Source organism: Mustela putorius, unplaced genomic scaffold (assembly GCF_011764305.1).
Source record: "Mustela putorius furo isolate JIRA1106 unplaced genomic scaffold, ASM1176430v1.1 tig00000788_pilon_pilon_pilon, whole genome shotgun sequence".
NCBI classification, from domain to species: domain Eukaryota; kingdom Metazoa; phylum Chordata; class Mammalia; order Carnivora; family Mustelidae; genus Mustela; species Mustela putorius.
In genome coordinates, this window is record NW_025421481.1 from 9,236,684 (window position 1) to 9,525,041 (window position 288,358).

Consider the following 288,358-nt stretch of genomic DNA (forward strand, 5'->3'; position numbering starts at 1 on the left):
ACCATATAGTGACAGAAGTTTATTTCATATTCGCATAATAATCTAAAGATGGATGTAAGGTAGGCATGTACATGGTTTTGTCCCATACGCTCATTTAGGAACCAGGTTCCCTCTATGTTTCTGTGTTCTTCCTCATCCTGTCATCCTTGCTTTTATAGTCAAAGCTGGCTCACAGCTGTCTCAGCGCTGTCCAAGCCAGGAAAAGAGGACAGAGAGAGCAAGCAGCCTCCTTTCAAGGACAGAACACTGAAACGGCAGACCTCATTCCTACTCATACCCAACTGGCCAGGATTGAGTTGCGTGGCTACATCAAATTGCAAGGGAGCCTGAGCAATGTGGCCATTCTTGGGTACCCGTGGGGCAGCCAGAATTCATCAGCTTCAATTACTTAATGAAAAAAAAAAAGAGAAGATAGAAATGAGGCAACAATTAGGAGGCTCTGCTACATTGTCTGCAGCTCATCTACAAAACGAGAGCATAGTTTTGATGATTAAATGTAATATATGGAAAGGGATTTGAACTGTGCGCAGCATGTGGTAAGTGTTCGATGAACGCTAGTTTACAGGGGCACCTGGGTGGCTCAGTTCATTGGGCATCTGCCTTCCACTCTGGTCCTGGTCCCAAGGTCCTGGGATCCAGCCCTCTATCAAGGCTCCCTGCTCAGCGGGCAGCCTGCTTCTCCCTTTCCTTTTGCCTGCCACTCCTTCTGCTTGTGCTCACTGTCTCTGTCTCTCTCTCTCTCTCTCTGTGTCAAATAAATAAAATCTTTTTTAAAAAATGCTAGTTTACATAACAATACTGTACACATCCCCCCTTCCCTCCCAGGTTTAGGTCCTAATGTCTGCTCCATGGTGAAGGCAGACCGTGAAGGATCCAAGAGTGTTGGAGGCTCATCCCACTGGGTGTTGTCCTGCTGGGTGTGGACGGACTGGCTAGTTCAAGGTGCAAGTGTAGGAAGCACCATTTGGCGTCCCACAGAGAGCCTGGCCCTAAGGTACTAAATGAACAGTGTGTGCTGTGATGAATTCACCTCTTTATGATCATGGAGCAGGTTCAGCCTGGAGAGGAGAGTAAGGAAGGAGAGAAACTGAAGAAAAAAATGATGAGAGGGACATGAATCCAATGGAGGGGAAAGGAGGGGCACTAGCACATTCCTGTGAATGTGGAAAAGACTCCCCTTCTTCAAGACATGGTACTGCCATCTGTCTCGATATTGTCACGATATACATAGCTGTGCTAATATATGACTGATGCCCCCAAGAGTTGTTCAGTTACAACTTGTAAAACCAGTCCTAGGAAAGACATATAATGGTTGAGAGATGGGAGAATGACAGGAAATATGAAGTATGTGAACAGAGATTAGAAATAAAAGTGGTATAATGGTCTGAATTGTGTCTCCCCCAAATTCATATGTTCAAGTCCTAATACCTAAAGTGACTGTATTTTGAGAAAAGGCCTGTAGAGAAGTAATTAAGGTTAAAGATAGGGCCCTAATCTAATATGAGGGGTAACCTTATCAGAAGAGGAAGGAATATCGAAGCTCTTTCTCTCTGTGTGCACACAGAACCATGTGAGGACACAGTGAGAAGGTAGCCATCTACAAGCCAAGAGAGGAGCCTCACCAGAAATGAACCCTGCGGACACCTTGATCTTGAACTTCTAGCCTCCGAAACTCTAAGAAAATGTCTATTGTTTAAGCCACCCAGCCTGTTGTATGGTAGCCTTTGCAGACTAATACAGTGAGGAAAAGAAGAAAGATTCATCACAAGAGAGGGCAGATTAAAGGAAAAGGAGAGTCAGGAGAGGGAAGGGGTTCAGTTCTTCATACTCCATCTGGGAGTTCAGGAGAGAATGTCACTGATAAAAGGTCTGGTGCTTTGGTTAGTCCTTATAAGTGAGGCACTACTGCCACCTGGTGGCAACACACTTCATCCAGCCATTCATCCATTATTGGACAAGCATCTACTGAACACCTGCTTTGTGCAAGGAAGGGTGCTAGGCAGAGGGAATATTAGTAAAACATTGATTAACACCTACTATGTGCTGAACTCTGTCCTATGTGCTTTACACACACAAAAAAGATTTCACCTTCATCATAACCCACCACAATAATATAGCTATAGGGTCATTGCTATTTTACAGAGGGGGAAACTGATATACTAAGAAATTCTGTTAAGTTAAATTCCCAAGACCCTACAGCTAATATGTTTGAAAGTGAGATCTTGAATCAGGAGGTCTAGCTCCAGAACTCTTTACAGACCCGCTCTCCTGCCCTTACAGTTTCTTCCTAAGAAAAGGTTTAAAAAAAAAAAAAAAGAAAACCAGTTTGGGAAGTTGTGTAAAATACTAATAATTTGAAATGGCAGCATACTGCTTTATTTTTTATGGATTCTGTGTTTGACTCGTGATCAAGAATTCTCCTCTTTAGCTAAAAGAGACCATATTCAACTGACTTAGTGTGCACCCACGAGGTCAGGGCAAAGGCCCAGACGGGAAGGGTTTTAAAAAATAGCCCACATTCCACGGGAGCTATTTTAGCAAGAGGGAGAGAGCCGGGTGGAGAAATAAGTAGAAAAGGAAAAGCAGAAGAGACAAGAGAGAAAGAAACTATAGAGCTGTGCTTATCCAATACAACAGCCACTAGTCTTTGTTCACTTTTCATTTTAATGAATTAAATTATATTAAATATTTAATTCCCCGGAGCGCTTGGGTGGCTGAGTCGGCTGAGTGGCCAGCTCTTGACTTTGGCTCAGGTCATGATCTCAGGGTCATGAGATCGAGCCCTGTATCAGGCTCCACGCTCAGTGGGGAGTCTACTTGAGATTCTTTCCCTGTCCCTCTGCCTCTCCCCCCTCAAATAAATTAATAAATCTTTCAAAAATTTCAATTCCTCCATTTCACTTGCCATCAATTCATCTCGAGTGCTCAGTAGCCACTATAGCTACGCTACCATAATGGACCACACCCAGTCCATCATCATCAGAGAATGTTCCGTCATCAGAGAATGTTCCATCTGGACTGCTGCAGATTCTTTATCCTAGAGTATGGAGCCTCCCCCATAGCTGGTTCAGGCACAGGTCACCGAGCCCACCTTGCCACTAGCTGTCTGCAGATCAGTGACCAAGCAGAAGAGCAAACGGGTAATCGCCTCAGAGCAGAACAGATGGCGCCTCTTTCCCTCGGGTCCTGGGGCAGCCTGAGAGGTTGAGGCTCAGCAGGACTTGGCTCCTTTCTTAGATGAGGAAATGGGAAGCAAAGAGGGGTCTTGTTCCACAGGTCCTGGAGCCCGTTGTCAGGCGTGTTGCACATAACCGCCCAGTGGGTGTTGTCTTGGCTGGTGGTTACAAAAGTCAAGGCTAACTTCACCTCCCAGTCTTGATTTTACTCGGGGCCTTCACTCTGAGCCAATGCTCCATCATGTTGTCCAGAGGCTGCCTGTCACCTGGGCCTCTGAACTCCTGGTCCTACCCCTAGGAAGACCTAAATGTGTTGTTTCGTAAAAGCTTTTTGTGTGTGCTAATCATGCTTATTGGCTCATATGGGAGCCTCTGATTGTCTCACATTAATTTTCTAACTGTGATCACCTGGCAGAGATGGGTGACTTGGGCAGGCAATAACCACCCAGGAATATTATATCTCGTTCACTTGGCTGCTAAGAAGTTTGCTAAAACACACAGACACATAAACGCACAGAATGGGGTGGCACTCAAGCTTTAATCTGTGGTTCCACCTCCCTCTGTATCATTGCCTAGATCGTTCTTTGTCTGCTGTCTGTCCCTTTCCTTCAATCCCGCACTTCAACCTGAGACCCTTGACCACCTTTTGTACCAACTAAGTCATTAGCCTCCATAAAGGTATCCCTGCTCTAGGCTCAGGTCCCTCCAAACTACTTTTCAGCTAAATTTACCCAACAGATATTTACTGAGCATCTACTACCTCCAAAGAATTATGGTCTGGTTCACACTGGTAGAGTGGAAGAGCTATAGATACATCGTAGAATATATCTACTCGTTCCTATTCCTTTGGCTGACAGTGACAGAAAGCAACTGGCATAGGCTACCATAGGGAATTCATTAGCTCATCAAGTCCAAAAGCATATCTTGAATTTTGGTGGGGTGGGACCCAGAGGCTCAAACCAGCCAACTCTCACTGTCATTCCTTTCTCCCTTTCTTCAGTGTGGCCTCATCTTCCAATACACTGTGAAGAGAGAAGGCTGCCGGCAGCTCCAGACTTACAATGCAATCATGTGTTTCTCTCCACAAGCTCCTGTCATGTCCCAGGATTCACTCTGCTTAGCTCAACCTGGCTCACACGGTCATCTCTGAACTGTGCTGTAAAGGCAAGCTCTGATCTGGCTGGTCTCAGATCACACGGACCACCCCCAAAATCAGGGAGAGGTGCATCACAGAACTGGTGACAGAGAAGGTCGACTAGAAGCTGAGTCAATTTAAAAAGCACCAAATGTCTCAAAAGAATGAATAAAACATAGAAAGAACATGAAGAAGCAGGCGCCTAACTCTGGATGTAGGTCATGGAAGCCTCCAGCAGAGGTTCAACCTGAGCTAACTCTTGAACAAAACGGGCAGGAATTTGCTGGTCAGGCGGGAGCAAGGGTGAGCATGGGAGGGACAGGATCCCAGTTGTAAGAATGGCCTGTGTGGTCCCAAAAGAGAATGACCTATGTCTTCATATTTTTGTACCAGGCAAAGAGCCTGATTCAGAACCAGGCTCTGCATCTCTAGTGTCTCGTATGGATCCCAATTCTGAAACTTACTAGCTATGTAATCTTGGCTGTTACTTAACCTTAGGTTACTTCGTTGTTGTTGTTCTTTAAAGATTTTATTTATTTGAGAAAGAGAGAAAGCACAAGCGGGGAGAGGTGCAAAGGGAGAGGGAGAAGGAGCAGCAGACTCCCCACTGGGCAGGGAGCCCAATGTGCTCCTCAGTCCCAGGATCCAGGGATCATGACCTGAGCTGAAGGCAGGTGCTCAACTAACTGGCCAGGTGCCCCACCTCAGGTTGCTTTGTAAATTAGGTAACCTGGAACTTAAGCAGGACAATACTTGTGCCTCAATTTCCCCATCTGTAAAATGGGAAAAGTAATAGTACCTACCTCACAGGGTTAATAGAAGTGTATAAAATCATAAAGGTCATCTATGACAAGCCCACAGCCAACATCATACTCAATGGGGAAAAGCAGAAAGTTTTTCCTTTAAGATCAGGAATAAGACAAGATTGCCCACTCTCACCACTTTTATTCGACATGGTATCAGAATTAATATTGTTAAAATCTCCGCACCACCCAAGTCAAGCTACAGATTCAATGCAATCCCCAACAAATTCCAATGGTATTTTTCACAGAAATAGAACAAACCGTTCTAAAATTTGTATGGAACCACAAAAGGCCCGAAATGCCAAAAACAATCTTTAGAAAGAGGAACAAAGCTGGAGGAGCCCCATTCCCTGATTACAAACTATATTATGAAGACGTAGCAATCAAAGTAGTGGGGGACTGGCATGAAAACGGACATACTGATCAACGGAACAGAATAAAGACCCCAGAAATAAACCCAAGTATATATGGTCAATTAATTTATGACAAAGGAGCTAAGAATACACAATGGGGGAAAGGACAGTCTCTTCAATCAATGGTATTGGGGAGACCGAACATGCCAAAGAATGAAACTGGACCATCAACTTATACCATATATTATACCAAAAATTAACTCAAAGTGGATTAAAGACTCAAATGTAAGACCTGAAGCCATAAATTTCTGGAAGAAAACATAGGCAGTTAGCTCCTTGACATCAGTCTTGGTGATTTTTTTTTTTTAATTTGACACCCAAAACAAAGGCAACAAAAGCTTAAAAATGAAGAAAAGTGGGACTACATCAAACTATAAAACTTCTGCACAGCAAAGGAAGCCGTCACCAAAATGAAAAGGCAACCTACCAGATAGGAGAATATATTTTTAAATCATGTATCTGAGAAGAGGTTAATACCTAAAATATATAAAGAATGACTATAACTCAATAGCAAGAAAACAATCCGAATTTTAAAAATGGGCAAAGGATCTGAATACACTTTTTCCCAAAGAACACATATAGATGAGCAACAGACACACGAAAAGATGTTCAAGGTCACTCAAATTCAAATGCAAATCAAAACCAGATGAGATATCACCTCCCGCCTGTTCAAATGGCTATTATCAAAACGACAAGAAACAACAAGTCTTGGTGAGGAAGTGGAGAAAAGGGAAGCCTTGTTCTTGAACCCTTGAACTGCTGGGAGGAATGCAAGTAGGATGTCACCACTGCTGAACACAGTATGGAGGTTCCTCAAGAAATGAGAACTATCATATGGTCATTCTCTTTTCCTCCCTAACTGCTTGAGCCTCGGCTGCCATCATGAATGACGCAGGAACTGACCCAGACCAGGCAGTTCGTGACCAACCAACAACTTCAGAGGAAACAAATGCTCATGGATGTTCTTCACCCCAGAAAGGCAACTGTACCTGAGACAGAAATTCAGGGAAAACTCGCCAAAATGGACAAGAACATACCAGATGTCATTTTGTATTTGGTTTCAGAACCCAATTGGGTGGTGGCGAGACAACTGGCAAAGAAAAATGAACCCAGCCATAGCCCTGCAGGACATGGCCTGTGTGAGCAGGAAAGGACCTCAAGAAAACAGGGAAAGGAACGCAAGAACAGAATGAAGGCGGTCAGGGGGACTGCCAAAGCTAGTGTTGGTGCTGGCAACAAGCGAGCTGGAGAGTGGACCACAGAAGGAGTAAAGATTCTGCAGTGACTTTATCTGTGGTGATCGTGCAGATTTGTCACGAGAGGATTTATAAACTAAGAACTTGTTAAAACAAACAAACAAACAAACAAGCCCAGAACTACCCTATGATCCAGCAATCCCAATACCACTTCTGGGTATTTATCCAAAGAAAATGAAAACACTTAACTCGAAAAGATATAGGCAGCCCTGAGTGCATTACAGCATTAGGTACAATAGCTGGGATGTGGAAACAACCTGAAAGTCCATCTGTGGAAGAACGGATAAAGAAAATGTGCAGGGTGTGTGCGTGTGTGTGCATGTGTGTGCGTGTGTGTGTGTGTGTGTGTGTAATTCAGCCATAAAAAAAATAAAATCTTGCTATTTGCAACAATAGGGATGGAATTTGAGGGCATTATAATAAGTGCAGTCTGGCAGAGAACAATAAATATATAGCATATGATCTCGCTTATCTATGGAATTAAAAAAAAGAACCCAGGCTTATACTTACAGAGAATAGAGAATAGTGGTTGCCAGAGGTGGGGATAGCAGGGGAGAGGCAGACCAAATACATGAGGAGGGTCAAAAAGTAAAAACTTCTAATCACAAAACAAATAAGTCATGGGAACAAAATGCACAACATGGGGGCTATAGTTAATAATACTGTATTGAATATTTTAATTTTTCCTAAAAGAGTAGATCTTAAAAGTTTTCGTCACAAGAAACAAATCTGTAACTATGTACAGTGACAGATGTTAAGGAGACTAATCGTGGTGCTCATTTTGCAATATATACAAATAACAAATCTTGGTTGCACACCTGAAATTAATCGGATGTTGTATGTCAGTCATACCTCACATTTTTGTTTAGAAGTTTAAACATGCATTAATATGTCTCAAGCACTTAGAATAGGGCCTGACCCATAGGAAATGCTTAACTAAATGATTAAATAAAACAAAATGCGTTCGTTGATTTGTGCCCGAGTTCAAAATAATGGCCTACAATTTAGTGCAACTACAGATTTGGTTCATAAAAAAATCCCAACAAAAGAACAACAAAACTTTACCTTTCTCATGATCATTTATACTGATAACATTATACATCATATACTCTCCCATTCCTTCTCATACAGAAATTCCCCGCTAGCCAGTCAGACTGTTGGCAAGATGTTATCCCACAGTTCCACATTTTATAGGAAATGTAGTTTCTCTTTCCGGCTTTTGTTGCCTAACATCTAATATTGCAGATTTATTTTAGCATAACGTCGCTCAATTTAGCCCACCCAGCCTCCTGAGAAAACCCGACCCAAACAACCAGGAAGAGAGACATCGAACAGGACATACACACGACCCACTCTACTTTATGATCGTTTCTTAAATGTCTGGCTCCGAAACGGGGTCATTGGTCTTGTTATTCCTAGATTCCGTGTGACATTTTCTTAATTAATTATTTCATTACTGTGTACATGTTAGGGACTTTGGCCAGATAGCCTCATTGGATTTCCTTCTTTGGAAACCCTCCAACCTCCACCCTTAAGAAACAATGACTTTTGAAATGCTCTAAGCAAAAGGAAATACATCTTATTTGCAATGTTTCGTGCAGGGGGGTGAAGAAAGGAAGTCAGAAATTAAGGCTTGTGGTGAGATCAGAGGCCAAGGCCATGCTCAAAAAGGATGTGCTTCTAGGGTCACACTCCCTCGGTTTGAGCCCCAGCTCTGTTTGTCCCAAGCTAGTGACTTGAGGGAATTACTTATTTATCAGAACCTTGGTTTCTTCCTTTGCAAATTGGGGTAAAAATAATGCCTACCTCATGGTAGTAGCCAGGCCCCAACAAAGCTTCCAATGTCCCCCACCTCCTGATATTTGTGTTTTTGTGTATTCCCTCCTACTTGTATCAGGGTCATTCCGGGGGACCAGTCAATTATGAGAAGTGATCATATGTCCCTTTCAAGGCTCAGTTAAAGCTGCAAAGATAACTTTCTGGGTCAGGGGTGGGGGGAGCTATTTCTTCCCCTCCTAGGGGCAGAAAGCCCTGATGAATCCCCACTCTGATCACCCGGCCGGGGTGGCATGGACACCCCCAGGGCACATAAGCCTCTCAGGTAAAATGTGATGGATTCATTCTCTAGAAATACATCTAGGATTTCAAGAAGTGTGAGCTTTTTTTCTGCATTTGCCTTTGGTATCTGACTAGATCTTCACCATTAACGTCTTTGGAATTACTGTTCCTTTCAATTAGCATGCAAACTTCCAAAGGGGGAAAGAGGCAGGAGGTCATTTGGGTACAGGCAGAAAATATTAAATCTCTAGTTTTGTTTATGTAAGAGGTTGGCTTTGCAAGAGATGACTTGTGAGATGTAATCGTAAACAGCTATACTTCATTCTTCTACTTTCCCTTTAACTTTTATCAGTGAGCTGGCATTTCCTTTGCTCAGGGCCAAAGCCCTCTGCAGGCTCATGACTTTTCTGGGCACCCAGGTAATTCAAAGTTCTGTGGTCATATTTCACGAATTGCAGCCTCAATGCCTAAGGTACAGTGTAAGTACGTGCGAGCAAAGGAAAATGGCAGAATGAATGCTTCTGTTCCAAGATAAGGTGGCCACATTGATTTAACAAACAAAACGAAACAATGATGATCAAATCAAATCTGACAGGAAGGTAGCTCCCTGCCATGCAAAGCAAAATTATGAAAATGGTTATTTAAAATTCAGGATTTATATTCACTATCATTGACTACGACCCCTCCTCTCAATGTATCTTGTGCCATGAGATATTAATTACATTAGCACATAGGAGAGGATTTATAAACAAGCAAAAAAAAAAAAAAAACCCAACTCCACATTTATTGAGGGTGTACCCCTCAATTTGTTTGTTTGTTTAAGATTTTATTTATTTATTTGACAGACAGAGATCACAAGTAGGTAGAGAGGCAGGCAGAGAGAGAGAGAGGAAGAGAAGCAGGCTCCCTGCTGAGCAGAGAGCCCGATGATGCGATGCAGGGCTTGATGTAGGGCTTGATCCCAGGACTCTGGGATCATGACCTGAGCCAAAGGCAGAGGCTTTAACCCACTGAGCCACCTAGGTACCCCCACCCCTCAGTTTCTATTGATATTGGTTGGCAATTAAAAAACCGAGACTCCTGCTTTATGTTTCCATGCAAGCTCCACTGCTTCCAGAAAGATGCCCACAGACCTCTCCATTGAACTCCTACAGCTCTTGTGGACAGGCCTGCCTCGATACACTTCAGTGATTCAGTCTCCCACCTGGATCTCTCCCAGTTTCATTTTATGGTTTTCATTTGCCCAGGAAGGTTCTGAACTTCCCAAGGACAAGCCAACATCCACGCTACTTGCTATCCACGAGAGGGGTCTGATCAAACCCCAGAGGTGTATTATCGTCCACTAGGAGTTCCACTTTCTTTTGGCCTAGAGTTGGGGAATTATAAAATTATCCTAGCCCAAGAAAGACAAGGGGTGGAGAGTGGGCGGGGGGAGGGGGGAAGGGAGGAGAAGGAAAAATTTTTTTAAAGCTCCGAAGAATCTGGATGATTTGCTCTGTTTGATTCCTTCAAGGGCAGAAAAAAGCCAAAGCTATCACAAGAGATCACGTACTTTCTAATTTTCTATTATTCTAGTTAATCTGTTATTCTATTCTATGATTCTATGATTCTATGATTCTTCTTGGACATAAAGAGGAAGCATTTGAGGACCAAGAAACTGTGAAAATCTGGAAACCCAAGCTCTCTTCAACAGAGCAGTAACCTCAGGCTCCACAGGGCATCCTTCCTTCCCGCCATCCCTCCTCCCTTTTCCTGTCTCCCTCCCCTCCCTTCTTCCAATCCCCTTCCCATCTCCTGAGGCCCCACCAGTCTTCGTCCTGAGCTGGGTGCCCTGAGAGAGTTGAAGGAAAAGCAATGTATGCCCAAGAAAAGCTTGTCACTTCAACTCCTTTGGGGAACAGAGAGAGAGGCTGAAGGAAACAAACGGGAACCATCTGGAAGGGCAAGGAGTAGACGCGGTTGATCCTCCTCATTTGCAGCAATGACGCTCTGGTACGTCATTAGACATCTAGTAAGTCTAGTAAGTTGTGAACACGGAGTGAGTTGGCCAAGTAGGAACCGCTGCTCCCAGGGGAAACACAGTAGGGTTCTGTGAACTTTTGGTTGCACTTCCCAGTCAATACATGACCTTGTTTTATGTGTGTTTCTATCCAAAGCACCTCACGGAATACACAGTGGATTCATGACCGTCACACTCGTGGCCCACGGTACTCTGAGTCACACCGGAAGAAAGCTTAGCTGACACGTGTCTGCTCTCCGTGGGCCACAGCCCTGCCTTCCCGCGCTGAGGAACATGGACAGCACTTGAGCATTTGCTTAGAGGACATTTTAAACAGTGAAATGACTGACAGAAAGCATGAAAATGTGCAAACCATGACATTAAACAGACCACCAAAAGGACACTGGTTTACAGAAAAAAGGCAGAAACAAGAAGGCTCAGCTTTGCCTTGTTCAACCCCAGCTGAGAATGGGAACCTCGGGCAGCTCAAATGCTTCCCTGCTCTGTGTGTGCCCGCAGGTGACCACGAAAGGGCTGCCAGTGCTGGTTCAGGGGTAACATATGCATTTTAGTGAGCAGACAGATTCACGGCTATGAAATCTGCAAAGAATGAGGGCTGACTCGTCGTGTGTGTGTGTGTGTGTGTGTGTGTGTGTGTGTGAAGTTCCTGTTCAGAAAAATTAAGGACCAGCAGGGGAAGGACAATACATTGGGGAAAATAGTTCTAGAGAAGTTGGGGAGTGGGGTGGGAGATAGGGAACAGAGGTGAGAGGAGTGGGCAGGGAGCCTCTTCTAACCCTGTGACCCCGGGGGGGCAGGATAAGGTGCCGCTGTGGGAAAGGATGTAGAGTCTGGCTGGAGAAGAGGCTGCGCTGGAGGCCAGGAAGGGAGGCGGAAGCCAGGGCACGAGGTAAGGGGAAGTGCATGGCTCCTCTCCAGAAACACTGAGACACACATCCGTGGAAGAAGGTGAAGAGTAAGTCAGCTATGCGAGTCTCTTACCTGAGTTTGCTCAACGGCAAATACCAAGCACAAGAGGCCTAGTTGTAAGAGCTGACAAAATTCTAGGTAGTTCCTCAAACACAAATCAGTAGGTGAGAGGAATGTTCCGAAGGAAAGCCTTTGAGGTTGGTCTTTGCTGCAAACCTATTTTATAAGCAAATACCAACAACCTGCTCTGTTGGCAAATGAGCGAAACGAGGCTCCAAGCCAGCCACCCCGAGACAGAAATACGGCTTTTGAAAACAGTAATGGCACTTGTGAAACCCCACTCAGGCTTTAAGCCATCAGAATAAATGGTGTAAGGACCTGCTCTGAGGAAACACCGTCGGGGGCTCAGCAGGAAGAATGTGAGTTGAGCGAGAATCTCTGAATCAGAAAAAAGCCCGCTAGAGCCGAACCTTACAATCAGGAGCAACTAGAAAAGAAAGAGTAGTGACTGCGTGTGAGAGGGGGAGAAAGATGAACTAGATCACCATTTGTGAAGATCTCTTTTTTCCTTATAACTTGAAAACAGCTTCCCTTCCTGCTTGATCCACTGTCCCCTGCTCCAGCTGGGAGCTCTTGGGTCTGTGTCCATGATTACAGAGCCAGGGTTGCTGCAAGGAATGATTTTTGGCTTGGTGCAGCGGTCACAAAGCAATGTCACTGGCATGGGTTATGCTGTCCAAACTTCAAAGCAGCACATCAAAACCTGGCTGCTATATGTTCACCAAAAGATGTGTTCTGGAAGGCGCACAGTAGCACCATTCATGACAACTCAGAACCCAGAATCACCCTGGTGTCCATCCACAGTGGAATGGGTCCAGATATCTGGTCTACCCACACATGTAACACTCCACAGCAATGAGAATGCATGACCTAGAACGAGATGCAACAATCTAAAGGAATCTCGCAATTATAATGAGCTGAAGAATCCAGGCATGAGAGCACTGACTGTATATTTCTGTTTAAATAAGGGGAATCTACCTAACAAAACAGGTAGGAGTTCTATGTGGTTGGAAGCCAGGCAGTGATTGCCACTGGGAGCAAGGTTTGCAGAGAATAGAAGGGAATTTGAGGGGGCCATAGTGGGGTGCCGGTAATGCTCTGTATCTTATCTGGGTACTGACTGCACTGGTGCGTGCTCAGTTTACGAAGCTCGGTGAGCTATACACTTACGAGGAGTGCACTTTTATGAGTGGATACTATGCGTCCATAAAGAGTCTGTAAAGTAAGAGTTTCCCATTAGCAAGAGGACAGTAACGGGTATTTTCTTTCTTTCTTTTTAAAAGATTTTATTTATTAATTTGACAGAGAGAGGGAGCACAAGCAGTGGGGGTGGATGGGAGAGGGAGAACCAGGCTTCCTGTGCAGGGAGCCCGAAGTAGGGGGCTCGATTCCAGGACCCTGCTGGGATCATGACCTGAGCCGAAGGCAGAGTTCACAACGCACCTTTCTCTGTGCCCCAGAGTCAACAAAGAATAAAGCGCTGAGTAAAAGGATCCCTGGGGCCTCATGGGAAATCTCATTTATTCATTTATACCTTTGTTCATCCATCCAAAGAACATGCTCAGAGAGGGAAAATATTTCATCTGGAAATTCAGGACAGACCATCTCATCAGGTCGAAGGACAAATACGCCGACATTTACGTGGCCTGGTAGGTGCTGTGTTGGAGTTGACAGAGGATAACAGGAGTACTGATTTGAGGATCCAGGGCCAGAACTCCAAGAGGAGTCCTGACATGTCTTAGAAACTCTTGAACTGAATTTCCTCCAATCCCAAAAGTATTGTTTCAGCCTCTAAGGCAGTGGTTTCACTTACTATGCGCACTGATCACTGGGAGTATCTTACTAAGATGCAGATTCTGATCCAACAGACCAGAGCCTGAGATCTGTGTTTCTGATGGGGCTTTTAGGAGACACTACACTGTGGGTCTTGAAACCATACTTGGTGTGCAAAAGAGAGACGGTCACGTGACCAGCCATCCTATCCATCATGGCCTGATAATCCATCCAGATCAGGCTAGTGGGCACCCGTAGAGGAACAAACAGCAAATCGTTGTGGAAGTCTCTCCAGATCCAGCCTGCTCTCAGTCAGGATAGAGGTCAGAATGGGGGAAAGGCGTGGGGACAAGTGGAGAGGATCCCTTATACTATTTTACTAAATTGGAAGAACTTTGTCTTGTGTTCCTTTCATCTCTGCCCTCCCCAGCTGCCCAGACCTTTTCTTGGCACGAACACACTAGAGCTATGCATAATAAGTATACAATTCTTGCACAAACAAAAACAGATTTAACAGAAAAATGGAGAAACGGGTCCAGGCTGCCTCAATCATTTTGTGAGCTAAACATGAAAAAAAAAAAAAAAGAGCTAAAATAATTTCTTCCACTTTCTCACCCATTGGAAGGAAGGGCATCACATACACCTCTGTTCTGTTAGGACTTGAGACTCTACTACACTCCTGCCCAGACAGGAGGGTGGGGTGACAGAGTCCTGGGAGGGAAAAGGAGAACTCTTTCCAGAAAAGATGGGGGCTGGATGGGGAGTCAAGCTTAAGGAAGAGCAGGAGAGAGCTGAGATCTCTCACAAGCTGCTTTCAGTTAGACTGAAACCCGGCATGTGAATGTCACCCCTGCAGAGCTAGACCTGATGGAAACAGGAAGTCATGTGTTAATGCACCTATTACAATTTCCAGAATTTCCTAAATATAAATATATTTCAAGAAGATGATCGTTGCAAACTCTTTTAGAAGTCTGTTTTGGCACAATCTGTTTATTTCCCATGTCTTAGTTGCTTCTCATTTCCCAGGTCTACCTAAAAACTCTTGCTAACAAAACAAGGAATAATATGTATTAAAACTAACAAAATAGACAAAATAAAGACCCATAGAAATAATACCGGCAAACACGTAATAGATGATCACAATGCCAAGCACGACCCGAAGCACTTCACGTACGTTATCTCATCTCATCCTTTCAACAGCCCTGGTTTTTCCCCCAAAAGGATTGAGGCTTTGCAGTGGTTTAGTAAATTTTCCAGGTGAGCAGTTAAGCTGGAATACTTCCTCTTCAAATGGCTGTGTAAATATATGTATACTTCTTTTTATAAAACTTTTATCAATCATTTTTATCCTAATAAAGTCTCCTTTTGTATATAAGCTCTGATATTATCCTTATTTTATAGAAGCAATGGAAAACTTCATTTTTAAAACTTTCCCTATCCACCACGGGACATGAAGGACATGTCTATTGTTTGTGAATTGCTAATTTTGTACACTCTATATTTGGGTGTCAGCGGGATCTTAGAAAATAATTGCTACAGTATATCTATCTTTTGATTAATCTATTAATAAATTTGAGGCATTCATTTGCAGCTGTCTGTGACTATCTTCTTGAACACACTGGCATAAACTCTGTGGGCTCCTGGTAGTTGGTAATGGAAGTCAATGGTATTGACATTCTCTTATTAGGAAGAGCAAATGATCCTTTCTCCATAAGGAAGATCATTTGATTGTGTATTCTTTGACTAAATCAAGTCTACTGCACCATGTTTGTCACCCTTGATTTAGGAACATCTAGAATATTTTTAGGCCTCAAAAAATGTGTGCAAATATCAACCACATCATGGATTCTTAGGCCATATAAAATTCAGACTTTTGCACTTATAAGACATTGAATTTCATGGTTTGGCATGTTTTAATTTTATTTTGTTTTCCTTTGCTTTGCTGGGGCCAACACCAGGACACCCCCTTACATAGCATCTTTTTCTGTTACTGGAGCCAGATTTAATTGTTAGATCATTTTGATACAGAATGGAGTTATGGAGCACTGGCCAAGGCTCAAGTCATCTACTGTCTCCCACACTTCTTAAATCTTTAATTTTCTCTAGAACCCTTTCATCCCTATATCTAAACATGTTAAAGGTTCTCTTTCCCTAAAAAAATAAAGAACACTTTCTTTATGCCATATGCCTCTCTATTCCTCTTTTGTCTTCCTTTCTCAAATTGGCCAAACATCTTGACAGAGCAGCTTGTGTTCTATTTCCCTCTTCTTTTTTATTGCTTAACCTATTGCTCTCTGGCATCCAGCTTCCACAAAACTTCCACAGAACTCAACAAAACCACCAACCTCCTACATCCAACCCCACTGCTAAATCCAAAGGAGTCTTTTTACTCCTTATTTTAATGGTCCTCCCTGGATTTAACATTGCTGATTGGCTCTTCCAAATTTATTTCATGAGTTCTTCTTACTCTACTCCCCCCTTCTGAAAAATTTCAGCTTTATTGAGCTATAATTGACAAAACTGTAAGATCTTTAAGGAGTACATTGTGGTGATTTGGATATACGCATATGTTGTGAGAGGACTGCCTCCATCCTTTAGCCTTTTTTTTTGTTAAAAGCTCGTGCTCTGCCGGAGTTCAACCTGTTTTCACTGCTCTTCTCTTTACACATGCTACTTGGGCTGAGCTCATCCATGGTCATAGCTTTACCTACCACATTACGTGACCTTCTCAGATCTACCAGAAACTTCCCCAGAGCATGGACTTAAACATTAAGTGATTCATAGACATCTCCACTTGAGTCCCATACGCTCTCAAACTTGGAATGTCCAAAATTAAATTTACATCATCCCCACCTATATCTGTCCTCTTCAGATGGTCTCTGTCTCTGGTTAATGATTGCCCACACACCGGAGTCAAAAATCTGAGAATCATCTTAGGCTTCTTAATCTGTGTATCCACTTATCTCTTAAATATTCCTTCCATTCCCCTCCTTTTCTCTATCTTTACTTATTCCCTATGTGAGGCCACCACAACTTCTTTCTGGACTATTAACAGTTTCCTAACTCACGTGCTTCTGGTTTTGATAACTCCTATCCATTCTCCGAATAAACTACCAGTGTTCTCTGGATGACATGACTCTGACCATGTTCCTCATGTCTTTAAAATTCTTCAGGAGGCCCCCCATTCATGAATTCAGGATTAAAGATCCAACTGTTTCAAGTCTTCTGAGGCCTGCCCTCTTCCAGTCTCTACAGCTTCAACTCTGAGGTCCCATCCCCCAAACAAATCATTCTTCAACCCTTCCTCACCTTCTGAAAGGGCCCCAGAGCTGAGCTAGATGTCCCAGCTCGGCACTCCAGTGTTGCCACCAACACATACTCCTATAACAGAATTCTCTCATTACAGTATATTGAAATGACCTTCCTAGGTTTCTAAAATGGGAATATTGGCTTATTCCGTTTTTGCTCTCCAGGGCCTGGAAATGTACATAAATAAGTAGCAATAAAGAAAAATTTGTTGAACTGACACAATTTAGCGTATGTTGGGTTGCCAACATGGCAAACCAGTAATGAAACAACTCTTAAATAAATGTAACGTTGATAACTCATTTGACTTTCTTTCTTTCATATTAACTTTTAAAACGCTTGGGAGAAATACTTACATCACGGTTTGTTGCATTGTCATTAAAACAAAACTTCCTTTGTGTCTCCCCGTCGGGGAATCGAACCCCGGTCTCCCGCGTGACAGGCGGGGATACTCACCACTATACTAACGAGGAACCACACAGCAGCCGCACCTCCGACAAGGGTTTTATTGCTTATCACCCTCCCCCGCCCTCACTATTGGCTGCCATCAAAGCTTCTGACATTCTTGCATTGTTACTGCAACGTCCACCGAAGTCGAACGAAACTAAAATGGAAGCATCCAGTTGATCTCCCCGTTGCACTTCTGCTCACTTCCGTCGGCCCACCCATCCTCCGGGGGCCCCCACTCCCCTCCTCTTCCTCCTCCTCCCCTTTCAGGAATGCACCCATTCCTCTCGGCTCCCCTCCACACACACACCCCCTCCCAGGAAGCAAAGCGCACTCCTTCTCGCGCTGCACCACGGAACTTGTAGTTCCATCCACGCTACACCTCGCTCTTCTCTCACTTTACGAAACTTCCCTTCCCGGCGGGCGCCACGAGTCGGTCTTGCTCTTCTTCACCTCCCTCCTTCTCTCCTCCACCTCCCAGTCGAGTAGTCTGGCCGTCTGGTTTTAGGGTGCGCATCCGCGTGCGGAGAGACTCCCCAGAGCCATGCCCGAGGTAGTGGATACGTGCTCCTTGGCCTCTCCGGCTTCGGTCTGCCGAACCAAGCACCTGCACCTGCGCTGCAGCGTCGACTTTACCCGCCGGGTGCTCACCGGCACCGCCGCGCTCACGGTGCAGTCTCAGGAGGACAATCTGCGAAGCCTGGTACGGTGGGACGCGCGCCCAGTGCCCGCCTCTCCCCGGCCGCCCGCTTCTCGTCCCTCACCCCGCTGCTGCCCCTGCCCAGCCCCACGTTCGGGTCTGCGGCGCGCATCCCTCGGTGCCCCTCCGCAGCCCGCAGCTCATTATTCCGCACCTCCCTTTCACCCTCACTCATTTCTCAGCCTCCCCTTCCTCGGCCCCCACTCACCCTATATCGCCTCCTCCCAACCCCGCTTCTGTCTCTGCATCCCTTCGTCACCCGCTGCCTACAGCTCAGTGACCCCTCCTGCACCCCACTCGCCAGTCTCCCCTCCTCAGCCCTGAGGCACATCCTAGCCCCGCAATCCACGTCCTGCCCTCTTCCAGCTTCAGGCTTCATTTTAGCCCGAAACCTCCCTCCCCCGCTCTCCTCGTTCCCAGCGCTGAGCCCCCGGTGGCCTCCCCATTGCCTGGGCCTGCAGCCCAGAACTCTCGTCTCAGGTCCCGAATTTCTTCCAGTCCCCAGCCCACCTTCCTCTTCCTCAGGCCATCGTCTCCTCTAAGTCTCAGACCGAATGCCCTGTCGATGTTGATCCGACCCTTTCCTCCCAGGCACCTTATTTCAACCCGCACTAATGCAGGATAGTACCCCTCGACCCATCGGAGTCTGCCCTCAGCCTCTCTCCCACCCATTCTCAAACCCCTCTCCCCTGCTTTGATGCTTTCAGTCTCTGCTAACTCTAGGTGCGGCTCTTTTTTTCCCCAGTGTGGTGGCCCTTATACCTTTATCACCCTTCTCTTCTGTTAATGTAATGAGGGTGGGCCCTTCAGGCTTTCTAAGCATATCTCAATACAGTGTATTACATAGCTGGTTTCAAGGAGCGAGTAATTATTGCTCTTCTTAGAAATACACTTCTGCAACATCGCTAAGCCACTTCAGTGATGAAAAACTTGTTTAGATTTATGGAATGTTATTAAATTATTTTCTCTGTACAACATAACCTGTTTTCAGTGTTCTTACTCAAAGTGGTAGTATTTAATTGTACCTTTCACCTGAAGGATTTCATAGGTGAGAATTTTGGAAATAAGAGGGACAGCGAAAGACCAGCCACAGTGTATGGTGCATAGAGCATTGTGATATCTACTTAAGCAGGCCATAAGCAACCTAATCACTGAATGTCGGAGGCTTGGTGGTGGGAAACCAGTGGAGTCAATTAATTGGGCATAATTAGAAGTTTAGATAAGAAGCGGTGGTTCTCTTGACTCCTTGGGTCATAGGCGAGTATTCTGAGTTCATTAATATGAACTAATAGACCAGGTAAACTACTCTTTGTCCTTTAACATCTTGCTAGACTAATGCCAATTTGAAAAGTTGGTCGACTCACCTATGTGTCGATATTTAATCACCAAAAGCACTACAAGGAAGAAAATAAGGTATTACAAGCAAGAAGATAACCATTTCCCTATAGGTTGTACTTTGGTCAACTTGAAGTACCATGCTATCTTTCATTGCAGGCAGCTTTGCCAGGCAGGATTGGACAAAGTCCCATCTCAATGAGATTTCCCTTTTTATTATAAGAAAGTAGATTTTGATAGTTTATTACTATTTAGTATGACCTTGCACGCTCACCGGTTTTGTAAAAATAAAGGTTTAACTCTGATCCTTGAGGAAGCAAGGAACAAGATGCCTAAATTTTGAAAAGAATGTGCCTTCAATGTCCTAATCTCAAAGCTGCCCATTGTTTTTGCATTCCCCAAATCTTGAGAGAAGACTTTCAAATCATGATGTCTGGGTGGCATGTTTGTTTGGTAAATTAGAGCCTAGAATGATAATAATGTTAGATTTTATACAAGGAAGGCTAGTTTGGTAGAGTGACATCTGTTTTTAATTGTTTGCTTATTTGTAATGACAACTTGAGGCCAAGCGTTTGGTTTTATTTCTTCAAATTCAGCTTCTTTCCTTCACTAGAATACAGTCTCTTGAAGGTAGGACTATGTTTCATGGCTCTATCAGGTTCTTAGTGTGGCACCTGCCATGTGGAGGACACTCAAAAAGTTTGATGATCTAGTGGATGAATTGAGTTAGAGTGCAGTGGGCCACACTAATATGAGGCCACACTAATAATAGTGCTAACAGTGTCTTGAAAGTGAGAAAACACCATACCTCACCACTACCAATAGAGAGGACCTAGTAGCAGTGCTTGGTGAGGACATTCAGTGCCTTGCTGTCTCCATTCTTGAAGTCCTTGAAGTCGGCGAAACGTTGAAGGAGCTCTACTAGGACTTAATCCCAGCTTTTCTAAAAATCCTTTTGAAGTTTGGGTTATTTGTGCTCAAGTTCAGTATTCTTTGGTGATAACTTCCAAGCATTTGTTTCTTTTATTGAAGTTTGCAACATTTTTAGTTTTGTCAGCTGGTGGCTCAAAGAGGTTTTAATGTCTTGGCCAAGATCATATACTAGTAAGTAGCAGAAGCCATGAAGTGAACAGTGAACACAGATCTTTCTGACTGCAAACCCTCTAGTGTTCACTACGTAAATGGCTGAGCTGGAAACGAAATTCAAGTTTGGTTTTGATTTTGGTTTTAAAACCAAAATCAAAACCAAACTTTGCAGGATGCTGCAATTTTTTTAAAACGCCATTTTTTTAAAAATTGCAGCACCCTGCAAATAACGGAAAATGTAAATAGAGACATAATACTGAGGACTAAAACTTTTTTATTTAAGCCATGCTTTGTCACAGAAAGAATTTCAGTCTGTTTAAAACAACATATACAGTATAATTAAAAATAACTTAAGAATTCAGAGGAAGAGAGAATAAGGATCAGGAAAACGAAACACATGGCCCAAGGGAAAAAGAAGTGGGTTGGGAGGCTTTCTTGGAGCTTCCCAGCAGCCTGTGCAAAAAGGGAATTAGTTATATATTCCATGGCAATTAGCCAGCTGCTTAGAAGTAGAAGTGTTTTTTGGGGTGTTATTCAAAGAGGATACTGTGAGGTACAGTAAATTATATCCCTAGTAACTTCCTACTGTTGGCAAGTCTGTTTCCTGTAACTACATATGGTATCTCGGCCTTACATATATAGTTGGTATTCAGTGAAACTTTGTTGAAAAGTACTAGTTCCAACTTTTCAGCTACCCAGTCTTCTTTTTTTTCTATCACTGTTTTTGATCAATTGTTTAATAACATTTATTAGTGAAATTTGAAGAGGAATTTCTTAAGTTATTTGAGAGTGATAGTTAAGGTTAAGACTTGGCAATACACAGCTTTAACAGTGCATTTTTCTCTTTTCCCTTGGCTCAGGATTTGCTTAATGCATGAATTGATACCTACGATTTTTTCAGGCACTGTGCTAAACTCTGGAAATGCAAGCCTAAGTAACATTCTGTGTCCTCTTAAGAACCCTCCATCTTATAGAAAACACATACCATTCTAATGTGGTACAGTAAATGCTATAGGAGAGATTTGGACTGACTAATAAGTATGGAGGATTTGAAAAGATTTTTAAAAAATAGACAAGACAATAATCTGGCTCTTCCTTTTTTTAAATATGTTTTCGAGTCCCTGCTTTCAATTCCTCTTTTCTTTTTAAGATTTTATTTATTTATTTGACAGCAAGAGAGATCATAAGTAGGCAGAGAGGCAAGCAGAGAGAGAGGGAGAAGCAGGCTCCCTACTGAGGAGAGAGCCTGATTCGGGCCTTGATCCGAGGACCCTGAGATCACAACCTGAGCTGTAGGCAGAGGCTTAACCCACAGAGCCACCCAGGCACCCTAATCTGGCCCTTCTGATTTCTGATTAGATTACAACAGTTTAGGCAATACAGATAATCACATATGCCCCTCTGGGAAATGAGTCAGTTGATTCATCCTGTGGTTGTAAGAGTAGTTAAACATGAGAAGTTACAGACATAGATATTGTAATCAAGTTTCTAAAATAAGTCCGATAGCCAGAAATAGATCCTGGAATATGAAGGGCAAAAGGAGGAACCCTATTCTTAATAAGATGTAAACCTAATAAAACCAAATATTCTGAATATGCAAGTGCAAGAAGCTAAGTCAGTTCTACTAATTTAGAATAGCAATCGTTGAGGTACCCCTGAGAGAAAGTTAACCCAAAAGGAATAATTACCTATCAGAGGGAAACAGGTGGGACCCCGAACAAATTTAGGTGCTTTTAAAACAAAAACAAACAGAATGGAGATTTCTTTTCGCCCAAATACTGCTGACTGTAGAGAGGTGGGAATCAAATTAATGATTGCCGCTGTGACTTTTCCTGAGCTTATCGTGCAATTACCTAACTTGAAAGAGAGGGTCCCAGGGTCCGGGGATGAGAGCCCCACACAGGGGCCTCCCTGCTCAGCAGGGAGCCTGCTTCTCCCTCTGTCCCTCCCCCTGCTCACGTTCTCTCTCAAATAAATAAATTAAATCTTTTTTTAAAAAATCAAGGGATTGAGGCTAGAACATTGGGACAAACCCATTTTTAGCTAGAAAGGAGTCGGGGGTGGGGGATAGCATTAGACGAGTAAGAAAACCATTTATGTGTAAAGTCAAAGAAGCCATGGAAAGGACTTCAAACAGATGATGTGGCCCATAAGGGCTATGAAGGGATGGAGATCCAGATGACCGAGCAGAGAAGACCTTGATCAGGGGGCATGCCCTGCCCTTTCAGAAGCAGGGTTGCTGCAAGCCAGCCTGAAGAGAGGGAAGGAGGAGAGATTGATGAAGACGTGGAAACAGCAGCCACAGGTTGCCCATGGAGTTTAAGAAAGGGATGAATAGTTATCAGGGCAGAAGGATCAAGAGAAGTTTTAAACGTAAAGTGGAAGCCGTGTTTAGGTTGTTTGGAAGCAGTCTTGCAGCACAGGAAGATTGAAAATTCTAAAACAAGAGATGAGTTGAGAGAAAGTGAAAGGTATGGTCTCTAGGGCTCAGAGGATTTGGGGGATGGAAAACACTCAGATGCTCGCTGCCACTCCTCTGCTGCGTAAAGCAGGACAGTCCTTAACTGTCCTTAATGGGCCACAGCAAGTAGATAGGCTCTCAGTTTTCCATAGGTCTTTCAGTTGGACTTGGCACACCAGGTCAGGCTTTTTCTATATACATAACGGTGATGTACAGCCCACTTATCTGCCTAATGAGTGCCAAGGCTTGTTTTAAATTTCGGATATATGAAAGTACATAGGAGCTGGACTCTATGAATTCTAGCAAGAAATATATGATAAGATACATCAAGGATTCTTGATGAAAGAAACTTAAGTTATAGATTTTTTTTTTGGCAGAGAAGTTGTTTTAGGAGACGGGAGCAAATACATTCTAAGTTAGATTAGACTTATATTTAAAACCTTAAATTTATGTGATTATCCCAGAATTACCTAATTATCATTTATACATATATGCAAACTTTAGAATGAAAAATCTTTCAGGAAGCATAGAGTCCCAAGAGATGGGACCTACACTAATATTTGGCTCCTTTAATTTTTGTAATTTCACTCTATTTTACTTTCTATGAGCAACTAGTTCTATTCTGTAATCATTATAGTTAACCTCTATCTAATATTACTTTTCTCTAGTATATACTAAGCAATTTTCTTATCATTTAAAAATACTAACTTAATTCTAGACCTTGGATACAAAGGACCTCACGATAGAAAAAGCAGTCATCAATGGACAAGAAGTCAAATATACTCTTGGAGAAAGACAAAGTTACAAAGGATCACCAATGGAAATCTCTCTTCCTATTGCTCTGAGCAAGTATGAATGTTATCCTTTTCTTTTATATAACTAAATGATGGAGAAAAATGTTTTTAATTTAGACAGTTTTCTTTTCCTATTTCTAGTTTGTGTGTATGTAGTAATTGGTGCTCTTACTGATCTGTTCAGATTAAAGCTTATAGTGAAAATTATATGTTCTTAAGACTCTAAAGAAATTCATTGTATGAAATACTCAAGAATAGGACTTTTGATAACTGTTACTTCTTTACTGATCATGGGAGTGATCTAGAGTGATGATGGGATCATGCCATCTTGAGGAGGCATTTCAGGATCTGGGAAGCCCTTCCAAGCTGCAGTTTTCACTTTTTCCCCAAAGGCCGGCCACTGTTATTAGTGGGATAATGATAATGACATACATAGAATGGCTTCTGTGTACCAATCTTAAGCTAATGCCTTAGACATATTCCTTTTTCTAATTCTTATGGTAGCCCTTTGCGGTTTGATTTCCATTTTACAGATGAGGAATGGGAACTTCAGAGAAATAAAGTAACTTACTCAAGAAAGAGGCAGCCACAATTGTCATATTGGGAGTATATCCCACTCCTCGATAAATTAGGAAGGGAAAAAAGGGTAGAAAACCATTGGCCTAAAACAAAGGTGATCGACCCCACCTTTCAAAGGCCAATGTTTTCATGCCTTCTCTTTCTGTTTAAGAAAGTGATGGGCAGGCTGCCTGGGTGGCTCAGTCAGTTAGTTAAGCATTAAGTGTCTGCCTTCAGCTCAGGTCATGATCCCAGGATCCTGGCATCCAGCCCCACATGGGGCACCCTGCTCATTCTCATTCTCTCTTGTGCTCTCTTTCTCTCTCAGATAAAATAAATAAAATCTTAAAAAAAGAAAAAGAAAAAAAAGGGAAACACCCACACTTACTGACCCCATTCTACAGATCAAGAACCTCGGCACAGAGTGGCCAAGTCATTTGTCCAGTTCCCAGCACCACCAGTAGGTGGCAGAGTCAGGATTCACACACAGGCACGTCGCTCCTCTCCCGTGCTCTTTGCTATTTCCTCATTATTGGTGCTGCTCAAACTCTGGGGCCAAGGACCAGTTCTTGTTATTTCCAATCTGTCACAGACCCATTCTTTTACACAATGCAATAAAAGTGAGTTACTAGAAAGAAGAGATTAAAAGCAAGCGCCCATTTTTTGATCCCTAGATTCTACAGACATAAAAGTGACTCTAAAAGCTTCTAAATGCTTACTCTCCATTTCTTGACCAGTCCCATACCCGTTTGCAGACCAGTACTACTCTGTGTCATGCTCCTTTCTTCCACTTTCCCGCTGTCATGAAAGATTGCGTGATACCACGGGTGCAAAGTGTGTGACACACAGTGGTGTCATTGACGAATATCGGACCCTGTTAGGTCTTCCGAAGCACTTAGAGCAATAGGGTAGAAGGCAGCCAGAGGCAGGCATCAGGTAGGATGCTGAGGACCCGACATTCCTACAGCTGACTCGCCATCAGTAACAAGATCTTATAAATTATTATCTATATCATTTAGTCTTTGTGTTATGAATTCAAACTTCAGTTAGATTGAATTATACTCTACTAATGTATTTGTTTGTTGCCTACAGAAATCAAGAAGTCGTTATAGAAATCTCTTTTGAGACCTCTCCAAAGTCTTCGGCTCTTCAGTGGCTCACTCCTGAACAAACTTCTGGGAAGGAACACCCCTATCTCTTTAGTCAGTGCCAGGTAAAAAAGATCTGGAATGATTTGTTGTACCAAAAAACTCCCAGCACAGTTTACTGAAGCAAAGTGGACAGTGGTCTTATGGATACTCGGGTCTTCCCTAAGACAGCGTTTTAATTTATGTTCTAAAAATGATATGCATTTTCACTGATACCTCATTATTAACACATTCATATATCACTTTTAAAATGAAACGCCCTTCAGTTTGAAATCATGTCCACTTAAAGTGGACTGTCTAGGTCCTATTTCCTGAGTGGGCACTCAAGAAATCATTATAAAATAGAAAGGAAAAAATTAATAAGATGAAAGTAATAGGTACTGGTTATGAAAAATGTTAACAGTAAAGAAATGGAAAGTGAAAGGTCAGATTTTACAATCTTCTGCAGACACTATTGCCCAGAAGTAACCATCACTGAGATAGGTATGCAGCCATTTCCAGATTTTCCTTATACTTTAACAAATGTGTATGTTATGTAAACATTAAATGTATGATTTAAACTATTTCTCTTTTTTTTCTCTTTAAAAACTAAGAATAAAGAATCCTATCATTAGAGACAATCTGTCACAAGGGTAATACATATTAAACTACTTTCTAAAAGGGGAAAAACCTAATTCTGTTAGTAATTAAATAATTTACAATGAAAGGAACTCATTTCATTAAACACTGACTGTAGTTTTTATTAGGTACTTTGCACAGTTAATCCTCTCAGTATTCCTAAGTGATAGACACAACCTTAGACTCAAATGTCAATAGGAGTCTAGATGGTATTGAGAAAGGCTGTTCTTTTCCTTCCTTTTCTTCTTAACTTTTACTTTCAAAGTTTGCTGCAAGACTGGAATGTCAGGCCTCCAGCAACACTCCCTACGCAGTTCTCAGAACAGGGGCGTCCCATTAGATGTTAATAACTAACCAGAACAAGATGGTTTCCTGTTAAAACAAGTGTAAGAATTCAAACAGGTTTCTTTATTGTGGGTCTTTTCAGTCTCCAGGAGGCTAATGCTCCAAACGATTCTGTAAGACAGGAATGTAGTATGCTTGGTTCTCAGTTTTATTTCACTAAAGAGCCCTTTTTTCCCTCGGGGTCCCTAACAGCATCTCACTGAGCACTGCTGTTACTCAGGGCAGAGAACAAGAAACAATGCTTGACATTGCTTCATGCTTCAACTGAATCGTGAGGACTGACCGTACATTAAAATGGGAAATCAGGGGCGCCTGGGTGGCTCAGTTGGTTATACCGTTGCCTTTGGCTCAGGTCATGATCCCTGGGTCATGGGATCGAGTTCCGCATCAGGCTTCTTGCTCAGTGGGGAGCCTGCTTCTCTCTCTGCCTCTGCCTGCTTGTACTCACTCTCTCTCTCTAATAATAATAATAAATAAATAAAAATAAATAGTAATAAATAAATAAAATATTAAAAAAAATAAAATGGGAAATCAGACTTTTCTATCCACAAGTCTATTTTTGTTCCTTCAAAAGATCTGAAAAAATATGAGACATATTTTTTAAAAAGAACGTGTCTAAGGGCAGTGCTACAATTTTAATGATTTCTTAACAACTTGATCTATAAGAAAGGGGAATAGCTTTTTCTTTTCCCTCCCCCTTCCCAGGCCATCCACTGTAGAGCAATTCTTCCTTGCCAGGACACTCCTTCTGTGAAATTAACCTACAGTGCAGAGGTAAGTATCACAAATTATTAACCGAATTAAATGACTTATATAAGTAAATGTGGTATAAATGATAAGCAGAGTTAAGAGTTGGATTTTTATAGTTAGTAATATTTTATTTAATTAAATTCTACATGAAATATAACAAAGAAGCTCTGGACCTCATTTTGCATCTCTATTTTAAAAACTTTATTTTTAAGTAATCTCTACACCCAACTTGGGGCATGAACTGACAGCCCTGAGATCAAGAGTCACACGCTCCAGTGACTGAGCCTGCCAGGTGCCCCTGCATCTCTCTTTCTAAAGGCAGTTTTGAACATTTCTAAAATATATAAATTCAGCCAAAAAGTAAGAGGAAATGGGTACTATTCTGATTTGAAAGGGAATTCAGAGTAGCAGATCTCAAGACAAAAATTTGGGGACAATGTCTTTTAACTTTAAAAAATTAACATTTGTAGGATTATAGGTTCTAGAAATGCACTCTATAGCCATGCGAACCTCTGTCTAGGTCCCCTAACAGGCTTAGATTGCAGACTTACCTGAACGTTTCCACCTGATTCTTGTAGGTACTGCTAATCGTTTTACAAAAAGGACTATAATAATAAGTAAGTCCTAACTAAATAAATGATACTAAATACATACCTACCTACATATGTACATACTAGGTCCCAGGCCAGACCTACTCGGACCAAGCAAATAGAATTGGGGACCAACCTGTCTTTATGGGGGCTTCTTGATTCCAAGATCGTCGCACAACTGAACCACACCTAGTATGTATAGTGCTGTAGAAAACTGTATCCTCGGAGACAAAGAATCTCCAGTTTTGGACTCTTTACCACTTACTGACTGCATGACCCGGGGCAAGTCTTATGACCTCAAAACCTGGAGTTGTCTCATCTGTATAACACACCACTGCCTAAACGAAGGGAGGAAGCAGAACTAAATTATTTCTCGAGTGCTTTTTAGCTTTAGATTTATGGTTATTGTAGTACTGGCTTTGGAAGTTCTGATCTGTGTCTGCCTCCAAAATAACTTTAAATACTGGGCCAAGCAAGAGGAATACGAAAGTCTAGAACTCCACGGGATGTATGTTTGCTAGATCATTAATATTGAAGGGCTAGTCCTTGATTCTAGCATTCTTTAGAAATAAAACTTTCAGAATCGTGGAGCTTGGGTATATATTTAAATGACCCGAAGTTCTGCGCCGTCAGCATCTTTTCCAAACAAATTCCCAGAGAAAGTTATTTCACGGCTCTGGACAATAACTTTTAGTTTCTCACAGTCATGACCCTTAAAAAACTCTTTGATTTGTAACTCCAAATTTATGGTTTAAATATAAAACTGTTCAAAACTGTATTCGCTGTCCTAAAGTGAGTATACAACCTTGTGAATCTGTTTTGAGGGTGTGGAGGAGGACACAGGTGGCCAGCCCTGCCAAGAAGGTTGCTGGATTGTTCTTCCGTAATTTACTCTTTGCTGCAATCCGATGAGGTTATTACCCTTGTTTGATGGAGAAACTGAGGCTCAGGCAGGTCATTTTCCAAGGCCATGCAGTTAGTAAGTAGCAGAGCTGGAATTTTAATCTAGTTTCTACCAAATCCTCTTAAGATGGATGGATGAATGGATAGATAATTCACATTCATTTTTAAAGAAGCCAGTTTTATTTATTGCTAGTTTATTTATAAACCTGCTAAGTCCAGACTTACTGGGCTCACTGCCTATCGCATAGTTAAGAAGGGGGAAATCTGTTATTTTACACATATAATTAAGGATACGTAGAATGTTTCCTTTGGAACTGGAGATGACTTCTCTTCTTGATTAGGTATCTGTCCCTAAAGAATTGGTGGCACTTATGAGCGCCATTCGTGATGGAGAAGAACCTGACCCAGAAGACCCAAGCAGGAAGATCTATAAATTCAGCCAAAAAGTAAGATCTGAGGACCTACATTTTTGTTTTCATTGCTGGTGAACTACAAATAGCTTTTACCTATCCAGAGAGCAAAATTGCTTTTAAAATATTTCAGAACTTAGAAAGCAGCTTCTGTGGTCTTGTGTGTTCTTCATTTCTTTTGGGCTTGTGAAATGTTGGGCTCTATTCACAGCGTTGGAATAAAGAAAGGGGTCGTTGAATAAGCAAAGTGGGGCACAGAGCCTGATTCCATTCTCTCTCAACACAGCAGCAGGTTTTCTGTTGTTTGAACTTTGCCCACCCTCCTACCGCAGGGCAGGCCTGTGGTTAGTGTTTACAAACAGAGGAGCTACATTAGACCAAAACAAACAAAACAAAACAAAAAACAACTCTGTTACAGTCCTTAAGTTTAAGATTCCTATGTACCTGGTAATTTGACTTGTATCTTTGACCTTTAATGAATCGCGTGTGTTTACACATGCTTTTTTTTTTAATTGACCTTCTTAACAGAACATGTAATTGAACCACAGTACAGTTTTGCTCCCAACCAGCATCTGGGATTCCAAGCTCCCAAACCTTCAGCTTCCTCTTACTGCTGGATTATTTTATATGTCTCTCAAATATACCAGGAGTGGTTTTTTTAAAAAAGGAAGTAAAAAAATTGTTTCACGTCAAGGAAAAGCCTGAAAAACTTTAGAAAAAAAGCACAGTTCCTTCTTATAGGCCAATTTTTGAGAAATGCTTGATACGGACCTGGTAATATTACATGCAGGAATGTTTTACATCACAATTTTGAACTATTTAACTCCCTAAAAATGAGAACTGTGAGATCTGAAAAGGAATTCACATTTAAATATGGATTGTCTTACTCTAACATTTCTAAGCACTAATTCGTGTGTGTGTGTGTGTGTGTGTGTGTGTGTGTGTGTTTTTTGCTCCTTTTAGGTGCCCATGCCCTGCTACTTGATTGCTTTAGTTGTTGGAGCTTTAGAAAGCAGGTGAGCTTTTGAACAAATTTTGAGGTTTATGAAAAGATTAAGCTTGAAGTATCTTGAATCTCTGGCAGGATTAACTAGTAGCTCATTTATGCACATCACAAGATATCAAGCTGGAAAAATTCAAATCTAATTATAAAATGTAAATAACAATGAATTTTAAATGAAAAAAGTCTTTTACCAGTCCCTGTTCGGCTTTTCTGGGTATTCCAGAGTGAGCATGCTCTGCCTTTAGTTAGAGATCTGGATTCTAATAGAAGTTTGAACTGGTCACTTCTCTTAACTTCCATTTCCTCAACCTTGAAATTGCAGTATCTCTCTTTCCCTGAACGAGTGAGGTAAGAAACGTTAAAGCAATTGGAAGGGGGCACCTGGGTGGCTCAGTGGGTTGAGCCTCTGCCTTTGGCTCAGGTCATGATCTCAGGGTCCTCAGATGGAGCCCTGCATCGGGCTCTCTCCTCAGCAGGGAGCCTGCTTCCCCCTCTTTCTCTCTGCCTGCTTGTGATCTCTGTCAAATAAATAAATATTTTTTAAAAAAGCACACGGAAGCCTATAAATATTACAGAAATAAAAGATATTTTATTAAAATTTTACCAATAGCTACGGTGCCCTTCCTTCTTAATTTTTTGCTAAGTCTTACTGCTAAACAGCTGAAAATTAAGACTGTGGGTAGGCCTTACATTCTTTAAATTGCCAGAAATGTGGACAAGATCAAGAAGTCAGGCGAACCCAGCTCCAGCCAAGCAGTTACTATGAGCATCTTTGGGCAGCTCACCTCTGAGTTTCCTTTTCTTCTCCTAAAGGCTGGAAAGAATACTATGTAGCTCAAAGGATTTTTGTGAGAATTAACCGACCCAATGTAGGTAAAGCTCCCAGCCTACGGGAAACTCACTAGATGATGATTCTAGGAATTGTCGGAGTGCCGACCATTACAAAGGCTTATTCTGTGCCGACCCCCGAGCGTCAGGGCACGGAATCCCCCCAGTTCCGTGGAGTAGATGGGATTGCTTTTCCCATCTGACCGATAAAGGAACTGATGCTCGGTGAGTATTAATAACCACCTCATGGTCACACAGATAGGAAGGGTCAGGACCGGGATCTAGGCTGGCTGACTTTGCAGCCTGTGCCGCAAACATGTGCCCTATCGGGCTAGATAGCCGCTGACCACATGGGGCCTGCGATGTGTATGAAATACACACTAGATTGCTAAACACTTGGTAGGAAAAAAAGGACATCAACTCTATCATTGGTAATTTTTATGTTGATTACATCTGGAAATGATACTACTTTGGATGTATTGGGTTAAACAAAGTGTATTGTTGAAATTGATTTCATCTGCTTCCATTTTGCTTATTTCACATGTGGCCGCTGGGCAATTTAAAATGACATACGCAGCTCATACTTGGGGTTCTCATTAAATTTGTTGGCTAACAGCAGGTTGGTTACCATCACTGCCCAGTCTGGTTCCAGAGACTGGTAGCTTTGGCATCACCTGCGAGTTGGGTAGAAGTACAAATTCTGGGGTCCTATCCCAGAGCTACTAAATCAACATTTGCATATGTTCAAGCTCCCCAGATCATCAGAATGCACATTAAAGTTGGAGAAGCAGCTCCTCTAGAGTCCACTGCCTCTCTGGGGGCACGACACCTCAGTGAAATCTTGTTTGGGGTTTGGCTCCGCAGAAAATGTTTAGGATGCAATTTAGATGAAAAAAATATTTTTGTGTTCTAGTCCTTTGTAAGTGATACACACTTTTATTTGTTTCTTCTGGTTTTACACTGTGGCTAAAAATCCCACAAAATTTACTCTCTTAACAATTTTTACGGGTACGGCCCAGTAGTCAGTATCGCCCAGTAAATCCACATTGTCGGGAAACAGATTTTCAGAACTCTCATTTTGCAAAACTGAAACTCTGTACCCTTTAAACAACAACTCCCATTTCCACCTCCTTCCAGCCCCTGGTAACCAGCATTCTACTCTCTGTTTCTAGGAGTTTGAACACTTTAGAGACCTCCTAAGTGGAATCAGAGTTTTTGTTCTTTTGTGACTGGCTTGGGTTGTTAATCAGCATAATGTCCTCAAGCTTCAGCCATGTTCTAACACGTGACAGGATTTCCTTCTTTTTCTACTTGTTTCTTCTTCTGTGAGTGTTCAACCTTTAAGTACATAGTAAATAACCTCTTACTGAGCCTGACTGGGGGATCCCCAAAGTTCTTACCAGAGCCAGTTAGCTAATCTTCGGGGGCACTTTACATCTGTTTTCATGTGGCCGGGACGGTGCCTCCTCAGAGAGCTGTGTATTTTCTGGTGTGCACACAGCAGCGGACTGTATCTCAGAGAAGCTGTTAAACCTCCCCTCCTCCCAGAGCACATGGTAAATCTTAACTACTGTCGGGTTTTTATATATTACTTTAGCTCTTTCCTAGAACCAAATGAATAATGTGTCTTGAACTTCATTTTCATTAAGCTTTTTAATTTTGCAGGCAAATTGGCCCAAGAACGTTGGTTTGGTCTGAGAAAGAGCAGGTGGAAAAGTCTGCTTACGAATTTTCTGAGGTTGGTCATAGAGTTACCCTTTTTAATAATCCTGGTAGACAATAGATTTAAGACTTTTAAGTATGGCAGCGCCTGGGTGGCTCAGTGGGTTAAAGCCTCTGCCTTCGGCTCAGGTCATGATCCCAGGGTCCTGGGATCGAGCCCCGCATCGAGAGCCTGTTTCCCTCTCTCTCTGCCTGCCTCTCTTTGCCTACTTGTGATCTCTGTCTGTCAGATAAATAAAAATAAAATCTTAAAAAAAAAAAAAAAAGACTTAAAGTATGAAATGCAATGGTGTTTAGTGATGTGGTCAGAGAATCAAATATCTCTTATTCTATGTGGTTTTTGTAGTTGTTACTTTTGGGGTTTTTTTGCATCAGTATTATTTGAAAGGAACATCCTTAATTCATAACCTTCATAGAAAGCAATATGGACTTTAAAGAAATTCATCACTGTAATGACTAAGATATGTAAATATATGTGTGTTCATTTTCCAGACTGAATCTATGCTTAAAATTGCAGAAGATCTGGGAGGACCATATGTATGGGGGCAGTATGACCTGTTAGTCCTCCCGCCGTCCTTCCCTTACGGCGGCATGGAGAATCCTTGCCTCACGTTTGTAACCCCCACTCTGCTGGTGAGTGTGAGCCTGTGCGTGCACGGCTGAGTTCTCCTCGCACGTACAGCTGGATGTGAAGAGCCTTAGGCTCCTGATCATCTTTTTTTTTTTTTTAAACAATATTTTCTCTTATTTGTGTAACTCCTCTTCCTGATATTATTGCTTATTATGGTTATTTTCGTCATCTCATTTTATCAAAAGGAAATAAGTTAGCCATTAGGGAGACGAGAACCAAAGGTGTATTTGTCCCTACCAATGTAGGGACAAATTCTGTATCCAGACAGAGAAACTAGGCCATTTACACTCGGCATGTGGGGACGGGTCGAACAAAACTAACAAAAACTCACTTTAGCATGTATAGGGAAGGATTAGACCGACAGTATATAATTTATATGCCTTTGTATGTTACTTTAAATCACTGCAGACTTTTCTTAAGTATGCTGTGGGTAATTAGGCGAGAATAAGGTACATAAAGGAAATAAGAACAGATATTTAAAAAATGGAAGGAGAAATATTTCCTGTAAGTTAGAGATATGTATGTTAGGCTTCCTGGTCCTGGAAAAATTCCCCAGATGAGGGAGAGAAAGAGTCATGCTTTTTTTTTTTTAGTCCTGCATGTTTGGTTTTACGTTCCCAAAACATACTCTGGTCTTGAACCCCTTTGAGTATGATAGTAGAAATACAGTGCACTATTAATGTCGGAATACATACTGATGTAGGCAGTCTTTTAAATATAGTCTGTAATTTGAATACTAAGGTACTTTTCTTCTTTTTTAGGCAGGAGACAAGTCACTCTCCAACGTAAGTTAAAATTTATTATCACAGTCTTACCCTCAAAGAACTAAGAATTCAGCTGATTTTTAAAATACCCATTGTATTGTTATGTTGAAGATACGGTTATAAAAGATAACTCGGGGGTTGTTGTTACATTAACAGATTTAATAGAAGTCATAACATTTTATGGTCTGATCTCTTCATATGTTTATGAAATGCATTTTAAAGGAGTGATGTGTCCATTTAATATTTTCTAAATAACTTTTAGTTTCTAATTTTTAAAATATTTTTGTCTTTGGCTAAGTGATGATTTGTTTGCTCATCTAACTCCCTAAATATATCAGTTGATGTTAAAAAGAAATTGAACAATGTGGAAGTGAAAAAACTAGAATGCTTACGTGTCGAGTTATTTTAGAAGAAGGCAAGGCGTCCTACTAATCCCTTCCACTGTTTACCATACGTTTCCACTTTAGGTTATCGCACATGAAATATCTCATAGCTGGACAGGAAATCTAGTGACCAATAAAACTTGGGACCACTTTTGGTGAGATTTTTAAATTATTATTACTGTTTCTTTATTGGTTCTTTTTATTAATTTCCTTTTCTGCCTCCCGCCGCTCTGAATTGGTTTTGCAGAAATATCTAGTTTTCCTTTGTCGTCATCTCTTAGGTAGACAGTTAAAAAAATTCCATAATGCTTGTCAGTGTTAGGAGGAGTAAGAGTATTTGGCTTGTGCTTCTTACTTAGTGCTGGTAGCATCACATTTTAATATGTGGGAACAGAAAACGGGTGGCTGCATTTCCCATGGCTCTGAGCAGAATCCGCTTAGACAGTAGTGTCCATGCTTTACAGTGTTTTACTCTGTAGCAAAGCCAAAAAGAAAGTACCTTGATGATTAAATTTCTTGTTCCTTTCAGCTGTGTCACTGTTTTTATTTTGTTTACAAAAAAAAAAAAACTTTTTAGGTTAAACGAAGGACATACTGTGTATTTAGAACGCCACATTTGTGGACGACTGTTTGGAGAAAAGTTCAGACATTTTCACGCACTGGGAGGATGGGGAGAACTACAGAATTCAGTAAGTGAGTCAAAGCGTTTCTCCAAAGTTGTACGGGCATTCAAAAGTTTAGTTTGTAAACTAGCTTTCCTAAGTAGCAACAAGAAAGCCAGGTGTGGAAATCAAGCAGATACTGGTATAATATTCTATTTTTTAAGCTTTTATTTATTTGTTTGAGAGAGAGCATGGCGGGGGGGCGGGGGGTGCACTGCATCAGGGGGGAGGGGCAGAGGGAGAGAGAGAAACCCCAAGCAGACTCGGTGCTGAGCACAGAGTCCTACATGGGGCGCAGTCAGAGGACCCTGAGGTCATGACTTGAGCCAAAGCAAAAGAATTGGACGCTTAATCCACTGAGCCACCCAGGCGCCCTGGTATAATATGGTATTGGTACATGCTAGTCCTTATCTTGTGTAATGTCATGTTCATGACCAGTAGGACCTCATTGGGTCTTTGCCATTAGTACAGTTACTTAGTTTGAGTTTTTCATTGTTCCCTCCCAAAGGCTGAATTTGCTGACCAGGCATTGAAACATTTTCCTAGTTTTCTATAAGAATAGAGCCTACTACTGAACAGGAAATACCACGGAACATGACACAAGTAGGCATTCCATTAACAGTCTTAGAGAAATTTGTGCTAATATACCCTACAACTTCTAGTCCTTCAGTATAAGTTCCCCTAAAGTTATGCCTTTGAGCGAAGTCATACTTCCTTATTATCTTCCTTACGTGCTAATAACCAGTATCCATATTTGAACATTCATCTAATTTTGTGTCTTGCAGATAAAGACTTTTGGAGATACACATCCTTACACCAAACTTGTGGTTGATCTGACAAATGTGGACCCCGATGTAGCATATTCTTCAGTGCCCTACGAGAAGGGCTTTGCTTTACTCTTTTACCTTGAACAACTTCTTGGGGGCCCAGGCAAGTAGTTGGCATTTTCTGATTTTTGTCTGTTTGTTTTTTTTTGAGGGCAATGTGAAGAATAAGGAAAAATTTTAACTGTTGTTTTTGTCCCATTTTATTCTTTTGTTTCATTTTGTGTGTAGCTGCTAAAGAAAGCCGGTATCATTTTCTAATGTGACCTCTCTACTTTAAACCTTGAATAAGCTGAATGCAAAACTGTGTTGCATGACTTTAAAGAAAACTCATCAGTTTTTTTTTTTTTAAGATTTTATTTATTTATTTGACAGAGAGAGAGCAAAAGTAAACAGAGCTGCAGGCAGAGGGAAAGAGAGAGAAGCAGGCTCCCCGCTGAGCAGAGAGCCCCATGCGGAGCTGGATCCCAGGACCCTGGAATCATGACCCGAGCCAAAGGCAGCCACCCAACAAACTGATCCTCCCAGGCGCCCCAGAAAACTCATCAGTATTTTAAAAATTAGGAAAATAGTATATACTCCTTGAAAAAAATTCTGTAGTACTGAAGTTGCTAAGCATGACAAGTGAAGAGTCCCTCAGCCCCTTTCCAGTCCCCAGATGACCACTGTTAGCAGTTTGGTGTGCGTGGTTCCCGGTCTTTTTCTAAGAATAAAGGAACAAACAGACAAATAAATATATTTTAATTACAGAAAGTGGATCATTGGAGCGTGTGTGTGGCTTAGTGAGTTAAGTGTCTGCCTTTGGCTCAGGTCATGATCCCAGCATTCTAGGATCGAGCCCCCCATCGGGCTCCCTGCCAGGTGGGGAGCCTGCTTCTCCTTCTCCCCGCTAGCACTTACTGTCTCTCTCTCAAATAAGTAAAATTTTTTAAAAAATAAGAAAATGGGTCACTTTATACACATAGACACACACATTTGTTCTACCTTTGTTTTTTTTTTAATTCAGCAGTGTTCCACAGACATCCTTCCATGTCAAACACAGAAATCTACCTTATACCCTTTAATGTCACTGTAGCTGTCCATGATGTAGATGTGCTGAATACATGTAACTTTCCCCTACTGATGGGCGATGGGCTCTTATCCTTTGTCCGTGGACTTCGAAGGCCTTCCCTCACCCACACACACTCTGCCTGTCCCATCTCGTTCTCCTCCTCTCGGGTCACACTAAGGCCATTACTTTTAGAATTTATGTTGTGGGTTCCTTCTCTGTTTCTTCATTGCATTGGCCTGTTGTCATTCGGATTTCTCTTCTCCCTTCCACCAAATTACATATATTTTTTAAGGCCCGGCTTAAGTCCTACAACCTGATTTGAACATTCTTTCACCCCTAAAACCCTTATTGGTTTCCCTATTCTCTGAAAGCTCTCTGTTCTCCCTGGTCAAGAGTAGCATACCAAGCACCCCCAAAATGTTCAATAGTTACCTTTCCATTAATCGACTTTTTTTTTTTTTTTTTTAACTCTTAGAGGTTTTCCTAGGATTCCTAAAGGCTTATGTTGAAAAATTTTCCTACAAGAGCATAACCACGGATGACTGGAAGGATTTCCTGTATTCCCACTTTAAAGATAAGGTTGGTTTTGAAAAGCTTTCTTATTTTCTATGCCCAGAATACCTCTGTTTAATGGCTATTTATTGGGCTGATTTGAATTCCTTCATAGTAGTACTGGTTTAGAATTTAAGATTCAGCCTTTCATGGTACTTTTTCCTATGTAAATTGTGATCTCAACAATATGAACTAACATGAATATTTTGGAGAGATCTGCAATAGTTGGTTTCAGAAATTTAGTGCTTGTATATAACTAATTTTCCTGCTTTATTTAACAGAATAATGCTGATTAATATAAATTTATTTTAGGAAACAGACTTAGAAGTTATCTTAACATGTTAGTGCAGGTAAAATTACAGATTTGAGGAACTAAAAGTCTGTTTAAGATAGTCACACTTCCCTCACACCACCTCCAATGGAAAAAGTTATTTCGTAGCAACCTTGGTGTTGTTTGTGTTCACAGGTCGATCTTCTCAATCAAGTTGACTGGAATGCATGGCTGTACTCTCCTGGAATGCCTCCTGTAAAACCCAAGTCAGTCCTTCCCATTAATGCTTTCCTTCCCACTCTCCAGAATTCTTGGGCTCCTCAAGATACTCGACAGGGTTTGATGACTTCCTTACGCTGTAACCAGTTACAGAGCAGACGTTGTAGGTGTTTGACCCTTAACCCTGAGGTCAAAAGAAACATTTCCATGAATTATAAATTCAGTTCATTCCAAATCATGATGGAATGCCTCCTTTCAGCTGAAGGATGGTGATCAGAGAAGATATTTTCCTTTCTTTCAACACCTCTGAAGTAAGAAATACAACCAGTATAAGTGTAATGTCCATCATTACAGCAGTGTTCTGAGATGTCAGCCTCATTTCGAGAAGAGGCGCATTAGGCTTAGTGAGGTAAAGGTCTTCTGCCGAAGTTTGCACAGTAAGTAGTTAGGGTTGAGATTCAAACCCTGGCAGTCTTTACCCCTCCGCTATACTGCCTTTTATACTAAATACCCCCCTTGAATCAGAGACCTAAACTCTGGTACTCACACGTCATATGAGATGCAAACTGCCACATGTTCCAGCCGGGACCATGCTGTCTCCCCTACCCCCTCCAGCAGTACTCTTTGCCAGATCATTCCAATCTCAGCTCAAGAACCACTTCCTCATGGAAGTATTCCTTGACCTCTCTGACCAAGTCTGGTTCCCATTTAGGGTTTCCTGGTGCTGTGTATGGCCTCTCCATTGCCATTATTACCACATGGTAATTTTAATTTGTGTGATAAAGTCTTTCTCCTTCACAACACTGAAGCACCGTGAGAGCTGGGCTCCTACCTGGTTTTGCTCCCTGCTTTTCTTAGGATCTTACCATAAGTAAGGGCTGCTTCCCTTCCCCGGGCCAATCCTTACCTAGTTCTTATGACAACGAGAAGGAAATTTCAGGACACCCAGAAAGAGATCAGCAGAGGTTTTGTATGGTTCTGTTGTTCCTTATGAAATCAGTGCTAAGGAATGTTCTAGTTGAAGGTGATTTACTGCCTGAGCAATTTACTGCCTCTGATCCCATTTGGTCTTGGAGACAAACAAAAGGCTTTCTCTGTAGTCCACAGCCCGACTACTTCGTGAAGATTAACTGGCAGCTACTTCAAAGGAGGGCACTGCTTTAACTGGCTAATAATCTCCCCTAGGGCTCAAACTCTTTCAGAGGTGCAGAGGCAACTTCTAATCAAAATTCATTTCTTTAGGCCCACAGGGGCAGGTACCCCCACTGTTCTCATTACACAGCAAGCAAGCATCATTTATGGACAACGAGGGATGTTTTGCTAGAATTTTTGTACCTTATACAGTTGCAACACAGGGAATTTATTTTCTAAGTTGAGAACGCACAGATTTTAGTGCCATTTGTTTTGCTTAATGGTCAGAGTTTGTTATTTCCACTTTCTTCTGAAAAGAGAGGAATAAAATCATCACATGATGACTCGGAGTCTCCCAAGGGTTTCCCATGACACCATCATTTCCCTGGTGTCTACAACAGTGCCTGCCACATAGGTGCTCGGAGATTTGTTGGATGGTTACGAAGTCGGAAGATAGTTGGAACAACAGAATGTAAAATCTATGAAAGCAAGGACTTTGTGTTGTCATGAGCGCCTACAACTGCGCCTGCCACGCAGCAAACCCTAAACGTGCCCACCTGGGTCCCAGCACCTTCAGCGGGTGCTACTGAAGCATCTGACCGTCTTCGCTGAGGTGGTGAGGCTTTCTCTCTGGAGGATAATCAGGTGTTTCATTAATCCAGTAACCACTTGGATTTCCAAGTTCTCCGATGACATCAGTATATTGAAGTCAGGTAGAAGACGTTCTGTTTCCAACAGTCGCGAGTTTCTGATTGACCTTTCCTTCTCTTTTCTTTTTCCTTTCCTTTCCTTTCTCTCTCACTCTCTCTTTCCTTCTGACTCCTTTCTTTTCTCTATTTATTTTTATTTATTTGAGAGAGAGAGTGAGCGAGAGAGAGTGAGCACATGAGCAGGAGGAGGGGCAGAGGAAAAGGGAGAAGCAGACTCCCCCGAAGAGCAGGGAGCCCAATGCAGGATCCCAGGACCCTGGGATCATGACCTGAGCTGAAGGCAGACACTTAACTGACTAAGCCAACCAGGCGCCTCCTTGAGCTTTATTTCAGAACTTTGAGGGGCACCTGGGTGTCTTAGTCAGTTAAGCCTCTACCTTCAGCTCAGGTCATAATCTCAGGGTCCTAGGATCTAGCCCAGCTTTGAGCTCCCTGCACAGCGGGGAGTCTACTACTGCCCCCAACGCCATGCAGTCTCTCTTGGACTCTCGCTCTTTCTCTCAAATGAATAAAGTCTTTAAAAAAAAAAAAAAAAACTTTGAAAGTTAAGTATGTTCTGTAACTTTAACATTATATTTATGGAAAAGCATGTACATTTTTATGAAGTTGAATCTCTGGTATTTTTTCATTTGCAGTTATGATATGACTCTCACAAATGCCTGCCTTGCCTTAAGTCAACGGTGGATAACTGTGAGTACTAACATGTGATTTTGACCCCTTTTTGAATTGTACAAATATGTCTCTACTCAGGAAGGCAGTGGCAGGGCCGGGAGTGGGTGGGTACTAGATTCACAAACTCAAGTATTTGGAAAGGTCACTCATAAGTCAAGTTTGTCAGAAGAGGTAGTATCCCAACCCTCAGTGTGTAAAGTTAAGTTTGCCCAGGGGAGCAAATAGATATTGATGGTATTAGTTCTCATTTTCTTGCTTCTTTTCAAGTCTTAAAAAAGGTATGGAGAAATATTTGCCTGTTCTCTTGCTTCTTTTTCTCATCAGTCATTTGTAAGATACTGCTTCAAATAGCCCTTACCCATACAGGTGAATCTAAAATGATCTTAGGTGAGCGCTGGTGTCACCTATGAGGGAAGACCAGGGACACTTCAGTTCTATCTGCCGGTGTTAGTGTTGACCGCTATGGAACCTCCTTGAAAGAGCTGCTTTGTGCATTTCCTGAAATAGAACCCTTAGAAACCAGAGTGCAGATGTGCCCTGCCTAATGCTTTTGGGAAAAATAGTGGAAAGAGTAGGAATAATCCTTGTAGGGGAAGAAAAGGAATTTTCCATGTACCCTCTGAGTTCTTAGTGGAGACCTCTGTAAGAAAAGGCAGATTAACAGGAGAAAAACAAAGGTATCCGTGTCTACCTCATGTCTACATGGGAGGGGCCCACGGAAAAATGAGTAACTCAGAGGTGGCTCAGAATTCAGGATTAAATACCATTTCAGTAAGAAAAGAGAAGCCTTTTAGGTAAAAATAAAGGATTTTTAGGAAAGATAAATGGGCCCTTAGAAGGATCGGTAAGTATTGGGACAAAGTTTGTCTGGGTGTGGTGTCAGCTTTTTTGTTGTTGTTCCTTTCCCGTGATAAGAGTCCATCTTGCCTGATTGATGAAACTCCCAGGGGAGGGGATCTAGGACGATTGGGTTCCTTTTGGAAAATCTGTCTTTAGGTAGCTGTGTGCAGTTGGGAGAAAACCTCTCCTTGCCATTCCTGGTTTTCAAGAGCCTGCAGTTAAAAGAATCGGTGTATTTGGGGCTGGCATATTCTGCTAGTCTTCATGCTGTTACTGCAACAAATTTAGATGTCGCCTTTTGACACTTCTTCCTAAAGTTTAGAAATAAATAATGATCCTAAACAGGAGGTGATGCGTAGCATGAAAAAGACAGATGAAGTAACAAGAGGTCACCAGAAAGAGCCAATACTTGCGCCTGGTTTGGGGGGGTTTGGCGTGAAGTGCACTGAGGTTGGCTGCAGCATGGAGGAGAGCTTTGTCTAGAAGAGGGTAGTTCAGCTAGGACTGAGCATGGTTTGGGCATGGAGGAGGTAGAGGAGAACATTCTGGGTGGGAGGGACACAGTTCGAACAGGTTTATTTATTTTTTAAGCAGCAACAAAACATGGAGCCTAGGTGGAGAGGTGAGATAAAGAAAGAGGCATAGAAAGCTCTGGGTTTTGAGGGGAACTCTCTGACAGCCAGAAGAAGGAAGAAAAATCAGGAGTAAGGCCAATCAGGAAAATGGAACCAGAAACCCCAGGGAAGAGATGCTGTCCTTTAAAATAAAAGACCAACTTCTTTCTGGAGATTCTTACAACATCATAACAAAGTCAGGATATTACTAACTTTTTAGATCTAGGTCAGGATCTTTTCGAGTGGGATAGAGAATATCTAGGCCGCTGTCTCCACCCCCAACCCCAGGCAGGCTAGTCACGCACCTCTGCATGTGCACTGTCAGTACCTGGCCGGGAGAGGTCGGCTTCCTGCGTTCAGTGTCATAACCACAGGACCAGATGTGTTAAGTGATGATTAGAGGAGGGATTTAATTATGTACGACAAATCATTTAGGAAGGCTTGATCCCTATGCAGGGAGAGAAATCTGGTAGCACCTCTTTCCACCGATCATGGTTCGCTATTCTTCCTAGGTCTCGAATCTCGTGTTCGGTGTAGTTCACAGATGTGTTGTTGGAAAAAAGTGAGAGATCCAAGGGACACTGGGTCTTTTAACAACAACGTGTTGTGTTAGGACCTCAGTTTTCATTTGAAAAATGTATTCCAGCCCCCCTGGTAGAACTGCTCCTGATCTCTGCTTAGAAACTCCTGTAGGCTCAGCGGTCAAGGTGAAGGACTGTAAACAGGGCAGTGTCAGTAGGAGTGGGCAGTGTCGGGGACAGACTGAGGACTCGCTGTCATCTCCAGAGTCACTAGTGACTCGTTGCCTTGTGTGACTGCCCAGTTGGTTTTCTCATACTAAGTAAAAGCAAACAGAAAAAATGTCCATCACCTGTTGGAAGGTGTAAAAATCAACTGTAAAACAAAAGCCTGTGTACCCACCGCCAACCTGAGAAAGAAAACCTCACCAGGACTGTTGGAGCGCCCCCTCCCGGCCTCATCCGCTCTCTGCTCACCTTGCCTTCCCAAGAGGGTAACCATTACCTTGAACTTGCGCTTATCCTACTGCTTTTCATGTTTTTATCACTTATAATAGGTCTTTAATAGATAGTTTTAAATTTGCACGTTTTTGAGCAGAGTATGAGATCTGTAAGTTTTGACACTAAGGTATGGTTTCCCAGTGGGATAGAAAGGGGAGGAAGGTGTAAAATAATATTTCCTTACAAGGATATGTATTTATACATTAAGTTTTCTGGAAGGATAAACGAGGAACTATTAATACTGGTTACTGAGGAAAGACGGAGCAAAAACAAAGGAATTTTTCATTCGGCCCTCTTGGATTTTTTAAACACTACATATATTTCTTTTTAACTTTAAAAAAAAAACAAAAACCTAGTTTTATAGAAGACAGTTGGGGGAGTTCCTCAAAAAGTTAAAAATAGAACAACCCTATGATTCAGTAATCACACTATTTAGTATTTACCCAAAAGTAACAAAGACACTAATTCAAAGGGATACATGCACCCCTATGTTTATAGCAGCATTATTTATAATAGCCAAATTATGGAAGCTACTCAAGTGTCCATCGGCAGATGGATGGATAAGGAATATCTACGGTGGTATACATCTATAATGGACTATTATCAGCCGTAAAAAAGAATGAAATCTTCTCATTTGCAAGGCCATGAATGGAGCTAGAAAGTATAATGCTAAGTGAAATAAGTCAGAGAAAGACAAATACCGTACAATCTCACTCCTATGTGGAGTACAAGAAGCCAATGAGCAAAGGGAAAAGGAGTGAGAGAGACAACTGAAGAAACAGACTCTCAACTAGAGAGAGCAAACTGATGGCTGGGGGGTGGCCAGGGGGATGGGTGAAACAGGTGATGGGGATTAAGGAGTGCACTTGTCCCATGGAGCACCGGGTGATAAATGGAAGCGTTGAATCACTATATTGTACACCTAAAACTAATATGACAGTATATATTAACTATACTAGAATTAAAATTTAAAATAATAAAAGGAAACCCTACTTTAAAAGAATTTAAAGCTGGTTTTAAAGAATTAAAAATACTTACTTTGATAAGCTTTATTTAATATTTCTTAATCAAATCCTCCAAGATTTTTGGCAGTGAGTCCTAAATAGAAAAGTACTGACCGATTTTTCTTTTTCTTAGATGATTTCCAAGATTACCTAGGAAAAGCAGAATGTGTGGGGAAGGAGGGAAACCTCCGTTTGTGGTCCTACCAGTTCATTAGTGCGATATTTAAGAGAATGTGCAATTTGATCCTTTACCCAGGTTTTTTAATTGGCCTATTAATTAGTTGATATGCTTTTGTAATGTTTTCTTTACTTTGAAAATCCATATATCTGGAATGGTACAAAGGATGTCAAAAGTTTCTTCCACTTTTACTAGTAATAGTCTAATTTCTCTTAAGTAATACAGATTTTAGGAATCATGTCAGCTCTTTAAGTTAATAGTAACATCATCTTGAAACTATTAAAGTAGCTAAGGCTGAAATATATTTTTCACCACCTTAGGCATCCTTGTATTTGTCTTTTTCTTAATCTTTACTTTTATGTCCAACAAGCCAATAAATATTATTAAATCGCACATGAATGGAAATAACCAGGTAACATTTATTGTAGGCCAAAGAAGAGGATTTAAATTCATTCACCCCAGCAGACCTGAAGGATCTCTCTTCTCATCAGTTGAACGAATTTTTAGCACAGATGCTCCAGAGAGTAAGTACGAGTTCAAAACATGAGAAATTACAATGGGCATAACAAAAGCATGGCATTTATGTCAAGCCCAGTTTGGGGAAAAAAAATGTGATTGTGAAAACTAATGGAAAAAAATAACTTCTAAAACGCATTCATTTAAAGACACTGGTTGAATGCTTATTATGTTTAGTGTTGTTGGGAATATGAAAATATGTAAGAAAGAAATACACCATGTCCTCAAAAAGCTTATAATCTACTAGGAATGGTCACACGTACAAAATGTGGCAATAAAAGGAGGCATATTTTAGGTACCAGTTGAGAAAAGCTGAGTCAGTGAAGGAGAATTCACTTCCGAGTGGCATTGTCAAGGAAACATTTTGTGGGAGTGGGGCTTGCTTTACCCAATTTTGGCAGAGGTCTCAGGGAGTCACAAGCCTCAGTGTTGTGGAAGTTAATGAAGATAATTCTAGAAGGGCTAGTGAGATCAGATGGTGTGATGAATCTTGAATGCTAAGAATCTTGGGTTTTGTTTTAGTAGGTGGTAGAGTCGGAAAATAGCTAACATTTTTTTTTTCTTTTTTTTTTTTTTTAATTTTTTTATTTTTTATAAACATATATTTTTATCCCCAGGGGTACAGGTCTGTGAATCACCAGGTTTACACACTTCACAGCACTCACCAAAGCACATACCCTCCCCAATGTCCATAATCCCACCCCCTTCTCCCAAACCCCCTCCCCCCGGCAACCCTCAGTTTGTTTTGTGAGATTAAGAGTCACTTATGGTTTGTCTCCCTCCCAATCCCATCTTGTTTCATTTCTTCTTCTTCTACCCACTTAAGCCTCCATGTTGCATCACCACTTCCTCATATCAGGGAGATCATATGATAGTTGTCTTTCTCTGCTTGACTTATTTCGCTAAGCATGATACGCTCTAGTTCCATCCATGTTGTTGCAAATGGCAAGATTTCATTTCTTTTGATGGCTGCATAGTATTCCATTGTGTATATATACCACATCTTCTTGATCCATTCATCTGTTGATGGACATCTAGGTTCTTTCCATAGTTTGGCTATTGTGGACATTACTGCTATAAACATTCGGGTGCATGTGTCCCTTTGGATCACTACATTTGTATCTTTAGGGTAAATACCCAATAGTGCAATTAATAGCTAACATTTTTAACAGGCAAGTCATTTGATGAGAGGGTGGGTTATCAAAGAGTCCGCGGGTAGATCAACATGAGGAACGTGGGTGGAGAAATTCTTTGGGAGACTTGGAGAACACATTGTGAGGGGGAAGGGGGCAGAAAAGGAGGGAATAGGCCAGATGAGCAGGGTTGAAGGGGGAAAGCATGTGATTTGTGACTGACTGGATTTGGCGGTTAACAGGAAGGAGTCCAAGCAGATTTTAAGGTTTCAAACCCAGGTAATTAAAAGAATATGTGAAATGGGAAGGAGAGGCTACATTTTGCGAGGGAGGAAATGACGGGGTCTTTACCGTTACACTGAAATGCGCTCTTGGGCCTGAGGACCTCGAGACGGGTAGAGAAGACTGGACAGACTTTCCTATGAAAGCAACACAAAAGAAAGAATAGGATTTAAGGCAACAGGGGCTTTGCAAGAATCCACTTTTAGGGCATCAAGTCACCGAGGTTTCATAAACGTCTGTAGCACCTGACGGGATGTCTCCAGAAGAGGTGTGGCAAAAATTAGTGAAAGTTGGGGGTCTAGGAGGTGACCTCTACCCGTGGACCTACCGGGGTGGACTTGGAGTTTAGATGAGGGCAAAGGATTTGGGAAGGGTCTAGCTCTTCCAGCAAAGATGCTTCCCCGAGTGTGGGGTGAGTTTCGTGGGATGGGTTGTGCTGCGAGAGGAGAGTCGCCACCTGCCCAGCAGCCCCTCAGCCTCCCTGCTTATCCGGACTGAGCTGCCCCTCTTTCCTTGCCAGACTTGCTCCACCTGTTAGCATCGGTTCAGATGGGCACGGGGCGGCGGGGAGAGGGGTGGGGTGTGAACCCCCTGCCATTGTATACAGACATTTGTACAGTTGTATACAGACATTTGTACAGTAAATCTCTCTCTTTCCTGAGGAAAGAAAGGGTCCATACTACTCATCAGGTTTTCAAAGGGGTCTGTAATAGAAAAGTTTAAAAAGCTGTTTTGTAGGGATAGAGATCATGCAAAAGGGTCTTCAGAGGAAATACGCAAAGATAAAGCTGAGGTCAGTGGGGCGCCTGGGTGGTTCAGTGGGTTAAGCCTCTGCCTTCTGCTCAGGTCATGATCTCAGGGTCCTGGGATCGAGCCCCACATCAGGCTCTCTGCTCAGCGGGAAGCCTGCTTCCTCCTCTCTCTCTCTCTGGCTACTTGTGATCTCTGTCTGTCAAATAAATAAACAAAGTCTTAAAAAAAAAAAGCTAAGGGCAATCAGTGAGGAAATAGTTAAGGGATTGTGGTTTAACATGGAGAGTGGAATAAATTTAAGGTCTATGAAGTATAAGGAAGAACCTGAAAGACTGGAAAGGGTTAGAAAGTTAGTGTTCATATACGCCAAAAAGTCTGAGGAGAGTAATTCTCATCTAATTCTCTGTGTATCTCACCAATTAAGTTATCCCTTTGCTCCCAGCAGAATGTCCTTATCCAGAATAAGTCTGCACAAAATTTATTGTAGTGTGCATTTGTTTCTTTTCTTTTTATCTGATTTATTTTTATATTATAAAATATTTAGGGTTTTAATCTGGCTAAGAATTTCTCTCCAGCTCCTTTCTTCCAAGGAATCCTGTTGAAATGATACATCGTACTTCTTTATTTTGCTCTTAGGCGCCTCTTCCATTGGGGCACATAAAGCGAATGCAAGAGGTGTACAACTTGAATGCCATTAACAATTCTGAAATACGATTCAGGTACATCATTTTAACTTGTCTCTGTGGAAGAAAGCAGAAACTAGTTTAAAAGGTGGAGAAAGAGAAAGCAGTCTGAGACATACATGAGTTTGAAGAAATCCTTGTGAAATTTACTGCACTTGTATAAATAATGATAGCGGTCTTTGAGGAATAGTTGTGCTATCTGTAAGATGATAGTATTAATTCTTTTATTAGAATTTGTTGTAAGCGTCTCTTGCCTTATCAAAAAAAAAAAAAAATTAGGAATCCCTAATTCTTAAATTAAATAGGTAATAGGCATTCTTCCACAACTAGCCAAGTAAACTCTGATATGGGAATAGTTGGAAATCTCTAATTTTGTGTATGCGGTTAATCTTTCTTAATTCTGATTTGTAGTGTGAGTCTTAAACCTAAGTTTAATTCCTTCAGAAACTGTATATATAAATAAGGTACATGAGCACCGACATAATCTAAACCTTTTTAAAAACATATGGTCTCTTGCAAGAACAAACTTTTTTTCACTTCTCCGGTTACTGAATTATATATACGAGGACTTGAGATTCTCAGAATAAAGACATAATGTAAAGTGGTGTAAGCATAACTAGAATGGGATTATCATCATTACAAAAGTAATCTTCAGATATGCCTGTATATCCTGCCCCTTCCTCCTCGTTTCCTACCCCACGCCCCCCAAAAATCCTCTCTCCAGATGGTTACGGCTCTGCATTCAATCGAAATGGGAGGAAGCAATTCCTTTGGCTCTCAAAATGGCGACTGAGCAAGGGCGAATGAAGTTTACGCGGCCTCTATTCAAGTAAGAACCAGCTCAGACTGTGCTTTGAATTTAGATCAGGAACTGGGGGTATGACCGCATGGGGTGGCTCAGTGGGCTAAGCTTCTGTCTCTTGATTTCAGCTCAGGTCATGATCTCAGCCCCACAGCGGGCTCTGCACTCAGCTCGGAGTCTGCTTAGGATTCTCTCCTTCTCCCTCTGCCCCTCCCCACCCTATGAGAAAAGGAATGGGGAAGAATAATCTTATATTCTTTGCCTGTTGCTAAAATGCTTTGTGAAACACCATCTAAAAATAATATTTTTAGATTTGTTAAAGATTACAGGTATAATTTTGGAATAGGAATGAACAGTTCTAAATATTTAAAATTTGGAGTAGTTTCATTAGCTTTTTCAGAAACATCACCTATGGATTGCCTATTATGGGCCAAATTGGTTTAGACACTGGTGAAAAAGAAAGAAATAGAAAACAATCTTAGGTCCCCAGAAAGATCTTTAAAAGATCTTTAGAAGTAGGAGATAATTGGTGGGTAGGCACAGACACAAAAGAGTCTGAAGTTATTTAAATGTTATAAGAAATGAGCCTTTGGTAGGGCCAAACCTTTTTGATTCAAATGCTGCAATAACTTGGAAGAGTAAGTTGCTTGATGTATAAGGAAGCAATGCTTTGGTAGATGGGAAACACGTATCTTGGCTGCAAGACAGAATTTAAGAATATCTTGGTGAGGTTATTTTGACTATGGATTTAGCAGGAATTCTGAGAAATACAGAACCATGATATATATAGTCATGATTAATCTTTTCATTTACCGCACAAGTATAATAAAGTTATACTTGCCCATTAAAACACTACTTGCCAAAATCAGTCATTATCCATCTTTCTTTCCCCGCCAGGGACCTTGCTGCCTTTGACAAAAGCCATCATCAGGCCGTGCGTACCTACCAAGAGCACAAAGCCAGTATGCACCCCGTGACCGCCATGCTGGTGGGGAAAGACTTAAAAGTGGATTAAGGACCTACCAACAGCTGATTTCAGATAGTCCTCTTTTTTTAAACCGAATTCACGAAGAAATATACAAGTTCAGCTCATATTGTAACTAAAAATGTTGTTTTTGTTCTGGCTTTTTATTGTTTTGTCAGTGATTTTTCATAAATAAAGCTGAGCTACCTTCCCTCCCACCCCCCTCACCGGGGCCGTGTTCTTTGTAAAGTGCATTTTAGCAAAGTTTAACCTTTTAATTTATAAATGTAGAATTTTTCATTACTTACATATTTATTTTTCCCAGCATGATCATAAGAGTGTCAGCATAGTATTTACCTGGTATTTTAAGTTCCTTAAGTTCTTTAATTTTAAGTTCTTTTAATTATTTAAGTTCTTTAATTTTAAGTATTTTAAGTTCTTCCCCATGCCAAAAATTCAACATGACGAGAGTTTTGCTTTTTTTTTAGAGTTTCAATATTCAAATTATTTAGAATTTACATACACTGACCCTGAAACTCATCTTCTAGTATTATTTTTATTTTTTTAAAGAATTTATTTATTTATTTGACAGATCACAAGTAGGCGGAGAGGCAGGCAGAGAGAGAGAGAGAGAGGAGGAAGCAGGCTCCGCACTGAGCAGAAAGCCCCATGCGTGGCTCCATCCTGGGAGCTGGGATCATGACCTGAGCCGAAGGCAGAGGCTTTAACCCACTGAGCCACCCAGGCGCCCTGAGAGGTTTGCTTTTTAAACAAGATGAGCACTCAGTTGGAGTTGCTCACCCAGGTACTCAGTGGGCATGGCCTAAGTACACTTTCTAAAATGTGCACTTTTTAGAAAGGGGCGACTAGGTGGCTCAGATGGTTAAGAGTCTGCCTTGGGCTCAGGTCATGATCCCAGCATCCTGGGATGGAGCCCCACGTCAGGCTCCTGGCTTAGCAGGGAGTCTGTTTCTCCCTCTCCCTCTCCCCCCTGCTCATGCTCTCTCTCTATTCACTCTGTCTCAAATAAATAAAATCCTTTAAAATGTATAAACTCTCTGGGGAACATTGTGCTCCTCCCCCAGATCCACCTGTGTCCCCACTGGACTTGTCCTGCCCTCCTGTCCATCAGGGTCAGATGGTGACCCCAAACCCCAGGACTTCCCATCAGACCCTCTGATACTCTCCTGTCTTACCTGATTCATCTCCTTAATGGGCTCCAAACATCCTTCACCCATGTAGCACATACAGCACACAGAAGGCAATAATACAATGATTATATCTATTATATACACGTATAATGCATACTGGGAATAATAGGACGACTTCAGCCAAATAAGACAGTAACAAAGCATCCCGTGAGTACAATGTAGCACCCCAGGGCACCTCAGCACACAGCCTGGGAACCACAGTTGTATTAGGATTCTTTGACTCTAAGTGACAAAACCCAAACGATCAGAAGTCAGAAAAGGAAAAAGAAGGATTAAAGATACAGAGGAGGGGAGGTTGTCAGAACCTATGGACAGACAGAAGAGGGCTGACACCCAGAACTGTCAAGCAAGCAATACTCTCTTGTCTCATTTCTGTTTCTCTCCTCCATACTGTGGAGTCTGGCTACCCTCCAGCTTTGCTGCTGTAAACAGTTCTTATCCCACGGGAAGACTGTCTCGATACCCGATTCCCAGAGGTGGGACTCAGCTTGAGTCCACCCCGACCAAATTACCTTTAGCAAGAAGAATGGGGTCTTAGAGAATAAGCATGGGTGGGGTGTCATTAAATACACAATGACTGCTAATGCAGTGACAGAAGTCTTAAAATAGGAGCAAACACCCCAAAAGTGGGGCAGGTTGCAAAGACACAGATTCCTGTCCGTCCCCATAATGCTGAGCTACTCCCGTGCTCACTGTCCCTAGCTGTTCTCTCCTGGACACATCCACACCGCAGTGGTTCTGTTTCTCTACGCTCTGTTCTCACTTGCCTTCCATGGCAAGAAGATCACAGGCGAAAGTTCAGCTCACATCCCTGGTATATAATCAGGTTCTACGTGATTAGACTTTAGCCAATCCACGGACTCAGATGATGCTTTTGAAGGCTTCCCCGGCCCCAAAAGCTTTTCCCGTGCTCTGGGCTAATGTCATGTTCCTGTGATCACTGATGAATGAGCCAGGAAGTGAACCAGGGCCAGGGCCCCTGCAAGGGCAGTGAAGGAGGCTGTGAAGAAGGTAGAGGGCACTAGAGACGTCAGCACAGGTTTCCCCGGCGCAAGCTCAGTGGAGTCCACATTTAGATGACTTCAGCTACTAAGCATATCATGAATGTCTTTGTGCTAGGCTGGGATATACACATAATTTCTGGGTGAACAAAGAGAAGTAATTTCTATATATGCCTAAAGAGCAAATATGCTAAAGCAACCTGGGAAAGGGGCACTTAATCCAACCAAAGGGTTTAGGGAGTGCGTCCTGGGGAAGAGAAGGCCTACACTGAGGTTTACAAGATAAGAAAGACCTGGCTAAGCAAAGGAAGTTGGAAGTGTGTTCCAGATGGATAAAGGGTAACAAGTATGGGTATAGGTATATACACAATGTCAAGGGCATGAACTTGGAATCTTCAAACTCACACCTGTGGGAGGTGGTAGCATCTAGAGGCTTCTTCCTTCACATGTCCGATGTCTGGCCTAAGATTATGTGAGAGCTGGGCTCAGCTGAGACTGGCCCGTGGAATGCCCAAGTAGTTTGGGTTTTCTCACAGCACAGTGGATCCTTCGACATCTTACTAGTCTTCTCTATGAGTGGATCCATCACCACGAAGGCAGAGAATGTTTCATTCCCTAGCACCTAGCAGAGTGCTTGGGATATAACAGATTTGAGAACTAGTTGTTGCCTGAGTGAATGGAGGAGGGTAGAAAGTTGCGCTTCACATCTAAGGTCCTCGGTTTTCTCAGAGAGGTAAGAGGTAAGCTCCTCCTTTGAAACTTAGAGGAGATGGATGTTGCGAAGCAGGGTGAATGTTCTGGAAACTTGCTGAGGGAGAGGGGCACGTAGAAAGACAGTGCCATGATGTACACCATCATATAACTTTCTGTAGCAGAACTTTCCACCAGGGGAAACAGATACCAGTTTGTTGTGATGACCCAGGGGTTGAGTTTTACTCAGTGCAGGCAGAGGTTTAGGGTTACAAAAGGATTTCAAAGTGCTCAGGAAAGAGTGGCCCAGGTAAGCAACTAGGACACCAACTTCCTAGGAAAGAAAGTGAGTTGGGAAATGGAGCGAAGAAAGGAGGAGCCAATCAGAGGTCAGGTCCAAGGGCAAAGATGACTGAAGGAAGGGGAGAACCAGAAGGCTAGAAGTTCATAGTCAGAAGATAGGGTATTGGACTTTAAGATCTGCTTAGTTACAACAGGGCCCACATTTCTTTGATTCCTTTTTCATGCTTTTCAGACTTCCCTAATCTACTGGTAATGAAGTAGTTGGGTGCAGGGAGCAGTTAACTGCTGAAGATACTTAACTGGATTAGGGATATCCATGTACCAAGATGAAAGAACATTTAGAAGGCAATATAGGTATACAGAGCATTGGAGTGCAAATAATAGTAATCACAAACACTTCTGGAACATTCCCAAGGCACCATGTGCTGCACTAAGGGCTTTACATAACAAACTCACTTAATCTTTCCTAAAGCCCTTTGAAATAGGTGCTATCATTATCTCCAGCTTAGAGATGAAGACACGGAGACCCCAAGAAATCAAATAACCTGCCCAGGGGTCACACAGCTAGTAAATGGCAGAGCCAGAACTGGGTCCCAAGGAGATACTGAAAATACAGCATTGAGGCAGTCTACCTCTTCCCCTTTTGAAGAAGAAACAAAAGCTAATTAATAACTTCACTTGCTCCAAGCTAAGAAATAGTGGAGCTGGAGTTCTACCCACGGCTGTGTGAGCTGTTAACTTCCAAGCCATATAGCTCGCTCATCCAGATGGTGACCTTTCCTTGTGAGAATGATCTCTGACTTTTGCAGTCTCCCTTTGTGGGAGGACAGCTTTAGAAAACCTTGGTGGTGACAGGGAGTAGTTGCTCAACACATGTTTGTGGAATAAACAGAAAAATGAAGATTACCACACTCCCTGGTGTCACCGTGGACCAGAAGGTGCATTTTACAGTTGAGTAATTCCAGATAAAAACAGGAACATGGTGTTTATAAGCTGCCCTCAGTGGAGGAGAACACAGAAGCCAGGGGAGGGAGAAATTGGGGGCCCTGAGGAGAGGGGCATCCAGCAGGCACCAGCACCCCCAGCATGGGAGAAGCCAGGGCTTTGTGTGAGCAGGGCTACCCTGCTCGGGCTCTCCTGCCTGAAGCTCAGCTGTGAAAACTCAAAGGGACACTGGTATGGCCCTCAATAAATATTTGTCCAATGTGTGGATGAGTAAAAGCAAGAGAGGGGGCGTGTTTTGGAAGTCCACCCCTTTCCTCCCGGCCCACACCTCAGTAGTCACTCCCAGATAAAACTCTCCCCGCCCGGCAGCCGCCACAGGCAGAGGAACGGGTGTCCGGGTCCCCTTGGGACGCAGAGCCATGCCCAGGTACACGGTGCACGTGCGCGGAGAATGGCTGGCCGTGCCCTGCCGGGATGCGCAGCTCACCATCGGCTGGCTAGGCCGTGAGGCTCTCAGGAGGTACGTCAAGAATAAGCCAGACAATGGTGGCTTTGCCTCCGTGGATGATGTGCACTTCCTCGTGCGCCGGTGCAAGGGCCTGGGCCTGCTGGACCACGAGGACCTGCTGGAGGTGGCCCTGGAGGACAACGAGTTCGTGGAAGTGGGTGAGTGGCCAAGTCCATGTGTGCCCGGGAAGGAGGCTCGGCGGCCACCCCCGGGCAGGTGCGGTGGGCTGCGGGCAGGCACATGCCTGGGAGAGGGGAGGCTTCCCATTCACCTGTTACAGCAAGGCCACAGACCCTGAAACAAGCTGACTTCCCTTGCCCCTGGTATGCCATAGAGGCTGCATTCGAGGGGGTTGGGGGTGCAGGTGAGAGCTTTAACGACCCTGCCCACACCTGAAACGTGCATCTCTACCTTTTGCTTTCCTCCTTGGAAAAGATGCTAAGAGCACTTGAAAGCCCATGAGGTTGTTCTAAAGCAGGCATTTCTATAGAGGTGCGAGGCCGTGGAACAGTGGTCTCCTGGTTTGCCGGCAACGCTGAAAGAGCCTCTCCCTTGCCATCTGTAAAGGAGCCTCTCTGGTATTCTCGTTTCAGTTATAGAAGGCGACGCCATGTCTCCCGACTTCATCCCATCACAACCAGAAGGAGTTTACCTGTATCCTTCCCTGCAGGCTGGCTGGTCTGCTCTGGGGGCTACTCCCGCCCGGGACTGGGCTGGGGCTTTCTCACACTCCCCAGTGTATTCCTTTACCTGGCTTCAGATATAGCAAGTACCGAGAGCCTGAAAAGGTAAGCTTCAAGCCAACACTCTTTTTGTAAAGAAAATGAAGTCGTGCTTGTTTCTGGAGGGTTGGGGCCTGCAGAATTTATGACCAAACGCTATCAGTTAGGACAGGGCTTTATCCTGCTCTGTGAAGTTAGGAAAAGGTATTATGCTTATTTCTTGCTTTCTTTATTCAGCCTCTTCTAGACCAAGCTTTTTCACTAGCACATTAATGTTTCAGAGCAGAAATAAAATCTCTTGAGTGTCAAAATTCAGTTCTGCTTGAGGCTTCCCTACTCTCTTGGTCAAGCAGCCCAGTTGCTCAAGCTCACCAAGGTCCCCTTCTTTTGTGTAGTACATTGCCTTAGATGGGGACAGCCTGACCACAGAGGATCTGGTCAACTTGGGGAAAGGACGCTACAAAATAAAGGTACCAGGGAGAGTGGGAGGGATGTCCTCTGACCTTTTTCACTGCATATGGGAGCCTTCAACGTGCTCAGCTTTGACCAATGTTTTCCTAGCTCACCCCAACTGCTGAAAAGAAGGTGCAAAAATCCAGGGAAGTCATAGATAGCATCGTGAAAGAAAAAACTGGTATCTTTTTCTCTTTGTGTATACAATTCTTTTTATTGACAAAAAAAAAAAAAAAAAATGACCTGCATCTAATGGTACAATGTCTGTTTGTTGTTGTTTTTTTCCCCCCTAGTTGTTTATGGTATAACTACAGGTTTTGGGAAATTTGCCAGAACTGTAATTCCGGTCAATAAGCTAGAGTAAGTCTGATCCCCCTTCCCCCCAGCAAACGTACATTCACATGCCCCCTGTCCCCATCTTTGGAATTTCTTTCAACAGGAGAAGTAATTAACATTTGCCCCAATTCCCAGATGAGGAGGATAAGGCTCCTGTTCACTTGCATATGAGTTGGCATTGAAAACACAGGCTTGCTGGTTTCTTCCATCGCATCACACTGCCTTATTCTGTCTCTCCAAAGATTCACCTGTTCTTCCCTTCATTTCTGCAGCTGAGGGGACACTTGCACTGCGAGGTCTCTAAGAGGGGTTTTCCCTTTCTCTTCCAGAGAGCTTCAGGTCAACTTAGTACGTTCACATTCTTCAGGTAAGTCATTTCAAACATCAAATGACTTCTAGTCTTATTTGATTTGGTGATTAAAGTACAGCACAGTGCAAGGCATCCTGTAACAGCCACGAGTAGCTAGTGCATCCTGAAAACTCGTGCCAGTTCTGCTTCAGGGGAGGAAGGGAAGCAGAAAACGTCAGACAAGACCACGTTTCAGCTGAATCTCAGGAAAGAAATGGGCCCAGTGGAGGGATGGGGTTGGGGCAGGAGCATGTACATGGCCGAGCCAACACAGTGGTGGATTCAGGGAAGGAGTGAAGGCTGGAACTCAGGGAATGAGTTGATCAGGATGAGGTGAGATGGAAAAGTCTGTCAAGAATCTGAGCTGGTGGGGCACCTGGGTGGCTCAGTGGGTTAAAGTCTCTACCTTCGGCTCAGGTCATGATCTCGGGGGCTTGAGATCGAGCCCCGTATCGGGCTCTCTGCTCGGCAGGGAGCCTGCTTCCCCCTCTCTCTCTGCCTGCCTCTCTGCCTACTTGTGATCTGTCTCTGTCAAAGAAATAAATTAAAAAATCTTAAAAAAAAAAAAAGAATCTGAGCTGCTTGCTATTCTAAGGGTGTTGGGGAAGGTGGGGCTCACTGAAACATTCTAGGAAAGAGAATCAAAAAGGCAAAACTGAGGTTTCCCATTTTTCTAGAAGATGGGACTTTAAGAAGCAGGACAGTCAGGAGAGCAGTCCAACTATCTGAGTCAGGAAGAGACAGGTGGCAGGAGACTGGACTGAACTGGGGAAAGATTTGAAAGATGGAGGTAGAAACGACTTCGATTTTCTAGGAGAAAAACATTAATTCTGTTTTGCAGGTGTTGGGAAACCACTAATCCCTGAGAGGTGTCGGATGCTCTTGGCTTTAAGGATCAATGTCTTAGCCAAGGGGTACAGTGGCATTTCCCTGGAGACCCTCAAGCAAGTTATTGAAGTATTTAATGGTAATGCCATGGATCCCCAGGTTGACCCTCCATTGAGGCTGGGCATGTACCAGAGGCAGTCTTGGTTGATGGCATAGGGAGGAACTAGCAGAGACGACATAAAATAATGGAAATGGGCTTGGTGAGGAGAAGGATAACTGGGGGGGGGGCGGTGAGGGTGAGGACAGAGACACTTAATCCTTTGTACTTTCAACTCATTCTTCATTACCCTTCACTTAGTATTTGTACCTTTATGTCTGGAACAAACCCCTCATGTCTGTCCCTGAGCTTCAAGCTGGACAGAACCTTGAACTCCATGATGCCCCGATGTGGTTAGAGAAGTTGCATCAAATCATCTGGGAAACACCATGATTCCTGGATGTTCATCCCAAAGACCATTTCAGTAGTTCCAGTTAGTGTCTAGGAATCTGAAATCTTAATGCTCCCCAGATGGTGGGATAGCCAGACTTAAATAACTGCAATTCAACTTCTTGCAAAGATAGAATGGAAGTGTAAAGAGATCAAAGGCTTTTGGACCAGGAAGCCATCTGGTGCCAGGATACAATGCGGTTCCACTCTTTGGAACTTACTTCTCAGGACTGAAAAAGTCCAACATGGAGACAAGATTTGAAATGCTTGGGAGGCCACTATCCCTTCTCACAGATAAGGATGAACAGAATAAATCAGTGCAGGCTCAGGAAACTCTTTGGGGTGAAGGTATAAATGTATATAGGCACCTCTGGGTGCCTAGAGTTCTGAGAATTCCCTTGGGTGAACCATGATCTGGAAGCTGGCCTATGGATGGCACTTTATCCTATCGACATTATTTAGCAGTTGGAAAACACACTGTTATTAGGAATCTAAGTTTACTTTAGAAAAAAGAAGATTTTTTTTTTCTTGGTAACTGAGAATTTCTTCCAAAGCAATACATGTCTGTTTATAAGTGGTGGTGAGGTAGCAGGCTGGGTGCCTAGGAATCTGGGCAAAAAAAAAAAAAAAGAAAAGAAAAAGAAAAAGAGACTACGTTCCCTAAGCCTACCTCCTTAGAGAACCCCTGTGAATACTTTGGTTGTGTCTTACCCTTCTAGAACATTTTATATTACTTTTCTGGTATAAATATTTACATGTTTCCAAACATTCTCCAATAACTTTTCTTTTTCCCCCCCAATGTCTTTTAATGGCTACACACACTCTTTGGCCATATGGTCCCTTAAGTCTATATTTAGATCTTTTCTCACTTGTTCTTAGGAACAAGACTATAATGAACAATAGCTGGTTCCTGATCTTTAAGATATATTGCTACAATTTCTAAAAATTTCTAGGTCTGATTAGTCCATACACAGTGAATACAAAGGGGTAGAGAACCAAGAAAGAGGAAAAAGTTAAAGGAATAGATGATCCTTATGGTGGTGGGGGTCACCTTTCTTCCATATAGCCTGATCTGGTTTGTTTCTCTATATACAGTGTAACCCCAACCACCTTCACACAGCAAATCTGAGTATGTCCTGGCTAAAATATGTAATGCTTTCCATTGTCCTGAGGATAGAGTCTAGAGTCTAAACTTTAAGAAAATATGTATTTCCTATGCTGTACCTTTCATCATCATGACTTACTCATTCCATAAATGGAAGCCTATACCCTTTCCTCTCCCCTTCACCCATTTTGCCCAGTGCCCCCACCTCTGTCAACCATCAACTTATTCTCTATATTTAGGTCTGTTTCTGGTTTTTTTGCTTTGTTTTGTTTTGTTTTAGATTCCACATATAAATGAAATCACCTGGTATTTATCTCTGTCCTATTTAACATAAGACCTACCAGGTCCATCCAGGAGTCACAAATGGCAAGATCTCATTGTTGGTTATAGCTGAGTAATATTTCATTGTGGGTGTGTATACATACATGTATATATCTATATATATATATACCTACACATTACCTATTCCTTATCCATTCACCTATTAATGGATGCTTGGGTTGCTTTCATATCTTGGCTCTTGTAAATAATGCTACAGTAAACATAGGGGTGGCATGTATCTTTTCAAATTAATGTTCTAATTTTCTTTGGACCCAATATTGGAATTACTGGATCATATGGTATTTCTATTTTTAATGTTTTGAGAATCCATATTGTTTTCCAAAATGGCTGCACTACTTTGCATTCCCACCGACAGTGCCCAAGGGTCTCCTTTTCTCTACTTCCTCATCAACACTTGTTTTTTCTTGAGTTTTTTATTTTAGCCATTCTTCCAGGTGTGAGGTGATATCTCACTGAGGTTTTGATTTGTATTCTCCTGATGATGAGTGTGCTGAGCATTTTTTTAATGTGTCTGTTGGCCATCTGGATGTCTTTGAAAAGATATCTATTTAGGTCCTCTGCCCATTTTTTAATTGGACTATTTCATTTTTCTGATGTTAAGTTCTGTAAGTTCTTTTCCTATTTTGGATATTGACTCCTTACCAGACATATTATTTGCTAACATCTACCTTTCAGTAAGTTGTTTTTCATTTTGTTGATTATTTCTTTCATTGTGAAAACATTTTATTTTGGTATAGTCCCAATAGTTTACTTTTGCTTTGGTTTCCCTCTCCTGAGGATCCATATCTAGAAAAACGTTGCTAAGACCAATATCAGGAGTTATTGCCTATGCTTTCTTCTCGGAGTTTTATGGTTTCAGGTCTCACATTTAGGTCCTTAGTCCATTTTGACGTAATTTTATGGTGTGAGAAAGTGGCCTAGTTTTCCCAGCACTGTTTATTGAGAAAACTATCTTCCCCACTGTATATTCTTCCCTCCTTTGTCCTAGATTTATTGGCCATATAGGCATAGATTTACTTCTGGCTGTCTATTCTGTTCCATTGATCTGTGTGTCCATTTCTATGTCACTATCATACTGTTTTGATTACTACAGCTTTGCAGAGCACTTTGAATTCCGAGATTATGATACCTCCAGCTTTGTTCTTTTTTTCCTCAAGGTTTCTTGGACTACTGGGGCTTTTTATGGTTCCATACACATTTTAGGATTCTTTGTTTTAGTTTGTGAAAAATGCCATTGGTATTTTGGTAGGGATTGCATTGAACCTATAGATTGTTTTGGGTGGTATGGACATTTTAACAATATTAATTCTTCCATTCCATGAAATATACCATTTTTGTGTGTGTGTTGGCTTCGACGTCCTTCATCAGTGTTTTATAGTTTTCAGAATACAGGTCTTTACAGTCTAAACTTAAAGTGGCTACAAGAGATGGCTTTTTGCTACTGGGAGGGTGCTCCATCCGGCCCATCCCCATTATTCCCCCTCCCCCCTTTTTTTTAATAGCAGCTCAGTCAGGTCCCTTAAGCACTAGTTGTGCTTTTCCCCAGTATTTGTGTCACAAAGCGATGCTAGCCCCTGCTGGGGGAGGTTGGTCTCACTGGTAAAATGAAGATAGCCAGAAGTAACGGGTGCCTCCTTCTCTCCCAGCCTCCTGCCTGCCCTACATTCCAGAGAAAGGAACCGTTGGCGCCAGTGGAGACCTTGCCCCACTGTCTCATCTTGCTCTTGGGCTCATTGGAGAAGGGAGGATGTGGTCTCCAAAGAGTGGCTGGGCTGATGCGAAATACGTAAGACTTTCCGAACAACTTCCATCCGCGGTAGTTTCCCTAAGCCGGACGCCGGCTGCAGGTGCCTGCTTCATAGCATTGACTCCTCATGGCAGCCCCATGAGGGAGCCACCTTTTTTTTTTTTAAAGATTTTATTTGTTTATTTGACAGACAGATCACAAGTAGGCAGAGAGGCAGGCAGAGAGAGAGAGAGAGGAGGAAGCAGGCTCCCCACTGAGCAGAGAGCCCGATGTGGGGCTCCATCCCAGGACCCTGAGATCACGACCCGAGCAGAAGGCAGAGGCTTTAACCCACTGAGCCACCCAGGCGACCCGAGGGAGCCACCTTTATCCCTGTTTCATAAATGAAAACTGGAGCTTACGGGTCAAACTAGGCGAGGCTCTAAGCTCCCATTCTTTACCATCGGGCTTCTGGACTTGGTGGTCACCTTGGTGAATAGGTATAGTGACCAGTGTTGATCCCAGAAATTTGTTCTGCAACAAAAACTCTTCCAGGGCCTATCCAGGAGGTCACACACTGGTGGACATTTATTGAGTTGCTGGTCTCACAGTGCAGAGTCATGGCTCACAATCCTGACTGTATGGTTTCTGGACAGCTGGTTCCATTTCCCCCCAAGCTCCTACTCCAGTGGTGAATCAGAAGGGCTTGTTTTTGGTAAAACCTTCATGTCTTCCTCATCCATCTCCAGATTCCATCAGAGCAGCCCACAGCATTATTTGACATGTTAGCTCAGGTCAACTGCTGACAGGTCCCCTCAGTGAAGGGGCAGAGGACCAAAGGGAAGGAAGAAGTTAAGGGAACAGATAATCCTTGGCGGGGTATAGGTTCCAGATCACCTTTGTTCCCTACAGCCTGATCTTTATTTCTCTGTGTACAGTGTTTGCCCAGCCCCCTTCACACAGCGCATTTCAGCATGTCCTGGCTTAAGCCTGTAATGCTTCCATTGTCCTTAGAATAAGGTCTAAACTCAGCGTGGCTTCTAAGAGTCTTGTTGGTCGAATTCCTCCCCCTTGGTTCTATAGTGGGATGTGCTGTGTCTGGGACAGAGGGACCAACATATGCTCATTTTTCTCTTTCCCACTCCCTCCTGCTCCTTCTCCCTCCAAGGAGTCCCCTGGGTCTTTCCCCTCCCCTCCAAATGCCTTGAGCCCCTCTTTTCTGCTCTCCTAGCATCTTCAGTGCTCATTTTCCAGCAAACCCCATGCAATTCCTGCTTCCTAGATTGCTTAACATACTCTCATTCTGGAATTGCTCCTGAGCTAGTCTGTCTCAATTTTCCTAGGCCAGCCCTAGGCTGACACCCCAAAACAGTCTGGTGAGTAACAAGTACCCCCAATACACTTATGAAATAGACACGGTGAATGGTGCTGACTCTGCCTTCCTTCCTTCCTCGAGGGTCCTTAGCACAGTGTCTGTTTCACCTCCTTTATTCGGGAGAAGATAATTCTGCCAGTGCTTAGATCAGTAGGCTGAGGGTGGAGGACTTTTTAGGTCAAGCTCTGGAGGCAGAGAATTGCGGACAGTCGGGAACAACGCCTCAATACAGTAGAGGTGCTCATCTGTGCTGAGGAAGCAGCAGGAGAAAAAATGAGTCCCTAACATGGAAGCTGAGTACAAAGGACCTAGAAACCCAAACGCAGGGTTATATCTTCAGACACTAAAGCCCCTGCTTTAAGTATAAAAATTATGTGAACTAGAAGTCGGCTTTCAGACTAAAGAATAGAACAAGAGAGTAGACCAGAGTAGATGAACAGAACCAATTTATGTAGGTCTAATTTTTATAAGACAGATCTTTAGGCTTAAGGATATTTTAACCATTCCTTGTGAAATTAGAAATAGAAAAACTGAAATTCAAAATTCACTTGACACCCATTTTTATCTTCTTAATCACTCTGCAGGTCCTGGAAGCTCATGGATTGAAACCAATTGTTTTGAAACCAAAAGAGGTAAAGAGATTCGAGGAAGATTTCCTCGTTTTAACAAGTCTTTATCTATAGACTGTTCAGTCTTCATACCCATCTCACTGGTTTCTTAAAGTAAATGTGGCTTTCATGTCTGTTTAAAGTTTGTCCCTGAAGAAAGGACTCCTCCCCAAGCCTTCAAAAGACTCTTCATGCCGCAGATGCTTAGGGGTTCTCTTACCTAAGAATGTAAACTCCAAATCGGGATCCCAAAGGATCCCTAACAGATGCTTTGAATCAAGATCCCTTGGGTGCTCTTCACCAAGAATCTTGGACCAGAAATGTCTTAAGATGTCTTGTCCACAATGAGGACCAGTTTTAAAAAAAAAAAAGCAGCATCATTAGGAGCTGAAGATTTTATATGCAGTCTGCCTGGAGGGCCATGGCTACCTTGAGAACAGGGACATTAACACATATTTCACTTGCCAGGTTTATGCTAACCGGTTCACAAATGATGGCACTTAATCTTCCAGTGCCTACTAAGCATTCCTGCCCTGCACTTTTGAAAACATAAATAAATGTCATTCAGCTGACAGGTTAACTCTTCTCTTACGGAAGCATAAGATACGAAATCAGCTTGAACGTGGGTTACAACAACTACCAAAAAGGACTTCTCTCATCCTTTCCAAAGGGCCTGGCGCTCATCAATGGGACACAGATGATCACCTCCCTGGGCTGTGAAGCCGTGGAGAGAGCCAGTGCTATTGCACGCCAGGCCGACATCGTGGCGGCCTTGACCCTGGAGGTGCTGAAAGGCACCACCAAAGCCTTCGATACCGGTCAGCATGGCTCTTCCACTGGGTTACTGTTCAGTCGGCCAGAGCTGGTTGGGTGGGCTGGACCCGGTCTTTAGACATGAGAGTGGTGGGGGTGGATGGTAGGGGAAAAGGAACATCCCCAAGTCCCTATGGCATACACAGTATTGCTACAGCTTTCTCTAAGTGATGCCACACTTGATCTTGAAATGACCCCATTTTACGGACAGATGCTCACTCTAGAGTTGACCCAGAATTCCGGATCACTCAGGTCTGACTCCCATCCAACTGTGCATGTCTTAGGAATCTGTTCACAGGGTTTTAGAATGAGAGTAGGATTCGTGTTGGTCCCCATTAGAAAATTGGGAGGGAAAAACTACAGAAATTATAGCTTATCCGGAAAGTGGTGAATTTGGAAGACTCCCTACCATTCTAGGTAGTAGGACAGAAAAACGGTCTAAAAATGATTGAAAACTACCAGAAATCGGCCCCCCTATGGAGCTCCCTTCCATTATCAGCCCAAATCTTTTTAGGGTAGGCCCAGGGTCTTGAGTTAAATTCCCAGTGGGCTCCACACATATTTGCACCCAGACATTTAAAGTAGAAAAAATATGGTCAGTGAGGAAAATCTTGCTTTTGGAGTTAAGCTTCTGAGTGCTGGTAAGAACCTCTGGGACTTTTGAGGGCTTGTGTCAGCACTGTAGATGGTCCTGACCCATCGACGGTAGCTCATTCTAATGCAAGAATTGCTCAGACTGTTCCTCTTTCATCAATTCTAGACATTCACGCGGTTCGCCCTCACCGTGGGCAAATTGAAGTTGCTTTCCGGTTTCGGTCACTCTTGGACTCAGATCACCACCCATCTGAAATAGCAGGTCTGGGCGTGTTCATGTGAGTGAGCTTATGTGGTGTTGTGTTTTGTGGAAAAAATTGACCACGTGTCCCTTGCCTTCCCCTTCCACAGAGAGTCACAGGTTTTGTGATCGGGTTCAGGATGCGTACACCTTACGCTGCTGTCCACAGGTAAACCAACAAAACAATCTTTTCTTTTTTCCAATTCAGGGCGCAGACAGAAAAAGAGGAGTGTTAAAAAGTCATGTGATGGTCAATTATAATCCAAATTTCTTTACTACCTCTTTTTTTTTTTTTTAAGATTTTATTTATTTATTTGACAGACAAGAGATCACAAGTAGGCAGAGAAGCAGGCAGAGAGGGAGGAGGAAGCAGGCTCCCTGCTGAGCAGACAGCCCCATGCTGCAGGGCTTCATCCCAGGACCCTGAGATCATAGGCAGAGCAGAGGCTTTAACCCACTAAGCGACCCAGGCACCCCATTTACTGCCTCTTTTTAAAAAATTACTCGTATCATACTTCCATTTGTCCAGTCATCACAGAGCTTCTATTCTCTAGGATAATTTCCTTTTAAATTGCTTTGCTCAATTCTCTTGTACAGAAGCACAAGAGACAACTTGCTGTGTTGGTTTAGTGACATAACTTTTAAAAATTCTTAGTAATAACATCATCCTAACCTGTTAATGGAATTTTAACTGGTTCTCCCTTTTAAATACCACAAGAACCAGCCTGACAAAGATGGCCACAGGAAGGGCGAATCATAATTCAAGGGCACATTATGGTTGTACCTTATCTGCATTTGATCAGCAGATATAAACCATCATAAATAAATCTGTGAGGCTTAACTTTAGTTAAAACAATGCAGAAGACCTGGGCTGGAGTGAGGCATTCAGCATCGCAGATATTACCACTCATTTGTGTGTGGCAATTAGTTGGATGAGAGATTAATATACTTCTCAAGAATGAAACAGTATTTCATTTGGTGCCAGACTCTAGTCTAGAGTGTAGTAAAGAATCCTCCCCAGAGCAAACACCCGCATTACCTTTGACTCAGCAAGTTCCATTCTAGTTAGGTGATCGGAAATATCTACCGGAAAGAATTGCTAAGTTAGCCTCATAGCCCAAATAAATCCCAGTTTAAAACTTGCTTCCTTGCTATCCTAATAAGATCCTTGCTATTCTAAGACAAACATCAGACTCCGTGTGACAGACACCATTATCCGTGTTTTCACTCATCTGATCTTGTATTTTAGGTCCACGGTATAGTGAATGACACGATAGCATTCGTGAAGAACATCATTACCACAGAACTCAACAGTGCAACAGATAATCCTGTATCTTTTGACTGAGTACTAAGCTGTAGCTGTAGAATTCCAACTGGTGATTTTTAGGTCCGCTGAAGTGATCGTCTTGTGTAGCAACTCTGTTCTGTCACTCCATTTCATAGACTAAGTACCTGACGTTCAGAGGGCAAGTGACAGAAGCAGGTCTGTGAACCTAATTTTACTTCAGAATCTAACATGCTGTGCTTTCCCAATGGACCCATTCAAGGCTAACGGATGTATTTCCAGCATTGGCTGAGAGAGTTCAGGAAAATGTTTGCCCTAAAATCCAGGGCTGAGATTGCTGATAGAGAATGAAGACGTATGTCACAAGTGGGATTGTGGGGACTCCGCCCAGGCTGGCATTTATGCAAGCCTTCCTGGTTCTAGTGACTCATTAGACGGAAGGCAACTTGTTAACACTTACCAAAGTATTGTCAAGGAGTTATGGCTTTCCCCACCTCAAGTTTTTATTTTTGACATGGATTTTACTCCAATCAGTGTTCCCAAATTTTACAAAGAATAGTAAGAGTGCTTTCATTTGTCAAAGGTAGAGCCCTTCTTTTCTTCATGGTGTGGGTATCGCAGAGCCATCTTATTTCTGCTTTGGAATGTTCTTTGATGGTATAGTTCCCTCCAGATGTTGATGTGATCTGTCAGGAGTCACACTGGCAAAGTCTTCACAGAAATACTCAATACTGCCTTTGAAGACCACCCAGGCCCTTAGCAATATATTTTTCCTATCCCACATCTGCCTTAGTTCTCAACACTGAAGAAAGTGCTGAGTTAACAACCTTGGAAGCCTTTCCTAGCTGAGGTGAGCAGACGGGTTTCACAGGAGCTGGGTAAGACTGATTTATCACAGGACCTTGCCAGTGTGGTTTCTCTGATAAGCTTCCTTCAGAATGTGTGTTTTATGTCCTCAGTGTCAGGTCGCTTTACAGTTAAGTGAGACCCACACTCAATAATTCTCAACTCACTCACCTCAACACCACTCCACGCACGGGGCCGCCCCAAATGAAGTAGCACTTTCAAGAAGTCTATGTAAGTCTTGTCTCATCTATCAGTTCTTGTAGAGGAGAGATATCCATTCTACACTTACATAATTCAGACTTTTTTTTTTTATTTGGGAGAGAGAGACTGAGAGAGAGAGAGAATGAGCAAGACAGAGGGGCAAAGGGAGCCTGATGCAGGACTTGATCCCAGGACCACGAGATCACAACCTGAGCTGAAGGCAGACTCTTAACCAACTGAGCCACCCAGGTGCCTCCATAATTTAGCCTTGAAAGGGTATGTTATAGAGCAAAAACAAAGAGTTACCATTAAATTAGCAGAGGTGGGAGAGGGCGAATTCCTAACTAAGTTCTTCTCCCATCACTTGCCCCAGCAAAAACTTCAGCCAAAAGTACATTCCTTTCTCAATTAAAGATTCTTAATTACCAATGAATTTCCAATAAGGTAATATTTGGGAATTCCCCTGCAATATTGGTGTTAGTTAAAAGAATATTCCTCTCAACTTTTCTATTGTAGAAATAGAGCACCTATTACACAGTGGCTAGATGTTATGGGGGCTGAATTCTGATTGCTTTACTCTGATCGCCAACAAACAAATTTGGAACAACTGGAGAACCATTGAACATGCTTAAGTTCCAAGTATGTGCAAAGACTACTTGCTATCAGGATTCAGAGAATGGAGAGAAGACTAGGGCCTGTGACTGGGGGTGGCTCGGTGGAGAAGAGCCAGCGCTGGGCCCAAGAGGCTCACGGTTGTATGTACTGAAAAGGGTAACTCCCAGCTTGGTGAAGTTAATGTAATACATGCATCTCCAGCTCTTTGGAAGTCAGAACCTTCCTCGCACAGAGTGAGCTCCTAGCTGATGGATAATAAGCATTCTCTAGTCCAGTAGGTATAAATCAGCTCTTTGCAATCTATAAGAAGGGTCTGTTACTGCCTTTGTCTGGGCGCCTGTTGTTTTAAGCGAAGCACGTGACAGAATGGGATGATCCTTGAGGGCAGTAAGATGCAGTGAGTCTGAACTGCTCCTACTGAGATCAGTTTACAACAGCCTCTTGGCCACCTTTTGCTATGGATGCTGCTATAGGACCATTGAGTAGACTATAGTTTGAAAATCTTTCCAGAATTGATTGTTTCAGACTATTTGGTGGTCGTTCATCAACAAAGTCTTCCATTCAGCAAATTCTACCAAGCACAAGAAGAAGAAATAAAACTGGTGTCCTGGTCTCTGTTCTTAGTGACAGACACAAACTTTTGAGGGAAATTACTAACCACTAGATTATAATAGTTATGGTGTTAGAGAAATCTCTAATTTCAGAAAAAAAAACACAAAAACCAAAAAACATTTCATGTTCCATGTTTCCTTGGCCCCTAGTTAGGTGTGCATGATTCATCTTTAAGGTTTTGGGTATTTGTTTTGTTGTTTCTGTGTTTGATTTTGTGTCCCTTTATGTCACCAACTGCTTGTAGAAAGATACTCCTTCCCTCCACCCGTTTTTGTACAAGGGCTGCGAGTGTTAAAAATTAGCCTTAACCTGTTTTGTAAGATGGTTTTCGCCAGCAGAGGTGAGACTATTTCTGGAGGAAACTTCCATGGTGAATACCCAGCCAAAGTAAGCTTTTTAGAATTGCTCCTGATCCTGAAAACATATTCCGATTTAAGCCAAGCGTATTCCAATTTGAACTGAGACATTCTTTCTAGGCCCTAGATTATTTGGCCATTGGAGTCCATGAACTTGCTGCGATTAGTGAAAGAAGAATTGAAAGACTCTGTAACCCCTCCCTCAGCGAGCTGCCTGCCTTCCTGGTGGCTGAAGGTGGTCTCAACTCCGGGTTCATGATTGCGCACTGCACCGCGGCAGCCCTTGGTAAGAATACCGCCGCAGAATACCGCCTGTCCATTTCATCTGAAAGTGTCCAGTTTTGTCCTTGAATGCGATCTTTTCCCCCCACCTCATTTGCATCCCACCTGTCTCGACAGAAAGGCAGAAGGGAAGTCTCTTGAACGTTTTTAAGAAAAAAACTGAATGAAACCTAAACAAAGCTAGACTGAAACATACTAATACCTAATGAGTTTGTAAATGATGAGGTTTCCACAATTTCTCTGTAGGACGCAACTGGATATCACAAAGGAAATTCATCTTGGTAGCTTTTTCCCTAATCTCAATTTGAAGACTAGCAGAAAGAAAAAGACAAAGGTGTCTACCATTAATGGCGAAACTTGAGCTGACTTGAATGATTAAGCTTTGGGTACATTCTATTAGATACACTAGCCACTAAGATCATAAATATGTGATTACAATGTGCAAAAATGCTTATGAGAAGATGCCCTCCATGAAAACTGAGCTTCAGTGTGGCTGATCTCTGACTCCAAACTGTGTGTAACACATCACAGCAGGCTCCAGTACAAAGGACGCACTAAGGGCTTCATTCATCTTTGCTCACTTAATGGTCACAACAATACCACGAGGTGTGTAATATTATTAGCGCCATTGTACAGATGAACACCTGAAGATCGAAGAAGTTAGGTGACTTACCCAACACTGGACAGCTAGTAAGTGGAACTGAATTCAAACCCAGGCATTTTTGTTCTCAAATCCATGCTCTAGCTTCAGTTAATGTGGATCTCATTTTAATCTGTATTTAATCCTAAACTGTGGTTCCCAGATTTAACAAATGGAAATGCAGGATGCCCAGTTAAATTTGAATTACTCGGGACATACTTGTACTAAAAAATTATTTGTTTTTATCTGAAATTCAAAATTAACTGAGCATTCCGTATTTTTTTCAGGCAAACCTACCCAAGAGGCAGGAGAGCCTGTGCTTAATCAATAGCATAGACTCTAGGACCAAATTCCAACTCGGTCATTTATCAGGAGTGAGATATGGAGCAACTTTCTTAATCCTCTCTCTGTTTACTCCTCTGTAAAATGGGGGTGATGAATTTACCTAATGGGACTGATTTGAGGATTAAATGAATTAATGCATAGAACTATTTAGAACTATGCCCAGCCGTGTTGTAAGCACTAAATAAATATTAGCTGTTATTAATATTACTCCTAACCCCTTCCTCACTGAAACCTCACACGAAAACTCACCACAACCCAAAGGAGTCCCTGAATTTATCGTGTCCTCTATCTAGTATCTTCTAATTGCTCACTTACCTCCTTATTAAAATACTCCTCTAAGGGTAGCAACTTCTCATACTAACGTAGGGAGGTCATGGTAACTGATTTAGAAAACATTAGGGATTTTGGAAAGCTTCATTTGAATGTGTTTGGTTTTCCCCTAAACTGCGTATTGAAGTTGTTCAACTTGTCAACTTGTCAACTTGCTTGTCAACTTGCTTTCCTTATAATCTTTTCGTCTTTTTCAGGGACGAGTAACTTCTCTTTCTGAATAAGCCCCACCACAGACTTTGTATCCATTAAAGCAGGTTTTGGGTCCCAGGACCTGGGACTCACTGTGTTTGAAACCTGGAAAGTTCTGGTCTAGGACGAGCCAAACGCCTGGTCTACATCACTAGATTATCTCAGGATCCCTTACAGCAGGGAGAACAACAGAACCCCACCCAGCCACTCTCGTGAGCAAAAACGTAGGGTAGAAAACTCTCTCCATGGCTCCGGGAACAGGGGCGGTGCTCTAGAATGTAGGTCCTCCTCCACACTTAATGTGTTGTCCCCCGGCCAAAAATCTAGCCATCCACCGAGAGTTTGTTAGAACAGCCCAATCTCAGGCCCCACTCGAAACTCAACATTTGCATATTGACGAGATAAGAATGACTCATATGCACAATAAAGTCTGATCTAGGCCATCTCCAGAATTCCTCCCCCTCCCCAAGAAGCGTCCGGCAGTCACCAGTCACGGAGCCCTTGCTTGAATCCCCCCACTGGGCAGTCTGATCTATGAAATCTCCTTGTGCAAGATCTGTGGGCCCAGTCTCCACCCCCAAATACCACCCTGAATTCTAACGCCTCCTCTGCGGACACAATCAGTCCATTGTTCTCAAGTACTTGGTATAGTCCATCACGACTTTTTCCCCTAGTCTCCCGGCATGCTAAACGCTTCCAGTGTTTTCAAATAGGGTTTGTAATAGGGTTCCTATCAGGTCTCATCTCAGAACTCACTATTCCCTCCTTTTCCATTTAATACCAACCCTACCTGCTTCCTTTTCCCAAAATAATCTGGGACCATCTGGTGCTTCAGTACCAACCAAGAGCTCCTGAAGAGGACACTCCGTGCTGTTAAGCACACGGGGAAGCCAACAAGGCAATTTTTCCCATTAGCAGCTGACGTACCTTGCCCTGGTCTCTTGCAGTGTCTGAGAACAAGGTTCTGTGCCACCCCTCGTCTGTGGACTCTCTCTCCACCAGCGCCGCCACGGAGGACCACGTCTCCATGGGAGGATGGGCAGCAAGGAAGGCCCTTCGGGTCATCGAGCACGTAGAACAAGGTAAACCCAGCCCGTCTGGGATGGCGCGCCCCACCAACGGACGACCGCATCTGCGGTTCTTCTCGTGGGATCCCTCCAGGCAGCAGTGGCATCACCTGGGAACTTGTTAGAAGGGTCGATTCTTAGGCCCGGCCGGAGACCTGCTAAATCAGAAACTCTAGGGAAGAGAGCAGAACCCATCTGGGTTTAACAAGTCTTCCAGGTGATTCTGAAGCTTGCTGAAAATTAGGAACCACACTTGCTGTCTAAGCAGTTTTGCTGGTCGGCTTAATTTTTTAAACAATTAAAAACATATTCAAAAGTGGAGAGGTTAGTGCTACAAAACCTCCTGTATACCAACTCAACAGCACATTTGCTTCATTTTTTTCCTTGACTTTCTCAAGTTATTTTCACACAAATCCCATCACGTTATTTTCTTCCTGCATACTTTGTCCCTTAAATATGAATGCTTTTTTTTTAAATCCACCATCATGCCATTCTCATATCCAAAAAAATCAACAGTGAGCCTTGGTATCACATACTAAGTTGAGTACATACTCAAAATTTCCCGATTTCTCAATGCCTGCATAGTTGGTTTGTTCAAATCCAGATTTGAGGTCCGCATTTTAAATTTGATGGTCAAAGTTGTAAGCCTCTTTTCATCTAGAACACTCCCCTCTTCCATTTTTTTTTTTTTTCCATGCCACATACTAGTTAAAAAAATCAGGTCAGTCTTCTGTCAAGAGTCTAACATTCTGGATTTTTACCCTCCTGGATTTTAGCCTCCTCGTGTGTTACTTTTAACTTGCTACCTGCATGTTATCTCTGTCCCCCACATTTTCCACCGGCTCTGGAAGAATGAACAAGATTCAGATCCATATCTTTAGGGAGATAGTTTCTAGGGTGGAGCTGTGTTAGGCCAATGTCTCCCCACCTTAATTACTGCTTATTTGTTTTTTTAAAGATGAATTGCCTTCCTTTAGGCATTGTTAGCTAAGCTACTAAGTTTTTGCAATTGTATCAGAAGCCGTTGGAAGACAAAAGAATATCATTACAGTAATTCCCCTCTCCCGGAGGGGAGGGAACGTTCCAAGACCCTCAGGAGAAGCCTGATCCCTCAAGATACCAAGCCTTGTGTATACCTCGTTTCTTTCCTGTACAGACATACCTGGGATACAGTTTAATTGCTAAATCAGGCACAGTAAGAGATTGACAAGAGTAACTAATCAAGTAGGACAGTTAAAACGATATATTGAAATATAAGTTCGGTGAACGCGAGCTTGCTCAAAATAGCTTACTGTGCTTTACCCACCCTTCTTGTGACGAAGGGGGGGCAACAGAATGCGCAGGCGGCCAGATGAAGCGAGCGAACGCCTCAGGTGTTATGAGGTAGCTTTAGGCTACTCTTGACTTTCCGCTGATTCGATGATTCGTCAGAAAGAGGCATCTGACGACCCATCAGAAGGCTCACCTGCTTCCAGACCGTGATTGATTGTGAGCAAATCAAACCAAAACAGCAGAAGGTGAAATGGCAGATAAGCAAGGATGGAGGTATCCTAAGATAAATGTGGGAGAGATATAATTTACGTACCACAATCACTCACTTAAATTGTACACTTCGGTAGTTATTAGCATATTAAGAAAGTTGTGCCATCACTACCACAAATCAATTTTAGAACATTTTCATCCCAAAAAGAAACCTTGTGAAACCTTGTACCCTTGACCCAGCACTCGCCCATTCTCCCATCTAGGCTTAGGCCCCCTAGATGTCCTTTCTCTCTCTCTATGGATTTGCCTGTTCTGGAAATTCCATAGAAATGGCATACAATATCTGATCTTGTGTAACTGGCTTCTTCTGGTCAGCACAATGTGTTCAAGGTCCGTCCATGTGGTGGCACATGTCAGTGGTCAATTCCTTTTTCATGGCCCAGTAATATTCTGTCATGTGGCTATACTGCATTTTGTTTATCCATTCATCAGGCGAGAGATGTTTGAGTTTTGGCCACCTTTTGGCTAGTATGAATACTGCTGTTATGGACATTGGTGTACAAGTTTTTGAGCAGATATAATGTTTTCATTTCTCTGGAGTGCAGTTGCTGGGTCATATGGTAACTTGTGTTCATCTGTTTGAGGACCTGCCAGGTTGTTTCTCAAAGTGACTCTACCATGTTACATTCTTAGCAGCAGTTTTTGGGAGTTCTGAGTTTTCCACACCTTCCTCAACACCTGTTATCATGATCTGCCTACCACGGTGCATTCCTAATGTCCCCACTGAACATGTGGCTCTGGCCGAAAGCTTGTCCGTTCTCAGATCCTCTATCCAATTCATCAGCAAATCAGACTTACCATCAAAAGACACCTCTGTCAAGCCTCTGTCATCTCCTTTTTAATGGTCTCCTTGTTTTCACTACTGTTCTTCTACAGTTACCACATGCAATAATCAGGGTGAGGTTCTTAAACTGTAATTTTGACCACACTGTGTTCCTGCTGAAAATTTGCCAGTTCGTTCCTTGTGCTCAAACCAAAGTCCAGCCCCATTCCTGCAGCCTACAAGGATCACGCATGATCTGGCTTCTGGCTCTTGCTGACCCCTGTCTCCATTCCTTTCCTTACCCTGGAACCACCGTGTTATTCTTGTACCCACCAAGGACACATCCCTAACTCAGCACCTGTGTCCTTGCTGGCCTGTCTGCCTGCAACATTGTTCCCCTAGGCCTTCACACGGTTCACTTCTGCATTCTACCGTGGTTGCTGTGCAGATTTCATCTCAGATGTCTTCCCTCTCTACCCAAGCTCAACTTCTTAAAGTTTCCAATACCTAATGCATAAAGTGAGGGGACTGCACTAGAAGATGTGAAGTTTCTTCCAGGTCCAAAATGGATCCCATTGCTTCATCCCCTCCCATGGTGTCCTGTCTGTACTCACCAGAGTTTGGAGTGTGCTTCATAAATTTTAAGATAAGACACCAAATCTTTTTAATACTCCATTTCAGTTGACCACTTAAATAGTTTGATCAACCTGAAGCTTCTTTGTTATTTTCTTGGCAAATAATGAAATCCAAAAGTCGAGAAATTTAGATTTCAATATTCAAAGCTGATAGCAAGGTGTATGGTACATTTAATAAGAGTTCTTAACTAGGGAGTAAAGACAGTTTTATCAAGAAACCTAAAGTTGGCAAGATACCAGTTTCTACAATTTGAGTTTTAGTGGGCTTGGGAGCTTTTGAGTTTGAAGGCTTGAAAGAACATTGTAGAATTATGCAGCGCAACAAAAGACTGATTTGCTCCTTCCCTGGCTCCTTCAGTCCTTTGACGAAAGTCTATGTGCCAGGTATTTCAGCCCCAAGAGAAGCAGCAAGACTAAAAACAAATGGAAATAGGACACCGATGTCATCCATCTTGATCAGATGACAGAAGGAGAGCACTTACCTGTACTTACCTGTACTTACCTGAGACATTTACCTGTACGGCACTCTCCTTCTAAACATTAAAGATCCAGCCAGTGGGGTAGAAGAGGACATTTTTGAATGGTAACCAAATACCAAAGCAGCTCTTTCTACCAAAAGACCGAGAGCCAACCACCTCTCAGTTGGCGAGAGCTGGCCGACACCTTCCACGTGACTGATATCCCCGCAGCACGAAGTCGGCTTCAAACAGCTGTCGCCTCCACTTTTCTCGTAGTGCTGGCCATCGAACTCCTCGCAGCCTGCCAGGGCATAGAATTTCTACGCCCCCTGAGAACAACCACTCCTCTGGAGAAGGTCTACGACCTCGTGCGCTCTGTTGTAAGGTAAAGGCAAACAGGTCCCCGGGTGTGACATCATTCAGGACTGTGAACCCTGGCCGCAGTTCGTGTTGGGCTGATGGTCTGATGTGCTTTCCGTGCAGGCCCTGGATAAAAGATCGCTTCATGGCTCCAGACATTGAGGCAGCACACAGGCTGCTCGTCGAGCAGAAGGCAAGTTGGCCACTTGGCTTCCTTCTTAGTTTGGGGTCATTATGGGAAAGCAAAGTGGGAGTGGGGAATGCAGAAATACTACCTTATTCTTTTGTTTCCTGTCTCTTCCTTGGAAGTGAACAAAAAGGAACTCGAGCAACTTCCAAGGCAACTAAAAAGTTCTTTGACAAACTCTTAAGTGTCCTGTGTTGCATCCGAACATTGACTATCTAGCAATTAGAAACTGAAAGGACTTTAAATGGAGTTTGGGACAGGTACTCTTGAGGAGAAAATGAGATGAAAGGTTCATGGATCCCCTTCACCAAAAATATTCTCTTTTGTTCAAAAGCACGTTCTATTTCCATGATGTTACCACCGCCTCCTCCACCGAACCCAGTGATGAAACGGACCTGGAGACAAAACAAAGTCCCAGGATTTTTTTTTTTTTAAAGATTTTATTTATTTGACAGAGATCACAAGTAGTCAAAGAGGAGGAAGCAGGTCCCTGCCGAGCAGAGAGCCCGATGCAGGGCTCCATCCCGGGACCCTGAGACCATGACCTGAGCCAAAGGCAAAGGCTTTAACCCATTGAGCCACCCAGGCACCCCAAGTCCTAGGGTTTTACTTCAAAGGTCTGTGGGTCTGTCTAGCGCTGTGGTGTGTCCCGGCCGTCATCCTGGGTGAGATATGGGTTCTCTTTACTGCTTATTTCCTCTGGCTTCATTGACTCTAGATTTATCTGATAGAGACAGATGCCTCATAGGCAGACCTTTTTTTTTTTAAAGATTTTATTTATTTATTTGACAGAGAAAGACAGAGCAAGAGAGGGAACACAAACAGGGGGAGAGGGAGAGGGAGAAGCAGGCTTCCCGCTGAGCAGAGAGCTCAACTGGGGGCTTGATCCCAGGATCCTGCGATCATAACCTGAGTCGAAGGCAGATGCTTAGCTGACTGAGCCACTCAGGCACCCCCAGGCTGATTTATTTTTTAAATATATTTTTTAAAGTTCTTTGAGCCTTTTGTTGTGATTTGTGGGCCTCATGTTCTCTAGAATTTCTTGATTTCCCCTGGAACCATTGCTCTGCTCTTGGGGAATGACTTTTCCCTCTGATTCTCACGGCTGTCATTCCTAGGTTGTGCCCTATACACCCTTTGAGGGGCCTTGTGTGCTGCCAACTTTGGTGCTTGTAGAGAGGTGGGTGAGAGGTTAGCCTTTTTTAATTGAAATAGACCTGACATATAACATTATATTTGTTTCAGGAGAACAACAGAATGATTTGATATCTGTGTATTTTGCAAAACAATCGCCACGATAAGTCTGGTTAACATCTGTCACATACTCAGTTACAGTTTCTTTTTTTTCCTGATGAGACCCTTTGTGGTTTACTCTCTTAGTAACTTTCAAATAGACTATACAGTGTAATTAACCATAGTCACCCTGTTGCATATTCTATCCCCAGGATATATTTATTTTAAAACTGGAGTTTTGTACCTATTGACACCCTGTACCCATACTGCTCACCTTCTACCCACCCTCTCTGGCAACCGTCAGTCTGTTCTGTGTATCTCTGAGCTCCATTTGTTGGCGTTGCACTAGATTCCACATATCATAGTATCTGTGATTCTGACTCATTTCACTTAACATACTGATCGCACAGTCCATTAAGATTGTCACAAATGCCAAGAGTGCCTTTTTCTTTACGGCTGAATAATACACACACACACACACACACACACACACACACCCTGCATTGTCTTTATCCATTCATCTGCTACTGAAACCCCAATTTGGCTGCCCATCCCTTGAAAGACCAAGACTCGAGAGATGAGTTTTTTGTTTTTTTTTTTCAAAGATTTTTTATTTTATTTATTTGACAGATAGACATCACAAGTAGGTAGAAAGGCAAGCAGAGAGAGACGAAGAAGCAGGCTCCCTGCCGAGCAGAGAGCCCGATGCGGGACTCGATCCCAGGACCCTGAGATCATGACCTGAGCTGAAGGCAGCGGCTTAACCCGCTGAGCCACCCAGGCGCCCGAGAGATGAGTTTTGATGGGAAAGGACTTTGAGCTCTCTGTTCATGAGGCCAGCCACCTGGGGAGAAGCTGGACTCTTGTCCACTCCCAGGTTTCTGCCTGGCCCAGAGTTATTTAAAGGGGTTTAATCAGCTAAGGGAGTACAGTGGTCTGTGACATTTCTTGCCTACCTGCAGACTTGGTGATGGCAGCTACAGAGTCATCTTGGTGCTTGGTGGTTGTGCAAATTCTAGTTTTTTGGTGCCCAGGGTGGAGGTCAGTTGAGCAAAGAGGTCTAGTTCCTTGGTACCCAGAGGTGGAGCAAGAGTGTCCTATTCTTTCTACAAAGGAGGGCAAGAGCTACAGATGCACAAAGGGACAGTCAGGAAAGTCATTTATGGGTGTGACCTTAAAAAAGTAAACCATTTTGATGAAGATTGCTGGGTGAGTCCGAAAGCCAAGGCAGTTCCCAACAGACTGACTGGCCTCTGGGGCCTGGGAAAGTTCCGGTCCTTCATTCCCCAAGGCCAGAAATCCACAAATCTCAAAGAAAATCAGTTAATTCTGTTACAGATCAAGGGCCTTAGGTCAGCAAGCAAGAAGTGTGTTACCTTGACTCAAGATAACCTGAAGACCGGCCGTTGCGCTGCCATACACCCCTCGGTGGACACCCAGGGGGCTTGCATGTCTGGCAGTTTGTAAGTAACACCGCAGAGACCGTGGAGGTGCAGGGATATTTTCGAGGAAGTTAGCCTTTGCAAGGATACATTTTCTAAGGTAATACAAAAGGATAGGAAATGCTCCTTGCTTGTTAGCAACAAGCTGATAAAAAGCAGCTGTAGGGGCGCCTGGATGGCTCCGTCGGTTAAATGTCTGCCTTGGGCTCAGGTCATGCATGATCCTGGGGTCCTGGGGTCCCAGGATCCAGACCCACATGGGGCTCCCTGCTTGGCAGGGAGTCTGCTTCTCCCTCTGCCCTTCACCCCAATCAGGCGCTCTCTCTCTCACTCAAATAAATAAAATCTTAAAAAAGAAAAAAAAAAAAAGCAGCTGTGAATCAAAAACTGGACTTGAACTTCAGAAAAGCAGATTCCTGAAACAGAGTCGGCTGGTGCGTGGCGCTGTAGAGCAAGCAAGGGTCTGAAACACCGCTTCTCAAACTTCCCTGTGCATGTGAATCTCCTGGGGGTCTGGTTCTAGGGGAGGCCGATGCCGCTGACCCACAGGCGGCTGTGGGAGCAGCAGGAGTGGAAGGAGTAGGGCGCTGGGCGGCTCAGCCAGTTACAGGTCTGCCTTTGGCTCAGCTCATGATCTCAGGGTGCTGGGATGCAGCCCTGCATCGGGCTCCCTACTCAGCGGAGAGTCTGCTTATCCCTCTGCCTGTCCCTTAGCTTATGCATGCTCTCTCTCTCACAAAATAAGTAAATTTAAAAAAAAAAATTTTTTTAAAAGGGCACAAGGAGTAAAGCACATGTGCCATGGAAACCCAGCAAACAAGGAAATCCGTTGCCCTATTCAAAGCTTGCTTTAGAAAACGCACATGCATACCTTTGAGTAACTCTCCTTAATTCCGTCCACACTGAATCGGGTTTTGTTTCTGTGTTGGCTTGTTTTGATTCCAAAGAGTAAGCATAAGCAGCTGAAAACCCTCCCGGGAAACTTTAGAAAGGCTTTTGACTTTGTATTTTAAAAGCTATTAATGCAACCAAAGACTAATGGATACAGATTGTGTGTCGAAGGAAAGCAAGCAAACAGCTGCTAGGTGCCTGGTCAGCTCCTCACGTTTTGAGCTGACGTTGACTGACGTGTGAGGACAGTGTCGTCAACATTCTGACTCTGCTTTATCCCTCTCAGGTCTGGGAGGTTGCTGCCCCATACATCGAAAAATACAGAATGGAACATATTCCAGAATCCAGACCGGTTTCTCCAACAGCCTTTTCACTGGAATCTCTACATAAGAAATCCACCAAAATCCCCGAGTCCGGGGATCTTTGACAGGCTTTGTCATGGATCAGCGGATCAGAGGGTCCTTGGTTGAACAGCAAGCAATATTATGCAGAAGAAGAGACCTGAGGACTTTCCTAAATAGATCAACCCATTATGTTGTTCGGTCCTTCTACAACCTCCTTTGCTTAGGCTGGTTAGTGTTGCTCACTCTAGCACCGAGTTCTTATTGACCTGGTTTGAGACACAGAAGTTGTTTTCAGATTATAGTTTTCTCTCTTCCTTAACAATATCAATAGGCCACAGACCACTTCATATTACTTGAATTCAAATTTTGAAACAGATTGGCATTTTTTCCCAAAAACATTAGACTTTTATGAAGCTCTTCCTCTTCTTTTCCTTCTCCTTCTCCCCCCTCCCCCACCCCCCTCCCCCAACCACCCTCCCCCTCCTCCTCCTCCTTCTTCTTTTACGGTTTGACCAGATCTCCACTAGATAACTTTGGCTGATTGAGTTATACCATGATATGATGAATGTTCTCACTAGGCCTTCATCAACAACTTCTTTTGAAGTCATAATTTGTCCTGAAGCGTCTCTTTCTTCTAGTAATCGCCTCAGAGTGTAGTCAATAGGTCGAGAGGTTTTGTGTAAAGGATTACTATTGGAGTGGCCCTTACTGATATTTGTCAAATGTCACTATACATCTCTATCTGGCCATCTGGCAAAACACTGTACATCTCAAAGGAAATCTCAGATTCTTAAGCTGGAGTTAGAGGTTAGTATTATTACCTTCTGCCCGTGGGTTAGTACTTTATTCACAGTCCTCTAACAACCCTGCGTTGAGAAGCCTCCTGTCTCACAAATAAGGAATCTTACATTCAGAAGTAACCAACCCCTTCTCTGTAATGGTAACTCTTAATAGGGGAAACTCTTGACAAAGGTACACGGGGCCCTGGGCTGTATTACCCAATCGGTTTTTTCCTCAAAAAAGAAGACAAAGGACCATCTGGGAAGACTTAAGTATAATCACGCAAACGAAAGATGAGTCAGATGACCTCTTCGCTGCGCGAAGCTAACTCTGTGACTTTGCACCTACGTGTGCAATTGCGTGCAAGGGGCTCCCCGTGCAGGAGACCAGAGCCACGGCTCCAACAACCACAGTAGGCCAGATACACTTGCCAGCTTGCCTACCCGCTTCCAGCCTAAAATGGGTCCAACAGTGTATTTCGCAATAGGGTTTTCTCTTTAGATGGCGGTCGGACTCCAGCAAAAGGTGGACACCCAAGGGAAAACCACTGCCCACAGCAATTCAGTGACCAAAATGGGCTGAAGAGCCTGTTTATGGAAAGGCTGTTCTGGGTACTGTCCTTTGCCAAAACATCAACAGGCACAATGAGTTCGTGCTTTGCCACGAACCCCAGTCGGGCCAGTAAACCCAGCCGTCTGATGGCTACTCTTCACTCCAGTGTGGGAGGGCTGGGTCCCTACAGGCCACTGTGGTCTTCCCGGGCATTTTATGATCGAGTTTTCGAGGCAGCTCTGTGAGAAACAGGTTATCACATGCCGCCAAGAAATGTCAAGGTAACCGTGGAAAGACTCCGTCTGTTGTCTTAGGTTGTCACGATGTTCTTAGATTTTTACAACCAAGTGTAGTGCCTCCTTGGGGAAAGCCTATTTGAGCTGCAGTTAATCAAGCTTCTGAAAGGTTTAGACAATGAATGTTATTAGCACATCGCCACACATCTTTAAAAAGTGTGGTTGGTTTCGGTATCCTTTCTCCTTCCCCGGGGAGTAGAAGGAAGGATTAGAAGCATCTCGATTTCCTCCCAGCAGGCTCACCTGGGCTTCTTCCCCTGCCATCTCAGGGCAGTTGGAGGGCAAGCCCCGGAGCCTTTGGGCTCTTATGCTTTTCAGTGCCACACTTGCTAATGTCCTGGTGGCCGAAGCAAGTCACCCTGCCCAGCCCAAGCCAGACAGGGACAGTGCTACTCAATGGCGTTGGGATGTGATCTGCGGTCCATCACTGTAACAATCTACCACGTAGGTAAAACCAAACACAGAACCTGAAACTTTCACGATGCTTTTCATTACTACTTTAAACTTGAGCCTCATCTTTGTATCTGGTCATGGGATTGTTACTGTTTTATTAAACCTTCTCATTATCTCATGAAGAGCACAGTCATTTTGCATTTGGGAGGTTATTTGGTTAAAGAGGTTAACTTACTAAATGTAAACATTAAAAATATACCAAAAATCAAAGCCAAGAGATGTGTTTCAGGCCGCAGCATAGGCCGGGTTAGTCACAAGGTGTCGCATTCCCTTGGCTTAGTGATCAGTTCAAGAAATGGTTGAGGTCGCGATTTGGGCCAATGAGACGGAGATGACTTTTACTGGAAGCTTTGAGAGAATGTTTTCTCTCCTGAGAGCCATGGTAGCCAGGCTTTCTCATTCACCTATCTGAGGTGGATGAGAAGGAGGCACAGAATCCTGAGGGCTGTTGAAAGCCTGCCCAGCCCATTGAGGAATCCGGCCGTGGGGTGATGCCAAGGCTGGGTGACAAAGCAGAAGGAAGGAGGGAATCGGAGTCTTCGGCATTACTGAGCTGCTGGGTAAACCAGTCCTGAAGCCTGTCTGTCTGGTGAATTTCCAAGGTTGATCTAATATGCTTCCTTATTTTTACAAGCAGATCTTAGTCAGATTTTGAAATCCATAGCTGTTGGCATCGTCCCTACCACTGCTATTTCTGAGGTGCCGTATGGGGCTATACGGTACTTCGGTATGGCATGACTTCACCCAGTTGGGAACACGAAATGGCCATTACTGTGCCAAGCGTGTGTCCATATAACCACAGCCCCTTTGGAGCATCAGGGAAGCTTCCTGGAGGAGGTGACTGAGCTGGGTTCTGAATGATGGCAGTCAGAGAGAGAAGGGAGGAAAAGGAGAAATGGAAGCTAAACGTCAATGTCAGAAGACATCTGTGCCAGAAAACCAAGTCTCCATTTGTCCATTTCTATCATTAAATAAACGGTGACCAAGATGGCCCTGGTCTTTGCCCTCCTGGCGTATAGGGTAGGTAGGCAGCGGGCCCAGAGGATTAAACAAACAGGGGCAATGTGCAAGCAGGAAGATGGGAAGGTTGGGAAGTAGCGGCCAGGATCATCATGGAGAGCTTGAGAACTCGTGCTAATGGTCCAGCAGGGGAAACGAAACTCTGCCAGCGCGGGACATCTCAGATCTCAAGGGTGGGTGGGCCAGGACGGACCACCGTGGCTCACGGGTAGTTCCCACACTCAGGGCACCAGGTTCCTGACGCCAGCAGTAGCTGCAAGGGAACCACTTGGACAAGATGTGCCTTCATATTTTGGAATAACTTTCCACCAGATCAAAATCTAAGGGGCTGGCATTGACTTTATTCTTTTACTGCTGAGTGTAATAAAGACCAAGGTGCTCATGCTTGCGGGGCTATCTGGCAAAACATATTTCAATTTCAAAAGTACTGTGCGTCACCAGAGTTCCTTTTAGGAGAACCCGCTCTCAGTGCACCCTGGCTTTGACTCTACTCTTGAATGCCGGTCTTACCGCCCTCATTGGATCAAAAATTCCCTGAAGGCAGGAGACAGTTTAGCACCAGAATTTCAGAGATGGAAGGAATCCAACTTCTACAGATGAGGAGTTCAGGAAGAAATCAAAGCCCAGGACGCCTGGGTGGCTCAGTGGGTTAAGCCACTGCCTCCAGCTCAGGTCATGATCTCAGGGTCCTGGGATCGAGTCCTGCATCAGGCTCTCTGCTCAGCAGGGGGCCTGCTTCCCCTTCCTCTCTCTCTGCCTGCCCCTCTGCCTACTTGTGATCTCTCTCTGTGAAATAAATAAAATCTTAAAAAAAAAAAAAGACTATTAAAAAAAAAGAAAGAAAGAAATCAAAGCCCAGATGTCAAGCCCCAGATGTGTGTTTCCTCCAGCATGCCACGTTACCTCGTCTTTCTCCCATGGCATCTGGCATGTGCCCCCCTCAATTCAGTGGGGGGTAATATTGTGCACACGGAGGCAAAAATTGGTTCTTGGGAGGCAGAAGAACTCGCATGTTATGATGGTCTGTGGTCTTCCAAAGTTCAACCCTATCTAACAAAATCTTATTCCTTAGGGAGAAATTTAAGTTTCCTCCTAGTGGGGGTGAGGGAAGGCCTGACAACTGTAAAAGGTTGAGAAAAGAAACATTGATCTAGCTCACTGGGGAGCACAGAGTAGCGGTTTTCACATCTCACTCACTGCCCTCTGCGAGGGCTTTCCAGCTGGACTTTTAGCACCTGATACCTCCTGCTCTCTCCACCAAAGGACTGGCTCAAGGTATCTTGTCAGAGTCCATTCATGCAACACAAGTTTGAGTGCCTACTGTGCACACTAAAACCAGACTCATTTTTCCTACAGTACCCTTGGTCCTGGTCCTAATTTGTTCAAAAATCTTCAGTGGCTTTTCCTGCCTTGAAGAATGAGACTCCTACTAGCAAGGCTGACATTCAAAGCCCTGTGAAATCTGACCCAGCCCTAGCTCCCCAAGGAGCTAGTAGGGTTCTTCACTGATCTTCTGAGCACCTCATAATGTTCCATCCTGGAGCCTGGCTCTCTCATCGAAATCCTGCCAACCCCCAAAGCTAAGAAGGGCAGCCCACCTCTCCACCTAACCATGGAACTGTTTCTTTGGTTTTGCTTTTCTAATTTACTCCCCCATAAGCATCATCCTTTGGTATTATATTAAGGAACTCATATGCTCCTTTCAATCCACAAAACAAGTATTTTCCTTAACACTGTCTTCCTGGGTTGGCCTACTTGGTATGTTTTAATTAAGTAATTTTCACTGTGACTACCAGTATGTTTGTACAGCCATCCATGAATTCATTTACTGATCACCTGCTATGAACCAGTCACCACGCGAGATCCTGGGGCATGAGGAGGGCCCTGCCCTCTACCAACTTCCATTCTAAAGGGAAAGACAGTTAAAACACCGTGCCATGAAGGCTAGCATGGACGATGGGTGCATTGTAGGGTTGGGGAGGGACTAGCTCTGCTTTCCCGCATAAAGAAGAGAAGGAAAGCAGTCCAGGCAGAAGGAACAGGCTGCAAAGCCTGGAACAGCAAAAGCAAACCGTTTTGAGGCACAGTGTGACAGCCGGTGTGGCTAGGGTTGAGACTGCGGCACTTAACAGGGGTACAAATAACCTGGCAGCTGGTTAAGAAACGCACTCGGATTCAGAGGTCTGGGGTGGGGCCGAGGCTCTCATTTCCAGCAAGCTCCCAAGTGGCGAGGACTAACAGGACACAGGCCTGGAAGAACCAAGGCAGTTCTGGGTGGGTATCCTCTTCTGCTTTCAGTTGAAAAAGACATTAACGCTCTTTGTTTCAAGCGAATGTCTCCCAGACAGAGAATAGGATGCACTTCCCCTACTTATTCCGGAGGTATCAAGATAGACTTGCGGGTTTGAACAGACCTCATATTTGGTCTTTGTAGTTATCGCCTGCATCCCAAACTCCTACTGCTGTATCAGTGGTCATAGGGGAGGCATCACCCATATGGCAACCACATGCCTGCCACACCCCTCCTTGACTGAGCCTGTGAGGGACAAAGCTCCAATGGCCCCATGTTACTGGACAGTGACAGCCATGCACACTGTTACCCATAACCTCCCAACAAGGAGCATCTAAAATGGAACACAGGAAAGCCTCATCGATTCAGCCTCTGTTAACATGAAAGGGAGGAGACTTTGGTGAATCTTCGCTTCTCAAATCATTTATTCATAAAGAGCACAAAGTTTAATAATGCTGTTGGGATGATAAGGATGATGAAACATTTAAAAGATTTCAAGGAAGCTCATATGGCTTTAGAAACACCTATTCATATCGTCATCCATGATTTCTTTGTGTGTAATTATGTAATTGGGTTCATTTCCTTAAAAGCTGTAATAAGTAATACCACCCATCTACTTCTGGGACTGGAAACAACAACAGTGTCAACACGTATTTATTGAGACCTATATCCATTCTGTCATACATTTATAATGTGAATAATCAAACTCTTGAGAGTGATTTTTAAAAACTACATTATCAGATTTGGTCCAAATGCATCCATTCTAGGAAGTCCCCGTCCCCACGTATAAAACGATGGGTCTTGAACTCTTGTGAAGCGCTACTGGTAGAGTCCAGAAGAAATGAGAACTTGAAGGACACCCTCCTTCAAGGGACACTCATGCATTCGAAGAGCTTCTAGAAAGGCAAACCATGTGGGAAAAGGACAAACTAGCTGCTTATAACAGAAGGCTACATTTGCTTAATTTGGGGCATATCACTTGGATTTCTCACCATCCCCTAATTTTTGCAAAGTACTGTTTAAGAACTGAAACTTGAAAAGCACAAACAAAATGGGAATTTCAAGCCATGTCTACCTAACTGCCAATCAGCTTTTCCCCATGAAGGCATTCCGATGATACCCTACCATCTGAATCTTCAAAATATTTGTAGCAAATCTCTGTGAAAGGATTTCATGTTCTGAGATTGAGATCCAAATGATTTACCTGCTTAGATGTCCAGGTGCATGTGTTAAATTAAAAGAAATTAATGACTTGGGTTTTTTCAAGTGGATTAACAAAGCACTGAAATATATTTAAGTGACATCATTCTGGAAAATTACTATGGTCTTTTAACTTGGACTCCAACGGCATTGACTTATGTAGTCGAAAGGTCTTCTCTTTCCTTTCAGATCTTTCATTTTTTATAGATGACTTTTCCTTTAGCTACAACATATTCAATTAATTCATGATGGCCTCCAAACTGGTAAATCAAATGCTCCCATCTAGAAAGAAATCAAACATATTTTAATGCCTACATGTCAAAATGATCACTATGTCAATAAATGCTAATGTGGAAATACATTCTCTAGAAACTTCTTCATACCTCGTCAATGATAAAGGGCTTTAAAAAAAAAAAACATTAGATTACTATGACAACTAGTCTACAACTTCAATATTGTTTAATGGTATTACTGAAGTATTTGACCTGAAAATATTTGATCCAATCAAGTAATATGTAAAAGGTGACATCAGCATTATTTTCGATAGAGAGAGTGAAGAGTAGAATTAAAGTCGATTTCTTCAGTGGAACTTGAGGACCAAGGAATGCAACAGGCTTCCTAGGTCAAGGATTTACAACTTTCAGACTGAGAAAAATAAGACTCAAATTGTTACATCGGAGGCCCTCTTGGCAGCAGACAGTGGATGAGTAATAAGAACCCAGGGGCAGGAAAACAGAAGCAAGGCTTTTGGGATCTGGTAGGAGTGAGAAGCCAGAGAGGTAATGAATCAGATGCAGGGTGGCCAGCAGGAGCTGGGACACGCACCGCCCAGAACCGGCTGTAGGTCAGAACGCCAGCAGAAAAACAAGAACACAAGCCAGGCGGCACTAGTCCAAAGTCCGGGTAAACGGAACAAAACCCTGGAGATCTAGGGCAGATGGAAGACAGAGGAAGAGACCGGACAAGCTGGTCTACCCTGTGTGGTCTAGGACTCGCAGGGAGACTTGCTGGTTGGAAAGGGGTGATGGTAAAGGAGACTGGGGAGCTGCAGAGGCTTCAGGACCAGATGCTAATATCGAGCAGAAAAGCCATTTAAACCTAGCCTACGTATCCCAAGGGGCACAAAATAAAATAGCTCCGTTGGGAGAACACTCGCCTGGACGCATTGATGATGATGAGATCTCCCTGTTTGCCGACTTCCAGAGATCCGTGTGTGTGAGATCTTCCCAGGGCATAGGCTGCGTTGATGGTGGCAGCGGCCAAGGCTTCCGGCATGGACAGTCGCATGTTCACGCAGGCCAAGTGCATGACCACCGGCTAAGGCAGGCAAGAACCGCAGTAGAGGAAAGGAACAAAATGGTAGCTGCTACCTAGGACATTTCTCAACGCAGCACAACCAATAATGGAAATGAAATATCTGGGAGGAACCGGCTACACTGGTATGAGAACATTTTGATGTACATGTAAAGATTCTTACGCTTTGGAAAAGATTCCTTTATTAGAGAGATTACCCCAGCTGAACCCCTGGGTACTGAGTGTTTATTTACAACTTTTCAAGACCACTGTCTATGTAAGATGAAAGCACACCTCCACACTTATTTACTAAAATTTCTTTGAGCCTGTGCTGTCCTCCAAGACGGAGGTAAGTTATCATCAAACCACCACGCCCAAGGCTGAATCAAAAAATTATGCACATAGAACTTTCTCTCCTCTCTCTCTGCCTAGAGGCATTCTTGTGGCACGGAAATAGCCAAGGACCCTGCTGTCTACACTTTTTTTCCTGTTGCACGAGAAAATCGTTTCTTAGATCTTTTGTACATTTTAATAGTTAGGGAGCTATTTTTAAATTATTGATACACACAGTGGAAGACTGATTCTCCGCTTGGAAAGGGACATTAAAAATAATTACCATTGAAAAGCAATATGCGTTTGGGTTGAAATCACTGCCCAGAGCAACGATTACCCCTTCCTCCAACATCTTCCTAGCGCGGGGTTGTTTCAGTCTAAAAGGAAGGAAAAAAAAGAAAGATGGAAGTCTCTGGAAGTAGAGCTTCTATAGACTAGATGTTTGCAATAGAAACCGACTCAAGATATCCAACCCCTCTGTGTTCTGGAAGAAGAAACAGACACTCAAGGTTAAGTGATGAGTGGTGAAGTCAGGTGGAACCCCAGGATGCCTGATTTTTATCTCTGCTTCTGAAATGACTTGCCCATAACTTACTTCTTTAATTTGGGAGTGTTTATTATATTATTAGTTAGTTATATTAGTTATTAGTTATTATTAGTTAGTTATATTAGTTATATTCCAGAGATCCTTGCTAAGGAAGAAAAACATAACATTTTTTTTAAAAGTGTAACACTTTTTTTTTTGACTCTCAAATATAAATAATGAGGTTAAAATAATGTTGTTTTTATTAACTTCCAGTTTGCAATTTTAAAACTCATATCTCTCCCCCTCCTGGGCAGGGGCAGAGGGGCCTCAAACATTTCTGGTAGGGCCTTTAAAACCTTGAAGGCCCAAAAAAAAAAAAAAAAAAAAAAAAACCTTGAAGGCCTAAGATTCTAATATGTAAAATGGCTGCGCTTCTTCCTGGGTTGCGTGTCTCCTTGATTTCCTTGGCAAAATATTATTCTTTAGGACGTGACTCAAAAGCCATGTCAGGGATAAACCGAGCCAAACACTAGCTCAAAGGGTGAGGACAGTATTCAGTAATAACTACTGCGAAAGGGAAAAGGGTCCAGTGTGGCCTGGACTCAATTTTGATTTGTGCAGTGATAACTGGGCGTTTTAGAGAAAGAAAGAGGAAGTTGGGAGGAAAAAGGGGCGGATCCTTGAGGAGGCAATCCTGGGTGGTCAAAGACTTATATGTTAGATATAAGTCTTTGCAGAGAAAGGATTTATAATTGCAAGCTTTGTAAAGTAACTGCTCTAAGAGGAAGTCCAGGGGCCTATCTGCCAATCAGCTGGTTTTGTGGGAATGAGCAGTACCTTCTCCTGGCACGCTGGGCTTCCTCAGGCAGGCGCTATAAGGGGGCCTGGGTCATCTTAGGCAGACAACTTTGAGCTGTCAGAAACTATGCTGGTGTTTGTTCAAGGCTCCCAGGGTTTGGGGGAGGGGGATAGATGGAAATCAGTTGTCTGAGAATCTACACATCTACAGGCCAAGACTGAGGCCCCTGAAACATTCACAGTCAATGACGGACAGTTTGCAGGACTACCTAAGATAATGTTCCTCAATCAGCCTCATGCGTGAGAGGAGGTAGGTGAAGCAGGGATAAGCGTGTGGAAAGGCAGAACTTAAAATCTCTGCACAGTTCATTCCTTTTCTTTCTTTTTTAAGATTTTATTTATTTGAGACAGAACATAAGAGGGGAAGAGAGGGAGAAGCAGGCTTCTCCCAGGTGCTGGGAGAAGGAGCCCATCAGGATCCTGAGATCACGACCTGAGCTGAAGCCAGACACTTAACCCCCCGAGCCACCCAGGTGCCCCTGCACAGTTCATTCTGATGGCCTCCCCTCCTCTTCCAGAAATATTGAAGGAGGAAAAAAAAAAAAGTGATGCTGTAAAAGTATCAAGGAAGTTCCAGAAAAACTGAGGTGAATGGATCCTAAATCAATTTAAAGAGTATACACAAAGATGCATACACTAATGATTAAAGGAAGCGGCACAAGGCCACTGTTATTCTGGAAATGAGAGTCAGGAGAGAATTCAAGGCCCAGCAGAGAGCCCTGCAGGTTGGGCCTGTTGGAGAGATCAGAAAAATACGAGAACAGAGAAGCCAGAGAGAGAAGGGTGGCCTCGGTGATGTTTCCTGTTGTCCAGCTGGCCAGCCCATCCTGCGGTGAGCACAGATGACAGCCACCTCTGGCGCAGGGACAAAGTTCAGACTTTTACTGCCGAGCTGCCCTTCACAGTGCAAGTCTCCGATTTTTGCTCCATCTTCAAGAGATTCAAGGGGAGGGAAAGGAATTTTTTTTTTTTTTTTGGTCAAACATTATTTCTTGGTGATGGAAAATTAACCGGATTAGGTATCGATTGATGACTCTGACTGACTACTAAGATTTGCTGGGAATGCCAAGATACCAAGAATGGCTATTGAATGATATGTCCTGGTTGCAATCTACATGAAGTTTACTCTTGAAATTCAGAGAACAGTAACAGTAAGAGAAATGTGTAATATTACCTGTATGGGTATAACGTCATAATATATTTGAGAAAAGCACTGACATATTCCTCTCTTCTCTCTTAAAAAAAGTTACTCGAAGGGCACCTGGGTGTCTGTCAGTTAGGAGTCCACTCTTGATTTCGGCCCAGGTCATGGTGTCATGGTGTTGAGATCGAGCCCCCTGTCAGGCTCCACACTGGGTATGAAGAATCTCTAGATTCTCTCTCCCCCTCTGCCCCTTCCCCCAGGTCACAGGCACCTGGGAGTGCCCTCACTGCCTATCTCTCTAAAAAATAAATAAATAAATGTAAAAGTTACTCCAAGCCTGGCTTTTCTAATGCCTAAGGCAGAGTGTCTCAACCATGTCACAGTTCATAATTTGTGGCTGGGTAGTTCTTGGGCAGGATAATTCTCTGTGGTGGGAGATGGTTCTGGGCGCTATGGAGGTTTAGGGTCTCTAGCCTCTACCTACTAGATGCCAGTAGTGCCCCCTAGTGGGCAGCAACCCAAACTGCCTCCAGACACTGTCCAACAGCTGAAACAGCATTCATAAAGATGGACTATGGACTGTGTGTATTCAGTCTATAGAGGGCAAACAGCAAAATTCCTGGGGGAGATTTCGCAAAATATACTTACACATCTCCTCTTTCCTCCCATGCCTGGGGATTTTTGAAGACTGTGGTACCCACTTGCACCCTCTTAGAAAACAGCTCCTTCACATTCCGAACACTGTCCAGTATCTCTAACATCTGATGCATGTTTTTAAAGTGGAGAGCCTATTTCATTACTTGGTAATTATAAAAGTAATACATATTGACTTTTTAACTGGAAAATTCCAAAAATGAGGTGGGAAAAGGAAAGGGCAGCTCCACTCTTCCCAATAATCCCACCACTCAACCGTCACTGGGGTCTAAACTCTCTCCTGAACCTCGCTCCAGGACTGGCATCTTCCAGAGCTCAGTTTTCCTGATCTGCATTTTTAAGGAATGTGGAAGGGCAATGAAATAAGACTGAGGCCTCCGGGTCTGTGTCCTCCCACTTGGCACCCACTGAGGCAGCTCACCTCAGCATGTAGGCCGTGGTGGGCAGAAGGACGGCCGAGCACTGGGCCGTTGCCATGGCAGTGATGCCCTCATCGCTGGCTTCTTCCAGGTGACTGATTGCCTGGGCTCCCAGCTCAGCCCCGAGCTAAGCAGAATGGGCAGAGAGAGAAGAGTTCACCAACAGCTACAACAATCAATAAAGGGCCAGAATATTGTTTTTCCTGCAAAAATAAATACCAATCTATTACTAAAATGCCTTGGCAACTGCCTCTGCCAAGCACAAGCCCCCAAATGGGCAAAAGATTTGTGATGGACATCCATTGGAAAATTAGCTAGTGTGCTACTTCAACAACTGTCCTTATGTCCAAGTGCTCACTGATATTCTTCATGCAGACTGACACTGGTAATAAAGTCTGATTCTTACAGCATCATCAAAAACACAGTAAGGAAAGGTATCTTACAGTGCCATTGCGCTCAGGGAAAACAGATCAGTTAAGAAAACAAACTTGGAAAAATGTGAAATTATATGTATCATTTGAGAATATGCACTTGAGCTTGATTTCTCTCCAGATGAAAAGTCTGGGCTCGACTGTGAGAAGAAAACTAGGAGGTAATGCTATGATGGTAATGAAAACATGGCATTAAAGTGGGTTTCTTCTCAGCTTGATACATTTACACACACACACACATGCATGCACACACATACACAGTGCCCCAGGCTGAAAGGTGATTGTGTTAAGCATTCTGAGGGAAGGGAAAGTAGACTCACTCTTGACATTAAGCAATGGCCCAGGGAGGCAGCACAGCCATACCAGGGCAGGAGGGAGCTGGCCCCTCGTCAGCAGCTAGCTTGGGTCTAAGGGCAATTCTGGTTTGGTGCTCCGGGGAGTGGGATGCCCCACAGACTGACTCTGTTCCCCAAGTGGAGCTTCCTTCTAACCTTGGAATCACCTTCACTCTCCCAGATTCGATTTGGTCATCCCGGGTACTGACCTCTGTTTAATTCACCAGTGTACTCTCTGCCACCAAAAGTGTCTTGTTGACCACCTAGTTCACATTCATTCAACAAACATGCCCCATTTATGTCCTCACTAAAGGCCACCTGTCCGCCAGGCATTGTGCTAACCTCCAGGGACAGAGCTGCAAAGGCGCGGGGACAATTGTCAGCCCCTTTACTGTCCAGGAGGGAGCACGGAGGCAATTTGAACATGGTGGGACAGGTGTGGGGAGGCTCTGTAACTCACTCTTGCAGAGGTTTGGGAAGGATCCCAGAGAAGTGGTAGCTAAGAAGAAACACGGAGGGGAGGTAGAGTTAGCCGAGGGGTGTTCAGACAAGAGAAAGTACGTGCAGAGGCGTGGGGGATCGAGTGTCTTTAACACAGTTCATGGTGGCTGGCTCACGGAAAAGAGGGCAGGGGAAGCGAGAGGGGGAAGAGACAAAGAGGAACATGGCAGGCGAGCAAGAGGGGGATCCGGGTAAGCTTACGGCTGCGGAGTTGGGAATCTGTCCTGCTGGCACGGGTGAGCCTTTCAGGGCTTTCCAGCAACAGAGAGGAAGAGAAGATGCACTGAAGGCAGGGTTTAAAGGAACTGATTGAAGAGCGGGCGGGATTGGACACGGGGAGAGAAGCCATTGCAGGAGATCCTGCTGAGAGCCCCTGATGGTGGTCTGAACGAGGTGGTCGGGAGAAGAGAAGTGGACCTGGACATAATCAGGAGGCAAACCTGGAGGCCTTGCTGGTTGACCAAAACGTGACAGGGGATGGGGAAAGGAGACAAGGTGATGTCCAAGTTTTTCTGCTTAGACAGTACTAGACGATGGGGTCATTCACTGGGCAAGAAACACAGGACCAAGATCCGGAAGCGATGTGAAGAGATCACACTGGACACATCTGGGGTGTCTGTATTTATGCCCACATTATACACATCTGTATTTATGCCCCAAGGGCAGCTGTTTATTTCGCTCTGGGGTTTGGAGAGACATCTAGACTCGCGACTGTGAGAACTGTGTCTGTCTTATTCACGGCTGAATTCTCAGAGCCTGGCACAGAGCAGACACTCATGTATTTGCTGAAAGCGTGAATAAATGAACTGGGCAAGACACACAGGTCAGAAGAGCATCACGTGACCATGACCGGCGTGCTCTCCCAACACTCCCCTGACCGCTGCCCCAGGAGGACCCTAGCCACGACATGAGCAATTTTTACTCCGCTTTGCCAGCGTGGCTTTCTGTTCCAACCAAAACAGGGTGTGGGTTTGCTAAACAAGATCACAGAAGTACTTCTTTTTCCACTAATACCACCAGCAGGCGATCTTCAAAGTAAACGACCAGCAAAAAAGTACATTTCTAACAGGGGTCAGGGATTCTGAGGCTCGACTGGACCGGTCCACACATTGTTCAAACAAATTCCCATTTCTCTGTCTTTTCAGTAAGGTTCCTCCCACCTCTGAACCCACTAATGAAGTTTTCCATAGCGTGAAAGGAAGAAGGTCAACCCCACCTCGGCAGCCTTCACGGGGTGCAGCTCGTCCCCGTGGAAGTTGATCTGTAATCCCATCTCTTTTCCGCTTTGAAGAATCCTCCTGGTGGAGTCGAGATCAAAGACCCCCTTCTCGCAGAACACATCTATATTGTCCACGTGGATTTCCCCACTTCTGGCAAGCTCCTTCAGCTTCGGGAGGTGGCTACTGATGATTTCATCAGCAGCCTCTGATGCGGTCTTCCCCCTGGGCGAGAAAATGAGATTATGTGAAGCAAAAACAAAACAAAACAAAACAAAAACTTCTTTAATTAAAAAATTGTTTTAATTTTAAAAATTTTAATTTAATTTAATTAAAAATTATTTAAAATGTAATTTTAAAATTTTTAATTTTTTAATTTAAAATTTTAAAAAATTAATTTAATTGGTTTTCTGGCCCTTGAAGAATCTGACGAACCATGAGCAAATGACCTCAAGCCTCAAAAAGTAGAGAAATAATCCAAAATATACCTCAAGAGTCTTAACAATGAGGACACAGCAGAGATGTCGATAAGACTACTATAGGCACTGACCCTGTACATGGAGACTCAAAGGGCTCATCCATCTCTGGCCCAGCCATGTTGCCTTCGAGAATGCCGGCAAGGCCATGGGGGCTGAGACACTGAATCTGCTTGCCAAGGACACGTAAAGGGCATCCTGAATGCTTCCCTAACTATCCAGTTGCAGGCTCTTTTGCTGGGTCCTAGTGATCACTCTGCCTTTTTCTTCTTCCACACTATTTGTAAAAGCATGGGAAAGAGGGTTGTGGGAGGCCCTGAAATTCTAAGATTCTAGGGTAGTTATACATAGGAAAGGGCTGGGCTTTTGAAGTCAGATAGACACAGAGCTCCACCACTTGCTGGCGACCTAACTTTGGGCAGGTCACGCAGCCATCATTTGGCATACTCTGAGCTCAGACCGTGTCACTGGGGATCAGACCTGAGAGATTCATTGGCAGAAGGAGAAAATTTCTGTAAAACTTTAGTCCTGTAGTTGGCACGCCAAAGTTTCTTGCTCAGCAAAAACCGTACTGGAGGGAAGACAGAGGTGAACTGTGAGGAGACAGGCGCTCACGTATGTTGTCCCTAATTCTCAAGACAATCATAAAGAATTATGTGTTATTTAGCTGTTTTACAGATGTTCAAAAAAGTTAAGTGATGCCCTCAAAATCATGCACTGGGAAAGTTGCAAAGCTGGAGTGAAACCCAGGTCTGGTATGGCTCCAAGGCCTACGACTTCTCTACCACCTTACACTGCCTATCATTCACCTTATGTTCCATTTGGGGAAAAAAAAAAAAGTTTTCATAGACGGATGTCCCACAAGTCTCAGTGCGGTTTAAGCTTTAATAATTTCAGAAGTACAAATGCTAAAAATGTACAAAAACATCATTGGAAATATTAAATATTTTTCTTTTCTACTTAATTTTCTGAATTCTTAATCATAAATTTAATGTTAAAATTTTTTATTTTCGGGGCGCCTGGGTGGCTCAGTGGGTTAAGCCTCTGCCTTCAGCTCGGGTCATGATCTCAGGGTCCTGGAATCGAGCCCCGCCTTGGGCTCTCTGCACAGTGGGGAGCCTGCTTCCTCCTCTCTCTCTGCCTGCCTCTCTGCCTACTTGTGATCTCTCTCTCTGGGTTGAATAAATAAATAAAATCTTTAAAAAATGTTTTTTATTTTCTCTGACTGAAATGATAAACAAAAAATTAACATTAAACTTGTTTTCCAAATTGAACGAAACTAAGTAAATGTAAAAATATGTTATGAAACTTTCAAATAAGCCTGTAGTACTTACATATCTAAGTTATCAAAACTCAAGACTTCACTAAGACTTTGTCTGGTTAATTTTCAAGTCCTGGATTTTATTTGTAAAGATTTTATTTATTTATTTGAGAGAAAGAGAGAACAAGAGCAGGGGGAGGGAGAAGCAGATTCCCTGCTGAGCAGGGAGCCAATTAGGCGTTTGATCCCCTGGGATCCTGACCTGAACTGAAGGCATCTGCTTAACGGACTGAGCCACCCAGGCGCCCCCCAAGTCCTGGATTTCCTTTGAACCTTTTAATTCTGGAACTGTGGGCCTTTGGCTCTAGAAATTCTGGGACAGGTAAGATGCAGAAGCAGATGCAGAAAAGGACAGAATTCTCTACAAAAAAGCCATATCAGAGACACTTTTTAGGTAAAAGGAAAGCTTAAAACCATTTACAACAAGAAAACAAACATGTTTGCTGCTAAACAAAAAGATGAATTAAAATAACTATTCTGAGTCATCCTGACCTAGAGATTTGCTCTATCACCTATGGAGTGTTATTTTAATCTCTAAAGTGCAATTATATGGTCACGGGCAACTATTTAAAATAATATCTGTCATTTTAATTTTTAATTTTTTCTTTTTTTTAGTAATATCTGTCATTTTAAAGGATCTAGTAGAGGACATTGCTTTCTGTTAACCAAAAGAATTTTGAATATCTCCACTTCCTTCTTCATCATTAGCAGACCAGTAAAACTGTTGGGTCTGATGGGGATTGCCTTCTTTTTTTTTTTTTTTTTTTTTTAAAGATTTTATTTATTTATTTTTAGAGAGAGAGAGAGCAGGAGCAGAGGCAGACAGAGTGGTAGGCAGAGGGAGAAGCAGGCTCCCCACCGAGCAAGGAGCCCGATGTGGGACTCGATCCCAGGACGCTGGGATCATGACCTGAGCTGAAGGCAGCCGCTTAACCAACTGAGCCACCCAGGCGTCCCGGGGATTGCCTTCTTAAAACCACCCTTGCAAGGGGCACCGGGGTAGCTCAGTCAGCTAAGTGTCTATCTTCAGCTCAGGTCATGATCCCAGGATCCTGGCATCAAGCCTCACTCAGGCTCCCTGTTCAGCAGGGAGTCTGCTTCTCCCTCTCCCTCTGCTTGTGTGTTCTCTCTCTCTCTCAAATAAATAAAATCTTAAAAACAGAAACAAACAAAAAGCTACCCTTGAGACGACTATTACAATCAGAACACCTTTCTAACAGCTTCTACTGAACTCTCTGCGAGAACAGAAGCATAGATACACCTCCACCCTGTCTGACTCCCTAGCCCTCCCCCCTCCCACAGTGCGTCCCCACTTAGGGACCACCTGACCCCTTCTTTTGTTTTCAATGCCCCCAGTCAAACCCGCAAGCTGAGGTTACTTTGGCACCGAGTGAGCCCCGCAGTAAGTGGCGGAGATGCTTATGGGCAGCTGCCGCCGAGCGCGCTCGATCACGCGCAGCATCTTCAGCTCGGTCTCCAGGTTGAGGCCGTATCCGCTCTTGCACTCCACCAGCGTGGTCCCCGCCCTCATCATGCACTGCAGCCGCTCCTGGAAGGAGCAGAACAGCTCTTCCTCCGAGGCCTGGCGCGTGCGCTCCACCGTGAAGTTGATCCCTCCTCCAGCCTGGTGAATATCCATGTACGTGGCTCCTGCCAACTGAACACAGGGCTCGCCTTTAGGCTGGGCAAATGCGGGAGGTTGTGGGCAGGTCCACAGAATCCCCGTCCAGGGTGATGTTCAAAATGATTAACAACTGATAGGTCAGAGACACCAGCAGACCAGAAAGGATGCTGGGGTAGCAGGGCCATGGAGACCCCTCCCCTGCCAGGGCCTCTTAGGAACGGCAGGGATGGCCCAAATGGGAGAGCACTGAGGGTCTCTGGAAGCAGCAGCAACTTACCAACTAGCCCAGAAGTATCTCAGTGTTCCAACAACCCAACTGGCCCCCGTGTGTACCACTAAGTCTTCGTCCCTCCCACTCAATTTGGCTATGAATCTAAAACTGCTCTAAAGCATTAAATCTATTAGAAAGAAACAATGTGAAAATGGCTCCAACCATGGATTTGAGGGTTGGCCCTGGCTAATTAATGATTCAGGACATAGACTACACTTTATGCTTCTTAATAAGTCATTTTTGGGGGGAGGGTGAGAAAAATACAAGGCAATTTATTTTTATGATCAGCAATATATTTTTCCAAGTTTGAACCAATGAATGGTGAATTTCTAACTGTATGGCGGAGCCCTTTTAAAGGCTCCCAGGGGCAGAGAGGAGAAAGTGAGCAAAGCAGCTCAGCTCTGTTTTTTGTGTTTTTTTTTTTTTGTTTTTGTTTTTTTGTAAGATTTTATTTATTTATTTGAGAGAGAGAGAGAGTGTGTGTGTGTGTGTGTATGTATAAGTGCGGGGGGACTGGCAGAGGAAGACGGGGAGGGACAAGTAGACGCCCTGCCAGGTGCGGAGGCCAACCTGGGGCTGGATCCCAGGACCCTGACATCATGACCTGAACCAGTCTGACAGTTGACCAACCGAGCCACCCAGACTCTCAAAGGCAGCTCAGCTTTTTTTTTTTTTTTAAAGGGAGGATTCTAAAACATACATATGTACATACATACATATATACATATATAAGGATTCTATTGCTAAACATTTTTGAAACCTGTTATACCTAAAATGATTGCTGGGCCTGTGCATAGTATTTGGACAGTTATAAGTTAGTTTCTTTTCCAGTTTATCTTCCATAGTCCAAGCCAGTAAAAATATACATGAAAAAGAAATGTAGGGGCATCTGGGTGGCTCAGTTGCGTAAGCAACTGCCTTCGGCTCAGGTCATGATCCTGGAGTCCCAGGATCGAGTCCCGCATGGTGCTCCCTGCTCCCTGAGGAGTCCGATTCTCCCTCTGCCCCTCTCTCTCATGCTCTCTCTCACTCTTTCATTCTCTCTCTCTCTCTCTCAAATACATAAATAAAATCTTTAAAAAAAAGAAATGTAGACACATGTTGCAAAGCCTGTTAGCCTATCAAGTCTTTATAAAAAGATTTGTATTTGTGCCTTATTTTGATGTGTCCTCATTTATGGCAGTTACCTTCATTGCAAACTCGTGAACTCTTTCGCCAGCCCATACTGGATGTGTGTGTGCGTCCACCAAACCTGTAATCAATAAATCAAATCATCTCTGAAGCTGAGAAATAGAAAGCCCTTAGATAGTAGGCAGACTACCCCGTGCCACTCTTGGGAAAGCAAGATGATGGTCAGCCATCTTGGAGGAGGAGGGAGGAAGAAGAATTTGTCTATGGGTTCCCTCCACAGACAGGAAACAACAACACTCTCTGCATGGCTGGTCTAGAAGGCTTTAACAGAAGAGCGTGATTTGGCATGATGAGAATATCCATTAAAGAAAGACAGGTCCTTTCGCCCACTAAACAAGCTTTTGGAAACAGGATGTCATATCTATTAGTTGAGCAAAACCAAGGACTACATCGCCAAGAAATAATCTGGGTATGAAAAGAGAATATAATCTCTCCCAACTATAAGAAGGAAAAATATGGAATCAGGAATATGAATCTTTCTTCAAAAAAGAAATGCAGTTTAATTGAAGAGAAACTATAAAGTAATCGTGTGACTCGTTTGTTTATCCAGATACAACTCAAGTAAAGTGTGTCTTTCCAGAATATTTAAAATACTTTGTGGATTTAAATGTCTCATTAGTGGTTGCAATTGGACAAAGATCAAGAATCTGTTCAGGGCCCCTGGGTAGCTCAGTGGGTTAATCCTCTGCCTTTGGCTCAGGTCATGATCTCAGGGTCCTGGGATCAAGTCCCATATCGGGCTCTTTGCTTGGCAGGGAGCCTGCCTCCTCCTCTCTCTCTGCCTGCCTCTCTGCCTACTTGTGATCTCTCTCTTTCAAATAAATAAATAAATACAATCTTAAAAAAAAAAAAAAAGAATCTCTGTTCAGATTGTTTTCTAGTATTTTCTGCTCTTTTTCATAACGTTTCACTCTGACTTCATTTCCTGACTCCCAGAGCTGGAAGATAGAAGGTCTATCAGATACACAGTAAACATTTTAAAAATATAAAGCTTAGCCTCTCTGTTTTATGTAGAACTCAAAATTTGTGAAACTTGTTTCAGAGGATTTCATGAAGCCATAAAACAATGTGGGAGATGATGGTTAACAAACTGATTTTGTGTCAATCACTAAGATATAAATAAACTTCAGTAAAATCTCTAGGGATTCCCTCTTCCCCGACTTTTCTGCCCAAAGATGTGTTCTTTGTTTCACACTCCATGTAAATTTAAAATCTATTCTGGTATTAGAAACAGCAGCTTGCCTAACTGCCTCCCATATGAAGTAGATTCGTAAAGTTCTTCAACAGCTTTTGAACCTAAACACAACACAACTGGTTTCTCTTCGGCATGTGAGTGGGAAGCAGGGGCCCTTTCCCTGTCTGGCAATCTGGGGTAATTTTTTCATCCCTAAACTGGAGTTTTCTAATCTGTAACATGTAGATAATGATACTTACCTTACAGGGCAGTTAGAAGAATTCAAGATGAAACATGTTTGTAAAGCAGCTAGACATTCAGTAGTAGAAATGCGAAGCATGGTAGTTATTATTATATTTTAATATGATTTTGACACCCTATTTAAAACAAGCTCTTCCTCTTTACATTACTAAAACTGGCTGCAGGGCTTTACTGAAAAAAGAGGTTAATACCTGGCAAGATGCATTTCCCAGAACAGTCAATCCTTTCCTCGAATGATTCTTCAGAAAACATTTTTTGGATCTCATCAGCAGGACCGATGGCTTTTATAAACCCATCCCTGAAGAAAAATCAAGAAATAATTACTAAAGTTTGGGGAATTACTATGGAAAAGCTGACTAATGATTTAAAATATGTTGTCCATGTCTTTTGCTATCAGTCAACTTTATCCTATGTCCTTCTTGCATCTGTGTTATTGAAGAAAAAAAATGACTCCAGCCACATGCAAGCCCAAAAGTCAACTCATATGTATAGAATGTTAGTTGTCCCCCAAGATCAATGTTCCCCTTTCCCCACAGGGCTAGATTCCTAAATCTAAGCTGAACACATCAACACCCAGAATGAAATCTACATTTCTAGGTTTCCCATCAACCAGGTGGGCCATGTGACTAAATTATAACCAATAGGACTGTTTTCACTTTCTTGTTCCCACCGTCTGGAAGGTAGACTCCATACGGAGAGGTGGAGCAGCCATCTTGGATGATGGAGTGAGAAAGGGTTGGGCACAGCTGCGGGACAGTAGAGCCTCAGAGCTCCATGGAGTATGGCCTCAGTTAGCCCTGGATTCCTGCCTCTGTGCAGTTCTTTTAACTCGTTTGTAACAAATTCTCAACAGTAACACTGAGAATGTTTTTACCCCTTTGCTAATTAAAAACACATGGTCCCTCAAAGCTGGGCTCTTGCACAACCCTAAGCAGCGTCAGATATGGGCTGAGACCATCTTGCACAACCGCGGGCCGTGGGGCTCTCCAATTCACATCAGCATCCAAACCCCACTCCTACTGCGGGTTCGCCCCCCACCTCAAACTCTGGCTGTTCTTTTATTCACGTCTAGCAAGAAGCACAGAGGGTTAAATGAAAAAAAAAAAAAAAAAAAAAAAAAAAAAAACAAAAAAAAAAAAACAGAAAATGTCCTCTTTTTCTGAAAGTCCTTTCACCCTAAACGATCTGAACGTCTTCCATGGTTCTCAAATTTAGCATACCAAGTGGGGTGGGCTGGAGGGTGTTCTGTCAAAAATTTAAAGTCCTGGGGCGCCTGGGTGGCTCAGTGGGTTAAGCCGCTGCCTTTGGCTCAGGTCATGATCTCAGGGTCCTGGAATCGAGTCCCGCATCGGGCTCTCTGCTCAGCAGGGAGCTTGTCCCCTTCTCTCTCTCTCTCTCTGCCTGCCTCTCAGTGTACTTGTAATTTCTCTCTGTCAAATAAATAAATAAAATCTTAAAAAAAAATTTTTTTTCAAGTCCGAGCACTCCACCACAGAGATGCTGATTCCAAAGATCTGGGGAGAGGGGATGGGGGTGGAGGGTTCAGCCTGAGAGCGTTTTTTCACCGAATGGCTCCTCGAAGGTAGGTAGCCACAGGTGCCTAGAAGGCCTGCGGTGGCTCCCTGGATGCAGGAAAGCTTTTACGCGGTTCCCTCCACAGCGCCCAAGTTAGGGAAAGGGGGCCAGGCCCGGCCGCGGCTGCCCGCCGCCCCCAGCGCGCGGCCACTTACGTGCCCACCACGAGGCTGGCGCCCTCCAGCACCGCCAGGCGGCACAGCGCGTCCCGCGCCAGGAAGCGCTCGCCGCGGGCGCACACCATCACCACTTGCCGCGCGTTCTCCAGCAGGAGGCGGTGGCCGCCGGCCATGTCGCCGCGCGCCGCGGGTCTCCGGGAGGCCGCCGGGCGGGAGCGCGGGGCGAAGGAAAGTGCGGGTCCGCGGGCGGCGCCGCGGGGCAGGGAGGGTGGAGTCGGGGCCGGTCCTCGCCCCCGCCGCCGCCCTGCGCGTCCGCGGAGGAGCGCGCGCCTCCCTCCGGCCGGCGCGGCTGCAGAGCCCGGGCGGACGACCCGCGGGGGATTCGTAATAAACGTGATCCTGGAATCGCCTCCTGTTTTGGTCGCCCGATGTTCTGGGTTAATGTGATGGAGACCGTAGTCCCTACTTTCTAGATTAGGAACCTGACGCTGGGTTACCGGGAGAGAGGAAGGTGGGCTCCGTTTAACCCGAGGCCAGGCGGGAGGGGGGTCCCCGAGAGGCCGGGGTGCCCAGGCGGGGCTGTGTAGGGGCAAACCTCTCCCAGGAGCTGGGGTGGGAACCGGGCGTAGAGACCCAGGAGAGGCAGCGTGGGGGAACCTCTGCCCCGCCGGCTCGAACGGGACGGGCGGTCGGCAGAAGGAACCCGAAGGTGGGGATCAGGGGGGTGCCGTGGGGGGAGTTGCCCCGGGTCCGCGCGGCCGTGGCGCAGGGTGACGGGTGCCGCGCACAATCTTCGGTTAGCCAGCTCCGCTCCGGAACCCCCTACCAGAAGGTCCCCGAGATGAAGGGGGATCCTGGCGGGGGAGGATAGAGCCGAGACCAGAGAATCCATTGGCGCCTCTGCCCGGTGTCCCCTAACGTCTTCCTGAAGGATAGGTTTGGACCGGCTCCTGAATCCGAACTCTTGCAGGTAAAAGTGGTTTCAGCTCGGTATCCGCCCCCATCCTCACCCCAACTGTATCTGGGGGGGGGTGTATGTGGGGGTGCTACTCTCAATTTGCCACCAAGATTGGAGACAGCATCAAACTTGTTTAAGGAAGATGGTCGGTAATTTTCACCCGGATCTCTTCTCACCTATCAGCTGCTGTGAAAACACTGGCAGGCACTGCGTTTTAATTCTCAATTATTTTATTCTGTTTATACACTTTTAGTAGCAGCTCTGTGTTAGGCTGTGGAACATAGAGACAGGAAAGTCACTTTCCCTGCCAGTCTAAAGGGAGACACTTCACAAACAGGAATAACAGACCATCAAAGCAGGCTGAGGCCTGTAAAATCATAAAATACAAAAGTAAGTCAACTGTTATTTTAAAAGCCACTTAAAAATAAGAGAAAGCAAAAAAATCCTCTAGATGAACACAATAAATAAGAATATACTTTAGCTTCGTATTTTGGTCTTACAAGAGAGAAATCAATTGGTAGGAAAGAGAGAAGAAAGGAAAAAATGGAAAAGAAGTCGGTAGAGGATGTGAGTAAAAGAGACCAGATGGGCGGAAAAAATCCATACGTTACTCACAGCTCAGACATAAAATCACAAACAGATGGGTGTGCCTATACACAGTTTTAAAGAGAAAGGTATATAGAGAGAAATAATACAAGAGAAATAGAAATAGTGAAACACAAACATATAAAGTCACTAATTCATAGAGAAATATTAAAATTTTCTCTCTAACATTTCTGCTAAAGACTTGAACTGTTCCATTTGCTATTACAGGCATATTTGCAGATTTAAGAGGTTGTAGGTGTAAAGGAGGGAGTGTCATTATAGAAATTTAGAAGGCTTTGGTCTTCCATAAACTGGTCTTAATCCCACTCTGTCACTGATGAGCTGTTTGACCTTGGGAAATGTCCTTAATTTTCCCAAACCTCAGTTTTCCATCCATCTTCTCATAGGGTAATTGTTTCTTTCTATTTTATGGTCTTGTTTGGGTTTTAGAGAAGATGAAATGGAAAACACTTCGCCCAGTCACTAGCTCTAAATAATAGGTGTTATTATCATCATCATTATTATTCTGCTGCTGCAGCTAGTTTATTTTAATCCTGTTTTTTCTCTTCTTGGTCAATTAAATTCAATAGAAGATTCCGGCCATGAGGTCCCCTTCTGAGTTCACAGAATGTACCATGAACTGAAAGCTTATACGTTTTGGGGAAGTCAATGGTCACTCTATTCACAGGAATGATTTGTGGGTGACATAGACATGGCCTGAGAAGCCCCTGCAAGCAAGAGGTTTGCACAAGCAAGGACAAGGGTGGGCTTCTCTCCTCCTTGGTCATTTTTAAATACATAATTATAGAAAATTTCCTCAGTGATTACCAACATCCCTATAGCACTTAACACAGTATGTTTTACAACCCCCAGGGGGGGTTTTGGTTTTGTTTTGTTTTGTTTTTTTGTTTTTTCAGTTTGCGAAAGGGGCAGTCAGAAATGTCAACAGGAAAGTCTACACAAAATACGCCAGCAGGGCCTTAAAGGTCAAGCTGAAGGTAATTTCCTCATCACTGTGCTCTGCTTCTGACCTAATCGAAAGAGGCAGGTCATTGAACAGGCCAAGGACCTACTGGCTCCTGGCTCTCAGGTAAACAAAAAATTGCTAAGTCTGGTCTCTCCACACCATCCAAGGACACAGTTTACAGCCTCTTCTCCTAGTATTTGTCCAAGTGGGTGGAAAAGAGGTGGGCAAAAACCGCAAGGCTTTTGGTCTGAATCTGTCTAATCTTTCTTTGTATATGGGAGATCAACAAAACTTTTTATGTCCTACTGAGAGACTGGAAATCCATTTTCCCTCAGTTGTAGAGAGAGTTGTTGAGAAAATCAAACAGAATCTGCTTCGGATAATATCGGGTAGATACTGTTATGGTTCATTGTATTTGGAGTTGGTCTTGGACTTTGGGGTTGAGCATTGTAAAACCCTACTCTTCTTTTTCTGCTTTCACGAAGCTTGGAATGTTAAGAATGTCCACAAAGGTGGGTCAGGTTCCCCACACTTGCACCGATATTGCTTGAGATTCCTCGCAAATGAATTAGTTTCGAGAATTCTGAGTTCAGGGTTTCTTACAATAATTGGTTGTCAGTTATCCCTCCTTTTCAATGCTTGTAGTTATTTGCAAGACAGAGCAGACTAGAGAGAAGACAGATCTGGAATATCTACTTTAGGAAATTATAGGCAATTATTTCCCTATCAGCCTACAGAGTGAGTAGGCACATTGCATGCATTACCTGTGGTTGAAAACATCCGTACTGTATAGAAGAACCTAAGGTGCACGGAGTTTCCTCAGATAGGCCTAAGAGAAAGGACTGGTAAGAGCAAGAGGCAGGATTCAAACCTGCTTGCCATCAAGGCCATGTTCTTTCCAAAGTGCTTTCCAAAGTGTCATCCACGCCCCCCTGTGATGATACACATCAAACATCTGACTCCGCGGCCACGAGTAATTCCATAATGTTAGAGGAATGCTAGCATTCATTAAATCAACCAGTATGGCGTTCACTTTGGAGAACAGTGTATTTTACACCCACATTCCCTTGGATGTCTAACGTATCTCAAATGTCACATGTTCCCAACTGAACCTTTGATGCTCCCAGTTGCCCCTCCTCCCACAGCCGCTCTGTCTCCATCTATTGCAACTCCATCCTTTCTTTCCCAGGCTCTTTATCTCCTACCCCACTCCCAGACCATCAGCCAGTCCTTTCCAGATTCTCTGGAATCTGACCACCTCTCACCACTTCCATGGTCTCTTGCTCCCAGGGATTGTAGCCTCCCAGCAGGGGTCCTCATTCCACTCTCACCCCCTTGTACAGTCTCTTCCCAGCTCAGCAGGCAGAGTGGCTCATTCCAGATTCTCATTTCACCGAGGAAATGGCCCACAGGGCCCTCGCCATCTCTCCGATCTCATCTGTCACTCTGTGCTTTGTTCACCTCGCTGAAGTTCCACGGATCTCCTTGCTGTTCCTTGTACACACCAGGCATCCTCCTCTCTAGAATGCTTTCCCCATGGGCTAACGCTGCTGTGGTGCTCACTGAGCCCCTGATACTGTCCAAAGTGGCGGGGGGACACATGTTAATTCACCTAACCATCACCTGAGGTAGGCGCCATTCTCACCTGACCTTTTGAAAGATGGGGAAACTGAGGCATGGGGATTAAGGAGCATAATGACAGTCCTTGCTATTCACAACTGACCTCTGCCACCTCTGAAAATGACGGCCTGAAGTCACACATCACCATTTTAAGGCCCTCCTTTTTCTGAGCCCCTCATCTTTTTCATCTGCCAGAAGTTGGATTTGAACGTACGTTTCATATTTTTAACATATATTTTTGGTGTGAATTGGCATTTGCTATGCAATCCAATGACATTCCCCCCCTATTTTAGTACAGAGACTTTGTTTAGTCACGCTACTTTGATTTTACACAACTAAGACATTCACTGGCTTTGACTTTCTTTTCCTGGTTGGCCCATTATATTGGTTTAGTTCAGAGACCTTTACAATCCCTTCTAGAAATAGCTGCCTCTTTTCTTCTCCCCTGGGTTCTTCACCAACCCTTCATTCATCAATAGGGAGATAAAAATGTATGAAAGTACATATTTATGTATAACAACTTCTAGAGACTACAGGTTCCATTCACATGTTTTATGAATTCCTGAAAAGATAGAGTCAGAGCAGATACCTGCTATTAGCAGTTGGCTTCGAGGAACAACAACCTCTGGTTTTTCTAGGAGGGGAAAAGTGCCAGAACCCAGGGATGAAGATTTTGTTCCAGGTAGGCTTAAGACAAAGTGAACATAAGTGGAGCTGGATTGGGGAATGAATTTAGATAGATAGGAGAATTGAAAGAGGAAATGTATGTCAAAGAACCGAGCAGAATCTTAGGGATTTGGATGAGTGCAGAGCACATAAATATACAAAAAACTACAAGTCTTTACTATTGGCCACCCAAATTCCAAATACATCAACCCAGCAGACTGTTGTCAAGTTTTCACTGACCCTTCTTTTCCACTGTCAGAATGAACCCAACGCCTATGGAAAAAAATCTTTAGTAATCTGAAAAAGTATAACATCAATGACATAGGTGTTGTGTTAATCTTTTCTCTTTTATAAGCTTCAGCATAATTTCTTCCCTCTTTTCCATTTTTGTTTTTATAATCACTGGAAGGAAAATCACATTCTCCTTGGTAAATATTAGCACAAAATTGCTCCCACTTACTGAGTGGGAGGCGCCCTGCCTGCTGGTTTATACACATGACGTCATTGAAACCTCATGAAAGCTTGAAGAGGGGAAATTATATTCCCATTTGATGGATTAGGAACTGAGGCTCAGAGCTGCTGAGTAATTGAAACGTAGGCCCCACGAAGAAAGTGTGTTTTTCTGTCTTTTGCTGTTGTTGCTGTCATTTTTAAATTGCCCTGTTTGGGGCACACAGAACAGTGTCTAGCACATAGGAGGTACTCAATAAATATTTTTTGAATGTTAAATGATCTTGCTCACTATCTGTGAATACCCTCTGTAAATATCAAATCTATAAATATCAAACCATCTGTAAATATCAAGCTGGCTTCTCCATTCCAAAGTGGGCATCTTTAATCATCTGCTAGAAATGCCTCCGGGAGTCTCTTCAATGTGGCTCTTTGAGAGACCTGAGGCATAAATTTAAATGGGCAGCTTGAAACGGGATGTTTGTCCCATTGTTCTTGTGAGGACACACCTTTTTATATAAACTTCTGAATATCCTTTTTTCCTCCCCTGTGAAAGGATCATTGCTACTTTTTTCATTGTAAACATTACACAAGCTCATTGAGAAATAATAATATTACAAAGTGTAAAAAGTCAAGACAAGGATCAGGGAGAAGCAAGGGAAATGTGTACCTTTGGTGCAAAACCTAAGGGGAGGGCAAACACGAACAAAATTTTAGTTCACTATTTTTAAAAATAAAAATGAATGCAAAAATTCCACGAAGAACAAAATATCAAAAATGTACATAAAGATGAGATCCATGGGCCGGAACGAACGTGTGGCAAGGGAGGCGCTCACTCTTGGGATCATGGGGCGCACAGTCAGATCCCATCTGTATTAAAATCCTAATATTTTGTTCACCGTGGGCTTTTCCCCCTGGAATTCTTTAAAAAATTGCATTAACATGTTATTTATTTTGATAACTAAGTTTTGAGGGGTCACTTCCTTATATTTGGTACCTAACCCTAATCCCAAACCCAATAGAATATGAGGAGAGGTTGCTCCAAATGGAAGACCACACTCCCCCAACTGATGTTCGGAGAACTATTTTTCAAACATCTGATTTGGCAGATGTTCTTTTATCCACACCACTCACGCCCTTTGGAAATATTTTGTTTTTCCATATTTTTAAAAAAGATTTTATTTATTTATTTGACAGAGAGAGATCACAAGTAGGCATAGAGGCAGGCAGAGAGAGAAGGGGAAGCAGGCTCTCCGCAGAGCAGAGAGCCCGATGTGGGGCTCCATCCCAGGACCCTGGGATCATGACCTGAGCCAAAGGCAGAGGTTTAACCCACTGAGCCACCCAGGCGCTCCTTGTTTTTCACTTTTAATAGATAGTTAACAGAGGGACTAGTGACCAGAGCATTGTTTTTGAGGGACCACAGGACAATCCGAGTTATGGGTATCCCAGAGTTATTTAATCAACTCCCTGTTTATTAAATAACGTGTCAACAAACATTATTGTACATACTTACTTTGCCCACTTACCTGATTTCTTCTTGGGGTACGTTCCCAGACTTGGAATTGCTGGACCAAAGAGTCTGTGCTTTTAAAAGCAATGAAGGCTGTTTGGAATCACTGGTCGTTGAACTCAGCCCCTTTCCGCAAGGTTTACAGAATTTATTATTTTTTTAAGTTTTTATTTCAATTCCAGTTAGCATGAAGCATTATATTCGTTTCAGGTGTACAATTTAGTGACTCGACACTTGCGTACATCACCTGCTGCTCAGTTTTACGGAGTTTATTTTTAATGCATTTCCTTTTCTTTGGACAGGGCCAGGAGACAAAATGTCATCAACTTTTTTGCCGGTATCACGGGCTCCTGAAGGTAAAGAGGAAATCTGTCAATGAGTTCTTGCTTTGTGCCTGGTATGGTCAGTCTCCATGGTGGATTGGGAACATAGCAAAAGGAGAACGGCACACAACAAGCATCACACGTGGCCTTTCTATGTCAGGAGTTTATAAATGGCTTACTGAGAAGAGAGATTTCTCTTCCAATTTTAATCTGCAAAGAAAAAATCTTCACATTGGAGAGGCGTTAAATGGTCATATTTGGCTAGATTGGTAGGGAATTTCATGATATAAAACAATTAACTCAATTATTTGTCATAATAAAAGACATGAATAACCACATTTTATCAAAATCTGTCCTCTCCTTTCCTTTTCCAACCTTTCTCTCCTCCTCCTGCTTCTTTAAAAGTATGCAAGGAATTCATATTTATCGGTATAGAAGGATAGCTTCTTTGTCACTGACAGGTTTGACAAAGCTTTGAACATTGGATAACACCGAGAGTGTGTTACAGGGGACAGGCGTTCCATAGGCACTTTCCGTGGGCTCAGGGAAAGTCACACCATAGATTCTTCCTCAGAGACTCTGGAAGGAACCAAGCCCACACCTTCTTCTTAGACTTCTGGCCTTCAGGACTGGGAGAGAATCCGTGCCTGCTGTTTTAAGCCGCTCCGTTTGTAGTAACTTGTTGTGGTGGCCCCAGTTCCATGTGACTAGGAAGTCATTCAGGTGGAGAGAAGGACTGGCTAACAGCCAGTGCTTAGAGTGAGTTTATAATTCTGGAAACTTGTTAGAGTGGGTTGAAAGTGGTCCCTCCAAAATGTTAGCTCTCCGTGTCTTCAACCCTGTGATGTGACCTTATTTGGCAAAAGGGTCTTTCAAATGTAATTGAGGTAAGGATCTCAAGACGAGATCATCCTGGACTTAAGGTGGGTCCTAAATCCTAAATGACAAGTGTCTTTGTGAGAAAAAGAAGTCCCTGTGCACACGGAGGCAAAGATTGGAGTTACCCGGCCAATGCATGCCTGAAGCCACCAAAAACTGGAAGAGATGAGGAAGGATTCTCCCACAGAGCCTTTGGAGGGAGCACAGTCCTGCTGACACCTTGATGAGGGATGCCTGAGCTCCAGGACTGTGAGAGAAACTCTCTTGTCTTAAGCTGCCAAGTTTGTGGCCATTTATTATGGCAGCCATAGGAAACTAATATACTTGGTGTTTGGAGTTTTACTTTTTTTCCATTTCTTTATAACCAAAAGGAACTTGGGTTTGGAGTTGGAGGGGAAAAAAATATCTTGTCAATCCAGGACACTGAAACCTGGTCGGACAGAATTTAAATTCAGGCATTCAAGATTTTAAGCCACCTAGGGTGGGGTGGACAGTAAGTTTGCGAGGTTTTTCTTGGGAGGAGAGAGGGTTGGTTGAGAGAAATGTCCAGCCTACCAATGGTTCGCCCTTTGGAGGACATCAGCGGTCCCTTCCTGGGATGTCAGGCCTAGCTCTGGCCTGAGAGTATAGGGTACAGGTCATGAACTCTGGCAATGCCACTCAAGCCCAAGAACCTTTGGGTCCTTGACTTCTGTTGCCACCTGGGCCTCAGCCTGTTGGCTATGCCCTTCCATACTCCTGCTGTCTCCAAGCCCAGCTGCCTGAACCCCTCTGACCTGTCTGCTCATGTATTATAAGGCCTAAGATTTCATGTATTGTCTTGACCTCTTTGATGTGGCCCTATATGGCAGGTGGTGTCCTCCTCCCTGAGCTGTGAGTGTAAGTGACTAATAAACCTCTATCTATCTCATCAGTCCAGTGTGGAGTGTCGTATGTTCAATCATCTCATACTATTTGGGGCAGGAGATCCCTCCTTTACCAACAAGGTGAATCAGAAGCTCAAAGCTTCCACCTCTGCAATTTTCTTTCTTCCTAACCCATTACCCACAGAAAAACGTGCCTGGGGTTTCTATCCCAGACATTCCCACTTTCCCAACTGAATCCCTGGCAAACAGCTCATGCTCAGACAGCCTTTAAGCTCCAGCCAGTAACTCCCGGCCCTGTTGTTTCTTTCAGCCACTTAGAGAGGAGGGGCACTTTCAAGATACTCTGGTATTTGGGAGGTGAAAGTGGTGCAGGGGCTGGGGCAGGAAGGGGGGTGCGTTTTCAGTTGTCCCTTACTCTTCTCTGACTTAAGGTGTCAGTTCTAAGCTCCAGAATTCCTACTTTTGGCTCTTGGTATCTGAAGCTAAAATTTTTAGCCCCAAGCATTAAAAAGCCAGAAAGAAAGAAAAAGAGAGAGACCTTTTATCATTTCAGATTTTTTTTTTTTAGGATTTTATTTATTTATTTGACAGATCACAAGTAGGCAGAGAGCAGGCAGAGAGAGAGCAGGAAGCAGGCTCCCTGCTGAGCAGAGAACCCAATGCGGGGCTCGATCCCAGGACCCTGGGATCATGACCCAAGCCGAAGGCAGAGGCCTTAACCCACCGAACGACCCAGGCTCCCCATCGGATTTTATGAATAAAAACAAAAAGTTCATTCAGAAATTCAGTTGACTTCTCCCTCCCTCCCTTCCTCTCCCTTTTCCTCACCAGCCCCTTTATGGCCAGGCTTCTTTTTTTATTAAGTATTTAAGTCCATGCTTTGTACTCACAGATACATGCCACCATCACCACAGTCGATTTTAGAACATATTTATCATCTCAGAAAGAAACCATGTGCCCCTTAGCCCCTAACGCCCATCCAGCCCTCAGCAACCACTAATCTACATTTTGGCTCCATGGTTGTGCCTATTCTTGACATTTCATGGTATATAATGGAATCTTATAATGCAGGGACTTCATGTGGCTTCTTTTACTTAATATAGTGTTTCCAAGTTTCATCAGTCTTAGAGTATGTATCCTTCTTACGGCTGACTAATAGTCCATTGTATGGATATACCACATTTTGTTTACCCATTCATCGGTTGATAGATATTTGGGTTGTTTCTATCTTTTGACTATTCTGTATAATACTGCTATAAATATTCATGCACAAGTTTTCATGTGGACATACGTTTTCATTTCTAGGAGTGGAAGGGATGGGTCACATAGCAACTATATATTCAACTTTTTGAGGCTGTTTTCCAAAGCAGCTGCACTATTTTCCCTTCCCATTAGAATGTTAAGATTCCAATTCCTCCACACCCTTGCCCATACTTGTCACTATCTTTGATTTTTTTTTTTTTTTTTTTGGAAGACTCTCTAGTCTGGACCGAGGATGTCCCTAAGGGTAGTGACTGTGTCTATTGCTGCCAAAATGGCAGTGTAAGGGTAATAGTACATATATTTGTAGTAACCAGAAGAAGCAAAATCTTAATGCCTCAAGATAACATCCCACTATCCTGTAATTGGCCCCCTTCTCTATTTACACAACAAATATAGACTCATTCCCCGAAGTACTAAGCACTGTGCCAAGGGAAACAGACAGATTAGCTGTGACTTCTGCCCTTAAAATCCAGGCCCTGAATCTCTACCTCAGTTGGAGAGGCAAGGGCTGCCTGTGCCCTCCACCTCAGAGACCTACCCGTCCACCTGCTCCTTCTGGTGGAAGCCTTTTCCTTCTGGTCAACAGAACAGGGACGACAGATGTTTTTCTTTTCCTTTTTTTTTTTTTTTTTACAGATAAAGGAAAAGATGAACCAGTCAAAAAGGACAAGCCATATAGGATCTTTTTCAAAGATCTCTTTCTTTTCAAAGAAAATGAAATGGCAGCAAGGAGAAAGGTAAAGTTTTATTAAAAGCCTCCTCCAAATTAATGTTAGAAATTTGTCTTCTTATCCTTCACTTTTACGAACTCTGCTGGGTGAAGACAAGGGGTCAGGTGTGGATGTGTGGGTCACCCGCTATGCTGGGGCATAAGCACGCACAACAGGAAGAGCATCCAGCCCATGGGAAGGACCCAATGATCATTGCCTCCTGGAGGAAGACAGACACACTCTGACCAACACATATGACACTTCATTGCCCATATTTTTTTTTTTTTAAGATTTTATTTATTTATTTACTTACTTGTCAGAGAGAGCGAGCGAGCACAGGCAGACAGAGCGGCAGAGAGGCAGGAGAAGTAGGCTCCCTGCCAAGCAAGGAGCCCGATGTGGGACTTGATCCCAGGATGCTGAGATCATGACCTGAGCCGAAGGCAGCTGCTTAACCAACTGAGCCACCCAGGCGTCCCCATTGTCCATATTTTTCCCCACATTTTCTCATTCCTGAAATTGGGATCCAACTTCTATAGGTGGGACGCCATGCACAACAGGATCTGCATCTGCAGTGCATCTGCATCCAATGATATCTTAGAGCTGATACATTACAGTAATAGAGCAAAGGACATGGACATGTAGAGAAAGGAGTGAGCATCTTTGTTGGAGAGGATGGTGGTGGTGGTGTGTATGTGTGTCTGTGGTTGTCTCTGTGACAAGCAAATAAATAAATGCACAAAGACATCACTGAAGAGATAGCAAGAGCTGAATTGTTAAGAATAAGTTAAAATCTGCCAGGCAGATACAGATAGAGAATGCATATGTGTGTATTAGGGAAGAGGGCAGGGAAGGAAGAAGGAACAAAAGTGGAGGAGGGAGTCATTTTAGAATTAGTTGGTATGAAGCTAAATTAGAGATGAGGCTACCAAAGCTGTGTTTTGCAGTTAATCTCACTACTTATATCATTATACCATTTAATACAAGAGGTTTGCTGTCCTTATTCCTAGAGATAAAGAATGATTATAGGATTTTTTTTTTTTAAATCCCATTTGGAATGAAGAAGTTATCTTGAAATGCTCAATAACAGATTCATCTGTAAGGTGAAGGATTTATGCTTGTGTTGTATAGTTTTATTGAAAGTGTCCAAAATTAAATTGAGCAAAGATCCATGAACTTCAAAGTCTGGTTTATTTATGTGTACTTGGGAGGTCCTTTTCCTCTCAAGTTTTCAATTCAATTCCACAACCAGTCCTTTCAAATCAGTGGAATTTCCAAGTTCCTGCAATTGGGCAAGACAAGGATTAAAAAATAAAAATGAAAATAGGGGCGCCTATGGTGGCTCAGTGGGTTAAAGCCTCTGCCTTCGGCCCAGGCCATGATCCCAGGGTCTTGGGATCGAGCCCCACATGGGCTCTCTGCTCACTGTTCAGCAGGGAGCCTGCTTCCTCCTCTCTCTCTGCCTGCCTCTCTGCCTGCTTGTGATCTCTGTCTGTCAAATAAATAAATAAAATCTTTAAAAAAACATGAAAATGAAAATAAAGCCAAAACCCTTCCCAGGCTCATATTTATGATGTACATGTTTAGTAAATGTTGAATGTCTTTATATTTGTGCTCAGCTTCATAAGAGAAAGAATTGTAAACTCCTTCAGAGATAAGAACTCAAAGTTGCTTGCTTAAAATATCAGTAATGAGAAATGTACCAGTAATGAGAAAAGACTTACTGTAAATGATAGTTTTATATCTGATCATTATTTTTAAAGACAACATTATTTTGGCATATTAGAAATTCTTTTCAACTTGGGCAGGAAAAATTTATAAACCGCAGCATGAAAGTCTACCAGAAGTCTACATTTTCATCTCGAATGAAGAGTCGTTCACACCTGGGCCAAGTAGCTTTCTACTCTGACACAGATGGTGGCTCATTCGAAAAATTTGGGCTAGATCCCTCTCTTATTCTAAGATTAACAGAAGGTAAGTCTAGATTACTGTTTAAGAATATTGTTTTGAGTATTTACTGTTAATGTCAGGTTTAGGGGCTTTCTGGAGGTTAAAAAGAAAAGTATGCTGTCTCATACTCTGGTTGGGGGGGGATGTGAATGGAAACTGAGAGTTGGGACAAAATCTATTTTAAATAAGAAAACATATTTCTAAGAAATACACTGTTACTCATTTTCATGGCTCTAAGGAAGAAAGTCATTGCTAAAATGATACAGTATTAAAGGTTATAGCTACAGCCATTTAAACCCATTTCTAAATGTAGAAATATATAGAAACTTTCTAAAGTGAAGTGTTGATTTTCTGCACCATACAGCTCATATATCCAGAATCAGGAAGCTAATAGAATTAAATAGGTTTTCCTGTTGTTGCAAAAATACAACCTGTTTTAATGGCACTTGAGGGCAACAAGGTAAAATATTACAGGATATTAATTATTGCTCTATGAAAAGGAACAATATGGTAATCAAAATTTCATTGACTTTTCTTACTTATCAGATCAAGAAGTGCTTACAAATGAGATAGAAAGCAGTTTAAGTGTGGTTGAAGTGATGAATGATAGGATGATGGGGTCATAAAATCTTCCCCCAGGATGAGTCTTAACTAAATTTTTAAATTAAAATTAAAAAGTAAGGAACAAAGGAAGGGAGGCAAAGAGGAAGAAAGATACATCGAGTGCCCAGGATTTGCTGTGGTAACTTAAAAATTTGGTAACTCTGCCAAACCGTGATTCAAAAAGAAAAAAATCTTCAGAGAGCAACAAAAAAGAAACACTTGGGAAAGAACTTTGGAGTCAATAATTAGCGTAGAAGAGGGGAGCCATGTTAACTTTTTTAGATCTTGGAGGTGCGTATTCTGCACTATAGTTGTACAAAGAAGTGCAAAAATGTCAGGCAACATGGCGGTATCAGTGACTATACCGTGTTTAGGGTAAAGCTAGCTTCAGTCTTGTGTCTCATAGCTCATCTCTGTAGAATGGTGAACCCTAAGTTATCAAGAGCACTTAAAATTATACGTGACATGCTTTTGAGTTCTACACAAAGTGGCGACCTTCAAAAATCCATGCCACAGTACCACTTCTGAGAGAACAAGCAAATATGACTTTGCAGATGACCCTATTCAACACCAGGCTGGTTGACAGAGGGGTTACTGGTCTCTTAACAGTAAATGAAATACACTAGACTCTTAAAAGGAAATGGTAAAATTGTTTGGTATTATCCAACACCATCTGAGCTCTGTCAGCAATGGAAATCAGGTTGTCAGTTTCTGCTGATTACACAGATAAGGACATTTGGACATTTTCACTGAAAATAAAGAAATTCCCCTCAGACTTTCTAATCATGATTTGATTTGGTGAAGCGCCCATTTACCAACATCACGTTTCCTGCCTGAATTCTGATTAAAAACAAGCCTATGTGGTATAAAACGAGCAAGTGACCCTTACTTTGGGAGCCCAGTTATTTTATTCTTGTGTATGTGGTAGTAGCCAACTGCTAGATCACCTCAAAGAAATTACGCAGGCAGCTGTCACAGACAGATAGTTGAGCTTCGTCTTAGAAGTGCTATCTCCCCCTCCAGGGAGCCGGAAGCCTGACTGTGGTTTTACTCCAAGGGGCGACACCACTGGATCACATCCCCAGTGAGTGGTGAGATACTCTGGTGTTGAAGGACACTAGTGCTTGGAAGATGGTTTTATCATACATGGTCTCCTTGTTTCAAAAACCTTTCTGGATAGCTAGAAGAGCCAAAGTGGAAAACCCACTATAACCAGTCTATTTACCAGAATAAAGATCACATCAGAATCTTTCAGAATTACCAGAATAAAGATCACAGAAAGAATAAAATCACATCAACTCAGCCTAAAGTAGCCTAAAATGGTAAGCATGACTCTAATATTTAGTAAATGGACAGTATAGGATCTTTAAAATTGAAATGTATTCCAATTCATGTGACCCATCATAAGTGATTGAACGAAAGCGACAGTAAGCACTTTCATGCTTCTTTTCTACTAAAAATATTCTTTAGGTAAATTGAACCTGAATCTGATCAAATAAACATGGGCGATTGAGCATATGTTAAATAATACCATGAGGATGCAATCTGCCAGATCCGTTATACAGGAAATTTTACAGGGAAATTGGTCTGGTTTTCATTTTGGTTTTGTTTTTTAAAAGAGGGAAAGAGGGGGTGGGAGAGGGGCAGGGGATTGGAGAGAGAGAATGTTAAGCAGACTCCATGCCTCCAAGGAGCCCAACGTAGGGCTCGATCTCATGACCCAGAGGTCATGACCTGAGCCAAAATCAAGTGAAGCGCTTAAGTGACTGAACAACCCATGCGCCCTTGCTCTGTTTCCTTAAACCAGTAAATGGCATGGAGAAAAGGTCGTGTGTGGGTGGAAGTGGGTAGGGATGGCAGTTATAGATAGAAAGTTGACTTTAGGGGCTATACCAACCAAATTGATTTGTGTTTAGATCTTAATTTTTTTAATTCTAAAAAATTATTTTTGAGACCACTGGGAAAATTTGAACCCAGACTAGGTATAAGATGATACTACGGAATTGTTCATTTTGGGGGGGATTATAGCTATATTATGGCTATGTTTTAAAGCTTTTTTATCTGATGGAGTTACATACTAAAGTATTTATGGATTAAATGATAATGGTGGCTTGGATTTGCTTTAAAATATTCCAGTGAGGGGGGAATGAGGGATAGCAATAGATGAAACAAGAGAGATAAGATGCTGATTGTGTTGAAGTAGGTGATAGGTACAGGGCAGTTCATTTTATGAATGTTGAGGATTTTTTTTTTAAGATTATATTTATTATTTGACAGAGAAAGAGCACAAGCAGGGGGAACAGGAGAGGGAGAAAGAAGCTCCCCACTGAGCAGGGAGCCCGATGCAGGGCTGGATCCCAGGACCCTGGAATCATGACTCGAGCTGAAGGGAGGAGACACTTAATGACTGAGCAAATCAGGCGCCCCGAATGTTGAGGACTTCTATAATAAAAAGGTTTTATGTATTAAAAAGAAAACCATTATAGCTAGGTGCTTATTATCTTCACATGTTACTTTATCTAATCCTCAACAAAATGCTGTTAGATGTTTCTCTTCTCCTCCTCTGATGAAATGGCTCAGTGGGATTGAATCACTAATTAAAGGTCACTAGGTAGATGCGAAATTCAAACCAATACTTGTCCGACTCCAAGGCTTATTGTCACCCATAATTACAGAACTATTTTTTATGATTAAAATAATCATTATATTGCTACTATTGATCTGGAAAAATTAAGTGATTACTCATTGCAATTGTATTTTTAATAATAGCTAACAATTGTTAAGAAGTTATGTGTTGGGGTGTCTGGGTGGCTCAGTCAGTTAAGCTTCTACTCTTGACACACTGGATGTGGGACCTGCTAAAGATTCTCTCTCCCTCTCCTCCTGCCCCTCCCAGCTCATGGGCTCTCTCTCATTCTCTCTTTGTCTAAGAAAAAGAAGTTATTATGTTTTATAAAATGTTGCTTCACTTCCTTCTTCACATAATACCACTATGAGGTAGAGGTAATAGTAATCACCCACTTGGACTAATTTTTGCTGTGGTCATAAACCATTCCTCAATTTCAGTGGCTTGCAACAACATAAGTTTATTTGTCATTCACCTTTTGACGTTGGTGCTTTTCACTGGGCCCTGCACTGAAGGAACAGCCCCTGACTGGTATGTTGCTGGAGTTACAGCAGAGGGAGGAAAAGGGAACCAGTGGTGGTTCTTAAAACTTCTGCCTGGAAGCCATCCAGGTCACTGCCACTGGCGTTCCATGAGCCAAATCAAGTCAGTGGTCAAGCCCAACACCAGTGAGGGGAGGGGGAGATGATCTTCTTCCGCAGAGGGGCAGGAAATAGTTTGGAACAATAATACAATCTACCACAGTTAGGATCCTCATTTTTACAGACAAAGAAACTGAGGCTTGGAGAGGGTTGAGTAATTTACTCAGGTCCTCATAGCTGCTAAGAGGCGGGGGCAGAATACGACCCAACGGGACTCTGGGCTTCCCAGGGCAGTACGGGCTCACTGGTTATTCAGGAAACATTATTTTATTTCTACTTTTATCTATGTTTTAATCAGGAGACTTTGTTCTATACCAAATTCTGTTTGTTTTTCATGAAGTGAACATTGTTGAAATGCAGCCTATATGTAATTTTTCCAGAATGAAGAAACCTTAAAAGGAAACTTAGTCTTTTTTATTATTAGATAGTAAAGCTAGTTGTCATCTTTTTCCTTCCTGCCGTAAATTTGGTTTGTGATCCCCACACATGTTTTGCCAAAGGACTTTGGTTTGATATCCTGATTGGTCAAAACACCAAGATTTAAAACAGCTCCGTCTCCTTCAGCACGGGCTTCGGAGTCATATGCCCCTTCTGCCACGTGTTAGCTTTGTTATCTTGGGCAAGTGTCTTGACATCTCTGAGCTCACATACAGGATGGCTTCAGAAATATCTACCTCACTGGGGTTATTGTTAGGATTAAATAAAATGATTTATTTAAAATGTCTAATAAAGTTCTTGGAATATGATGGACACAAAATAAATGATAGTTACTATTAGGAAATTAGTTTTTTAGTGATTAGAAAAAAACTTTATTTGAAGGGATAGTAGTTTTTTAAGTCAGATACATACCATATACAGTAATTTAATTATATAGCTTTTATATTATAGGCACTCTTGAGGGATAATGAACTAAACCTAGGTCTATTTCAATTTTCTTTGAAGGTGCGGACACAAAAAGGACTATTCATGAATTTATTAATGACCAGAGAGACAGGTTTCTGCTGGAGGTAGTAAAAATAATTTTTTTTTCTCCCAGTAGTCAAACAGAGGACTTCTGGCAGAGCATTGCCAAATTTTCACCTCAACAGCTTCTTTTTTTCATTACATGCTCCAGATTTATTGCACCTCTGATCCTTTCCTAAAACAACTTCAGTTGGGCTTTTTTCCTCAACCTTCCACCAAAACTGCTTTTGTGAAGGTTCTCAGTGACCTTCCCATTGCCAAGCTCAAATTGTCACCTCACAGTCTTGCTTTTCCTTCCTTTTCCTTCCCAGCAGCAGTTAGATCATTCGGTCCCTTCCTCTTTCTTGAAATGTCTTCTTCGGCTGGTTTCCAGGACCCACAATCTCTTGGTTCTTCCTCGTCACTGGCTGCTCACATCTTCACGGTTTTCTTTTCTTGTTCCTCCTCTCCTGGATCTCCAAATGTTGGACCACCCCCAGACTCACCCCTCATCCTATGCTCTATCAACCCTCCTCCAGGCCCATGGCTTTAAATTCTACTTCCCTGTTAACAACTTCCAAACTTACTTCTCTACCCGATGTTCTTCCCTGAACTCCAGACTCACAAAGGCAACTGTAGTTCTTAACATCTCTGGTTAGACGCCCAGGAGGCACCTTGGACTTCCCATTTCCAAAATTTTGCCCCTCCTATACTCTTCCCTACCCCGGCAAATCTGCATCTCATGGAGTGCCCTATCGTAGTGAGCAGCAGTTTCATTTTTCCGGTTGTTTAGGCCCAAAACACTGGAGTCATCCTCAACTCTCCTACCTACAACCCACATCCAAATATGCTTTCAAATGTATTTTTTCCCAATATACCCCACACTACTTTTCATGACCTCCCCTGCTGCCACTGTTACCGATATCACTTGCATGAATTATTGTTACAACTTCTGAGCACTGGTCTGCCTCCACTTTTCTCCCTACAGTCTGTTCTCCACATGCGTCCCACCTCTACTGAAGACCTGCTGACTTTGTCTGGCCCCTGACTCCCCAGTTGTTATTTCTTTAAAATGATCTCATTTACATATTTTAAATTCATTTATATTATAATGTATAGGATTTTATTTATAATTTCTTTTTCATGCATGACATTAAAAACCATAGTGAATTCTTATATTCTGTAATAAAAAAAATAAATGCTAGATATCAAAGTTGTATTGGGGGATTTACACAGAGTTCTTGGAGGCTGGTTAAAGACCCCTACCCTTGGGCAGCTTGGCAGAATGTGTCATAGGCATAGCAGGGTGAAAACCTCATTGTTCTGGGCTGCTTCCTAATAGAAGAGGCTTTGTGACTACAGACCACCCAATTTCCCAATGGCCAGAAATATTGGAGGGCTACTGTGGATCATACCAGGTAGACCTCCTCTTTGGAGGGATACATAGTTGTTACTGTTGTTGTTGTTTTAATTTTTATTTTTTAGGCTACAGCCTGAGGGGATATGCAGCTCCTTTTGATTTTGGGGAACCATATTGAGCCTCTTCATAAAAGTGAAAAAGAAGAATGAGTCTCCCTTTTAACGGTCCCCAAATAAATTCCTTCGTAAAATAAAGGCTATGGTCTCAAGACTTGGCATGCTATTATTTCTAATACAAGTGATCGCTTTGCAAGTTACTTTCCCCTTTATTAGCAGACTGATGAAATGTACTAGCAATGAGCTGGAAATGTGGCATAATGTTGCACTTCTGTTTTCCATATTCCTAGTATGCCCTGTCAACCAAAAGAAATACAATTAAAAAGTTTGAAAAACACATGGTGGCAAAGGAACGGCAACTCACAAGAGCCGAAAAAAAGCTCCAAGAAGACGCAATGGCCTTTGAAGAGTTCCTTCGAGAAAATGACCAGCGATCTGTAGATGCTCTTAAAATGTTCGTTTTTGTTACTTGGGCCAAATTGCCTTTTCCCCTCCCTCTTTCTTTTTAGTTTCTCAGAATACAACACAACACAAAACAAACTAACTAATGCCTGTTACTTTTCAGTGCAGCACAGGAAACTATTAACAAACTCCAAATGACAGCAGAGCTCAAGAAAGCCAGTATGGAGGTACAGGCCGTGAAAAGGTGAGCCCTGGGCACCATCTTTTCCTTCTCAAATGTCCCAGCCCCATGGAAACTTCCCTGTGCCCAGCAAGACATTCATGGGAATATTCCTTATCAGCTGATGATTTTCTACATATAACCTTATTTTTAAACAAGTAATCTGTCTCTTTTAAATAAGGACCATCTGTCTCTGCCTGGATATCAGAGCATAGTGACCTCTGGCCGAAAAGTTTCTGTGACTTGTCAGTGTAGAAGCCTAGAAACTGGTTGAAAAGAAGCAAGCCAATGTTAAGAGTGTACCACAAATTATTTTCTAAGTGCCCTCTTTCATTCATCTGAAGGTGTATTTTTTTTTTTTTTTTTTAAAGATTTTATTTATTTATTTGACAGACAGAGATCATAAGTAGGCAGAGAGACAGGCAGAGAGGTGGAGGCAGGCTTCCTGCTGAGCAGAGAGCCCGATGCGGGGCTCGATCCCAGGACCCTGGGATCATGACCTGAGCTGAAGGCAGAGGCTTAACCCACTGAGCCACCCAGGCGCCCCTGAAGGCATATTTCTTTCCACATTTTTAACATCTCTAAAATTGGGATTCATTTTTACAACCATCTCTCAACTATAATTGGCAAGATTTTTTATAGTTTTACTTAGTTGAACCTAGAATTGATATTAAAAGCCAGAATCTATAATGACATATTTACAGGAAGGAGAGTTGGGATAAATTTATACCACCCACCACTTCCCCCCCACCCCAAGCCTGGATGTTTTCTTCCGTAGTCAAGGGTATCTCACTTGGTCTAATTTTAAATATCTAAAGAAGCTTCCTTCTATCATCATTCTTGGACAGTAGTTTCATGACCCAGGAGACACTACTCTTGGTGTCAAGTCATACTATAACTTCTTTTGTTTTCTTTTTATCTTTTTTGAGGATTTGATACTTACCCTTCCTCTAAAACCAAGTCCTAGAGTTTTTGGAGAAGAGGACAGCAGCTTGTCTAAAATATAGCAAATGAACCGGATGGTAGTTTCTTTGAAACCAGTTGATATTAACAGAATGTGTGTTTTCAAACACATCCTGGCTCCGGAGCCTCTTCTATTTTAGAAGCCTAAAGTTGAAGTTATTCCAAGGTGGAGCATTCCCTTCCGCCTTCACTCTGTCGGGTAATTAGAAGATTCTGTTCTATTTGTGGAGCCAGAGTAGCAGCCGCTGTGCCTGCACGGAGTCCTGTGTTTATGCACAATGGCTACCCAGCGAACAGCCCTGCTGAAAAGAGCTGGCTTAGTGTGTATGTGCATCATCATCCTAGAAAGGTGCAAAAGGTTATGAAAAACAAGCTGGGGACAGCACAAAGGATGCAGGCGCCTGCTATTTATTTCCTTTTTCTCTCTGTGGCCTGGAGATGGCCCGGGAAGGTTGTCCACTGCAGGTAGGGATGGGCATCTGTTTACAAAGGGGAAGGAATCTTGTTCTGAAGCTTTTGCCTGAAAGCTGTGCAATGCTAGCCATTTCAACCCTGTTCTTGCAGCGCCTCTGGGAGGATTTCCAACTAAAAACAAAGTGGCAGTAGCATGAGGGGCCCCCAAGATCTTGGAGCGTGATGCATAAGCCAGCTGCTTGCTGCCTCTTGAATCTTGCTCCCATCAGGGAGGAAGGAGGCACCGCCTGCAAGAAGTAGTGGGGCTGACGCTGCTGGGGTAGGGGACACTGCTGAGGATGTTGAAGAGGGCATGATTGAGGACACTGGGAAGAAAATGGGTGGAGCTCTCTTTCATGAGGGCCCTGGTGGCTATTTTAAACATTCCTTCAAGGTCCACTTTGTAGCACGATTATGGGAAAGCAGTGTAAGGCTGGGGAGAGCGTTCAGTCCAAGTCCCTGGGTAGCGGAGGCGAGAGCTTGGGCCTCTGAGTCAGCCGCAGGCGCATCTGAGTGCTGGCTCTGCCTTTACTAGACAGATGACTCTGCAAGTCGTTCATTTCTTCTTCCAAAAGGTGGGAATGGTACCGATTGTAAAGTGCTGTACAGAGAAGGCGATGGTATCCGTCACGCTCCTGCGTATTGCCCACTCCATAGTAGGAGCTCGCTCGTGTTAGTTTTCTTTTTCTTCTCACATAAGTCCCATCGTCTGCTGCCTACTAATTTCTTCCTATGCCTAAAATTTAATACGAGATTTCCCTCAGAAATAAGAGTAAAATTGCATCAGTCTATTCCTTGTGTGTATATCCTGGGCATGTTTTATTCAGTAGCACTCTTATGGGTTCTTTTCTCATCTTATCTTCTTCTTTTTTTTTTTTTTTAAGATTTTATTTATTTACCTGACAGAGATCACAAGTAGGCAGAGAGGCAGGCAGAGAGAGAAAGAGGAAGAAGCAGGCACCCTGCTGAGCAGAGAGACCGATGCTGGGCTCGACCCCAGGACCCTGAGATCATGACCTGAGCCGAAGGCAGAGGTTTAAGCCACTGAGCCCCCCAGGCGCCCCTCATCTTATATTCTTGACACCCATATTTTTATGACCCTACTTACAATTTTTGTTATATAAATTATTATTCAAATACATAATCAAGGGAACAAATTTGGTGAAACCTTTCTTTTTTTAAATGAACGTGCTTTCACATGAATATTTCTAATGATATCTTCATTTCTTTTGAGTAGTGAAATAGCAAAAACAGAATTCCTCCTTAGAGAGTACATGAAATATGGATTTTTTCTGCTGAAATTGTCTCCAAAACACTGGCAAATCCAACAAGCGCTGAAAAGGGCGCAGAGGAGAAAGAGTAGAGAGAGCATGAATGTCAGTCTTCCGGTACTAACAAGTGAGTCACATGTTCTTAATTTCAATTAAGTAAATATCCCTAATTTTCAGATGTTTCAGTATTTATTTGAGTAATTTATTAAACAGTCAGAATTTGTTTTAAGCAGAACCTGAACAAGAATTCCCACTATCTCTGATATATTTTTTTTAACATTTTATTTATTTATTTATTTATCTAAAGAGCAAGTGTGTGCTAGTGGGGAGAGGGGCAGAGGGAGAGAATCCCAAGTAGGCTCCTCACTGACCATGGAGCCCAACGTGGGGCTCCATCTCAGGACCCTGACTGAGACCATGACCGGAGCCGAAATCAAGAGTCAGTTGCTCACACACTGAGCAACCTAGATGCCCTGGTGTTACTAATCTTTTAAAGTACTATATAATATGTTATCACAGAGTCTCAGAAATTAACACCCCATGGTACTTGTATTAGGAAGTCAGCTCAATGGACCAAAATAGATCTATTATAGGTAAGAATCGAATAAGTGAACAGAATACAAATCAAAGCAACACTGGGGTGACATGGACCAGACTTCTCCTCCTGCTTAAAAAAAATGTGAAAAATATATGAAGGTTTCAGGCATCAGGCATCAAGGAGAGAAGCAGAGATATCCTTGAGAGAGGAGAGACAAATGAGATAAGCCAAATGATGGTCTCAGCATAGTGCCTGGGGAGCATTTCCAGGATGTAGCAGAGGAAGGAGGAGCCCAGCAGTCCCCATGAATTGCAGAGACGGAGCTAAGGATATATATAGGGGCTGGAGTTCCCAGAGCAGAGTCCTGGAGAGGAGAGAGCTACACAGAGAGTTCTCTCCGGAGTCTTCAGCTGAGGGCTGATCCTGAGACTCCTGGGTAAGAGCATTTACCCCACAGAAGCGAGTAAACGACAAACCAGGGAGAACTCTTCCAGAGAGCTGATGGTTAAAGACTTCCCAGCACAGCAGCGGTGGCTGTCACAGCTCACTTTGCTGTTATTAAGTTAAATCATGTGTACAGAGTATTGAGCACAGTGATGGCACTTGGTTAAACTCAACACAGTTTGACGAGAGAGAAAACCTATAGAAAGGAAAATCAGGAAGTAATTGCATTTAGCAGCTTAAACTTCAGTGCTCCTAGACTTGTCCTTTAACTAGAGGATACTTAGAAAGCAATGAGCCCCTCAGTCTAGAGGAGTGAATGGCTGACGCAGGGATTATAGAAGTTATCAGGCTGTTGAGTGAGGCAGGAAACAGGGACCTCCTTGTGCCCTGCAGGTCAGTTCCCCTCCATTCTGCCATTCTGCCCTTGCCTTCAGCAGCATACACTTGCTTGTTACAATGCTCCCATCCTATACTTCTGTCCTTGTATCATGAGACAAACCTCTCAGAAATGTTTTCCCCTTTTTTCTCCCCCCCCCACTGCTTTTTTCATTTCTAGAATTAAATACAACGAAAACAGATGGCAGTACTGAGGATCCCAGGAAGATATCATTTTCAGATGACTATTATGTGGAAAGAGATCGCCAAGGTAATACCAGAGATTTGGGACCTCATTCACAAAAGTAAAACCAGGAAGGTGCCCATCTCAAATTGGAAATCCAGGACCTCTGAGCTAACCTGGTAAACAAATGGTGTTTGGTCCCAGAATCCCTGGGACCGAGGCGTTCCATTTCTTTCTCTCTGACATGATTACAAGACTCCGGGGGTGAGGGGAATGAAAGGACACAACAGGCACAGAAGTCAGGGGCAGAGAACCGGCACAAGACACCCCTCCACAAAATGGAACAACTGAAGTGTTCATCATTTTTATTTTTTGCCTTTTTAAAAAATCTGTGATTATACATGAAATATACCTGGTTAGGTTTAAGAAAAAAAAGGACCAGGATTTATACTTCACAATTTATGCCCCTGATTTGGGACTATCGATAGTTATATCATGTTTTTGATAGTACGTACCCCGCACCGCCACCGCACCCCACCACTACCTTTGATTTTTTTTTTAGGCCTGGAATCCAATTTCATTAGAATAAATAAGCTCAGGCATCTATTAGCTCAGGCATTCTATTATTATCATTCTAATAAAAAGAATGGACATATCCATGCAGAAAAAATGAATATCTTGCACCAAATAACTAGCACTCATTTCTAATTCTATGTTATTTCTTTTCATCTCCACCATCACCAATGACATGGACTTTGGCTGGACATTATGAATAGGAAAACCACACAAGAAGTCCATTCCAGAGAGTAAGAAATCATCTGTATCAAGGTACAGGACTTACTTCATTAACTCTCTTGGAAATGTTTTTCAGAAAATATCCCTTTTAGCCTTTCTTCAACATAAGAGACCACCTACAAATACCCGTCCTAACAGATACGGGAGGTGGTGACTGCCATTTCCGGGTGCTCCAGAGGTGGCTGAGTTCCCATAGGCCCCCGCGCATTCTTTGATGAGTGCCTGTCACTGCTGTTTGCAGAAACCACTTGCCCTCTGCATCCTGGGCCTGGCTCTCTCAGAGAACTAAGATAAGCTACTCTGCTGACTCCTGCATTTGCAGTTTTACCACATCATTCAAAACTGCTGCAATTGGATCACAAAACTTTTTTGTTTTGCCCCTTACATGATTGTTGACTCGTTAGCACTCATTATTTAATAAATTACTAGTTCTCAACCCTGGCTATTTAAGAAAACATATTGATGACCAGGATGGGTACACTGGCCCCCAGGAGAGGATCTGGGCCAGCAACACAGTATCCATGACAATCACACATGACAAAAGTCAACACAGACATTGTACTCTAAATTCCAGGGACCCTGAGGTCACTCCACTTCTGTGGCACTTAAGAGTCACTGTTTTACTTTGCTTTTATTAATTAATTTTTTTTTGAGATAGTTGTAGATACACATACAGTTGCAAGAAATAATACGGAGAGATCCATGTACCCTTTATCCAGTTTCCCCCAATGGTAACATCTTGCAAAACTGCAGTACAATATCACAATCAGGATATTGGCATTGGTACAGTCAAGGTACAAATAAATACAGAACATCATCACAAGGATTCTTCATGTTGCCCCTTTGTAGTATATCCACTTCCCTCTCTCTTCCTCTCCTTAAGTCCTGGAATTACTAATCTGTTCTCTATCGCTTTGATTTTTACCATTTCAAAACTGTTACATAAATGGAATCATACAGTACGTAATCTTTTGGGAATGGATGTTTTACGGACCATTCATTCTCTGAAGGTTCATCCAAGCTGTTGGGTCTATCAGGAGTTGGCTCCTTTATATTGCTGAGTAGTATCACAGTTAAACCCTTGCACAATATGGGTTTGAACTATGCACTTTCCCTTATATGTGGATTTTTTTGATAAACATAGTATAATATTGTAAATGTATTTTCCTTATGATCTTCTTGACATTTTCTTTTATTTAACCTACTTTGTTGTATGAATATAGTATGTAATACATATAACCTACAAAATATGTTAACTGTTTAAGTTATTGGTAAGGTTTCAGGTCAGCAGTTGGCTATTAGTGGTTAAGTTTTGAGGGAGTCAAAAGTTATATGCAGATTTTTGACAGTGTAAGGGTTGTTACAGAGTCAACGAGAGAAATGGAAATGATGTGCACACAACAAGCTGCACAAAGATATTTATAGCGATTTTATTCTTTATAGCCCCAAATTGGAAACAATCTGGATGTCATTCAGTGAGTGGATAGTTAATATGTAGTGTGTCTATACCATATTATCGTATCGTATATATCTTTCTCCATGTTCCCACACTTTATTTTCCATGCCTTAAAGGGCAGCTCCCATTTTGTTCCCTCAAACTCAACACAAACAAAGCAAATATTAATTTTTTTCTTAGCTCATCCTTTAACTGTTTTCCATCTTACTAGGATGACTTCCATTATTCCAGATTCACAGACTACAAATGTTGGAGTCATCTCTGTCCCTTCTTTTTTGGCTCCGGTAGCTCTTTCTACTCATGGTTCCCAGGATTTCATTCTTTCATGGATCTCTAGATTTTCCTCCCATCTCCAGCTCATTTACTCACTCTTCCCTTCATCACTACCTTCTACTTGAACATGTTCATTACCTAGATCACACCAACAGCCACCTTACTCTCTCTAGTCTCTGCCTCTTTAATTTTCCAATCATTTTCAATTTATCCTTCTTAAAGGATTTTTCCAAAGCCTCTATGCAAACCACATAATTATTCTTTAAGAGTGTACCTCATCTCCTGTCCCCCCAACCAACATTCCTCAGCCTGATCAGAAGATATTTAAAAAAGATATTTTTAAGAGTAAAATCCACTCTTCAAAAGAAAAATACTGTGTTACTCTGGGAACAAGCTTTGTTTTGAGCACTAGAGCACATGTTTAGTTTGTCAAGAAGACTGCATTAAAAGAAACAAAACAGATGCAGCAATGTAGGTTGTCATGTGTTTCTTTAAAAAGATTTCTTATAAATGCACCTCAAATAATTGGTACCATATGGTTTGGCCCTTCCTTGTGGTCTCACTTGTTCAGATATGTCACCCCTGTCTGGATGGAATCTGATTTTCTTTTGCATATGTATGGGATCCACTGATTCCTGCAAACAGTGGTTTCCTAAAAGGCTAAAAAGGCTACTGAAAAGGACTACATTATAGTTAGGTTCCAAAGACAATTTAGAAATGAAGCAAATCTGTTGACTGAAAGTGGCTCAGAAATCAGACGTTTTTTCTTTTACAGCCACACTGAGAGCATCAGTTCAGAAGACAGCTCGGAATTATTTTTAGAGAATGATATGGACTATGATCTGGTAACAAGATTATCTTTTTTAATTTAAATACTGTATTTGGTGACGAGAATAAGAGCTCATTTTTTTCTTTTTTTTTTTTTTTAAAGATTTTATTTATTTGAGAGAGAGACAGTGAGAGAGAACATGAGTGAAGAGAAGGTCAGAGAGAGAAGCAGTCCCCGTGGAGCTGGGAGCCCGATACAGGACTTGATCTTGGGACTCTGGGATCATGACCTGAGCCGAAGGCAGTCGTCCAACCAACTGAGCCACCCAGGGGTCCCTAGAGCTCATTTTTTTCTTTTAAAATTAAAATTTCCTAGGGGCTCCTGGCTGGCTCTGTTATTGTCTACCTTCAGCTCAGGTCATGATCCCAGGGTCCTGGGACTGAGCCCCACATCGAGCTCCCTGCTCAGTGGGAAGTCTGCTTCTCCCTCTCCCCTTGCTTGTGTTCTCTCTCTTGCTGTGTCTCCCTATGTCAAATAAATAAATAAAATCTAAGATGGTGGAGGAGTAGCAGACTGAAATGACATCAGGTCGCAGGAGTTCAGCTAGATGTTATCAAACCATTCCAAACACCTACAAATTCAACAGGAGATCTAAGAGAAGATAAGCAGCAATTCTAGGAACAGAAAATTGGCCACTTTCTGAAAGGTAGGATGTGCGGAGAAGTGAATCCTGGGCGATGGGAAAATAGACAGTGGGGGGCAGGGCCGGATCCTGGCAAGCAGCAGAGCAGTGGATCACAAAATCCGAACTTTTAGAAGTCTGCTCCACTGAGGGACATCGCTCCAGAGGCTAAGTGGGGGAGGGGTAAGGGAGGCGGTAAGCCCTCGCAGGGCAGTGTAGTCTCAGGACCTGCAGGGTCACTGAAAGATCGGGGGTGTTGGAGTGTGGCAGAGCTCCCAGAAATTGGAGTGGGGGAAGCCAACTACAGAGACAGAGTAGAGGAGTGAGCTCTCAGCTCGGAATTACCTTAAACTGTGATCTGCGGCACAGTTGGACCACTGTTCTTCGAGCAGGGACCCCACAAGTGGCAGGTCTGGGAAGATTCACCTTCCTCCTCTGGAAACAGGAATCTGCTGGGGTTGGAGACTCCAAACAGGGCTGTGCATCAGAGATAGAAACGCTCGATCACAGGCTGGGTGAACCCAGAGCAGAGCCGGAGACCAGGAAGATGGGAGTGATTGACCCCTTTTCTCTGAAGATGCACTGAGGAGTGGAGACCCAAGCTCTCAGCTCCTCCCGGCTGGAGATTGGGAGGCTGCCATTTTCATTCCCGTTTTCCAGAGCTCTACGAAAAACGTTCAGGGAACAAAAGCTCCCAAGAGAGAACTCGAGCAGATTTCTTAGCCCGGCCCCTGGCAAGGGTGGTGCAATTCTGCCTCAGGCAAAGACATTTGAGAATCACTGCAACAGGCCTCTCCCCCAGAAGATTAACAAGAACATCCAGCCAAGAACAAGCTAACTGATCAAGGAAAACAGCAGAACTCCAGAGCTAGGGGAAAGCAATGCATGAAATTCAAGGCTTTCTCCCCATGATCCTTTAGTCTTGCAAAGTAAAATTAAATTTTTTAATTTTATTTTTTTCTTTTTATATTTTTTAAAAATTTCCCTCTTTCTCTTTTAACGTTTTTTAACTAGTTTATCTTAACAATCCTTTCTAAAAAATCTTTTTAAACCTTCATTATTATAGTCATATTTTATCCTTCGTTGTATTTAACCTTATTTTTTGTATACATATAGGGTTTTTCTTTTTCTAAAAAATTTTGGGATATAACTTCTTCTAATAGATCAAAATATACCCTAAATCTAGTACAGGCTTTGTTCTAGTCTCCAGCCTGAGCACATTGTCGCCCCCACTTTTTTTTCTTCTTTCTTTTTCCAACCAACTTATCTTATCAATTCTTTTTTTTTTTTTAGAACGTTTTTAAATTTTTCATCTTTACAGTCATATTCCATCCCTTCATTATGTTTACTCTTATTTTTGTATATATATATAAGGTTTACTTTCTTTAAAATTTGGGGAGGTAGTTTCTTCTAAGAGACCAAAATACTCCTAAAATACTCTTAAAAATACTCCTAAAAACTCCTAAAGTGGGTAGCTCTGTATATATATATATTTTTTTCTTTTTACCTCCTTTCTTCTCCCCTCAGTTTGGGGTCTCTTCTGATTTGGTTAGCATACATTTTTCTGGGATCTTTGCCACCCTGTTAGTATTTTATTCTCTTGTACATATATTCTTATCTGGATAAAATGACAAGGCAGAAAAACTCACCAAAAAAAAGAACAAGAGGCAGTACTGACGGCTATGGACCTAATCAGTACAGATATTGATAATATGTCAGATCTAGAGTTCAGAATGATGATTCTCAAGGTGCTAGTTGGGCTCGAGAAAGGCATGGAAGATATAAGAGAAACCCTGCCTGGAGAAATAAAACCCCTTTCTGGAGAAATAAAAGAACTAAAATCTAACCAAGCTGAAATAAAAAAGGTATTAATGAGGCACAGTCAAGAATGGAGGCTCTTATTGCTAGGATAAATGAGGCAGAAGAGAGAATTAGTGATATAGAAGACCAAATGATGGGGAATAAAGAAGCTGAGCAAAAGAGCGACAAACAAATATTGGAACAAAAGGAGAGAATTCGAGAGATAAGTGACACCATAAGACAAAACAATATTAGAATAATTGGGGTTCCAGAGAAGAAGAAAGAGAGAGAGGGGGGCAGAAGGTATACTGGAACAAATTATAATAGAGAAATTCCTTAATATGGCAAAGGGAACAAGCATCAAAATCCAAGAGGGACAGAGAACCCCCCTCAAAATCAATAAAAATGGGTCCACACCCCATCATCTTAGCGACAAAGAGAAAATCCTGAAAGCAGCTTGGGACAAGAAGTCTGTAACATACAATGGTAGAAATATTAGATTGGCAGCAGACTTATCTACAGAGACCTGGCAGGCCAGAAAGAACTGGCATGATATATTCAGAGCACTAAAGGAGGAAAATATGCAGCCAAGAATACTATATCCAGCTAGGCTATCATTGAAAACATGAGAGATAAAAGAGATAAAAAGAGATAAAAGAGATAAAAAGCCTCCAGAACAAACAAAAACTAAAAGAATTTACAAACACCAAACCAGCCCTACAGAAAATATTGAAAGTGGTCCTCTAAGCAATGAGAGAGCCTAAAAATGGCCCAGAAAGGAACAGAGACAATATACAGTAACAGTCACCTTACAGGCAATACAATGGCACTACATTCATGTCTTTCAATAGTTACCCTGAATGTAAATGGGCTAAGTGTCCCAATCAAATGACAGAGGGTATCAGAATGGATAAAAAACAAAACCCATCCATATGCTGTCTACAAGAAACTCATTTTAGACCCAAAGACACCTCCAGATTTAAAGTGAGGGTGTGGAAAATTATTTACCATGCTAATGGACATCAAAAGAAAACTGGGTGGGCAATCCTTACATCAGATAAATTCGATTTTAAGCCAAAGACTATAATAAGAGATGAGGAAGGACTCAAGGGTCAAGACTCAAAGGGTCTGTCCAACAAGATTTAACAATTTAATTTGCATGCTCCTAACATGCAAGTAGCCAACTATATAAACCAATTAATTACAAAATCAAAGAAACACATTGACAATAATATAAGAATAGTAGGGGACTTTAGCACCCCCGGCTCACTGAAATGGACAGATCATGCAAGCAAAAATCAACAAGGAAATAAAGGCCTTAAATGACACACTGGACCAGATGGACATCACAGATATAAACAGAACATTCCCTCCCAAAGCAACAGAATACACATTCTTCTCTAGTGCACACGGAACATTCTCCAGAATAGATCACATCCTGGGTCACAAAGCAGGTCTCAACCAGTACCAAAAGATTGGGATCATTCCCTGAATATTTTCAGACGACAATGCTCTGAAGCTAGAACTCAAGCACAAGAGGAAAGTTGAGAAGAACTCAAATACATGGAGGCTAAAGAGCATCCTACTAAAGAATGAATGGGTCAACCAGGAAATTAAAGAAGAATTGAAAAAACTCATGGAAATAAATGATAATAAAAACACAACTGTTCAAAATCTGTGGGACACAGCAAAGGTGGTCCTGAGAGGAAAGCATATAGCCATACAAGCCTTTCGCAAGAAACAAGAAAGGTCTCAAGTACACAACCTAACCCTACACCTAAAGGAGCTGGAGAAAGAACAGCAAAGAAAGCCTAAACCCAGCAGCAGAAGAAAAATAATAAAGATCAGAAAAGAAGTCAATGAAATAGAAACAAACAAACAAACCCAACAGTATAACAAATCAACAAAACTAGGAGCTGGTTGCTTGAAAGAATTAATAAGATTGATAAACCCCTGGCCAGACTTATCAAAAAGAAAAGAGAAAGGACCCAAATAAATAAAATCATGAATGAAAGAGGAGAGATCACAACCAACACCAAAGAAATACAAGCAATTATAAGAACATATTATGAGCAACTATACACCAGCAAATTTGACAATCTGGAAGAAATGGATGCATTCCTAGAGACATATAAACTACCAACACTGAATCAGGAAGAAATAGAAAACCTGAACAGACCCATAACCAGTAAGGAGATTGAAGCAGTCATCAAAAAACCCCCCCCCCCCAAAAAAGCCCAGGGACAGACAGCTTCCCAGGGGAATTCTACCAAATAGTTAAAGAAAAATTAATATATATTCTCTTGAAACGGTTCCAAAAAATAAAAACGGAAGGAAAACTTCCAAACTCATTTTATGAGGCCAGCATTACCTTGATCCCCAAACCAGATAAAGACCCCATCCAAAAAGAGAATTACAGACCAATATCCTTGATGAACACAGATGTGAAAATTCTCACCAAAATACTAGCCAATAGGATCCGATAGTACATTAAAAGGATTATTCACCACAACCAAGTGGGAGTTATTCCTGGGCTGCAAGGTTGGTTCAACATCTGCAAATCAATCAATGTGATACAATACATTAATAAAAGAACAAACAAGAACCATATGATATTCTCAGTAGATGCTGAAAAAGCATTTGACAAATTACATCATCCTTTCTTGATCAAAACTCTTAAAGGTGTAGGAATAGAGGGTACATTCCTCAATATCATCAAAGCCATCTATGAAAAACCCACAGTGAATATCATTCTTGATGGGGAAAAACTGAGAGCTTTTCTGCTAAGATCAGGAACATGGCAGGGATGTCCACTAGCACCACTGCTATTCAACATAGTACTAGACATTCTAGCCTCAGCAATCAGACAACAAAAAGAAATTATAGGCATCTGAATCAGCAAAGAAGAAGGCAAACTCTCACTCTTTGCAGATGATATGATACTTTATGTGGAAAACCCAAAAGACTACACTCCAAAACTGCTAGAACTCATAAAGGAATTCAGTAAAGTGTCAGGATATAAAACCAATGCACAGAAATCAGTTGCATTTCTATACACCAACAGCAAGACAGAATAAGGAGATATTAAGGAGACACCCCCACTTACAATTGCACCCCAAACCATAAGATACCTAGGAATAAACCTAACAAAGGAGGCAAAGAATCTGTACTCAGAAAACTATAAAGTACTCATAAGAAATTGAGGAAGACACAAAGAAATGGAAAAGCTTTCCATGTTCATGGATTGGAAGAACAAATATTGTGAAAATGTCTATGCTACCTAAAGCAATCTATACATTTAATGCAATCCCTGTCAAAATACCAACAATTTTTTTTTTCAAAGAAATGGGACAAATAATCCTAAAATTTATATGGAACCAGAAAAGACCCCGAATAGCCAGAGGAGTGTTGAAAGAGAAAGCCAAAGTTGGTGGCATCACAATCCAGACTTCAAAGCTCTATTACAAAGCTGTCATCATCAAGACAGTATGGTAGTGGCACAAAAATAGACACACAGATCCAGAAATAGACCCTCAACTCTATGGTCAACTAATCTTCAACAAAGCAGGAAAGAATGTCTAAGGGAAAAAAGACAGTCTCTTCAACAAATAGTGTTGGGAAAATTGGACAGCCACATGCAGAAAAATGAAACCAGACCATTTCCTTACACCACACACAAAAATAGACTCAAAATGGATGAAAGACTTCAATGTGGGACAGGAATCCATCAAAATCCTTGAGGAGAACACAGGCAGCAACCTCCTTGACCTCAGGCACAGCAACTTCCTCCTAGAATCATCGCCAAAGGTAAGGGAAGCAAGGGCAAAAATGAACTACTGCGACCTCATCAAGATCAAAAGCTTTTGCACACCAAGGATACAGTCACAAACCAAAAGACAACTGACAGAATAGGAGAAGATATTCACAAACGACATATCAGATAAAGGGCTAGTATCCAAAATCTATAAAGAACTTATCAAACTCAACACCCAAAGAACAAATAATCCAATCAAGAAATGGGCAGAGGACATGAACAGACATTTCTGCAAAGGAGACATCCAGATGGCCAACAGACATATGAAAAAATGCTCAACATCACTCAGCATCAGGGAAATACAAATTAAAACCACAATGAGATACCATCTCACACCAGTCAGAATGGCTAAAACTAACAAGTCAGGAAATGACAGACATTGGAGAGGATGCAGAGAAAGGGGAACCCTTCTACACTGTTGGTGGAAATGTAAGCTGGTGCAGCCACTCTGGAAAACAGTATGGAGGTTCCTCAAAAAGTTGGAAATAGGGCTACCCTATGACCCAGCAATCACACTACTGGGTATTTACCCTAAAGATACAAATGTAGTGATTTGAAGGAGCATGGGCACCGGAATGTTTATAGTAACAATGTCTGCAATAGCCAAACTATGGAAAGAACCTAGATGTCCATCAACAGATGAATGGATAAAGAAGATGTCTCACACACACACACACACACACACACACACACACACACACACAATGGAATCTCACAAAACAAATTGAGGGCTGCTGTGGGGAGGGGGTGTATGGAGAGGGTGGTTGGGTTATGGACATTGGGGAGGGTATGTGAAATGGTGAGTGCTGTGAAGTGTTTAAGCCCGATGATTCATAGACCCATACCCCTGGGGCAAATAATACATTATATGTTAATAAAAATAATTAATAAAAGAAAAGAAAATGAAATAAAATATTTTTTAAAAATTAAAATTTCCTATTCCAAATATTCCACAACTTTTTAGTAGGGACAATTTTGATGCTGTTTCCCAGTTGCATCTATAGTTCATCTTTGTCATCTAATGAAAAATGTTTATAAGAAGTAATAATTTAGGAGATATATATATTCTCTACAGTCTTCCTGCAGAGCACAAAATAGTCACTTTCTGACTGCTTATCATTTTAATGGCGCTTGATATATGCTGTGTAGCTGTACTGTAAGACAAATCTACTTTCCACAAAACAGCCCTTTATTTTACTAGACTGACTTGGAGCTAACCCCATCCTGAATATAACCACAGACACTCACAAGAAACAAACAAACAAAAAAACACTTCAAAACGCCATCCCTTATTACATATAACACATCTTATACAAGTGATCTTTTTTCAAAATTGCGGTTAAAAAAAAAAGTAACAGAATTTATCGTCCTAACCATTTTTATATTTAAATGTACAGTATAGTGTTAACTATATGCACATTTTTGTGCAACAGATCTCTAGAACTTTTTCATCTTGCAAAACAGAGACCTGAACCCACTGAACCTCTCTATTCTCCCTCCCTGTAGCTCAGGCAACCACGGTTCTACTTTCTAAGAGTTTGATTACTTTAGATACCTCATAAAAGTGGAATCATGCAGTTTTGTCTCTCTGAAACTTGGCTTTTTTCACAGAACCTAATGTCCTCCAGATTCACCCATGTGGTAGTGTGTGCTAGGATTTCCTTGTTTTTTTAAGGCTGAATAATATCCCCTTGTATGGCAATACTATGTTTTCTTTATCCGTTCATCCATTAATGGACCTCTTTGCTATAGTCAATATGATGAACATGGTGTGAAATACCCATGCCATCTTTTTAAAAATTAAACTTAAAGTAATATGTATATTTATTAAGTTTTGGGAAAATATAAAATAAAATGGAGGGAGAAAATGACCTTCACTTAGCCTCCTTTTTCTTTCTTCTATTCCCTTTCCTGCCTTTCCCTTGACCCATTTTCCCCTTCTTCCTGCCTTGGCCTACTCTTCTCCATCCCTTCTTCTGTTTTCCTTATCTTCTTTTTTTCCTTCTATATTGCCTTGCATCTCCCCCAGCACCCTAAATGTCCTCTTCCTGAAGTCCAGCTGTCATGGAGATAGGCTCTTTTGCCCTTCTCTGCCTACCTCCCTCATAATCAGAATGGCATTCCTTTTCCTCACTGTATTTTTCTAGATAAGTCTAAGTAGCATATTTTTAAGTGAATTATATTCATTACTGACTGATTAGGAGCCAGAGCTTTACTTCAAAGAACCAGAAGAGTTACTTCAAGTCCTCACAGAGCTGGAAGAGCAGAATCTAACTTTGGTACAATATTCCCAAGATGTAGATGAAAATCTTGAAGATGTAAATAAAAGAGAAAAACTTATACAGGATAAAATGTAAGTTATTAAGAACAAGTAGATTTATTCCATTAAGCAGACTCTAACCTGAGACAGATTCCTTCTTATTCCTAAGTGAACCTTCCTCAGGCTCTCTCTGGATTTAGGGTGGGATTTTTATTAATAGTAACTTAAATTATAGGGTATAAAATGTAGAAGTTATATTTACACAGAATAGACTTTCATTTTAGTCTCTACTTCCTTTTACTTGTCAAAATATCTTCCTAACTAGCAAAAATAAAAGGTAGTTTGAAAGATTATAAAGAATTAAAAGGTACTGTCTTAATTTTTTTCTTATTGAAATAGAGTTGACACACGTGTTACATTAGTTTCAGGCATACAGCACAGTGATCCCACAACTCATTAGGTTTTGTTTGGGGCAGTTTTCACTCTACCATCCAATGAATCAAATCAGGCTTTGGATGATAATCCTAATCTATGCATTTTTCCCTGGTATGACTCTCAACAAAGTTATGTGCCTCAAATATTATAGCATTTTATAATGTACATATGTAGAGAGAGCTGGCCTCTCATAAAAGGGATTTCTGTCAGGGGAAGGAGGCTGGATTTGATGACTCACAAAGCCACTTCCGTAAAATTTTATATAATTGGAAGCTACTGGCAAATAGCTTCGAATTGCAGAGACTAAATGTGTTTATCTACCCATTATAAAAATGTGTAAAGCCTCTTTAGGAAGTTTTCTGGGGCAAAAGATGGCAGTCTTTTCAAACAGTGGGTGAAACTACGCTGAACTTTGGAACAAATTAACTTACTCAAAAGTTAAAACCCTACAAATCATGATTTTATAGCCACCCCATTACCACTAGTGTATCCTTTTCACCCTTGTATCCTCTCCCCCAATCCTTACCACATATGGTGCTCTCACCCTGACATATATGAGTTTTGGGGACGATGTGGTAGGTTGGGCAGGAAAAGCACTGTCAGAACAGAATCTATCTCTAGATCACATCACAACTCGGCTTCCTGACACATCATCTCTGCTGTTATTTGGAGGGTTTCAGAGGAACCACAGGAAGAAAATGCTTCCTGGTGGAAGTTAAAGGCAGTATTTATGAATTTACTATTCTCATTTTACCTGAAAAGTTGCATGTAATTTGACGAAGTCTTAAACTACGAACTTGTGTTTGGCTTGCTAGACATAGGATGTTGATACATGATATGGAAAGTGTTGAAAGTCCTGATTGATGATTTATTTCTAAACCAGAAATTACAGACAAGGGTCTCTTTCTTCTTTTGCCATAGAAATAGCAACATAGAGTTTCTTCTGAAGCACAAGGAAATGCTTAAGGCTAGCTGTGAGAGAGAAGAGGAAAAAGCAGCAGAACTGGAATTAAGGTCCAGGCTATTTAGTTTTGGAGAATTTCAGTCAGACACTCAGGTAATCCTTCTTTGCCTATGGTAATTTTATTTTGGCTCATATTAATAATAATGTGCATTCCCTGTCCACTAAGCATTGGAGTGGGGAGTTAAAGCACACCACAAATCCTAGGCTGATGACAGAGGCAGAAAACCAGTTTGGGATTATCATATCAGTATGCAATAATCAATTTACAGAGTAGAAAGCATTCAAATTGGCAATGGGACTCTCTTAAAATGTTGCTCTAATTATTACAAGATCTGATACTGACCTTTCCCCCCCATAGATACATTTCTTTTAGAGTGTATATACATGAAGTAGTTCATTGCTTATGACCATTTTGATAGTAATTTGAAGAGCAAATAATTAACAGGGGAAGCACTGAATCAAAACTGAATGGAGTATCTGCCCAGCACTGAGCCTCTAACAGATTTTGGCTTCTCTTGCATATGTAGATCCATTATTGGAGCCCCTGTGACACACATTTATGTACTATTTACCTGCACATCTCTCCCAGCTGGGTGCAAATCCCTTCAGGGCAGGGACTGTATGAGTCTTCCTAGTTAGATATGTTAAGTGTCCCTATAAAGTAGGTGCTCAATAAATGTTTGTTGAATGAATGATTAGTTTCTAGACCCACAACAAATTCCCACTAGCATTGATTTCCTTGTAAAAAATCTCAAATGAACCAGGTGGTGGGTATTAGAGAGGGCACGGATTGCATGGAGCACTGGGTGTGGTGCAAAAACAATGAATACTGTTATGCTGAAAATAAATAAATAAATAAATAAATAAATAAATAAAAATAAAAGTAAATTTTTTTTAAATCTGAGAAACAAAAACAGAATACAATGATAAACTATGAAAAAAATCTCAAATGAAATAAAAATTCAAATCTCATCTGTGAGGCTAATAAAACATTTATGGTTATGAACTTGATTTTCAAACAAAAGTAGATTTGGGGGAATTCACTCAGAAGACTGTCCTCCCTAACCATAGGATGGGTAAGGTTACATGACTCATTTTACATAAACTCATTTTACATAAACTCGGGTTTATGACTGGTTCACACACACATAGAGTAAGTGGTAGAGTAAGTATCCTGAGTTAGGAGGGAAAGGGGTCATGCACTGCTAGAGTACAAAGTGTGATGACAGCCACGTTTCAGTTCTTCAGTTTTGGCTTTTTCTAAACCTTGTGTGTGGTAAAATATATGTAACAGAATTTACCATTTAACCATTCTAAGTGTACAGTTAAGGGACATTAGGTATATCTGCAGTGTTGGGTAACCATCACCACCATCTATTTACAGAATTTTTCATTATCCCAAATAGAAACTCTGTATCCATTAAACAATCTTCCTGGCCTCTGGAAATTTTTATCCTACTTTCTGTCTCTATAAATTTGCCTATTTTTAGATATTTCACATAAATGGAATCATACAATAGTTGTCCTTTTGTGCCTGGCTTCTTTCACTTAGCATCATGTTTTCAAGGTTCATCCATGCTGTAGCATGCGTCAGAATTTAATTGCTTTTAGGGCTGAATAATATTCTACTGTATTTACATTCCACATTCTGTTTATCCATTTCTCTGCTGATGAACGTTTGGGGTACTTCCACCCTTCAATTGTTTTAAATAATTCTGAAGCTGACTGACACAAAAAAATGTCAGATAAATATCAGCGATGTTTCACCCTCCCCCAACCAAATCCCCTTCACTCAAGTTTAGGAGAGCTATATAAAACAGTAACATTTTCAATACTCTTAAATGTCAAGGCAATTGGATCCCTAAACACAATAGGTAGAATTGATCTGAAAATCACTTTTTAAAAGATAAATTTGGGTCACAAGTATAATTTTGGTATTCAAGTATTGCACAGTCTGGGGAAATAGGCCTAATAATTCATAGTGTGTCCTAGAGATGTGAAATGCTAGTGTGGAAAAGGGGGTACAGAGCAGTAAAGTTGACAGGGGAAAAATATTCTTAGAATCACTCCCATTCTTTCAGATGGGCAAAACATAATCCTTTATGAGTAAACAGTTTTATCTAATTTTGATATTCATAAATCATCATACTTTGGATTTGTAATGATAAAATCAGTATTTTATTCATTCTAAACTTCCACACTCCTAACTACTTAATCCCTAAAAACATTTTTGATTCGATATTTTACTTTTTTTTTTTTTAAGATTTTATTTATCTGAGAGAGAGAGAGAGAAGCACGAGATGAGGAGGGTCAGAGGGAGAAGCGGACTTCCTGCTGAGCCAGGATCTGGATGTAGGACTCTGATCCTGGGACTCCAGGATCTTGACCTGGAGACACTTAATGAAGACAGGCACTTTAACCAATAGAGCCACCCCAGGCATCCTTAATATTTTAAAATAAAATTTAAAATTCAAATATAATGTAATATTGAAAAGCACATAAATTATAAGGTAATTATAAATTATCTCTTAGGAAATTTCCTCACAGTGAATATACTCATGTAACACCCCTCCACCCTGGATTAGGGAATAGATCACTATAACACACCTCAGAAGCCTCCCTCACGCCCCCTTTCCTGTCTCTGCTATCCCTCACAATCCTACTGGTCACAATCCTGACTTCTCTTACCATCCATTAGCTTTCATGTTTTGAACTTTATTTAAATGGAATCATGTAGTATGTCTGGCTTCTCTTTCTCAAAATTGTATTTGTGAGATTCATCCACGTTATTTGGTGTAGCAGTTATATTTTCATTGAACATGAAATGGAATGTAAGCTACTGCACAATCTGCAGGATGTATTAATCTCTTCTTTCTTCCTTTCAAACAGGGAGCTGATCTAGTTCAATTGGGAGTTATTTGCAGTCAACACACAGGCTTGAACTACAAAAACTTAAAATGACAGAGACAGCTCCTGCTCCTATCCAAATTTGATATAATCACTCCTAAACATCACTCTGGTCAGATCACTTCCCATTCACTGTTGGAAGGCATCCAGTCCTTACTCCTCCCAGCTTCCGGTCTCCTACAATTTCGGCCCACTCTACCTCTCCAAGGGGGAGAGCGCCTCCCATCTTTTGCAGCCTCCCGGGCAGGCCCTCCTTTGAGGGAATCTGGGCTGCGTCTGCCATCTAGTGGCAGCTCCGGAGATTGGACACTTTTCACTCCTCTGTCATCAGAAGGCCTGTACTATGAGCTCCCTTTTTCCTTCGCCTTTTGCTCTGTTGGGCTACACCATCAATCTTTCTCATACATGAGTATTTATTCCTTAACCTCATTCCCTGATCCTATCTTTTCTGCTGTTCTTACCTTGTTATCTTAAGAAAACATCTTTGTCTTTTCCTTTCCTGTTTCACAAGAACTTTAAAAAAAAAAAAAAGGGGCATTCTGGAAAGACATCTGAAAGGCTACTGCTCATCTACTCCTAAAACTCTAAAACTCTTTAAGTTCAAGTTTAAGCTCTTTAGTGTTCAAGAGCTCTCCTTCAACTACTAACCATTCTTATTAAAGTTGCTTTTTTCTCAGAACCAGGGTTCAAAATATTTTTAAAAATAGGACTCCCACTGCAGCAAAATTGTTTTTACATACCCAATACACACTTCTCCATGATGGGTAGGTTGCTTTTATTTTCCTTTTATAGTTTTCTGTATTTCTAAAGTTTTCTAAAAGGAATACACTGAAATAAATAGGAAATATAATAAATGTTATGTAGAAAGGGAGAGCAAAAAAGAGTTTTATGGCAAACAGGCCTTTTGCCTTTTTCTTTTAATAATATTACTTTGTGCTTCTCCCAGTTTTCTAAAAGGACCATTTTTTTAAAGTTTTGAATTTTAATTCCAGTAAACAAAGTTTTTATCAGACATATAAAAAGGAGCATGTTTTATATATAAACGGGAAACACATAAGTGTCAGAGAAGAAAGGGGGTGCTTAGTGGTAAACAGTACCATCAGAAAGGTGGTTAAACCAGAAAGTGGGAAAGAAAAGCTGTTGGAAGTAAACTATTACTAACAGGTCTTGACTTGTAATTAAGTGTTGGTGGCTCTGTAAGGAGACTGTGATTCCAGGAGGGGTTTCTCATGGCTCCTGGAGCCACATCTGTCTCGAGTGTTATTTGTTGTTGGCTTCATGATGATTCTCATCTTCTTGAGCAGAAGCAGGAATTGAGGCAGGAGGCTACCTGGAGAACGATTTACTTTGCCCAGCAGTTTATTGAGATCCTCTTAACTGCGAATGCCAAATTCACGGTGGAGAAAGAGGCTGAGAGTTTTTTGGTCCCGAAACACGTTACCTACCAGCTCGAGCGTATCTACCAACAGTTAAGACGGCGCAGTGGCCAGGTACAGGGATCAGCAAGGTTTGGCCCAAGCGTCTGCTTAGATCAGAATACTGCAACGGCTTTGCAATGGCAAGAGTGAAAATTAAACTCCTTGAAAGACGTTGTAGGTCAGCCTGGCAATCTGTTTGCTTGTAACTTTTTTTTTCCTCTGAGAATGCATTCAGTCATTTATTCAGCAAACATTTATTAAGTGCACAGTTATGAACAAGGTGCTGCTTTAGGTATAAATGTAAACATAAGAAATAACTCCTACCCTCCGGGTGCTTACAGTGTAGAAGGGGAAATAAGGCAAGTATGCAAATAGCTTTCATACAGGATGACTGTAGTTTCAGCAATGAATAGTAAGTGCAAAAGAAAACAAAACAAAACACGAAAGCTCATCCGCTGTGTTGCAAGGAAATGCACTAGCTTGGCAAAAAACAAAAAGGATTTAAAATGTATATATACGTTGCCTCTACCTGAATGCTCACAGAATCAGATACACAAAAACTCTCAAGCAAAAAGATACTGTCATACTAAAATTGCTTTTTATACCTAGACTGCAATATCTTTAACAGAAAATAGTCCAAGATGTTACTACAGTATATATTGCTGCTGTATTTTCTCACCGTTCTATGTTATATTGAAGTTATTTAAAGATTATTTATTAGAGCGAGAGAGAACATGAGCGGGGGAAGGGGCAGAGGGAGGAGAGAGACAAGCAGACTTCCTGTTGAGCAGGGAGCCTGCCCTGCAGCACGTGGGCTCAATCTCAGGACTCTGAGATCATGGCCTGGGCCGAAGTCAGGCCCTTAACTGACTGAGCCACCCAGGAACCCCCATTAAAGTTTTTCTTTTAAAAAGGAAGTATGCAGTAGCATATAAGAGCCTTTTCATTGTTAAGATAGTAAAATGGAATTTTACATTTATTGAATGAACAAGAAAATAGTGATGAGATGTTATGTTTTCTGTTCCCTTTTTCTTTTCAATCTCAGGAAAAACTGATAGACTCTCTTAGTAAAAAAATTAATCAAGTATACAGAGTCTGCATTGGAGATGCTGATGTTGGCAGCCTCAACCCAGTTCAAAAGCTGGTAAAAGTAGAGTCTCGCCTGGTAGAACTGAGTGATCTCATTGAATCCATGCCCAAAGAAAATGTGGAGGCAATTGAGAGGATAAAACAGAAAGAACGGCGGCAAAAGTACAGTCAATGTCTTATGATAGAAGTGTAGTGACCGACTTAATGAGATGAGAAACGATCTTTGCTGGGATTCCACAACACTGAGCAAGCCCCTATTACATGGCGAGGATCACGATAAAGATGCAGTAGACCCAAACCCTGACATGCCCTTCTCAGAGCGACTACTTAATGTGGAAGACACACTTGTCAAATATTCTTATGAAATAATGTGTCATTACCAATAATGAGCATTGTGAAGAAGAGTTCACTGGGGCAACTGATCTAGTTTGAGATGGATAAAGGGTCATTTTAGTTTGAAAAAAAAAAAAAAAGGATTTTCAGAATGAGTATTCACTACTTTTATTTTTTGAAGAGGTATCTCTTGTACTTGTAGTGGAGGGTCCAAAGTGTAGAATTAGGAGCCCTTCACTGCAAGACTTTATAAAAGAATTGTTTGAAAGTCAAGAGCCATGCAATGAGGGTTTTTCTTAGTGCATAACTAGCAACACTTACACACAGCATCTACACATTTACTCATTCATTCCTCAAGACAACTTCATGAGAATTATCAACCCCGGAACAGCACCCTCTCCTCACCCCGACATACCCACATCCTTGCCTACCGGCCTTTCCAGGACAATGTACTGATTTATAAACTTCTATATCGAGTTAAATAAGGATAACTACCTTTGAGGAAATAATTATAAATACATGATCCCTAGTATAATGTAGCATGTAGAGAATGCTTATAGGTGGACTATTGTTCCTGTCATAACAATAATAACAAAGTTAAGAGGCAGACTAGCACTATGGCTGACCTGCTTGGCTTCAATGCAGGTTCTGCCATTTACAACTTCTGTGACCTTAGGCAGGGTAAATAACCTCTCATAAGTCTCAGTTTATCTGTAAAATGGCAGTAATAATGGCACTTATCTCATAGGGTTTGTGCTTGGCACATAGTAAGTATTCAAATCTTAAGCATTAATGTTAGATATTTTGTAGTGCTTACTGGTTGGTATATGGGGGATATTGTTTTTCCCATATCAGAACAAAGTCCAGAATATATTAAGGTGATCCTGATGGGATTTTATTAAATATAAAGCAAAAATTTTTTTTACAAAAAATGCCTCCTTCTGTAAGATGACCTATGACCAATTACATTAACAGCACTTGCATCTTTTCTGCAGTCAGAAATATATTCTCACTGAATTGTAATTGCAACTTATTTTCAGTTGTGATGTATGAACCTAGTTCTGATTGTTTATCCTTCTTATCAAAAAGAGAATTTTGTTTTTCCCAAGTACATAACACCTAATTTTGCATAAAAAATGTTCAGTAAATGTCATGCTTTTAACTGTGTAAATCTATAAAACAGCTATCACTTACTGAGGGTCTGTTCTGCACCAGGCATTCACCTGGACAGTTAACATGGGTCATTTCATTTAATTTTATCCTCACAACAACCCTGAAGAGAACAAGGAAAAATGCATTTCTTGGTCTTAATTTCAGGATACCATTGAGAAAGATTAACTGGAAAAGTACACTTTTGTGGTAACTCATTGAACTGTATACACTGTGGTTTGTGCACTTTTCTGTACACTATACTAAAAAGGCTAATGGGGGGTCTGGGTGTTAATTCAAGAGGCCTTGTACACATTAACTGTAAAGTGCTAAAATGTAAGTGGGGTAACAAGAAGGCTTTGCTGAGGTGCTTGTTCTAGACCAAGATCTGGGTAGATTTTAATTCTTCAAAATGGTGACAAGCAGTTTTCTCCCATTTTAACACAAATGGGATCTGTTGCTGAGATTTCACTGGAATATTCAAATGTCATAGCATGGGTGAAGGTGAATTATGTGAGCTTTTAGGGAGATTTTATAATATTTAGGTAGTCTATTACCCAAAAATAATACAGGTCTTTTTTTTACTTTCTGTGATTTATAGTTACAAGAATGTCTTCCTTTTTTGACAGGTTACGTGAAGAGAAAATGAAAGAAAAACAAAAACACCAGGAGGAAAGGCTAAGAGCTGCTCTGGAAAGAGCAGTAGCACAACCGAAGAAAAAGGTTTGTGTTTTGTTACCAATAGGTCCAGCTCTATCAATATGTGAGTGCTTCTGTGGTATAAAAACAAAATACCTAATTCATGTAATTTATCCAGCTTTGATTGGTCTCTCCCTGATTCCTTGTTACTTGGAGGATAATTCAAATTTCTGGGTCTACGGTTCTCCATTAGACTCACTTTTTTTTAGTCTCACTTTCTTCCCCTCTCCTCTGTTCTTTAGCTCCTGGTTCATGAAGCCCGATAATTTTTTTTTTTAATTATTTGAATAGGTAATAACAAGCATACGGCTCAAAGATCAAAAAATACATTAAGATTTAGTGGAAATAAGTCATCCCTTTCCCCTCCCTGGATGCAACATCTTAAAGTTTCATCTGCATCCTTCTGGAAATATTCTATGTATTTATGTATATCTTCTCCTTCTTACATGTAATAGCCATGAACCCTGCTTCTTTCAATCAACAATGTAGACAGCAAATCCAGAGAACTGCATATAATTGGGAGGGTCTTCTAATCCTCACTTTGTGAAAAATAATGAGATTAATAGTTGATGTTAAAATGATTTACCCAGAGTCGCTTTAGATTTAGCAGCAGGTTCAGCACCAGAAGTCAAAGTTCTTCATATTGCAAGATTACCTAACCAATAAGAAGCATGGGATTAGGCAGTCACTGAGTACATGGGGTCCATGACTTCCCACTGGGTATGGAGGGCCTTGTGTTTCCATATGCCACTCTCCTCTGGGTTAGGGTTTGAAATATACTTGGGGAAGCTGATTTTATGGTTATCTACAAAGCTACTACGGACATTGATTCTTACCACAGTAATAGCTAAACTATGGTGAATGCTTACTGTGTGCCTCATAACCAACTTTTGAGGTAAGTACTTGAAGAAGTTTCTGAAATACAGTAACTGTTAATATACATGTCCAAAGGTGTTGATTATCTTAATTTCATTTAAATCGCATGTCAACTTAAAAAGGGTCTGGCTTCTCTAGTTCAGCTCTTCCTATGAAGACCTGACTTGTCCTCTTTCTCCCAAAGGCAAATTAACCATTCATCACCCTTCCATGTAAACATACTACTATTCACTAAGTTCACCAAATTGAAATGTATTTTTTTTTAAGATTTTTTTTTATTTATCAGAGAGAGAGAGGGAGAGAGCGAGCATAGGCAGACAGAATGGCAGGCAGAGGCAGAGGCAGAGGGAGAAGCAGGCTCCCTGCCGAGCAAGGAGCCCGATGTGGGACTCGATCCCAGGATGCTGGGATCATGACCTGAGCCGAAGGCAGCTGCTTAACCAACTGAGCCACCCAGGTGTCCCGAAATGTATTTTTAATAGATCCAGCTTTCCTTCTAGACCATGAGTGAGTTCTTATGACCTTTGTGTCCCCAGTGCCTGGCACACAGAGGTGATTCAATAAATGCTTATTGAATTAGCAGACTAAAAATAAGAGTGAAAACTAAAATGGGAAGAAAAATGATCAGCTGACAATGTACAAAGACCTCTAACAAAAGTTCTTACCAGTCAGGGCACTTGATCATCGGCAAAGTTCTCAGGCAGTATTAATAACAAAGAATACCAAAAGATCATTGAGAGAAAATAACAAAATCTGACATTAAGAAAGAAATTTGGGGATTCCAGTCCCAAAGAACATTTCTGTTAATAAAATGATGGGGAGGACTGCTACTGTTAGTTCTCAAAGGCCAAGAATGTCAAATTCTGCAATGCAGGGTACAGTCTCACATAGTGAGACTGACCCTTTTGAGACACAGTGGAGATATTCCATCAAATCTCATTTTCAGGGACGCCTGGGTGGCTCAGTCATTAACCGTCTGCCTTCAGCTCTGGTCATGATCTCAGGGTCCCGGGACGGGAGTCCCACACTGGGCTCCCTGCTCAGTAGGGAGCTTGCCTCTCCCTCTGCCCTCCCCCCTGCTTGTGTGCATTCTCTCTGTCTCTCAAATAAATAAAATCTTTTTTCAAAAAAATCTCATTTTCAACAGAGTAACTTTCTCATCCATTTCTTTTACACAAATTCAGATATAGAAGCAAAACCAAATAAATACATAAAGGAGGGGGGAAGACTAAAGAAGAAAAATAATTAGTATAATAAACTTGAGCATATGCCCCAGAGAATGAATAGGTACAAATCAAGGGCTTTCCCTAAGCCTCTCCTGGTGGGAACACATCTAAGGGCCATCAGGATTACTAGTGTTGAAGATATACATGGTTTTCTCAAGTTTTTGTCTAACAGAATTTTTAAATGCCAGTCAACTGGTGTTTGCAGAGGAAAATGATCTATCCTAACCAATGGAGGAGAAATTTTGCTATGGCACTAAGAAATGAAATGTTGGCCTCAAACGTGGTGCTTTTCTAGGTCGACCACATCTGAAACATATAGGCTTTTTGATACTAACTAAATCTCCTGACTTTCCCATAAAACCTAACTGCTCTGTCTCCTGCATGCTGTGGTCCTTTATCTGTTACTTAACCCTACCTAGCATGCTGGACGCCCATTAGATCATCAATCCCTATGTAACTGTGATTATTTACTATTTTGAGTCTTGTTATTCCTTGGAAAAATCATGTTAATGTTATTATTTTACTGATGGTTCAACAGAAAATAGTTATGCTAAAAAATATTAAGTATTTTTCTTTTGTTTCAGCTGGGAAGACGACTTGTCTATCGCTCAAAACCTCCATCTGCTAACAAACATGAAATACTTTTAGTCAAGGATACAAGAACAAAATCACTAGAGGATGAATATTTTTTCACTTGAATAGAAGCAGTAAGACATTTATTACCAGAATATTTTAGGCATATTTTGTAGATTTTGGTTTCCATTAATGGCAATATTCTGCCCCATATGCTGGCCTAACCAATTTGAGGATGACCACACTTATTCTAGTGGTTATAGGATTGGGAATGAGAGTTATTTTCCTTTGTTGAAGGCTTTTATTATCATATACTAAGTAAAATTCCATACAGCTGAACATTTTTATCCTTGAGTTGTCCCAGTTGGATACACATCCAAAGTCTACCTTACTATGTGGTGAATGACCGCTAAAGTGCAACAATGGCATTCTCGGACAACTGGGGACTTTAAATGGTCTAATTTGTTTTTAACAGTCCACAGTTCATAGTATATATTTTATCACTGTGGAGAATACATTTTAACAATGTATGATTCTAAATGGTTTTGAGGAGTCTAAAACATAAATGAAAACCACTAGTATATACTCAGAATTTAACTGTGAGCCTGGTTTTTAATTCACATTAAGGAGTTCTGTTCAGAACACTTAATTCTTGCAAGTGAACAAACCATATGCTTTTAGCCTAAATATCAATTCAGTTTCTACTGTGCTCTATATCCACAATCATTTTAGTTTTCAGGTGATGTTTCAATTTTAGCTATAACATGTACATTACTTAGATTATACTGACAGAATTAACATGTAATTTGTTGACTATGTAAAATAAAACAGTATATATTAATTCTAAGAAAATATTAACTTTATGCATGTCAAAAGTTGTTCAAAAATAACTTTAAAAGAGTTGTTTTTAAAAGGTCTCAGTTAATATATAATTACAAGAAAAGGACTGAAATTCACCTTCATAAATGTTTATGAAACAAAAAAATTTTCCCTGTAGAAAAAAAGAGTACTGAGCTTACAAAAGAAAACCAATTTGAATGAAGCTGAGTGGTTCTTAAAGTATTAATTCTGAATAATCTTTCAATTGTTTCAACATTTGAGCTCTACATTTAAATATCTGAATATGAATAGTTCATGAGTCAAGTTGAAAAAAAAAATGTTTATTGTCTAGAAATATATATAAAAAACGTTCCCCACAAAAGATGCTATTCTCTCATTTCCCCATCTTCTTCTTCTTCTTCAACACCCCTGATATAAAGGACATTATTACACCTGTAAACAGAAAAACAATCCATTTTGTTGTTCCAACTGGAAACCACATTAAGATCTGAATTACTATTGCTAGATATTTTTGGTTACAAAAATACTGAATGCTAAATTTACACTGTTATCATTTCTTTCTTTTTTAAAAATGTTTTTACCATTGATTTGTTAAAAAGCACTTGGCACTTATTCACCCAGTGGATGTTACAAAAGAGTATCTTTATGATCTTCTAAAAGGAATGACTCAAATTTGAAAATGTGACTCTAGTTCAAGAAAATGAATAAAATAAAAATCTCTAACTCCAGGCAGAGCCAAGTAAAATTCAAAACCAAGCTCTTGCAACTAAAACCACTGAAAAAGGTTACAGCTAAGAGCTAGAAAGTTTAATATCATCACTAGAAAAACCTTACGGATGAATAACTCCAAAAAATTTCCATTTTCTTGGACAAATTTAAGGATTTCAAAATTCTTTAAGTCTAATTGTAGAATATGTTAAATTACTAGTGATTTAAACAAAGTAATTCTGAAACTGAGGCACTAGTCTATTTAAACAGGTATTCCTAATGCTCTCTAGTCACTCCTTATATATACTACTGCTGTTTTGTTACCTTATTAAAACTTCACCCAAATGTCCAGACAATGCTCCATCTATGTATTCTTCTGTGTTTGCAAGCTTTAAATCAAAAGAAAATATATTAGTATAACACAGGAGGAAAATAGTATAGCACTACCTAAAAAATTATTAGGTAATACTGGTGAAAGAACTTATTAACTGAGACCTTTCTATACCAATAATTATCTATAATTGATAGATTAGCTTTTACTACTGCAGTACCTTTGGGTTTTATATAAACATTCTGTAAAGACAACACTGATGGATGTAGAATATATAATAAAGCTTGTTTCAACATAATTTTTTAAATCTGTTATGTAACATTTCTATTAGACATTAAAACAGTATATTAAAGAAGACAGTCTCTAATTTATGAATAAGTTATGATTTTAAAGCTTTCCAAAAATTCAGTTGCAAAAAGTTACAAAATTCAGAGCACAAAATCTACAGCTAAAATATCAAATACTCTTATATTAGTCAAGACCCAAACCAAAGAACTGAATAGTAATTTTTTTTAATTATGTGCTAATAGATCAAAATAAGTTAAGAGAAAGTTAAACAATTCAGAGTTACCTTTATAGTTATTTCAGGAAACTAATTTTACAACAAAATGTTTAGGTTTCCTTCCATATATAAGTAGTAAACTTTGTTACTTTTAAAAACCACAATCACTTAAAAGGCTCTCTATGTCTACCTTTCCAGCCTTTTTATCATTTTTCCCCTAAGTCATTTTGCTTCAGCCTTTTTTTTTTTTTTAATTTTATTTATCTATTTAAGAGAGACAGAGAAAGCGACAGACAGCACAAGTGGGGAGGAGAGGGAGAAGCAGACTCCCTGCTCTGGCGCAGGGCTCAATCCCAGGGCCCTTGGATCACTGCGTTAACCTGAACCGAAGGCAAACACTTAACCAACTGAGCCACCCTGGCACCTCTGCTTTGGCCTTCTTGCCATGCCTTGAATACACCAAGCAAGTTCCTACCCCAAGGCCAATGTACTTACTGCTCCCTTAAACTGAGAGGCTCTTCCTTTGATACTCTCTTCAGTTGCACACTCAATCCTTTCTCTGCTTAAATTCATTCCCTCAGAGAACCTTTCCCTGGCTATCCTATCTAACACTGCACACTCTTGTCACTACCCCATTTTTGCTTTCTTTTTCTCAATAGTGTCTATCATTACCTGATATCGCATTACTTTGCCATCTGCCACCACTACAACACAAACTCCTCCAAAGTAGTGACTTAGTTTTGTTCACTGCTATATACACAGAGCCAAGCACATGAGCTCTTAATGTTTGCTGAATAAACAAATTAAAAACATCATTAATGTGGCTACTCAGATACATTTCATAACTCTAGCAGCTCAACAGAACTACATTACTTCTAAAATCAAATATTCAGTGGGTATTTTCTTCTTTTATTGAGATATAATTCCCATAGCATAAAATTCATTTTTACAGTGTACAAGTCAGTGGTTTTTAATTTATTCATAAAGTTGTATAATCACCACCACTAAGTCTGGAACTGAGCAGAACAGTATACTCTTCAGATCTTTCTATGGCCTTCATATATGATTCCTGCTTGAGGAATCTTCCAGGCCAAAACCATGCTCTGTAAGAACTTTGGGGACCTAAGCATCATCTGTTCAAATAGTAACCTCTTAAATTAAAGAAAATCTCAGCTTTCTGCCTACAAGTGCCTCTATTAGTACTTTTCCTACAAGTACTCCACTATGAAATACTTGGGAGTCATGCTTGGACTGACTACCCATCTAAGTAACCTTTAAAATCCATCTGCCATCAATCAGTCACATAAATACCTATGCTTCAGGAAAATAAAACTTCAAATTCCTTCATCGAAAACCTGGCTGGAAACTACTACAATTTTTTTTTTTTAAAGATTTTATTTATTTATTCGACAGACAGAGATCACAAGCAGGCAGAGAGGCAGGCAGAGAGAGAGGGGAGGAAGCAGGCTCCCTGCGGAGCAGAGAGCACGATGCGGGGCTCGATCCCAGGACCCTGGGATCATGACCTGAGCCGAAGGCAGAGGCTTTAACCCACTGAGCCACCCAGGCACCCCAAAACACCCCAGTTTTTAAATGAGCAAAGCACATGAACAGGCATTTCTCCAAAAAAAAATTATATATATATATATATATATATATATATATACATACACATACACACACACAAATATATATAAATAAATGGCCAATAAACACACAAAAATCACAGTATCACTAATCATTGAATTAATGCAAATAAAAACCATGAGATATTTTATACTCACGAGGATGCCTATTATCAAAGAAACTGAAAATAACAGGTATCAGTGAAGAAACTGGAACCTGTATGCTTTGCTAGTGCAATGTAAAATGATACAACTGCTAGAGAAAACAGTCTGGCAGGGCGCCTGGGTGGCTCAGTTGGTTGAGCTACTGCCTTAGGCTCAGGTCATGATCCTGGAGTCGTGGGACCGGACTCGATCCCGCTGCATTGGGCTCCGTGCTCAGCAGGGAGCCAGCTTCTCCCACTAACCCTTCCCCTTCTTATGCGCTCTCTCTCATTCTCTCTCTCAAATAAAAAAAGAAAGAAAGAAAACAGTATGGCAGTCCCTCAAAAACTTAATTAATGTATAATCTAGCAATTCCACTTCTGGATATATATCCAAAAGAAGTGAAAGCAGAATCTCTAATAGGGATTTGTACACCCATGTTCATTGCATTATTCACAACAGCCAGAAGGTAGAAAACAATTCAAATGCCTATCAACAGACGAATGGATTAAAATGTGGTATATACATAAATATACATAAATGGAATATTATTTCAGTCATTAAAAGGAATGAAATTCTGATACATGCTACAACATGGATGAACCTTAAAAATATTATGCTAAATGAAATAAGTCAGACACAAAAGGACAAATACTGTAAGATTCCACTTATATGAGCTAGAACAGAACAGAAAGAACAACATTTACCAGGGAACAGGCGAAAGAGGAGTTACTCTTTAATGGGTACAGTTTCAGTTACGGACAATATAAGAGTTTCAGAAATTGGTAATGGCGATAGATGCACAATAATGTGAATGCGCTTAATGCCACTGAGTTCTACACTTGAAAATGGGTCAAAGCGGGGCGCCTGGGTGGCTCAGTGGGTTAAAGCCTCTGCCTTTGGCTCAGGTCATGATCTCAGGGTCCTGGGGTCGAGCCCCGCATCAGGCTCTCTGCTCAGTGGGGAGCCTGCTTCCTCTGCCTGCCTCTCTGCCTACTTGTGATCTGTCTGTCAAATAAATAAGTAAAATCTTTAAAAAAAAAAAAGAAAGAAAGAAAATGGGTCAAAGTGGTAAATTTTATGTTAGATATATTTTACCACAATTACAAAAAGAAAACAAGGGGTGCCTGGGTGGCTCAGTCAGTTAAGCATCTGACTCTTGATTTCAGCTCAGGTCACAATCTCAGGGTCATGAGATGGAGCTGCATGTTGGGCTCAAAGCTCAGCAGGGAGTCCACTTGAGATTCTCTCTTCCCTCTACCTGGTCCCCACTGCCCCCCACAAAATAAATAAATCCTTAAAAACAAAAACAACACCCATCCTAAACATTTATAGAAGCTTGCTTAACAGACATTCAGTCACAGTTCCTTTGGTTTGGCCTGTCCACTTCTTCGAGAAATCCTTTTACTGAATTACTTTGATATTATGTCTTTAGCATTCATTAAAAGACTCAAGAAATTCACTTGAAAAATTTCTTTCATTAAAAAAATAAATAAAAAAGAAAAATTTCAGAGCTAAATGTTGGGAGTGTTTTGCCTTTTCTGCAAGAAAGCAAAACAAAAACCTCATTTGTGTTTCCCTTATGCCACCATGACTCCCAATATTTGAGTTCTTTTTATTTTAACCACTAGAAGTCAATTCTGTGGCCGAATTTTGGTTTTACAGGTTTCACACACAGTTTATCATAGATATAACATCCTCCCTGAACTTGACTTTATTTCTGATTTTTGTTTTATGTCTGTCGGTTTGGTTGATTGCATTCTTATAAATCACAATAAACCTTTGAGAAGTTAAGGTAAAGCAAAATAAATACAATTTAATGATTCTTATAGCTTTAGCTTACCTGCATGTTCATATAGCCATCTACAGATACCAGGTAGCCTTTGTACTCCATTCCCCACTTAAGTTTCACCATTACTGGCTTTCCTGTTAATCCATTCAGGAAAGGTTTGGGATTGAGAGGCAAACTCTGCACAAAGAACAAAAAGAAGACTCAATCAATTACTTTTCCTTAGCTCAGTTTTCGTTACCTACTTCCCTCTACCAAATCACCAATATTTTATGGTATCCAAATAAAGCAAGCTCTGGACTCACTCGCACTTTACTACATAATTTTCGCTTCTATTTGTTGAAAAGCGTAAGAGAAATTTAAATACCCAGTTAGGGAATTTCATTCTGCATTCACTTAAACAATGAACACCTACTATACATTACTCATTGTTTCAGGCTATAAAGAAACAAAAGTAAAAGCAGTGGGGAAAAAAATGCAGATTACACTCCTTGTCCTCAAGCTCACAGGAGGAAGAGAGGCAAAACACATACAAACAGACATTACATTGCAATGTAGTAAAAGGATATATGCTATGTCTAAAGGTACCAAATCAATCCAGAGTCAAAAGGAGAGGTTGCCCAAAATAAGGAATGCCTCCATTTTAAAGGATGAGAGCTATTTCCAGAGGGGAAAGGCGCTGTTCTAGGTAGAAGAGGCTACCTATGTAAAAGGAAGGAAGGGTAAAGCAACAAGGCGATCTCACAGACGTACAGAACAATTCACAGATGTCATAGTCCACATATGAGGCTACAGAGGGAAGGAGGGGGCCGATGACATTTGACAGCTTTCGCCTGAATTTCAGGAGCTTGGTCTGGTGGGTCTTACTTGACTTAGCAAAGCTGCCTACACATATGGGCAATCACTTAACGCTTGTTTATTCAGCAAACCAGTCCTAGTATCCCCCAGTGAATTCAGACTTTTCCTTCCCTCATCTGCTCACCCATCAGCCCAAAGAAAGAAAAGAACCAAAAAACTTGACTACTAAAATTCTTTAGATAAGCATATTCAGAGTGATGTCAAAGAACATGGGAGCTACCCCAATGACTTCCTAACTTCAGGTTTTACTTCTTTCTCCAACTTAGGCACACGGCAAGTATTTTTACCGTGGGATATCTCTGCTTAAAATGCCTCGATGGCTTTCAACTGTAAAAGCCAGACCTCCTGACATGACCTAAAAGATCTGCCCGACCCTATCTCATAACCAGTTCTTGCAAGCTTAATGGCTTTCTCTCAATGCCTCCAACTGGTCCAGCTTTCTTTCCGGCCTTGGGGCCTATGCTCATGTTCCCCGTCCTTTGTACACTCTTCCTCTTGCTCTTTAAGGAGCTGGCTTTCGTATTTCCTATCACGTAGGTGTCTGGATCCCATCCCTGACCACTCTTCCAATGTACCATCGCGCATCTTCATAGCATCCCGTCTGCTCTCTTCTTAGCACTTCACATTATTTGCGATTACATGTTGATACTATTTAGAGAGACAGAACCTGTCTTTCATACCCGACGGAGTAAATCTCGAGCGGGGTCCGCGTCAGTACTTTTCACCGCATATTCTGACGCCTACAACAGCATCTGGTAGGTAGCGGGAAATATGCGATCAACGAACAAATAAATGCTCCAGTGCTTGCGCTCTGTATTCCAAAGGGCTGCGGGGCCAAGAATCCCAACATGATGAAACGAAAGAGAGCCGATTCTGGGCGTGATAAGTGAAACCTGAAAACCGCTTCATCTTTAAACCGACCCTGCGGTTTCAGGCAGCAAGGATACCTCAGGCTCACTTTCAAACAAAGAGGGGAAGGGGCCGGGCACTTAGGGGAAGGGCATTAGAGAGAGAGAGCGCGCCTCGAATCCCCAGAGCAGGGAGAACGGGGCCGGGGACCGGGTGCGCGGCTCCTCACGCGGATGAATGGGAAACGCGCGAATCAACCACCAGGCCCGGCAAGCTGGCCACCGTTCTCTCTCGCTCTCCCTTCTTCCTCCTTACCATCGCGGCTGCAAGCAAATATTGCAGGTAACTCGCCGCCGACCCAGGTGTAGTCCGTCCCTCGTGACTGGAGCAACCCCCGCCGGGCGCGAATCGCGGAGCTTCCAGAGAAATGGCCGCCAAACAGCAGCGTAACCTTTCACCTCCGACTACAGATCTCTCAGCTTCTGTGATTGGGCAAAGAGAGACGCATCCTGATTGGAGGAGATGGCTGAGAGTGTATCCTGGCAACCAGCGGTAGCACTGTCGTTCCAGCCTTCTGCGCGGCGCACAGCCCTGTGGGAAATTTCAGTAGCACGGCTTGCGGTAAGGGGTCCCGGGTAGGCTGCAAATGCAGGGAGCCGGTCCGGGTTTCCTGTCCATGTCTGCTCAGCTGCCTGGAGGGTTCGGCCTTGTACCCTGTACAGAGCAGATGTGATTTCTTGCCTGCCTAGCTAATGGGGGTTTCTTCTCATTTTACCCCTCTGAGGACGGATTCTTGGCTCTTGCTCACTTTCCCACAGATTCTGTGATTTGGGGGCTCCTATTCCACAGTCCCCTTCTCTATTTTGTAACGCTTATTTCAACCCACTTTAAAGGAAGGGGGAGAAGCAGGACTAGACTAGAGGTGAAACACACCAGAGAAAGTCAAATACAGAATGTGGTTCAGATGAGATCAAATTGATTCTAGAATATAGTGTGGTGGTCTCCCTGCAGATGTTTCTTTTACGTTGCCACCAGGGACCCGGCGGTGTCTTTAATCAACGGTATTAATCAGAATCTCATTTCAGCTCTGATCGGAAATGCTAAAGGCAGTTCTTGGAGAATAAGCACTTTGAGAAGTGCTGGGTTTTATTTTTGTTTCCGTTTTGGTTTTGCGGCCCTAAGAAAATGGATTTGGAATTGAGGTTTGAATGTTATATATGGAGGCATTACGGAGTCGTGGGTAAGACTTTGGGGGCAGCTTGAGTTCAGAACCTCTGTCCATCACTTAGGGATGGTGTTGGGTAGTTTTTAAACTAAGGCCTTGGTCTCCTCCTTACGACCTTTGTTTACTTAGCTACAAATGGCCTCAAAACCGGTACTCTCCTAGGGTTTGTGAGAACTAATGTGAAAGAGGTTGGGACTTAAGAGCTAGTGAATGTTTACTGGCATTTTAATGTCCTTGAAGATGGTGGAGAATACTGACAAAATACAGTAATTTTTAGTGTAATTTATGCCGAACAGTTGGAATTATTTACCCCAAAGTTCAGTGGGTTTTCCCTTTGTTTGACCATCCCTTAATGAACATTTAGCCTTTGTACAGACTTTGCCTTCCTATTATTTGCCAGCCTCCTTCAGTTGCAATAATGGAAGTCTTACTATACAGCCTGTGATTTGGGTGTTATGCTCCCATTTTAGAGATGAGGAAAATGGCTCAGCAGGTGACTTGACAAGGGCTACGTAGCTGGCTTTTACTCTGAAAACTCTGCTTTTTCTACTTCATAAAGTTACCTTTCAAAAGCTCAACATACGCTTTAAAAGTGTGATTTTAAAAAAAAAAAAAACTGTTTTCTCAGTGAAGTGAAACAAAGTATTACCATAACCTTTGTAAACATAGCTGTGTTTAAAGTTGTTGTTGGTTGTTTGTGTTTTTTAAGTAGACTCCACGCCCAATTCAGGCCTTGAACTCAGAACCCTGAGATCATGACCTGAGCCAAGATCAAGTCAGATGCAAAACTGCCTGAGCCACCCAAGTGACCCTAAAGTTGGTATTTATCCTCATGTTAAACATTAAGTTTACCTTTTTTAAAATAAAGTGGGCATAAGGCCATTAGTACTTTTTGAATTTTAAAAACCATATGTACATTTTTGTGAGAATTTGGAAATATAGGAAGTTCTAAAACAAAAATAACTAATATCACCAAAGAAAACAACTTCACTTTTTGGTGTACTATTTATTGAAACATATGCAGTTAAAATAAAAAGGATATCTATATAGAGTTTTTAGCTTGTTTTCTTCACCTTTATATTGAGCAAATGCTCAGGTAATTAAATATTCTTCTAAGGGTGCCTGTGTGGCTCAGTGGATTAAGCCCCTGCCTTGGGCTCAGGTCATGATCCCAGGGTCCTGGGATCGAGTCCTGCATCAGGCTCTCTGTTCAGCGGGGAGCCTGCTTCCCTCTCTGTCTCTCTGCCTGCCTCTCTGCCTACTTGTGATTTGTCTCTGTCAAATAAATAAATAAAATATTTGAAAAAAACAAAAATATTCTAAAAAGTAGTGTAACATCTATTACGCATAATTGCTATTTTATATATATATATATGTGCTAGTGTATTAATCATTCTGTTGTTCCCATTTACCCCATTATAAACTGTATTTTGTTTTGTTTTAAGATTTTATTTATTTATTTGACAGAGACACAACGAGAGAGGGAACACAAGCAGGGGGAGCGGGAGCGGGAGAGGGAGAAGCAGGCTTCCCGCTGGGCAGGGAGCCCTATCCGATCCGTTTCGGGGCTTGATCCCATGACCTGAGCTGAAGGCAGCTGAGCCACCCAGGTGCCCCTAAACAAATGTGTTTTGAACATACTTTTTTTGTTTTTTTTAATTAATTATTTTTTTAATTTTTTTTTTAAAATAAACATGTATTTTTATCCCCAGGGGTACAGGTCTGTGAATCGCCAGGTTTACACACTTCACAGCACTCACCAAAGCACATACCCTCCCCAATGTCCACATAACCTCACCCCCCCTTCTCCCAACCCCCCTCCCCCCAGCAACCCTCAGTTTGTTTTGTAAGATTAAGAGTCACTTATAGTTTGTCTCCCTCCCAATCCCAGTCAGAATGGCTAAAATCAACAAGTCAGGAAATGACAGATGTTGGCGAGGATGCGGAGAAAGGGGAACCCTCCTACACTGTTGGTGGGAATGCAAGCTGGTGCAGCCACTCTGGAAAACAGCATGGAGGTTCCTCAAAATGTTGAAAATAGAACTGCCCTATGACCCAGCAATTGCACTACTGGGTATTTACCCTAAAGATACAAACGTAGTGGTCCAAAGGGGCACGTGCACCCGAATGTTTATAGCAGCAATGTCCACAATAGCCAAACTATGGGAAGAACCTAGATGTCCATCAACAGATGAATGGATCAAGAAGATGTGGTATATATACACAATGGAATACTATGCAGCCATCAAAAGAAATGAAATCTTGCCATTTGCGACAACATGGATGGAACTAGAGCGTATCATGCTTAGCAAAATAAGTCAAGCAGAGAAAAACAACTATCATATGATCTCCCTAATATGAGGAAGTGGTGATGCAATATGGGGGCTTAAGTGGGTAGGAGAAGAATAAATTGAACATACTTTTGAACATAAGTCTTTGAGTATATCTCTAATTCTTTACAATAAATCCAAAGAAGTAAAATGTCTAGGCTAAAAGGCATAATTATTTTAAAAGTATATATTGCCAGGTTAGCATACAGCTCAACAGAATAGCCATCAGAATAATTGCCTCTAATATGGTGGAATCACGGGTCTACATTTTTTGAAGATGAGATAGAATAGATTTTGAGCACATTCTGAGAAAACAGTCCCTAATTACTAATTAGGGTGAACAGGTTGGTAAGGCCTGGGTTCTACAGCATATAACCCAGAAATTCTGGTGGTAAATAAACACTTAAAAAGTAATTTGTTTAGTGACCAAGAAATATTTATTAAGATGAATAAAATGAACATGTGATCTCTGCCTCATGGAACTTGAAACCTCTTTGAGACGGGAACCAATACATATTGAGTGCCTACTGTGTTATGCTAGGATATATCATATAATTTATTTAATACAACACTTCCAGGTAGGTATAATTAGCCACAATTTAGAGATGAAGAGACAGATTCAGGAATGTTATGTATTTTGCTAAGGGCCACATAGAAGGTGAAATGTCTACAAAACCTAAGATTTTTCCTTGACACAATGCCGCCTGTCCCTAAAATGTGTTTGAGTACAAATAAATACATAGATATATATAATTTATATCAAATCCATAGAAATATATATCAAATATGTAGAAAACATAGAAATATAAACATAAGTGCAAGACGAAGTGGGATCGTTTAGAAAGTTACTTATGAAATTGACGAGCTCTTCCTTTTATTTTCTTTATTCCCATAATCTTAACATTTTGTTTTGGTCACAATCAGTTATGGCCAAAGTAGATGTAAAGGGGTGAGGCGGAAAAGGGTAGGAGTGTGGGGAGGGAGGCAAGATTTGAGGGCCTTGGTCTGGTGGAAGCTTTACACATGCTATGTCAAACTTGAAAGGTGTGTTTTGTCTAGGGAAGAATTCAATGTGCAAAATATATTCACTTCCTTGATCACATAACCACTAAACCTAGATTAGAATCCAAGTCTTTCTGGTGGTGCAAGGCCATATTCTTTATATCATTATAGAGAGAGAATCATATTTCGAGGGAAACCTGGTGTTGTGATTAGGAGTCAAGTGTGCTCCAATTCTTTACTTGGCATTGATGAATCATTAAATTTTAAGGTGTTTTTTTTTTTTTTTAAGATTTTGCTTATTTGAGAGAGAGCGCACAGAAGGGAAAGGAGCAGAGGCAGAGGCAGAAGCAGGCTCCCCACTGAGCAGGGAGCCCAATGTGGAAATCTATCCCCAGACCCTGGGATCATGACCTGAGCCAGACGCAGACACTTTTTTTTTTCCCCAAGCCAAATTGTATCCAACTTTATTAAAGATACTTTTCATAAACAATCATGGTATTTCAGGCAGGACATGGGTAGATGATCAACAGTATACAATAACTTTCAAACTCCCTTGTCCAATGGATTACCAAAATCAGAAAGCCACTGTAAAACCCAATGAAGTCTTCATGTGATGCTCTGAAGAGGGAAAGTTTAGAGTGAGGACTGACAGTTCATATTTAGCATGTTGTTTAACAACTTTTCACAAGCTGACCCTTTGAGGAAATGAAATGAAAATGGCAGAATTATCCATCTGAAGATCCAAGAGGTGAAAAAGGAACTCCTTTTTTTTTTTTCCATTTTATTTTATTTCTTTTCAGTGTCTGGTGCATTCATTGTTTATGCACCACACCAGTGCTCCATGCAATACATGCCATCCTGAATACCCATCACCAGGCTCACACAACCCCAACCCCCTCTCCCCTCCAAAACCCTGTTTGTTTCTCAGAGTCCATCATGAGAGACTTCTCATGGTTTGTCTCCCCCTCCAGTTTCCCCCAACTCACTTCTCCTCTCCATCTCCCAATGTCCTCCAAAAGGGAACTCTTTTGAGGGACACCATCTCAGTGGTGACACTGTAAAGTCCAGATTGCCTGACATACTGGGAACCATGTCTTAGGGGACAGGTTCCCACAGGTCTCTAGATTTAAGGGAGTCAAGTCTATGTTGAAGGCAGAGAGGAGGAAAAGGATATAAAAAAATGAGTTTTAGTTTTCCCACCCCCCCCCCAGGGGTTTGTGCCAAGACGGCTCATGTGTGTCAATGTCAAGAAATCCCTTGGGAGCCAAGAGGAAGTTTCTCAAAACTAGAAAGGAAAGGTATTTTTCCCCTTGTGTCATTCTAGCTTCGGAGATATTCTATTTGTGACATATGCCCTTCCCCCAAAACAACAATATAAAGCTTAAAAAAAAAAGGTAAAACAAAATTATGCATTTTTATAAAACCTGATAAAAAATAGTATTTCCAACTGTACGGTCACCAGATGTGCACAGTCATCAAAAATGCGCACACTTCGTGGCCTCTCCAGCACCTTCAGCTTTCTGTGCCCGGTCTGCTTTGGCGACTCCATTTTCTGCAGGGTTTTTCCCATCCTTGCCAGCAGCAGCTTTCCCCTTTTTCCCTTTGCGTACCTTCTTTCCCTCCTTTGCAGGGGCCTGTTCAGGCTTGGGCTCTGGCTCTGGAGGGGCAGATTTAGCAGATAACCCGGCAGATCTTCTGGGTGGCTCATCCTTCACCGTGGCTTTATCTCCTTTAGCATCCCCTTCAGCCTTTCTCTTGGGCATGGTGGCAGCTGCGGTGGGATGTAAGCGCTGGTGGCGGGGATACAGGGGCGCGTGGCCTTAGCGCCGTCGGTTGGTGGGGGTGGGGGTGGTTGTGGGGCATGTTGTTCTTGCCTCTTCTTCACGCTGTTCCCAGAGGCAGACACGTAACTGACTAAGCCACCCAGCTGTCCCACATCATTGAATTTTGAACTTGGGACAGAACCTAGAGATACCTAGTCTAAACCTAACATTTTGTAGATGATGAAAACATGGTCATACCATGATTTAGAGAGAGCCCCAGAATAGCCTCTGTCTCTCATCTTGTGCTTTTGTTCTTATTCTTAGCTACATTCTTTACACAAAGAAATAATGGAGTAAGGAAGGATGAAGAAAATATACAACCAGATATAAGATTAGAATGCAGACACCTACACCATATTGCCTTGTACACTGGGCAGAGATGGGCTGCACATTTCTCTCTAAACTTTTGGAGTCCTAGCAAAGGGAAATATGATTGGTTACATGATCCAATTTCTATAATTTTTTTTTAAAAGTTATTCAGGGAAAACACAATTGTTTCTATAGTCTGATAGAAGAGAAATTTCTCCCATAGTGTCAAGTCCGTGATCCCTGTACATGGACCCCAAGGCAAAATTTCAAAGTGAATGTTTTATTGGCAGGCACAATCCCAGGGCAGTACGCGTGAAACCAAAAGGTAAGACTGGGAAGAATGAGAAGCAGATACTAGGTTTCACATTATTGAGCTGCTTACAGCTCCTTCACAGAAATAATCAGTTGGTCAGCCATGCGGGATGTCTCTGGACAGGTTTATTGAAATATTATGCATTGGAACAGTCCCGAAAAGGGTTCCTAGGTATGGAGAGGGAATTTCCTTTCTGATTCCGTCCTATCTCCTGGCTTTGCATAGGTGAGGAAATCAGCTCCCAGGCTTTACAGCTTAGTGTGGTGGGAGGAGCCTAAGCAGTCAGCCTCAGGTGGAGGAACCTAGGACTTCAGGAAGTAGTCCTTGCAGAGGCAGGACCCCCGAGACAGATGAGACTGAGGAAATCTGAGTTGACACACACAATTGATTCATACGAAAAAATTTATTCATATACATGTTATATTAAAAAGGGTAATATAATTTATAATGATGTGGATGGAACTAGAGGCTATTTTGATAAGTGAAATAAGTCAATCAGAGAAAGACAATTATATGATCTCTCTGATGTGAGGAATTTGAGAAACAAGACAGAGGATCATTGGGGAAGGGAGGGGGAAAATGAAACCAGAGAGGGAGACAAATTATAAGAGACTCAATCTCAGGAAACAAACTGAGGGTTGCTGGGAGGAAGGGGGTGAGAGGGGTGGCGTTGGCTGGAGGACGGACACTGGGGAGGGCATGTGCTATAGGGAGCGCTGTGAATTGTATAAGACCGATGATTCACAGACCTGTACCCCTGAAACAGATGACACATATGTTAGTAAAAAAAGGTAATTTTAGGGGCGCCTGGGTGGCTCAGTGGGTTAAAGCCTCTGCCTTCAGCCCAGATCATGATCTCAGGGTCCTGGGATCGAGCCCCGCATCGGGCTCTCTGCTCAGCGGGGAGCCTGTTTGCTCCTCTCTCTCTGCGTGCCTCTCTGCCTACTTGTGGTCTCTGTCAAATAAATAAAATAAAATATTTTTTTAAAAAAAGGTAATTTTAAAAAGGGCAATATATAAGATAGAAGATGTCATCAAATACACTTTTGTAGTAGATTTAATAGCACATGTTATGTGATTGATGGCTAACTGATTATACAGTGGGGATAAATAGCTTTATAGTGAAAAAGCCTGGCAGGTACCACCTTAATCCAATGATTAAATGACCACTGTTAGCAATGGGACAAATCAAAATAGTGTGCCACTTGCTAAGATGTAGCTGAAAAGACACACTTCTGTGGTATTCTTACCAAAAACACATAATCTGAATCTAATAATCAGGAAATATCAGATGAACCAGATTAACGAACATTTCACTAGTTAACTGGCCTGTGATGTTCAAGAGTGTCCATGTCTCAGATGATCGCTCAAGTAAGTTACTGAGAAAAGCCTGGCACAGAATAATTTACATAACGCGCTACCCGTGTATGAAAAAAAAGAGGAGATAACAATCTACCCATTTGTTTCTTTATGCATCAGTCTATTGGAGGATTCCTCAGATACTAAGAGCACTGGTTACCTGTGGGTAGGTGTGGTAGGAACTGGGCCGAAAGTGGACCAAATATAAGCTTTTCATGATATACCTTTTTTAAACTTTTTATTATGAAACTCATGTAATATGAAATTATTAAAGTATACAGTTCAATGGAATTTAATATATTCATAATCTTGTTGCAACCACATCTCTGTCTGGTTCCAAAACATGTTTATTATCTCAAAAGAAAATCCTGTACCTTTTAAGAAGTCACCTCCTCGTTCCCCCTCCCCTGCAACTGCTGGCAACCACCAATCTGCTTTCTGTCTCTATGCATTTACCTAGTTTGGATGTTTCATGTAAATGGGATAAGATGTGACCTTTTGTCTCTGGCTTCTTTCACTTCATATAATATTTTCAAAGTTCATGCACATTGTAGCGTGTAGCAGCAGCTGATTCCTTTTAATAGCTGAGTAACATCGTGTGTGTGTGTGTGTGTGTGTGTGTGTGTGTGTCTATGCATGGACATATCTCAGTTTATTTATCCATGCATCTGCTGGTGGATATTTGAGTTTTTTCCACTTTTTGGCTACCGTGTATAATTCTGCTATGAACATCCATGACAAGTATTTATTTGAGTACCTATTTTCAAGTTCTTTTAGATATATGCATACAAATAGAATTGTTGGGTCATATGGTAATTCTATGCTTAACTTTTTGGAGTACTACTCATCTATTTTCCAATGCCTGCACATTTTACATTTCCACTAGCAATGTACAAGTGTCCAGATTTCTCCACATTCTCACAAACATTTGTTATTTTCCATTTAAAAATTATTGATAGCCTAACAATTTTTAAAAACCTTCTCATTGTAGTTTTTGATATACATTTCCCTAATGACTAATGATGTTGAGCATCTTTTCATGTCATTACTGACCACTTGTATATCTTTGGAGAAATGTCTGTTTGAGTCCTGGATACATTTACATACATTCTATTTTTGAAATCCTTGAATGTATTGCCTAATTAAAAATTAAACTAAATTTTTTGAAATAAAAGGTAGAGTCATTTAACAATCCTGGGTCTCATTTTCTTCATTTGTACAATGAAGGGGTTAGACTAGACCAGGGTTTTCAACCTTTGGTACTACTGACATTTTGGGCTAGACTATTCTTGTTGTGAGGCCTGTCCCTGTATTGTAGGATGTATGTGTTGTAGTGGCATCCCTGGCCTCTACCAGCTAGATGCCAGTTGCTACCCTGCACTCCCTCTCTTCCCCAAGTTGTCACAACCAAAAATTTCTCCAGACATTGCCCAATGTCCTCCAGGGGGCATAACTGCCCCCTGTTGAAAATCAGTGGATTGGAGCAACTGTGGTTTATAAAAACATGCTCCCCAGACTTGGATGACTTTGTAGGTAGTATTGGAGATTGGCAAACTATTTTTATTATTAAAAAACAAAACAACTAACATCAAATATAGTTGAACAATTGTACATTTACCTAATGTAGACTGCATAAAACAAATCTTGTGCTTTTTTGCTTTTATTAGAATGAAATCAACTCAAAATATAAATACTGGTTGATTATCACGGATCAGGAGCTCTGATTGGCACTTATATATGTATCTGATTTATAAAAATAGGAAAGCAAGTTGTCAATAAATGATATTTTTTTAGTTTTACAAATCATTGATTCAACTTGGGGTGCAGGGTAGATCATAAAAAAAAACCCTTGGAGATAAAAAAAAAAGCTGGGAATCCCTCAAATGGAGGACCAACATTAAATATTGACTTTAAACATACTGCAGTTCCTTGCCCTCCTTCCATGGGGCGGCATTGGTAGGTTTTGAGTAAAATTGGTAATCGACACACAGGCATTTGCAAGTTAATCTGTACAAATGGGGACTTCACTGTTTGCACAACACAGATGAAACGAAACAAAAGCTCATGGAATTTCTCCCACAGTCGCCTGTTTTGTACAATCTCCTCCCCCCCCCCCACCCCTGCCACTTTCCTCATCTGTCAAATATTTACACTGAATCAAAGTTTTAAAAAATAAACCTTGGTATCCTACCTCATCACCTGTTACCCACCTTTTACCAGAGGTGACTCTGAACTCCCCTCTTCCAAAACAAAATGAAAATCTGGACATACAATTCTGTTGCTTGCCAGCCTTGGATGGTTCCCAATTACTAACAGCCTGAAACAAACCCTTTGCCCAAATTTCTCTCCAACTTCATCTCTCTCCATTCTGTCCCACAAATCACAATGCCTGCCTTTGAATCACGGACCAGACTTCTTTCCAACACATGATATTCTCTCCGTCTAGAAATCCTTTCCTCTCTTTGCTCTCCGCCTCAGCACTACTGATTTTTTTTTTTTTAACCGTGGTAAAGTGTACATAACATAAAATTTACCATGTTAACTATTTTGAAGTATACAGTTAATCGGCATTAAGTACATGCGCATTGTTGTACAACCATCACCATCATCCATCCCCAGAACTTTTAAACTATTGATATTTTGGATCAGATAATTCTTCACTGGGGTGGTTTTGGGGGGGTGGGGGGGCCGTCCTGACCTGTATGTTGTAGCATGTTTAGCAGCATCCCTGGCCTCTATGCATTAGATTCCTCTTCTCCCAGCTGTGACAATCAAAAATGTCTTTCGACATTTCCAAATGTCCTCTGGGAGGCAAAGTTGCCCCTAGTTGAGAATCCCTGTGTCATTTTAACTGTAAAGAAATAACTTTGGAAAAGTGCATTATGGGCATTCATTAATATCAGACACAGAACTATTTGTAACTTGACTGCGTGTCAGATCAGTTGTGCTTTCAGTAGTAAACAAATAGAGCATTTAATTGCCACAATGGTGATAATATAATCACTGTGATTGGCATTGCTTCAGAATAGCAAGGACTAATCAGAAAAAGTCTAGATTGGAAATGACAGCTTCACATGCATGACTGAATGTGTATGGGTGAAAATTGTTCAAGTATAGGGTTAAAAAGTCTATTTTCGTTTTTTTTTTAAATCATAATTACTGCAAATTTTATAGAGTGACATCAACTGGCCTACAGGAACAATCCATTCTGTGTTATTCTTAGACCAAAAGAATATATCTGTCAAAAAATATTTTATTTGATCTTGTCAGCCAATATATAATGTAGTTACAGTGAACAAGACAATACAAATATTTGAGAGAGATATTAGTTGTATGTCAGGAAATGCATTAAGTTTTCCCAAGCAAAATATTCTGCATCCAATGCTATCTATCCAACACCTAAAATCAGGGATTTTGAGTACCACTTTAACTTTCAGACATTAGAGAATGTTTCCATGTGTTATCAAAATAATGTGAGCTATTATTCAAAGTGGGGCATTTAATAGTATCCACAATGTTCCAAACAGCTGAGATTTATCCTTAGGTGTGAAAAACAGTCAAGTTAGAAAGGTTTGTCCCATACCAAATTAGTTCCATTATTTACTTCTATCAATTATCAGGATATATTATGTATAGGTGCTGCAATACCAAAAACAAAAATGTTAAAGTACCACACTTGGTATTTGGTTATGTCCCAGGACTTAGTTTTGCCTCAAATTGAGGAACTGAAATAGTTCATTTTAAGGACATTTTTAGCTTTAATATACTGTCATTCTCTGATAGTTTAAATTAATAACTGCAAAAAATAAAGATTAAAATAAGTACTATCCCTTGAGTTCTAACTATGGTTTCAATTATAGATTAACCCTTTATCCTCTCAAAGGACAGAATCACTTTCCAATTTAAGTAATAATAAGTTTCTAGAAGGTTAAATCTTTCATTTGACCGTGTATGTTGAGGACATTCGGCAGGAAAATAAAATTATTTTAAAACCATAGACTGAAAAATGACATCTTTCAATGATGCTGTTAATACTTAGACCCAGATTCTCAAAATATAGTAGAACAATTAGAAATGTGATAAAATAAGAACGGGAACTAAAACTGGTTCTGTTTCTGCCTGATCATAGACAATAAGTTAGATTGTGTTAGTGACAGTACAAGAGATAAAATTTATCAACAGAATATATTTTTCTTCATCATGTAGTTAATTTATCCTTACATATTTAGGTTTAATAAGGGTTTTCTTCTTCCTATCAGAACATACTATGTTCAGAGAAAAGTCTAGATTGTCCTTGAATCTATATGATAATAATAATAATAATATTTAAGCCAGCAGCAACATTGTTATGACTGCCATTTTTAAAGCACTTATGTGTCAACACTTTACATATATTATCTAATTTAATCCTTACGGCAAGTCTGTGAAGTAGACGTTAGTAGCTAGAGTTGCTAAGTAACCTGTTCAAAATTCTGCATGGAACAAGCCTCAGAGCCCACATCTGTCTTTCTCTAAACTTTGTTCCTTTGCTATTCTAACCCAAACTGTAAGAACTTTGGGGAAGACAAACAAGCAGTTTTAATTCTTAATTACCACATACTTAATAACAGCCTCACAAAGACAGTGAAATCCTGGTACTGCAGACTGAGTGTGAATTATTTTGACGTTTGTGACTGTCAACTTAATTACCCATACACATGACCTTCTGTATAGTATCAGATTCATCTGTCAGTCTCTGAATTAGGTATTGGTGAGTGGTCAAAATTAAGATCACTGCTATGCTTCATTCATTCTCTGTCTGTAAGCAGAAGGCCCACAGAAAGCACCTAGAAGTTGAAATTACGGGAAGACTTTCTTAACTTCTCACAAACCTACCCTCTCTTTTGAATGGAAGTCCTTCCGAGGCTTGCTTAAAGAGTAGACATTTTCCCACGGCCCCCTGCTGATTCTGAATGAACAGATTCTCAGCCCCCTGCTGACTGATGAATATATTGTTTATCCTCATCTTTACTCTTTACTGACAGCCTTCATAATAACTTGCTTAGAAGACAAATGGCATGGCAGAATCTCTGACAACTCATTAAGGAAGAATACAGAAGATTTTTGCCAAATATCCCAACCATTTTAACGTGAAATAATAGCAGGTTTTCATCAGGAAGGAATAAGGAAAAATGCTGCTGAGCACTATTGCCTTCTGTCAAAAACATATCATGTCTTTGCATTGTTGTTTTTTAAAATATTTTATGAAGAAGTCAACATACAGACTATCAAAAGCATTTTACCTCTGCATATGCTGTTCCCTCTGTATGGAATGTCTTCTTTCTCTCCTTCCTCTGCCTTCTTTTCCTTCTTCTGCCTTTCCAGAGCCAGCCCAAGTGGAACTTTCCATTTGAGCCCTTCCCTGACTCCCCAGTCTCACTTGTTCTGAGCTCTGACTCCACTTTTTTTTTTTAATTTTTTTTACCTCTATTATAACAATTATCATGTTGCAGTGTAGTCTCTATAATTATTTGTCTATCTGGACTCAACTAGAAACATCTTGAACACAGGGACCATAGCATTCGTTTTTGCAGATAAGTGCCTACCACAGAACATGGTCTAAGTTCCTGATTATTAAAAGACTTGACTGCCATAGTATGAATTTTTCCATGTTGGGGTCCACACCTTCTCAGAGTACACTGGTTGCAATAGTGGAAACTATTGACAAGGACCACTTCTGCTAATTTCTTGATGTGTAGCCTTTCAAGTTTCCCCATTCTGTAAAATGGGGATCGTAATGATACTTAGCTCGTAGAAGTAAGTTTCTGCAAATGTTTCCAGGTTATTTTCCTACTTATAGATCTATTCAGGTTTTCTGCTATTTATTCTTAAGTCAATTCATGCAATTTATATTTTCTTAAGGACCATTTATATCTTGTTTTATTTTCATAAAACACTAGTAAGTATTTTCCTATTGTTTGATTTTTTTCTATACTTCTAGTTTTGTCCCGTTGCTCACTTGTATGTATATGTATTTCTCTTTTCCTCTTTCCTGTGTTTCTCTTTTCCTCTTTCTTAAAAGAAATATGTCAAAATGTTAATAGTTGGGTTTTTTCCCCAAATGTTCAGAAATCAGTGCATATATTTCTTACATAGTCACAAAAAATACTTAAATAAAAAATCTCTTTCAGATCCTTTATTTCCAAACAAGGAAACTGAGGCCAGGAACATAGATAAATCATGACCTTTTGGTGGAACCAGGAAACCTGTACTGGACCAGCCACTTTTTGCTGTACGGTAAGAGCCATGAAAGTACCATGCTTTCTCTAGTTCTCATCTGATATGAAGAAACATAGGGGTGCCTGGGTGGCTTGGTTGGTCAAGTGTGTCTGCCTTTAGCTCAGATTATGATCTCGCGGTCCTGGGACTGAGTCTCATGTCAGGCACTCTGCTCAGCGGGGAGTATGCTTCTCCCTCTCTCTCTCTCTCTCTCAAATAAATAAATAAAATCTGTATTATAAAAAGAAACTGAGCCACTAAACTATCTCACTTCCCCTCTTGTTTTCATGTTGCATAGAGGTGACAATTATTAAACAGTTGGGTGAAAGATCACTAAGAATTTATTTTGGGGGCCTAATTCACTTTATGTGATAAACTGAGTTTTTAGGCAACTCAGCATTATAGTTGGTGATAAAAGTAATTACTATAGTAGTAAAGAGCAACTTAATGTGTAAGGATAATACATATGACAATGAGTGAAATATTTGAATGTGTAATTGGAAGGTGGATCTATATTTTTGATATTTTTAAATTTCCTATGATTCTGTAATAAAAATTTTAAAGGAAAACTATTTTTAAGGAATATTTTTATTTTTATTGGAGGAAAACTAATTTTTTAAGTGACATCTATACCCAATGTGGGGCTCGAACTCACAACCTCAAGATCAAGAATCACATGTTCTGGGGTGCCTGGGTGGCTCAGTGGGTTAAAACCTCTGCCTTTGGCTCAGGTCATGATCTCAGGGTTCTGGGATCAAGCGCCACATAGGGCTCTCTGCTCAGTGGGGAGCCTGCTTCCTCCTCTCTTTCTCTCTGCCTGCCTCTCTGCCTACTTGTGATCTCTGTCTGTCAAATAAATTAAATAAAATCTTAAAAAAAAAAAAAAAGAATCACATGTTCTAACTGAGCCAGCCAGGTGCCCCAAAGGAAGACTATTTTATTTTATTTTTTTTAAAGATTTTATTTATTTATTTGACAGAGAGAGATCACAAGTAGGCAGAGAGGCAGGCAGAGAGAGAGAGGAGGAAGCAAGCTCCCCGCTGAGCAGAGAGCCCGATGCGGGACTCTATCCCAGGACCCTGAGATCATGACCTGAGCCGAAGGCAGCGGCTTAACCCACTGAGCCACCCAGGCACCCAGGAAGACTATTTAAAAAAAAAATAGGGAAGGGGTATCATCTAATAGTAGAAGACATTTATCAGTATGCCAAACATTGTGCTATCCCTTGAATGAATTATATTTAATCCTCACAACAATCCGTGAGATGCCGTTAGCATCTCCATCTTGCTGAGGCTTAGAAAGAGTAGGTAACTTACTCAAAGTCACATAGCTTGAAAATGGTTTGGCCAGAATTTGATCCAGGTCTGTCTGATTCCAGAGCTGGATCTCTTTACTACTCATGATCACCAAACTTAATAAATACTTGATTCAGTGAGTAAGTGAACTTTCACTTGCAGAAATTTGTATTTATCTTGATCACTTTTCTTTATTATTTTTCTTTAAAAAGGTAAATTTCTGATTTTATGAACATCTTCCCATAAGAAAGAACAAATACAAGTGTCTATGAGATTTTACTGTATCTCAAAGATGCGCCGTTGTTTTATGTACCGATTATGTGCCAATTATAATTATAGGTATCATTTAAGTATCAGCTTATGTGTGAGTTTTATTTGTAGACACCCACTGATTTCTGGTAATATCCCAACTTTAGAAGCATTAAAATTTGTACTTTAGAATAGGTAATACAAGGAATGTGTGTATATATATGTTTTCTTTTTTTTTTTTTTTTAAAGATTTTATTTATTTATTTGACAGAGAGAAATTACAAGTACACTGAGAGGCAGGCAGAGAGAGAGAGAAGGAAGCAGGCTCCCTGCTGAGCAGAGAGCCCGATGCGGGACTCGATCCCAGGACCCTGAGATCATGACCTGAGCCGAAGGCAGCGGCTTAACCCACTGAGCCACCCAGGCGCCCAGTATGTTTTCTTTATTGCAACATTAGGTTTTTTCCTATAAGTTCTGAGGCAATGCAGCGTAGTTGTCAGGCATGTAGACTCTGAAGCCAATCTGCTTGGTTTCAAATCCCTCTCTGCTTCTTATCTGCATGTAGCCCTTGGAGAAATTACTTAATTTTTCTGATTTAAAAACTTCATCTATAAAATGAAGATAGTAATATTTTCTTTTGGATCCCTCATGGTACACTTCAATTAGGGATTTTTAGTTTGATTTCTAACGAAAAGATGGATCTGATTCTTTGCTTAAAGTATCTATCAACTCGGGTGCCTGGGTGGCTCAATGGATTAAAGCCTCTGTCTTTGGCTCAGGTCATGGTCCCAGGGTCCTGGGATCGAGCCCCGCATCGGCCTCTCTGTTCAGCCGGGAGCCTGCTTCTTCCTCTCTCTCTGCCTGCCTCTCTGCCTACTTGTGATCTGCCTGTCAAGTAAATAAATAAAAATCTTAAAAAAAAAAATCTATCGATTGTCAGAGTATTAACCTTATAAAATAAAGCTGCTGTTTATTTTTATCAGCAAAAGATGGGTTTTTTCAGGAATAGCAGAGAATTGCAACCAAGGACAAGAAAACTACGACAAAACCATAGACAATTCCAAAAAACAAAGGAGAGGTTTGCCCTTTTATAAAGCAAAGGGGGTAGAGAAGTTGGGAGGGGCTATTTTAAACATAAAATCTACTGGATTAAACTGGGTGCTCAAAGTATAGTGGCTTCTCATTGGCTAAATTGTGCTGCCTCTCATGAGCTGGGCTATTGGAGTGGGAGTTGGGTGCAGGCTTTCTTCCTTCCGCTGGGATAGTAAAGTAGTGTCTCACAGGTAAGGTCCCTCTCTTCTTGCTGGGTTTGCAACTGATCCTGCATGCTAGGGCATGAGAATGCACCCTGCCAAATCTCTAACTCCATTTTAGTGATGTTTCCCTTTGTTAAATTTCACAACAAAAACTGAGTCCTCATTTCTGCCTGTATTTTATTTTCAAAGATTATCTTTTTTTCTTGTAAAGATTTTATTTTTTTTCTTTCAAGTTTTTTTTTTTTTTTTAAGATGTATTTATTTGAGAGTGGGGAGGGGCAGAGGGAGAGAGAAACTCTAAGCAGAGTCCATGCTGAGCACAGAGGCTGAGGCGAGGCTTAATCCCATGACCCTGGGATCACTACCTGAGCTGAAATCAAGAGGGGGTCACTTAACCAACTGTGCCACGCAGCTGTCCCTCAAGTTTTAATTTAAATTCCAGTTTGTTAACATACAGTGTAATATTAGTTTCAGGTGTAAAATTTAATGATTCATCGCTTATATACAATACTCAAGGGCCCTCCTTAATTTCCAACACCTATTTAACACATCTCCCTGTGCCCTCCTCCCCCACTTCCCCTCCAGTAACCCTCAGTTTGTTCTCTATAGTTAAGAGTCTGTTTCCTGGTGTGCCTCTCCGCTGCCCACCCCCCCAAACATCCACGTTCATCGGTTTTGTTTATTAAATCCCACATCTGATACAGGGTTACTATCCAAAATCTACAAAGGAACTTATAAAACTGAACACACAAAAAAACAAATAATCCAGTTAAAAAATGGACAGAAAACATGAATAGAATTTTTTTTTTCCAAAGAAGATATACAGATAACTAACAGATAGAGGAAACGATGCTCAACCTCACTCATCATCAGGGAAATATAAATCAAAATCACAATGAGATATCACCTAACACCGGTCAGAATGGCTAAAATTAACAACATGGGAAACAACAGGTGTTAACAAGGAGTGGGGAAGGGGGAACCCTCCTACACTGTTGTTGGGAATACAAACTGGTGGAGCCACTCTGGAAAACAGTGTAGAGTTTCCTCAAAAAGTTAAAAATAGAGCTACCCAATGATCCAGCAATTGCACTACTAGGTATTTACCCAAAGGATAAAAAAAAACACCGGCTTGGGGCGCCTGGGTGGCTCAGTGGGTTAAGGCCTCTGCTTTCGGCTCGGGTCGTGATCCCAGGGTCCTGGGATCGAGCCCCGCATCGGGCTCTCTGCTCAGCGGGAAGCCTGCTTCCTCCTCTCTCTCTGCCTGCCTCTCTGCCTACTTGTGATCTCTGTCTGTCGAATAAATAAATAAATCTTTAAAAAAAAACAAAAAAACAAAAAAACACCGGCTTGAAGGGATATGTGCACCTGATGTTTATGGCAGCATTATCAACAATAGCCGGATTATGGAAAGAATACAAATGTCCATCAACCGATGAATGGATAAAGAAGATGAGGGGTGTGTGCGTGTGTGTACACACATGTGTATATATAAATATGTATATTTAATGGAATATACTATATATATAATGCAATATTACTTGGCCATAAACAAGAATGGAATCTTGACAGTTAAAACGACATGGACGGAGCTAGAAAGCATTATATGAAATGAAATCAGAGAAAGACAGACACCATGTGATTTCACTTATTTGTGGAATTTAAGATTTCATTCATTAATCTCTACATCCAACATGGGGCTTGAACTTACAACCCTGAGATCAAGAATCATGTTCTACCAACTGAGCCAGCCAGGAACCCCAAAGATTATCTTTTAATTCAAAGACTTGTAATTGTCTTCAGGAGTTCTCCAGTCCAATGATGCCCTAAAAACAGCCATCCTATCACACTGAGTTCAAAGAAAGAACATGATACCAGTAAGACACATGTCCATGAATTCACTGCCTACTATAAGCCAGTTAATGTTGCATAAAGAAAACCTCCAATCCATAACCATAGCCTATACTCATTCTAACCACCTAAACAGGTGTTTCTTCCATATCTTTTTGCAATGGGAAGGTATATATTCATTAATATTTTCTTGATCTCTTGTTCTCTCCTTCTCTGCCTTCCCAGTTAGTGTTTGCAAAAATAATCTTCTTAGCTCAATTCAAGGAGCAAGTGAACAGAATTTATTTTTGCCAGATGAGGTCTATGGGTCCAACGGATTTATTTATTTATTTGTTTATTTTTTATTTTTTTTTAAGATTTTATTTATTTATTTGACAGATTGAGATCACAAGTAGGCAGAGAGGCAGGCAGAGAGAGAGGAGGAAGCAGGCTCCCCGTGGAGCAGAGAGCCCGATGCGGGACTCTATCCCAGGACCCTGAGATCATGACCTGAGCCGAAGGCAGCGGCTCAACCTACCGAGCCACCCAGGTGCCCCCAACGGATTTATTTGGAATGCCCTAGGCTACTTGTTAACTAAGGTGAGCTATAATGAATTTTTGAAAGCAAAAAAAAAATGATATCTTACTCTAAGACTAGAAAATGTTTTCTGAAGTTTAGGAACTATAAGATGTGGACTTTTTGTTTGGTTTTGTTTTAGGCAGTCTAGATGGCTAAGAAAGAATAAAGATGTTGACAAAGGTTAAATGGGCAGAGGATGTAAGAAAGATCATTTTCTTTGTATACTCTTCTATATTTAAAACATTCCCCCTGGAAGAGGGGGAGCCTAAATTTCTCCTCTTTAAAAATGTCAGAAACAGGGGCGCCTGGGTGGCTTGGTGGGTTAAAGCCTCTGTCTTTGGCTCGGGTCATGATCCCAGGGTCCTGGGATGGAGCCCTGCATTGGGCTCTCTGCTCAGTGGGGAGCCTGCTTCCCCACCCCCACCCCCCACCTGCCTCTCTGCCTACTTGTAATCTCTGTCTCTCTGTCAAATAAATAAATAAAATATTTTTTAAAAATGTCAGAAACCTCTTATCTAAAACATTATTTTCATGTTAATACAGTGGTTCTCAATTCTGACTATACTTTAAATCATCAGAGAACATTTTTTGTTTAAAGATTTTATTTGTTTATTTGACAGACAGAGATTACAAGTAGACAGAGAGTCAGGCAGAGAGAGAGAGGGAAGCAGGCTCCCCGCTGAGCAGAGAGCCCGATGCCGGACCTGATCCCAGGACCCTGGGATCACGACCTGAGCCGAAGGCAGCGGCTTAACCCACTGAGCCACCCAGGCGCCCCATCAGAGAACATTTTTTTAATGCCATGCTTAAAACCAAACACAGAGATTCCAATTTAATTGTTCTGAGGTGGGACCTGGGCATTATTAGTGTTTAAAAGTTCCCCAGGTGATTCTAATGTGCAGCTGGGCAAGAAAGTGAATGGGTTAATGTGTTATTTTAATATCTCCCTGATCTCTGATCTCTGGGAAAGGAATTGATTTTAATACTTCATTTTACTGCTTATGAAACATTCAATTAATTTTTGTTGTTTGAACATAAGAAGGATAAGAAGGAAAGATTGGACCTGGGATCTGAACTTTACAGTCCAATGATGTAATTGTGATCAATCAGAGACCCAATTGGTTTATTTTTTAGTATTATATCTTAGTACCATACATTTATTTTATTATCAGCATGAAGTTACATTTCAATGCCTATTTCTGCTACAGGAACTTGAAATTTTACATCCATTGCCAGAAATATAGTAGACCATGTTCCAAAACCTTTGTCAGTCTATTCAATGAACAGGTGATTGGCTATATGCCAAGGGAATATGCTGCCCTCTGGAGGGTACTGTGTTGTTACAGATGAAAACATCATCTCCCTATGTATATTTCAAAGCTAGTGAGAAGTCATGAAACAAAACAAAAAGGCTTCATGGTCAAATCATTTGGAAAATGCTGCACTATCTCTGTGTAAGGAAATCACAGTGCAAATTAATAAATAAGTTGATAAGTTCTACAATACATTTGTTTCCCAAACTAATTGGACCATTTTCTCTCCTCCCTAACTCCTGTTAATATTTGGGGAACTAATACTATACAAATAATAGTACTCTGTATTTTGTATATGCTTTTGTGTTAATCTACAAATAACATTTGGGGTTTGGAGTAATTAAAAAAGAAAAACTTATTGCAAGATTTCTTCAATAAGCTATAAAAAGAAGAAGATTGATAAAGCAGATGCATAGAATAAAAAGGTCCCCTATCCATACAGTGACATTTTGACTGAAGGGATACACTCTGATGTGGCAACGTGAACTGCTATGTGATACTGTGATACTATTCCTGTTACCTTTCTTCTTAGTTTTTTTGTCTTAATGCAACATTTGAAATGTTTGTACTGTTGCAAAACAAATGGAATTATGACTTGTGCTTTATAATATATACAAAGTTGATTTTGTGTACTGTCAAATGTGACAAGAATCTTAGTAGACCAAAAATATATAGGGTTCCACCCATAAGTTCCATTAGTATGGGTGTAAGTCCATTCATGCAATTACAGCTGTGTTTTCCTCAGCTTAGAAAGATAGCAAGTTTTATAGAAATAAAGTGTTTTTAGTCCAAAGGCTTGGGTTCATTGTTTTATGTCACTAATTTTGTGATCTTTGCCAATTAAATGCAATTTTCCTCATGTGTAAAAGGAAGACAAAGCTGTTGTGTTCAATGAGATACTATATGATGTGAAACACATCACCCTTATAGTAGGACTGCAACAAATGTAAGTTCAATGTGAAGATGATTGGTGAGCACAGAGATAACACCTTGACTAAAGAACCAAAGAGTCAACTTAGAAGGAAGCTGAAACTGGAAGTGAGAAGAAAAGTGAATCGTATCCTGCTTTACCAACAACCATCCCTGTTTTAACACTTATGGCCCCACGTTAAGGAAACTCCTCAGTCCTGGTCACAGTGGGGGTGGTTGATCATCCTTACTCAGAATAGAATAACCCAGAAGAGAGGGCAAATCACTGAGGAGGAACTAATGGTTGGAACACAGGCACAGAGTCTGGGAACATTAGGAAGAATGGTCCTGAGATTGACCAGTATTTCTCAGGTAGATGCAAACCAGGCTTAGAATGTGAGTCGGGATAAAGCCATAGATGGAAGTCATAGAAAGACTTGACCCGAGGAGGAAACTCAGGATACTATACAAGTAACACTACCCAAGAGAAATGCTGCACAACTAATTTGTTGAGTGAGTGTGGTGGTGAGACAAAAGTGAACAATGTGGGGCCACCTGGATGGCTCAGTTTGGTGTAAGTGTCCAACTCTTGATTTCAGCTCCGGTCATGATCTCAGGGTCGGGAGACCAAGCCCCGTGTCAGGCTCTGTGTGGACATGGAGCCCCTTGAGATTCTCTCTCCCTCCTCTCCTTCCCCTCCCCTCTCTCTCTCTCTCTCTCAAAAAAAAAAAAAAAAAAAAAAGTGAATAATGAGGAAAGAATAGTCTCTTCAGGGAGTAATGCTGGCACAATTATTATCCACAGGGAAGGGAACAATTCCCCTACCTCTCACCAAAAAACAAAAATTAACAACGCAGAAGTCTAAATATGGAAATCACAACTTTAAACATTTAAGAAGGAAATAAAGGAGAAAAGCTTAATGAAGGATTTTTAAAATAATCTATCAAAAGGGAAAGATGGATAACATTGATTACATTAAAGGGAAAAGATCCCATGAACATAGTGAAAAGCTGAGACAAACTGAGGAACAATATTTGCAATACATCAAACCTACAAAGTACTTACATTAAGAGTATGTTAAAGACCTTAACAATTCAATAAGGGAAGTGTCAAAAATCCAACAGACACATGAGAGGAATAAACAATTCATAGAAGAAACTTTTGTGGGGGAAAAACCCATTATTTTTTTAGGGAGCTCATTTTACTATGAATCCAAGAAACACAATGAAATAACATTTTGCACCAAGCAAATTATCAGAAGTTAAAAAGCCTGACAATACTAAGTGTTGGTGAGAAGCAACAGAAATTCTCTTATGCTACCAGTGAGGGTGTGAATTGGTCCAACTCTTTAGAAGCACAAATTCTCAGTATCTACAGAAGTTGTAGAAGTATACACCTGAGCACCAACTTCTAGGCATACAGACTAGAGAAACTTTCAAATGTGCACACAAGTAATCGCATTTAAGAGTATTCACTGCAGGGGCGCCTGGATAGCCCAGTGGGTTAAGCCTCTGCCTTTGGCTTAGGTCATGATCTTGGTTTCCTGAGATTGAGCCTTACATTTGGCTCTCTGTTCAGCGGGAGCCTGCTTCCCCCTCTCTCTCTCTGCCTGCCTCTCTGCCTACTTGTGATGTTAGTCAAATAAGTAAATAAAATCTTTTAAAAAAGAGAGTATTTACTGCAGGATTGTTTATAAGAGCAAGAGACTAGAAATAACTCAAATATCCATCGATGATAAAGTAAATTATGGTATAATCCAGCCAATTTATTAAAATAAATGAGTAGAACTAATGACCAGTCTAAGTAAATCTGAAAAGCAGACTACAGAACTAGAAAAAGCAAGGTGCAGCAGAATTTATACAGTATGTTATTGTTTATATCAAGTGTAAAAAAAATGCAATATTACAGACTTTATAGGTATGCAAATATATAATGAAAGTATGAAAACAGTCACAGAGATAATTAATTAACCACAGAGTGGTTACCTCTCAGGAGAAAACAACAGAAATAAAATCAGGAAGGAGTTCATAGGACATCAAGTACGTCTACTATGTTTTATTTTTAAACTGTCTAAAGGAGCTATAGCAAAATGTTAAGACTGGCCAAAACTGGGTGATAGAAACATGAGTATTATTTGGTTCTTTAGACTTTTCTCTACACTTTGATTATTCTGTTTTTTTTTTTAAGAAAGAAAAGAAAATGTTATTAACATTTAAATTCAGGTTATTTCAATATTATTTTAAAATTAAAAAAAAAGAAACAAAACTATGCTTTTAAGAATTGATCAAGCCAAGTTTAACATGATTTCCAAAGAGCAAATTAAAACTACTCAGTGTTGTGACACATAGTTCACTGCCACTTAACCAACACTAGATGTCACTTTACTTCATGCATTTAGTTTAATATGAGCGCTTTCTGGTGAAATTAGATGAACTTGAATATGATTTATAATTGTTCTCCTCCAGTGGATATGGAAAATGAGGAAAACTGAGAGTGCCCGCTGCTATATAACCATTCGAGAAGGCAAGGACATGTCTGTTTAGGTTCGTAGTTTTATTCTCAATATCTACTGCACATAAGAGGATTGTAGAAATACTGTTAGTTCAACAGACAAAGGGTATAAGAAAATTTGACAGAAGAAATGTTTAATGTCGCCAAAATGTACGAAGTCACATTTGGAGCAGTATTCTTTCAGATGGCAGGTGTATGAGAGACTTGCCAGGGAAGTGTTATGTCTCTAATCTCAAAGCCCAGTTTGTGGTCAATGGGGAGGGAACATCATTTCAGATCTTTTAATTCGAAGTTATATTGCAGTTCATTAGAGCACTGCATTTTCCACAAACAAGGACTCCTTAAATCAATAATTTTTACCCTTTTAGGGGGATAAAGACCTTTGATAATCACTAAAAACATGGACTTTCTTGGGACGCTTGGGTGGCTCAGTCGGTGAAGCATCTGCCTTCTACCCAGGTCATGATCCCAGGGTAGAAGGCTTCTTGCTCAGCAGGGAGGCTGCTTCTTCCTCTGCCTGCTGCCCCCCCTGCTCCTGCTCTCTTTCTCACTCTCCCTGTCTCTCTGACAATAAATAAATAAATAATTAAATAAATAAAATCTTCAGAAAAAAATATGGACTTTATAAACATTTCTATATCAACATGTAAAAATTGTTTCCGGCCATTTCTGCAGATTTGCAGACATGCTTAAGGTTCATGCTTGGACCCCAGATTGGAATCCCTGGGATAGGCAAAAGCACTTGCCCAGGTGTTTCCCCCAAGTGTCTTAAACTCTGCATTCACTCTGGCAATAACTGAGAATGGAAATCACAACAGAGGGACGCCTGGGTGGCTCAGTGGGTTAAGCCGCTGCCTTCGGCTCAGGTCATGATCTCAGGGTCCTGGGATCGAGTTCCGCATGGGGCTCTCTGCTCGGCAGGGAGCCTGCTTCTCTCTCTCTCTCTCTCTCTGCCTGCCTCTCCATCTACTTGTGATCTCTGTCTGTCAAATAAATAAATAAAATCTAAAAAAAAAAAAAAAAAGAAATTAATTTGCTAAGCAAATTATGATAAAAAAAAAAAGGAAATCACAACAGAGGATGTGGCTGAGGTCTGCACACATGATGTAGCTACACAATTTAATTGTGTAAATACATAATATGGACACTAACCCTGTAAATTCAGGTATTAACCAAACATAGTCACTATCTATTTTGGAAATATCTGGCTTATAGGTTTGAGTCAAACTAGCTACATATACTTTTTTTTAAATCAGAATATTTAAGAAAAAAATATAGTTATATATTTATTTATTAAAATATGTATTTAGAAACTTGATTTTTCCTGGGGAGCAAACTAAATTTCCAGAATTGCTCCATGAATTAAAAATATTTCCTTGTGCCTATTTGTCCAACTGTTTTCACTATATACATCCTAACTAGAAAGAACTATTTTAAAATTTTTATTATTTATTTTCTTGCATCATAAATATTTTTAAAGCAATCTTTAGCCTGAACTAGGTGATGGTAATTGGTTTTATGAATACGAGTTAATGAAATTTCACTACACATTATAAAGACACTCAAATAAGCTTGAAACCCTTTTATCTTCTTTGTTCTAGACCTTTCCTTATTCTAAAGGCCTCCTCTGTTAACCACATTATCCATCTAGCATTATCAGGTGTTCAATGACAAACAGGATTCTTCTTTATCATGAGAACCCTTTTATTCTAGCTATGTAGGCCACAGTTACAATAGGTAAAATGGAGTACTTTTTAAAAAATTGTGGTTTTACTCTATAGAGATTATGTTAATGCCATAAGAATGGTATCAAATGGTACCAGAGTTTCTTCTTCTCCTACTATGCAATTCTACTGCATGTTTTAAGCCTTGGTTAAGTCAGACAAGAGTGTTTTGGAGACCTGATTTGGGGCGGTGACAAAATAGCCAGTTATAGCAGCCATTGTGAAATTACATGTGAAAAGTGGAAGCTGCTCTAGAACAGACTCTATCTTGGGTTCTAACCACTCGACCACAAAAAACTTCCACAACCCTCTCTAACAGATATGGGAGAACATGTGGTTTTTATCCAAGACAGAAAGGGCTCCATGCACAGTTTAATTTAGGCAGTTAAACAAAAATTCAAAGTTCTGCTTCCTTAAAACAAAGAGCCTGAATACTGATCCTTCTTTGTTTATAATTCATAATGCCCCTAGGATGTTTCCTTAAAGAAAGTGGTCAGTATAAACATTTTAACTCCATGGAGAAAAACTTATATTTTCACAACTAAATATTTAACCATTTATCCAATAAAATCTGTAGATTTTAAGTTACTGATTTAACTCTCTCTCACTGGCCTTAAAACTTGGAAACATCTGACTTCTCTTTATGAAAACTACTGTCATAAGTGCTCTACTGAATGGTCAGTTTTTCCATGGAGGAAGTCGTCCTCTATGAATCAGAGGAGGCTTAATCAATAGGCTCATATTTCCAGTTCTATAGCCAAGATCCAAGTTCCAATCCAATAATAACATGTGATCATTCTGTCAATTTCTGGTTCTATGATAAAATATTTTGTGCTTACGTGCCAATACCCGATGCTGAATTTAAATGTTTATTTTATCATCATTCTTGGCAGTTAACAAATTATTATAATTTTTTTAAGTTTAGAATTTCTCAACTTGGGGAAAAGTTCAGTGAGGACTGCTGGGAAAGAGCCTTACACCCAGGTGTTCCTGAAATCTGGCTCCGCTTCCTCATGCTGCTCCTTGGAAAAACAGACTATCTTTTCTGGCTCAAGTTGTATCTTCCTTTTATTAAGTTATGTATCTCAAGGTCTTATAGTCTTCTCTCCTTCATAGATAATGCATTAGGAGTAATTGGGGGGGGCAGATGGGAATCCAATACCAACAATTCTAGCGAAACAGAAACTATGTTACATTCCTGATTAAATCCCACCTGCATCCCTCACACCAGAAAGAGTGTAAAATGTCATGAGAGCAGGAACCTACCTGGTCTGTTTTATTTCCTTCATAATCCTCAGTGCCTGAACCAATGCCTGGCATCTAGAGATAACTCAGTCAGAATTGACTGAATGGATGAGTGAGCAAATCCAATATTTAGGACCATGGGAATCTGGATAAGAAGTCTAAGTTCCCAAGTAGCATCAAGGTTCTTAATGATAAACATTTTTCAAATTCGCAGAGAAAATTCTACCTCTGAAGTGATAGTATCCTGAGCCACTAATTGTTTAAAGACTTTCACAAGTGAATACATCAAGTACATCTATTTTTACATGCAAAATCATGAAATTTGTCAAGTTAGATTCACTTTATATATTTTAGGAGAAATTTTTTTAAAAAATCATAGACATCACTGGTTTTAATATCATACAGGTACAAGGTGATTATACTTTGTGACTGTTTTAACTCAGACTGAAGTCCTTAGAGTTCCAAAGTGTTCTTTGCTTGAAATCTGGATTTGTATGCGGCAAATGTACATCACAAGATAATGCTGGAAAATTTTAGAAGCTATTCAACCTTGTGTCTAATCTTTTGAGCTAGCCAACAGTGGAAGGGCCATCTACCCTGGGGAAGGGTGAACACCTGGTCAGAGCGTGAACTCTGCAGCCAGAGCCTGTGTGAGAGAATCCTGGACCAGCCACTCACCAGCTCTGTGACCAGAGGCAAATGACCTATCCTCTCCTTGCCTCTTTTCCTCATCTGTAAAGTGGAGATGATTATCATACTTCTCTCACAAAGTTGTTATGAGACCACCTGAATTCATGTTTGAGGAGTCTTTAGAACAGTAACTGGAACACAAGTATGCTGCTAAACGAACAAACCAACAAATAAGAAATGCATAATAGTAGATGTTAAATAGCTTTTATCCAGAGACGTTATAAAAGAGATATTTGCATGTTTGTAAGGATGACCTCTAAACTCCCTTCCCATAAGAAATTGTTATTCTACTTACCTCTGTGCATCCTGTTCCTCTAAGACAGGCCTACCCAGTGTATCCCAAACATTCTCTATTCACTTTAAACCTTCACTCATGCCTTTGGAGAATGCCCTCCCTGCCCCGCTTTAGTTTTTCCAAATCCTATTATCCTTTCCATCCCACTGCTCTTCTTCTGGGCATCGCAGTCTCTACTGTGTTTTATTGCTTTATATTATTCTCTCATTGTTTAATGTGCAATCACTGTCTTCCCAGATTGTAATGTCTCTTGAGAGTAGCCTTAATCCTCACTTAACATTTCCCAGAACAAAAGTAAATATTTTTTGAATGAATAAATGGTAGGGGGGAAAGTAAATTGGGAATCGACCTTTTAGTGATCATTAAATGCAAGTTAAATGGACTATGTATAACATGTTTAGACTATTAGTGAGCAGTTCTTATTTCTAAAGAAGTTTTGGTTCATAAACCCCCCACCACACACTTTTTTTTGGGTCTGATCTACTGTTGGTGAAATATTTGTAGATTAGCTGGTTCCCCTTCATTCCTTCTCTTCTGAAATGTGTGGTAAAGTGAAAATGCCTAGAGCAATAATTTGTGGATAAAAAACAGCTGCACATGAAAAATAATTGATGTGGTTTTAAAATTACTCTGAGGTGGAAATTAAAATGCCTTTTCAACCTATGCTCCAAAAAGAGTGCTAAAGCTAATTCCTTATAAATCATGAAATGGAAGCAGAGGAAGACACAAATTTTGGGGTAGCCATCGATTTCAAATAGAGTTTAAAAATTCTGTATATAACATTAAAAAATATCCAGTCCCATGAGAGGACTTTGCCCTACTTAAAGAAAATCTTATCTACACCTTTAGTAATGTGAGTGTATTGTTTTTCCATAATTATAAATAAGAAATCTGATTACTTCGATTTCCTTATAAGTTAATTTTTAAAATGTCTTTGTAATTTTAGTTCTTTTTTCTACTATACCTCTGACATTCTCCAAGGAGTGATCCAAATGGCAGAACTTCTTTATTCATTTTTTTTTCCTTAGAGGAGGTTATCTCTGTGGGGCTGCTCTAATGCCACTTAGCATCTGTTTTGCAGGTATGTGAATCATGCCAGACAAGATTGGGACAAGACTGGCAGATTCAAAGAACAGCAATAATACAAACAATTTAAACATGACACAGATGATATTTGATTGAATTTTTTATCTAGATCTACACAGACCCATTCTTTCTGAACTTATAAAAATACTTTTATTCTATTCACTTGCTCCTTCATCTGAAATTCTTAGTTCTGAAAGAAATGCCTATTAAGAAAATTCTAATTCCCTGGTTTTCTTTACATAACAGTAGTATTTAAAAACAAATACTTTTCCTTTAGTAGGAAATTTAGCAGGAAATAGAAAAGGTTTTAGTCATTATTCTTTAAAATTGCTGTAACTCTTAGCTAATTCACACAGGAAGCCTGAAAATTAAGGAGCATTAAAATGTGATGAGTCACTAACATATTTTCCTGCTCGATTTGAGCCTGTTCATTTCAATACTTCATAAATTGTAGAAGTATAAAGATTAAAAATATATACATGTATTTTGTTTTATCATTGAGCCCTAAGACTTATGATGTTTAGCAGTATCTGTATACAAATATAAAATATTCCAAGTATTTGTCATATTTACTATATTCTATCAGTTTGCTTTGTTTGGGAATTTGTTAGGAAATTATATAAATACTGTAGCTGAAACATATGCACAGATTTGGGGGAAGTCACAGGCTAAGATAATAAAAGACAACAACTTCCAACTAACTATCTGAGGATTAAAATAAGATTGAAACTGATTGCAATATACTAAAATTAGGCAGAGAGCTAGAAAGGCTTGAATTTCAACCACATATTAAATATGTTAAGCATTTAGAGTGGGGAAACTTGAATGTTTCTCTATGAACATTTTACTGGTAAATTTTTAAAAATCAATTGACAAAATACAATTTTTCAAGTAGATGGTTAAGTTATAAAAGACATAACTCACATGAGTGCAGAGTATGTGCAAGGAATTATCCCTAGAACTTTATATGTAATGATTCATTTAATCTCCATAACAAATCTATGAAGTAGATACTATTACTACCCCACTTTACAGATGAGGAAACTGAGGCATAGGGAGGAGAGATAATTTACTCAAAGTCCATCAGCCCATAGGAAGATCTGGGGTTCTAAATTACAATGAGAATGTCAGAGTTTGGGCTTTTAGCCATTTTACCATTCTGCCTTTGCAGCATGATCAATAATCTGTTAATTCACTTCTGTTAAAGCAGTATGAGTGTCTGTTTAAAATAATAAGTTATAGTATGTTGTATTCCATTACAACATGGAATATCCAAATGCATTATGTAGAGTTTTTAAAAACATGGGTATATGCTAGAAACCACATTCTTGGGCTACAGAAACTGAAGACACAGAGTGATACTGAAATTTTCTTTAGGCTAATTAGGAAAAAAATTATCCGTTATACCTGATAGGAAACAGATAATTGATAGTTAACTTTATTTACTTGAGAGAGTGAGAGAGAGAGCAGTGGGAGGGGCAAAGAGAAAGAGAATCCTGAAGTGGACTCCCCACTGAGTGCACATAGGTCTCCCCACTAGGACCCTGAGATCATGACCTGGGCCAAAATCAAGAGTTAGATGCTTAACCAACTGTGCCACCCAGGAACCCCAATAATAGTTAACTTTTATTAAATGTTTACTATGTATCAAGCATTTTTCTAAGTTCTTTTATTAACTTACTTAATCCTATCAAAACCTGTAAGATACATATTATTATTATTATTTCCACGTTATGAATGAGGTTAAGTGGGAGGGAACATACTCAGCCTGTCCTCTCCACCTCTATTCTTTATTACTAGAGATTTCTGGGTCTTTGGTGTTTTCTTGTTTTATATTGGTGGGCAATTTAGGAATTTTTAGATGGCTTTTTCGGGTAAGGAAGGTTGGAATCTTTGGGTTGAAGGATAATTGCTGCTTAATGATAGAATAGAAAAAAAAAACACACAAAAAAACAAAAAAACACCTCTAAGGCGTTTTGCTTTCTACCTGCTATGTAACTTCTGCAAAATCTGGTTTTGTAGAATGGTGATAACCAGGAGTTCCTGCCAACTTTTCAAACCCTGGCTCTGTCTCTTCTTAAGTGGTTTTGGGCAAGTTACTTAACCTCCAAAGACAGTGCTCTTGAATTGATTAAAGCATCTCTGTCTTGTAGGGAAGGGGCGGGAGGGATTTGGGCGATAGGAGGAGAAAACTGAGTGTGAAAGGGAAAGAAAGAAGCAGGTGGTTATGAAAGTACCTAAAATATTTCTTCCTACCATCACTCAATATTTCCCATTACCTATGTGATGTTTTCTACTTGTTTAAGGATGAAATCTGTTCAAATTTCTGTCAGCGTCTTCTTAGTCATCTGAGAACATTCTAGAACGAATGTGCTTTTATGAGAATTGACCTACCAGGCCCACCCATGCTGTTATAGTGAGATCACTTTTTGCAGCACTTGTTCTTGGTCTGTTTGCCATCTTTCCTGATGTGTCACCAATCCTGGGCTGAGAACCACACCCACAGAAACAACTCAGAAACAGACTCGCTTTAGCCACATGACATTGGTGAACTGGAATATTTTTAACTAGGTCACATAGCTATCTAGTTGATCATTTTCCCTACATTTTCAACAGATATTTATTGAGAACTTATTTTTATCCAGCCCCAGTGATATAAAGATGAGTTAATCACAGCTGCTGCTCTCTGGGTACCTTCTAGGAGCGACAAGCCTAGTACGCCTTATGCATTGCAGAGCTTAAGTTCCCTTCCAACTCTTGACTGTTCATAACATTTTTCTTACAACCTGTAATCTAGATTTTTGCCTTCTGTTTAGCTCCTATGCCAGTATCATTATTTGCAAATACATCAGAGCATACAAATTTATCCTTTTCTGTCAAGGTTGTGATTAATTTACAGTTATTTTGGAGACAGGTGCTTTTTTTCTGATAGTTGTTGCATGTGCTTACCAAAGTACCTAGCCCATGTTACTTCCTTTGTGACATAACCCCTCTGGGAGGTCTAAACCTGTGCTATCCAATACTGAATGAATGAGTGAGTTGGGAGGAAAAAAAAAAGCTCTAAATGAGCAGCTACAAAGATAAATTGACTATAGTCTTTGTCTTTTTTACTCTATAAGAAAAGACCTGCTTTTCTAAAGATAACTCCATGGTTTCAATCAGATAAAATTAATTTTGACCTAGCTTGGGCATGAGATAAGAGTTCAAAAGGTTACAGTTTAAAATCCGGTGTCACTGTATGTTTCTTAGTGAGAAACTAGGAGCTGTGCTCTGTAATCCTTCCTCTCTCTCTTTTTAAAATATTTTTTAATGTCAGAATCTAAGCCCCGGTGTAGCTTAAATCTGGAACTAAGCCAAATAACTACAATTCATTATTATCACCATCTTACCATTATCTCATCACAAATATTATTACCACTAATGAGATATATAATTGTGTTAGTTTTATGATGATTCTTTCCCCCAAGGAATTCCTCCCCACTCTTCCCATTTTTTTCCTCAACCTAACTGTATTTAGACAAACAGAGTGATGATTTACTTAATTACATAATACTAAAAGAACACTGAATGATTACTGATTTGGGGTAGAGGAAGGAGATTGCCATACTAAAGCTATATTACAGAAACATGTCTCCCAAACATAATATTTCTCTGCTTATAGACAAACAATCTTTTTGAAACACATTTAGGATTATTTTTGGAGTCAGATATTATCACTACTTTTTTGGGACAGACCCCACAGTCCTAATTAGACAGAATAGTAAAATACATAGGCAAGGTTACCACATCAGTCTTGCATGTTTCCACTGCATAATTCCAAGGCATGCCATTCACAAAGACAATGATGTGAGTGGTGCCTCTGATGTTGTACAATCAAGCAGTCTGCATGTTTGGAAGTACGGGAAACATAGGAAGAAATAAAGAACACTTCACTAAAAGTGTTAGGTAGACCCATAGTCATCTCGTTGTCTTGAAAAAAAATTTTATTTTTAAATTGAGTTTTTCCTGAAAGCAATGAGTGTTAAGAAGTAATTTGAATAGGGGCACTTGGGTGGCTCAGTGGGTTAAGCCTCTGCCTTTGGCTCAGATCATGGTCTCAGGGTCCTGGGATGGAGCCCCTCATCGGGCTCCCTGTTCAACAGGGAGCCTGTCCCCTTCTCTCTCTGCCTGCCTCTCTGCCTACTTGTGATCTCTCTCTCTGTGTCAAACAAAATCTTAAAAAAAACATAAGAAGTAATTTGAATAAACAGAGAAAGACAATTTCTCAGTAGGGAATTGATTTCACAATCAATATTCAGTTTCCAAAAAATACACCATTGGAAATGAGAAAATTTAATTTAGAACATAGACTCAGAAAGTGTATAAAGAGCAATTCAACTAGTAGAAAAGATAAAAATATGGGAAATGATTAAGGATAAGAAGAGAATCTGACAATAGTGAAGATTAGATAACTTTAATTCTTGCTGTACAAAACAACTACCGCTGGGTGAAAAAAGAAGAAAAACATCTTCTAAACACACTGCTTACCTCACATGAGAATAAGGAAAATCACCAGTCTTCCAATATTGTGACTATTCAAAATAAACTAAATGTTCTAGTCAGTATAGTTATCAAAGAAAAACAAATAAAAATTAAAAGGATTGGAAAAGAAGAAACAATGTATATGCATGTGATATGGTTGTTTATACAGAAGAATCCAAAAGCCTACAAAAATAATAAGGGTTGCTAGATATAAGATCAATATACAAAAAAATTACATCCAATGTACCAACAACAGAGACTTTAAAAATATCATTTTAAAAAGATATTTTTGGGGGGCACCTGGGTGGCTCGGTGGGTTAAAGACTCTGCCTTTGGCTCAGGTCATGATCCCAGGGTCCTGGGATCGAGCCCCGCATAGGGCTCTCTGCTCAGCAGGGAGCCGGCTTCCCTTCCTCTCCCTCTGCCTGCCTCTCTGCCTACTTGTGATCTCTGTCTGTCAAATAAATAAATAAAATCTTTTTTTAAAAAAAGATATCTTTTATAAAAGCAACCAAAAATACTGTCTAGGAGTGAGTCTAATAAAAAAATTGGCAAGATTTTTATGAAGAAAGTTATACATCGGGGAGGGTATGTGCTATGGTGAGTGCTATGAAGTGTATAAACTTGGCGATTCACAGACCTATACTGGGGCTAATAATACATTATATGTTAATAAAAAATAAAAAAAAAGAAAGTTATAAAACTCTATTGAAATGCCTATAAGAGGACCTAAATACATGGGGAATTATACCATGTTCATAAAAATGTGAATTCAATTTCCTAAAGATGTAAACATTCCTAAAATTAGCTATAAAGCTAAGTTAATTCCAATTCAACTCAACCCAACAAATGTAGAACAAAATAAAGTTGCTGGTATTTGAAGTTGAGGTGAATCTGAAATTTTGGGGGAGCTTAGTATAATTAACGGTACCTCGAACAGGAAAAAAATCCACATAAACCTTGTTATCAAAAGGATGAAATGCTCAGATATATACTGCAAACAGAAAGCTATCTGATTTACCAAGAACTGGAATATTTATGTCAATATTAAGAAATTAAGAATGTGATTCCTTGGGGTGCCTGGGTGGCTCAGTGGGTTAAAGCCTGTGCCTTCGGCTCAGGTCATGATCTCAGGGTCCTGGGATCAAGCCCTGCATCGGGCTCTCTGCTCAGCAGGGAGCCTGCTTCCTCTTCTCTCTCTGCCTGCTTCTCTGCCTACTTGTGATTTCTATCTGTTAAATAAATAAATAAAATCTTAAAAAAAAAAAAAAAAAAGATGGGATGGATTATTAAAAAAAAAAAAAAGAATGTGATTTCTTGGCAAAGGAATTGCTGTCTCAGTTGCAAGATGGCATTTTTCATTTATGACTCAAAAGGGAAGTCTGGAATACATATCTCATGCCCGAGATATAAAATTCTAGGTTTCCAGATCTAGAGAGGAGAATGTTTTTAGCAAGTGCACCCCGCCACACATGAGAGCATCCAAAGCATCCAGAGGTATCTGACTGACTATACCTCACAGAAAGGCCACTTGTTAAACTATAACAGACATGCCACCTGTTCCTTCAGAGGCCAATAAGTGATCTTTGAACAGGGCTGGAGTTAAAAAGTAAACCTAGGCTTCACGTTTTTGCATTGTTGTAACGAAAATACTTACAACAACTGACTTGACATAAATATGCAGTCAGTGTTTGCTTCTAAGATTGACACGGTGTTTATATTTTAAAGGAAGAACACATTTGTTATGAAAAAGATTTTCCAAATAGTCTGATTGCTTTTGAAGCAGCTCTTAAAACTATAATACTATGTAATCAGCTGAACTTTCTGTTCTGCAGTACCTTTCCAATTCTATAACCATGAGCTTGTGACATTTTACAGTGAAAACAGGCCCAGTTCAAAACACAAGATTACAGATGCTCCTTTTTTAAAGTGTTATATTTTTACTCTTTTCATTAAAAACTATGAATTCTCAGAAAGACTGATAAAGATAAAATCCTTGGTGGGGGGTGTGGTGTCCAAGTCCTGGTTTCGGCTCAGGTCATGATCTCAGGGTCGTGGGATCAAGTCCCACATGGGACCCCCATGCTTGATGTGGAGTCTGCTTGTCTCCCTCCCTCTCCCTTTCCTTCCCCCTCTACTTTTCCCCTTCCCTCCCTGTGCATGTCTCTCTCTCTCTCTCTCTCTCTCTTTCAAATGAATAATTAAAAAAAAAAAAGAAAGTAAAATCCTTGGCAATAGCCCCCCCCCCGCCCCAGTAGGCATGAGAGCATCATTCAGAATATGGAAAAATCTCAGACTAGTGACGTGACTGGTGTTTCCTTTCAACATTTTCTTCTGTGTTTCTGGCTCACCCTCTCACCCAGCTTTTTCCTCTCATACATCCTTTTCATTGTTAGAAAGAGGTAATAGACAAACACTAAAAACTTCATGGAAAACATATATGGAAATCTGTTTCCTACAATATAAATTTTAAGTATAATTTAGCTTTTTATTTACTTTTCTGTTGTCTTGTTCACTGGTTGCTAAAAATGAGTACAATTTGAAAAGGGTGAAGAGAGTGAGAATAAATGACTTGAACAGATCAGTTGAATTGAGTTGACATTTATAGAGTACTCCGTTCAACCATAGCAGAATACACATTTTCTCAGACTCACCAAGATAGACCACATCTGGGTCATAAAATATATCTTAACAAATTTAAAAGAACAGGAATCATGCAAAGCACATTCTTGTACCGCAATGGAATTAAACTAGAAATGAATAATAGGATAGCCTGAGAATCCCCAAATATCTGAAAATTAAACAACATAATTCTTAACAACCCATGAGCTAAAGGAGAAATCTAAAATATTTTGAATTAAAGAAAAATAAAAGCACAGTTTATCAAAATTTGTGGGACAGAGCAAAATCAATCTGCTTAGAGGGAAATTCATAGCATTAAACGCATATGTTAGAAAAGAAGAAAGATCTAAAATCAAAACGTAAGCTTTCACCTCAGGAAACTAGTGAAAAGGGTGAAATAAAACTTATTAGCAGGCACAGAAAACGTTTTCAATTTTACATACAATCCAATCAAAGAAATGCAATTTTTAAGTATCACTTTTCACATGCTGAATTAGGAAATTTGTATTTTTAAAATATAATATTCAGGACTGATATAGATGAGGTGAAACAGGCACCATATATTAGTGCAACATTTTTTAAAAAGATTTTTATGAGAGAAAGCAGGAGAGAAGCAGAGGGAAAGGGACAAAAAGACTCCAGACTGAGTGTGGAGCCCGACTAGGAACTGATCTCAAGACCCTGAGATCATGACATGAGCTGAAACTAACAGACTGAGCCACCCAGGCACCCCTAGTGCAACACTTTTGAAAAAGAAATTTGGCAATCTGGCTTTAAACATACTTTTTCTTTGCCCTGGTATTTCCTTTTTAATGATTATAAAGAAATAATCCCAGATTAAGAAAATATTTAATTCACAAATATATTTATAAAACTACTATTTAAAAATAGCAAAAGTATCCAAATAAATACAGTATTAAGTAGAACAAGGTATATATACTCATTGGAACAGGATGTGGTCATGAAAATTGATATTTTGGGAGAATTTCTAGTAACTTAATAACAACAGTAAGTGAAAAAGAGTATGGAACAAAAATTGTATGGATAGAAAGAAGATCAGAAAGAAATGTGCCAAAATGAAAACGAGTTTCTTGGGATGATGGGTTTGCCCTTCTTGCTGCTTCTGTATATTTCCCAAAGACCCCTGATGGACATGGTGTGTTTGTTCATGACCTTTGGAGATCTGTGGTTTGGGTTATGGGTCACCTGTTTGCCGTGAGTCTCAGTTCTCATTTGTAACGTGAGGATGATGATTAAAGGCCTCTTCTGAGGTGACTGTGAGGATTGAAGAGAATGTATGCAGAAGGTTTAGCACAAGGCCTGTCATACATTAAGTCCCCAGTAAATGCCAGTTATTGTTACCGGTTAGAAAAGGGTGGGAGAAGTCCTATCAAGATTTCAACTTCTTCCAAATTTGCATAAGGGGGTTTTACTTCTACATACAACTCCATTTACTTATTCCCTTGGATAGTATACATATTCAAGACATGTATTTACTGATTGCGGGATATTTTGAGTTCATATAGAGGCAACTGAATATCTTTTTGTGCACAAAAAAGAAAGAAAGAAAGAAAGAAAAGAGAGAAAAAGAAAAAGGAAAACAAAAGAAAGAAAATACACACTAGGAAATCTTAAGTGTATTTGACTCTGTGTATTAAAAAATGGTACACCCAGGACCGCACCAGTGAGATTGAGAAAAGAATTTGAAGCTACTGGCTTTAGCTACTTATTACCTCAAGTCTGCAGGTTTTGTTTTGTTCTGTTTTGTTTTCAGAGTAAGAGATAGTAATCTGTACTTCCTTCTTTTCCTGGGCTGGCTGAATGGGAGGCCAGAGAATATGATAGCTCCACAGAACAAATTTCCTATAGGATCATTAGTAGACCGAGAAATCCCTTGATATTTCAGGATTCTTTTTAATATAAATTTCGGTGTTGTTTTAAACAATGTTAATACAGTGTTCTTGTTGTTGTTTTTAACATTTACTTATTTATTTAGGAGAGAGAGAGTGGGGAGGGGCGCAGAGAGAGGGAGCGAGAGAATCCTCAAGCAGACTCCTCCTGGTCCCCTCATGAGTGTGGAGGCCAAAGTGGAGCCCAGTCCCAGGATCCTGAGATCATGACCTGAGTCGAAACCAAAGGTCAGCCACTCAACCCACTGAGCCACTCAGGTGCCCCTTTTCTATGTTTTTACTACCAAAACCAGAATTCTGTCCACAATAGGAATATCCTGTATCCTAATAATAATTAATAATTTTAAAAGAAGATTCCCTCTTCTCTGCTTACAATAAACCTTGCATCCACTCAAACATTCCTAAAGGAGGGAAGCAAGTGGGAAAATGAAGTACTGGCCCTTCATGATCAAGAAATCTTCTATAGTTTTGTCCAGAGATTAACTTATGCATGAAAAAGTGCTTGGACTTCACCAAAGTAATGAATATTTTTGTATTACCTTTGTATTAACTTTGGCTTTAAGGTTCTAATTCCTCAAATTTAATAGGGAATATTTCTGTGAGTAATAGCATTTATAAGGGGAAAGTTTAAGGTAGAACTTAAGGTGTTATTTTGGAGGTGTTATTTTGGATTTTGCAGGAACATAAATAAATTTTTTATTATAACCTTGGGTGTCTATGGACTTGCAATGTCTTTTACCACTTATTTGCAGGTTTTTAAAAGACCTTAGTACTGGGGTGCCTGGGTAGTTCAGTTGGTTAAGCATCACCCTTCAACTCGGGTCCTGATCTCAGGGTCCTGGAACTGAGCCCCAAGTCAGGCTCCCTGCTCAGCTGGGAGTTCGCCTCCACCTCTTCCTTTGCCCCTCTCCCCGCTTGTGCTCTCTCTCTCTCTCCCTTACTCTGTGCTCTCTCTCAAATAGATAAATAAAATCTTAAAAAAAAAAAAAAGACGGGGTGCCTGGGTGTCATTAGGCATCTGCCTTCGGCTCAGGTCATGATCTCAGGGTCCTGGGATCAAGGTCCGCATCGGGCTCCCCGCTCAGCAAGGAGCCTGCTTCTCTCTTTGCCTTTCTCCTGGATTATGCTCTCTCTCTTAAATAATAAATAAATAAATAAATAAATAGCTTGGGGGGAAAAAAAGGCATTAATACCCACAAGTTATTACCTTGATCTCTGAACATGCTGTTATAATTAGACATTGCATAATGAAGTACTGAAGTTCTTCTGATTTTCCCAGCAACTGAATCTCTCTTCTAAGGTAAGGTCCATTATACTGAATTTAGGGTTAAAGCAGATGGTGTCATAGACTGGCCCTCTAAATTGCATTGCAATCTTGTAAGATTTGAAATACAAATTTCAGAAACTTGCTTATGTTTGAAATTGCAGCATCACTCAGGGAAATTAAGGGAAATAAATATCCTGGGAAATTAAGACCTACAGTTAAAATCAAATCAGAAGCATAGCTAGGTTAAATAGCAGTTTGAATACATTGTCCTATATTATTTCTTTTGAAATCCCACCTAAAGACGAAGTGTTTTTTGTTTTTTTTTTTTATTTATTTTTTATCTTTTTTAAAAAATATTTTATTTATTTATTTGAGAGGTAGAGAGAGACAATGAAAGAAAGAGAGCATGAGAGTAGAGAGGTCAGCGGGAGAAGCAGACTTCCTGCTGAGCAGGGAGCCCGATGTGGGGCTTGATCCCAGGACCCTGGGATCATGACCTGAGCCGAAGGCAGTTGCTTAACCAACTGAGCCACCCAGGCACCTCCTTGTTTTTTTTTTTTTTTTTAATCAAACTGCTCTTTTAGGAAATTGGGGGCTTTTTTTTTTTTTTTTAAAGATTTTATTTATTTATTTGACAGAGTGAAAGAGCACAAGCAGGGGGAGCAGTAGAGGGAGAGGGAGAAGCTGGCTCCCTGCTGGGCTCGATCCCAGGACCCTGGGATCATGACCTGAGCCAAAGGCAGATGCTTAACTCTCTGAGCTACTCAGGTGCTTCATGTGGGCTTTTAAAAAATGTTTAAATTCAATTAGCCAAGGTATAGTACATCATTGGTATTTGATATAATGTTCAATGATTCATCAGTTCAGTATAACACCCAGTGCTCATCCCATCACATGCCCTCCTTAATGCCCATCACCCAGTTACCCCATCCCCCCACCAACCTCCCTTTCTGCAACACTCAGTTTGTTTCCCTGGAGTTAGGAGTCTCATAGTGAGGAAACTGTGGGTTTTTTAAAGATGGTTTTCTGTTTTTTGGACAATGATTTCTTTGATTTTAAGCAAAAGAGCCAGAAAATTTTTAGCAGAACCTTTGTGTTCTTGATTGCTGATGTAAGAGTCACTGGGCAAAGAGAAACCTCAATGACAATCCAGTCACTAATCCTAATGAGCTGTATAACTTTGAATACCCTGGGGTCTACAATAATTAGGCTTTAGGTTTTAAATGTATATTTTCAATGATTCTCCATTTTTTTCATGTTGAAAAAGGAGTTTGGCCCAAATAAGGTCGAAGGTCTTTCCTAAACTAATATTTTATCATGATAATTACAAATCATCTTAAGTTATAATACTGTTAAATGGTAAATGTTTACTGGTTTAGGTAATTTAGGTAAATGTTTAATGGTAAAGGTTACTGGTAAATGTTCTTAAAATAGTCTGCTTCTCTTGGGGATTTCTTTTCTGCTTATTATTTCAACTGTATCTTTATGTAAATGATTCCTAAACCTGTATCTGGAGACTTGACTTTCTCTGCTATGCTCCAAAGCCATGTTAACTGTATGCTGGACGTGACTGGCCTGCCATTCTCTTTAAATCAACCTTTTCACAACACAGCTAGCCATTTCTTATCGTCCCACCTCCTAAACTAGCTACAGTTCCTGATTCTCCTATTTATGAAAAAGAAACTATCATTTTTTTAAAGATTTTATTTTATTTATTTGACACAGAGAGAGATCACAAGTGGGCAGAGAGGCAGGCAGAGAGAGGGGGAAGCAGGCTCCCTGCGGGGCTCGATCCCAGGACTCCTGGATCATGACCCAAGCTGAAGGCAGAGGCTTTAACCCACTGAGCCCCCCAGGCACCCCAGAAACTACCATTTTTTCCCCAACTAACCAGATTCAGAGCCACCAAGGCATTCTTAACTTCTTTTGCCAATTCCACCATCAAGTGGTTGCAAAGCCCTGTCAATTCTTTGTATTTCGTTTTTTCTTCAATCTCTCTTTTTCCACTTTCCCTATCACCACCTTGGTTTCAACCCAGCTCTTGTCATAGAGTAGCCCTTAATTCCTCTTCTAGGTCCTCTCTTTTCTAATCTATTATATGCCATTTCCAGATAAAGACATCTATAAAATAATTTGCCAACACAAACGAGCCTAACTCACGAAAGCCTTTAACTGTTTGGTTTTAATCTACCCTTTCCTCCCCATCTCCCACCGATTCTCATGAATCCCTTCTCTCTCTCTCTTTTTCAAAATTCTATTCACTTGTTTTTTACAGACAGAGATCACAAGGAGGCAGAGAGGCAGGCAGAGAGAGAGGAAGGGAAGCAGGCTCCCTGCCAAGCAGAGAGCCCAATGCGGGGCTCGATCCCAGGGCCCCGAGATCATGACCTGAGCCGAAGGCAGAGGCCCTAACCCACTGAGCCACCCAGGCACCCCTGAATCCCTTCTCTTAATGGACGCTACTCACTGTCTAGGAGGCACTTTATGTGGCCTGAGCATTTATGTGACCATCACCAATGAGGCTTGCCCACACCTGCCACCACATCCATCCAGACCTATTCAACCCAGCTTAGTCCACATCCTCCATGTGGCTCTTCTCACCTCCGGAGCCCACAGTGCTCCACCTGCTGCTAACTGCCTACTTTAGACGACACTCTTTATGTCCTGCTTTATCATGTCCTGCCTTCAGTTGTTCAATTTTTGGAATAAAAATGTGATCATAACAATTATATGGCTTGCTAAAAGTTTAGAAGCCAGAGAACCAATTATCTCTAACATATTGATCTATTCCATGCCTTTTTCATGTGTCTGTTTCCTACAGTTATAATTAGAGCATAAACACAACTGTGCATCCAAGGTTGCTATTGTTGTTGTTGTTGTTGTTGTTTTTCACTCAGTATACAAGGGGGGAAAACACCTATACTTTAGGATAATATAGTAATGCACAGGAGGATAGGGGAACAGCTAACCCAGTTGGAAGGGGAAAGAGTCTAAAAGGAGCTGTGACAGCGATTTAACTGAATTTCTGAGGACCTGCCAGAGTTAGCCAGAAGGAAGAGAGGAAAAGAGGCAAAGGCAGAGAGTGTGCAGAAGTAAGAGGCACCGAGCACTGATGTTCATCTCAGAGATGGCAGATAGTTTCACTGTAGGATGCGCTAGAGCCTGTGGCCAGGAGCTGATAACATCACGGAAGGTTTGGGTGCCAAACAAGCAACATGAAGACCGTCTGCCAATGATGGGGAACCCCTTACTGTCAGTAAATGCTTGGGCCAAATATATGGGTGAAATTGCTAACTTTTGATGATATATACAGCTAATTGTCTACTCAATGTTCAACCTCCTTTTCTTTCTAATAGCAGCCTGATTTTGTAAAGGGTGGCAATAAGCCAAATTAAAATACTCATCTCCCCAGACTTCCTTATGGTCTGAAGAAGCCAAATAAACCAGTTCTGCACAGTTAGATGTAAGCAGGCATGCAATGCTGCTGCGAAAGCTTTTAAGACGTAGTCAGCGTATATCTTTTTTCCTTCTCTTTTGTTACATCTCTCTTGCCTAGAATGCAGACACAAGTCCTAGAAGTAGAACAGCCATCTTTCAACCATGAGGAAGAAAACTGCATGTCCTGATGACTTTCTTGAGCAGTTACACTTGTACTAGGCTGTATACCTCCTTGTATACCTTTTACCATGAGAAGAAAATTAGTCTTAGTTTGGTTAAGCTACTGAGTTAGATTCATGCAACTGAATGTGATCCTATCTAATAGAATGCCATATCCGTTCTTGGAGATAGTTTTAAAGATTTTATTTATTTATTTGAAAGAGAGAGAGAGAGAAAGAGCATGAGTTGGAGAGGGGGTACAGAGGGAGGGGGGCAGAGGGAGAGGGAAAAGTAGGCTCCCTGCTAAGCATGGAGCCCCAATGTAGGACTCAATCCCAGGACCCCAGGTTCATGACCTGAGCTACAGGCAGATGCCTAAACAACTGAGCCACCCAAGCGCCCCCATTTCTTGGAGACTTGAACTGAACTTAGCATCTAAGAGATTCTGAGAAGTCCTATTTAACTTTAACACACTGTTAAGATTATTTGACTACAGAAATCTTTTTCTTCACAATACTTAGTGTGTGTCTCAGTGTATGTGAGTGTTCTGCAGAAGTCTGAAAAATGTTACTCTTTTTGAGTTGATCCAGAAGACGAATAGTTGTGACATTCTACAGGATAGGGAATATAGGAGGAATGACATAAGTTAGGGGAGAAAGATGATGAATTTAGTTTTGAACGTGTTGAATTTGAGGTGTCTAAGTAGAGCTGTCCATTGGCGGTTGGATATACAGCCCTGAATCTCATAACTGAGATTTGGAAATAAGCAGGTAGATGGTGCTTAATAAACTGCGATTGTCAAAGTAGAAAGCATTTTAGGAGTGTTTTTAACTGATGAAGAAATTAGCAGTCTAGTTTTGATCCTTTCCGCTAACTGCCTGGCTATGCCACCTCTCTCAGAGAAGACTCCACTGAAAATCAGTCACATCAGATGTCAAATCCTCACTCGTGTGCGTACTGTGACCCGGCTCGGGCATCTGACTTCTCTGACTGTCAGTATCCAAGGGTTGACAACCTAACCTTAGAGGGTCATTGTGAGAATTGTAACACACTCAACACTGTGCCTGGAAGCTGCAGCTACTCCATCAATGCTAATGTCCCTCTCCCTCTAGCTGGAGAAGATCAGTTACCTCATACTTTCATTTCCTGTGTGTTGCTTTCACAGACATGAGGCAACATTTAAAATTAAGCCAGGGCAACAATGTAGCTTCTGCCTATTAAAGATCTCTGTGTAACTTGAAGATGAAATTCCAGGGCGCATCAGAAGAGATTGTATGTACATGATGGATTTGCATTTTACTATTGTATGGATTTAACAAAACTTAAAGTGCTTCCTGGGTCTTGCTGTTGTCTACTGCTTCATAAATATTAACTCATTTAACATTAATAGTAATCTTATTAATTAGATGCTATTATTATTCCCATAGGGCAGAGGAGGAAATAGGTGCACAGCAGGTTATTTATTTACCATTGCCCATAGTCACTCAGCTAGTAGGTGGTAGAGCCAAGTTCCTGCCTGGGAGCTCAGGCCAGTCCTTGCTTCTAAAACACTACACTACTACATAAAAGACACAGATAAATAAAGGGAGTCACCCATATTGATTACTGTTCTTTCATCCTCGTGAGGCCTTTAGTCATTCTTGCTTTGTCTATTTTCTTACATTTAAAAGAATAGTAATTTGCCTCTGAGCATCTTTTCATCACTGGCAGGAGTAGCAATATGTATGGAAAGTTTTAGTTAAGGGCTATTTAGAGGAAAAGTTTTAAAATTTGTGTCAGTACAGTGCTGTCCAGAGTCGCTATCTCTGTAACAACAACACTGTTCTTGTTTGTTTGAACTTTCTAGGCTCCATATAATTAATTTAAACATGAGAGAGCATGCGTGCATTTTTTTTTTTTTTTTTAAAGAAAACTACTGCTTACCTTCCTGGAAAAGCACATGTAGTTTCAAAGGCTCTCACTCCCTTCCTAGGAATGAGCAGCTGTAGCCAGGAAGCACATGAAGTAAGAAACAGTGCCAGTGGCAGGAGGCTTAAATTAAAGCTTAAGGAAATTCCCAAGATGATGTTTTAATGGGCATGGACCTAGGTAGAAAAAAAAAAACCACAGGATTATTTCAATGGAAATAATTCTCCATCTGATTTTTTCCCAACAGTCTTTTAGGTCCAAGAGAGATAAGATCGTATTTATGGAAAATTGATGGATAAACAATGATTTCTTTAAAAAAAAAATTGAAAACCCATGTCTGATCTCCAGTATATATTTATTGGATGATCTAAATTTGGCACTTGCATCTTTCACATCACTTTCTCTCTCTGTAAATGCATGCAACTATTCCTGTTCCCTCCCACACACTGATGCTTCAAGTATAAATGAGATCATGTTTATAGTTCAATGAGGAAAGATACTAGGTGTACAAAAAATATCACTAGTACAAAGTTCTTCCTTCCCTTGGAAAAGTGTAGTAATACCATGTGTATATATACAGTCTTATTGAAGAATCAAATTTTTCCATAGAACTGATTATTTTTTTCAGAAAATAGGTATTTATCCCATTTAGGACTAACAGTTTCTTTTTAAATTTTTAACCATTTTTCCAGTTTTCTAATTTGAACTTGTTGATTTTTTTCTTTAAATTAATATTTCTTGGGGCACTTGGGTGGCTCAGTGGGTTAAGCCTCTGGCTTGGGCTCAGGTCATGATCCCAGGGTCCTGGGACCAAGCCCTGCATCAGACTCTGCTCAGCAGGGGGCCTGCTTCCTTCCTTCTCTGCCTACTTGTGATCTTGGTCTGTCAAATAAATAAATAAATAAAATATTTTTAAAAATTAATATTTATTGAATGCTTACTACCTGCAATGTACTTTAATAGAACTCTTTCCTTCTGATTAAACAAAATGTATCTTATCTTCTATCAAAAACCCTTCTTCATCCATAAATGAAAAGGGAATTTGAATTTGCTTCAAGGATAATATCAACCAATACCACAAAGATGCTAATGCATTTTTAAGCTATTGGAATATAAGCCCTAGACCTAAGTTAAGGGAACTACTTGTTCTGTCTTATTCTACACCAATCCAGATAAACTTGGACTGGAGTCCTAGATGCACAGTATAGGAACAACATTAATAAACTGTAGTATATCTGAAAGGGAGTGACTAAGCTGGTGAAAGCTGTGGAAATCATCCCACATGGACAAGTAAACGAACACTTGGAGAAGAGAATAGTTAAACGGAGCAATAAAACTTAACTTCAAATCTCTGAATACCTATCAGAAAGGATATTGGACCTATTCCACATAGTTGCAGAAAAAGTAAACTATAAACATAGAATTTTTTTTTGTATTCTTGCGATTTTTATCTTTTATTTTATTTTATTTTTAATTAACACATAATGTATTGGGAATCTGGATGGCTCTGTTGGTTAAGCAACTGCCTTTGGCTCAGTTCATGATCCTGGAGTCCCAGGATCAAGTCCTATATAGGGCTCCCTGCTTGCTGGGGAGTCTCCTTCTCCCTCTGACCCTCCCCCCTTCATGGTCTCTCTCTATCATTTTCTCTCAGATAAATAATAAATAAAATATTTTTTAAAAACATATAATATATTCTTTGTTCCAGGGGTACATGTCTGTGAATCATCAGTTACACAACTCATAGCACTCACCATAGCACATACCCTCCCTGATGTCCATCATAGATCCAACAAGGGTAGAATTTTAAGAAGAGAGATGTCCCAGTTAAATAAAACACTACCAAAAATGAAAAGGACTTCTTTGGGACTTTTGTTTTCTGAGGTTTCTAGAACAGAAACTACATGACTATTAGAGATTTTGTGGAGAGATTTCCTACGGGGTGAGAAGTTGGGCTTAAGGACCCCTAAGTTCCCTTCTCGATGCTGAATATCCTGTATTATTCGGAACCTCACTCATTGTGGTAAGTTATAACAGAGTGCAACCTTTTCAGCCTTTAATGCTTTGTCTCTGCACTAAAAGGCCTCACTCAGGGGCACCTGAATGGCTCAGCCGGTTGGGCATCTGGCTTCAGATTAGGTCATGATCCCAGGGTTCTGGGATCGAGCCCCATGTTGGGAGGCCTGCTCAGTGGGACCCTTCTTCTTCCTCTGCTCCCTACCCATGCTCTCTTCTCATTATCTCTGTCTGTCCTCAAATAAATAATTTTTTTTTAAAGGTCTCACTCAGACTGCTGTGTTTTTTTGTTTTTTTTTCTTTATGGCTATTTTTTATAGTTCTGTCATCCTTCTTATTACAAGGTGGCCTCAACTCATTCCTTCTTTTAATGTCATCCCACTTCATTCTAATTTGTTACTTCTAATATGTTGTGGTCAAGGAAAACAGAATAGCCAAACTTATTAACATTGCATGAATAATTTAAATGAACATCTGAAGAGGTCTCCCATGAATAAGGTCTTTGGTGCATGGACTTTTTGTCATCTGTTTTAGTTCTTAAAGGCCTTTTTAGCTTTCTTCCAAGTTCTTGGGGGGTATTCTAGATTTAATTCTGGAAACTTGTTATTGAAATTCCAGAAGTTTGCTAAGGTTCCTACTAATTCATAAAATTTAAGAAGAAAATTCTAAATCCATTACTGATTTTTTCCAAAATAATCACAAGCATTGATAAACTCATCACTGATCAAGATTTTCCTTATGTAGATAAACTTCCCCTGAACAGCTTCTTCAGAATGGAAATAGAATTTATAACTAGACTATGTAACCAAATGAAATTGATTAGAATGCTAATTACTTTTCTCTCCTAAGCTGTTTTGCATGGAAAGTATTGGTGTAAAAATACAGATTCCTTTAGAGTATAGGTAATCATTCTGATTTTGTTGGTTTTCTTCTTAACCCTGTACTTACATATGGCAATAGTTTAAACATAATTCAACAATATTTAATGAGGGGTGCCTGGTGGCTCAGTCCTTAGATAAGCTTCTGCCTTCGTGACTCAGGTCTTGATCCCAGGGTCCTGGAATGGAGCCCCGCATCAGTTTCCCTGCTCAATGGGGAGCCTGCTTCTCCCTCTCCCACTCCCCCTGCTGTGTTCCCTCTCTCACTGTCCCTCTCTGTCAAATAAACGAATAAAATCTTCAAAAAGTATTTAATGAAAACTTATTCTATACCTAGCAGGTGCTCTCAGTTAAGAATAATGAAGAATATAAGAAAAACATAATAGGGGCACCTGGATGGCTCAGTCAGTTAAGGTGGCTGCCTTTGGCTCAGGTCATGATCCCAGGGCCCTGGGATGGAGCCCTGCTATGTCGGGCTCCCCCAGTCAGCAAAATGTCTGCTTCTCCCTCTCCGCCTGCTGCTCTGCCTGCTTGTTCTCTATCTCTTTGTCAAGTAAATAAATAAAATCTTAAAAAAAAAAAACGGAAAAGAAAAACATAATAATGTTTTATATAAACTAAGTATGAAAGACTAGTTTGCCATCAAGGTACTTAATGTCTTGTTAAAGAAGCAAGAACCAGTTATAAGCAATCAAGGAAGTATCTTATCCAGGCAGGACTCGTGCAGATAGTAAATGTTTCTGAAATCTGTAATGAGAAATGGAGTAGTTCTGCTCAATACCACAGACTCAGGGGTTAGTAATATATGTGCTCTTTCTTTAATTTGCTTTGGCCATTAGGTTAATATTGGGGCTCTGAGACTTTAGATATTATAATTTCCTATCATTTATTTGGTAAAAAGAATAATTTGGAGAGGTGTTCCAGTGACTCAAATGAGAGAGTGTCCATAAGATATGAAGAAAACCCCAACACTGCCAATATTTGGAAACTCAAAGGGTTTATTTCCTAAAGTGTAATATAAATTGCTGTCCCATACCTTTTGCCACTCCCCAGTATTGGCCAGAAGAATAATTTTAATGTCTCCCAAATAGATGAAGCTGACTTCATCCCAGTTTTTCTTGGGAGATACAAATTTCTTATATATCCCCAGGTGAGCCATGAAAAATATGAACTTGAGACCCAAAACTCTGAACTGTCATCATCAGTAACACACAACTGAATTAGGTACTTGTAATGTAGTTAATTTTTTGGGAAATATTCAAAGGCACAAAATGAACATGGCAATAAAACACGGCTGTCTACTTAACTTTTGCCTCCCCCTGGATGTGTGCATGGAATCATATTTTCATAGAAGTTGCAAAAGTTCCAGACTCCAGCGCTATTTAATCTCCTTCCATAAGCAGCAGCCCTGAGCAATCCTATCCACAATTAGCTGCTTCTGGTTGCTACTAAGTTGCCCCCATAACTTACTGCACAACATTATCGTTTCACAGCACTATGCATTTTATATGGAGTGAAAGTGCTTGGAAAGACCAATTTCTCTTTGTCATGTCCCTGCCTCTAGACAAGGATGTTTTACGCTGCCCATTAGCCAGTCCTGTGACCCTTTTCTTTTAGCACCTTGGGTCTGAATTAGGGAACGCTTTTTACATCAAAATGGATACACCTCTGGTAAAGTAAGCATTGATTGTTTAGCCCACTTAGCAGTGCGCTTTCCAAAGCCCACGACCCAGAGCCGGGCTGGGGGGTTCCTTTCTTGGACTGCGAGGTTCCGGGAGAAGGGGTGGCGGAGATGGGGAGTGGAGGGGAGGGTTTGTTTTTTTCTGGGGGATGTGGGAAGGAGGCGCTAGCCTGTTTCGCGGTTTTTTAAGCCCCTTGGCATGTCCTGACCTGATCAAGAGGGAGTCAACTGCTCTCTGGAATGTTCCGGGAGAAGGTGGGAGACTGCTTCCCAGAAGAGGCCTGTGGGTGCTGGAGGGCACCAGGGGGGTCACGCAGGGAGATGCAGGGCAAGCGCCGGGAGGAGCGCGAGAAAAGCTGGGGGCCGAGGTGACCCGTCCCCGCGGGGGCTAAGGCGGGCGGAACAAGCTGGTAGCGAGGCTTCGAGGGCGGCCCGAGGGGCCGGGAGACCCCTCCCGGGGCGCGGCGGCGGCGGCGACCCGGCAGCGCAGGCTGCACCGCCCCGGCTGTCAAGCGAGCGCTGGGGGCGGGCAGGAGGAAGGGGTGGAGGTGCGAGGGGAGGAGGGCTGGCACCGGAGCGCCGCGGTGTCGGTGCAATAAAAATGCATCCCATGGAACTGCCCATGGAGAAGGACGGGACCGAGACGCGGCAGCGAGAGGAGGTGGTAAAAGCGGAGGAGGACGCCCGGGAGGCAGCGGCGGCAGCGGCGGCCGGGAAGTGAAAGGTCTCGCAAAGTTCAGCGGCTGCTGCGGGCGCTGAGCCCCGGGCTAGCGGCGGAGAAGCCCGCGGGACCGCTCTGCAGGGGCTGCGCGGCCAGGCCGGCTATGGTCCGGGGGCTCCCGTCGCCCCTGAGGTGCCCGGGCCCCTCCAGGCCGGTGCGCGAGGGTCACCCCACCGCCCGGCGCGGCCCCGGCCCGCGGCTCCCAGCAGCCGGCGCCCACTGACCGAGCTTGGCGCCCCAGGAGGGGGAAGAAATAAAGAGCCCCAGTTCTTCCCGAGGACTGTTGGCGCTTCATCCCACAACCGAGAGGGCTCAGCTCCCTCCCGCACCCGCCCGGCCCGGGTCCTCCCGGCTCCTCCCGGCCATGGGGAGCTGCGCGCGGCTGCTGCTGCTCTGGGGCTGCTCCGCGGTGGCCGCAGGTGGGTGGTGACGCTGCTGGGCCCCCACCCCCTTTCCCTCGCTCTTTCTGTTCCCTACCTCGGGACTCGGGGGTGCAGGGGAGTGCGGGCTGGGAGCGCTAAGCTCAGCTCCGGAGGATGAAATGAGTGGCCATGTTCCGCCTCTTTCCCCCGGGTCTCTGCAGTTTAAAATACTATTGATTTTTTTGCAACTGCGATGCACATGCCCTTAGATAACCCGATATCCTGGGTGCGCCCTGCCGGAGATACCACGACCTTGGTTTCTTTCTCATTTTGAGCTTGTGAAAAACTGCTTTTCCACTTTGTGAGGGAACAAAGGACCAAGCTCGCCATCCCCCGGCACTTCATGGCCTGAGGAATGATGGGGAGGGATGGCCCAGCGACCCTGGGCGCGCGTGGGCCGCGGCTGCTCTCTCGTGGAGAGCGATCGCCGCAGTCCCCCACCTCATGCTGGGCACTAGGGAACCAGGTAGGGACACCTGGGTGGGGTGTGTGTGCCCTTTCTCCACGGCAGTGGCTGGAACGCAGTGAGACCCCGGGCGGGGAGGTGGTGATAGGTGGTGATCACCCTGGCTTGCACTAGCTGGCTGGCCGCCCCTAGGGAACTGGTACCCTGGCTGAGGCTCCGTGGGAGGTCGGGGGCGGGTCTGCTCTCTGTCTCGGTAACTGGACGGCCGGCAAAGGTGTCGTCAGAGGCTCTCTCCCTCCTGCTCCCACCCAGGCTTTCCTAGGCTGCCCTTGGCCACCCGTTCCCAGCGCGCCGTTTCTAAATTCGGGAGCCCCCCTTCTGTTCCCCTAACCCTAACCCTTGAGGTCACCTGGTTTCTAGTCAGGGGTAAGGGCAGCTCACTGTGTGAGGGGGAAAGAAAGCGAGGGACTGACTCTTCACGCATCCAATCTCTCAAACGTTTCTCCTTTGCTCTAGAAAGGGGGGTGTGGGCTGGAGGGACGGACTGGTGGACAGAGAACATTGGCGCCCTGTACCTTCCCTTCTTCCACTCTGCCCCCCAGAGACGCTGGCAAACAGTAAAGCAAAGTTTTAGAATCTTCACCCCAATCAGCCAGATTCAGGAGCATCCTTGCTAGACTTGGATAGTCACTTCTTTGCGGAGCTCCAAGTATTTTGCCCACCAATTATTTATCTGGCTCCAGTCCTTTCTGTATTTACTACTTTGAAGGCATTTAAAACGACCCAGTACTTTCCCTCAAGGAGCCATTAGAGGTCTAAGATTTTACTTTAATTCTTCTTAGGGATGCACCCCTGCCTGCCTTTATGCATGCTCCCCCCAACCACAAAGTGAATTTTATTAAATCTTTCCCTTTTCAAACCATGTTATGGCAAAAAAAACATGCAAGCAATCAAGAGGTTGTAAATAAATATCACAAGGCAAGTGTTTCAAGTCAAAAATACTTGTACGGGCAGTATATGATTTTCCCTGAAATGCTTTGCAGGTGAGTCATAGCTCACTGTGTGTTTGGGTGATCCTGGCCACAAGCAACTGTTGCTGCCGCTAATCAGAACAGCGGCAAACAAGAGTCTGGGCATAATGCACTTTGAATTTGACATTTAAAAAACCGTGCCTAAAGAAGCCCTTTCTTTTGGTTGCAGAGGCTATGTGGGGCTGGTGATTGTCAGTGTGTGAAATGTCTCTGTTTTAGTCTAAGCTGTCATTTGGCTTCTCCAACAGCCCAGTGATAACAGTTCAGAGGTGCTCTCTCTTAGGAAGCAGAAACGTTCAATTAGCCAGAATTTGGGGTTTGACTTCCTTTTCCTTCTTTCCTTCTCTGTTTTAACTTCTAAAATAGATGATTTTGCTTAAGGTATTCATAATTAACCTGACAAACCCAAATTAAAGGATTAAAATCCATAGTCAAGATGTTAATAAGAGGATAATGTTTATCATCTTAAGTCATTTTGAAACATTAAAGTCTGTTGGACCTTTGTTTGGATGGAAGCACATGTTTCTTTAAGAAGGTGTTTTAGTTCACAGATAATGTTTAAAGGTGCTGTTAGTGGCTGCCAGACTGTAAACATTCTCCTGTTAAGCAAACAGGCAACTACTATATAATCTGTCATAGGTAGAAGCCCTCAAGAGGCAGAGAGCATGTCAAATAAGCTTTTCTGCCATTTAGCAGTTTAGAGATTTCTTCCTTTGTTATATTTACTCAATATCAAAAATAGATATTATGTATCTGAGCACCAGAGGTCTCTCATTTTGCCTCCCTAAGTGAGAGCCCACTGTATATTGAGAAATATCTCGTATTGCTTTTCCTAGGGAATTTGTCCTGTCACATTTTTGGATTAAAAATATAATAGAATAAAACATTTCCTCCTTAATGCATCCTAATAAGCCTGTTAGATAATGCTAAGGACTCAAATTATATCTGAAAGACTAAATTTGATGATCTTAAAAACATTATTGTTTTTAGGGATTATTTAAGTCATACTTCAAAACAAACATGTATTTCAAATATAGGGAAGGTTTAGATGTTTAGAATGTACTTTTTAAGCAAAGTGCTTAAAAAGTTCAGGCCAGTATCTTTCCCCCAGTGTTTTCCTTTTCCTTCCTCTCACCCTTTATCTGTGTGATTTTCCCCCCTTGATGTGAATCGTGTATCACCATGAAATGCACACGCACACACATGCAGGCTTGCACACGTATAGACAAACGCACTGGAAACGCAGGACAGTATTCTGTGCTCCAATTTGATAGAATTTCCTCTTTAGTGAAAGTCTTGAGCTCTTTGGGGATAACTTGACCATTGAAGACAGAAGAGCTTTCCAGATGGGTTTGTCTTGAATAACATATGCTTTCCCTTTCCTAGGACTGAGTGGAGTCGCTGGAGTGAGTTCCCGCTGTGAAAAAGCCTGCAACCCTCGGATGGGAAACTTGGCTTTAGGGAGAAAACTCTGGGCCGACACCACCTGTGGCCAGAACGCCACTGAACTGTACTGCTCCTATAGTGAGAACGCTGATCTGACTTGTCGGCAGCCCAAATGTGACAAATGCAATGCCGCCCAGCCTCACCTGGCTCACCTGCCAGCCGCCATGGCAGACTCATCGTTCAGGTTTCCCCGCACATGGTGGCAGTCTGCTGAGGATGTGCACAGGGAAAAGATCCAGTTAGACCTGGAAGCTGAATTCTACTTCACTCATCTAATTATGGTGTTCAAGTCCCCCAGGCCAGCGGCCATGGTGCTGGACCGGTCCCAGGACTTTGGGAAGACATGGAAGCCTTACAAGTACTTTGCCACGAACTGCTCAGCTACATTTGGGCTGGAAGATGATGTCATGAAGAAGGGAGCTCTTTGCACTTCGAGATACTCCAATCCTTTTCCGTGCACTGGAGGAGAGGTAAGAGCACGCGTTTAACTCCACGCTGTAAGTAAGGTAGAAAAATGTTACCAGCCCACATTTTTTTAAAGCATGAAGGTGTGCTTGTAGCAACATGAATGAAATTAGAATTTTTCATGAGCTTTATTTGTCATAAATTATTTCTCACCCTTAGATATGGATGTGTAGTCAATTTCAAGCAGGTTGTCCACTGGCGGGGTTTGGCTGGGAATTCTAAGGTTTTAATTTTCTTAATTTTAGGAAGAGTAGATACGTGGCATCATCACTCTATCTTTGAGGTTTAAAGAGCTAATGATTTCTTCAGTTAGTGAGACTATTTACTGTAATTCTGAAGGAACAGGAGTTACTGAGACAGCCAGTTCCTGGAGTCCATGCATGCTGGTATCTTCCTGAAACTGTTAACATAAATAGGAAGTAAATAAAACTAAAGCCAAGGGAGAAAAAAAATCTGTTTGTCAGAAGGATACTTTTGTATAACAGTGGAGTTTTATTGTTAAGATTACAAGAATGCATAGCAAACAAATGAGGGTAGTGTCTTTTAAGATACAAAAGTTCTTTTTGGACTCACAGTTGCAGTTTAGGGACTTCTATCTACCCTGGGCCCCAAACCATCTCAACCTCATTTTGCAAAACAGCCTCCTTAGCTATTAGTCCAATTTCTGTATGGAATGTTTTCTCCTTGTTTCATATTTCCCCTTCCCTCATGGGAAAACAGGTCTTTTTAACTTATGTGGATATACCTAAAAAAATCCCCCTAGCCCCTGTATAGCCTTATGAAAACATTTAGAGAAAACTAAGTTAAGTGAAATCAGATTAAGAATGTAAAATACTATCATGTAGATCAAGAAATATGGATTTCAGACAGGTGCCTGGCTGGCTTAGTTGGCAGAACTCAGTCAGAGTCATGTGTTCAAGCCCCATGTTGGATGTAAAGCTTACTTAACAAATAAAATAAAATCATGTTTAAAACATGTTGATTCTGAAAAAAAGGGAAGAGAGAATATAATCTTTCTAATTCTGGCATGTGTCCTGAACCCACAGACTAAAGAAGTGGTTCTCAAGTAGGGGTGCTTTTGCCACCCCCTCGACCCTCCCAGGGGACATTTAGCAATGGCTGAAGACATTTTTGCTAGAAGAGGGATGCTGTGGGCATCTCGTGGGTGGAGGCCAGGAACTGCTAAAACTCCTACAAGACGGTCGTCTCACTCCCACTCCCACCCCCAACAAAGAATTCTTAGCCTCTTGTGTTAATAGTAGCAAGGCTGGGAGAGCCTGGACTATGTGTGAGGCATATGTCCAATGTCTATAATACAAGAGCTACAAAGACCAAGATAAGCTCCCTTCTAGTAGTCCTAGCTGTCCTTTGTATTACTATTCTCCGGCTTCCCAGATGATTGTACTTAGGAAACACTTAGGAGCCCCTGCTATGTATTAGGCACTATAGTCAGTGCCACTAATTCTGCCTTTGGTTTGGGGAGAGGGGTGCTTGCGAACGGCCTAGTGAAGAAGCTGGTCGGGAACTTCTTCCCCCTGCTACCAAAGTCACATATGGACTTTAGCCATGTTACCCAGCTCCTTCTTCTGTGTGCTGTCTGTGGACCGGGCACAGTGCCGCTAGCATGGGAACCAAGTGGGAGTGGCACAAACAGCCAACAGATGACTTTTCCTACTTCTTCTTCTTGGTCTCTAAAGTTGGCACCTGGGTGGCTCAGTCAGTTAAACATCCGACTTGGTTTTGGCTCAGGTCGTGAGCCATGAGGGTCACAAGACGGAGCCCTGCGTGGGGGTGGGGTGTGTGTGTGCCTGAGATTCTCTTCTTTCCCCCCCTGCCCTCTTGCTCATGCTCTCTCTCTCTCTTTCTCTCTCTCAAATAAATAAATACATCTTAAGTAAATAATAAAGTTGGCTTCATATTGTAAACCCATGTGCACCGTGTCACGATGGACGTTTTTAAAAGATACCAGGATAGGAAAGAGACGGATAAGTTGGACTCATTGTTTTCTTATGTGGAGAACACTTTGTGTTACAAACAAGGGAATGGCTTGAACTCTCAAATTGCTTTGGAATTGATCCACACGCTCATATCGGTTCCCTACATCTCCGTGCTACTGGGCCATGTGTATCTATGAAGTAGCAAAAATACAGTCTTTCAGTAACCAGATGGCAGGCGTGCTTGCTTAGCAAATACCACATTGAATGCATTACAATGGCCCAGCAATTACTTAGAGATAACTAAAGTAACATTTATTTAACTCAGAGTGGAAGCAAAATCTTATCTTCTTTAAAGCCCAACTACTTACTGTCATCAGTGCTTATTATATCAAATTTCAAGCACAGAGAGACTAAAATTTGTGTTAGATATTTTGCTTTTTATAACCAGTTTTAGTTACCTTTTATATCCAGTTTGTTTGAGTAGAGTTCAAATTCAATGGCAAGAAAAAAAATCAAGAGCCATATGGTTCCCTCTCAAGTATTTTTACGAGCATACAGTAAACCATCATAGAATTTCTTCCCTTCAGAGCACGGGTTTGGGAGTGAATCTTTCCCTCCTGAGTTGGAAAGTAGAAGAGAGTCTTCCTCAAACATAAGGTTCAGAGGACACCTCCCTGGAGGTGTTTACTACCTATGTCTCCTGTGTTGCTGTGAAATATAAGTTAGTGCTGAACTACAGATTAATTTTGCAGGACAACACTCTATCCCCAGTCTCCATCTTTGGTCAGAAAAAATAAGCCAATTCCCCTAGGGTCAAATAAGTCATCTCAAATTTCATTTGTTGCTTACTTATACTATTACAGACCTCTATCTTTCTCCATTCAATATAAGACTTCTTAGGACTTTTCTAAGTATTATCCTACTACTCAGGCTAAAATAACTATATCCCAGACTTAATTTGTTTCCATTATTCATTCCAAAATACTTCTTTGGGCTTTTAGGGCCTTAGAGAGACCTGTAGCTTCATGTCTAAGAAATCAGATACCTCTATCTTCAGAGTTGAAGGCACCAGACATCTGAAAGAGGACTTTCAAAAATATGGGCTCCAGTGGGGTGCCTGGGTGGCTCAATCAGTTAAGTGTCTACCTTCAACTCAGGTCATGATCCCAGTGTCCTGCATGGGGCTCCCTGCTCATCGGGAGCCTGCTTCTCCCTCTCCTCCCCACTTGCACATGCGCTCTCTCTCAAATAAATATATAAAATCTTTTTTAAAAACAATACAGTCCTCAAAAGCCTCCCAGAAGAATACTTTTTAAATCAAGTTAAATCAAGGTTAAATATGCTATACAACAACTTCCTAAACTGGTCAGCATTTACAATGAATGGTTCTCCTGCATGTGTCTTTGCAGGACAGGAAACCAAGGCTCAGAGGTGAAGCGACTTACCCAACAACATTGCATTAGTTAGTTCTATGGCAAAAGTAGGACTAAATCATGGGTCTTCTAACTGTAAGTCTAGTGTTTGTTCCACAAAACTATGTTCTCTTGTCATTATTGACCCCGAAAGAACTGCTTGCAGAGAGATGTCTGCATATCTCTCTTCTTGCTCACTCTGTCACAATCATTTGTTACTCATTTGTATGTGACATGAATGTGAAAAAGGTGATGCCAAACAGCTTTCTCCTGAGCAGGAGTGTCCTCTGAGTATCAGTGGTGTTCTGGGCATAAAAGGTTCCATGACCAAACTAGGTTGGGAAACACTGAGTGGGTTTAGCAAAATGAACACCTGTAAATACATGAACGTTCTCATTATGTGACCTGTGTTCCCAAGTGGGAAATATAGGATGTGACATTCCCAAACTTATTTACCCAGTGGAACCCTCTTTTTGCAGAACTCCAATTACTAGCTTTCAGAACCCCTGGGATCCCCAGATTACAAGTTGGAAAATGCTGGGATGGAGGTGTTAAGGCTCCCCAAATTCGAGTAAAAGGACAGATGGGAGAGATGTTGTTCAAGGGGGACCAAGTTTCAGTTATGCAAGACGAATAAATTCTGGAGATGATGAGTAAATTCTAGTGAATTTATAATGAATAAATTTTAGTGTACAGCGATGTGACTATACTTACCAACATTTCCTTGTGTGTTGGTAATTGTGTAATTGTGTAATTTACTAAATTACTTGTGTAATTTACTAAGAGGGCATTTCAAGATTCTCACCATACATATACAAAGAAAGTGGTAACTGAGGTGATGGGTACGTTAATTAACTTGAACATGGTGATTATTTCACAATGCATGTGTACGTCAGATCGTCAAATCATACTCCTTAAATATACATACTTCTCAATTTTCACATATATCTCAGTAATTTTTAAAAAGGCACAGAGAGGCCTGGTGCTTGTCATGGTTTGACATCAAAGCTCTATGCCTGTTGGGGGCTTCATCTTCTACTTCGCTGGAGCAGTGGGTAGTAATAGCTTTGAAGCTAAAGGTAAGAGGTTCGATCAGCTTTGGGGGGATTCAGAGAAGCACTGTCAGACCCCCTCTGGGTACAGAAAACAGAGGGAAGTGAAGAGTTACAGCAAATCATTTCAGGCTCTGCACAGTGAGGCTTCTTTCAAAGGGAGTTTCAGTCGTCACTGTTCAGGAGACAGCAATGTTCCAGTGACCTCAAGGCACCTCTAGAGTGATGGAGTCATCATCTCAGAAGCAAGCATTGCTGCCTCTTGCTCTATAACTTACTGCTAGAAAAGCTCTATTCAAAATTGGATAGCAACCAACCAAACCACACAGACTTTTTCCCCCCTCTAGGGCACTATGAATATAAAACATTCAAAGGGAGGCAGCGGCACAGAGAAGCCAAGGACAGAAGAAGGCTGGTCTCAAATGAAGCACCAGGGAAGGATCGTGCCGGCTTTATTTGCCTCTGTATTCCCAGCATGGAAGCACATTGCTGGGGTCACAGTAGGCATCCAGTAAATCTGTAGCTGAATAAATGAGCATGAACAGATGAGAGAAAATGACAAGGAAGAGCACATCCTTAGATGACACAGAGGGGGAAAACGAATATAAACCTCGGGGAGGGGGATAAGATTCAGAAACCCTGGTTAACATAGAGAAGTTGAACTGGTAAAAATATGAGATAAGCTGTGGTTGGGGAAAGGCAGCTAATGAAGGACCTTAAATTACGTTTATTCATTCATTTGTTCATCAAATACTTTTGGGGCTTTTAGGTGTCTGATGCCATTCCAGGTGCTGGGGATATGGTGGCGAATCAAAACGACAGAAGTCCCCGTTCCCATGAGGCTTCGGTTCTGGGGGAGGGGGTTAAAGGGAGAACAGAAAACCAACACTTAAGTAAAATATAGAGTATGTCAGAGTGTGATAAGGACCAAATTAAATTAAATTAAATTAAAAGAAATAAATAAGAATAAAAAGAAAGGAAAAGAGAACAAGGTGGAGGATGGGGAGTGCTAGCAAGGAGGGCTTGCTGTTTCTAAACAGATGGAAAGATTCGTGCTCGATGGAATAGTCGAGAATTCTGAGTTCCTGGCAAGTTATTCTGAGTGAACAAAATCTGTAATTAAGGGTCCCATGTCTTCAGCCTGTAGATATGGAAAAATAAAGTTGTGTATTATAATGACAAACATTGTGAAAAATCCCTCTTGCAAGTGTTTCTTAGAATGAGAGCATTTGAAAAGGAACCTACATGTCATCGATGGAAAAACACATGACTGATGAGTAATCTGAAGGCTAAAGGGAGTTAAATGACTTGTCTGTAATTACTCAGCTGAAATCCGTGTTTCCTAACTTGTAGCCCAGTGCTATTTCCACTATAATAGTTTGAAATTCCTTTGTCTCAAGTCAGGTGGTGTGAAAGATACGAAAAAGATATACATTCCTTTCTTTTACTGTCCTTACAATCTACTGGGTCAGAATTTAAACATGATCCTTGGGGTGGCTAATTTATTAAATAATATGAGATAGTGTATGATTAATTCCCAGATATGTTGTGCAAATAACATGCCTTTCAAAATCTGAGTAATCATTTGTCTCTTTGAAGGATGTCTCTTTGGCCCAGAAAAGATTACATTTTAATACCTTGTGGTAAAGTCACTGGCACAAGTGTGCAGAAAATGATTAATTACTTAATCAGGTTTTTGCAGGTATTTACATTTGCAATATGCTAAGCAATAGTTAGACTTTTAGCTGAAAAGATAATGTAATACATGAGTTGGAATACTTTCTAAACACTCCTCTTTGGTTAGCTCCTTGTGTTTTCTTAATCACTGAAACCTGCTTGTGCCGATTTTTGCAGTAGCAACACCATGAGTCATGGGGGCAGCGAATACCCATGTGGCAGGCATTCTGTAGAGTGCACCATACCCCTTACTTGCATGAGAATCCTGATAGCTCAGGTCCAGTAGTAACCCTATTCTACAGAAAAAGAAACTGAGACTTAGTGAGTCAGAGTAACTTGGTCAGACTCAAATAAGAAATGAGCCAACCCACGCCAGAGCAGGGATTATTAGTTTGCCTTTAAATTATTTACATGATTAGGTTTTATTATAACTAAATTTTTTTTTTAAAAAGTCAACTAGCTAGTAGCTGCTTGAAGTCATTTTTCTTACCAAGTTATTCATCCAGTGTATTAATGTTTTGCTTTGAAGCATATTCCTAGGTATAATTTTGTTGAACTTCCTTGAAAATAAAATGTTGTATATATTTGTTTAGAGTGTTTCGATTAGCCACACCCTGGGATACTCCTTTCCTGCAGGAGTGGGGCCAGAAATTTATAACAGTGTTCTTCAGGGAAAAAACAAAAATGCCTTTAGTTTAAAAAAAAATCCACAAGGCAGTTGTTAATTAAAATTACTTAAAGAAGCTACATAAAAATTAGAACCAACCCAGAGATCAAATCAATAAACTTCGATTTATTGGTTTCAAAGAATAGACTCTTCCTCCAAAAATACCTCCTTTCTAGCTATTTAAAAAAAAAAAAAGTCTGTTAGCATCTGTTTGCTTTGCCTTTGTTCAATTAGATGGTTTAACTTTGCTAATATTTTGTTAAAATATTCTGGAAACTTTGAGAAATCAGATTATAAAATGCCGAGTTAGCACGAATGATTCACCTTGAAAAATTAAGGCCAGACATTGAAGAGCAGACAAGGAGCAGGCACCGCAGGTCAGGTATATCTGGGCATAGAAGAGGCGCTTCCTACCATGGCATGGAGAACCCTAGAAACCAGAATGGTGGTGATAGGGATTGAGGGCTTAGGAAGATGAGGAAAATGAATCATGACAGAGAATACAGAAGTTACTGCTTCTTTTTTTTTTTTTTTTAAGATTTTTTGTATTTATTTATTTGACAGATCACAAGTGGGCAGAGAGGCAGGCAGAGAGAGAGAGGAAGAAGCAGGCTCCCTGCCAAGCAGAGAGCCCGATGCGGGGCTCAATCCCAGGACCCTGGGATCATGACCTGAGCAGAAGGCAGAGGCTTTAACCCACTGAGCCACCCAGGCGTCCCAGAAGTTACTGCTTCTGAACAGAATCAGAAGTGTCTGAAAACTCAGTAAATACAACCCTCTCCCTCCTCTGCACCCCCATGTACTCTGTCACTCGCACATAACCATATCACATCCCCTACCTCTTCTACTCCTATAGCGTTCACTTCTTGAGGAACTCTGTCGCATCTACCCTTGTGTGTGCCCTGTGGCTCCTAGCCCCCAGCCTCTGTACCTGGCACAGATCTCTGCAAGGCATAACTGTCCAAAATACATTTATTGAATTCAATCATACTGAATCATATGAATGTTTATTAATTATGTTGGATATTACACATCTACTACTAAGTGCTAAGCTTTTCGAAGTAGTCATGATTCATTTATTCTTTCTATAATTCTTTATAAAGCATCTCCTATATGCCAACCACTATTTTAGGAGTTGGAGATACAGAGCAAAAAATAAAAAAATTCCTATCCCTGAGCTTACATTCTAAATGTAAGATGCTAAACAAGATAAAATATATTCAATGTTAGACAGTGGTAAGTGGGGGCGCCTGGGTGGCTCAGTGGGTTAGGCCTCTGCCTTCGGCTCGGGTCATGATCTCAGGGTCCTGGGATTGAGTCCCACATCGGGCTCTCTACTCAGCAGGGAGCCTGCTTCTCCATCTCTCTGCCTTCCTCTCTGCCTACTTGTGATCTCTGTCTGTCAAATAAGTAAATAAATAAATCTAAAAAAAAAAAAAAAAAGACAGTGGTAAGTGTAAGGGAAAAAATAAAGCAGGGGAAGGGGCTAGAAAGTGGAGAGGAGATTTTTAGTGTTTAGAAAGAACTCCCAGGGAAAGAACTCACTGGAACTTTTGAATAAGGACTTGAAGGAAAGCAGAAGTGAGCAGTGGACATATAAGGAAAGAGCAAAGGCCCCAAGGAAGTATGTCTGATGTCACCAGGACAGAGAGGAGGCTGATGATGAAACAGAGGGATGGAGGTACAGCATAGTCCGTGAGGTCAGAGGTCAGAGGTCAGAGAGATATTTAGAGGGTGGTGCCTCAGAGTAGGTGTCAGGATAGCCCAAATTTACACTCAGATCAGTTAAAGCCTGTTAATTATTTCTAGAATCCCCTTTCATTCGCCAAGTAGTCCCAATTTGGACTATAAAGTATTATAAGTTGTTATTATAAGATCATTTTACCATGGATGAGCTTGGAACTCATTGGAGGTTTTAAGGAGAGGGAAGAAATGATGAATTTCTTTTTCATAGGATCACTTTGGCTTATATATTAAGAAAAAAACAAAGAGGGAAGCTGGGAGACTGGCTAGCATGCTATTGTGATAATTCTGGCGAGCTCTCACAGCCCACGGACAAAGGAGAGCAGTGGAGACGGTGAAAGGTAGTTGAGTTTGAGATCAATTCTGTGGAAAGATCGAACAGCATCTGCGGACAGGTGGGATGGAGTGTGTGAGAGAAAGAGAGAAGTAAGGATGCTTTTAGTCTGATCACCTGGAAGAATGGACTGGCCATTTACTCAGGTGGAGAAGACTCTAGGGAAGGGATTTGGAGAGGAATGCCAAGAGCTCATTACTGGACACGCCAAGTGTGAGTTGCCTATGAGACATAGGAGTGGAGATACCAAGTAGGCAGCTAGATCTGTGAGTGTAGAGTTCAGAGGAGAGGTCAGTAGTACATAGATAAATTTGGGAGTCATCCGTGTAGAGGTGATATTGAAAACCCTGAAACTGGATGAGATTATCAGGGAGTGGATATACATGGAAAAGAGGAAAGTCCAAAAACTGAGTCCGGGGAGGATCAAACTCCGTCCAGTCATGCTGCCATTACTAAAAAATAAAACAAACAAACAAAAAACACTCTTGCAAATCCCAAGGCTTATATGAAAACCAGTCTTGCCAGTCTGGGGGGTCCGATGGTTAAGAAACAGCATCCATCGAATAACATTGCCTTTCCACAGTCAGGATGGTCAGTGCAAATTCTCAAATGACAAATGTGAAGGAAGGCATAGGGGCTGCAGCTTTAGGTCACCAAAAGACCAGAACGCATAGGGAAAAGAGAAAGTGCTGACTGGATTCGGACAGAGGATGGAAAACGGAAAGGGAAGAGTACTGAAGGGAAAAGTTGATTTTAGTGACCTTCAGATTTTAAGGGCCTCGTATTCCATTTCATCTTGACCTATCCCACTCTTTACCCTCTTCTGACTCAAAATTGCAGCTGCAGGAGCAATTTTTTAGAATGATTATAAAAAATTATTTTTGAGTGCCCCTAGGCCATCACAGTACCGGAAACTAAAATGTAGCATTGTACACATTTTTTCCAGCTTAGTGTGTTGTGAAATTTGATTTGTAGAATGCGATGACAGGCAGTGACCTAAGGCACAGGAACTATATGGTTAATCCCATTTAAGTACACTGTCACAATTTTTAAAATATGTTATTAATATTTTAATTAATGCCCACTGTATTGATGTTTAATTATTTTGCCTAGGAGAGGAAGAGAAAGCCAACATTTGGAGATCATGGTAGAACGTGCCATGCATTCTGCATAGAGATCTTTCTGTATCTCTAAGGAGCAAATAAACTCTTTTCCTGGATCGTTTGTCTTGTTAAGGAACAAACAAAAAACACCAACCTTCTTTCTACATCATGTTTCTCTTCTCTTCCTAACCTTCCTGCAAATGATAGAGGAACAGAAGCCTTTTCAGGCATCAGCTGTGTTTGCTGATATTACTTTACACTTATAATTACAGTTCCTAAAACAATAAAATAATTGTGCAAAATATTCCCATGCTTTCTACGTGACATCATGTTCATCTGTGCTAACACTGTATCTTTTGGCTGCCACTGAAAAGGGCTTCTACATTTAAAATTAGATTGGAGAAAATGTAGTCACTCTCTTATACTGTTTAATCTCCATTAAGGACTATGGTTTCTCTTTATTCTAGCCGATCTGAGCCTTCAGAGGTCTTTGAGGTTTTCTAATTTCTCTTGTAATCGATGCTATATTTCTCTCATGTGACCTCTGTCCTTATCTCCATATGAAAGCAAAGGTCAATGAAGGACATTTCAAACCAATGATCTATTGGAAGAACCAGGCACTCCCCAAGAACCCTTATCTTTGTTGCTTCCTACCCTGACACACCCAAAGGGGAGCAACACTCACCCCTGTGTAACAGTAGCATCCTCCATGATGATTATCAAAGTGCAGGAGAATGTAAGCCCACTGGGGTTCCTTTGGGTGGAGTGTAGTGAGGAGGTATAGTTTACAAAAACAACAACAACAAAAAACCCCAAATCACAAGGTAACTGTCAGCTCCCTCTTCCCAACTCCTTTCCTCCCCACGTGCGCTATCCACTCCAATGTGTTACTTATGGCCATTTTTCTTTGAAATTTTCATTTCTTTCCTCAAGGCATCTAGTTTTTCCACATCAGACCACTTCTTTTATCTCTTCTCTGGCTCAAAATATGAACCTGTCTGTGAAAAGGAACATGACACCAAGCCTGCCCCCATGATTTTCTCTCTGGAATCTTGAGTCGCTTCTCGCAACTCCATTTCCCCCTTGTGTTCCCATCACATTCTTGGTCTACTGTTCACCTTCTTGTTCCTTCAGCTAGACAGCTGAACTCTGCTGGGAAAAATTTAAGACACAATTGTGCTGAGGGACACTGCCATGAATTTATGTTTTCCAGTCTAATCTGGCCCTCAAACTTCCCTGGAAATCCTTTTTTCTTCAGCCCTCTTTCATTCCTGTAGTGAGTCTTCAAGAGCTTCTCTCACCTCCCTCAGACCCCTCCTCACCACCACCCCACTTCGTCTTGTTTTCAGCTAAAGAACTTGCCTCCTACCTCACTGAGAAAATAAAAACTTGTGGGAATGGCATCACAGGCTAACCCAGAACAGCCCATCAAGGCAAAAGCTGAGATTCATTCTCAATTCCTTTCTCTCCCTCAGCCAGTGGCAGTTGTTTACCAGGTCCTATCCAGTTCTGCCCCTGGCGTCTGTTTTGAGTATGCTTGCTTCTCTCCATCATACACAACCGTCCTGGCGCAAGCCACCGTGATTTGTCACTTATACTCATTATGGCAGTATTCTTCTGAATGTTCTCATTGTTCGGTCATGCTTGCTCTATGATCTATTCTCTATGCCACACTCAAGGGGCTTCTTCAAAATCCAGAATGTCACTTCTCTGCTTACTCCCCAGTTCCCCCTCCACATAGTCGACATTTCTTACTGTGGCATGCCGGGGATCTTTCCGAATGCCCTGGCCTCATCTCTCATCACTGCCTCACCTGCCCTGTTCCAGCTGAACCTACTGACACACGTGCTTCCTTGTCCTGATGCTCTGCTCTGCTCTTCTATTCCCTTCCCCAAGTCTTACCTCTCATTCACTTAGCTGAGTTGTCAGTCAAATATTTTTTGGGTGGGTGAGTTGATGGCTAGATTATTCATCCCCGAGGGCTGCTTACACTACCCCTCTTCTGAAGATCCTGGGTTATGTGCACCACACACGTGTGTCACATGGCTACACCCATAGCGCATGCTCACCTCTGTTGTAGCATTTATCACCTTGTTCTGTGAGCCCCTTCAAGCAGTTCAGGCCGCGCTTTTGAGATGTACTACCTTAGCATCTAACATGCTGCCTGACACAGTAAATAGATATTTTTTTTTTTTAAAGATTTTTATTTATTTGTTAGAGAGAGAGAGATACAGAGCGCAAGCACAGGCAGACAGAGTGGCAGGCTAGAGGCAGAGGGAGAAGCAGGCTCCCTGCCGAGCAAGGAGCCCGATGTGGGACTCGATCCCAGGACGCTGGGATCATGACCTGAGCCGAGGGCAGCCACTTAACCAACTGAGCCACCCAGGCGTCAAGTAAATGAACTCCGAAGTGTTATCGTTGTTAATATTATCAATGATAACCACTTACTGGTTTTCGTGGCTTGAGGCGCTTGGATGCAGGGTCTCTGGTGTGCAGATACACTGAACAATCTGGGGGAAGACTTGCTGCATGTCCCCTAAGTTACCATTTAGGATGACAGATCCAAGGCAGTTGATCAGTACAGTTTCTCAGCAAGGACAATGTCATTGGTTCTGTGTCTTTGCAAACCCAAACCACGGGCTCTATTCCTAACCTCTGAAGGTCTGGCACGGATGGAAAGGTACAAATCTATCACCACCCCTCAAAAGCCAGTGAAGGATGCATGGAAGGTTCGTTGGGGGATTTTGTTTAATTTTTCCTCAGTATCATTGAGAATGATCGCACAGAGGGCCTCCTGATTACGCTTCTGCAGTTTTTCTGGCTGGGTTTCTTCTCAGAATGCTAAGCTGGGCGCAGAGGTGTTTGTTTCGTGATTCTAGGGAACAGTCACCTCATGGCACTGCCTCTGGACAAACTGGGGTAGGTACTTGGTTCACTTAGAAAAACTGAAACACTTGTTACTTCCTTTCCCAAAGAATTGCTGTTTCCATTAACATCCTTTCCATAGCGTTGAAGAAAGAAGTTTAAATATTATTTCCTTTGACAAAACAGACAAAAATTCTCAAAAAAAAAAAAAAAAAAAAGTAAGATTTGGAAGCTGTGTCTCTTTTCAGTTGCCTGAAATTCATAGTAGTATATTCCTTCCTCAAGGAATTTATTATCCAATTGAGGCTTCTTTTTTAAATATTTTATTTATTTGGTGCCCCTGGGTGGCTCAGTTGGTTGGGCGTCTGCCGCTGGCTCAGATCATGATCCTGGGGTTCTGGGATCTACCCATATTGCATTGGCTTCTTGCTTGGCAGGAGCCTGATTCTCCCTCTCCCAAACACCCCTGCCACCCACTTGTACTCTCTCTTACTGTCTCTCAAATAAGTAAATAATCTTTTCAGAAAAATATTTTATTTATTTATTTGAGAGAGAGCAGGAGAGAGAAAGCATGCAAGCAGCAAGGAGGGATAAAGGGTGAGGGAGAAGCAGGCTCCCCGCTGAGCAGGGAGCCCAGTGTGGGACCCATCCCAGGACCCTGAGATCATGACCTGAGCCAAAGGCAGAGACTTAACAGACTGGGTCACCCAGGCGCCCCCAATTGAGACTTCTGAACTGCTGTCTTTTAAAGGATGAATAATAATTGAAAGATGGGGCAGGAAATTCCATGGAAAGGTGCACCTGTATAAGGAAAGTCAACTTTCAGAATGGCTGGAGCCTACAGGATGGTGGGGAGTGAGGAAGAGTGAGGGATTTGGGAAACAGGAGGCTGGTCCTGGGGGATCGGGTCAGACTATAAATGGTCTAGTGTGTCCATATTTTGGACTCTGTCTGGTAGGTGGTGGAGACCAATCAATAGCTCTTCTGGGTAGGGATAGCCTAATCGGAACTGTTCACAAAAAACAACTCAGGGAGCATGTGAAAAATTCTTGGGCAAAATTTATGAGATTAAACTTAATAGTGATGAATGTCAATTCCTCTTTTCAAAAATCAACTGTACTACCACCAGAGAGGTGTGACTTATGAGCCATTCGTGTGAAAAAGGCCTCAAGGTTTCAGTTGACTGTAATCTCACTGTGAGTCAACAATATATCATGATTGCCATAAAAGCTAATGCTACTTTAGGCTACATGAATAGAATAATGTTTCAAACAAAGGAGAGACTAGTCTTTCTGCTGTGTTCTCCTATCAAAGCATAGCTAGAATATTATGTTCAGGTCAAGATATTCCTATTTAGAGAAAGCCAAGCAGAACTGGTGAGAGCAATTAGAAATCTCATTATATAATGAACAATTAACTTAGGATATTTTGCTTATGAGAGAGGATTTATGGATGTTCAGGAATTGCTAGCATTCTTCAGATGTTTGAAGAGGGATTAAATGGACTCTGATGCTTTCAGGAGGCAAGAATATGACCAAAGAAAGACTTTCTTAAAAACTGGATGTATCCAAGAGACAGAGGGTTCCCCTGCGTTTCTCATCCCATGAAATGTGTCAGGAAAGGCTGAGTGATCGTGTATAGATTCAAAGGTCTGTTTCAGGACTCTAGTGTCCCACCTACCTCTGAACACACAAATCATTCCATTGAGTAGTAAATGACTACGAAAATCCTTTATCTCCAAACTACACCAATAGTACAGGTTCTGGAGTGAGCACTGCTTAGCTAGTCACAGTGTTGTTCTGGCTAGCTAGGCAGCAGTCCTCAGTTTTGGTGCAAACTTTTTGGGGAGATCTCATATTTTTGCAAAGTGAGTGGTCCTTCTTCTTAACCACTGAGCAAGAGGAAGTCACTTAACTGTTAAAGAAAAGGGAGGTAGGGGAAAAAGAAATGAGCCCCTATTCCCTGAGTCTCTATTTTGTAATTAGAGATGACATTTTATGTGTAGTTCATAATATCAACAGATGAAATGAGGCAGCACATGTACAGGAGTCGGAGTCTCACATTTGGTCCCTTACCAGGCTCTGGTGGTTCCGTCTCTAAGTTAGCTCTCTCCGGCACTGTCACCACTTTAGTTCAAGCTCCCTTATCTTACACTGGAACCTCTCAGTAGCCTCTCTCTCTCAGTTAGGGGCTCTAGATTCTTCATTTGTAAATTGAATCAAAGTGAGAAAGAGTAAGACAAGCCATATATAAATGTGTTTTATAAATGGCTAAGTACTATATTAATACTAATTATTCATAGTCATGTAATTCAATTACATTATTAGCGAAGTGAACTTTGAGGCCACTTTATCTAGTCACTGGTCAGCTGTCAATGTTTCCAAGAGCACCAAAGGTCTGTATTTTGGTTTAATGCTTTTGGACAGACAAACCGAGAACATCAGCCTTAGTCATTTAATAGTAGATAAAGCGAATATAAAGAATTATACACTTGTATACCACCTCACAGCAGTCAGAATGGCTAAAATTAACAAGTCAGGAAATGACAGATGCTGGCAAGAGTGCGGAGAGAGGGGAACCCTCCTGCACTGTTGGTGGGAATGCAAGCTGGTGCACCCACTCCGGAAAACAGCATGGAGGTCCCTCAAAAAGCTGGAAATAGAGCTACCCTATGACCCAGCAATTGCACTACTGGGTATTTACCCTAAAGATACAAACGTAGTGATCCGAAGGGGTACGTGCACCCGAATGTTTATAGCAGTAATGTCCACAATAGCCAAACTATGGAAAGAGCCTAGATGTCCATACATACAATGGAATACTATGCAGCCATCAAAAAAGAAATCTTGTCATTTGCAATGATGTGAATAGAACTAGAGGATATTATGCTGAGCAAAATAAGTTAATCAGAGAAAGACAATTATCATATTATCTCCCTGCTTTGAGGAATTTGAGAGGCAGGGTGGGGGGGGGTTGTGGGGTTAGGGAAGGAAAACGTAAAACAAGATGGGATCGGGAGGGAGACAAACCATAAGAGATTCTCAAAACAAACAGGGTTGCTGGGGAGTGGGGGTAGAGACAGGGTGGCTGGGTTATGGACATTGGGGAGGGTATGTGCTATGGTGAGTGCTGTGAAGTGTGTAAGTCTGATGATTCACAGACCTGTACCCTTGGGGGAAGTAATACATTATATGTTAATTTAAAAATTAAAAAATAAAAAAAAGGAATCATATACTTGTTATTAAAGCAGTAACCGAGTCATCTTCATCGGCAAAAACGAGACTGGAAGGAATTAGATTTAGAGAAAAATGAACAAATCAGATGTACAAAGGACACTTCATGCCTCTCCATTCCATATTTAGTCCTACATATCTACTGTGACTCTACAGATTCTTTTTAAACTGTATTATGTCAAGTACAAGATAAGGAACTAAGTTTTTAAAGATATTTTTAGATGGCAATGTTACAGTAAGATACAAGTATGAGTGTAAAGTAAAATTTCTTATCAAAACTGAAAAAAATGTATCCACCTACACCTTGTTGGTATTTCAGACTCACGGAGGAATTTCCAAGTAATCCTGGTAAGAGGTTGCTCGGTAGCAAACTCAGAGTGAACAAGCAGTTAGGTTCCCGGCTCTTGTCTGGATTCCCTATTTGGATTTGCCTTCATTCTTTTGCGAAGAACATATACTCTGTGATTTTGCATGGCAGATCTGTTGTTAATGATCTTAAAATAATATGCTTGCAAAAAGTCTTTCTTGAGGTCCGGCTCAAGTTAAGGAGCTGTGTTTAAAAGATTATCAGTTTGCAGTGCTGTAAGCAGAACTCACACACACCTGTTTTCCTAGAACTTTATAAAATATGCCCCAGGTGCCCATGGAAATTCACGGTCAAGAGTACAGTGATAAATTATTTCTGCTCCTTTTTAATTCTCCTTTTTAAAAAGTCCACTTGATAAAGCAGTTAGCTACTTCTACATGGTCTAGAGGGTAACATGAGTGTAATTGGGAGAATATATTACCTATGGAGCTGGCCCCTGGTACTGTTGTCCTCAAAGACCATTTTAATCCCCTGGTCAGTTTCCAGCCGGTCACCTGCATCATTTCAATTGCTTCTCTCTCTCTTCCTCTCTCTGATGATGAGGAGAATGGATTCTCCTTCATTAGGAGCTACTGAATTTTTAGACTGCTGCAGCCTCCCCTCGGCCCCTTTGTAACCTCAACCTTACCTGTCACTTTAGTTGGTGTGTAACCAGAAATATTATATTTTCATGAGTTAAATAATGTAAGAACAGATGCTACGGAAATATGCAGGTATCATGGCATTCTACTGAGATTTTAAAGTGATTCTTTCTTCCCCTTCCCCACCTCCCAAAACAATGATATTGGACCTAAATCTTGCCTCCCTGTTTTACCATGATTGGAGATGGGTGCCCAAGAGCTTACATGAATGATAGTCTCATAGAGAATTCATTTATTTCCTCTCACATCACTGTCTCCACTTGTCAATCCCATTTCTTCCCAAACTGCTGTATCTAAATTTTATAAATTTTTAAAAATCTGAATGTGCGTAGGTTACAGAAAAAGAACTTGGAAATGCATTTGGATTAAGTAAAATAAAATTAGAAAAAGGAATGCTCAGAAATTAATTAAGGGTTTGTTTGACATCTTACAGAAGGAAAATGTCTGGAAAATATTGTCATCAGTAGCTTACATATATAAATAAAACTGAGGTCATTTGCTACTCAGCTATAGTTTAGAAACTATGTGATATGAGACACTGCAAATATTTTACCTGGAGAATAAAAGTTAAGTTGATGGCTGGCCTTAAATATTTGAAGGACCTCCCTATTGAAGATAAAACATACTTATTTTTGTATAGGTCCAAGACCAATACTGTAAGTTAACAGAGGACAGATCCTAGCTTAACACAGAGGAACTTTTAAATAACTAGAACCATTAAAAAAAATGAAACATGCTGCCCCATGAGGGATCTAGCAGAGAATGGATGGGTTATCAGCTCTTCTAGAGGAAATGTCCTGCATTGAGAAATTTGGGTTAAATGGCCTTATGTTCTCTTCTGATTTCTAAAAATGTCTTGAGGTATCTCCTAGCATGACTTTTGACAGAGCTCAGTTTTTGAGAATTAGGGAACAACTGACATGCTATACATTCTTGGTTTTCTTACTCAATTCTGTATCCAGAGTACCTAGCACAATGCCTGACACAGTGTTTCCTCGGTTAAGTAATGGTTGAATTTATAAATAAGTGATTCTAATGGAAAAAAGACCTGGAATTTTAGAAACAGAAGTGCCACTGATGATGAGACACAATTAGAATTTATTTTAGCAAGATTGCAATCTATCAGCTTGGAAATGCCTTTTTCTTCTCTAACGAATAAGAAAGAAATTCTCAAAAACTGAAATGAGATTGAATTTGTTGGTCTGTTTTTCCTTAGAAAACAGAATTTCTACAGTTGAGCTCTTTGCTTTGTAAACCAATGGTTTCAGCATTCTGAAAAACCCTGTATTTCTAGCTCTTCTCTAAATAACCTCTATCTGGAGCCAAAGGAAACATACACTAATTTTTAAAAATTTGTTTTTTTCTATTTTATGAATTATATAAATTAGGTCACCAGCCCTTTGGTTGAACTGATGTAATTCCCTATATATCAGTCAAAGTAGAGAAAATAATATGTGTTTTTTTGTTTGATTGTTTGTTTTTTGGGGAGGGTTTGTTTTTTTGTTTTGGGGCTGGTTTTTTTGTTGTTGTTGTTTTGTTTTTTAAGCCTGTTACTGGTCTTTATTGCTTTAAGTCTGTCCTCTCATTCAGCTTTCAGGTCTCTTCCGTAATTTAACTCTTGCAACTAATCTTTACGCATAAAACTAGAACTTAATGGGAAAAGGTATATGAGATTCATCTCTACTGGAAACCCTTTTCATGGTAGTGATTAATCCTATCTTCAAGGTCTCCGACAAGTGAAGGACAAAGTGGCCCTAGGCTATCCAAGTCCTATAGTAATAGCAAACATTTGTCTGTGGTTTATAGAAAGTTGGGAGGTCCCTTTGAAGTCTATTTGTTTGGTAGCCAGGATCTCCCCACCAGGGTAACAGTGCTTAAAGTTTGGTATTTTTTTAAACCTTAATCAGGACATTTTGGTTGTCTTGAATAAAAAGTTGAAAGCACATTCTAGTAGCAGGTCTGCATTATGGAAATCCCCCAATAGGCACACACATGTTCAACAAGTTAGCTAATTTTAAAGTCAAATTATTTGCCAACTGTGGTTTTATATGGCATCCAGCTAGGAAAAGTTTTTATTTTTAACATTATTATAATATTTTTAACAAGGTATTTATTTTTAATGCATACATGCATTTTAATAAGGAAGATTAATCGAAGGAATAGACAAAAGGGGATAAAAACATTTTAAGGCCTTTAATGTGAAAAAAAAAATGGCTGAAATCTTTTGCCCCAAAGGGTAATTTCATTCGCATTCAGTCTTGTTAAGGTTCAAGAGTTGTCTTACTCTTAAAGAAGGGGTAAAAGGAAAGAACTATGTGTTTACAGAAATGTAGATGTAGTTAGGCAGACCCAGAGAATTTCTGGATATTAACAATAATTGGATATTAACAATTTATCTTTTTTGTAATGTGACTGGATTTTATAAGTAAACTGGAGATCCAAGGATGACTCTTAGTGCACTTCATTTAAAGGAATATCTCTGTTGTCCTGCTGTAGGAAAATTCACTTTTACTACATGTATAACTTCACATTATGCATTAAATTACCCTGATATCACAATTAAGTGACTGATAGCTTTGTTCTGATCATGTTGAATGGTAGCATGGAAAAAGTGAAATCCTTGGAACTTTTAATTCAGTAAATGAAACAGCCACCCACAGCTGTTGTAATTTCATCTACTTCGGACAAAAAAAGGATATCTGCAACACTATAGGTTTTGTTCCTTAAATACTAAGTATACCTACAAATGCAACAAACTATATCAAAAGCAATTGCATTTGCAAGTTTCATTTGCTCAAGTGAAAAATCTCAAGTAGGATCTTCTCCCTTTAGGAAGGAAGGGGATATGGGTAGAGAAGGAATAAGAAAGAGTGATTATATTTAAGTATTGAGACTGATCTCCTTAAAATCAGAAAAGTTTTTCCTTTTCTCTCATTTCTGATGCTTCAGAAGTTGCAACATCTTAGAAGTTTTAGTTTGAAATGAAATTTCTGCTTCTGCTCAGAAAGGAGTAACTGCTATGGTCAGTTACCTTCCCACATTAAAAACACTAGACCAGAAAAAAAAATTTGATACAATTGTTTCAGACATTGGACATAAGGCAGCATAAGACTGATTTCTGAGAGAGGGAGAAACAACATGGCAAGGCCCGTGATTGTCCAGCTTACTAACGGGGCATCTCCAAGCCACGGCCCAGGAAGGGGAACCACAGTCCAGTGGTCTCACGGAGTTGAGGAAGTTAAGAGATCCGTACTGAAAAAGGCCAAAGCAGCTAGGATTTGTGGGGCAGAATACTGGAGTAGAGGGTGCATCATAAAGAGAGAAATCCAGAAAGCTGTACAGAGATCTTCTCAAATCATTGGCAGAATACTGAGGTGCATATGTGTGAGCTAAAACTTTATGAGAGTGGGGAAAGAACCCCCAGAAAGTAATAGCTACCTAAACAATTCCTAGTATTCCAACAAGGCAGGGAATAATAGCTCATGTTCCTACCATCCAAAGGGGGAAGTCCTCATAATTCACAGGTGCTGGGCAGAGTCCTCAGATGGCCTTAGTAGTAGGATTAAATTAGCCCTAGAATAAAAGCTAGACTAGATTCACCCTCACAAAAATTTAAAACAATATTAAACTGACCCCAAGTACATTTAACCGAGTGTCAGAACAAAGTCTAATCCTTCTTAGAGAAATGCATCAAAATTCACCAACCAGCAACATAAAATCCACAATGTCTGATATTCAATCAAAAACTAAAAAAAGGCATGAAAATATCACTCCTGACTAGAAGAAAAGTCAGTTAATAGAATCACACCCAGAAATAACATAACTGGTAGAAAAAGCAGATAAGGGCATTAAAGCATTATTATAAATATTCTTCACACACTCAACAAACACGTTGAAGACAGAAATAAATGATATAAAAAAAGACCCAAATAGAACTTCCAGAAATGGAAGAAAATGCAGTATCTGAAATGGAAATACACTACATAGGATGAATAGCAGATGAGATACTGCAGAAGAAAAGATTCGTGAATCTGAGGGCAGACTAACAGAAATTACAAATTAATGAAGCACACAGAGAAAAGAGAACTGAATAAAAAGAGAGCACTGGTAAACTGTGGGACAATATTGAGTGGCCAACTAAAGTCTAAAAGGAGAAACAAAGGACAAAAAATGTTAGATAGTAGGCAAAAATTTTCCAAACTTTATAGAAATGATAAATTTATAGATCTAAGAAGATCCATATGTCTCAAACAAAAGAATCATAAAGAAAACCATTTCAGGGATGCCTGAGTGGCTCAGTGGGTTAAGCTGCTGCCTTCGGCTCAGGTCATGATCCTACCGTCCTGAGATCAAGTCCCACATCAGGCTCCTTGCTCAGTGGGGAGCCTGTTTCCTCTCTCTGTCTCTGCCTGTCATTCTGCCTGCTTGTGCATGCTCTCTCTCTCTGACAAATAAATAAATTAAATCTTTAAAAAAAAAAAGGAAGAAAACCATTTCAGAGTTGTCAAGGTGATTCAATGAAGAAAAGATAGTCTTTTCAACAAATAGTACTGGAATAATTGGACATCTATTTGTAAAAAAGAAGTAAGAAAAAAAAAAAAAGACCTCAATACTCAGCTCACATGATTCAGAAAAATTAACTTGACGTATACCATAGACCTCAATGTAATATATAGTTCAACTATATATAATATATATAGCTATATATAATATAGTTGAAACTATAAAATTTCTAGAAGAAAACTTAGAACATATTTTTGACCTTGAGTGAAGCAAACATTTCTTAGATGGCACACAAAAAGCACATACCATAAAAGGAAAATATTGATAAACCAAATTTCATAAAAACTTAAAACTTTTGCTTTTAAGACACTATTAAGAACATGAAAAGACAAGCCACAAACCAGGAGAAAATATTTGCAAATCATGTCTCTAAATATATATTTACATATCAGAATTTGTAAAGAACTCTTATAATTCAACAAGAAGAATGACAGCAAGAAAAAAATATGGGCAAAAGATTTGAACAGACACTTCACCAAAGAATATGTATGTCAAATAAGCAGATAAAAGATGCTCAACACCATTAGTCAACAGGGAAATGCACTTTAAGACTACAGTGAGATACTGCTTACATTCACTATCAAGTCTAAAATTAAGAAGACAACAATACCAAGTGTTGATGAAGATGTCTAAAAACTTACACTTTCATCATATATTGCTAGTAGAGATGCAAAATAATGCAATTACTTTAGAAAACAGTCTTGCAGTTCCTTATGAAGTTAAATATGCTCTTAACATACCACCCGGCAATTTCTCTCCTAAGTACCCATGAGAAATAACTTATATTCTTACAATGACTTCTGTGTGAATGCCCACTGCACTTTTATTCATAATAGCCCAAATCTGCAAATAACCCAAATGACGAGCAACTGATGAATGAATAAACAAACTGCCAGAATTCTTCAATCACTTCTTTCTTACTTCCACTTCCTTGTCCCCTCTTCTTTCTTGAAAGCTCTACAAACTGTCCTTTATTCCATCTAGGCTCTTAAAAGTGATCTGTGAGCCAGCCAAACCCCCCAATTTTTTGTCTTCTTTCTTGCCTCCTCAATGGCATTTGCCATTATTAATTACATTTTCTTTCTTTGCATTCTCACTTCTTTTGGCTCCTATAACAGTGAATTTCCATGATTTTCCTACATTTTGCACTGATCCTTTTTCTGGAATTATTACCCAGGTAGAAAGACAATCAGCAACTGAGAGGCCCATTAATGAATCCTGGATACTGGGCCACATTCACTAATAGAACTCAAAGAAGTAAGACTCGCAAAAAGAAGGCAGGTCCCCAGTAAAAGGCTAGTAATCCATTGTATTTATAGGAGTGGTGATTTTTCAAGGCATTTCTACATCTGATACGTTTTTTAAAATCTTCGCTGTATTTCTGTAAACCAACTGGAAGCAGGTATCATTACTTTTATCAAGGACACAGTTAGTCACATCCATTACTAGAATAAAGGGGGCACTGCTAGTCCTATCCATTATTAGGATGACAAGTGGAGGTGTGATAAGTCACACGTCATATTTACCTTAATCCTACTTTTTTTTAAAGATTTTATTTATTTATTTGACAGAGAGAGATCACAAGTAGATGGAGAGGCAGGCAGAGAGATATAGGGAAGCAGGTTCCCTGCTGAGCAGAGAGCCCGATGCGGGACTCGATCCCAGGATCCTGAGATCATGACCTGAGCCGAAGGCAGCGGCTTGAGCCACCCAGGCGCCCCTAATCCTACATTTTTAATTTAACTTTAATCCAGGAATGGCTAGCTGCCAAGCAAGTATAGAGTGGGCTATAGTAGAAAAATCATTAGACTGGAAATCAGGAAACTGGGTTCTTGTTATAGCTCTGTCACAAACCTGTCAGTTGACCTTTGGCAAGTCACTTTAAGTGCTCCTGCCCCTCAGTTTCCTCAGTTGGACCAGATCATTGATTGGCAAGGACTTTTTTGACTTCCAAATCTTAGGACTCCAAGTACTGGGGAAAAGGAAAAGCTAGGGTTTCAAATGTGTTGAAGAATTTTTATATATTATTTTTAGCCCCAATCTTTATTTTTCTTTTGGTCTTCTGTCTTTCTTGTCCCTCCTTCCAGTTCTGTCACTTTCCTTGTCCCTGAAGATATTTAAGAAGCTGCCTTTCATCACTTTAGAACTGTAAATATGCCCTTGAAACATGCAAAGAGGCTTTTGTGTACTCGCAAATTGAGGTTATTATCGTACAAGTAAGTCACTTGAGTGCACTGCATTCCTCAGCTTGTTCCATTGAAAGCTTTATTAGGTTATATTGTCCTATCTCAGAAGGACTAGTTGAGTAGATAAGACTCTCCCACTTTAAAAGGTGGGCTATCTGATGAAACAGGGTGCCTAATGCTCCAGAGTGTAAGCAAAAAGGATTTTGGTTCTGCCCAAAAGACAGACACACTTCTCAAGACAAGTAGGTGCTCCACTTACAGTGGCACAGTCAAGGACGAATGTTCTAAAATTAAACCAACCAGCTGCTCAGCTGCAGACGCCCACCAGTCAATTATGCTATCTTCTCCTTGTCCTGCCTTCTCTCTCCATGAAACCCAAACTCCCACTCACGGCAACCTTTTAAAAGCTAAAATGTCACATACTTTCCCAAGGGTGCCTATCCAAAAAAGCAGGAACCCTGTTTCAAGAACACATTAGGGCACATGTACTCATTCAAAGAATCTATGCTCTTTCATCCACATACCTACAACTTCAACTTAAATGGAGCCAGTAACTGGCTTCAGAAGTCAACTAATATGAAACCTTCCTTGTTGGTGGGGCGACATGGGAATGCTTGAATCCTACTAAACTTCAGGAACTTGATATTTAATATCAAGCTTGATATTAAATAAACAGTAGATAACAGAGCTTGAATAACAGTAGGTATGGAGACAAATATATCAGTTTCCATGCTAGGTCTTGGGTATACCATCTACCTGACAATAAACAGAATAGCTGTCAATGTGTCACAAGATTCAACTCAATTAACCAGATGCTATTTGTAAACAACTAGTAAACAACCACATAAGACAAATGAGTACAATTGGAAATGTTTCTCAATATACATGTTATTCTAACTGGGCTTAAATAGAGTAAGGAAAAACTGTGATTACTTTTCTTTTATAGAAACATTTTTTACTGTTGAGGTGATTTGTCTTTTTATTAGATTATATTAGGCTAGAGTTGCATGATTCCTGTCTAAATGTGTCACTGTCATTCTTGCAGTTGGTTTAGGTTTATTCCTGAACAATACATTATTCAAATTTGGCACTCAAAAATATTTTAATACTTACTAATATTAAATTCATTTTTTCTATAAAGTTAAATTTTACTAGTCATGTTGGACATGGTATAAGAATACCATACAGTAAGCTATTTCATAATAGGTTTATTGTGAAGTACCATGTGCCTAATATATTTTCTTATGAATAAAATGCAATTATATGAATAAATTTTATATTTATATTATTAATTTATATCACAAAATTAAAATGAGCCTGTCTTAACATAATTCTATAATGACTCATTCCTTCAATGCATAATTTTTTGAAATATTTATTCATTTATTTGAGATAGAGAGAGAGAGAAAGAGCACAACAGGAGGGGCAGAGGGAAAGGGAGAGAGAATCTCAAGCAGACTCAATGCTGAGCACAGAGCCCAACACATGGCTCAATCTCACACCCCTGAGATCACAACCTAAGTAGAAACCAGAAGTTGGATGCTTAACCAACCGTGCCACCCAGGCCCTCCAGTACACATTGTTGAGAATCTATGAGACATGGTATTAGATGGGCATACAAAGATGAATCAAAGCATAGCACAAATGTAAAAAATGTAAGATAGACAAATATATATATAGGTATCATAAATTATAAACAAGGTTATAGTGAGGGTTTACCCATTTATTAAAAAGTCCAAATTACTAAAATAGAATTATTGAATAAACATACAAAATTGGGTGCTTATATTTTAAATTATTTTTCACATTTCTTAGATTGAGATGCCAATAAGAAAATAAATTTGCTTTTCCAGGACTTTTAATCTATTAACTCTGACTGTACATCTAGTTGACCCATAAAAATCTATGGTTATGGCAATGACTAGGAATGAAATGTATGAGCATCCTACAAAAATATTACTGGATTTGTAGAACAGGAAAAAGTCCAGATCTGGGGTCCAAAATCTTGACTTGTATTATCATCAGGGAGAGTCAAGGCTTCCTAGCAAGTTTTCATACTTTCATTATCAAACTTCTGGGGGCACCTGGGTAGCTCAGTGGGTTAAGTGTCTGCCTTTGGTTCAGGTCATGATCCCAGAGTCCTGTGATCATCCCTGGAGTGGGTTTCCTGCACTCTCCCTCTGTCTACCCCTCCCCCTACTCATGCTGTCTCTCTCTTTCTCTTTCTCTCAAATAAATAAATAAAATCTTAAAGAAAACAAACTTCTGATTTCATTTCTATGAAATTTTTATATAAAAATAAGGGCTTGGGGCATCTGGGTGGTGCAGTCCCTTAAGTAACCAACTTGGTTTTGGCTCAAGTCATGATCTCAGGGTCTTGGGATCAAGCCCCATATCAGACTCCATGCACAGCACAGAGTCGGCTTCAGATTCTCTCTCCCTTTCCTTCTGCCTCTCCCACTTGTGCTCTCTCTCTCTCTTTCAAATAAATAAATAAATAAATAAATCTTAAAAAAAAAAAAAGGGCTAATCCAGTTACAGTTTTATAAATTATACTTCAGAAAAGTTAAGCTGCCTTGGTGTTTTAGACTTTAGCTCTTAGCCAATATGCAGTAATAAGAACCAGACTAACCCCACTGCCTGAAACAACTAAAAAAAAAAAAAAAAAAAAAAAAACAAAAGACAAAATATATGAAATAACTACTTTCAGATTTTGGACATCAGGCAGCAGAGAACAGTAATCCCTGAGATAATGGAAGCAAATGAGGTGAGCTCTCTGATTGTCCCAGCTTATTATCTAGAGAAAGCTTCCGGGCTAGGTCCAGAGAGCAGGAATCTAGGAGGAGCCTAATGGATGTGCATTACAACAATGGAGCAGCAGTTGAGAGGAGGAAAGGGGAGTATACTGTTCTAAGTTTTTTATGCTATATGTGAAGTAAGAAATATTACCTAAGGAAAGACTGTATTAAGTTAAAGATATATACTATATACTCTATATAGAGAGAGTATATATACTTTATATACTATAAACTCTAAAGCAGCCACTGTTTTTTTAAAAAAGGTTACAAAAAATAAACAAAAAAGGAAATAAATAGGACCCTAAAATAGTCAATCCAACAGAAGATAGAAAAAAAAAAGAGTAGAATATAAAACAAAAACCAAAATAGAAGATTTAAACACAACCATCTCAACAATCACATTAAATGTAAAAGGTCTAAACACTCCAATTAAAGGCATAGGTTATCAGATTGGATAAAATTTTTTTAAAAGTGCAACTGTAAGAAATTCACTTTATTTTTTTCAAGTAGGCTCCATGCTCAGCATGGAGAGCAGCATATGGTTTGAATTCAGGACCCTGAGATCAAGACCTGAGTTGAAATCAAGAGTTGGATGCTTAATCGTCTGACTGTTCTCCTCTCCCACTGCAATAAATACATAAATAAAGAAAATCTTTAAATAAAAAGACATAAATAAGTTAAAAGTGAAAGGATGTAAAAAGATATATATGTTAACACTAACCAAAGGAAAGTTTTTGGCAGTGGCTTTATTTTTAGACAAAGTAGATTTCAGATCAAAGAAGATTACCAGAGATAAAGAGGGACATTTCATATTAATAAAGGTGCTAATTCATCAAGAGGATGTAACAGTCCTAAATGTTTATGCACCTAGTAGCAAGGCTTCAAAATACATGAAGCAAAAAACTGCAAAAAGAAACAGATGGGTTGATAAATATAGCTGAGTTTTTTCAGATCTTTTTTCTGGAAAAATCGATAAAATAAGTAGGGAAAATCAGTAAGGATACAGAAGATTTGATTAACACTGTCAAACAACTTAACCTAATTAATATTTATATAACACTTTGCCAAAAACAGTAGTATACACAATCTTTTCAAGGGCAAAAGGACCATTTATCAAGATAGACCATAAAACAAATACAGATAAATGTAAAAGAATCAAATCATACAAAGTATGTTCTCTGACCACAAAGGAATTAGATTAGAAATTAATAACAGGAGGGGCACCTGGGTGGCTCAGTCTTTAAGGGTCTGCCTTCAGCTCAGGTCATGGTCCCAGGGTTCTGGGATCCAGCCCTGCATTGGACTCCCTATTCAGCAGGGGAGTCTGCTTCTCCCTCTTCCACTCCCCCTGCTTGTGTTCCCTCTCTCACTGTGTCTCTCTCTGTCAAATAAATAAATAAAATCTTAAAAAAAAATCAATAACAGGAGGTATAAGGGAAATGCACAAATATTCGAAAATTAAACAACACACTTTTGAGTAACTTATGGGTCAAAAAAGAAATTAAAAAGGGAAAATAGAAAGGATTTTGAACTGAAAACACAATGAAACAAAATTTACGTAAAACAAAATTTACCTAAAGAAGCATTTGATGGGGAGGGGAATACCTCAAATCAAGGATCTACAGTTCTACTTTAAGAAATCAGTAAGAGAAGAGAAAATTAAATCCAAAGTAGAAGAAAGTAATAAAGATGAAAGCAAAAATAAAATAGAAAAACACAAGAGAAAGTCATTGAAAATAAAGCTGCTTTTTTGAGAACATGAAGATTCAAGAACTTAAAAAACACATTAAAGAATCATTGCAAAAAAAAAAAAAAAAAGAATCATTGCAGTTGTGATCCCAAGGCTTCCATTTTTAGTAAATAAGAAAGCTAGACCAGAAACCGTGGAAAAGACCTAATATTTCTATGTGTTTGGGTGCTTGATAATACCTGCCTGATCCCTTTTCTTAAGAATATGAAAGATCTTGTGTGCTGATGAAGAGAAAGAATCCATAAAACCATTTGAAATGTATTACATATTTTTACATAGGTATTTAGACATGTATATGTGTGTTCCTACACTCTTCATCAAGAGTGCAGAACTTGTGGTAAGAGCATTTTGCTTTTTTAATCTTCTAAATCTTATTCCCTATTTGGCTTCTCCTTTTTAAAAATACTATTTGGAAAAAGAGTTCATTCATTTATTCATTCAGTATAATTATGAAATGCTACAATATGCCAGAGACCGTGGGGCATGCTGGGGACACAGCTGTTAACCAGACAAACAAGATCCTTGCCCACTGAGCAGAGTCTATTGTGTGTGATACAGATAAGTAAATAGGCAATAACATGGACTAGTGTGAAAGTGCTAGCACAGAAAGGTGCCAACAGAGTCTACAGGATGGGTAATTAACTTGGACCTGAAATATTCCTCAAGCTAGTGGCTAAAAATAATTTTTTAAATGTGATAACTAAGTTTCTTGAGTTATTGTGATCTAATAACATAGGCGATAAAATTTGAGTTATGGCGTAAAATGTAAGGTATGAGTTTGATAGTAAAAGGATCCTAGACTACTATGTACTTCATATTTACTCTACTTCTTATTCTATTCATATTGTGTTAATACTCTGTTGAAAGTTTCATATCAGAGTAAAAGTAGGACTAGGGAACACTATTTTAACTAATTTTCAGTATTATTGAGAGTTAGAAGAGGAAGAGCATATAGATAATTCTAACCTGCTCAGAACTTTTTAAGGATCTCTTTGTTACACTTGGGCATAAGAAATGGCAGAATCTAAGCCAAAAATCCAGATCCTTAGGCAAAGTTTGAGGGATTCCAGGCTTAGAAAGTGAGGCAAGACCAGAGAAATGTGAAGATTGCAAGGATTAGGTAGGAAAAGGCTGTGATTCATTCAGAAGCTCAGAGATGTTTTTAAATTATGCATTTAATCTAAAACATTGATTCACATTTGGAAATGTATCTTCAGGACATTATATAAACTTCTGCATTTTAGCTATATGATTGTTCAATATAGCTGATTATATTGAAAATCTGGAAACAATCTATGCCTAGCAACAGCAGCCTGGTTAAATAAATTGTGTCATATCCACACAATGGATCTCTAACCAGATTTTTAAGTAATGCAGCAGTGTTTCTCAAACTTCATTGTGCATCAGAATCCTGCATCTGTGCATCAGAAGACGTGCTGAAACCCAGATTGCTGGGCCCCATCTCCAGAGTTGATCGGTCCACCTGGTACAGGGATCAAGAATCTGCATTTCCGGCAAGTCTGGGTGGTCCAGTTGGTTGAAGTTCTGACTCTTGGTTTTGCTCAGGTCATGATCTCATTGTCGTGGGTTTGAGCCCCACATCAGGCTCAGCTCAGTATGCTTCAGATTCTCGCTCCCTCCTGCTCTTACTCACTGTCTCTCTTAGATAGATAGATACATAGATACATAGATAGACAGAATTTGCATTTCTAACTAGTTCCCAGGTTTTATACCAAGGTTGTTGGTCTGAGGGCCACACTTTGAGAACCACTGATGGGGAGTTACGTCCATTGAGTTGGAAAACATTTACAAGGTATTGTTAAGTTGAAACAAAGTTGTTTACATTATCTTCTTTATGTATATAGACAGAGGTATGGATGGGAAAATATTGTGGAGTTGCTAGTATTCCTTGTTGTCTTTGGGATCTCATTGTAAATTCTTAATGTCTCCTACATTCTGAGTGACAGATTTCTTTATAATGATAGTATTAGCCACTGAAATACAATCAACTTTCTTAATTTGAAAAATATGATCAGGAGGGGCACTTGGGAGGCTCAGTGGATTAAAGCCTCTGCCTTCGGTTCAGGTCATGATCTCAGGGTCCTGGGATCAAGCCCCGCATTGGGCTCTCTGCTCAGCAGGGAGCCTGCTTCCTCCCCTCTCACTCTCTGCCTGCCTCTCTGCCTACTTGTGATCTCTGTCTGTCAAATAAATAAATAAAATCTTAAAAAAAAAAATGGTCAGGAGGTCCCGGCCAATAGCAGTAACAAGCTGCTATCAAAACAGACCTGGTCTTAGTTCCCTCTTCAGAAGCAGTCATAACAAAAGAGCAGTGATGGGCTCATAGATACGTCCTGTTCCTGATGGGGATGAAACCAGAAGAGGCTGGTGTTACAGGAGGGTTTCTGTGCTTTTCCTTCATTTTAGCAGTGCCATGCAGACTTCTTCTGGAGATGTTTGAAGAAAAACTGGGTGGGACCCAAAGGGCGACCTGCCAGAAGCTTGAAGCATCTGGATTGGCGCACTCTTTGTTTCCTGACGCAGGGTAGATCCTTTTCCCAGAGTATCAGATTAAGGCGTCTCCTTTCTGGAAAAAAGATTTCATGGTTTAAATTCCCGTTGACTTTTGTGTCTGTGGCACTGGGCTGTCTCCGTTCCAGCATACAGCCTCAGGGGTCATGATGTCCCTTCCCGGCTGATATCAGCATGCCAGCTGTGGTGTCAGGCACACTGAGCACAGAGACGCCATTCAGCCTCCACAGTCTGGGTTCAGGAAGCCAAAGAGCTTCTAAGTTCCTACAAACCTTGACAGACCTTCCTCTAGCCTTGCATGTGCAGAGCAATTCTCAGGAGGGAAAGGGGTTGTAAGGAGGGAGGGAGAGGAAACAAGGGTAAATGTCAAGGGTAAATATGTGATAGGAACCCAGAGAGCAAACAGTTGTCACCAATGTGGAGGAAAAGGAAGGGTGGGCCACAATTTAGAGAAGTATGCTGTAGCCTTTTCAGTAGACTACTTACTTGGTTAGCACTGTGACCTTTTCCATGTCCTTGCATTACTGTGGTCAATAAACATAGCCACATTATTGGTTTTATTGAGAGTTCCTCACACATGTCTAACAGAGTGCCAGGATTTGGGATATTTTATGAAAAATTAGCTCCACATAACTCACAATGGATTCAGTGTTTTTTTTTTTTTAATTTTAATGATTCAAATGTAAAATTAGGCTGTGATATGGGCTATCATTGAAAGAGATTACCTCGAGAGCACTGGGTGTTATATGCAACTGATGAATCACTGAACTTGACCTCTGAAACTAATAATACACTATTAATCATTCAACTAACTTAATCAGCCATTTTACTCTCTATATGTGGATTTAAGGGACGTTTAACTGATTTCAGAAATCAAATCAAAGTTAATTAATTGAACTTAAATTAGTTAACTTATTAATTGATTAATGTTAATTTTAATTAATTGTTAATTAATTGAACTTAAATAAAATAATATTTTAAAAAATTAAAAAGAGACATTAGTTATCTATTGACTTCCAAGTAGGCGACATATTATTTGTTGGAAAACTTTATTCCTTATGTTGTTTCCAACACTTTACATGTGAATAAATGGTGTGGAATATTGTTAAAGTTTAGGCTACAACTTTTTTCAAGTTCAAAAATACCTAGAAATGCAGAAACTGGTTAATGATTCAATTATTTATAACTTTTATAATACAAGTTCCTACCTCTTCCTTCCTAGTGCTATAACATGAATTCAGTATGTGAATCCATTTAAGATCTTGTAAGAGGAAGCTAAGTTATTTAAAATTCTCACCTATTACTTGAATGACAAGAACAATGTTAAAATCAACCAATTCGTTTACGAAAAATTTACTGAATATTGACTCTGCACCAGGCACTGTCCTGGGATCAGTGATTACCCTCAAGGAGTTTACTTCCTAGACTGGGACAATGGTAAATCATTACACAACTACTACTACAATGTGTTAGTTGGTATTAAGCACTAAGAACAAAAATGAGGCAAGGCTGCTACAAGGACTTTATATTTTATTCTGAGACAAATGGGAGGTCTTTGGGTGGAGGTCAATTTAAGCAGAGTGACATGATCCAACTTCTGTTTATAGAGGATCACTCTGGCTGCTGGACAGCAAGTATCCATTGACTTATCACCCCCTCTCCCAAAGTTATATTTCATTTGGGACAGTTATGTACCAGTGGGCCTGAAGATGTGATCCTGCACAGTTGATTCTTGCCTTTCATACTTTCAGTGCAAAATCAATTTCCAAAATGAAACTTCTACATCCAAAGTATTCCTTAAGGAAGTTTTTTCCTGGAAAACTACTTTTAGATACCTTCTCTCTAAATGGAAGTTTATCCAAAGCCCACTTTTTAATAATTACTTTACTTTCAAACTACTTTATCCAAATATTTCTGAAATAGAGTTCCAGGATATCTTTTTTAAAGATTTTTTTATGTATGTATTTGAGAGAGAACGAGAGCACAAGCAGGGGAAGCGGCAGGGGGAGAAGCAGGCTCCCCACTGAACGGGGAGCCTGATGTGGGGCTCGATTCCAAAAACCTGGGACCATGACCTGGGCTGAAGGCAGATGCTTAACCATCTGAGCCACCCAGCCTCTTAACATATCTTTAAAAAATCAAGAGATACCTAAGAATTTTTCAAGAGAGCTTTGTCTCTCATTATATAAATTAACAAGATTGTTTGAGGTTTCGTTCTTTTTTTTTTTTAAATCTCCATAATAAGGTATAATTTAGTGTTGGCCTCCTTATAATACTGGTTTATGTCATGAGATTGTTTGGAATTCCTTTTTTATATTCATTGGTTTCCACTAGCAATGATTTCCTCTTCCACCAGCCTCTTTTCCCCCAAAGTTAAAAGACCCTTGGAGAAGTTTGTACCACTCCACCCCAGGGGCCCTTTTATTACTCCCATATAATGTATAGATACACACACATGCCCAAAGCCCGTCCCTTCTGAATCTTCCTCCCTCTGGTTTCCTCCTCAGAACTCAAGTTTTAAATTGCCTTTCGAGTCTATCTCTAATATACACAATAAAAACTGTTTTATTACTTCTACTTTGCATTTAACCAAAGTATTCTTAACTGGGGCACCTGGGTGGCTCAGTGGGCTAAAGCCTCTGCCTTTGGCTCGGGTCATGATCCCAGGGTCCTGGGATCAAACCCCACACTGGGCTCTCTGCTCAGCAGGGAGCCTTGCTTTCCTCTCTCTCTCTCTCTCTGCCTGCCTCTCTGCCTACTTGTGATCTCTGTCTGTCAAATAAATAAATAAAATCTTAAAAAAAAAAAAGTACTCTTAACTAACTTGATCAGCCATTTTATTCTCTATATGTGGATTTAAGGGACATTTAACTGATTTCAGAAATCAAATCCACTCTGAAAGGACTGTATATTTACTGCTAGTAAGAATATTCCAAGAACGTGCCACAAGCGTGGAAGGCAGATCCAGAAGAGGGGAACCCCAAAGTATTTGTAGCAACCATGACCCCAATTAATAACTGATTAGTCTTCGAAAGGGTCACATTTTATCTGGAAATAGAAGTGTCTGGATCTTGATTTTGCAATCACTTCCTAACTGGTCCTCCTGCTTCTATTCGTCACGCTTTATAATCCATTCTCCTCACAGGAACGAGAATTGTCTTTTTTAAAAAATGCAAATCAGAAAACATCACTTCTCTGTGTATGACCTTCCAGTGGCTTCCCACTACAGCTAAAATAACTACCATGGCCTTGAAGGGCTCTCTGTTCATGATCTGTCTTGTCCTGGCTCCATCCTCTGCTCTGAAAACTGTCCCCTTGTTTCCTGGACCTCAGTCACACCGGCTTTGTTGTTCTTCCTTTAATAAGCCAGGCTTGAGGGCACCTGGATGGCTCAGTCGGTTAAGCGTCTGCCTTCAGCTCCAGTCATGATCCCGGGGTCCTGGGATCGAGTCCTGGCTTCCCTTCTCAGTGGGGAATCTACTTCTCCCTCTCCCTCTGCCGCTCCCCCTGCTTATGCACTTGCTCTCTCTGTCACATAAATAAAAATAAAATCTTTAAAAAAACCCAAAAAACAAACAACAAACAAACAAACAAAAAACAGACTTGATTCAGCTTCCAGGCCTTGAAACTTGTGTTCCTTCTGCCCAAAATGCTCTTCCCAGTCTCTGCATGGCTGCCTTCATCTCAAGAGTCAGGTCCCTGCTGGCTACTTATTTCATACTTATCCTGCATCCAAACAGACAGCACACCTGTGTGATCAAGGTCAAAAGGCTGCCTATCTTATCACTTGCAGATGACAAAAGGTATAAGTCACATCAAAATTGTATGAGGCAAATGATTTGGGGTTTGCACACAGCCCTATATACTCATGGTAATATTTTTCTTCTTTACAGGTTATTTTCCGAGCTTTGTCACCGCCATACGATGCAGAGAACCCTTACAGTGCCAAAGTGCAGGAGCAGCTGAAGATCACCAACCTCCGTGTGCAGCTGCTGAAACGGCAGTCTTGCCCCTGTCAGAGGAATGACCTGACCGCAAAGCCTCAACATTTTACACATTACGCAATCTATGATTTCATTGTCAAGGGCAGCTGCTTCTGCAATGGCCATGCTGATCAGTGCGTACCTGTTGACGGCTTCAGACCGGTCAAGGCCCCAGGAGCATTCCACGTGGTATGTGAAACAATTCCTCCCCTATGAAAAACAAACCATGGGTTACCCTCAGCTTTGGGCAGTGGTAATCTAAGTTTCCTCAGAGTTGGTCTTGGCTCACACAGTGCTTCTGTTTCTCCCTCTGCTGATTCACTCTTCCGACCCCATACCCATCCTATAAAATGCCAATTAACTCGTTTTTTAACTCTTCAATTTTAGAATGATAAATAGTCAAGCATGATAACCAGATTCCTTGGAATACATCCATGCCAATTTTTAGTACCATGACCTTCAGATACGAAGTGTAAGGTGAGCAGCAGGAGAGGTTGGCATAATCATATTTGTGGCATTATCACACAGGAGTAGCTTTGACAGTAAATGGGGACTATTGTTGAGTTGACTTTAAAGTGGAAAAAACGAGAACCTCAGTTTAATGCCTGGTATCTTTTGCTGTCTGGCCAATAGAATGAATAATAATTCTCCTCTGTGAAGAGTGGCCTGACCCCCTGTCACCCTAAGCCAGAGTTAAACCCCCTTTCCTCTACTGTCACACATCCCCTTGTGTTTTCCTCTGAACTTTCACTTGACTGCATCTCTGGGGAGATCGCAAACTCCCGAAGACCAGGACTGCGTGACCTATGTCTCCTCAGGACAGTGTGTTACCTGAGCCAGAGTTGGGGGTTTGGTAGGTGTCTGATCGAATGATAGCAACACAGGAATAGAAAAATGATGAAAATGAAAAATGATGTGATTGTCCTCACATCACTTTCTTCCAAAACACACACACACACACACACACACACAAAGTGGCTCAGACAGCAAGTGCCTTGTTGGGATGCACCCAGAGCCAGGGCTGGATATTGGGCGAAGAGAAGGCGAGGAAGAGAGCACTCCAATTTTAAAATTTTATATTTTTCTCTGATACTTCTGATCAAGACAAAAAAATTAAATAAAAATTTAAGACCTCAAAGTATCCTTACTTCATTTCCTAGAGAGGAGACTAACACATTTGTCTTCTTTCGCCCAGCCCTAATAGAGGACAGGGCCATAAGGGACCATGAACCAGTTAACCCACAGAAAAGTTGGTATTTGCTGGGCTAAGTCCCTGGGGTGTAGGACAGCACTGCGGTAATGAAAATGAGTAGGGTAGTGACCAGAGTTTCAAAAACAAAAACGATGCTCTTGACTCTAGAAACGAAGCTGGGGCTTCCGAGTTGGAGAAAAAGCAGTACTCACCCGGAAAACTCCTACTAGTTTGCAGACACCGATGGATCTTTGAGCTAACATTGCTTCAAATAAAGGATGGAATAATTGGTAATACCTAAGTTAGGGGGGTTCAGGTATGACTCACAAAGAAAATAACTCAGATATTCTAGAGATGTGCCAATCTCCTAGACTGTAAACTAGAAAGATGGTGTGAGGTAGAATGCCAGTACATCTCTGCCATTGTATTTCAGTGAATGAGTGACAGGAGGGCATGGCTGTAATGGATTGGGCGTTTGTGTCCCTCCAAAATTCGTATGTGGAAAACCTCATCAGAGGGGCACCTGGGTGGCTCAGTGGGTTAAAGCCTCTGCCTTTGGCTTGGGTCATGATACCAAGGTCCTGGGATCGAGCCCCACATCGGGCTCTCTGCTCGGCAGGGAGCCTGCTTCCCCCTCTCTCTCTGCCTGCCTCTCTGCCTACTTGTGATCTCTGTCTGTCAAGTAAAGAAATAAAAAATCTTAAAAAAAAGAAAAGAAAAGAAAAGAAAACCTCATCACAGTGTGATGGGATGTGGAGGTGGGGCCTTTGGGAGGTAATTAGGTCATGAAAGTAGAGACCTCAAGTGAATGGGATTTGTGGCCTTAAGAGACCAGAGAGGTAGCTAGCTCTCTTTCAGCTGTGTGAGGATACAATGAGCAGGCAGTAGTCTGTCACCCAGAAGAGGGTCTTTACAAGAAACAGACCCTGCTGGCACCCTGATCTTGGACTTCCATTCTCCAGAACTGTGAGAAATAAATTTCTTTTGTTCATAAGCCACAAGCCGGTCAGGGTATAAAATGTGGAAAACTGTAAGCTGAGGACCAACCACTTGGGCCACACGGGCTGTGACTGGCTAGATGGATTCTTCTGTGCTTCTGGAGGCACGGCTGGCCAGGCCATAATGTGGGACCTCCACAAAAGCAAGTACCTTCATACGCTAGATGGCAGGGACATCATCGATGCCCTGTGATTCAGCCCCCACCACTACTGGCTCTGGGCTGCCATAGGCCACAGCATCAAATCTGGGACTTGAAGGGCAAGATCATTGTAGATGAACTGAAACAAGAAATTATCAGCACCAGCAGGAAGTCAGGGCCTCCCCAGTGCACCTGCCCTGCTCTAGTGATGGCCAGACGGTTTGGTAGCTACACAGACAACTTGGTACAGGTATGGTGAGTGACCATCAGCACCCCCTAGAAATATATGCTAGAGTTTTAGAAATTTAAAAAAAAAAATGGCTTTCTTATTTAAAAAAGAAAAAAATAATTCTACTAATTCTGCTAAATTCTAAAAGGGACACATACAGAGTTAACAGAAACTTCTGAAAAAGTCTTAAAATATAACGACTCCACACAGTCTTCTGCCAACAAGAAAGCTCAGCCTATGAGCCTGAGCCTCCATGTCTGCGCCGCTGGCCCTCCACTCCATTCTGCCGCTACCCACCGAACCTCTTGCTTCCACCATGACCTTGTGCATTCCAGCAGTGTTCTATCCAAAATCACTGCCACCTTCCACACCAACCTCACCCCGCTGCCCTCTGCAAGAGTCAGCTCCTGGTGAGCCCATTCGGAGGTGGGGCCCCCAGATCCAATCCTGGGAATCACAAAAGCCTATGAGAGAGAGAGATACCGGCAGTAAAAAGAAGAATCTGGTAGGTGGTGCCTACCAGTATCATGAAAAGCCTACGTCCTCCTGGTGTCTGGAAGGCAGAGGCCTAGTTTGCTGCAAAATATCTGAACAAAGAAAATCTGCCTCTTGCAGGACTGGCTGAATTTTGCAAGGCACCTATAAAATTAACCCTGGGTGAGAACAGCAAAGTGTTGAAAATCGGCCAGTATGTCACTGTGCAGACCATTTCTGGAACTGAGGCCTTAGGGATCAGAGCTAGGCTTCTGCAAAGATTTTTTAAGTTCAGCCAAGATGTCCTTCTGCCCAAACCATCAGACACACTGGCACGCAGCTGCAAGGTTATCAATACTATGACCCCAAGACTTGTAGCTTTAACTTCACAGGCACTAGGGAGGATATTTCAAAAACACCAGAGCAAAGAGTTCTTCTGCACACTCCTGCCCACAATCCCATGGGAGTGGACCCTCATCCTGAGCAATAGAAGGCAACAGCAATAGCAGTGAAAGAAGAATCTCTCTAGTTCTTTGACATGGCCTACCAAGGTTTTGTCAGTAGTGATGATAACAAGGGAGCCTGGGTTGTGCACCACTTCGCTGAAGAGGGCATTAATGTTTGTCTCTGCTAATCCCATACCAAGAACATGGGCTTCTATGGTAAGCATGTGGGAGACTTCACTGGGCTCTGCAAAGATGTTGAGGTCAGAGGGGTGGAGTCACAAATGAAGACCTTGATGTTCCTCTGTAAATTTCAGCCCTCCTCTCAATAGAGCTCAGGTTGCCTTGACCATTCTGACCAGCCCAGATTTTCCAAAACAATAGTTGCAGGAAGTGCAAGTCATGGCCAACTGCATCATTAGTTTGCAGATTCAGCTGGTCTCGAACCTCAAGAGGGAGGGCTTCTCCCAACCATGCACAGCACATCCCCGACCAGATTAGCCTGTTTTGTTTCAGAGGGCTAAAGCCTGAACAGGTGGAGCAGCTGACCAAGGAGTTCTCCATCTAAACAACAGAGGTCAGCTGCATCCCTGTGGCAAGGGTCATCTTGGACAACTGGGCTACCTTGTTCATCACATTCACCGGGTCACCAAGTGATTTCCCTAATGAGAGGGAACAGAAACAAAACCGTCCTGCCTTCAGCCTTTGCACATGTGAGATTCACAGGATAAGGAAGGTCGGAGGTGAAGAGTGGATCATTTCTTTCAACCACAGTAACTGAATGTGTTTCTCAGAAAAGAACATGTAGTTAAACAGGGCAGAGGCATCTGTAGCTGGTGTCTGGAACTGTGTGGCTTGAAACCAGACTCTCCCCCATCTTTGTATCCACAACTTTTCTGAAATAGTTAACATGTACAGGAAAGCCATAGCCTTTTAAAAAAAGCCATTAATCATATCATTGCAATATCACAGAAGCTTTAACCGGAGCACTTTATGGTGTTGAATGTACCTCTGTGGACTCAGCATGAGATTCAACGCTTGTTAGAGGCTTTGTGAGAAGACCTAGTCCTAACATTAGTGGTCAGCCTGGCCTCCCCATGACTGAGCAATCTTATCAACAGACCATATGAACGGAGATCATGTTTTATGAAAACCAAGGTCTGCTGCCACTGCAACAAGGAAAATAAAAGATACTATTTCCTGTCTTGTTAAAGGAAAAGAAAGAAAGAAGTTTCTCCTTTTTAATGCTTCCAGGCATTTTAATGCTCCTCTCTTCTCTCTTATCCCTGCTGCCCTTTCCCTGAGACACGAAGATCTGTAACAAGCTCAGATTTTCATCCTGTTCTTCTGGTTGACTGGCCATCAACCCCATCTTCTCAGGATTTATTCATTTGAGGAATAAGGGACATAATTTGCTATTCATCCCATAAGCTCATCTTTCTCAACAGAGGATAGCAAGGGTGGGCAACTGCACCTTATTTCAGCATCCTTTTTGGTGATTTTAAAATTTTCTTCTGTTGGGCTGTTGCCTCTGCCTGGTGGGACCTCATCCTTCCCTTCAGTGTGGCTGTGTAGTCTCTCATCTCACATCATGAGCTGGGCAATGCAGGGTAATAGCAGGAAACAGGGTATTCTGGACCTTGGCTTTAACCTTAGTGTGCGCCAGCTGGGCTCAGGCATCACCCTTTGGAAAGATAACTACCATCTGCTCTAATCATGTAGACTTATTACAGCCTGGGTTCTCTGTTATAATAAAGTTATTGTAGGACCCCACTCCCTGCCCCCCAAAAGAAAAATGTTAGCCTATAGAAAGGATCCTGATAACCAAGTAAAGGGGATTATTTAGAGTTGGGTGTTTTTTGTTTATTTGTTTGTTTTGTTTTGAAGGATGTGGGAATGAGAAGTCTCTATCCTAGAAGACCCGATGGGATAGGAATCATACCTTTACTAATTTCAGGTCACTCTGAAACTGGAAGCAACTGCCTTTTAAAATAATACTAGTTTTGTGACATCCTGTTCCCCAATTTTCATATTGATTCCAGCAGCAGGGTCATATCATTCCTAGTATTATAAGTACAACATGTGCCAAAACCAGGCAAGACTAAGTCAAACTCAGAGCCAGGGATAAGAAACAGGCTAAGGGTATGTTGGCTTCCAGGAATCCAGTTCTATGAATATTCTTATCTCTACTCTATTAAAATGTTTGTTTTTTAAGCCATAAGCACCATAAAGCCAGCAGAGGTTTATTATCAGAAATGGAAATAGTTCTGGTTTCAGATGTTTCCATCCCTAAGTGCATTTTATTTTTATGTATTTTTTTCCTGGCTTATGAAGGGCTGGTATTACATACAGGTATGCTTGCCTCTTCTAAATGTGATATTCTTATTACTACAAATGCTTAGGTGAGCAAATTGCACATTAAAAGCATAGTCTTTTGCCTAATTAATAACATGGCCATAAGGTCAATTGTCCTACATTTGTATGAACACTATTCATTTTACAGAAGCTGTTGTAAATAACTGAATTCAAAAGTTGTGCTTGCACAATGGAAGGTAGCCTCTTGAGAAATCCTATTCTTTTACTAATCAGCTTGTCATAGGTATGTACGTATAAATTTGTGGTTAGCACAGCTTTTCTTTGCACTAGTCATTCTCAGCATGGTCCTGAACCAGCAGCACCAGCATTCCCTGGGAACTTGTAAGAATTACCAACTCTCAGGTCCTACCCCAGACCTTCTGAATCAGAAACTCTGGAGATAGGGCCTAGGTGATTTCAAAGCTTGCTAAAGTTTGAGCTCTGCTGCTTTATAGACCTTACCAATTCATCTGAAGCTAATATTGTTTTCAGGATGAGTAATTAATTGTAATTAATAAGGTCTGACTTTATGGGCTAGAATTTTTTTTTTTGAAGATTTTATTTATTTATGTGACAGACAGAGATCACAAGAAGGCAGGGAGAGAGAAGAGGAAGCAGGCTCCCCGCTAAGCAGAGAGCCCGATATCGGGCTTGATCCCAGGACCCTGGGATCATGACCTGAGCCGAAGGCAGAGGCTTTAAACCACTGAGCCACCCAGACGCCCCTAAAGGCTAGAATTTTTAATGGTTGATGATAGACAATCAAGTTAATAGAAATGATACTTAGTCTGTTTCTCATGCTAAGATTGTAGGGTCACTTTCTTTCTGCAGAAGAGGGGAGCAGAAAAAGGCACAAGGTGGCGTACAAGTTGGCAGCCTCATTTATCTTAAAACACTCCTCCTGTGTCTTCTTCCTGCTTCCCCTTCTTCCCAGTACGTTCCATTTATTCTTTACCAGTTCAGTTTTTCCTCATCAGTTCATTTTACTGGAAGGCAGACCAGTGCGGTGATCCAGTCAGGTCTGGATTTGACTCACCATGGCATTTGCTAAGTTACTCAGTCTCACCAAACCTCAGTTTCCCAAGAAAATAAGATCCACCTTCTTAGTTATTGTGAGGATTAGAATTATGATAGCTAGTGCCTGATATTTAGAAGCCGCTACTGATGTTGCTGTCACTCTATTACATTACCTCAGCCACTTCTGTTACTTCTCCCACATACACTTCTTCCGCCAATAACAACAAAAATAAATTGTAACTTATGTGCTGTTTGACATGTTCACAAAGCTAGAGCTTTTGTAACAAGGAACACTGTACTTTGACTCCAGCCTGCTGGGATCCCAGACATTATGTGAAAAGAAGTTCTTAAAGCTTTTTCTTTTTGCAGCTAGAGAGGACTGATGTAGTTCTCTTTTTCCTGTCAGCTGGTGATTTCGCAGTTGTTGGATTGATGGATGGCAATAAAAGGGAACATAGAACGTTTCATTGTTTTACTAACATATCACCCATTGGACAACATGGAAGCCTTAGAAGAGGGTGAAAAATTGTTTAGATGCCTTGTACTATACTTCTTACGGTAGATTTTTCTTTTCTAATCAGAAACTCATTATAAAATTATAAAAAAGCATCAATATTTTAACTGGCATATTGTAAATCTAAGAGTAAATATTGAAACTATATGTAGAACCAGAAAGTAAGGTTTTAAGGAAAATCTTACTTAGCTACCTAGCTGTGCAAGGCAAACTTTAGAACTATTCATATAGTTTCATTACAAAAGCTCTTCTCGTCTGAACCTGAATACATTTAATCATATATTTATGTTTGCACATCTCATATATCAAGTTTTATACAGTCAGAACAGATTGAAGACCACAGTTTTCATCTTCTCTAAAAAATTTTTTTTACTGTGCTGTGAAATAAACCAAAAGTAATAATTAGACAGCCCTTGACTCTTCAGGATATTAAGGAAAAGAACAAGGGTTTAAAAACAATAAAGGCAGCAGCGATCCCAATTATTTCATTTGTCACATCAGGATCTGAAGGAAAAGGTAATCCTCTCACCAAAATGGTACACAGTGTTTTATTCCCAATATTAACAAACTATTAAACTTGCCAATTTGATACAGTTACTGTGAGATTATCCTCAATCCATTTCAAGGTCTTGACTTTCTCATTTCAATATTCCTGTGTGTTACTACGTTATAGCTTTGCCATTAGTCCCTTGGCAATGAGTAACTACAGATGCCATAGAAGGTGTACAGAATGTTGATACTTCATTTACTACCTTATGTTTTCTAGTAGAAGGGCAAGTCAGTAAAATATGTTCATGGCTGAAATTGTCAGTGTTTTGACTATAAAACTGCCCGATGGATCTAGCCTTATTTTCTCTTGAGACAGTAAGATATACCTTCTCTTGATGGCAAAAGTTGCCTGAGTATTCTTTTCATTTGATGATCAGGAAGCCAGAAGACTTCAGAACCAGAGGTATTACAAAACAATTTTAGCACTCATGGAAGAATCACATATGAGGTTCTTTTCAAAGTTTCCCCCAGAATGTTTACATTTTTTAAATTTGCAGGCCTTTGACTATTTCACAGGAAGATTAAATGAAACACTAAAGCCAAATTATTGGTGTCAGAGTGGACATTTATATAAGTGAAACATAAGCTAGTAGAAAGGTAAAGTTGGTTCTCCAAAATACCATATTTGCTCACTCAACTTTTCATGAACATGCTTTTTCAGAAAGGGAAGCCTCTATATTTAGGTCAAAATTAGAGCATTGAAAAGATACAAAAATGAGTTTCTTTAACAAGTTTTAGTTGCTAGCATAAATTTGGGAAGAAACAATGTAAATTTGACATTTTTCTTACTATAAAGTGCCCTTCAAATATTCAAGGCATATCCCACTTTGAAAATTTTTCCTTATGAATATTTCCTTTTCAGTGTAGCATTTTCAGATCCATCCCACAGATAGCTGGGACATCCCTGGGTCCGCTAGGCCTCCTCGTGCAGTTTCACAGCTAATATAATGGTGGGGAGGTGGGGGGCGGTTAAGCTACATGGAAAGAGAAAAGCTGAGGTTACAGATAGATATCTCACTTCTGGTTCACAACCCCAGGACTCCTATCTCTGTGGTATTTCATTTGTATCTTGCCAAATTTGTAAGAGCTGGAAACGTACTTCAGTTTGCCCTAAAACAATTACAATTCAGTAGAAGATTAACTGTAACTTAAGTCCTTATTCCTTCTTACAAGAATTTTTAGTCACCAGACACATAAGGTTCAAATACACATATACGCACACACAATGTCATAATCATTCCACAAGAGAGAGAAAATTCACAGCTATTTCAAATAGTGAGGAAAACAAGTTCTGTTAATTTTGGCATTCAAAACCTTAAAGCTATAATTGAAACTACAGTTGTATTATATCTTAGCAATGCAAATTTCTTAGAGGAATAAAATAGTACATGTGTGGGGAGATGGGAGGAATATAGTAGTTATTAACTCATAAGACTTTTTTAGACATATGGAATTCTGATATCTTTTTAGCTCTTCAGATAGAAATAAAAAGCAGAGAAAAATTTTTCAAAAACTAAAATATATTTTTAGCTTTAAGAGAGCTCACAGACGAGAGATGGAGAAATGATTACATTGGTTCCACTATTAAATGTTTTATATATAATATGAACAATTATGAAGTTTGTAAAAGTAAACTGATCAGGTGTCCTTTGCCTCTTAGTTTTGCATCTCTAAAGGGCACCCCTACCAGGCATGCAATTTAGCTGGCTCAGTCGCTCTCAGAATTCCTGAAGGGCAGAGGTTTCTTTGTTTCCCAGATAAGGCCCAGGTAAGCATTAAAATGAAAGAGAAGGTGGAACCATAGTAATTCCATAGCAAAGAATGTTGAAAGGGGGCTAAAGATTGTAGTTGTAACATATTTATCTTGTAATTCTTATTTGCAATTTAATCCAATTCTTATATGTAAAGAAAAGGGAATTTAACTCTGGGATTGTCCTGGAGTAGGAGTAGTGAAGAGACTTGTGCTCCAAATTGTGTCACCCAGGGTGCCTGGCTACCTCAGTCCATTAAGCGCCTGCCTTTGGCTTAGATCATGGATCGAGGGATCCTGGGATCGAGCCCCATGTTGGGCTCTCTGCTCAGTGAGAAGCCTGCTTTTCCCTGTCCCTCTGCCTGCTCTGCCCTCTCTCTCTCCTTTAAAAAAATAAAAATAATAAACAAAAAAATAAGATATTAAATTTTGCCACCCAATCTCACTAACATAAAAGGTAAGGGATTATAGCCTATTTTATTAAACAGGTCATTAGTGGCCTTGAAAACGGAACTCCAATCATTCTTCAAGCTTCGCATGGTGCCCAGTACGACTCTCCGATTAAAACACTTATTGTACCATATTGTAATTATTTTCTTACATATTCAACTTTCCCTATTTGCTAAACTACTTGCTTCTTTATTAGCCAATACTGGGACATTCACAATGTCTAACATAGTAAGTTCAAAAAATCCCAAAAATAAAATTAAGAAAACAAATCCATTTACAAAAGCATCAAAAAAGAATAAAATACTTCAGAATAAACTTAACCAAGTAGGTGTAAGATTTGCACACAGAAAACTCTGAAACATTCTTGAAAGAAATTAAAGATACAAACAAAAGGAAAAACATCCTGTTTTCATGGATTGGGACATTTAATATTGCTAAGATGGAAACAGTCTCCAAATTGATATATAGATACGGTGAAATCCCTATCAAAATTCCAGCTGCCTTCTTTGCAGAAATGGACAATCTGAATTCATATGGAAAGGCAAGGGGTCTTGAACATCCAAAACAATATTGAAGAACAATGAAGTTGGAGGACTCACACTTCCCAATTTCAAAACTTACTACAAAGTTACAATAATTTAAAAAAAAACAGTATGCTGCTGGCATAAGGATGAACATATAGCCTTATAAGATAAAGAGTTCAGAAATAAATACAGACATCTATGGTCAACTGATTTTCAACAAAGATGTCCAGATTATTCAATGGAAAAAGAAGACTCTTTTCAATAAATGGTGCTGGGACAACCAGATAAACACATGCAAAATAATAAATTTGGACCCTTTTCTTATACCATATACAAAAATTTACTCAAAATGGATCAAAGACTTAACTGTAGACTGAAAATTATAAAACTCTTAGACGGAAACAGACATAAGTCTGTGTGACCTTGGATTAAGAAATGGTTTCTTAGATTTGTCATCAAAAGCACAAAGCAACAAAAGAAAAAAAGGAATAAATTGGACTTCATCGAAAGTAATAACTTTTATGTATCAGAAGATATTACTGGGGTGCCCGGCTGGCTCAGTCAGTGGAATGTATGTCTCTTGATCTCAGGGTTATAAATTTGAGTCCCACATTGGATGTGAAGATTAGTTAAAATTAAAAAAAAAAAAAAACTATCACAGATGTGAGAAGATAGAGAGGGGAAGATGATGGCCAAGTAGGAGGAACCTAGACTTGCCCCATCCCATGAATACAACTAGATAACTATCAAATCATCCTAAGTACTCCAGAAATCAACCTGGAAAAACTCCACAATTAAAGGTAGACAAAAGCCCACATTGAAGAAGTTAGAAAGTGTGGAGACTTGGTTTAGGAGAGAAACAGATCATGACCACTGCAGTGGGGAGGGAGCCCTGGTTGTGGAGAAGGGCAAGAGACATACTAACACTCAGGAAGTGCCCAAAGAAGAGGAAGCCCCATAGCAATTGGCTTGGAAAATGAGAGGGGGTGAATTACATGAGTTCTTGTAAGCAGTGGGGTTTAAAACCTGAAGTTTTAAAGATCAGCTGGCTTGGCTCAGGGAGAGCCCCTAAGGACTCAGGCTGCTCTTGGAGAGAAGGTAGGGCAAATAGCCATCGGACACACAGTGTAGAAACAGCAATCTAAAGAGCTCCTGGGTACACAGTGGGGAGGTTATTTATTCATCTCTGAGCCTGTTCCAGAGAGGCAGTATTCACAAAGAGAACCCTCTGGGAACAAAGGGGTGCCATTTCCCAACACCCCTAACCCCTCAGTATTAGCACAGGGCCATCTGTGGGAATCAGTGCAGCACTAACACTCACTACTTGACTTGCTTATACCCAGCCATCTCCCCCCGGCCACCCCCCATTCCATGGTGAAACTATTCATCCCAGTCATACTTGCATTAGAACCAGTGTGGCAGGCCTTCTCCCTGAAAAGACCAGCCCGAACTTCTGTTCGCACTGTGTCTCAAGATGTGGGAATTTTGCAGGGCCTCAGTTCCCACAGACGGAGAGGGAGAACCAAACTCCTACTGAAGTGGGGCTCAATCCCAGGACCCCAGGATCATGACCTGAGCTAAAGGCAGACAGTAAACTCACTGAGCCACCCAGGCACCCCCCAGATTTAAAGTAGTGATGATAAAGACACTTGCTGGACTTGAGAAAAGAGTGAAAGGCACCAGTGAGACTCTTAGCACAGAGATAAGGAATAACAGCAGAGATAAAGGGCTCAATAAACAAAATCAGAAATACATTTGATGGAATGAACAACAGGGTGGAAGAAACTGAGGAATGAATTAATGAGCTAGAAGATAGAGTAATGGAAAGTAATTAAGCTGAACAAAAGAGAACAAAGAGAATTTTTCAAAATGAGATCAGACTTAAAGACCTCAGTGACACCATAAAATGTAATAACATTCATATTATAGGAGTCCCAGAAGAAGAAGAGAGAGAAAAGGGAAGAGAAAATTTATTTTAAGAAATAATAGCTGAGAACTTCCCTAATCTGGGGAAGGACACAGATTTCTAGATCCAAGAGGCACAGAGAACCCCCAGCAAAATCAACAAAAGCAGATCCTCACCAAGGCATATTGTAATAAAAATGGCAAATTATAGAGATAAAGAAAAAAATATCTTAAAAGTAGCAAGACAAAATACAGTTACATACAAGGGAAATCTCATAAGGCTATCAGTGGATTTGTTGGCAGAAACTTTCTAAGCCAGAGGGACTGGCATGATATATTCAAAGTGCTGAATGGGAAAAATCTGCAGCCAAGAATATGCTAATCCAACAAGGCTATTATTCAGAAAAGAAGGATAAATAAAGAATTTTCCAGACAAACAAAAACTAAAGGAGTTCATTACCACTAAGCCAACCCTGCAAGAAATATTAAAGGGGACTCTGAGTGGAAAGGGAGGACCATAAGTGTCAGTATGAAGGTAACATAAAAACACAAAAGCAATATATATGAATATTTCTATAAAAAGTTAAGGAACTCACAGAATAAAAGGATGTAAAATATAACAAAATATACCTAAAAAGTGGGAGGAGAGGAGTAAAAAAATGGGTTCAGAATTAAATGAGCATCAACTTAATACAGACTGCTAAATGCAGAAAATGTTATATACAAACCTAATGATAACCACAAATCGAAAATGACTAAAAATATGTGAAGGATAAAGAAAATGAAATCCAAATGTATCACTAAAGAAAACCAACAAACCACAAAAGAAAGACAAGAAGAGATCAGAAAAATCTTCATAAATGACTGCAAAACAGGTAATAAAATAGCAATAAATATATAAATAAATATATATATAAATAATCACTTTGACTATAAATGGACTAAATAATCCAATCAAAAGACAGGCTGGCAGAATGGATAAAAAACAAGACTCATCTATATGCTGCCTATAAGACATTCATTTTAGATCTAAAGCCAGCTGCAGATTGAATGTGAGAGGATGGAGAAACATTTATCATGCAAATGGATGTCAAAATAAGTGGGAGTAGCAATACTTATATAGACTTTAAATAGACAAAATAGACTATAAAACAAAGACAGTAGTAAAAAAAAACATATCATCATAAAGAGGAAAACACAGCAAGAAGATATAACAATTCTAAGTATTTATCCACCCAACATTTGAACACCCAAATACACAAAACAAACATAAAAAAACTAATTGATAATAATACATAATAGTAGGGGACTTTAACACCCCATTTACGTCAATGGACAAACCATCTCAACAGAATATTAGCAAGGAAATAATGGCTTCAAATGACACACTGGACCAGACGGATTTAACAGATATATTCAGAACATTCCATCCTAAAACAGCAGAATACACATTATTTTCAAGTGCACATGGAAAATTCTCAAGAACAGATAACATACTAGGTCACAAAAAAAATAGCCTCAACAAATTCAAGAAAAAGCTAAGTTATAATATGCACTTTTCTGACCAGAATGCTATAGAATTAGAAGTTAACCACAAGAAAAAAGCTGAAAAGCCCACAAATACATGGAGGTTAAATAATATACTACTAAACAATTAATGGGTCAATCAGGAAACAAAAGAAGAAATAAAAAAGTACATAGAACCAAATGTAAATGAAGACAATGGTTTAAAACTTTGAGGTTGCGTTAAAAGTGGTTCTAAGGGGGAAATTTATACCCATATAGACCTACCTCAAGAAACAAGAAAAATCTCATATAAGCAACCTAAATTTACACCTAAAGAATTTAGAAAAAGAACAACAAGCAAAACCTAAAAACCAGCAGAAGGAGGGAAATAATTCCCATTAGAACAGAAATAAATGATATAGAAACTAGAAAAATAATAGAACAGATAGAGGAGTTGGTTCTTTGGGGAAAAAATGAATAAAATTGATAAACCTGTATCCAGACCTATCAAAAAAAAAAAAAAAGAGAGAGAGAGAGAGAGAGAGAGAGAAAGGACCCAAATAAATAAAATTATAAACGACAGAGGAGAAATAACAACCAACCCCACAGAAATACTAACAATTATAAGAGAATATTATGAAAAAACTATAGGACCCAAAACTGACCAATACAGAAGAAATGGATAAATTCCTAGAAACATATAACCTACCAAAGCTGAAACAATAAGAAATAGAAGAGTTGAACAAACTGATTACCAGCCAAGAAATCAAATCAGTAATCAAAAAGCTCCCAACAAATAAAAATCCAGGACCAGATGGCTTCACAGGCAATTTCTACCAAACATTTAAAGAAGGTTAGTACTTATTCTTCTCAAACGAGTCCAAAAAATAGAAAAAGAAGGAAAACTTTCAATTCATTCTGAGGCCAGCATTATCCTGATAACAAAACCAGATAAAGACACCACAAAAAAGAGAACCACAGGACAATATCTCTGAAAACATAAATGCAAAACTTTCCAACAAAATACTAGCAAACTGAATCCAACAATACATTAAAATAATAATTCATCACAATCAAATGGGATTTATTCCTGGGTAGCAAGTGTTCAATATTTGCAAATCGACCAATGAGATACATCACATCAATAAGAGAAAGGATAAGAAAGAACCATATGATTATTTCAATAGATGCAGAAAAAGCATTTGACAAAGTACAACATCCATTCATGATAAAAACTCTCAACATAGTAGGTGTAGAGGGACATACCTAAACATAATAAAGACCATGTATAAAAAAACCCACAGCTAACATCATCCTTAATGGGGAAAAACTACAAGATTTTCCCTTAAGGTCAGGAACAAGACAAGGACGTCCACCCTTACAACATTGATTTACCAAAGTACTGGAAGTCCTAGCCATAGCAATCAGACAACAAAAAGAAATAAAATGCATCCAAATCAGCAAAGGAAAAGTAAAACTTTCACTATTTGCAGATGACATGGTACTCTATACAAAAAAATCCAAAGGACTCCACCAAAAAACTGCTAGAACTAATAAATGAATTGCAGGATACAAAATCAATATATAGAGATCCGTTGCATTTCTACATGAAAAATGAAACTGCAGAAAGAGAAATAAGAAAACAAGCCCATTTGCAACTGTGCCAAAAACAGTAAGATGCCTAGGAATAAAACTAACTAAAGAGGTAAAGGATCTGTACTCTAAAAACTATAAAACACTTAAGAGGGAAATTCAGGAAGACACAAAGTAATAGAAAAACATTTCATGCTCACAGATCGGAAGAACAAATATTGTTAAGATGTCTATGCTACCTAGAGCAATCTATACATTCAAAGCAATCCGTATCAAAATAGCACTGATATTTTTCACAGAGCCGGAACAAATAATCCTAAAATTTGTATGGTACCAGAAAAGAGCCTGAATAGACAGAGGAATGCTGATAAAGAAAACCAAAGCTGGTGGCATCACAATTCCAGACTTCAAGCTCTATTACAAAGCTGTAATCATTATGACAACAAAACAGACACATAGAGCTGTGGAACAGAATAGAGAACCCGGAAATGGAACCTCAACTCTATGGTCAACTGATCTTTGACAAAGTAAGAAAGAATATCCAATGGGAAAAAGTCCCTTCAAAATATAGTGTTTGGAAAATTGGACAGCCACACGTAGAAGAATGAAACTGGGCCGTTTTCTTACACAAAAACAAACTCAAAATGAATGAAAGACCTAAATCTGAAACAGGAATCCATCAAAATCCTAGAGGAGAACAGAGGCACCAAGCTCTTCAACCTCAGCTGCAGCAACTCTTGCTAGATATGTCTCCAAAGACAAGGGAAACAAATAGAAAAATGAACTACTGGCATTCATCAAGATAAAAAGCTTCTGCACAGCAAAGGGAAGTTGATAAAACCAAAAGAAAATTGACAGAATGGGAAAAGATATTTGCAAACAACATATCAGATAAAGGGCTAGTATCCAAGATCTATAAAGAACTTATCAAACCAACACCCGAAATACAAATAATCCAATCAAGAAATGGGCAGAATACATGAACAGACATTTCTCAAAAAAAGACATACAAATGGCCAACAGACACATGAGAAAATTCTCAGCATCATTTGGCATCAGGGAAATATAAATCAAAAGCACAGTGAGATGCCACTTTGCACCAGTAAGAATGGCTAAAATTAACAAGTCAGAAAACAACAAATGTTGGCAAGGATGCAGAGAAAGGGGAACGCTCTTACACTGCTGGTGGAAATGCAAGCTGGCACAACCACTTTGGAAAACAGTATGGAGGTCCCTCAAGAAATTAAAACTAGAGCTACCCTATAACCCAGTACTGCAGTACTAGATATTTACCCCAAAGATACAAATGTAGTGATCTGAAGGGGCACCTGCACCCCAATGTTTATAGCAGCCGTGTCCACAACAGCCAAAATATGGACAAAGCCCAGATGTCCTTTGACAAATGAATGGATAAAAAAAGATGTGGTATATACATATGTACAATGGAATATTACTCTACCATCAGAAAGGATGAAATCTGACCACTTACATTGATGTGGATGGAACTGGAGGTTATTATTCTGAGAAAATTAAGTCAATCAGAGAAAGACAATTATCATATGGTATCACTCATATGTGGAATATAAGAAATAGCACAGAGGATCCTGGGAGAAAGGATGGAAAACTGAATGGGAAGAAGTCAGGGAGGGAGACAAACCATCAGAGACTCTTAACTATAGGAAACAAACTGAGGCCTGCTGGAGGGGAGGTCCGTGGGTGGATGTGGTAACTAGATGATGGGCATTAAGCAGGGCACGTGATGTGATGAGCATTGGGTGTTACATGCAATTGATGAATTACTGAACTCTACATCTGAAACTAATGATGTACTATATGTTGGCTAATTGGATTTAGATTTTAAAAAAAGATGCCCAGCATCCTTAGTCACTAGGGAAATGCAAATCAAAACCACAATGAAATACCACTTCAAACCCAGTAGGATGACTATAACCAAAAAGGTAAATAATAATAAATGTTGGCTAGAATATAGAGAAACATCATTTACATAGCAGCATCATTTACAAAAACTAAAAAGTGGAAGCAACTCCAGTGCCCTTTAGCTGATGAATGGATACAGAAAATGTGATGTATCTGTACAGTGGAATATTATCCTATCAACAATAGCTAAGTTATGGATAGAGCCCAAATGTCCACTGACTGATGAATGGATAAAGAAGATGTGGTGTTTATATACAGTTGAATATTACTCAATCATGAAAAAGAATGAAATCAACATTTGCAGCAATGTGGATGGAGCTAGAGCACATTATACTAAGCAAAATAAATCAGAGAAAGACAAATACCATATTATTTCACTCATACATGGAATTTAAGAAACAAATCTGATTAACATGGGGGGTGGGAGGGAAGAGAGAGAGGCAAACCATAAAAGAGACTCAACTATTGAGAACAAACTGAGGGCTGCTGGAGGGGAGGTGGGAAGGGGGGATGGGCACGGTGACGGGCATTATGGAGAGTTCTTGATGTGGTGAGCACCGGATGTTGTATGTAAGTGATGAATCACTAAATTCTACTCCTGAAACTAATGTTACAACTATATGCTAATTAACGAGAATTTAAATAAAAACTTGAAACATAAAAAGATAAGTGAAAAACAAAGGACACAAAGAAAGCTATTTTTTTAAAAAGGAATATTATCCAGGTGTAAAAAAAGAATGAAGTACTGATGCATGCTACAACATGAATGAACCTTGAAAACTTTATGCTAAGTGAAAGAAAGCAGACACAGAAGACCACATATTGTATCACACCTTTTATATGTAATGTCCAGAATAGGCAAATCCATAAAGACAGTAGAGGTTGCCAGGAGTTGGGGAGAGATGGGGAGTGACTGTTTAATGAGCGCAAGGTTTCTTTTGGGGGTGATGAAAATGCTCTGGAATTAGATGGTGGTAATTATTGCACAACATTTTGATATACTAAAGACCACTGAATTGGACACTTTAACATGGTTAAAATGTTAAGTTTTATGTCACATGAATTAATTACAATACAAAAAATCAGTAGCTAAACATACAAAAACCTATGGCTGGTTAAGGAGGAATTTTGTAGAATGAATATATATTTTTTTAAGTCCTGGTCATTAAGCTGACTGTTTTTAAAAGCAAGAGCTTTGAATGGATGGGTATTGAGGAAAACGAATTCTTCCAAAAGCTGTGCCTGTTGTTTCTGGCCATATACAGATGATCGCAAATTTCTTAATGACTCTGCATCCTGATAGAGTTGCCAAACGAGCATAAGTTTGTTGTTGTTTTTTTTTGATATGAGCATGCTCAATCGTGAAGACTACATTTTATAAGATTTACCTAGAAACAAGTAATTTTTCTGATATAAAAAGAAGCATCTGAATGAATTAATTAATTCAATAACAAAAGACTATGGAAGAAAACATGCCCTAGCAACTGGCTTCTTGTACCACAATCAGGGGCTCATTTATCTTAAACAAGTCAACTTTTGTAATACCCTCTGTACTGTATAGAATGCTGAGTGACAGTCAAACAGAGCTGTCAAGAAGGAAGGAAAACAGTGGGAAATGAGAACTGGAATGAATGAAATTTAAAAAAAAAGAAAAAACTTTGTGTGAGAATGCAAAATAGTCTCTGACAAGGAATTTTCCTTTAAAATAACCAGAGGCTATGTGAACACATTGAGAAAGTGAATGTCAGTAGGATGAAAAGTACTTATTAATCCCCCACAGCACTTCTAATAGAATTTACCTGGCCCCCAACTCATTATAAAAACCATCTAAATCCAAAAAGACATTGAATAAAACCCCACAAATCCTTCCTCCATTCTGATGTCCAATGCTGCGTGACAGATAAGTCGCTTACAAAATGAGTTCTTCTAGTTTTTGCCTTCACTCAGTTTCCCAGATTCTTGTCTCCTAGTTATCGTGTTAATAGTTTTAACAGCCCATTAGAAGTTATATATTATTAATTCCACTTTTGCTTTTTTTCCCTAAAATTATTAATATTAAATAGGTACTAAGGAATTGAAAGTGATATGCTCTCTTTTCCCTTCAAAGAGATGTTATCGTGGGAAGTTATTTTAGGTGTTGATGGGAAGGGGGAAAATCCTCCTGATTCCATCACTGTTCTAAGATGTGGCCTCTAATATTTTAGAATTCTCTTGGGAGTCCTGTTCCCTGTTCTGTCACTGATTTGCATTATGACCTCGGAAAAGTTTCAGTGTATGAAGACAAGTGCAAAGTGAAGTTATGAAAACAAGACTTAACAGAGATCAAGTGAAGAAAGACATGGGAGCAGGTGGAACTGCTATGTAACAGCTGTCTTAGTAACTGGACACAGGGACCAGATAGCAATTTGGCTTGAAAGAAATTCCAAATTACTTAGCTATATACCAACATAGTTTCTTATACAGTTTTATAGTAAACTCAAATTTTGCCTCAGGACAAAACTACAGCAAGAATCTAATGATATTTGCCAATCTTCTCTTGTTCTGTATCTTATAGCTGAAGAAATTGTGGCTATCACAGGGAAGAGAAGCAAATTGGATATTATAAGACAAGAAAGACTTAGATGTACTAAAATACATATCTTAAAATCATAGAGCCTTACTATATTGTCATTGCACACATGAAAATCTGAAACGAAATTATGCACATAATCTAGCTTGATTCACTTGTAACATTTATCCAAATAACTATGTCTGTTGGACAGACATCAGTTTTAAAAACCCAGTAGTCAAAAATAATTCTTAAAACCCATTGGAAAGAAAGAACAAATAAAAAACAGTTCTATGCAATCAGGTAATGGTGGGGGGAAAAATCACATAAGTTGGTAATAGAATGATCTTATCTAAATGTAATCTTCATAAGCCTCCAGAGCATCACAATATTTAGTTCCATGCTATTTGTATTTTTTAATTTTATTTTTTTTTCAGTGTTTCAAACTTCATTGTTTATGCACCATGCCCAGTGCTCCATGCAATACGTTGTATTTTTATGGCAGAAATATTTATTATAGTCCCCAAAGGAAAGATAAAGTAACTGATGATACTGAAAAGAGGAAGCCAGTAGAACTAATCTTGAGAAAATATTAAACATCAAAACCCATTTAGCTATATAAAGCAAGTTGGAATTCTCCTTTTAGAAGTACCTGCTCAAGCAGACTTGATAGATGGAAGAACATGTGCCGAATAAGAAATGGTAGTGTTAAAGGATACATTTTTTTTTAAAGATTTTATTTATTTATTTACTTATTTATTTGAGAGTGAGAGAGAGCACAAGTAGGGGGAAGGAGAAAAGGGAGAGGGAGAGGAGCAAGCAGACTCCCCACTGAGCAGAGAGTCCAACATGGCGCTTGATCCCAGGACCCTGAGATCATGACCCGAGCTGAAGGCAGATGCTTCACCTACTGAGCCACCCAGGGGCTCCAAGGATAATTTTAAGAGTGAAGTCATGACTCTCGTTCAGATATAAAATAAACACAGGTCAAAAATTTTATTTAACTCATTAATTAATGAAGGACCAGCAAGACATTACAACTTATTCAAGAGATAATTAAAAGAACCACACATATATAGATAAAGAATGCTGAATATACTTACAGATAGGATCCAAAGCATCTTTCTCAAAAGACAGTACACTTAAACCTCTTAAGCCCCTAGTAATAAATAAAAGTAGTCCCTATCCCTGGATTCATAAAAAGAAGAGATTTTCTTTGTTCTAGAAAGTCATTACTCTGAAGGGTGAGAGAATCCTACCTAAAAATTCCTCAAGGACCCCAATTTTAAAGTGCTCACTTAACAAAAAAATACACAGTTGAACCAGTAATAGTACACTTTAAAACAATGGGGATATTGGGGCACCTGGGTGGCTCAGTGGGTTAAAGCCTCTGCCTTCGGCTCAGGTCATGATCCCAGGGTCCTGGGATCGAGCCCCGCATCGGGCTCTCAGCTCAGCGGGGAGCCTGCTTCCCTCTCTCTCTCTGCCTGCTTCTCTGCCTACTTGTGATCTCTGTCAAATAAATAAATAAAATCTTAAAAAAAAATAAAACAATGGGGATATTTTCAAACCTACTTTCATGTGGCTTTTTAAATGAGGTTACTTTATTAATAATATTTTTAAACCCAAAAGTGTTTTGTAATTTATCTGAAGGCACAAATTTGTTTTTCTCCACCCTGAAACAGTTTCTGCCCTCCTTTATGCAGACAGGTAGGTTTGGGGAGTTTGTTTTTAATTTCTTTGGTTTTGGTTTGACCAATCATCTAATTTTTCCAAAAGGGGCCATGATGTATGTTGAAAGATAACTCAGAAAACTTGATTTTAGTTCTTAGTTCTAGCTGTAATACTCTTTGAAAAAAGAGCTGCTGAACCACATCTTTAAACAATCTTGGAATAAATGCCCACAATTTGGAGTACATAAATTTGGTGGCATTTGAAAATTTTGCTTGTTTGTGTATGCATGCTTCTGAATACTCCTTCAACTCCTGATTTTTTTTTTTTTTTTTTTTTTTTTTTTGGTGGTAAAGAGCGTGCACAATGGCACAAATAAACTGCCATTTAGATATACAAATCACAGTTTGGGGTATACAAAATTTTGTACATGAAAAAAATGGAAATAACATAGCAACCTGAATCTAAAAATGTATCTGAATCATTAGGATATCTACAATATTTTCACTTAACCATTCTCCATAACCTGAATTACTGACAGTACTGCTATTAATAACATAAATAATACTGACTGTAAAAATCACCACACTATATGATATTACTTTCCAACCCCATGGCATCTAAAAGGGACAGTAAATAACATAAAGAGGTGCTATCCACAAGGAACACATCTTTAATTAGAGTTTATTTACATTCCCGTTATCCTCTTCATCTATAAATTTATTCACCAAGTTTCTGAGAAGTAAAACTTGCAGTGGCCCAGAAATTAATTAATTTTTGGACTCGGGTTTTACACTGAACTTCAGGACTCAGGTTTTACACTGAACCAATGAGATCCCTTACATGCCCTCAACTTATTCATGCCAGGGGGTGATGGGGGCCAATCTGCTAGTATTCTCCTATCTCCAAAACCACTAGGCTTCTCCCAGAGGAGCAGGACTAATAATCCACTCATGACCAGAAACCTCATGAAATGGCTCACTTTGAGCCCAAATCAGCTTCTGTCCTCAAGAGTTCTCCAAGGACAAATTGTTTTGGAACACATCTGTTTTACTGAGGTAACATTCTTAAGGGACTTGGCTGAAGTGGACCCCTCAAAATCCTTCTTCCTAGGGTTTTATCATAGCATAGGTAAGAGTTAAGATGATTGGAGTCAGCCTCCTAGAATTCAAATACTGTCGCTCCAGCACTTACTGGCTTTTGTGACCTTAGGCAAATTATCTGGACTCTTTGAACTTCAGTTTCCTCCCTTGTGAAATGGCACTGATCATTGTCCCTACCTTACAGGGTTCTTGTGTAAATCCAATCAGTTAATAGTTATGCAGTGAACCAGAACAGTGCCCAGTACAGAGTGCTACTCAATATTATCTACTACTACTATTGTTATTATTTATCATCATCACTGTTGTTATTATTATTCTCATTTACTTCTGTGACTGAGGGAGGGAACATTCCCTCCATGTTCCTTAAGCTTACAGATCTTCCACAGCAACTAGAGATGATTACTACAGATAAGAACGCATTTGCCCACATGCCTTGCCTGGATGTAAACTAGTATACACCTTATAGGAAGCACTCTGGACAAACCTGAATGTCTTTCAATCCTATTCTACCCCAAATCCTGCTTTGTGACAATTGAAAGTATCCTATTCCCAAATGCATCATTGGTACTCTGCCTTCTTGGCAAGTTTATAAAATGTAACTAAATCCAATAACTAAGGTTATCAGTGCTCTATTGAAAATATTTGCAGAATGAAAAAGAATTAACACATACTTGTTGAAAACCTATTACATGTCACTTACTGGAGATTCGAAGAAATTTAACCCATAGTTTCTTCCCTCAACGGGCTTACAGTCTAGCGGAGGAGGCAGATAAGCCCATGATTACTATACAGTGTATTACATGCAGTTTTCTTATGAAATTTGCATTTGTTCCATTCATGCTTTTTTCCAGCTCTTCAGCCAAAGCAAGGTTCTTGGCAAGACGGCGAACGTAGGCATAGTTTGTCTTTGGCTCCTTCCCTTTACCCCTAAGACCTTCCCTTCTCCTCAATCATGAAGTCTCTTCCTCCTCGAGGCAACTTGGAGTCTAGTTCTACGATTGAGAACAGATGGTTATAATCCCAGCTGATATGTTTGTTGCTAATATATGAGGATTTGCCCCTTTTGGAGCATAAGTGTATTTTCGTAGGGAGCTCCTGGACCTCCAACCCCATTTAAAGCTAAAGGAATGAATTTCTACAGGAAGAATTTCAGGCAACTGGCTGAGACAAGAGAAGTCTCAAAGTACTGGCCAGTTTTCATTCTTTAATCATAATTGTTTCTGCTCTATATCTAACTTTATTTTATTGCCCATACTTTCTTACAAGGACTGCTTTCTCTAGTGTCCAAGTTCAGACCAATGAATGGATCATAAAACTTTTCAATTGGTTGCATTCTTGCTATATATATTATTAGGCAAGGGTTTGGAATACTCAGCCTTCAACTTTTTGGGCCCATTCTGAAACAGTATGTTTCAAGCCACCTTTTCCACCAAACTCAATTATTATGCTTCATATTCACCATAGCACTCCCACATCTTCTGTTAAATTAAAACATTCAAACCTTTAATGGAGAAAAGGGATATTTTATTTGTTAATGAAAAGACATGTTTTCCTCACAATGCTTTCTATTCAAAGGTTTGTGCTGCAGCATTGTTGTCTGTGGTTTTTGTCCAGCTTGAGAGGGGAAGGCTCTAACAGGCGAGCCCGTTATTAGAGTTTATCTCTTTGCATGCATAAGAAGTTCATTCTTTTAGAAGTTAATCCTTTTCTTCTAAAAGGGACATATTATCTCTTTAGAAATGAATCAGTTTTTGCCTTCACATTTTGTCTTAAATTGCTGTGTAGCATTGTTCCACTTCTAAATCATTTGTCATAGTTAAATAGAGTTCTGTGAATTGCTGCAGCTGCCTGTAAGTGGGCATTTTCCTTTGGTTCATAGAATAGGCACTGTTTGCCTTCTCTTTTCACAAACATTTTTTAACGTTCCAATGACAGTATGAAAGAAAACTCATTTGCCACTGGAATTCAAAGTTGAATGGGAAAAATGAAAATAAAATCATGTATATGTAAACAATAAAGGCACCATGGCACAAGAAAATCACTTACTTGATGAAACAAGAATTTCTGAATACTTAGCTGTGAAGGCTCCCCCCCACCACTAATTTTCATTATAATTTTTAGTAAGACATGAGCAACAGCTGTTCCTTTCTTTCTTGGAAAGCAGTTGGGAAGCAATTTTTTTTCAGGCATTCCTAAAAGAATTCAATTAATATGAATCCTCCAAAGCATTAACCGGATTGATTTTTTGCTTCGGTAATTTCCATTATGGTGAATGTCTGTAGCAAGCATTACTAGATGATGAAGTATACCTTTATTTGGAAGGCAGGAGCTAGAATGATATTTAGCCCGTGATTTCTTAAAAATGCAGCAGGGGTGGAAAACAGTAGAAGAAAAATAAAAAGAATAGAATTTATGCTCGTTTAGGTATAGTCAATATCAACAAATGAAAGTCTGTCTTCAGAGAATATCTATTAACACTTATTTACTTCTTCATCTGTGTGTCACAAGAAGTGCCTGCAGGAAGGAAGAGATACTCTTCTAGCTCTTCCAAAATCCCTTTGATTTTCAGATGATCTGGAAATGTTCTGCATTGGTGAGTTGGCAGTAGGACCCAGCCATATAAGTCTTCTTGGGAGTTCAGAAAAGATTATGGGTAGTTGCCTACAACCAACAGTATTTCCAACACAGAGAAGAAGGCCTTAAAATCATAGAATCCTGGGACACCTGGGTGGCTTAGTCAGTTAAGCATTCGTCTTCGGCTCAGGTCATGATCCCAATCCCAGCGTGGTAGGATCGAGTCCCACATAGGGCTCCTTGCTCAGCGGGGAGCCTCCTTCTCTCCCTGCCTACCTCTCCCCCTGCTTGTCCTCACACTCGCTCGCTCTTGCTCTCTCTCTCTCATTAATAAATAAATAATTTTTTTTTTTTAAATCATAGAATCCTAAGACTGGTAGGACCCTGAATGTTGTCTAAGTCAATCTCCCATCTAATATTTAAGTATTCTACAACATCTTGATAAGTGACTGTCCAACCCATATATACCTGACACTACCAATGATCCAATTCTCACATTCTCTTGCCATGGCCAATTTCCTCAACTCCATGGGTACAGACTGCTGGAATTTCTTCTGCCCCAAAAGGAACAGCAATGAAGAAGCAGCGTTTTGAGGCAAGACCTATCTATCTTCCAGTGATGGATCTGAAAGATAATAATTTCCTCATTTTGCCCCCAACTTAGATTCCTTTGTTTGTAACTTCAAATATGAAGAAATTGCATTTTCTCTCCTTATCTATTTGGCTAATATATATGTTAGAACCAAATAGATATATTTTATATATATATATAAAATATATAATAGATATATATATATAGATATAATATATCTATAATATATATATCTACATAGATATATATATGGCACTAAAGTGCATAGTTACTAATGAGCATGCCTTTTCCAATAATTGCTTAAATTAGTGGTTCAAAGTTTGCATGAGTCCTTCCCTATAAGTATGCTGAAAATTACTTGCATATAGGTTAATATTAACAACAAATAATATTAGATACAAGTAGGAAAATTTTTGACATCAACAGAATAGTTCTTAGTATAAAAATAGTTCTTGGTATAAAAAAGGGGATTATGAAATGCACAGAATAACCAAAATACCAAGGTATACTTCTTAGATAATTAGGAGTTATAAACTTGCGATTAAAGTCAATTTCTCCTTTTCCAATCAACCAGCCACCCCTCTTCTTCAACTACACCTTAAGTATATAATTCCATTTTTCTGCCCCTTATTAATTCATGTTTGTGTATCAAACAAGAGCTATGTTTAACTTGGTACTAAAGTTTCCTTTTTCTGTTGTTTTTCTTCCCCCCAATAAAGACCTAGTTTTACTTGCACATTTTTCACGAGCATCAAATAGTGGGTGATCTTTCAAGCTTGAACAGTAATGGTTGTATCGCTGAGGAAGGATTTCTTGTTTCAGATGGTCTAGATAATGATTTACAGCTATTTTTGGTAATTCTCAAAATGATAGCTCCTCGAATTTTTCTGTGTGCAGAAAAATTTGCTGGGCTGGCATTTTTCAGGCCCTGGGAGGCTCATCCCAATTCTCAGCATGTGGGAGCAAGGGAATGCTCTGAAATCTGTACTCCAGAGGGAAAGGACCTGTCCCCATTATCTTGTGATACATGTGAATGTTTGATGAGGCTTCCCTAGATGTCTGTGCCCTCCTGAGGCCTGCAACTTGTGGGCTATGGCTGGGTTTTACGTATAGGCTCAGGCATTCCAAGACCAAGCCTGATAAACTGACCTATAATGAAAATTTAGTTCCTCTAAAGAAAATGAACAATACTTCACAGCATCTATCTTTATACAGTACTCAGTAAATGGTTGTTTAAAAGGAGAAGAGATGCTAAAAGGCAATAAGAATTAACAACATTTTAGATTTTTGAGCATCATCAGAAAATATATGTGAGTGCCACTGGCTGTTGGAAACCATAAGCTGGGGTAAAAACAAACAAACAAAACAAAACCATAAGCTGGTATATTTATTTACCATATATATGTACGTATGTATGGCATAGAAACAGTAAAAAGGGAAGTGGAAGAAAGAACACAAGAGACAAGATGGGAATGAGGTAGAAAGAAGGTTTTTTTTAAGAGAGAAGAAAAGAACATGTATTTAATATACCTTTTAATCATTTCCTTATTCAAAGATCTTCAATGGATCTTCAGTACCTACAGGGTAAATTCCAGCATCCTAAGCTGATATTTAATATATTCCATGATCTATATAGAATCTACCTCCCCAACACGTGCCCTCTTTATTTATGGATTTTCCCCAGAATATTACTTTGGGGTTTTTATCTAAGGAAAATCCTACATGTTCTTTAGAGACAGCATCAAGGACTAAGACGTTTTATATAAATAGCATTTATTGACTTTGGTCTTTACCATATTTACTTTTAACATTTTCTAAAATGCCCCCTTCAGATAATACTCCATATAACAGTAGTGGTGAATTAGGGGTGGTTTATTCCAGGAATTCTGACTCTAACTTCATCAAATATTTGTATCCTTGGTGTTCTGTATGTGGGATTATTTTTACAGGTTATAGAATTAAGACAATTGTAAAACTACTCTTCCCACTAATTTTCATTATCCTACCATCTTCTGCTAGCTATATAATAAATGTGTCTTCACTTTACTAAACGCTTCCACTTTGGGAGAATTTTCTTACTCAATTTTTCCAAAGACTCCATTTTGTATGAAGTCAGCATCTAGCTTTTACTGAGAGTCTTTGGAGAACCTTCCCATGCCAAAGTTATTTTAAAAAGGGTTTCTATTTTTTCATCATGATAAGGAATGCTGAATTTAAAAGATTTATTAAAAGCAGTAGGACTGGAGCATTTCTACCAGAAAATATGAAAATCAGATTTCCAAGAGCTGGGATAAAAAGACCACACTCTTTTATTTATTTATTTTTAAGATTTTATTTATTTGTTTGGAGGAGAGAGAGAGAGAGACAGAGACAGAGATATCAAAGGAGAGCACAAGCAGGGAGGAGAGGAAAAAGCAGGCTCCCTTCTTGGCAGGGAGCCCAACACAGGACTTGATCCCAGGACACAGGGATCATGATATGAGCTGAAGGTAGAAGCTCAACTGACTGAGCTACCCAGGTACTCTAGAAGACCACACTCTCATAGAGCAGTAAAAATTAAATTCCTGCAGATCTCCAAATCTAAGTGCAAATTTCAGACTCACCTGCATGTGTGAATGGAGATGTATCTTACAACTCCATGGGACTTTACATCTAACCAGCTCTTGGAGAGACTGTCACAAAAAAAAAAAAAAAGCCCAAGAAAACAGGTAACTGTAACTCATCTCACACTTGGATATTCCAAGACCAAAAGCAGTAAGTTGGATCTATAACACTAGTTCAGTTTCTATAAGGAAAATTAACAAAAATTCTTGCAACATCATTGTACTCTAAGGAGCCAATCCTACCCTCTTAAGAAGAAGTAATACTTTAATTAATCCCTAAGAACTAAAAGGACAGTTATAGTTAACTTTCATTAAGTATAGAAACCTTATATTATAATACACAGAAGTGAAATTTAGCAAGGTAGCCACCAAAATCATTTATGAAATTTTCCAGATTACACCACTTAGACCTCATGGGGCTCACCCACAAGTAGCCTGCAGTCCTCCAAGCCCTATATAATTCCTGCACTTGAACATTTTATGAGCATAAGGTCCATAGAAGTCATATCACAGACTTGGATAATGCATAATCCAAAGTGCCTCTACCAGTGGAATCAAAGACATATATGCTAAGAGAATTAAAAGAGAAAGGGGCTCCTGGGTAAGAAAACACGACTTACTCTGGTGTTAAATTGGGTCAAGCAGTAGTACATCAATGTACTGGGGTAGCTATTTCCAGATTTGTTGAACTCTACGGTTTGATTCCTTTTGATTCTGGCCACTTCAAGTACCTGTCATTTCTAGTACTTCCTTTATCACTGCAGTCAAAATATTTTGGTTGTATTCAAATGAATTTTGTTCACAGATTCTCCCTAGCCTCCTAGCACCATACCTTGGTTCATCTTGTTTCCTCTTCTTGGGAAGTCTCTTCTCTTCTACCTGTCAGAAATACTGCCCATCTTTCAGGACTAGCTTAAAACCCAACCCCCTTCCTAAAGCCCTCCACAACTATCAATCTGTGGTGATTCCTACATCTTTTAAATTACAACATCCTTTTATTTTCTTCAGTATTTATTGTTTTGTTTATCTGTAAATTTTTTCTATGTAAATATTTTTAATCCAGCTACATTATACTATTCTTAAACACAGAAATTAAGTTTTATAATGCTTTGTGTACCAAACATTGCCTAACATACTATATATCCTGGTGGAAATACATTAAATATTTGTTGATTAGTTGCTATCATCTATTACTTTCATGCTAATTTGCCTGTTATGCTGTTTCTCAAGGGAAACAAAACAAAACAAGACTCATAGATCCAGATTTAGAGATCCCATTCTGAGCTACTTTACAAAGCTTTCATTTGCACAGTCATGACATCATGTGTCAATAAGTGCATGTTGGTGCTGGAGTTCATGGCAGTCCTTAGGTATTAGGGAGTATGATGATCCAAGAGCTTAATTTTTAGAAACTGTTGGTGAGAGTCTACAAAAAAAACTTAAAATTCTCGTAAAACTCTCAGATCTTAGAGAATTCTACTGAAGTATGCCTCCCTATGAGGAACACTATTTTAATAAACTCAACCACTCTGAATTGTGGGATTAAAACAAAATCATTATGGTCATTATGACATAATACATTCAAAGCCTTAAAAATATATATATATTTGATTTTGATTTTGATAAATATTTTAAAATATATATATATTTTTTATTTTGATTTTCAGTTTTACTTCTGGAAAATACATTCTAAATAAATAAAGATGTACACAAATAGCTACAAGGATATTTGTTATAGAACTAAAATATAATATATAAAAATATTTAAAACCTAAATAACCAAAAATAGGCGATTGGTCAAATAAATTGTATACCATACAAGGGAGCCATTAAAATGTGTGCTATAGGGGCGCCTGGGTGGCTCAGTGGGTTAAAGCCTCTGCCTTCAGCCCAGGTCATGATCACAGGGTCCTGGGATCAAGCCCCATATTGGGCTTTCTGCTCAGCAGGGAGCCTGCTTCCCCCACTCTCTCTCTACCTGCCTCCCTGCCTACTTGTGATCTCCATCTGTCAAATAAATAAATAAAATCTTTAAAAAAAATGTGTGCTATACAAGAATATATAATGAAATGGAAAGATTATATCAATATATTGTTATATGAAAAAAGAAGTTTTAAATATAATTGTATTTTGGGGCACCTGGGTAGCTCAGTTGGTTAAGCATCTGCCTTTGGCTCAGGTCATGATCTCAGAGTCCTGGGATCGAGCCCCCTGTCGGGCTTCCTGCTCAGCAGGGGTCTGCTTTTCCATCTCCCTCTGCCACTCCCGCTGCTTGTGCTCTCTCATGCACTTGCTCTCTGTCAAATAAATAAATGAAATCATATATATATATATATATATATATATATATATATATAATAGAGAGAGCGAGGGGGGGGGGCACCTGGGTGGCTGAGTTGGTTAAATGACTGCCTTTGGTTCAGTGCATGATCCTGGGGTCCCAGGATCAAGTCCCTGTTCAGTCTGCTTCTCACTCTGACCCTCTCCTCTCTCACGTTTTGTTTCACTCTCTCTCTCTAATAAATCTTTAATATATATATATATGTATAATTGTATTTTTAAAGTACTAGAAATATAAACTTCAAATGTTGATTGTGATATGAAATCATCATATTTACAGATTTCCAAATTTTTATAGTGAAGATGTACTTTTGTGTAAGGAATTTGAAAAATTTTAAGGTATTAAAAATTTAAGTAAATATCTAGCCACTACTCCAGAATTACTCATATAGGGTCACGTAACCTACAGCCAAGAAAAATGTATTATGTAAGCTTTTTTTTTTTTTTTTTAAAGTTGGCTTCACACCCAGAGTGGAGCCCAACTCTGGTCTTGAACTCACAATCCTGAGATCAGGACCCAAGCTGAGATCAAGAGTCAGATACTTCACTGACTGAGCTATCCAGGTGCCCCTTCTATGTAATCTTCTGAATTAATCAGAGGACAAACTAAAGAAAGGACCTCACACCTTGATGACTTCTTTAGGAAAGTGAATGCATGTCATATGCCTAAAGCCAACCAATGAGATAAGATTGTGCGAAGAATATTCCTTCCTGACATTGTTTGTGCCTCACAACTCTTACTTATTTTTGTTTGTAGGTCCATGGAAAGTGTATGTGTAAGCACAACACAGCAGGTACCCACTGCCAACACTGTGCACCATTATACAACGACCGCCCTTGGGAGGCAGCTGATGGCAAAACGGGATCTCCTCATGAGTGCAGAAGTGAGTACCAAGCTGACAAGACTAAAAGCCTTCTTTGTAAAGTAAACTTATCTGTGGACTGCTTGTTGTCTCTAGAAACACAGTATAAAGCAGTGGGTGAAAGGCACTGTGACCTACACAAACATAGCTCATATCACTGCTCACTATGACCTCAACCATTGGAAGCAATCACTGCTTGCAAAGTTGCCAGTGTGCCTATTTTGCCAACAATGTGTTGGCCATTTTCTTGGACATTTTGCAAGACCTTCTTGAAAAGTTGACAAAATAAAAACATGGCTAGACACAAGAGCCCCTGAAAATTATGGCATACAATTGCCCTCGTAGCTGAGATACCAAATTATAATCATGAAAATGGCTATCTCAAATTCAGTTCTCAAAACAGCCCTATAAAGCAACCAGGTGGTGTTAATCCCATGTGAGAGATCAGGAAATTGAGGCTCAGTAAGATTAACTAACTTGTCGAAGATAATAAATGATAGTCAGGACTTGATCCCAGCTCTTCAGTCTCCAAATTAAATGTTTCTTCCATAATACCATGATGCCTTCACTTATGATACTTAAAATGAAAAGTCAGATTTGAAATTAAGCCAGTTCGTCAAGAATGAGACTGCATTACTAGGGCTAACTTCTGGTTTGAGGTTGGAGATTAGATAAGAGGGTAAAAAATATGGGAATACAAACCATTTTTTTTTCTTTGCGATTCAAAACATTCAGAGAAATACACATGCCCGTAACAATGTTTATACTTAAAAACTTCAGTTTTGCAAGAATTTAAAGGCAAGTTCTGTCAGTAACGTTGTGGGAAGTCTCTTCCCATACATAATTTGGAATCCTAGTTGATTTATTTAAGTTTCTCGGAAATGTAAGGGATTTCCTCTAAGCATAAATTTTAAATTATCTTATATTATGCTTTCTAAAGATTGTGAATCTCATCAAAAAATCATAACATGTCAAGGAAACAATGAAAAAAACAATAGCACAAACACAGTTGACCTCCAGGAAAAGTCTGGATTCTTCTTCTAAATCACTCATCAAGAGAATCTAAAGAATTTCTCCTAAATTCCTAGAGTGCCATTCTGGTCTTTCCACAGACACCAACTGTGTATCTAAATACATCTAGAACACAGAGACTTGTCACTTGGTGTTATTGATAATCTTATAAGTGCCTTTGCAAAATTATTACAAAAGAAATAATGCAGACCCCTTCTAAAAACAAAACCAAACCACCAAAAACCCAGGCTCTACAGGAGACTATCTTGTATTCCACCAAGTACATCAAATACTGAGGAATAGTGCCTCTTGAAAGACAAATCAGTCTACCTGCCAAGTTACTAACCCCTGTCCACTACAAGGTTCTTTCCAGGTTCATTAGTGAGCATGAATTTAGATCTGTGACTGCAATATGAATTTTCATTTTCAAATGAGGTCTGACAGTGTAGGGTTTTCTAAGCACGGTCAGGGGACTCCTAGTGATGACACTGGTGCTTGAGAAGAAGCAGGAATGGAAATGGTGAAGTGTTACTGTTAAAGAGGTAGAAAATGGATAACCACTCAAATAGTCTTTCCAAAACAAATGTCAACCCCAGCTGCTAAGGAAATAATAATATCTCTAAGAAGATACATCCATGCTTTGCTGACTTTCAAGCATATCCTACAACTTAATTTTTTTATTTAAAATTTTAAAACTAAATAAAAGTCTCTGCCTTTTTATAGGCTTTTTTGAATCTTGTACTGTGCAAATGTGCACTACTTAAAAAACCAAAAATAAAATTAAATACCAACACTGTATGTTAGTTATGCTTCAATTAAAAAAAAAAACTTAGCAATCATTACCTCATCTTTAACAGCCTGAATATTAGAGAATGTTATTTTAATTATTTGTTTTTCCTGCCATGACGTTTTTCCCCCCTCAGCCTGCAAGTGCAATGGGCATGCTGATGCCTGTCACTTTGACATTAGCGTGTGGGAGGCGTCAGGCAATCGCAGCGGTGGCGTCTGCATTGATTGTCAACACAATACGGAAGGTCAGCATTGCCAGCGATGTAAGCCAGGCTTCTACCGGGACCTCCGGAGACCCTTCTCTGCTCCAGATGCTTGCAAAAGTAAGTGAACTAGAGGTCCCTGGGGAAAAGCTTGACTTGTGCAAAAGAGATGGATCTTTCCATCCTTCATATGCTGGTCCATGGGAGAGAGGTCATGAAATTCTTAGTACACTCCAACACACTAGTTCCTTTCTTCATTGATAAGCGGCACAAATTTTTAACTTGTTAGGTGAAAAGAGTACCATATTCATAAAAGTAACCTCTTTAATCACCCTGCATGAAGTAAAATTGTTTCCTGTAGCACCACATTTTGGAAAACAAGGTGAGAAATAAAGGGAAAAAAGGATGATGAAGAGGGAGGGATGTTTAAAATGATCTTAAGGGGCAGCTGGCTGGCTTGGTAGAGCAGGTGACTCTTGATCTTAGGGTTGTGAGTTCAAACCCCACATTTGGTATAGAGCTTACTTTAGAAGAGGGTATGTAAAATTATTTTAAAGATTTTATTTATTTATTTGACAGAGAGAGAGAGATCACAAGTAAGCAGAGCAGCAGGCAGAGAGAAAGGGGGAAGCTAGCTCTCTGCTGAGCAGAGAGCCTGATGCAGGGCTTGATCCCAGGACCCTAAGATCATGACCCAAGCTGAAGGGAGGCTTAACCCACTGAGCCACCCAAGTGCCCCTGTAAAATTATCTTAAGACTAAATATATGAGTAGGACGTAGGCAATAAGCAGACTCAAACTGATAAAGAGTACTTGGGTCATTCGAACTTTCATCTATTTCCACGGCGAATTTGAACACCTGAAAAACCATGGGTTTGGGTGTCATTATGAATATACTTTGGCTGACACTGCCCTAATGTACCCCTGTATCATAAACTAAGTTAGAACATAGCAATAATCCCCTACTCTTTCCCCAAATACTAAATTTTTATCGAATAGATTTTTGCTTTTTTGTAGCATAATTCCAAGAGGAGATTTATATGAAAAAAGAGTAAAATTTTTTTTAAAAATAGGGGCTCAATTAATGAGACATTATCTGAAACATGACCGTGAAAGGTGCAGTCGGAGCTTCCGCAGATGTTCAATGTGTATTAAGAGTTCATCTAAATACATGAGTAGTTGCCGAAACGACATAACTCTTAACTTGACGACAAAAAATACTCAAGACTATTAATGGAGATTGATGATCATGTACTTCCTTTTCCCACCAAGGACTCCGTGTTCTAGCTCAGAAACAGTGACCAGAAGGTAGCAATATAATGGGAAATATCCATTTAATATTTGGGGTTTGTTTTTTAATTTAAAGGAAAATAATTCTATTGCTCTTAATAAATACATATTTTAAAACATCGGACAGGTGGTATCTACACGAAATTTGAGTGGGCTTGTTTGTTTTTCTCTCAGATTGTAAAAGACAGAAGGTGGCCCAGCTCACTTTTGACATTGAGCTCAAAATTTCTGTCTACATCTTACTATTTCTCTGAGAATACGGTTTCACTCTTGCTCTTTGTACTCAGAATTTCATTTTAATAGGTTTTGAACAGATCTAGAATAGAAGTTTCCCTGCTCCTTATGGCTATGTGACCCTGTGCCAGCTATTCAAGCTGTTTGGACTTTGATATTTTTTCTCCCCATAGGGCTGTAATGATAGCTATATAAGATAAAGTATATGAGGGGTGCCTGGGTGGCTCAGTTGGTTAAGCATCTGCCTTCAGCTCAGGTTATGATCCCAGGTCCTAGGATCGAGCCCCACCCACATGGTCAGGCTTCCTGCTCAGTGGGGAGTATGCTTCTCCCTCTCCCTGTCCCCCCTTCCTTGTGTATTCTCTTGCTAGCTCTCGCTCTCTCTCAAATAAATAAATAAATAAAATCTTAGGGGAAAAAAAGATGTGAAAAAAAAAGTATGTGAACTGTTTAGTGTACTGCCTATTATAGTACGCCTTCAAGAAATGAAAACTAGTATTATAATAACTATTATTGTCCTATATGATAGAAGATGGGAAATAATATTACAGCGCCCCTACTCTTTATTGATCAAAAATACCTATGTCAAAGATAATTACTTCTTTAAAACCTACAGGACCTTAGGGAATAAAATAAAAGCTCCTTAACCCCAAGTGCTGAATGAAGTGTCTGCCTATGAAATTGCTTAGATGCACAATATATTCAGTCTTAATACCATTTTCTACAGGATATATTTAAATAGATAGGGGGGTGACTGGTTGGCTCAGTCAGTAAAGCGTGTGACTCTTAATCTCAGGGTCATGTGTTCAAGCCCCATACTAGGCATGGAGCCTACCAAAATAATAATAATAAAATAAAATAAGATTAAAAAAAAAAAAAAAGTGGGCACCTGGCTGGCTCAGTTGATGAAGCATATGACTCCTGATCTCAGGGTTGTGAGTTCAAGTTTCATTTGGGAGTAGAGAATTACTTAAAAATGAGATCTTAAAAAAAAGGAAATACATAGATGATAGATAGATAGATAGATAGATAGATAATGTGCACTGCATATCTTCAGACCACTAGCAGAAATGTTTAAAAAATGAGAATGTACAAACTACCAAGCAGATGAAATAGGAAGGGAGATTAATTTATCATTAAGTGACTTAGATAAGGTAACTATCCTGTAGGACAACAGGCAACATTTTCAGAATACATTTTTCAAAGATACTATTAAATAACATTGACTTGAAACAGTAGGTTGTACAATGTACCTAACTTACATATTTGTTCTTTAAGTCATTCAATGAATATATTCTGAATGCCTGTTATATGCCAAGTGTTTGGGATACATCAGGGAACAAAACAAAGTTCTCTAACCATTAAAAACAGAAATAGAAAAAGGTTAGGGGTGCCTGGGTGGCCCAGTTGTTAAGCATCTGCCTTGGGCTCAGGTCATGATCCCAGAGTCCTAGGATCGAGCCCTACATCAGGCTCCAGGCTTAGCGGGAAGCCTGTTTCTCCCTCTCCCAATATCCCTGCTTGTATTCCCTCTCTCGCTGTCTCTCTCTGTCAAATAAATAAATAAAATCCTTAAGAAAAAGAAAGCAAAGGTTTATTGGCAAACTTGGAACCAAGATAAATACGTTTTTAAATTTTTGCTTTGTTTTCTTTTTGTTATTGTGCTATGGCTCATATTCTTACAAAATATAAAAAGGTTGCCAGCTCTAGCTTTTGAAACCCTAGAGAGCTCACCACTTCAGAATTTTATAAAAAGAATGTGAAAAAGGAGATTAGTTAAAAGTTGACTCTTTATTAATGGTCACTACTTACATAACTATTCTAGAGACTTGTACAAAGATTTTAAAGTTTTGCTCCCCAAACTACCAGTTCTATAAAACATAAGCAAAACGTGAAACTAGTTGAAACTAACACATTACAGTGTTTTCACAATGTTTATGTATGTGTGTGTGTAAATGTATTTATGTATGTATGTAGGCAAATGGTATATACGTGTGTACATGTATGTTAGATCACACAAGGTGATCAGTATTGTGTTAGAGAGTGTGGAGGAGAGCCCATGAGGAGCAATTAACCAGAGTTGAGTGTTTTGAGTTTTGATGTAAGACCTGAGACCTGAAGTTTAATAGGAATCAACATAACATGGCTATTCCTTCTGGAGAAAATAACCAGTGCCAAAAAGAAACAGAAGGAAGAAAGAATATGAAATATTATGAGAACTGAAAAAAAAAAATACAGAATGACCAGAGAGGCAAGAAAAAGGGAAGGAAGGCAAGAGAAGGTAAGGGAATGAGAGTAGTAGATAAGATGGGTGGTTGGCTGCGGCTGTCCTCATCTTGGACACAGTCAGTGAGAAGGACCTGATTGAACTACTTACAAGTAGTTGATAATCAGCCAATAAATATCATTTAGCATAATTTTCCTGGGTCCTGCCAAGTTGATATTTATAGGCATTATCTAATATTAGAAGACCAAAAGCACCAAAGCCATTTCAGTGAAAACTCCCATCAAGACTACATTAATTTATTTTTTAAAAATGGAAACATTGTAAGGTAATTATAACAATTTTTTCTGAATTTGTTCCTCAACACTTTAAGTTGTTGTGAGATTCTGAAACACTTGAAGATAGAAACTACTACTACTGGGGTGCCTGGGTGGCTCAGTTGGTTAAGCAACTGCCTTTGGCTCAGGTCATGATTCTATAGTCCCAGGATCGAGTTCCACATCGGGCTCTCAGCTCCGTGGGGAGTCTGCTTCTCCCTCTGACCTCTCCCTTCTCATGCTTGTGCTCTCTCTCTCTCTCATTCTCTCTCTCAAATAAATAAATAAATCTTTAAAAAGAAAAAAGAAATGACTCTACTGAGTCAAATTGCTAATCACTCCTGAACAAATATTTTCATGGTATTTAATGTACCAAGTAAGGAAGTTATGAAAATAATTGATACTAATTTAGCCCTTTTAGTATAATTTGTAGGAAGTACATGGATTAGCGGGGGAAGATCTGTATTTCCTTCTTTCGTACTCTAGATAGTTCCCTGGTCCACTGATTAGATGGCTGAGGAAGGCACATCTCCATTCATTTTATGGTTATTCCAGCATATGTTTGGGACAAGTTGTCTGTGTCAGCTTCCTCAGCATGGATTTCCTTACTGGAGCTTCTTCCAGAATATTACTCTTTTTGTTCTTCTCTTCCCTTTTCTGAGCGAGGGGTAACTGCCAACACTTATTAGCACATCCAATCCTTTCCCCTACTTTCACACTCTTCATAGTATATTATTTGAGTGACAATATATTTGGCAGAGTTTTCATTTTTATTTAGTAACATCTTCCTATCATTAACCACCTCCTTAACAGATGTGTCTACATATCACCTTCAGAGTTAGTAACTCTGATAATAAAGTGTATGATAAATAATGTACACATTTTATTTTTTTAAAAAGATTTATTTATTTATGAGAGAGAGAGAAAGAAAGAACATGCACAAGTGGGGGATCCCTGCTGAGTGCGAAGCCCAACGTGGGGCTTGATCCCAGGACTCTGTGAGACCATGACCTAAGCCAAAATCAAGAGTCGGATGCTTAACTGACTGATCACCCAGGGATCCCTGTACATAACATTTATGTTAGAGCGTACCAGATTTCATGCTAGATGCTGATAGAAATATTGCTGTAACTAGAACTTTTCTCCCAGTTAGTTCCCACCTTTCTTTTCTGAGAAAGGTAGTATGAGGAAAACAAGTCAATATTATGATATGATATTAAAAAATCCTAACTATCTCAGTATGTGTCTCTATCAACATGTACAATGTTATTCAAAATAACAATTTTATTTATTCTACTGTGCTTACCAAGGTGGAAAAGTAACCTGCTACTCAGTGTGTGGCCCATAGACCAGCCCCACTGGCATCATCCGGTTGCTGATTAGAAAATACAGAACTTCTTATTCCATCCCAGACCTACTGAATCAAACGTGCACTTTAAAAAATTTCCAGGTGACTGTATCATACTAAAGTTTAAGATTGCTTCAGTATGTTTTTCTTTTTTTTTTTTTTAAGATTTTATTTTTAAGTAATCTCTACACCCAATGTGGGGCTAAAACTCAAAAGCCTGGGAGCAAGAGTCACATGCTCTACCAAATGAGCCAGCCAACCATCCCCAGAATGCTTTTTAACAAAGGTTAAACACATCTTAGCACTTACTCTATGGTTAAGTTGGCTAGAACATCCTACTATTCCCTGAGCATCCAAATTAACCAAGATGTGCATTTCTATTTGTGTGCGTATGGACTTAGAATTTATAAAAATGAATTACAAAGAGATTTACTGAGAAAAAATGGATATCCAGATAAATATGTTTCCATAGTATGGTTTTTTCCTAAAGTTTGATTCATGGAACACTAACTTTATGAGATGTCAATTGGAATTAGATTAAGAAAATATCTTCTATGACCTTCAAATTTAAGAAATGGTGAATTAATCAAAGATTTTTTTCTTCAGGATTTTTCAGACCATTTAATATGCTAATGTTCCTTCTACACCTCCTATAAAGCTTTGAGGTGTCTCTCAAATTTAATCAGAGAACACTTTTCTTACTGGGACCTGTGTTCTACAGAATACACTGGAAAATACAGCTATTGTATCGTGACATATCTATATGATGACTTCACTTGGGGAGACATATCCCAGAAAATTCCTTCTGTATATTTGTATATTTGTTCCTCATTTCTAAGTGTTAGAGCCTATAACTATATATCAAGGAAATAATAAACTTTACATTCCTATCAGCAAAATAATCACAAACATAATATTAACTAAGGCTGGGCAGTCTAGTCTGCTGGACTGCCAGGGATGACTTATGAAAACATCTCTCCCTTATTTCCTACTTGATATCTTCTCAGGAATTTGGATCCATTGAAACTCTGAAGCAGCAGCCCAGACAAAATTTACTAGAAGTATAAATTATACCTCAGTTTAGCTAAGGAAACACTTACCGAGTACCTCCTCTCTGCGAGGCACTGTGGTAAAGCACTAGGTCTGTAAAGATGAAAAGCTCTTCCTTAAAAGATCTTTAATTCTAAATGGGGAGAAACGTCAGAAACAGATCATTTCAATATACTGTGGTGATGGTGATATAATAGATAATAGCAGACATTTGTTGAATGCCTACTAGTCTCTGTTCACTCTTCAAAAGGCTGTATATTTATTAACTCATTTAATTTTCACAAAAGCTCTTTGATATTGGTACCATTATCATTCCCACTGTATGATCAAAACAATGAAAGAGATACATTGAGCATCTTAGAGAAAGTGTAGGGTAGGGTGAAAGCAATTAAGGGAAGACTTCCCTAAAGAGATGCCTTTGATACTTCTTTGGGGATTATTTTTATTTTTTTTCTTCTAAAAGTACATAGTGTTTGTCTTACTTTCTCATCAATGATTGCCTTTGTTGACTTTTATGAGTTGATCTAGAAAGTGAAACGAACTGATGTTATTCTTCCTCATAGAACACATTTCATAGAATACTTACCTGGACACATTATTCCAGCCAAGAAATATCGGTGACATTCAACTTGGGACTGTGTTCACAGTTAGCTCTTTGCCAATAAGTCAAGGATTTATTGGCCCTATTGATGTTCCAGGCTATTTTTTTCCCTTCCACTCTCCTGACAAGCACTTCGCTAAATGTTATTGTCCCTATTATACATTTTTAGTTGAAGGTCATAAATTCATCAAGCCTGAATAAAAAGAGCTCTAAAACCTAATCTACTAGCCGAAAGATTTATTCCTGTGAATAATGAAATCAACTCTAGTCTCACTTCCTCTTTATTCCAGCCTTAAGCAGAACCAACTGTGGGACCCAAACAATCAACTACACTTTTCCATAGCCAAGAAAGTACTTCTGAGGATTCCAGAGCTGTTTGTTTTTTTAAGGCTAGTAGAGATCATTGAGACTAAATTTATTTCTACAACTCAGAAAAAAAAAATGTAAAGGACAGTGCATTTAAGGTCTGTAAACACAAGGGAAAATGTGAATCTTTCCAGCTGAATCTAGGGCTGAAGGCAGAATGGAGGCTCAACTTGGTTGGCTGCTAAGGTACAGAAGTAAAAAGGAAGATGTAATTATCACTGTGTACTAAGATACTTTGAGGAATACTGTCTTTCTGTTTTAAAAGAGCAGTCTCTTTTAGAGTAACTCACTTGAAATCTTGAATGTCCCTTAGGTACCTTTGGTAGCCTATCACCTAAGTAGATTTTCTTTTGGCAGACATTAAAAATATGAGAATAACCCACTGAACAGTAGTGTGCTAGCTTTCTCGTGAGGGGAAATGCCCTGATTTGTAGCACTGGCCAATTTTTGTGGCTTAAGTATTCCCCCCAATTTCAAGCTATCAGATCATTTTTCAAATCAAGAACTCAGACAGACTCAGACTCTACACCACAGGTGAAATGGTGCCTCTCCCTTGAATGAAGTCTTGCCTCAGCCTCTTTCTCTAATCTCAAGCACTGCCTCAATCTAATAATCATTAGTTCCCAAACCTGTCAATGGATCAGAGTCCATTGGAGCACTTATTGAAAATATGAACTCTCACAGCCCTTCCCTAGATCTTCTGAATCAGATTCTCCAACAGGAACTGAGGGCAGAAATCTGTATCTTTTTCTAAAAAGCATCATTGGTGATTCTGATTCAGTCTTTTGGTCCCCTGGCCAGCACTTGAGAACCATTGCATATACCATTATTTCCAGTGTGATCTCTATCACTTCCATCCTTGGATGAAAGATTTTGAGCTAATAATCATCTATAACTTAATCTACTCACTGAATTAACCATATCTTTGACAAAAAATCCTAAAGGATTACTAAAACTCTGGCTAGACATTTTTTCTGACTCAAAGATAAATGCTCATAAGCATTTATGTCACTTCTCTTTTCCTCTGAAGAATGTCTAACTTAGGACCTCTGCTTTTCTTAAAAAAAAAAAAAATTCTGGCAGAATTCGAAGATGTCTGTCTTTCGTGTAACAGTTTCAGAATAAATACCTAGTGATTCCATTCAGAAAACTCCTTCTTATTCATAATATATAAATTGATTTACCATGAGTACCTCATATTTTTTTTTTCTTTTTTGAGAGAGATCAGAAGTAGGCAGAGAGGCAGGCAGAGAGAGAGGAGGAAGCAGGCTCCCTGCCAAGCAGAGAGCCTGATGCGGGGCTTGATCCCAAGACCCTGGGATCATGACCTGAGCCCAAGGCAGAAGCTTTAACCCACTGAGCCACCCAGGCGCCCCATGAATATCTCATATTTTAAAGTGCATTACTGTGTAATGAGACTGGATTTATGATAAAATTAGCTTACCATTACACTGACAATTTATTTTTATTTCTGCATTCACATACTTCAGAACGTAGCACTAACCCACTATAGGATGTGATTGTGTATGATTAAATAATCACTGACTGTAGTTCTTCGTGAAGCTCCATTCTGGCCCCCCACCACATTTTGACACCAAAGAATAACTTAAATGTTAGATTCATTGAAAATTGGCTGTGGAATATTGACAGCTATTCTATGACATTTCTCTACAGAAAATTTCTCATGCTTCAATAGAACACATGGTCTGAAATAGATGTTGGAAGAAATGCTTTATAGAATAGAATTTACTTTCTTTTTTAGGAAAGAGCCAGTTAGCTCTTTACCATAAATTTATTGACTTTTGTGTTGTGACGTATTTTTAAC

The 288,358-nt window shown here is 40.6% G+C and overlaps 8 protein-coding genes, 1 long non-coding RNA gene, 1 other non-coding gene and 1 pseudogene across 13 annotated transcripts in view; 6 read left to right on the forward strand and 5 right to left on the reverse strand.

Moving 5' to 3' along the window:
- Positions 1-6,413: 6,413 nt before the first annotated feature.
- LOC101678834 (40S ribosomal protein S24-like) lies at positions 6,414-6,812 on the forward strand. The gene has a single exon (XM_045084850.1). It carries the CDS (start codon positions 6,414-6,416, stop codon positions 6,810-6,812), a length of 399 nt encoding a protein of 132 aa, XP_044940785.1.
- A 10,498-nt stretch (positions 6,813-17,310) lies between these two features.
- On the reverse strand, positions 17,311-17,382 carry TRNAD-GUC. Its single transcript has one exon. It is a non-coding gene; the product is annotated as a tRNA-Asp (tRNA).
- Positions 17,383-17,773: 391 nt separating this feature from the next.
- LTA4H (leukotriene A4 hydrolase) lies at positions 17,774-49,483 on the forward strand. 2 transcript variants are annotated; one of them, XM_004748496.3, is made up of 19 exons: positions 17,776-18,059; positions 23,657-23,787; positions 25,383-25,503; positions 27,107-27,175; positions 28,986-29,090; positions 30,018-30,070; positions 32,551-32,623; positions 33,100-33,240; positions 34,000-34,023; positions 34,470-34,540; positions 34,963-35,074; positions 35,833-35,977; positions 37,398-37,501; positions 37,941-38,011; positions 40,441-40,495; positions 44,561-44,656; positions 47,453-47,535; positions 48,224-48,328; positions 49,199-49,483. In XM_004748496.3, the coding sequence occupies exons 1-19, from the start codon at positions 17,901-17,903 to the stop codon at positions 49,314-49,316; spliced, it is 1,836 nt and encodes a 611-aa protein (XP_004748553.1). In that variant the 5' UTR covers positions 17,776-17,900; the 3' UTR covers positions 49,317-49,483. The 2 variants fall into 2 exon arrangements, with proteins under 2 accessions (XP_044940748.1, XP_004748553.1); XM_045084813.1 differs by lacking the exon at positions 47,453-47,535 and having other exon boundaries at positions 17,774-18,059; positions 49,199-49,393.
- Positions 49,484-50,265: 782 nt separating this feature from the next.
- On the forward strand, positions 50,266-80,727 carry HAL (histidine ammonia-lyase). Its single transcript, XM_004748498.3, has 20 exons — positions 50,266-54,081; positions 54,517-54,577; positions 54,684-54,711; positions 55,041-55,115; positions 55,207-55,279; positions 55,392-55,458; positions 55,764-55,801; positions 56,625-56,750; positions 60,192-60,331; positions 62,231-62,278; positions 62,925-63,072; positions 63,828-63,923; positions 64,013-64,071; positions 65,152-65,232; positions 67,783-67,848; positions 67,938-68,103; positions 70,554-70,688; positions 74,348-74,456; positions 74,555-74,624; positions 78,471-80,727. Exons 1-20 carry the CDS (start codon positions 53,835-53,837, stop codon positions 78,609-78,611), a joined length of 1,974 nt encoding a protein of 657 aa, XP_004748555.1. The 5' UTR covers positions 50,266-53,834; the 3' UTR covers positions 78,612-80,727.
- Positions 80,728-84,326: 3,599 nt separating this feature from the next.
- On the reverse strand, positions 84,327-101,093 carry AMDHD1 (amidohydrolase domain containing 1). The gene is made up of 9 exons (XM_004748499.3): positions 100,879-101,093; positions 99,340-99,446; positions 97,710-97,774; positions 96,007-96,284; positions 92,830-93,055; positions 90,349-90,473; positions 87,029-87,122; positions 86,276-86,436; positions 84,327-85,401 (listed from the first exon to the last, which is right to left on the reverse strand). The coding sequence occupies exons 1-9, from the start codon at positions 101,013-101,015 to the stop codon at positions 85,314-85,316; spliced, it is 1,281 nt and encodes a 426-aa protein (XP_004748556.1). The 5' UTR covers positions 101,016-101,093; the 3' UTR covers positions 84,327-85,313.
- Positions 101,094-101,296: 203 nt separating this feature from the next.
- Positions 101,297-149,243, forward strand: CCDC38 (coiled-coil domain containing 38). Of its 2 annotated transcripts, XM_004748501.3 has the most exons (17): positions 101,297-101,812; positions 107,904-107,957; positions 111,569-111,669; positions 113,451-113,616; positions 118,405-118,469; positions 120,171-120,334; positions 120,446-120,526; positions 123,156-123,316; positions 124,728-124,817; positions 125,507-125,558; positions 128,030-128,099; positions 136,521-136,672; positions 137,936-138,071; positions 142,190-142,375; positions 143,349-143,554; positions 145,504-145,597; positions 148,260-149,243. In XM_004748501.3, exons 2-17 carry the CDS (start codon positions 107,918-107,920, stop codon positions 148,371-148,373), a joined length of 1,878 nt encoding a protein of 625 aa, XP_004748558.1. In that variant the 5' UTR covers positions 101,297-101,812; positions 107,904-107,917; the 3' UTR covers positions 148,374-149,243. The 2 variants fall into 2 exon arrangements, with proteins under 2 accessions (XP_004748558.1, XP_004748559.1); XM_004748502.3 differs by lacking the exon at positions 142,190-142,375 and having other exon boundaries at positions 101,298-101,812.
- Positions 149,244-149,387: 144 nt separating this feature from the next.
- Positions 149,388-156,386, reverse strand: SNRPF (small nuclear ribonucleoprotein polypeptide F). The gene is made up of 4 exons (XM_004748500.3): positions 156,210-156,386; positions 154,242-154,367; positions 150,121-150,185; positions 149,388-149,520 (listed from the first exon to the last, which is right to left on the reverse strand). Exons 1-4 carry the CDS (start codon positions 156,210-156,212, stop codon positions 149,454-149,456), a joined length of 261 nt encoding a protein of 86 aa, XP_004748557.1. The 5' UTR covers positions 156,213-156,386; the 3' UTR covers positions 149,388-149,453.
- A 5,021-nt stretch (positions 156,387-161,407) lies between these two features.
- LOC101679140 (non-histone chromosomal protein HMG-17-like) lies at positions 161,408-162,738 on the reverse strand. The gene has a single exon (XM_045084814.1). It carries the CDS (start codon positions 162,212-162,214, stop codon positions 161,927-161,929), a length of 288 nt encoding a protein of 95 aa, XP_044940749.1. The 5' UTR covers positions 162,215-162,738; the 3' UTR covers positions 161,408-161,926.
- A 44,166-nt stretch (positions 162,739-206,904) lies between these two features.
- NTN4 (netrin 4) overlaps positions 206,905-288,358 on the forward strand; it is a 113,131-nt gene continuing 31,677 nt past the window's right edge. Inside the window, exons 1-5 of one of the 2 annotated variants that reach the window (XM_004748504.3) lie at positions 206,905-207,036; positions 209,863-210,392; positions 245,141-245,419; positions 276,996-277,122; positions 279,036-279,224. In XM_004748504.3, the coding sequence (XP_004748561.1) occupies positions 206,982-207,036; positions 209,863-210,392; positions 245,141-245,419; positions 276,996-277,122; positions 279,036-279,224 (1,180 nt within the window). In that variant the 5' untranslated portion in view covers positions 206,905-206,981. Of the gene's footprint in view, positions 207,037-209,862; positions 210,393-245,140; positions 245,420-276,995; positions 277,123-279,035; positions 279,225-288,358 lie in introns of those variants that run through there. The other variant, XM_013054186.2, reaches the window with a different exon arrangement.
- The window catches only part of LOC123393291, a 90,577-nt gene continuing 47,575 nt past the window's right edge, over positions 245,357-288,358 (reverse strand). The window contains exons 2-3 of the long non-coding RNA XR_006608041.1: positions 285,617-285,699; positions 245,357-245,440 (exon numbers count right to left, since the gene is read on the reverse strand). This is a non-coding gene — a long non-coding RNA (uncharacterized LOC123393291). The remainder of the gene's footprint in view (positions 245,441-285,616; positions 285,700-288,358) is intronic.
- On the forward strand, positions 247,143-251,637 carry LOC101670413 (annotated as a pseudogene).

Bases quoted from the DNA above. Each gene is read 5' to 3' on its own strand.
- AMDHD1 (XM_004748499.3), bottom strand. From the start codon at position 101,015: ATGGCCGGCGGCCACCGCCTCCTGCTGGAGAACGCGCGGCAAGTGGTG. The intron at 99,447-100,878 runs GTAAGTGGCCGC...ATTTTTCTTCAG, and splicing joins GCCAGCCTCGTGGTGGGCAC to GGATGGGTTTATAAAAGCCA. The intron at 90,474-92,829 runs GTGGGGTTGACC...CATTCTGCTTAG, and splicing joins ACCCCGTGAAGGCTGCCGAG to CTCGGGGCTGAGCTGGGAGC.
- LOC101679140 (XM_045084814.1), bottom strand. From the start codon at position 162,214: ATGCCCAAGAGAAAGGCTGAAGGGGATGCTAAAGGAGATAAAGCCACG.
- LOC101678834 (XM_045084850.1), top strand. From the start codon at position 6,414: ATGACGCAGGAACTGACCCAGACCAGGCAGTTCGTGACCAACCAACAA.
- LTA4H (XM_004748496.3), top strand. From the start codon at position 17,901: ATGCCCGAGGTAGTGGATACGTGCTCCTTGGCCTCTCCGGCTTCGGTC. The intron at 30,071-32,550 runs GTGAGCTTTTGA...TTAATTTTGCAG, and splicing joins GTTGGAGCTTTAGAAAGCAG to GCAAATTGGCCCAAGAACGT. The intron at 34,024-34,469 runs GTAAGTTAAAAT...TTTCCACTTTAG, and splicing joins GAGACAAGTCACTCTCCAAC to GTTATCGCACATGAAATATC.
- HAL (XM_004748498.3), top strand. From the start codon at position 53,835: ATGCCCAGGTACACGGTGCACGTGCGCGGAGAATGGCTGGCCGTGCCC. The intron at 55,802-56,624 runs GTAAGTCATTTC...TCTGTTTTGCAG, and splicing joins AGTACGTTCACATTCTTCAG to GTGTTGGGAAACCACTAATC. The intron at 68,104-70,553 runs GTAAGAATACCG...GGTCTCTTGCAG, and splicing joins CTGCACCGCGGCAGCCCTTG to TGTCTGAGAACAAGGTTCTG.
- SNRPF (XM_004748500.3), bottom strand. The intron at 150,186-154,241 runs GTAAGCTAAAGC...TTTGATTTAAAG, and splicing joins ATGGCTATATGAACATGCAG to CTTGCAAACACAGAAGAATA. The intron at 149,521-150,120 runs GTAACAAAACAG...TTCTGTTTACAG, and splicing joins TTGGGTGAAGTTTTAATAAG to GTGTAATAATGTCCTTTATA.
- CCDC38 (XM_004748501.3), top strand. From the start codon at position 107,918: ATGTCATCAACTTTTTTGCCGGTATCACGGGCTCCTGAAG. The intron at 107,958-111,568 runs GTAAAGAGGAAA...TTTTTTTTACAG, and splicing joins GGTATCACGGGCTCCTGAAG to ATAAAGGAAAAGATGAACCA. The intron at 145,598-148,259 runs GTTTGTGTTTTG...CTTTTGTTTCAG, and splicing joins TAGCACAACCGAAGAAAAAG to CTGGGAAGACGACTTGTCTA.